The sequence below is a fragment of the Vidua chalybeata genome, chromosome 1, assembly GCF_026979565.1.
Source record: "Vidua chalybeata isolate OUT-0048 chromosome 1, bVidCha1 merged haplotype, whole genome shotgun sequence".
Classification (NCBI taxonomy): Eukaryota; Metazoa; Chordata; class Aves; order Passeriformes; family Viduidae; genus Vidua; species Vidua chalybeata.
In genome coordinates, this window is record NC_071530.1 from 3,311,130 (window position 1) to 3,599,487 (window position 288,358).

The window sequence follows — 288,358 nt, forward strand, 5'->3', positions numbered from 1 at the left end:
TGAGGTTTATAAGATTAACTACAGCAAGATGTTGCAAAAACCCAGTAAAAACAGGCTTGATTTCCTTATTAGGATGGAAAAATATTCTTACAAGAGGAATTTCCAGGTAATTAACTTAAATATCAAGGACAGGAATGTGGACTGCTTTTTTGATCAGCTGGAAATGTGATAGGAAAAGCAGATGGAGGAGAGAAAATGTATAAAAAAGCAAAAATTGAGAGACCAGATCTGCTCCATCAGGCAATGCTTTCTCCTAAACACTGCTTGCAAATATTCATGCCAAAAAAAAAAAAAACCCTGTAAAAAATTACAAAAAAAAAAGTGGTTCACACTTGGGTTTGCTCCAAGCTGGTTGTGATGACCTAAAAATCCTCATTTAAGTGACCTTCAAGGCATTAAATAATAGAATCCAGGTGAGATATTGGAGGCTGGAATGCCACACGTGTTCCTTCAGTGACATTTTTGCATTTACAGTGTGGCTCCTGAGAGCAATTCCCTTTGAAACACAAATTCCTGACCGTGAAATTTTCAGTTGTGAGGGGAGAGGGTTGGGGCCAGAGCTCCGTCCCCTGACCCAAATTAATCTGTTATTCTCTGATCTTGGATATTTGAGTTGGTTGAATAAAGTTCAGCAGGGATTATGAACTGTTCCTGTCCTGGGGCTGTTTGACAGGTCTGCACTTTGCTTTTTTCTTTGCATTAGAAGTAGGAACTGCCTGACAGCATGTGTTGACTGCCTTGTAATAGGATCCTAAAAATTATTCCAGTGTGACAGGAACCACCTTGCTGACTAGTGAAAGTGGCCACAGTTTTAAGTTATCCATTACAGATGGGGAAAAAGTCAAAATCAAATGTAATTTTTTTTTTCCCAAAATTTTAATCTCTTTATTTTCTCACAAATCTGATTTTTGGAGTAACATCTGAGGCCGTAACATCTGCAGGTCAGGGATCAGTTGCCATTTTGCAGTAATGAAAGACAAACATATAGAAAAAAGCAGATTAAATGAGAATTTGGTTGCAAATGTTATATATTGTATATCTGAAATATTTAGGTGGAGCTGGAAAACCAGACACAAGACTTGTTGCAGAGCTGTACACCTAAAGAGAAAGTTGCAGAAATAAATATTTCTTCTAATGACATTGAATGCCTATTTTGGGGTAACTTAAGCAAGCCCTGAATCTCATCTGACTGTACAGAACTTGTGTGCTCAACACCACTGGGACCTAATGAATGATAAACAGGATATGAAACAGCACTTCAGTCTTATCAAGGAAAACTGCTTTTGTCATGTTCATAATTTTGGTTCTCTCAGGTCCTGAAAATATCTTGGTGCAATATTTAATGGGGCAAAAGAGAGGTGGTGCTTGGATCCTATGAACCCTGACACTTTTTTTTTTTTAAATTCTCTTTTTTTTTCCCTCAAAAAAAAAATTCTAATCTGTAGGCAAGAAAAGCTTGAACTTTCTTAGCACAAAGAAATTAACCTGAACCCAAGACATCTTTGTGACACAAGGGCCAAAAAGATCTTGTTCAAGTCGTGGAGCAAATTCTGTCATAGCACAAAATTGTCCTTCTGAGAGGAGGGGGATGCCAAAAGCCAGAAACTCCATCTCTAAGAGTCCCAAAGGGAATCTCACGCTGCCAGACCCACTCAGACCCAAATCCTTGGAAAACCAGGAGGGGTGAACGCAGCGCAGAGGATTTCTGCTTGCAAAACCACCCTGGTGCCCCATCTCCCTGCTTTGCAGTGGGACATGTTCATCATTTTGCCCCAGAGAGGCGCACGGAGGTGAATCCAACATCCCCGGGCGATCCCGGAGAATCCTTTTCCCTCCGCTCCCATCCTGCGGGGGGATGCTCGGGGAGCTTCGAGGCTCTCGGGGCGGGCCTTGGGCAGGTGGGGGCGGGCAGAGCCTCGGCTTTTGGCAGCATCACAACAGGCAGAGGCAGCGGCAGGACCCGGCGGCTGCTGCGGAGGATGAGAACTTTGCGCTGGCTGCTGCTCCCGCTGGTGAGTGAGAACCGCTGGGGAACCGCTGGGGCGGGGGCAGCGCACATCTGGCTCCCGGCCACAGCTGGATGGCTCCGCAGCTGCCCCACTGCAGCCGGGGTGGGGGAAAGTCCGCAGGAGGGGTAACTTTTCTCCTAATGGGGAGTGGGCAGAAAGAAAGAAAAACGAGGAAAGGATTAAGAAGAAAAATAGAAAATGAGACAGCGATATTAGAGGGAAGGAAATAAAAAATATCCCTGAGTTAATGTGTAGACCGAGCTCCTTTCATTAAAATTTTCCAACCTCAAGATGCTGTTAATAAATGTCTTTTCATTTCCATTCTTTAGAGTTGAAGTTTGCAGAGGACAGAAGAGCATCCCCAGATCAGAATGGCTGTAGCAGGGCTTTAGACAGACAGAAGGGGACAGGTCGCTGTCCCAGCTGTCCTGAGAAAGGCAACTTTGCAGGACAAAGAAGATAGCTAGAAAGGAGTAGCTCCTCCTGATGCATGGGGGACATTTACCTCTCTGAGAGGGCAGGGATGCTTTCAGAGCTGAAGTTTTCTGATGTTTTCAGAGCTGAAGGTTTCCAATATCACCAAGCAGGAGCATGAACTGTCTCGTGTCTGTGTGCACTGAGGGCAGCAGGTGAGCCTGTGCCACTGGACATCAGGGAAGATGGATGAGCACAGGGACACAATCCAGGCACAGCCATCCCTCCCTGATCTCCACACTCCACCACTGCCCCTGCCTGGGATGCTTAACAAAAATTAGTGCAAATCCAAGCTCAGAAATTTCTCTTCTTTGCCCTCAATCCTCAGCCTCGGGGAAGTGTTTGGAACCTTTCCTCAGGGTGTGATTACCAGGGACTTGTTAATTCAAACTTTACTCATGTCACAGTGAAATGTTCAGCGTGGGCTGGGATTCAGCAGGAGTCAGGAAGGAGAGAGTCACCTTCCCAGGAAACATTCCATCTTGTCCTGAGGGAGCCAGACGGAGTGGCTGCTTCTCTAGGGCCTGCTTTCCTCTGTGGACAACTGGGAGAGCCTAAATGACAGACTGATCCTGACCTTTCATTTCCAATTAGTGAGGGATGGGATATAAATTTTCACACCTGCATAACCCCTGGATCTTGTAGTTTCTTCTGTATTTACACAGATTTATGTACGAGGGATAGCTTGTGGGTCCTTGCTACGCAAACCTCATTATTATCATGTGTAATACTCTTCTTTCATGCAAAACCAGGCAGCCTAAAGGCTTAGACTGCTGCAGGTGAAGTGATTTTGGCATCTGGGCCAGCCTTTTTTACACCTAATGGAGGCACAGCTCATTCTTGCAGCTGTCAGCAGAGTGGAGCTGATCTGAAGTGATGGATTGTGCACATCTGGGGGCTGCCATACATCATTTTAATATTGCAGCATATTGCAGCGGGCTGTGCCCATAACAAGAGAAATTCTATAAACTACGTGATCTGCACAGCTTTTGTCCTCAGAATATGAACATCAATTCCATGTCTGGTGAGAGGCAGTGCTCTGGATGTCAGTGGGGTATTGTGCCTCAATCTAGGTCTCCTTGCATCTTCAGTGAGAGTCAGGGAAGGCCTGAGCCCCCCAGGATGTACTGAGGAAATAATCCCCCTCCTATTTCAAAGGATCATGTCTGAGCAGAGAAATAATTCCAGTATGGATTCTGCAAATTAGTCATTAATCAGATATGAAAATAAATCAGAGGGCTAATCCTGAAAACTTCCTCTCTGGAGCTGGGTACTGTTACTTCCTGTCAGCTCCACAGGGATGTATTTGTGCCTTGCAGAATGGAGTCCTTGACACTAAAAGAATTACCATTCACTGGTAAGTGACAAGGAACAGGGAGCAGAGGAGGCTGAAATGCCTGAAAATGACTTTTCCTGCCTTAAAGAGTTCAGAGTCTCAGGGAGCAGAGGACAAAGAGCAGAAAAGACTCTGCCTTCACTGCTCTCCCTGCTGTGCTAAACTGCTTTCCTCTCCAAATAGCTACATTTCCCATTTCTGGGAAGGGCGTTAGTCTGATCTAATGAATGGAGGTGAGAATGGAAACACAGGTGGGTCACCACTGAGCTGTACAATCCCTTCAGCAAAGCATTTCTTGTGCTAATGGACATATGGATCCAAACCCATGGCAAGATGCTGAGCTCCCAGTAAAACTAAGCTGGGCGTCTCAATTTCCGTGTTTAATTTGTGCTTCCTCTACCACCCTGGTCCCTGCAGACCTTCAATTCCTCTCCATGGGGAGCTGGATGTGTGGAATAATCTGGGGTTTTTTTTAGCCTGGAGGGAGTTAATGAAGGGAGACAGGCTCCTGTACAGGCAGTCACTGTCCTCAAACAGGTGTCTGAGCAAAGTAGGAGGAATCCTTCCCTGGAACTGCTTGTCTGCTTTCACTGATCATTAAGGGAGGCTTGATGGGGGAATTTAGATTAATCATCTACAATTAACTGTCTAAAATTAGGAATCTGGTCTAAAGCTACTCATTGAGCCTTCTTCAGTATTGCTGGGAAGAGATGGAAACACTCCAAGAATACAGATCAATTAAATGAACTTGCTGCAGGACTTTGACTTCCAGGTTCCAGGACTTTGGGATTAGATGACATGAATCCCACCTGCAGGCAAAAAAATGATAGCAAAAAGGAGAAATTTCTCTTTAATTTACAGGAATACTTGCAATAGCAGAAAATGGGGATCCTCAGTTATTAGTGTTCTGTTATTCTTCAAGCATTAGTAATAATTAAATGCTCTACCCAATTTAGCAGAGCGCTGATAAATTAACTTTTCTCAAGGTAATACTAATTACACAGCATTCATAAACAAAATAAATTAGTATGGCTGTGTTGTCTCATAAAGAATACCTATGAGTGAATAAATATAATGATATACATGGATAAATATGTGTAGCAAGTGCTGTTCTCTGTAAGGTCATGCAGTTAAACACAGTCATATAAATACAGTCCAATCCACAGAGGAGCATTCAAGAATTGCTTCAATGTCTTGAAAACAATATTGAAAATATGTAAATATGTTCCTCTAAATGACTGTGAGGCAATCAGTGTCTCAGCTTCCCTTCTTCCATAGGTAATCGAGTTAGAGAGAGAAAACAAACAGAAAATATCCTCTAGGCAGTCATTTTCAGCCAAAAAGACTCATGAAATAATCTATTTAACTGACTGAAGAGAAAGATTGCAAATGAGGCTTTAGCTTTGGGGTTGGAAGCTTCTGGGATCAGGATGGTGTCAGAGCTGGAGGCTGAGGGCAGGACTTTGTGTGAGAGCTGAATTCACGGCTGGGCACTGGAGTTCTGTCTCTGCTGGGGTCACCTGGTGCTTTTCAGAGCCCACAGTGGCACACATGGCTTGGGGATGATGGAAAAAACCTAGATGGATGCAACTGAGCTCCTAAGAGTTGAGTTGACTGTTTTACTGCCTAAGAAATCTTTATTTTTTATAGTTTCTTGTTTTCTGACAGAGCACAACACTACGCACATGGCATTATAAATATCCCAGAATTACTCATAGGCCAGGGCTTGGACAGGAAGGTTTTTAGGGCAGTGACTGGGAATGTGGCTGTGAAATGGACAGGAGCTCATGGAGCTCGGGGTGGGCCCCAGATCTTCCAAAGCTCATGTGAAAATTGGCTTCAGTGTCTGTGGGAACCCAGGACATCCCTCTGGCTGCCCTGGCTGTCTCGAGACCCTGGCAGAGGGCTCGGAGACCTTGGCAGGAAGTCAAAAACACCTGTGGCTTCAATTTTAGCCTGTGGGAAAAAACTGCCAACTTTGTATGAGGAATTACAAGCCACAAGGGTTTGAGTGGTGTGGTAGTTGAATTTAACACAGGGTGAAAAAGTAGAATTTTAGGGTTTTAAAATAAAGAGTTCAAGGGGACAAGATGGAGGGATTTAGGCATGTCCTGACCTTCTCCTTCTTCTTGTCCTCCATGTCTTGCTGTGATGGTGACACTTCTCTATTGGTTTAAGGTAGAGACACACTGCCCAACATAAAAGATAGATTACGTTATTGTAAACATAGCACATGTAGTTTTTGGTATAAAGTGTAAACACCGCCCTAGACTGCACACAGAATGCCATGGGCAACCTGCTGGACAGAGCTCAGCAGGTCAGAGAAAGAATGTTATAGATAAGGAAAAATAAACAACCTTGAGAAGCTGACCCTACACATTCAGACTCCTTCTTTGGCTGTGTGGGCTGGGAAGCCGGGACTCCAGACCCCCGAGAAGTGTCCTGCACTCCCCAGTTCAGAGATTTTTAATTGGCACTTGGCTTTTTGAGGAGTTAAGCAGAGGGAAGGTTTGGATGAGAAACATTCAACAGACTGGGAAGTTTATGAAAAAGGCTGAGGATTTCTTTGTCTGTTATTCAACCTCTCTTCAACATTTTATTTTTTTTCCATGAGACTTCCTCCATCCTAAAAGCCTTTCCCACCCATCAAAATTTCACTGAAAAAATGTGTGTATTTCAAAGCATATCCTGATTCTCCTGCCTGATGTCTTTGGCAATCCTGGCCAACTTTCAGGACTAACTGAACACTTCATTCCACACTTAAAAGTGGGGATGCAGGAGTTGTCCTTGCTGTGCTTTTCTGTATTCTAAAATATCAGGTGAGTTTTAATCCTCCAAGGCGTGAGTCTGTGTGTGGCATGAATGGCAGACAACACTGTGTGAGGGAAAACTAAAATATTCAGGCATCAGAGTCATATCAGAAGAACAGGGGAAGCACAGACAGCAGGAACTGGGAGTAGAGGATTAATTTCAGAGCATATCTGAGATGGGATCTGAGTGAATGCAAGCTGAGGAGGCAGAGGCAGAAAGAACAGTGATGAATATTCTCAGTCAATGATTAATGCATTTGATGTAAAACCTATTTGTGAGGCTTTAGGATTGCAGGGCATGGGAAGCTGAAACAGATCACTGGAAAGAACCTTCAAGTTCTTGAAGCCTTCTCATCTTGTCAATGAATTCAGCCAATTCTTCGAGCTTTGATTAATTTTAAAAAAAAGACCGAGTGTTACTGCTGGCTCTTTGATCCCATGGAATTGCTTTTTCAAAGGTGAATAATATATTCAGTGCCCAGCTTTGAAGCACTTCCCTAATTTTCAGAGAGCATAGAAAATGTCCCTACTTTTCCCCAAGTGTGCTAATGGACTTCTTAATGAGTGAAGATCTGTCTTTTGTGTGAAATCTAAATTATGGTTTTTCTACCCCCACAGCAGCTTAGGGGCACCATTTTTGAATGGACTCTCCAGAAAGATTGCTTTTAATTAAATTGCACTAAGCGTGGCATGAGGATGTTGCTAGAAATACTCCTCCCAGTGCTTGCTAAATCTCCTGTTGTCCAACATAAGTATATTAAAGCCCAAAGTGCCATTACTTTGATTTTTCCTTGCAGATTTGGGGAAATAAATAAACTATCATGGAACAGAGGAAATAGAAAGCAATGTTATTTGCTTTGTTATTTGTTATACTACTCTCAGTGAATAAACCACTTAAGGTTTCAGTGCAATAACCTTACAAGATGTGAAGAAAATGAAGTCTAAAATTAAATGCAAGCCCAACATCTGTCTCTCTAAACTGTCTCAGGTTTTTAGCATGCTCACAGTTGTCATAGGTAATTTTTTAGTGTTCACTGTGTTCCAGGCAAGACTGTTTTCGTGGTAAAGACTAGGAGTCAAAACACCCCTGTGAATTTTGACTCAAATTGGTCAGTAACATTCAATCCAGTAAAAAAAACCCCTTTGTGTTATGATGCTCAGGAATGCAAAGCTCAATTCCTTGAGGACTGTCCGCAACATTTCCTGAAATCTCAAAGTTTTATGTGTGAATCTTGGAATGAAAGCACCCCACTGTGATTTCAAGTGAGAGTCAGGCCAGGTTATTGCTGAGATACTGGGAAATATTGATCCAAGGAATAACATTTTAAATCTGCCTCTTGCACTTCTTGCTGTGGCAGGGAACACTGTGCCAGACTGGACAGCTCTGCTCTGCTTTGGTTCCTAAATTTTCCTTTTTTATGGTGAGCAGGAGCTACTCTTTTCCTACAAAAGCCACCTTTTCAGCAGATGCCTCCCAAATTGCCATAAAATGTCCCTGCACCAAATGCAGAGCTCCTGCTTTCTAGAAAGCCCCATCACCCAACATTTACAGGCAGATCAGAGCAAAAACTTTTCACTTAAGGCACTGTGAGATTAATAAAAGAAAATAAGCCAGAGACAACAAATCACAGCAATGCTCTGCCCACAAGGCTTTTCTTTAACTATACAATGGTTTTATGTCTTTATTTTTCTTAAAGCCTGAGGAAAATTTTCTTCATTTTTTCAAAAAATTTGAAGCATCATCACTGCTCTTGATTTCTTGTATATGTGTCATTTTTTTCTGTTTTTACTGTCCAACAGTAGGATTACTTTGAGTGAGGCTGCATGATTATAAATTAATAACACCAGCCCTATTTTGGCTTCTGGTGGAATTGTCTGTAGGTTACATCTGAAATAGGGCTTGATGTTGATTTTCAAGCACTGAAGTGTCAGTGATATTTAATATCTGCACTGGGCTGTGATAACATGTCTGGGCTCCTGTGGCTGTAGCCCTGCCTACCCCAAATCCAGAACCCAGAAGGAAACAAACTTTGAGCCAATGGTTAATTGCTCTACCTATGAGTGTCTGTGGGATTTACTCCAGTACCACCCTGGGTATCAGAGAATCCCAGAATGGGTTGGGTTGGAAGGGACCTTAAAGATCAGCCAGTTCAAACCCCAACATCTTCCACTCTCCCAGGCTGCTCCAAGCCCTGTCCAGCCTGGCCTTGGACACTTCCAGGGGCAGCCACAGCTTCTCTGGGCACCCTGTGCCAGCACCTCCCCAGCCTCTGGGTATCACTACCAGTGGATCAGGATTTCCAAAAGAAATCATCAAATCTTTTTTTTTTTTTTTTTTTTTTTTTTTTTTTTTTCTGATGATTTATCACCGTTTTCAGAGGCAGGGCTACCTGGACCTGTTTTAGCAATTCCTCTGTTGTGTGTAAAGCCAAGGCAGTACCACCTGCCCAGGGGTGGGGTATGAGCTTTCCCAGCCATTGCAAATGAAGAACTCATCCATTTTCCAACAGCTCTGATGGATAATGGTGATTGAAGCTCTGGTTCAGCAGGTGTGGATTTACCAAGGAAGAGAAGAGAGGAGATGCAGCCTACTTTGAGCAGCAGGAGTCTGGCACACTCCCTCAGTGTCCCTCATTCCACCTGCCTGTGTCTCTCAGACTGACTTTTGGAGAAAAGATAACTCTTCCATCTGATTTTTTTCAGAACTGATTCTGTGTGTTTCTAGGAATTCCCAACTTTTCTGGCATGAGGTGGGAGTTAATTTAACCCACCACTCCTCAGTGCTTTTTTTCTAAGACATTTCAAATTTTGGATTTCTTCGTGGGTGCGGGATGATGTTGTAGAATTTTTGTTAGATGATAGCTTAAGTGAAATATGTGGTTGAGTGTATGTCTGACAGATGGTTGGCAAAGTTGTCAATGCAGTGTTCATGCTTCAGACAAGAGGGGGAGATGTTGGAATCCTGGATGCTGAGAATTTTAGACTTTCTGTGCTTAAAGGCACAGACCCACAAGAGAACTCTGCATTTGACCTAAGGCTGTGGAGAAGACTTTAAAAATTGGTTGATAGCACTGGGATTACGGGTGTGTAGTTGGTTAGAAGTGTGTAATATCACAGGGTGGAACACTTTGAGTTTGGGGTTTTAGAATATAGAAATAAATATGAAGCAAGATGGAGGTTTTAGGGTGGAGCCAGGTTGTTCTTCACCTTCTTCTTCCTTCTTCTTCAGCTTCTTTTTCCTTCTTCTCCATGGGTTTGGGTGATGTTTTGTGATTGGACAGAAAAGTCCCCATTGTGGGCTTCGAGGGATCAGTTATTGGGTTAAAAGGGAAAATAATCCAGGTGTCCTTTCTTAATTGGACAGTTTAGTTTTAAAAGACCTTGTAACAAGAGGTAGTGAGCCATTTTGTGCCTTGCTAATGAAAGACCACAGAACTCATGGTTGTGAGGCTGTTTCACTGATAAGAAATAATAAACACCCGAGTCCGAACATGGAATGCCGTCTCCAGTGCCTTCAATCCCGACCTCGAGAGACCGACAGTTTGCATTTTGGGTTATGCCTTTTAACATAACCTTTTAGCAGAGGACTCAGAGTAGGTGGTAGAGCATCATCTCAAATTGCCATGACTTTTAAACAGCAAACCTAAGAATATTCCAAATGCAAAATTATCACTGTAACAGAATCCAGGAATTACAGAAAGTAGAGGAATGGCATTTTTCCTGTCCAGCTGAATCCACCTTTAAGAACTGAAATATTGAGAGATTTATGGAGCAATTATGTTGTTACTTCTACTCGGAGAATTCATTTGTTTTGTGGGCAAACTGCAAAGTAAAATGTCCGTTTAAATGTAAAATGATGAGCAGGGATCCTACTAATACCTGACAAATTTCATTTCAGAATTGACTTACTATAGTTGAATAACAAAAAGTACTGTTTTAAGAGTCACTCATGCTGATTTATAAAATGTATTTTGAATTCCCCACTGGAGTAATATAAGGCATGAAAAAGTACCATGTCTTAACTTTCTTTCCAAACAGTGCCCCTAATCCTCTTTCTGTTCTAATATTAGCATGGATGAACCATCTCTGGGGCTTCATAATTAAGACAAGTCTGTCTATGCTACTTTAAAACCCAAATGTAGGCAGAATTTTTAAAGGTTTTTAAAGATAAAGTTGTGCTCTAATTTTTGCCCCTTGGCAGATATTATTGCTGAGATGGAATAGTCTGCATAACTTCCAGTAACGTTTCTGTGGAAGCTAAAAGAAATCCTGGTTGCTCTGCTCACTGAAAACATTTTGAAGGTGAATAAATCAGCTTTCTGAAATTGAAAAGGCAATATGGAAGTGATGTTTACATCTGCACTGACTTTTCCAAGTAATTAGAGGTTAAAAGGGCCTACAGACTTCCTCAAAAACATACTGGAAAGTCTTCAGTCCATAATTTTCCATTAAAATCCCTGCTAACTGAGCCCCTGGCTTTGTCTTAAATAGCATAGGCTAGAAAGAAGCAAGCAACAAAAAAAAAAAAAAAAAAAAAAAAAAAAAAAAAAAAAAAAAAAAAGAAAATTTCTATTCCATATAAGGCTCTCTATGTCTTGAAGATCCCAATATCTCAATATTTGGTCCAACATCTCTGAATACAGTTCAGTGGCTTTCTTCACTCAGTTTAATTCAGTTTCCTAAAGGTGGGTGTGTAGAAGCATTTGAGACATTAAATAACACATTTGAGATTTCAAATAATGCATCTGAGATTTCAAATAATGCATTTGAGATTTCAAATAATGCATTTGATACTTCTGACACAGGGCAGAGTCTACGCAAGAGGGGTGAGAAACCTTCAAACATCCCAAACAGCACCAACAATTTCTGGACTCTGGGTAATGTCTGAGGGATGTTTTACATCCTTGAGATGTAACTGGGGGACTGAAAAATCCTTGAAATTCCCAAGGACTGCAAAAGAAGCTGAGATAAATCAAGTGTAGACACTTGACATGTAGTTTCTTTCTCAGAATTTCTTTGCCTTTGCAGAGGAAGCTGTTTTGGGGTTGTGTAGGTTATTAAGAATATTAATTAAGAATATTAAGAACATCTCACAATTACAGGAGTGATGACACAAGACTACAGGGGACATGAAACCTTCTGGAGGGGGAGATGGAGGTCAAGCAAAATACATTGCAATAAATGGGACTAAATATCTGTAACTAAGAGGATGAATTTAGACCCTATTCAACAACTGCTATCTAGAATTCCATTTAGCAGTTTAAATGCACCCTTATCTGTGAGAGAAAAAAATTCCCTAAGATTCCAAGTAAAGTCATTAATTTTTTCTCATTTCTTCATCTGTTAAAATGGAAGCAGCTCCTCGGTCTAAGGTGTGTGTAACATTCTCAGATAACATCCAGAGAATTTTTCAATCATTCAGATTAAATTATGGCCAAGACTACCATTTTTAAATAAATGTATTTAATTTTACTTGGTTTATGCAGAGGAAATATTTCTGTGGTCAGGCTGTATTTAAGTTTGGAGAACTTGATGTGAATAATCCCACAGCTGGTGGATTCATCCACTTTTGGCCAGTTGGTGAAATATGTGAAAATGCAAGAACTGTGAGCATTATTTAAGTTTTGTGGAAAACAACTGCAAAGGGAAGGGGATAAAAATATCCAGATTGGAGAAGAGGTGCTGTGTATGTTCTATCTGTAAAAAAAAAAAAAAAAAAAAACCCAACTTCAGCTGGAGTTTTCACATTCATAGACCTCAAAATATAAACCCTGAGGTACAAACTGGCTTTTCTCATTCTGATAATCACAGAAGTTCTTTTTTCTTTTTTTTGTCTTTTTTTTTTTCCTTTTGTTTTTGGTTGGGGTTTTTTTGAGGTTTTTTGGGGTGTTTTTTGTTTGTTTTTGTGGTTTTGTTTGTTTTTGGTTGGTTGCTTGGGTTTTTTTTTTGGTTGTTGTTGTTTTTTTTGTCTTTCTCTTGCCAAGGTTACGGGAATCCATCCAGAATGCAAAATATTCCAGCAGGTGGTCAAAGAGGAGGCTCTCTGCTCAGAACACAACGAATCTGCCTCACCTGATCTTAAAGGTAAAGGTCCTGATGGGCATCCCCTGGCTTGGAATGTCTCACATTACTGAAGTGTTCTTTATTTACATCCAAAACCCCAAAGAAACCCCCACAGAAGGTACCGAAGACCCAACAGAAGTTGTATCACGTTAGGGATCATTCCAATCTGGTGGAAATATTCTTTGGGGAGAAAAAAAGTTAAAGAAAATCCCAAGTTCTTCAAAATGTTACATTTTTTCAATTTTAGACATTATTTGTTTGCTTGTAAAGATTTATTGTGGTGGTGTTCAGAAGTCTATCGCATGATGCAAATTTCGAAAACTAAAATGAACACAAAACAAAGCCTGTAAAATATATTTAGAAAATGTCTAAGGTGTTGCCTCCTGGGGATTTGGAAACATGCTTAGAAATAACATGGAATTTCAAAATGTTCAGACTCTTCCAAAAATTCAGTCATACTTTAATCTGGTCAGCTTTGCTTAGAAAAATTTGAATCCACCTCAGTGAGATTTTTCAGTTCCATGAATTTTAAGATGTTTGTTCACTGCAGAGGAACTGTGGGACAAAGAGACCTCGTGAATTTGGTTGGGATAGAATTATTGGAACCACCTGGAAATCTGCCTTTAGCAGCCTGGTGAAAATCAGAGTTTAAGCCCAAAGTATTTCCTTTGTCTTTCATGTTATTCTACAGAATTGCCAATCACTTCCATGTTTCATATTCCTCTTCTAGTTTCCTAATTTATTTTGGTGCTATTTCTCACACACACTTTAATAATTTTTTTTTTGGTATACTTTTGGACTTTAATTTGCACACTTTTGGACTTGAATAGTCCAAAATAAAGTCCAAAATACCTCTTGGACACATTTTGCACTTAGAACACACAGTAGCCCACCGCAAAAAAATTCTGGTATAAATTAGGCATTTTCTAAAAATTATTTATTATCTGCATTACAGGATGTCATTCCAGGCATCTCCCTCTTCAACACAAAGATAATTACGTGGTTTTAGAATCCTGTTTGTAGCAAAAGAAATAAAAATGCCTGAGAGTTCTGGTAAACTTTTAAAAAAATTTCAACCTTGTTCACTCTGAGCTTCTCAAAGCTCCCCTTTCCACCTTTTATTCTCCAGACAAGGAAAGACTTTTAATGAAAAGTCTGTTCTGGTATTTACAGCCTTTCTCAATATAGTTTGGGATTCAATATTAGAGCTGGGAAAGATTTGCAAAAAAATTTTTGGCCTATTGGTAAATATGTGAAAATCCAAAAACTGTGAACAACATGTAAGTTTAATTTAAATTTAATTTATCCCAAATATTTTATCTAAAGGATAAAGCTACACTAAGATAGGTAAAAGTCCATTTCTTATGTTTCAGTTTTCAGGAACTCAGCAAGACAAATAGAGGGATCACAGCTTGTAGAGTTAAACCTCAGCAGTCACAGAGAATGTGTGCTGGAATCACTCTGGCAGAGTTTTTAATCTAAAGTAGATCCACATTATTCTTGTACAGAGAAGTGTCTAATGAATGCCACCAGCAGAACCCAGGATGAAATTCCTCTAATTTTGGAGCAGATGTGTAAAATAAGTCAAATGAATCAAGTCCTAACTCCACTTTTTTTTTTTTTTTCCCTTCACTGTCTCAAAATTCCTGGATTACTGAACAAGACTTAAATATCTATGGTGTCAACTCCTGCTGCAGCTGTCTTTGTGGAGTCTCAGGTGACTTGGACACCACCAGGCTCTTGAAAACTTTGGCATGAAAATTTCCCTTTCAACCCCTGCACTCAGCAGTTTCTTTGATATAAACTGTAGAAGTCACTGGAAATAAATAATTTCTAAGACTTAAGACATACAAGTTCTGTTCCTACACAAGGTCACACAAATAGAATTTTTAGCTCCACATTGCCAAATGAAATAGATTTTTAGACCCAGCCCCTCAAATCTGCCAAGCTTTTCTAAGAAGGACCACTTCAGCTGCTGAGTGAAAGTGTAGGGGCCACTGCACGTCTAAGTGGGACTGATATTACCTGGCTTCATTAATTTGACAATTAGCAGCTGAGTTTAGGCTGTAATTATCAGTGAGAGCTAGGTATTTGCAGGGTGTGATTCATCCTGTCCTCAGGAAGAAGGCACCAATATTTGGGATGAATCAGCTCTGGAAGGCTCTGTCTCTTTCTGTTGATGACAAAGGGAACGTAGCTGAAATTAGCCGACATATTTGAGGCAATTAAAATTACAGCTTATGAATGAGGGTCTTTATTTGGTATACCAGGAATTTCATCCTCCCGAGGGTGATGTGAGGATAATGCTGTGTGAGAGTCTCAGGGCTATCCTTTTGAAAGTCAGTAACTTTGCTCAGCTACAGGCAAGTATTTCTTCCACATTTCAACGTGACAACTTCAGATTTGCCTCGTCATCCATCCCAGAGGCAGCAGAGCAGAATCATGGAAGAAAATAACATCTTCCAACCCAATCCCCTGCTTTATATCTCCCTTATGACTACCTAGAGATTAGTTTTGGTTAGAGCCTGATGCTTTTTTTTTTATTGGTTCAGGCACATTTACATGCTGGCAATTTTTCTGTGCTACCCCCACGCCCAATTGCCAACAGCTTGAAGTCTCAGCGTGATGCAGCTGTGACAAAGCTGTGATTCACTGAAACTTCTGAAAACCCTTTTTTAGGGAGCTCACCCTGTGTCATCAGCCAGCAGTCTCTGCTTTAGGGAACCTCATGAATTCTACAGTCAGACCCACTCCCAGTGAGGGTCATTTATTACAATGCTGAGGCGCTCTAGTTTGGGATGAATTTAATCCCTTTGGAAATCCATCACAAAAATGCCATTGATTGCCTAAGACTGGGACTTCAGCCCTTATTTCCTTTAAGCCAGGTGAAATTGGAAGATTTTCAAACACGAAATAAAGAGGTTAAGGCTGAGTTTTAAGTCTGAGTCTTAGACTCTGTAATGAGGAATCTCAAGTAACGAGAAAGGAGTAATGAGAAATCTCAAGTGCTAATCATTATTCAATAGTTTTATTTTAGTGGCTTTTGTTTTGACAATAGAAAAGAGCTCCAATTGATTTGACTTTCAGATTGTGTCTGCTTGAATTTCTGGTATATTCTCTCATGAGATAAGGAGGGGAAGGTCCAGCTGGAATACCAAGTGTGAGCAAGGATGCATTCAAGGAGAAAAGGAAAACATTCCTCTCCTTCATTTGCAGAGCTGCACGTCCTGCTGTGGCTCTTCTTGCATGTGAATGAGTGGGAAAGCCACTGACAATCTTATTATGGAAGATCAAATGTGTGATGTTCTCTGTGATTTTCTTTATTTAGAGGCACTTTTTTTTTTTTTTTTTTTTTTTTAACAGGATGTGCCAGAGATTGGGATGGTTTAACCTGCTGGCCCAGAGCCACTTTTGGGGAAGTGGTTAAAATTCCCTGCCCACGATTTTTTGAAGAATTCACCAGTACCCTTGGCAAGATTTTTTTCCTATTCTTCTTATCCCTATTTTTTTTTTTTTAATTTTATTTTTAATGAATTCTAGTAGTGGAGGATTCCTTCATATTTTCCTGATTTACAATGCTCTTATGTCAGTCAGCATTCAGTAATTATCCAGATACACATCTCGGCTTGGGGTCAATATTGACACTCTTGTGTTTTGTGTTGTGCTCTACTGAATTGTTTACTCCCTTTGGTGATGTAAGTACAATGGACAAATGCACCATGCTGCTAAATTTATGAAGGAATGTGTCCTAGAATCACTGATTTATAAAACTGTACACTAATTAATATTAGAAGGAACCTCCTGAGGTCAGCCAGTACAATCTTCCAGTCAGAGCAGGACCAAGATTAAAGCTTGTATGGAGCTTCCAGTCTGGAAAAGAAGGTTCAGGGCTTTGCCCAAAATCCCAAAATATGTGTAAATATATAATTTGATTTCCTCTGTGGAAGGAATGGGTTTGCAGACTTGATTTTCCATATGAAATGCACAAGTCCCACTGCATCTTGAAATGACTGGGAACATGTCCCTCATTTTTTTTAAAGGATAGATGTAGAGAATATTGTCATTCTTATAGCTAATCTCACTGAACATGACTCAACCTGTAAGTCCCTAACTTAGGAATCAAAGGGATAATAAGAAATTGTTGCTACTCATCAAAACTTAAAGAGCAGCAGCACCAGCACCCCTAATTAATTTTCTGCTGTGTTTTCCCTTTGAAGGCTTCCTTCAGAGGAACTGTACACAGGAGGAATATTGGTCAGAGCCATTCCCACCATACACCATTGCCTGTGGCTTTGATGAAGGCTCCAGTAAAGGACCTGAGGATCAGGTGGGAGTTTCATTTCCTGCTTCTGAGCATCTCCAGATCATCCTCTCCTGAGTATCTGGATGCTTCACACATCTGAAAATTGCCCATTTTCAGGGCTAAACCCAAAACTTTTCGGTATACTTAGAATTTGTTTAACAAATTAGGCTTAACATAAAGCAAGTGAGCAGCAGTCAGCACTTTCCTCCTCAAACAAAAGTCTCCTCTTGGTTAAACTCATGCTTAGTTCACCTGTCCAAACTAAGATTTGGGTCTCTGACAGAGGTGATGTAAACCCTCATCATGAACACGTCTCCCACCCACCAGTCCTCAGGGATTTTTTTCAGGGAAAAATCCTTTGGATCTCTCCTATTTGTATTCTTTTCCAGATTTTCTTTGAGTCATAGAAAAAATATTTCTTAAGTTTATAGCCTGGTGTTCAACACACATCCTTAGGAGAGAAGGAGGGAAGTGGATCTTGGATGCCACTGAGTATTTCCACACCTTATCTCAGGTACTCAGTGAAGGAGAAAGTGAATATTTTTCCTCTCTGAAAATCATCATTCGTGCTCAATTAAGCTTCAGAATTTCTTTCACATCCACATCTTGATATGATGTAAATTTCCACATTACTCCTCATCATACTGGTGTTCATATCTAGAGCTCAATGACCATCTATAAATAAGAATATTTGTACTTTGCACTTTGGGGAAAGATAAATGTTTTTAAAGCCTAAATAAATGCTTAGAAAGTTTGAATAACCACTTAAAAGCCTTCTAGAAAGATGCTGGAAATAATCTGAACAGTTCAGAGGGATGTAAATTCATAAAAGGATGTGTATTCTGGAGCACAGATCTCCAGCCCCCATGGGTTTCTCCCACAGGACTAAACTCACTCTCCAGGTGGCTTTCTCCAAGCAGTCCCTGGATTATGCTAAGCCAGGCATTATTTCTGGCTGGTCTAGGCTAAAATCAAGCAAGGACCTATATCTCTATTTCACAATGATGGCAAGTTTCTGCACAGAGCTGCAGTCTGTGCTCTGCCTGTGTTTAGTTTGTTATTCCAGTCAATTCCACAATGTTTGACTACAAAAGGAAGATAAAATCAGCAATCTCTGCTGCACTGCACACATAGGGAAGTGAGTAAAAAAATCTCAATTGTGTCCTAACAGAACCACTTGCTTTGTATTTTGTATGTGCAGTGAGAACTTTTGACGTCTTTTATATTTAGTGTTGTTTCTTAATCCATCCTACAAAACCAGATAAAATAATTGAATCACTTCATTATTAAATTCAATAACTTCTTTTCTAATTTTCAGCTGTGTTTTGAAAATACTGTATAAATGATCAGGACTATTTCAGAAACACCAGGATGATTCATATCATGTCAGGGATACAAGATCTCTTTATGGATCTATTTAAAATTGCTAATTTGTTGTCTCAGCCTAGAATTGTAGCCTTTTGTATAAACAGATCAGGGATCAATTAGAGAACAAAGTGTCCACTGGGTTTATAAGGAGAAAATTTGCCTGGGTTCAGAGAATTTACTGTCTTGGGATTTTAAATAATTAGGTGATCTTGTAGTGACTCAGAATAAAATTTGCATAGTTAAAGCCAAGTAAACAAGCTTTATTTTTCTTAGGACAGAGGATTAGGATTTCTTAGAATATAGACCTTAATTGAAAACAAGTGAATTATAAAGAATTTACGGTGCTACAATATACAGCAAGGACTGAACTGTTTGTCCAGAGAATTAACTGACTGTGAGGTGATTTCCTTGGCTTTTAATTACCTTCACAACCTGATGTAACTATCAATTTTTCAGCTTTCTCACCTGCAAATTGAGAGTTTTATTTCTCTTTCAGCTATAGCTGTTTATGAAAATCAATACTTATTGAATTTGGCCCAGGTCTAAAGTAACAGATTCACAAATCTCCCACCAGAATGTTTTAGTGCTCCAGAGTTTTTATGCACTGACATGAGAAAAGGTGCTTATATTTCACAGTTAATATTTTCCTGCAGAACATGCTCAGAGGGGTCAGATGAGCCTGTGGACTGTGAAACTTCTCTCCTGTGTGGGGTTGAGCAGGACTCACAGGAAAGCTTTTGTTAGTGGTGGAGGGAAAATCCTGAAACTGATCTTGAGCATGAAAAACAGAGATTGTGGGACTGAGTGAGGGAAACGTGTCCCAGTGAAATGAGCAGCCCAGGGTGCATCCAGCACAACCCCCTGCATTGGGCTGTGTCTCTTTTTCCCACAGAAATCCTATTATTCTGCATTTTGGCGTGTCTACACCGCTGGCTATGCAGCATCCGTGACTTCGCTCATTACAGCTCTAATTGTCTTTGCTGCCTTCAGGTAAATATAAATGGGCTTTTTCTCAGCATGCCTTAAGACAATTTCTCTCAGATCGTCTGTGCTTTTGTTTTGTGGGATTTTTTTTATGGTTGTTTTCTAATCATTCTGAAACATAACTCCTTTGATGGTGATGGATCCTTCTCTACTCGTGCTGCAGTGTTTCAAATGTTAAAACAATCAAACTGGGCATTCTCTCTTAATCTCCTTAATGACACCATACAGTGGAAATGCCCTCACTTTAGCTAATTTTTAACATTTTTTAATCATTCCTACAGTGCACATCAGGACTGACTCTGCAGAAACATTGTCCCATGTCCTGGGACCAGACAATTCTTATATTGTCCATTCCTTCTGTGAAAGGCTATTGCTTCCATAACTGAGAGCTATAAAAAAGAGATTTAATTAAATTTAATTAAATCATTTGATGATGTTGGTTATTAAGAAGTGGGTTTGGTTGGGGCAGAGCACAGAGCAGCTGCCTGACTGGAGTGGGTTGGCAGTCTCAAAGGTCATGGCCCTTACCAAGGGACCCAGGAGCACGAGGCTGATGTGTCCAAACCTTGAGGGAGATTCCTTCAGCTCAAGGCAAAATGTGCACAGGGCAGTCTAGGGAAAGGGAATCATAGGAATATTGGTCTGGAAAAGACATTTAAGATCATTAAGTCCAACCATTAATTAACCCAGTACTGCTGAGTCCATCACTAACCCAGGACCCCAAGCACCACAGGTAAGTGTGTTTTAACTTCCCACAGAGATGGGAACTCAACTGATGCCTAAAGAGGCTGTCTGGAACAGAGGCTAGACAGAGTTAAAGGAATGAAGTAGGTATTTATTAAAAAGGCCTTCAAAGGATACATACACCTTGGGCAGTGCAAGAGCTCAGCTCTAGCTCCACCCAAGATGGACGCCGGGTCACGAGTTCTCGCACTTTTATAAGTTTTGGTCCATTTCCATATTGGGGTTAATTGTCCAATTACAGCTTCAGGTTATGCAGTCCCATCCTCCCAGATTGCTCTCCTCAATTCACTGTTGTTTGTACTTTTTGGGCCTGGAGCTGCAGCAGTGTGCTTGGTTCTCAGGCTGGAAAAGGATTGTTTTGTGTGACTGAACTGTGAGGAGAACTTGCTAACACTTTATATGAAGTTCAGAGTTACATATCAATGCAGTACAGAATCTGGAAAATATGAAAGCTAAAACTTAAGGCATCACAACCACTTCCCTGGGCAGCCTGTGCCAGTATTGACAAGCCTTCCATAAAGACATTTTCCCTAATATCCAATGTCAACCTCCTCTGCCACAACCTGGGGCCTTCTCCTCTTGTTCTGTCCTTGTTACCTGGGGGAAGAGCCCAGCTCCATCTGACTGTCCCCTCCTGTCAGGAGCTGTGCAGAGCCAGGAGGTCCCCCCTGAGTCTCCTTTTCTCCAGGCTGAGCCCCTTTCCCATCTCCCTCAGCTGCTCCTCATCAGATTAATGCAGTTCAGGGCAACTGCTCTGGAGACATCCCATAACATGTGACTGACACCAATTCAATCCTTTCTTTGGCACAAAAGGGGCTGAAAAGCCTGATGCAAGCTTGTTTAACAAAAAAATATTATTTAAAACAATTAAGAGGTATTATCATAATCCAGCCCAAGAGTCCCACAGTTCCTCTCTGCTTCTGGCATCTCCTTTAAATGTGCAGTGATCCAAGGACAATTATCCTGGAATTTTTATTAGCTGAAAAAGGTAACAGCTTCTCTGCTCTCTCCTGTCTCTCTGCCTCTCAAACAGTGACAGATCATTTATTGCTTTGCAAGGTGTCTGTGTGCTCCTGTTTGACTTTTGATGAGACCGTGAGAGACCTTTCTCAAGAACAATTTTTATTTTCTCTTTCCATGCCAGAAAATTCCACTGCACACGGAATTACATCCACATGCACCTGTTTGTCTCCTTTATCTTGAGAGCAGTTGCTGTTTTCACCAAAGATGCTGTTTTGTTTGCAGATGAAACTATGGACCACTGCCTCATGTCAACGGTACTGAACCTCCCCTCTCTCTCACCCTTGACTGAACATTTAATTCTTTGCCTGAAGGCAACAGGGAGATATTTTCATCCTATTTCTCCTATTGCTGAAACTGAAATCTTTAAACAAACAATATTATGTAACCCAATGACCAAGTGCTAAGGCTGCACTCAGCTTTGATATTGAGGTCTGGTGACTCTAAGGAAGCTCTAACAATTTCCACCAGTAAAGAATTTAATCTGTGAGATAAAACCCCCAATATTTCCCTTTCAAAAATCTAAAATAAAGTCTATTTAAATTACGAAACCCTAAACTTATGGAAATTTTGTTGTTTCTTCATTTTGTGTAGCAACGTTGAATTTTGCCTAGAGTTCTATAGAAACCAACTATAACAAGAGTAGACCTAAAAAGTTTTTCTTCCTCTGCACTTCCAGGTTGCTTGTAAGGCTGCTGTGGCCTTCTTCCAATTCAGTATTTTAGCCAATTTCTTCTGGCTTCTCATCGAAGGGATCTACCTGCAAACCCTGCTGCTGCTGACCTTTGTTTCCAACAAGAAGTTTGTGTGGTGGTTCATATTTACTGGCTGGGGTTAGTACTCCCTTCCTCTCCGTGCCCTTCAGTATTTCTGGTTGCTTGCAGAAGTGGATAAAATCTGTGTTTTGAGGTAAAAGGAGCCTGTCAAAGGTGACGCTTTTCTGAGGGAAGTTGCCCGTTCATCCACTACTGCTGCATCATTGTATTCCCTTTTATATCTTTGTTAATTGCACCGTGGTGGTGAATAGTCCAGGCCTCAAGAGAATGAGTGATATGGCCGGATAATATCCTAAAAATATGTTGAATTCCTCCACTGACTAAAGAAGTTTGGATGACTAAGTTGCCTTTTGTTTGTAGCAAGCAGAATTTGACAGATAAATCTTTTAAATTGTGTCAGTCCACGCCTAGGAATCAAACAACGTTATTTTTCTGCTATTTTCAGAGATCTCCTGACTTCAAGGAATCTTTTGAGGTTATACAGCAATTGAAGTTATGTCTGATATTCAGAATAGGAATGTGAAATAAATTTCTTTCACTGCTCAGAATTGTTTATTGTGACTCTCAGATATTCCCATGTCTCACCTTGGCTGGTCTAAAATGGAGGTGCCCAAACTGAGTAGATACAATGACATTTTTTGACTTAGAAGTGAAATCCAAATTATCCTGAATAAATATTAATTTATCCTTCACCTTCAGGTTTTTAGGCTTTATTTCATGCAATTACATTTTTTTTGGAGCTATTCCAAATAGGGTTGTCTGAAAGTAGACTCTCAGCCCTTGATTAATCATGGCCAAGTTGAGCTAAGAAAGCAAACAACTCAATTAATAATGTGGTAATCCTCATCTCCTTCTGCAATCAATGGAAGGTGAGAGATACCTCAGGGGTAACTCACATCTTAGGTGATGTGGAGGGAAATATTTATTTTCATTAATTAAAAAGCCAGCTTGAATTTAACAAGGTCCCAGCTTAAAGGACTTGAGCAAAGGGCAAAAATTTGGAAGGACAAATTCTGAGCCCTTCCCACGCATCTCAAATGATACTTAGAAAGAAATTCCCTATATTTCTATAGAATAATCAGTGAAAAACTCACCTGTTTCACATTAGAGTCCCTTTTGTGGCAGCTTTGAAAGTCACTTAGTCTTTGGAAATTCAATTCCACAGGAGGAGAGACAATACAATTTCTGCTTTATAGGCCTTAAAAAACTCCAGTCAAAAATGTAGAAGGACAGAAGGATAAGCAGTGATGAAGTGAGGCTAGAAATCACTGGATTCAGTTAAATTTTCATGGAATTCTTATCAGCTGGTTGGTCTGGGGTGATTAGTAGAGTCTTTAGGACAAAATTATGAACTCTTCCAGCTGCTCTGCAAAGGATTTTTGTTGGCCACAGTCCATAAGATGAAAGAGTCCCAGCAAAATAAATGCTTACTCCAGCTTCATAAGTGCTTGTAATTCCTATCCAAACCTTCAAGTAATTCTTTACATTTATTTCTGAAAATGTAGTTTCACAACATCCCCTCTTCTCCTTTGTTATGATTTCCACCTCCTGTCCTTTTATTCCTTTCTTTTTTTCCTTTCCCTGAACTGCAAATTAAATTCTTTCATAAAGTGATTGAAAATTGTCTGACCCATAAATTGAGTTTTAATCCAACCTGCTGCACTGTGAACCTGTTGGAATAAAGGTCCCATGGGACAGGATATTCAAATCAATTCTTCTGTTGATTTGCTCAGGAGCTCCCACTGCTGTGATGTTTGCTTGGGTCCTCACACGAATCCATCAACAGAACACTGGGTAAGTCAGAGCTGGGATAAGGAACACAAAAAAAATCCTGGTTTTTATGGTGTTCTGTTTTTCTGAGGGAGAAAGAAAAGATGTGTACAGAAAAAGGTAAGGGGAAAAAACTCTCATGATTCAAAATTGTACCTCTAATTTTTACAGCTTGTACATAAGTGAGAAAATACTTTTAAGTTTTGTGATTTTTATGTCCATACATGGGGTAAGAAAACCTGGAAATATCATATTAACTACTGAAATTTAATTTAAGTTCCCTAATGCCCAGTCTTTGAAATAATTATATTTCAAGAAAATTGCTGTTTCAGTATAAAGTCAACTATAAATAACTAACCCTAATCTCTTCAAATGAGAACTTCTCAAACAATCAGCGTTGTCTCCAGTAATTTCTTCTTTTGTTTCCATTCAATTATTTTTATTTTGTTTTATTTTTTATCTGTATCTTTGAACGCGAGCCCCACATAGAAAGATTGTTTGCTGTAAGCTATCCTGAAGGCTTTCAGATCATTTTACATCAGCTGGAAAAGATACTATTTTATACCCACCTGCTCAAAACTCAGGAGAGTTGAATAAGAAGTTGACTTGAGAGTGGTAAGAAGAGCAGGAAAGAAGCTTAAAAATACAAATTTGGTTTTTTTTTTTTTTACTTTGCTTTGATTCTTCAATCTGTGATTCCTGCTGATTAAATGTTCTTTAGATTAGACTACAGGGAAACCAGGGACATTTAGACAGTGATTTAAAACTTAGTGTCCACCACTTTCCTTTCCTGTGGTAGGAGTGCTGTTGTGTGTTATGGGAAGCTCCCATGGGACAGATAAAAAACCCAGTTTTGTTTGTTGTTCCAGATGTTGGGATGATGATGAAAATGGAGTGGTGTTATGGATCATCAAAGGCCCCATCCTGCTGACTGTATTAGTAAGGTTTTTTATTTTCCCTCGAGTTTCTGCATATAGATAATTTTATCTAGTGTGCTTTTACAATGAGTTCTTATGATTGTAACTCAAGAAAAAAAAATCTCCCTTCTCTACAGATTTATACCAGCTGAATTTAGGGAGGAAGCAATCTGGTTTTTAGGTCTGTATCTGGTATAATCCCTGTCATAAACAATGATGAGAACATGGGGGACTTTTTTAAGCAATTTAAAATCTAAATTTAAAATCTAAAATTAAGTTCTGACCAGAAGTGCACAGCATTAATATCAGACATAAAATTATATTAAGATGTGTAGGTCTACAATAATTCAATGTAACTTTCACCATATTTTATCTACAACTATATATTGGTGGGAAATATAATTATTATTTCTAAAGCTATTGATCTGAGCTGAGAAGAGATGAGCATTGGTTTATAGCAGTGCAGTTCCTAAAAGTGGGGATTTTTAGTTATTTGTGTCAACTGGAGGCATGTCTTGGATTGTAGTAAATTTACAGATTTTGTCTTGTCTTTACAGATTAACTTTATTATATTCATTAATGTGATCAGGATTCTAGTCCATAAATTGAAATCCCAGGAGGGAGGAGGGAGCCATTCAAGCCACTTTGTGTAAGTATTTCTGAGTCTCTTAGGACTGACCTGTTCTAACTGCTGCAAGAAATTTTTTTATGGGTAGGAGAACAGAATGTTCTACTCCTCTTCTAATAGAAAGAGAAGAAACGAGAATGTGAACTTTATTTTTCAGCCCAAATATCACAGTCATTTTTACTTCAGGGCAAAAAGGGTGGGGTGCATATGTCAGAGACAAAGAGAAAAGTAAAATAATAAAGTATGAAACTTGAAAAGCTTGAAAGTGTAAACACCAAATGTCAGGTGATTGACCCATCTCGCTCCCAGTCCTTTCCACGCAAATGGCCACATAGAGAAAGATGCAGATAATTTCATTTTAATCCTTTGCAGTAACAGGGTAAATCTGTAACCAAGCCTAGTCCTGGCTGTTTACAAACTCCTCACAACCATTGGGGATCCCAGCAGTGCAGTCACAGAACCTTTCCACAACTTCTCTGCATGCAGCTGCCTCCATTTAGAGCTGCTCTCTGAATTTTAAAATGCTCCAACATACAATTGCTGTCGCTCATTCCCTGTTTCTAACAGTGCATTGTTCTTTAATTCTTGCCTTTCCAGGAGACTTGCAAAGTCCACGTTACTTTTGATCCCCCTCTTTGGGGTGCACTACATTGTATTTGCATTTTTCCCAGAGAGCACTGGTCTGGAGGCTCGGCTTTATATCGAGCTGGGCCTGGGCTCATTTCAGGTAAGATGGACAGAAGGTTTAACAGCCCTGAGATGTTTGGTCTGTACCACCACACTTCAGGCTGGCTATTAGAGCAGGATTTGTTACTGCATCCAAATTCAAGGCACACATCCCATCTCACTCCTTCACGAGCTCTTCTGTTGCTTGCTCTCTTATTATTTGAAATTTCCAGGTCAGACTTCATATGAATAATCACCAAATAAATAAAATATCTATGTTTATTGAATAACAATGACAGAGCACCACGAAGACCAGTATGTGGATTAAGGTGAGCTGATTGAAAATGATTTCACATGTAATAACAATAAGAGTGGTGGTAAATAAGAGTACATAACCACCTACTCTGCCCTTACCCTTCAGGAGTAGTGAACCATGTTAATATCTCATTGTTTATTTTGCTGTTTCACTACTCAGAACAACAACATGGATTTGAGAGGGTCAGGGCCTGTGTGTGGTATATTTCGTACTGAACAGCTGATTTCTTTTCCCATCCCCTTTCACCTGTACCCCACCACAACTTGTCCTCATTGACATGTGTAGCAAACGATCCCTGTTCCATGCTTGCCTTATGTGAGGGAGAATTTGTTTGTAGGATACAGTAAACAGCAAGTTAATCCTTGTTGTCTCTGTACAAGGGCAATAATAAATATAAAATGTCACCAGCCCACTGAGAAATTTAATTCTACTATGAAAACTCAATAAATAGTGTCACACTGCCTGAACTCCAATAGAAAACTGGGAAATATGCATTCTTTGTTGTCTTACACACACTGTGAATGAAACTCGGTGTCTGTTATTGATTCTAGATTTTAAATCCATGTTTTTTCTCTCTCTACCCTCCCTGTCCTAGGGTTTTGTTGTTGCTCTCCTATATTGCTTCTCAAATGCAGAGGTGAGTAGCAAGTACATGAGATTATCAAAACCTTTAAAACTCACAGTTCCCTCTCGTTTCTTTTTTAATTTCTTTTCCTATTTTCAGAACAGATCAGTCTTTGATCTGCTCCTGAAACCATGACATTCCCATATCTTTTTTGTCCCTTGGTAGCTTTGTTGACTTTGTTTGTATTCATACAGTTCTGGCAGGAGGACACAAAATAAACTTTGAAGCAATGACCCTTTAAAAATGGTTGCTGAGTTTCCTGTCAGGGGACTTTTCTCCTGATTTATGTTTGATAGCTGTCATGAGGATAGCTCAATGGAAAGCTTGTAGAGCTCCTCACTTTCTCTAGGTTTATTTTCGCCTGGTGACTTTCGTCATTTCCCCCTTCCCTTTTTTCCCCCCCTTTTTTTTCCCTTTTTCTCCCCCTTTCCCCCTTTTTTTCTCATTTTTCCCCTTTTCCCCCTTTCCCCTCCTTTTCCCCTCCTTTTCTCCCCCTTTTCTGCCCTTTTTCCCCATTTTTTCCCCCCTTTCCCTCCCCTTTTTTTCCCCTTTCCCTCCCCTTTTTTCCACCCTTTTTTTTCCCCTTTTCCAGGTCAGCTCATGCAATCAGGATTTTTCAATCAGTTCAAATACTTCCTTTCCTGCTTTCATAACACTGGTAGAATTTGAGTAAACTCCCTGCAGTTGAATGTAGTGGGCCTATAATTTAAAGACCTCACTAAATTTGCTGGCACTTTCCCCCAAAAGAAACAAAAAAATCTGATTAAAAAAACGTAAAACCACATCTCATCCTCAGAATAAATCAGTTGAGAATGACACACTAATGGTGCCTCAGTCTCTGCAGTGGCTCAAACTTGGACAATTCTCATAGAGCATGGAATTATTAATGTTGGAAAAGCCTTCCAAGTCCAGCCTGTTCCCAATGCCCACCTTGTCCCCAGCCCTGAGCACTGAGTGCCACCTCCAGGCCTTCCTTGGACTTCTCCAGGGATGGGGACTCCAAATCTCCCTGAGCAGCCTCTTCCAAGGCCTGAGCACCCTTTCCATGGGGAAATTCCTCCTGGTGTCCAACCTGAGCCTCCCCTGGAACAACTCGAGGCTGTTCCCTCTCCTCCTGTTCCCTGGGAGAAAGAAGAGGCCAACTTCCACCTACAACCTCATCTCAGGGAGTTGTGGAGACCAAGAAGGTCCCTCCTGAGCCTCCTTTTCTCCAGGCTGAGCCCCTCAGCTGCTCCTCACAGGATTTACTCTCCAATCCCTCCATTGCCCTTCACTGGTCACACTCCAGCCCCTCACAGGAATGGCTTAAATGGAGGTGCAAGGTGCAAGTTGTTGGGGTCTGCTTTGCTTGGAATGACCCCAAAGTCGTACAAGTCCTTGTTCCCCAGCCCGCACAGCCAAAGAAAAGGTCTGGAATGCGTCCAATTGCTTTTTCAAGGTTGTTTATTTCTTCTTATCTGTAACGTTCTTTCTCTGACCTGCCGAGGTCTGTCCAGAAAGGAAGCCATGGCAGTCTGCCCTGAGCTTTGGGTGGCCCCCTCCTTATATACTCAAAACTACGTGTTGTATGTTTACAATTTTGTGCCAATTCCCATCATCTATGTCAGACAGTGAATCGCTACCTTAAACCAATAGAAAAGTGTTACCATCACACCAAGACATGGAGGACAAGACAAAGGAGAAAAAGGATAGGACACGCCCAGATTCCTCCATCTTGTACCCCCTTGAACCCCATTCAAAAATCCCAACATTCTACTTTTCCACCCTGTGTTAGTTCAAATATCACACTGCTCAAACCCTTGTGGCTTGTAATTCCTCATATAGACTTGGCAGTCTTCCACGGGCTAAAATCGAAGCCACAGGTGTTTTTGACTTCATGCCAAGGTCTCTGAGCCCCTGCCAGGGTCTGGAGACAGCCAGGGCAGCCAGAGGGATGTCCTGGACTCCGACAGCAAGCAACCCTACCCAAGGATGAGTAATTCCTAAAATATCTTTGTTACTTAGGAAAACAATTTATAATAGCCATTCTGAAAGAGTGCCTTCAAGACTTAGTTGTAAATACAGAAAACTCCACTTCCAACCTGCCTTCCATATCACAGACTCCTTGCCAGCAGCCTTTTAATTGCTTCAACAGCCTTTTAATAGCTTGCATATTGTACCCCACAGCACAGAAATCCAGAAGGTGTTAAAAACAGGACAGGCAGAGCCTGATCTCTGGCCCAAGATGAAGCTGGGTTGGCTTTTTTCCACGTTTCTTAGGGATAACTGCTCCTGGAGCAGCTTGGCCACTCATTACCACTCGGCAGTGCATCTGTTGTGGTTCCTTGCAATCATAAAAACTAATTATTATTTTCTCTCTGTGCGTGTTTCTTCAGTTTTGAGTGTCTGTGACAATGTGAGAGACTGGGCTGCTGCCAGGCAAGGTGTTATGAGTACGGATGAAACTGAGGAGTGCTGGAGGGCCTTGAGTTTGCTGGGATAGAGCTGGAATACTGGTTTGGTGGAGGAAATCTCTCTTATTTATTCAATTCTTGGAAGATCCAGAGACCCATCCATGAAGTTGTACTCAGGGGTTGTCAGTGTAGTTAACAGAGAAAGTTAAGGCAGAATAAGGGCCACCAAAATGATAAATATTGCCAGTGACCTGCCCCGATGGCCAAATGTACTTCTGCATGCCATCATCTGAGTGTCTGAAATTAAAACTGTTTCTTTTCAAAAGGAATAAGGACAGAGTTCAAATTCTTCTAAAATGGGTTAAGGCTTAATCCTGGCTTATCTGGGCTAAGTACTCAAGCAGACCTTTGGGCATATTTTACCTCCAGTGTTCATTAAGCCTTAATTTTCTCTTTGTTTGTAACTTCCTGTAGGTTCAAACTGAGCTGAAGAAACAACTGTGCAAGTGGCAGTACCAGGAGTACCTGACCTTCACCCACAAGCACGGGGCTTTGTCCAGAGAAACCAGCCCTGTCAACTACGTCACTCAGCTCTCCCTGCTGGACAAAATCAGCCCCAAAAGGAGAACCTCTGTGCTCCAGGATGGTGTCACCACTGTCTGAGGGGTCCCAGCAGGACCAGTAGCTGTGACTCTGCAATGTTCCACCCATGAGGTGGCCAACTGGGTCCTTTGTGGCTTTCCATAGTGTCAGGAGCTCTCGCTGCTAACAATGAAGGGATGGGACTATTTTGGGGCTAGGAATTATTTTTTTTGCTCAGATAAACATCAGTCTCAGAGGCTGTGAGATTTCAAAGGAGCGAACAGCTGGCCATAGCTCAAAGTAGTCACAAGTTCTTTGTTACAAGACAATATAGAACTTTCCACCCCAACAAAAAGTCATTACAAGGTTTATTTTGCTTTTCTCACCTATCACCTTTACTTACTTCTCCTGTACTGCAGATACTTTTGTCCAATGGCTTCTGTCACACTTGAACATATGCCTCTGTTATAACTTCTAAACTCTTAGCTTACTCCATACAACCACACCCCTAAATTATACACCCTTCACCACCTTATCAGTAGAGTTTCACACTTACTTAAGGCAGATTCTTACAACCACAGAGACATAACTTTATGATTTTTCTGCTTATGTCTGTGTACTTTATTTTTACATCAATCCAAGCTCCATCCAAGGCTGCAGATCAAACCCTCCTGTCTCTTTGGAAGTTTCTGTCTTTCCATTTCCCACAAGGAGCCTTCTGTAAATTCTCTGTCCTGAACAGGAGCTGCTTTTCTCACCTGGCACAGATCTGCATGACAACCCTGGTTCTCTCCTGAAACATAAAACACCCTTGTTTTGTTGTGAAAATTTTCAGATTTTGAGCTAGAGTGAATCTACAGATTAGCAAACAAAACAAAACAAAAACAAAACAAAAACAACAACAAAAAAAAAACCTCCCAAAAACCCCCAAAAAACCAAAACCCTAAAACATTAACTCCTCTGAGGGCCAGAATGTTTGTCATATCTTTGTTAGCATTTCCCAAAATTTCCAGTTTCCAAGACCATGATTCCTAACCATCATATGAAAGGGTTATTTGCTAGCCAAGCTTTGCCATAACGATTTTTGATGTTTTACTACTTGTTTTGAGATGTCTTGAGACAATCTAATGGAAATTAAGCCCAGAAACCTGACAAGCACTTACTATAGAACAGTAATCTGCTTTAAAAGGAAACTCAAACCTTCTTCAGTGACACAAAACACCTGTTTGATTTTTTTTTTTTCCTTCTAAGCCTATTGAACAGAGATTAAATTAGGCCAGAAGATCTCAAACCCTTTATTGTCCAAAGAAAAATATGGAGCAGCCGAATATTAGGCAGATGATGTCAGAAGGAGTAAATCAGAGCAAACCCAATGCAGGTGCCAGCTGGGCTACCTTGTGCTCAGAATGACTTACACACCTAATCTTAGTGCCCAGATGTTTTTGTTTTTGTTTTTTTTTTTTTTTTGGTGGGATAGACATTCAAAACTTTGAAGATCAGTCAGTGAGACACCCAAATAAAGGGTAATTTTGTGCTTTTTGAGGACCTGCCTTTGAGGACTGAAGTCTCAGTCCTGCCCAGCATTTCTCAGCTCGTTATCACCACACCCAGTGAAGTGACAGAACTGAAGGATGGATGATCTGCTCATTGCATCACCAACACACAAAGAAATGCAGGAGGCTCCTGACAGCATGACTGCAGAAGTTCAAAACGCAGGACTGAAATCTCTACATCAAAAGTCCAAGAATTCTCACCTTGGAAATACTTGGCATGGAGAATCACAGAGCAAACAATTAGGCCACAGAATATACAACTCAGAACCAATGTCAGCAATCTACAGGATTTACAGCAGCTTTTAGGAGAAATCAATTGGATCAGGCCAATTTTGGGGCTCACCAATGATGAACTTGCACCACTTTTCAACTTATTGAGAGGAGACTGCAACATTAAATCTCCCAGAACCCTCACACCTGAAGCCCAAGAAACCCTTGAGAAAGTTGCTGAGGCCCTTCAACAAAAACAAGCACATCGTTGTGCGATGCCACAATAATTTTGTCTTGCAGTGTTAGGAGAAAAAATGCAATTGTGTGGTCTCATATTTCAATGGGACACCTCAAAGTGAGATCCTTTGCTGATAGTCAGATGGATTCTCTTCTCCTACAGATCTCCAAAACCAATTTTTACAGCATTAGAGATGACAGCTCAGATCATAATCAGAGCCAGAGCGGGATTGCTGAGAGTGGCAGGCAAAGATTTCACCTTTGTTCAGGGATCAGGATGCACACCCAGCTGTGAGGGCTGGGGAAGCAGAGTGAGCCAGAGCTGTGCTTGCACCATTCTTTGGGTGACCTTCCTCTTTCATCAGGACTGAGCTGCACTCCACCTCAACCTCTCCAAAAGCAAAGAAAAGGCACAGGAGGTACCTGAGATGGGTCAAGACAGGAGCATTCCCAGGAAAACCTGCAACAGGCTTGGAGGACACAGCCATCCATTCACTGTTCAAGTCCCAGTATCAATTCAGCTTTAAAAAATCTGTATTCCAGTCCCTCAGTTTGCTCTGCTCTTGGTTAATTATTTAGGTCAGCAAACATTTGACTCCTGGAAATCTCTTTGCTGATTTTAGGTGCTTCATCTCTATTTCTGTTAGAGCAGAGGTGAATTGTCCAGGCTTCTATAAATACAATTCAATTAAGTTATTTATTAATTAGGCATTTAACCCATCTGTCACAATGTCATGTTTGTTGTAAGGAGTAATTTTGTCTATTCTGACCTTTACTTTTAAAAGTAAACCTCTGTTCCTGTGTTTTGTTGCTGAGCATAGTAATGAGAACTTGTATACAAAATGTATGATGTACATCTATAAAATGCAAGTGGCAATTACAGCTGTTGTGAGTTTGTACATTTCCTTTATGTCAGTTTGGATATTTCATTTGAGTTTGTACATTTAATTTTGTGTCAGTTTGGATATTTCATTTGAGGCTTTATAAAACAAAAGGTTAATAATCCTGGGGGGTGCTAAAATTTCTTGGAGAAATATTTGATTTGGGCTGTGAAAAGATCCCTGATCCCTTTTTGATGACACATCTGAGTTCATGTGGGTGTGTTTATGAGTCAGGAATGCATAGGGCAAGGATGTTTTGCTTCTCAGAATGTTGGGAAGGCAGCAAAAGCATCCCAAGCAGTGTTTAACTGTGCTGTGTGTTCCGTGTGGAGCCACTGCCACCTCCTGGAGCTGGATGTGTGCAGCCCACAAAGCCAGGCAGGGCTCCCAAACCTCTCCTGAATCAGTTTTAAACCACTCCCAAAGGGCAGCTGCAAGAGATCATTAAATTGCATCAGCTGCTTTCTCCTCCGCTAATGCCCTGGTGTCTTTTGCAGAGTTTAACTCTGCAAGAATTCTTTTTAAATCCCTTTACAAACTCCATGACACCCTGAAAAGACCAAAATCTACTTTTCCAGCTGTTTTTTATGGTGTTGAAACAAAGACAGTTTGTTAAGGTAACTGAAATTTCTAACTGAGAGTAGATTTCTAACTCTGATAATGTCAGCATGTTTTTTTTCTGAAAATTTGATTGGTCGGGCTCCAAATTAAAAGAAATCCTTCCAGCAGGCAGCTTTATCTATTTTGCATGTTGAGAGCTTCCCTGAAGCTGCCTAATGCACCCAGAGCAAGAATTATTTGAGTATATGAGGAGGATTTGTTCAATTGCAGAAAATACAACTGAATTCAAGGTAGTTGCTCCTTGGCTAAATGAAGTTCTCCTCATTGAAATCAGGTGTCTAGGATTTGGAGCAAATGTGCTCTTGTCTTGGATTTTGTCTTTGAAATAGTGAATATTTACACGGGGCTTGTAGAGTGGCTAAAAACTTTTGGAGGTGCCTTTTCTTTCTCTGCCTAAAAAAAAAAAAATCACTTAGGCTACATAAAACATTTAGAAATTTGAGTTTTTCCAGATTCCCTGTTTTACATTTGCTTTTTTATTTGATTTCTGTGATTAGGGAGACACTGACTGGTGCAGCCATTCTGCACATGGTGGGAAGGGGAAACACATCCTCTGCTCCATTATCCAGCCCTCAAAAAAAAAGGGCCTGAGGCTGCTTCAGTTCAAGGTGGAAATACATGTGAAGGGCATTTACAGTATGGAAATGTAGCAAAAATGAAAATATGTGGATCTGCCCTGACCTTCCCAATCCCCCACCTGTCCATGGCTCCCTTTGCTCCCAGGTCCTGCCTCAGTGATGCTGTGGGGTGGTGATCTCCAGCCCTGCTGCTCCCTGACACATCTGTGACCTCAGTTTCACTAAAGGTGTGTCCATTTTCGCATCCAAGCACATGGCTCCAAATACCTGTACTTTTGGCCGAACAAAGAGTTAAAAGATGCAGCCTGTGTGGGGGATTCATGAATTTATGAGAGACAGGCAAAGATTTATGGTAACTGATGGATGAAGATGGGGAAAATATCAGAAATAGTTCATCTTTTGAGGAATCCTCTGTTTCAGGAGTTTGAATGTACTTCACAGAATTCCCAGAATTGCCAGAATCACCAGGTTGGAAGAGACCTTCAAGATCATCAAGTCCAGCCCAGCCCCAACACCTCAACTCAGCCCTGGCACCCAGTGCCACATCCAGGCTTTGTTAAACCACCCAGGGATGGTGACTGCACCACCTCCCCGGGCAGCCATTCCAGAACTTTATCACCTTTCTGTAAAAAACTTTTTCCTGATATCCAACCTCTATTTCCCTTGGTGCAGCTCGAGGCTGTGTCCTCTGGTTCTGCTTTAAAAATTTTTATTTGCTGCTTTAAAAATTACCCTGATGATAAAACTCTTCAGGTTTACTTTGGCTATAAAAGAAAGGAAGCCTTGAAACCCATCTGGTGTTACAGAGACCAATCTATTTCCACTTTTGACCACTGGCAACGTCTTTGTTTGAGGACAACAATATTATTCCTGTAGGAATAATATTTATTCTCCTGTGGATCAAACCCAGAGGCACAGGGGTTTTTAGAGAGTGTGTTACATTTGGTTTGGTGATATTGGCCCACAGTCCTGCCTGATATCGATGCAGGGAGATAAACACCAGTGATTTATGGAGAAGGAACACTGCAAGGCAAAGACCTCACCCCTGGTTGGTCCAGGACTGACTTTGCCAGAAGATTCCAGGCTCTCCTTCCCATGAAGAAGCCAGTGAACCCTCTTAGCCCAAAGAGCTTCTACTTCAGGAAAAGAATACACTACCCTGTAAGTTCACAGACAAAAAGTTCTCTTTGGTGCAATTTTATATCAGAACAGACTGTTACAAAATGATAATACATTTATTGTGTCATCTACAGCAGTATACATGTTAAAAACAATTTCTCAAAACACAAAAAAAGGTTAGAAAGCAGCAGTTGATATCTGTGTTTCCACCTCATAACAAAGCTGAATAACCCCAGATCCCATTACCAATTAAACCAGTTTTGACCAAAAAAGGTCAGTATTAGACCCAACAGGCCAGTAACTTTGTACCTTGACACAGTCAAAAGCCAAAATACAGCTTTCCATCCGACAGCTTGGTTCTTCTCAGAGCTATAGCAGGGTGCATTGCCACTAAATTGACAAGTAGAAGGGAAAGAGAATGAACACACCAAGTATTTGTGGTTTTTTTTACAGATTATACCGATACACAAAGGCCTCTTGAGACTTCTCTGCAAGCACAAAGTCCATTGGGAAAGGCATATGCAGAAGCCTAAGTAATTTCAGACACTGAAGAGTGTCATATCACACAGTGTCATATCACACAGTAATTCTTCACATGGATGAATTCCCCAAAAGAAAGCCAATGGGAAATTGCAATTTGAATCATAAGAAGGTGAAAGACCACGAGGTTCAAGACATTGTTCAAGCTCTGCTGGTGTGTTTTCATACACAAAGTACAATGTGTATTTAGCTGAATTTAGCTCTTTAGTACAGATATACACGGAGCATCATTAACATCAGAGCATCCTCAGCTGCTACTGCATCCTCCATATCCTCCTAACTTGTTCTTAAATGCAATTCTGAACTGGTTGCACGTGCCTGACTGCTAAAATCAGAGGGTAAAAATCCTTTCTGTTTTATTTTTTTTTACTGCATGTGCACTGTTACTATGGTTTGTTCCTGGACACAGAAGTGCTGGTTGTGTGGACACAATCTGACAGGGAGAACAAAGCGTCCTGAAAACTCTCCATGAGAGCTCCTAACTCTTTATCAGGCATCCACATTACCCAAATCTGGTTGGTAACACCCAACAGGAGCCAGCTCAAAGATGTTCAAAACCATAATTTCTCAGCATGCATGAGACAGAACAATAGTGACTGGGAAAATTTGCCAGGGAAAATTCATTTCTATCTAGGCCTCCTCAGGGTCAGCATCTGTCTCTAATCTGGTCAGGGAGATGTCCTGGTGGAGAGAAACAGCCACTTGCAAAGTGGGAATCATCTCACCCCGGAGCAGACATCAAAAATGTTTGATGCTTGTCCTCTGAAATTGCTCATTTCTCTCCTGTGACCAAAAAGGCAAAGTGGAGAAACAAGATTAAAGGAAGAAATCTTCACTTTGGGTGTCTAAGTGATGTGGGTGTGTCCTTAGACTTCTGCTCAAGATCTCTTCCAGGGGTTTAACTCTGAGCCAGAATAACTAATGCCAGTAGTGCCAGATGTTGAAAGGGACACATCTAATATTCAACTTATTATTCAACTTAATATTCAACTCCTAAGGAAGAAAACTACTTAAGAACAGATATTTGGTTGTAATTTTGCACTATGTACGTTTCCACAGCTGCAAAAACGGGAGCCCAAGGATGAAAAGGTCTGACTTTGGACTGAATCCCACTCTGTGAGTTTATCTATTCCCTCGATATCCACAGATATGACTGAGGAGCTACAGCAGACACTAATCCTGTCTGGATGCCAAGCAGGATCCCATGTGGGGTGTCCATCTATCCTGTTCTCACCAAGCCTTTAGACCTTCCATGCTGTGACAGCTCTGCTGAGGTCACAGAAGAACAATTTTAATAATATAAGCACACCTTGATCTGGAAGCCTTGCCCACATGAGAAAGATCTCAGAACAAAAGAGAAAGTCTGGTATTGTGGAATCACATCATCTTATGGGGAAAATCCTAATTTATTGGATTTTCTAGGTTTTTGATCTGTGGGAGCCTTTGCATAAATACAGAAAGGACTAAAGTTCTTCAATAGCCTAAAGAATCCATTGTTATACAAAGAGTGAACTTAGTTTCCTTAATAATCACCCATGGACACTTCAGAAACCATCTCTGGGCTCTGAAGCCTCCACAGGCCACAGACTGAAAACTTCTGACATGGGCAATTGTTTCTGAAACACTCTTAAAACCCAAATTCAAATACCAAGGCAAATAAATTAAATGAATGGGGTTTGCATTTCTTTTGTTGCTACTGTTTGTTAAATTCACTGTGAATTTTTTTTTTTTTTTTTTTTGCTATAACTCTGAAATTTTGATAACTAATTTCTGTCAGGGCTCAAAAAATAGTGTAAAGTTGGATATTTGTATGGTACACAGGCCACATTTAGTAGAGATTTAATAGTAGTGTCAGACAAAAGCACTGAAACCTCCCAAACTGACACCATCAGTGTATTTTAATCTATTTTAATGATGATTTCCTGCAGCATTTTGACTGAATGTGTGTCCCATCTATTTGGTTGGAAAAGCTTCTCTTGCAAGATTGCAACTGCAGACAGAAAAGCAAAATATTGGGGTTATTTTCCTTTCAGGTTTGGCTGAACAAAAATTGCTCAACCCCCAAATCTCATTTATACACTTTCAAGAACTGGAAATCTTTCTCTTAATTTTTATTGTTCCTTTTTTATTTCCTTTCCCCTCCAGGATGATTGGCTGGCTACTTCCAGGTAATTTTCCTGCTATTTTTAATGAATCCATATCTGTGATTCTTTGCACTGGTTTTGCTGCCCAAATTTGGATTAGAGCTGAGAGAAATGCAGCTTAATAGCATGATTATTTTTAGTCTTATCTTGCAGCTGTATGATCAAAGACAAACTTAGACTTCATCTGAAATAAAGCTGTTTATATCTCAGGAAAAGAGAAGGAAACTGGAGGCAAGATCAGTATGACAAGGAATGCAAGTGAGCCAGGAATTATTTCAACTCCAGGTTCAGATAAAGGTTTTTAACTGCCAAAAAAGTTTTACAGTAACTTTCCAGTGGGAAGAGAAGGTGAAAAAATGGTGCTGAATTTTAAAAGGAGGGGTGATCAGGTTAGGAATGGGAGTAAAATAATATTAAAGTAATGAAAATTAAAAAGCTTCCTTCATAATGAGTGAATATGTTTTTTTTCTTCAACATTTTCGCTTTGCCTACTTTTAGTTTCTAGTGCCTTTTTTTCCATGGGATTTTTGAAAAAAAAACCTGAATTTTTTGAGCTGACCAGATGTCCCTTCCTATGCAAGCACTGGATATACCCTGCTATTCAGAAGTGGAATTTCATCCACCTTTGATATGAAAATATTATGAAAAGCCACAATTTTATAATATAATGGGCAAGGCAAATTATGGCAACTAATCCTTCTGAGGAGGATCAGAGTCTCATGGTCAGGTTTTTAGCATGAGTCCAAGAAACTCACTCTTGTGTCCCATTCTGGTCCCCAAAATGCAAGAAAGAAGTGGCCAGACTGGAGAAGGTCACAAGGAGGACCATGAAGATCATCAGAGATATGGACAATGGGAGCAGTGAAGAAAAGTTGAAGGAATTTTTCCCTGGAGAAAAGAAGCATCAGTGGCCACCTCACCAAACAATTCCACTACTAAAAGAGTGGTCAGAAAGAGGATGAAGGTTCTCTTTTCCACAAGGATCCACAAGGAGAATACAAGGGTGACAAGTTGCACCAGGAGAGGGATATAAAACAGAAATTTTTTTAGAGTGAGAACAGCCATTCATGGGAAAAACCTCCCCAGAGGTGTGGTCCCTATCAGGGGAGGTTTTCAAGAGATAACTGGACAGGGTGTGGGATAAACACATCTTGACTCCCTTTCTCATGAAAGGTTGGACCAAATTTGTCATTCAAGGTCACTTCCAGCCTTGGTTGTTGATTCTATGAATTTCAGTCCCTTCTGGAAGGTATCTCACACTTGCCATTGATGATGGAGAGAGTCAAGGGAGAGTCATGTTGGCAAAGGTAAACTCAAATTATGAGTTCACGGCCACTTCTGGTTGTTGTTTACCTTTGTCATTGCAGGACACTGTCCTTAAGGTGCAATGAGAGACAGATGCTGAAAGAGAGCAGCCAAACACCCAATAAAGTGTCTGGATTTAACTTCCAAACTGCATTTTCCTCCGGACCCACCTACCTTCATCCCTTCTCCCACCATTCCATTTTAACACCTGGTTTTCAAATTATGCACTTGAATGATGCAGAGGAACTTGGGTGGTTTTCCTTTGTGATTCAAAACTTCCCAGAATAAGCATTTAAGGTTCTTTCCCTGCACTCTGAGTTCCAGAAATACTAAAAGTGAAAGTAAAAGGAGGTGACATCACCATGCAGCAATGAAACAGCCTCGTCCTTTACAATCTAGGTTGTAGTTTTCATTTTTGGGATGTGAATTGTCCTGAAGTACCAGCACTCCACACTGACAAGTCAATAACCAAAACAGTGGTTAGATACAGTAAATAGTCACGAAACCTGCAGCACAAAAAGTTTTATGTACATTTATAAAAGCAAAATAAGAAAATTAGACAGGAAATACATGATGGACATGGTAAAAAAAAATGGCTCAAGGAGCACTGCACACTTCGTTGTTTTTTTTTGTTTGTTTGTTTCTTTGTTTGTTTTAATTGTGTATTGTTTTTAATAACACAGCCTTTCTAGCTCCAAAATATATTTCACAGTGAAAAATCAAACAAAGCACTGTTACACTCAGTTGATATTTACACACACAGAGAAGCAAACTGCCTGTTGGATTCTTCCCTCCTGAAGCAAATGGAAAAACAGCCACTGCGGGGTGGCCACGCCCGGCCAGCACCTGCAGCTTACATTCAACAGAGAGATTTGTGGAGAGCTCATTTGTGCCATGGCATCAGAGTCTGGATCCCATAACTGTGTCCACCTCAAGTGTGACCTGTCCCTTCCAGGGACACTGGGAAAGTTCCAGCAACTCAGGAAAAGCCAAATCTGCCAGTGCATCAACACTTTTATAGGAGAAATAAAATCATAATAGAAGGTTTTGTTTTTCTTTTTCTTTTTCCTTCTTTTTTTTTTTAATATATTTTATATTTGATATGTTGAAGATCCCATTTCTTCAGGTAAATTCGGTGCTGGTGAACAGATTCAATTTTTCTACTGAAGAAGAAACACAATGTCTGCAACAGTAGAAATTTCCCCTCCACTGCTCTCCAAACTCCTAAGCATTGGCTCAAGGAATTAAGGAGCAAATCCAACTTTTCCCAGCTTTTCCATGCATTGACTCTCTATCTGGGACCAACAGAAATTAATGGTAATAACAATGTGCTGAGGCCAAATCCCAATTCCAGGTGAAGCAGTTAATTCTAACAATAACAGCAATTTTTTGTACTGATTTAATTTAGCTGAGGACCTGGTCTCCAGTGTGCAGGGTCAGAGGGTGGTTTTGGTGATGTGGACATTTGCCCACAAGGCACTGGACTGAGATCCACCAACTCAAACTGGAGAGCACTCTAGGAAGGCCAGGAGAACAACAAAACCCCGAAGTAAGCTCAGAAAAATTTCAACAACAGCAAAAAGATAAATTAAAAAAAAAAAAAAAAAAAAAAAAAAAAAAGAGAAGATCCAAACACCTTCTTGCTCTGGACTGAAACAAGAAAAAGTCTCCACCTAGAGGCAGTTGTTTGACATCTTTTTCTCCACAATTCTAATTTATTAATGATTGAAAACTGCCTAATAGCCATTCATGCAAAAAATAGTTGGGTTTTCGTTTTGTTTTTTTTTTTTTTTTTGTTTTTTTTGTTTGTTTGTTTGTTTGTTTTGTTTTGTTTTGTTTTTTTTTAATAATATATTTACAGTGTTGGCAATAGAAACCTTGTGAAAGCCCATCCTACAGAAAATTGCCAAATATGCATTTACCTGACAGATCTGCCTTTCCCCAAGTCTGTCTGGACAGCAAAGTACCTGATTCCTGCAGAAACATTCTAAAATAGCTTTAAGAAGCATCTGAAGAAAGACGAAGGGCCAATCCATCAGTTAAAAACACTTTGACTTTTGCAGAGAGCTGGGAAGAGGGAAACAAATTCTGCTGTCAGAGCAGCAAATCAGTGCTGTAGACATGGGGAAAAAACGGTGTTTGGATCATATAAATCCCATTTATGAACCTGGAGTACAATGGAAGTGGTTTCAACTGTTTTGCTGGTCCTCTGTGCCACGGCAGATTTCACATGACAGGGCTGTCCCCATCTCTTAAGAGCATGATCCTGTACCAATATGACCTCAAGCAACATTTCTGTTTGTTTTGAAATAAATTTACATTCATTTAGATGGCTCCAGCCAAGAGCAGAATAGTCCCATAAAGGCTTATCTAAGTGTTAAGTATTATTATAATTAATATCTTTTGCACAACTTTCTCAGATCTTTCTTTTTTTCTCCTTTTAAAAATAAGTAAACTAGGATTATCTTTAAAAATCTTTGCTTAAAATGATGTCAAAACTCTTTTTTCTTTTGTACTTAAACTAACAAAAACCAGTGAAATTAAAAGCTCACACTCAGCTGACACTAAAATTCCAAGTATTTCACTTTTTTTTTTTCTGTTTTTAGTTTATAATCATGTCAACTAACACCAAAGAACAAGCCTGAATTTTGAATTTCCTGGTTACTATTAGTTTCAGTTCAAAACTTCACATTTAAAATGCCATTTTCGTCTTTGTTTGTAATATATGCATACACATACACGCACATATATATATATATATATATTTGAGATATATATATATTTCTCAGTTGATAAATTCATAAATCCAAGATGAAGGGAGCGCTAGGACGGCCCTCAAAGCCTTTTTTTTTTTGCGCTGTATAAAGACTCTTAAGAATTGACATCATCGACATTGGGTTGAAGTAGATTTGTAGCAGTCGTGGCTTTAACTACAAGGCAAAGATTGAAAGAACATTCGAGTTCCTCTCCAAGAAAAGCAGTAAGACTGTTGGTGGTGAAACAAACAGAATATTCCGAGAGAGAGAGAACTGCCAGGTGTGGGAAGTCATCCAAAGTCTTTTTCCTTTCCTTCCGTGCCATCCTACTGTTTGGGTTAGTTGGTTTTTTCCCTCACCAAATGCAGGTGATTTTTTTACCTTCCAGGGTGATCCCGCCAGGTCCTTCTCGTGCCTCTTTGCTCTGGCAGGGAAGAGTCAGAAACCAACCAGGTTGCAAAGGCACGGCACTCTGTGTGACAGCACTGCCCCACAGGCCACCCACGCCACGTGTGGCCACTGGAGGAGAGAGTTCAAGGTCATCTGGAGGGAAAGGCCACCCTGGAACTGCCTCTTGCTCTTAAGGTGGGAGGGGAGGGACAGTTATTTGTGTTATTCAAAGAGTCCAAATGATCAATCTATCAATCGATGCCAAAAATAGAGCTATATCTCAACTGCATGGCCCTTTTAGAAAATTCACAGCTTAGCTAGAACAGAAAGCATTCCTGGGAGTGTTCCTGGGTACGGAAAAGCACAGCAGATCCCACTGCTCTCGCCTGAAGTTCCTGCACTGATGTGCAGTTTTGTGTTGGCACAGCTGTTCCTTTAAATCCATCGGGAATGTCTGACTGGATCCAGCCATGAACTCAGTTTTCTGGAGATCCTCCTGAATCAGCTGGATTGATCAACCCAAGCACGTCAGCTCCATCCTAAGACTCCAAAGAGAAACACTGCGGAAATTCACGTGCCGAAAGACAGGGACAGGCTAAGACATGTTGGACTAGGGAAAAACAAAAATAGGCAAATCCAGCCCAAAATGGAAACCAAGTGGAAAAATGACAATGGTCATGTCCATTCACAGAGTAGGATCATTTTGGCAACCAAGGATCACAACTGCACAGCAATCACTTGTTACTTTGGACGGACACGGATTATTCGCAGATGCTCTGAAATGGGAATAGTTGAGTGGGTGGGTTTGGCCTCTTGTTTGTCTTTTAAACATTCTCCATGATTGGCCTTGAGTACAGCTGGGTATTTACAGTGACTGGTAAAAAGAGATATTTACACATTTCCTTTGCTTTTTCATCTCAGGGGAGGAGAGGAGAGGAGAGGAGAGGAGAGGAGAGGAGAGGAGAGGAGAGGAGAGGAGAGGAGAGGAGAGGAGAGGAGAGGAGAGGAGAGGAGAGGAGAGGAGAGGAGAGGAGAGGAGAGGAGAGGAGAGGAGAGGAGAGGAGAGGAGAGGAGAGGAGAGGAGAGGAGAGGAGAGGAGAGGAGAGGAGAGGAGAGGAGAGGAGAGGAGAGGAGAGGAGAGGAGAGGAGAGGAGAGGAGAGGAGAAAGGAAAAAAAAGGAAAAAAAGGAAAAAAAGGAAAAAAAGGAAAAAAAAGAGGAAAGGAAAGGGAAAGGGAAAGGGAAAGGGAAAGGGAAAGGGAAAGGGAAAGGGAAAGGGAAAGGGAAAGGAAAGGGAAGGGAAAGGGAAAGGGAAAGGAAAGGAAAGGAAAGGAAAGGAAAGGAAAGGAAAGGAAAGGAAAGGAAGCGAGACCTGCACCACCACCAAAACTATTATTTCATTTTTTTTCTTTTTCAAGGGATGGTTTTTGGTTTGCTCCTTGTTTGCTTTGCTGTCCTCAGCTGCTCATGTCGCCAGGTTCTCTGCATTTATGCTGGACATCCGAATCTGAGAGCTGCTCTTGCTCAGAATGGAGAGTTGTGTCCCCCCGTTCACTCCGCTGCTCGCTAGAGAAGGATGGCGATGTTTGAAATCCACAGCAAAATACCGGTTGACTTTCCAGCTCCTCCATTTTCTCTTTATTTCTGATTGCACCTTTAGGGAGAAACTTCAAAAGGTCATTTTTTATGTACTTAGCCGCTCGAGGACATGCTGACAAATTATCAAGATTAGAAAAAACCCCACAATTCAACAGAACTGTTTTTAAGGTTATTATTAAACTCCTCAGTTCAGCAAAATCTGAAATTACTTTTCCATGGCTGGAAGAGGTCTGGGCATGTAATGGGGAACTACAGCCCAGCCCAGGTTCTATGTCTGACTTCAGATAATTTAGGATCAGCCCAGAGGGGCATGGAAGACCTGATCAACACCACCTGGAGGAAAAACCAGCCTGTTTTCATCATTGGCCAGTACCAAAGATACAGTAAGGAGCCAAAGAAACCAGCAATCAAAAAGTAGTGGATAATATTGGAGCATCCTGTCCACAGAGGCAGCTTCTCTCACCTGCCTTTAATGGCTGGATGTTTACACAGAATTTTGGCTCTTGTTTTCAGATCCTCTCCAAGCAGCCCAGCTCTGGGATTAATGCACATCTGTGCCACCCTCCTTTTCTTGGGAGGTTATTTTTTTATTGGCACCCACAGTAAATCACCAAGAGTAAAACAATCCAAAGTAAAAGTTCAATTAGGCAATAAGTGAATAATCCCACAGCTTTTCTACTTTTCACTCATTACCAGTTTCCTGGCAACACTGCTGGGGTGTGCACAAGTGTATAAATATATAAAGATTTAATATAAGAGAGATTGTAGTAGCTCGGGCCAACATTTACTTGATTACTCATCCCTGTATCATATTTCTGAATGAAATAGTGTAAGAACAAGGAAATATGTAGAGATGTTTTCCCAATATATTTTTCCAATCTCCAATGAGCTGCTGTGTCAAAGATAACAGTCGTTGTATCACTATTACAGCTGCTGTAACAGTCATTGCTGGATTTTCCAGGATTAATATTTTCAAGAAGGATAAGATAAAAATGCTAAACAAGGGCTTCAACTGTATGGACAAAAACTACAGGGAGGAAAAATCCAACTGGTTACATTCTCTTTCTAGGACCTAAAAATTCCTATTTGGGTTAAAGTTATCTAAAGCATAGATATTTATAAATCAGATAGAGAATGGAGTTATAGTTTTTCTGTGAAAAGGGAATAGTTTTGCATCTGTGATATTCCAAACATTTTCTTGCTGTAGGAAATTTAGTGGAGGCACAAGACATCCTCTAATTACCATTTTCTGATATCTTGAGAGGGAAAATGGCTTTAATTAATCTGTTGGTGTTGGTTTGGCTAAGAACCACCCCCCACTCATTCCAAGGGGCTTCAGGAGATCTTGACTTTGCCCATGGGCAAAGATAACCCATAAGTTTGCATGCTGAGCTTGAAGATTGTTGTGGATTATCTGAGAAAGAGTCACCTGGACTAAGGGGTTTGAGACCTCTTTGTCCAGAGATCAGCAATGTCAGACTATACCTGCAGTCAGCCCCCTTGAAAAGAAGAAAAAAAGGTGATTTTAGGAAAAGACTCCAACTGTTGGGCTGCACAAGACATGTGTTGCAATGGAGGAGAGAATGGATGAACTCTAGATGTTCCATGCTCCTCTTAAGGCAACATCAGTTCAGAAAACATTTACCTCCTGTATTCAGTCAGATAAACAGGCAGGGAAATGCAGATTGGAATGGGAGAACCAGCAGAAACCACAGATGTGGCCAGCAGCAGTTGCCATGTGCTGAGAGGAGTGTGAGGCTTGCAAGGCACCCGGGTGGTGTCTGGGGGATGGCTCTGGGCATCTGACACCCTTGGGCTGTGTGTGTGTAGGGGTGAAGGTGGCAGGGCTCAGGAGAGAAGCTGGCACCAGTTGGGTGGCACCCAAGAAAACTCAACCTTCAGTGAAGGGCTTGGCGCTGTTCCCCTCAGCCTCTTCCTAGGAAAGCTGGCAAGAATTAGGGTGGGTGGATGATCTGCAAGAGGGGAAGGAGACCACACTGAGAGGTGAAAAATGTTTTTTTATATAGCCTGGCACCTTATCACTAATGGTGTCCTCCAGGTATTGATACTGGACCCCACACAGGGCATGGAATGGTTTGGGTTGGAAGAGACCTTAAAGGTCATCCCCTTCCACCCCTGCTATGTGCAGGGACACTTTCCACTACCCAGGTTGCTCCAAGCCCTGTCCAACCTGGCCTTGGGCTCTTCCAGGGATCCAGGGGCAGTCACAGCTTCTCTGGCAACCTGGGCCTCACCATCTTCTGATGAATCTCGGATTTCAAGCAGCATCAGCAGTTTGGCTGATTGCTCCAAACTGGGTGGTGACAGAGACATGCCAGACCTCTTGGAGAGAGCTGAACAGGCTGGGAGAATGTGCTGGCAAGAACGGGGCAAAATTCAATAAAACCAGTGCAAAATTTGTACCTGGGATGACATTTCAAGAGAGACCTCTATATATCCTACCCCTGCCAGGAAGCCTTAATCTGAGCCGTCATCTCTGGTAAGGCCAATGTTTTGTTTTGATAAAGGCATCACAAATCCTTTTCTTTTTTTTTTTTTTTTTTTTTTTTTTTTTTTTCTGAGAATTGTGAGATTCAGACTAAAGTATCAGGGATTATGGTAGATGATGAGTTAGAATGGACAGTTGGAACAGCAGTTACTCCCACAAGAAAATGGGATGTGAATGACAGGTGAAGGACATTTAATATTAAAAATCTTACCTCCCCATTCAAGAAGCAGTAGAGAACAGCAACAACAAAACCCTAGGGAAATGGGAGAGAGGAAAAAAAGTAATTCAAATCCTGAAGGAATGACAGAAAATAGCTGGAGTGAAAAAACAAAACAAACCCAAAAAAAACAACATACACGTAAATGAGCAGAGACACACTACATGCAAAGTAGTTATAAAGAGCAGAGGTTTGGTTCTAAGGAAAGCTGAATTCAGTGTATAATCACCTGGAAGGATCCCAGTCCCAACTCAAACACCAGCCTCTCCCTCTTACTGACATTCTCAGGAGAAAAGGCAAACACCGTGTAGTGAATTCCAAACAAAGGGATCAGCAGCAGGGTGGAGCGAGCCAGTCTCCTGTCACAACAGAGGGAAAGAACTTTAATGCAGCCTTGCAATTAGCAACCTGCATTTTCATTAAAGAAGAAAGCACAGAAAATATTTTGCTGACAGACTTTTGGGAAATACGTACACGGCATAATTATACAAACAAATATGCGACATTCCTATTTGTTCCCAAAGCCTGTTTGCACACACACTGCAGCTTGCTCCCCCTTCTTCACACTGCTACAGTAATGGCACATTAATTATGCTTAATGCTCGCTGCTGCTATTTTAATTTGCATTATTAGAAGCAGGAATTTTCTCCTACCATGCCAAAAAATGAGGGGAATTTTGCTAAGGGATTCAGACTGCTACTATGGTACAATTATAAACCTCTCACCCAATTGCTTAATCCCAGTGGAGTGTTTGAAATCACTTATTTTTGTTGATTTCTGTGTGTGTGTGTGTGAATATGTTTCTGCATGGCAAAAAAAAAAAAAAAATCCAAAACAACCACATAAATAAAGCTAAAAAACCAACAGCCATACAAATAAAAGTTAACCCCCCTGCATATTCTTGTACTCACGACTATACCTGAAGGTTTGATTTTGGTCTCAATTTATACAGTTGGAAACCTAAGTGCAATTCCACTGTTTAACCATTTCACTGCTTCAGAATAAAGAAGTTTCAGAGGGAAATTAAGCTTAGAAGATATAAACAAAAGGGCTGGAAATAAATGGTTTACATGTGAGCACTTTACTGGTGAAATTGCCCCAAAGCAGGGGCCAGCAAAGGCTTGTGCATGTTTTGGTGAGTGCCACTGTCTGATTGAGCAGCAAAAAAAAAAAAAAAAGAGCAAAGAGGAAGCAAATGTTCTGACAATAAGGCAAATGCTTTGTTACAAACAAAGTGACCTAAAAAAACTCCAGGACATTTTCAGAGGGGAAGAATATCATTGATTATGTTCAGGTAAGTGAAGAGGGAAGATGGAGGACAAAGGAAGGTAAAAATCTGTAAAGATTTTCCAACTCAAATGTCCCCTCTGCTTTTATCTATTTGGTACATTGCAGACAGATTGGAATTTGCTAATTCATGCTCAGTGATAACCCAAAATGATGTGTTTGTTTTAGAAGATTTAATTAACACGCTTTCAAGAATTTTGTGAGCACAAACATCTCCAGTAGTGATCTGGGAAGGGGACACGAGTGCAGTGCTGGTGTCCCTCGGTCAGACTTTGAGCCCCAGTGGGGATAAATTCATCCCAACTCTTGCCTGGAGACTGCACTAAGCACACCTGAGCCATAAATCTGATGAACACCAAACATCAGGTCTTGGTGGGAGACCCCACAAAACAGAGAACACTCTTTTTGTGGGTTATATAATTAGATATTGGCCAAAAACTTTTGAAAAGAGAGGAACAACCTTGGAATGGGGTGATGAAAAGCATTCAGAGTGTCCAGCTTTGATGATCTCTAAAAAAAATAATCTATACAGGAGTGAGCCAGTGTAAAAGAGCTTTTGGAGTCCTTTCTAGTCCTTTTTCTCCATGGACATGCAATTAGGTTAATAAAAAGGAACAGAAACTTTGAAGAAGAGATTAAAGAATAATGTTATTTATGTAAAAAAGGGATGTAAAGAATATAAGTGTCTTAAAGTAGTCATGGAATTAAAAAAAAAAAAAAACAAAAAAAAAAAAAAAAAAAAAAAAAAAAAAAAAAAAACAAACAAACAAGTTAAAGGCAATAAACTGGACAAAAAATATCATCTCTCCATATCTTCTATCATTTATATTCAGACTTAATGACAACAACAACAAAAGGATAAATGTTGTTTTGATCTAAAAGTCAGAATAGAATTGTCTATTAATATGTTCTGTCTCACTGCACTCTTGGGAGATTAATTCAGGGGAAGATGCAGAGGAAGTCTTTTTTTATTGTCAGTTTTCTGGCATTAATAATACCTGATTAATCACACAATTAGTTTGTAGGATCTGGAAAGATAATGCCATCATCAACTTATTTGAGGTGTTGTCTTCAATATTGTCATAAAAGTGAGGAAGAAAACACATTAAATTACATATTCAGAAGTTTATAGATTATTAAGATAAATAAAGAGGTAAAGAAGATTTTAATGATAAGAAAAGCCTTGAGAGACATTAATGCCTGTATGGATGATGATAAATTGTTTTTTTTTTAAGAACATTGAGAAGAGAGAAGACTAAAAGCAGGTCCTGTGAGATGTATAAGTTTATGTGCAACAGGGAATGAAAATTTTAAAGGATACAGTGGAATTCTCAGGCGTGTAACAGCCAAAGATATTAATCCTCTTTTCTTCCCCCAGTCTTTCAGACTGGCAAGAAACTTGGGGGGAGTGGATCTAGAAGTTCTGAGGACAATAATTGTTCAGGTGCCTGTTTGGAAGATAATGTTCTGCACAAGGTCTAGCAAATCACATTCCCACAGGGAGAGGAAAGTCTTAAGGTCACTTTAAAAAAAAAAAAAAACAAAAAACAAAGCAATTTGAATATCAATTTTGGTTGAGGCTGGCATTCTGTTTTCCAGCTGTTATTTTCCTTAAATTCACTTCAAACATAAGAATTTCTCCAGTAGCATGGCTATGAATGTGGACTTTCCATAAAGTTTTAGTACAAACAAATAATGGTGTCCTCTGTTCTCCCTCACTCTTCTATGGAATAATGAAATTAAACTTTATGCTAAAAGAAACACTAAGTAGGAACGTTGTCTAATTTCACCAGTATTTGAAAGAACCATGCTTTTATTTTTCCATTGCACATCCACATTTATTAAGGAGATTGCTGAAGTCTCAACTTCTGAACCTTACTGAGAGAAAAAATCAAAAAAAGAAGAAGCAAAAGTCTTGAAACCATAGACTTTGAAGGAATATTATATTGTTGCTTTGCCATTTGGTCCTGCCTCTCTAAAATAAGAGAATTGCCCAGTTTAAAAGCCGTCCTAAGTGAAATATACTTTGATCAAATATAAACTTTTGCAGTGAAGACATCAAGGTGTGTAGTCCTGAAAAGCAATATTCACCTCACTGAGGTTTGGACATACATAGCGTAGATATTGATAATGAAATTATTTTAAAATTGTCTCTCAAGTCAATGCAGAGAAAAATACACTTTTAAAACATAATTCTTGTGTGCTACAGATATCTTTTAACAAGAGGTGACTTCTGTTGTAAACTCTGTGGGTATTGAGTACACCTATTTATGTATATATTGATTAACTTAATGCTGTGACATATCTGCAATGATGGCATCTATTTTTTGTGAAATTAAAGGCAGACCTAAATTCCCTTTATTGTCTGTGAAGAAGAAGAATCACTGACACAAAAGGACAAATCCTCTGCCCCTAAGGAAATTCTTATCACATCTTAAATCTATCCATTGACCTCAAAGGGAACCTGGACCGAGTTTGTCACACAAATTTCTGCCCTATAGATTTGTGAGGTTTAGATTAGAGGAATTTCTCTGGCCAAAGGTTCATTCATCATCTCTGGGATAAATCTGTGCAAAAAAGAATCGTGACATTATTTCAAATTGAAGGATAAAGAGCAAACCACTAAGGCACAGGATGTCATTAGTAATGAAATGCTCGACACAGCTCATGTTTAATAAACTGAAGGATCTATTTTATCACAAAATGCTGAACATATTAAAGTGACTTTCAGGAACCTCAGTAATCTCCCTGACAGATCTTTTCCAAAATTTTATTAGGTCTGCAGCATCACTTCCAAAACACCTGAGGTAACACCTGAATAATTCCAGATTTTTAATTTTTCCATGCACAAACCACATCTCCACACCAAGGACTTGAAAAACAGGCAAGTTTACCAAGACTTTCATACTTCAACAGACACAAAAAACATAGGTTTAAATACCTCCTGTTTAGGCTGAACTCTTCTTGCCCTTGACTAGGTAGAGGATTTCACCTTAGAGAGTTATCAGTCTCCCATCTTTCAGAAAGACTGCTTTTAATGTAAAATTTGGTTCTCTGCAAAGGCCCAGCAGGATGTCTGTGCTGCATCAGGATGTCCATTAGGCAGTGAACTTTATATTTCAAACTATCTCCTCCTAAATCTAACTCCCAGTTTTACCTAACTGTTCTTAAGTCTTCAGCTGCTCTCTGTGTAGAAGATGGAGCTGCTCCTTTTTGTCTTCTCTATTTCTATCTGCTTTTACAAGGTTTCAGTTTGTTGACTGAATATTTTTCAGCATCTTTATTGTTCTATTTCTTAAATACCTCAAAGATATATGAAATCACACAGAAAATTCACTTTCATTTTTTTTCTAACTAAAAAAACATAATCATATATGCAGTTAAGTTACAAACCAATCTTTTTTCCTTAATGGTGTTGAAGATAACTACTAAATATTCTTTAGCAAAATCCTGGAGTTTCTGTCTGTGTGACAGGAAACCTCAGAGAACGCTGATTCACACTTATAAACTGCTGTGAAATTCAGGAGATAGATCATCAGAAAACATATTACAAATGTCTGAAATTGCACCTCATCTAAACAGAATGAGAGGATGATCTTGGAGCTCTTTTCCAACCTTAATGATTCCATAAATCTGTGAAAACCTGTGGGCTTCTTGTGCAAGAAGCAAGGAGTCAGAGGGACTACAGGATAGTGATTAATTCACACAGCTCTTGGCTGAATGACTTTTATTCACTCTTCTGTATGCCTCATTCTATATTTGATGATATTTGACAATATTGGACTGAACTTGATGATCTTGGAGGTCTTTTCCAACTCAGTGATTCCATGATTCTATAACTTCTGATCGACACAATTCATTTTGATATTAGATCAACTTTAGCCTTTCCTCACCCCTGGGTGTTTATTAATTTAACTTCGCTAAGTTCAATGGACAAAAGATGTCTTATACCCACTGAGGGTCTGATTGACTCAACCTCACCCAGTTTTTCTAGGAAACATTCAGGTGAAACATTTTCTCTCAGTATGAAGGTGCTCACCTCTTTGCTGTGCAATAAAGAGCAGCTATTAATTCTGTACAGACATTGCCCAAAACCATCAATAGCATCAGCCATAATAAAAAAAAAAAAAAAAAATCAAAACAACCTTAAAATCCTCGATCGTGGAGCATCGGCAAAAGCACAGAACAAGAACAAAGAAAAAATTCTACATGCAACAAGAACTAAATGAATGCTTTGCTCTCTGGTTACTTCCCCTCTGCTCTCATCCACTCATTTAACTGCAACATGCGTCATACACACACAGTAATGTCACGGGAGTGCGTACACTTACAGGGTAATGGTTGATAGTTCTGACATCTTGCAAGAGTGCTGGTTAGCCCTCTTAGGCTTACAGTAGCATTTCTGAACGCAGCTGCTAAATATGACAAGATTAGCATTTTTTTCAGCATATCGTGAACAGGCCAAGGTAGGTCACTTTCAACACATTTCATGAGACACGTCACAAAGATGGAAAGCGGACACGACAGAATGGAGTCACAGCACGAACCAGCTGCTTGACCGAAGCAGAAATTAAGAGATTAAATAAAAATTAAAGTGCACTGGCTGTTGCTGGCCATTGCGATGTTGCTGATTCACGGACAAACCAAAACTCAAACACCCTGAGGGCAGGCGGGCAGCGCTAACGCATCCAAAATACACAGGACCTGCTCGGTCTGGTTTTGTACAGGGGGTCACAGAACAATAGATTAAATGAAAGTTGACTGCATGCTCATGGAGAACAATCAGAGAGTAACATAAACTCGTAGGATGGGGATCAACCTAAGGGGAATTGGATCGGGTGTTCCTCATTTTCGTTGTAGTGTGGATCCCTTCTTTTTAACAAAGAGTTCTAGTAAGGACACCAAAGCTGTTTTTCCATCTTCCCTGGTGATAGGGAGGGAGCTCAGTATGGAATCTGAATGTCTGGCTGGTAATTTTGGAGGTACCACTTCTTTTTTGTCACACACACTAAGACAGTGTGCTCATCAAAACAGCAGCTCATACACCGTGGAGCAGGACTTTGATCCCTGCATGTTGGATTCTAGGAGCAGAGAACAAAATCGTTCCTTTCCAACCAGCCAGGAGGGGCTCATTTAAATCAGTCAATCAGAAGGGTAGTCTGAAACATGGAGGCATTTGGAGGGATCCTATAGGAGATTTTATATCTGGGCTGAAAAACAGGAAAATTGAAAATAGTGATTTCTTGTCGTCTTTCAAGGGGAGAAGTTTTGTTTTGTTTTCAACACGTGGTTGTTTTGGTGGGATTCACCTCAGGAGAGCCTGGATGTTTACAGTGTGTAAGCAAAATGGACATCCTTAGGACCCTGAGAACCATCAGAATAAACAGTTGAGAGAGAAATACACATTTATTGGCCAGGTACCTCTGACCTATTTTAGCTGTCCACTGTAGGATGGGGTGAACACCAAACACCACTGAGTACCCTGACTAAATCTCCATTAATATAAAGGATAATAGAAGTTGATTTTTAAAGCAATTGTCTCCAAGGCAAACATTTAAGTTTGTTCAAACAAACCCAACTCTGTTTCTGTTATACAGTCTAAGATCTGTGTTCATAACTCATGGAATTTATAATCTGAACAGTAAACAAGGATGAATTGAAAACATAAATTTCCCCCTACTTTTAACTCCTTTAAGTCCATCCCCATTACTGGAGTTATGTTTTGCTTCCTTTTCGATAATTAAAGCCTGATAACTTGTTGTTATTAAATATTACAGTATAAGAGCTGGAAAGAACATAGTCTTGGGCCATGGACACATTCAGCACATGGATATAGTAGCCGTGTCTCAACTCATAAAATAAATTTCATTTTTTGGATGTTGCTGAGGAAGCAAACATGAAAATGACTGCTCCTTTTACACTAGAATTTCTGTGCTAGATTTTTGCACCACCTGCTTTTCACAGAGCTGAGTTGGGATTACTTGTCTGCTTAGACTGATCAAAAATGAGAAAGGAGGTTTTGGGGATAGTTCCATTTTATTGTGACTGAGGCTTTCAGAAGTGACTATGGATTTTGAGTGCCACTCATTTTTTTTTGATCACTTGATCTGAAACACATTTCTCAGACCAATTTTTACCACAAGAGGGCTGCTCAACCTGTGTTGAAAAGAAGCACTTACAAGGCATATTAAGGTATAGAACCTGAAAAGGAAAAATCTAAAAATCAATAATCGCTTTGAAAAGTCTTAGCCATGGGTTGTTGTAGAGGTTTGAGGTCTTCAATGATATACTTAATGTTGCCATGGCAATCTAGAAATAAATTCCCATCCATGTTTCCTTTACTGCTTATGCCCTGTTTCATTTGACAGGGATTGATTTTTTAATAGGTTTCCCTGGTGAATAGAGCTGACATGACAGCACTTGGTATTTACTATAATTATTGAAAAAAACAGACCTGATTTTGAAAATATTATCTACAGATTAACTGCTGCTTCACACCCATTGAGGGGACATTGACACACAGATTTATGATGGAAGACAATGCTTGTACTTCTTAGGAAAACCTTAATATTTTAATGCTGTTAGCACTTATTTTCTGCCATTTCTAATTTTGGTAGAGTCACCTCTCTGATTTTAGATGATGTAAAGTGCCCCAGGTATTTAGAGTACAGAATTTATAGAAGCTTTCTTTCCTTTCTCCCTCCCCTTTTATTTTGCAAACTTTATTTATTATCAAAGTAGAGACATTGGTGGAAGGAAAGGGAGAAAGAGAGAAGGGACAGAGGAGGCAGGAACCAGAAAAAAATATGAAGGAGGTAAAAAATAGACAAATATAAGAAAATGAATTGAAATGATAGCATGGCTATGAAAACACTGCACGAATCAGGGCAGGATCCTCAGACCTCTGTAGGCACACAGAGAACGGAGTCGGTCACATCTAACTCTACGTGCCAAAGACAGGTTCCAAACTGAACTATCACCTTGAACTCACTCAGGGAAAGAACAGGGACCTCCAGGCTGAGCTGGCCTGTGTGACAGAGACACCTAAGCCACAGGGGATGCTCTGTCTGACAGAGGTGCCCTGGTGTCCCCGAGTGACCATAGACGACGACTGGACTGCTCAGATCGAGCACGAGACTTTAGACAGCTAAAGGCAAACAAGCTGAGTCTCACCGCAAGTGTCCTGGGCAGGGACTGCAGCTGCATCTGGGAGGAAGAGGGAGGGTGCTAGGGTGGAAGGGGAAAGAAAAAGTTAAACACTCCCGGGGTGAAATGAGAGATGGATGATGCGGCTGAAGGCCACCGGACACCTGGACGTCTCAATGCAAATGAGAGAGAACACAAATCTGAGGCAAAAGGAGTTGTAATTCAATTCTAGATGTCTCAGAGGTGCTTAAGAGGAGGGAAACGAGCATGCTGATCCAGGGGAAGGAGGTTATGCTGCATTATCCAAGTACATCCATCATGAAAATGGTCAGGGTTCTGAATTTAGGTCGCTACCAACACACGGGGAATGATGAGATTTGTGCCTTGTCTCTGAATGTGCTGAAGGGGAATCCTTTGGGAAATCCAGTAAAGGTAGACCTTGATTAATGCAAATTAAAACTGCTCCCTGTGAAGAATCTTTGTGCACCCTGCTTGAGTAATTCTATGTAACCTCACCATGAGTAGGAGTGGCAGCTGTGTAGCAGCAGGAGAAGGAATGCAGAAACAAACCAATGAAATAAAGCATTGAAAATACAATAGAAAGTTAACCAAAGTGGAAGTAGAGAGATTGTATGGGAGAGAGAGGAGAAAATTGAAGAGAGGATCCCTATAATATATTGTTTATATCACACACCCACTTCCCCTCAGCTGATACTTCTCTAGGCTGGGAGACATCTTCTCCTTGCTGCTCAGGAGCTGAAGATTCCCTGAAGCTGCACTTGCTTCCCTTCGAAACACCACCTACATTTACAAACCCCCACGCCCTTACACAGATCAGATGGAGCAGTTTGGAAAGCAGAACTTGTTCTGTGAGCAACAAACAGATTCCACAATTCCATCCCACTGCAGTGGCTGCAGCTCTGACCCACTCTGTGCAGGCAGAGCCATTCACCCTCCCATCCAGACAGAGTAAGCCCAGGTGCTCCTCAGCAAAGTTGTCTTTTAGTTGTATCTCCTCTAATTCTTTTAGCTGCATGCCTTTTTCCTTGCTGCCCCATGCCAGCTTGGCAGTGAGGCCATAAAGTGAGATTTACCTGACCTATTTTAAACTTGTTTAAAGTTAAATAAGCTGTATAAAAGGATTTTCTTCTCTGGACTGGGTAGGTCTCCACTGACTGTAGAAGTAGCCCTGCAGGATTAGTTTCTTATTAAACCAGGTAGATCCCCTGCTGTCTTGCTAAAAGTACAACAAACAAGTGCTCTTCATGGGGGAAAAAAAAAGAATGAAACTGTGTCTCTAGACTTTAATGGAAAACAAATCCCAAATTCTTAGTCTTGATACCTAGAATTCTACTTTTCCTTGCTATTGCCACCAAAATAAGAAGCTGAAGCTGGATGACTGCTCGCAGATTAATGCTGTGATTAAAAACAAACGTTTAACAAACATGAATTTGGTCCAGAACTTTTTGTCCAGTAAATCTGAGCCTTGAGTAGATCTGAGGCTTGAAGATGAAACTGAATGGTCAAAGAGAGCCAAAAATCCTATGTACAGTGCTCATTCTTGGCTTTTCTAATTTCTACAGAATGGACACAAAAAGGAGAACACCATCGCTATACTTGGAGTTAAATAATGAAGAGATTAAGCCAAATATTTGCCTGTGCTCTAGAGAATAAAGCTGGTAGCAGAGAGCAGAATTCTGCCAACAAAAACAACTGTAGCTTCAAGGTTCTGTGTCCTGATTCTTGCCCTGTCTTAATTCTGGAGCTCCTGTTTTCCCAAGCTGGGTTATTGTCTCTGAGTGCAGAGCACAAATCCAAGTCATGCACTGTGGAATAATTCTGTTGGAGGTGCAGTAACATCACTGAGGTGCAGCAGACGATAGAATTAGAAATTAGAATAATGTTCAATGAGAAAAATGTACCGTGCCAAATGAGATTCTTACATAAATTAACATTCTGAATACTGTTTCAAAAGAAGAATGTGCATATCCAAATCCAAGCATAAATGTCTGAGAATGGGATTTAGCTCATTGTCCTTGAAAGAAAGCAAATGAGCAAAGCCCACTGAGTGTTTATTGTCCCGGGCTGACACAAGAAGTGGATTTTCAAGCATTACAGACAGGTTTTGGCTCCTGTCAGCTGGCAGAGCTCAGCATCACTATAACTACACTGGGTTTATATAATTGGCAGCTCTGAAGCTTCAGTTACACTGTTTTGACTCACCTGCCTTACATGTTCTACAATATCCCTGCAGATTCACGGCACAACCCATCTCTACAACTCTCCTTCATGAAAAAAGAGAGCACTGCCTTTGTTGAAAAAACCTGGGCTTGCAGACACTTAATCGGCTGAATAAATCCAGTGTTTTCTTTGGAAATATAAAGAGGAATTACAGCTTGGAATTCCCTCAGTAATGATACAGATGGGACTAAGACTGTGATATGAACCTTACATGTGGTCCTGTCTTGAGGTAGTTTGCATTTGTTTCAACAACCTTCATTGAGACTTCTTTCTGTATTAAGCCTCTGTAGCCTGGTGGCCTTTGAGGATGTTCTTTTACTCTCCAAGGCAGGCAGAGTTTGTTCTTAGAAACGGGATTACCTGCTTTGCACCACACAGTTCCTTTGACACACAGTGTTAGTCACAAGATCCTCACAAGAAATTTATCTTTCCAGATCAAAAAACCTTCTGCATTGGGACAGCACCATCTTCCTTGTCCCCTCCCTACCTCAGGCTGTGTACTTGCTTGGAGTACATCCTAAAAATTCTCCAGATGTAAAACTAACCCCACTGGATGTGAAACAATGCCAGCTGCTGAAGTGAAACACAAGAAATCAATGACAAGGAGAAACAGAGACACTGGAGGGAAAGTAAATTCCTGTTGCACTCATATGATAGAGGCAAAAGTGTGAATGGTGGGAAAAACTAAGTGGAAGTCCATGGTTGCTGGTGGGCATTGAGCCTTGGTATGAATTGAAAGCACGTTCAGGATCAGAGATGTCAGAATTATTCCCCATTTCCTGCAGTCTCACATTAACTGCTGCATGACCAGTTGCTTCAGCTCCACCTTCACCTTAAGTAACTGATTCAAAGAATCAGAGGTGCAAATTGATGTGGGGACAAAGAAAAATTCAGATCTATCCCTTTCAGTCTAACAGTGCACTCAAACCAGCAAACTTAGACATGAGCAATGCATGAGGAAAAGGACAAACAGCCAGAATGGTCTACTTTGAGTATTACCAAGTTAACACTCAACTTGAAACTCCTAAAAGTTTTTCTGATTCTCCAAACCCATTATTTTTCCCAGGATCTAAGCAAGCTGCTCTGATAAAAGATCCTGCACCCAAATCCATGGCTAATTCAAAAAGCCGAGTTGCCTTGGGCACTGGATATTCCCTATCCTGCTGATCTCCATGACAGCTGAAGCATATCAATACACATCAAAATTAAATTTTTCACTCTGACCAAGTGCAGTGACTTCATAACCACATTTGAGATCCATTCTGCATTTTCTTCCTGAAAGCCACCTGAATTTTGCTAATCAGGAAGCTCCAGCATGTGGCAAAATTTACAAGGGTACAGCAAATTTAGTGACGTGCAGCCACTCTGCCTTTACAATATGAAGCTTTCTATTGTGCACATTGCTAAAGTATTTGTGGCCTTTTAAGCAGCAAGGCTGGAACAATTTTAGATATCTAAAGTGTTTCAGACAGCACATGTGTGGGCAAAATCCTGTATTTACACAGGCACCCTACAGATGCAAGCACTTACATATAAATCCCTCTGGCTTGAGCCTCTGGGTGTTCTGAGTTCTGCTCCACACCAGTTATGGCAATCAAGCCATGATGGCTTTGGTACTGTCTTTGAAAAGTGTTTATATCTGAAATTTCCAGATACATGGCGCTAACATTTCAATGGGACTCACAAAACACTGTTTAGTCTTTTTTTGGTGCCTCAAACTCTGTGGAAACAGGGCTGTTAGGGCTAATCCAACCCTTGATAGAACTGTTGAGAGTGCAGCAAGCTTTGCTGTGTTTTCTTAAAATATATATATATATATATATAAAGAGAATTGCAGTGTTGGATAAAACCTGGCATTATTCTCTCCCTCACTAACCTGCACACATTCTTGATCTTTCAAGAGAAGGAGCATCTTTTAGTGGCTTCTGTTCTAATGCAAAATTGCTCTATTTCAGTTCACGGCTTGCTCTTGTGACAGATGGGGGGACAAAAGTCTATGTTTTGCTCTTGTAGGATGCAACTTGTGGATAAAGATCTTTGTTCTTTAAGGCTGCCACAGATCATGGGGCCAAGGAGAAGTTTTAAGTCATCATTAGAGAATTCTTACAGGTGAAACCCATGCAGATTTCAAAATCTCATGAGTTCATCAACAACAAAAAAATCACCATTGTATCCTTTTGTCTGTCTGTATATCCATTTAAACCATAAAATTTCCCATGAAAATGCCTTACAGCCACAGAAATAGTGTTTAAAGACAAAGTCAGGCTATTTTTCAATTCTACTGCAAGAGGAAAAAGGACAGGAGTCAGCCTCCACCACACAGACACCACCTGTGCAGGCCAAGGCCTTGCACCCTAAAATTTGCCTTCTAAAGATTTCCAAATAATAGAAGCAGAACCCTTTTCCATGTTGCATTCATCTCAGGTGGTGTTGTAACAACAAGAAATAAGATTTGTGATCCATGATTTCAAAATCAGATCCTGCCAAAGCTCTGGTCAGGTGCTTGTATATGATTGGAAATGGAATGGAATTTCCTTTATAAATATTGATTTGCTCTTTTGGAATATTCCTCTGGCTGGTGGCCCATGAGATAACAAAACCCCTTTCCAGGCAGAAATAGTTTTAGGTCTAATCTCATCATTTAAATAAGAATGTAAAGGATGTACTGGATGATAGGACAGTGTTGAGGTTGGGAAAGTAGATTTGAAAACCAAAAGTTCACCTTCCTGTCCTTGCCACAGGCACCTGAGGGATTTAGGTGCATTTTACCCTCAGTTGTTCAGTAGCAACAACAGCTCCCAGGAACATTATAAACACACTAAAGATTCTGTGCTGTTTGATTTTCCAGCAATTGAAACCACAGATAGGTAATCAAAGCAGAATGGGGTTTTTGATTATTTTATCTGAAAATAAATAAATCCCTGTTAATTACACTCGTGCTAATTATGGTATGTAGCCTGCATGATCTTACATTCCTAATGAGTACACTCAGATTTTTTCCAATCCCTACCTGAAAAGTTTGGCACAAATGAACACCCCCATCCTTTCCACCCAAAACTTCCAAAGTAAAAAACAACAACAAAAGAAAACCAAACCAGCACCCAAAGTAATAATTTTCCTTGGGCAATGCAAATGAAAAATATAGTCGTGAATGAGCACATTTTTTCTAGAATTTTAAATAAAGAAATCAAGAATTAGTGTTGATCAAAGCAGCAAGTATCTACTCCCCTGGCATTCCTTAGAAATGAGCACTAGGTCCTTGCTGATCATGCACTGACAAAATGACCATCATCTGTGTTTCCCAGTGTATTTTCCTGTGGTGGGAAAGGATTAACCCAAGGACACGAGTTCCTTTTGTTGCTGGGTCGTTGGGCGTCCCAGCACCCAGCTGGCAGTACCTGGGGGTCAGAAATTGCAGTGCCCTCCTAGAGAACACACTGTCCATCCAACATCTGCCACTTGCTTGCCAAAAAATCAGCCTTTTGGCACCGAGACCCTGTCAATAATTACCAACTCTGGCAGTCTGAGCACTTGCAGCAAGACAAAGCGGTAGCAGAATGAATCACTGCGTGTCCAGTGACTTTGGAGGTGAATTTTAGAGGAGTGTTGTTTACCAAAACATCTGGGTTACAACATTGCTTTTGCTGCCCTAAACCCTCTAGGTTGCACCATAGGTAAAATCATACCTACCTATGATATATGCCATGATTCTCCTTTCTTTCCAGCAAGATGCTGATTGGAGGAATGACGTAGACCTGAATTAGCTAGATATATATGTGGGGTTTATTTTCTTTTCATTGAGCTTTCAACATGTGATACAAAATTTATGAAGAATCTGTCAAAGCAAAAGCAGAAACAAGCTTCCCCCTCCCAAATTATACCAGTCGTGATAAACTGGAAATCATAATAAAATGAAAAGAATTTTTTTTTTTTCAGTTATATGTGCTTGATACTTAAAAATGAATGAAAAAACAAAGATTTGATGGAAATGTGTGGGTCTTTTTAATTTTAAGGGTTATTCCAGCATGCATCTACATCATGCACCTACTAAATATAGTGGTGTTTTATGGTAGTGATGCTGATGGTTTTCTCTCTAGAGTGAATATTTCAGCAATGCAACAATGCTTGTGGAAATAACAGTGTGAATTTAAGCTTTGTGTAGGCATTTCTCTATAAATAAGCTGGGTTTTTTTTTTTGTTTTTTTTTTTTTTTTTTTGGTGGTTTTTTTTTTTTTTTTTTTTGGTTTTTTTTTTTTTTTTTTTTTTTTTTTGGTTTTTTTTTTTTTTTTTTCCTGGGAGAGTGATGTACTCCCTCTACAACGACTTGGTCAAAACCAGGATGTCTGAAAAGAGATTCTGACATACCAGGTTACACAATGTTGGCTGGATTCTTCATGGTAAAAACAGAGAAGTCTTGCCAGATCAGATTATTATCCATTTCCTAAAATTCCAGGGAAGAAACTGATAGATGATAAGTCCAAGTAAATAATGTGGGCCTGATGGGCTGCTCTGTGTGCTGAACCAGCCACTGTAGGGTTATGAATATGCGTTTGCAGTGCCCAGGACAGTGAGATCCCATTTAATTCGTGGACTCCTGATGTGTTGCTCCTCGGCTTTCAGCATATGTGGTAATTTATCCCTAAATAATCTGCTACTTTTGATGCCTCAGGTTTAAGCTTTTATATTTTCAGATTCTGTGCTGCTTTCATGTGTGGGTCTGGGCTTCATATCAGGGGATGCTGAGCTCTCTGCACAGAGCAGGGAGACAAAACAATTCCTGCTCCAGCTGGGCACCAAGGACAAATGATCCAAATCTCAGGCCAAGAGCACAAACAACGTGGGCTGGAGAGAGAAAAACAAGCAGGATGGGAGTGCATGGGCTAAAGCTGGAATGGGACAATGAACTGCAAGGTGCAAATGGAGCAGAGCTGATCCCAGTGAGAGCCCCCGGGAGCGCTCGTGCATTTTGGGACCATTTTGGTGGATCTTGGGTGCAGCCCTGGCTGGGCTCTGGTGCTGCCCAAGGTGCATCCATGGAGGCCTTTTAATAAATCCCTACTTTATTCTTTAACTCCATCTAGTCTCTGTTTTAGGTCAGCCTTCACTGATATTTGCAAACTACAGTTGAAAATTGTTAAAAATCAGGGGCTTCTTTCTGTTTGGAATCACGTTAATTAATTTATAACGGGATGGAAAATACAGGCACCAATTCAAGACATGGTCGTTTGTTCTGTGAGATTAAATAGGACATGCCACAAGGGGGAATGGCTTTAAATGGAAAGACAGTATGTTTAGATTGGATATTAGGAAGAACTTATTTACTCTGAGAGAGGCGGGGGCCTGGGACAGGGTGCCCAGAGAAGCTGTGGCTGCCCCTGGATCTCTGGAAGTGTCCAAGGCCAGGTTGGACAGGGCTTGGAACAACCTGGGATAGTGGAAGGTGTCCCTGCCCATGGCAGGGGATGGCACTGCGTGATTTTAAGGCCCCTTCCAACCCAAACCATTTTATGTCTGTAACCATGGGACATTCCTGCTGTTTATTTCACCAGCTGAGGTGAGAAACCTGCCTGAACTTCGTTAATAGCTGTCTTAATTACTCTAAGAATACGATCAATAGTTCTTTATGCTTCCCCACCTCCTGGGGATCTCAGAACTTGTCCCTCAGATAAAAATCTATTCCATTTGCATTACTGATCTTGCTTTGGTTCAATGCCTAATTTGGCAAAATTATTCAGGAGGACTGACACAAGATTAACTGAAACCAGACATGTTTCTAGAAAAACATCTTAACCTTTGGCACTCCTCAGACTAAAAAGTAACTCATGGTTATGATGACTATTGGGAGTACGTGTGAAAGTGTCTTAGAAAAATAACTCAAAATAGTAATAGAATTAAAATGATCATTAAAGGGGTGTCTTCTATGCCTTTTTTGAATTCCTACCTCAGCTGCTTAGACATTTTGATGAATCTGTATTTTAGAGATCCCCAGTATTTTCAGCAGTAAAGAGGAGTTCCTCTTGAAAACATCAGTGAAAAAAAGATGGAGTGATTGCCCTCCCAGAACCTGGTGGGATTTTGGGGTCTCAGCAGCATGCAGGCAGCTCCAAGGGAAACTAAAAGCATGAGGTAAGGCTGGGGAGGCATGAGACTGGTGGTGAATGACTGAACATACAAGTGGGTAAAATGCAAGTTTATAACCACCGAAGCACTTGGCCACTCCAGGAAAATTGTGAGGAATTAGCAACGTCTTTCCAAGTTTTTGTCAGCTAAAGGCAAAGGCTGTTGCACACAATGATCAGGTTGTTTAGAGAGGAAGTCTAGATTTTTTTTTTTAATGGGAGTAAAGCCCTGGTAATGCATGGCAAATGATACAAATGATTGTTTGATTTATTTTAAGGTAAATCTTAAATTCTCCAGTGGCTACACTGCATTAATTAAGCCTCAGTTCCCCTGCAGTGCTCTCTTCTGCCATGGTCCTGTCATAGCTCCCAGCCAACTTCTCCAGTGGGAGATTTTAATAATGAATGCACAGTGGTAGCAATACATGATTAATCTTTGAATTTAAGCCCATCCCCGGGGCTTTAAAAATCAAATATACCCTTAAGTGCTTTGCAGAACCATCACCACCGCGTCTATGAAGTAGAAGAGGTAGATTTTTCTAACAAAAATAGTCATTACAAGGACTTGAACTTAAACATGTATCAAACATATAAAAATTAAATCCTGCTCAAAGTCAGTAGCCAAGGTTTTGGGGTCTTTCATTTTCCTTTTTTTTTTGATGATGGAAGTACCAGCTGTCTAAAGGGTTATTCCAAAAAATGGAAGACTGATATTAGAATAAACCTCAATCCCTGCTGCAGATCCATGTGGCGTTACTTTCAGAAACAGGCTGAAAATCCTTCCTCAACCTCATCGTTCCTCACCTACTAAAGGAAAAGTGCTTAAAGATGTTCTGGAATAAAGATCTGGATGAGGAATTTGGTCTGATGGAATGATGCTACAATAGGTTGAAACAACAAAATAGAACATGGAAAATGCTTAATATGAGCCACAGTCTAAATGTGAGATATTTCAATATGGTGACAGAACCAGATTATGATCTATTGTCTTCCTTACAAGCTCCCTTTTTACAGGGTTTGTGTGCACAAATATTGCCTCTGTCTGGTATATATCTGCACAGAATTATCAATTTCATTCCTTTTTATCGTCCCTGTGTGAACTTTGCTGCTGTCAAATCTGTTTGGATAAACAACACTCCACTCCATAACACATACATCAATGCGAGATCGATTTATACACACCCGGTTATAAAAGTTGCAAAAGAACATGAGAAAAAAATAATGGCAGCGAATGGAACAGAAAATATGATGTTTTCTCTTGCTTTTGGTGGCTAACTATACACATAGGAAAAACACCAGCAAAACCCAGTCACCATATTGATCCAAGATGACAAGGGATGTTTGATAATCCAGTTAAATCTTTGGAGTCTGTGGCATGCTTTGCTTCATACGTGAGATGTGCAGCAGACACCCAACATGCACTTAAAAATTCAGACTCAGAACGAGCTCTGCACATCTCAGGTGTTAATTAAAATCTAAGAAGTCAGGGATGGCTTCCCAGCAGAACATCCATGGGTAGCCTCATGCAAGCCCTAGGCAGACCATGCACAAGTTAACCTAGTCACTAAGTCTCATCCTCAGTTGTATTTCTGAGCTAAATCTACCCACAGAATCAATTTAAAACATTATTTTTGGCTGTGGAAACATAGTTTAAACCAAGATGAAAGAGGCAGTGCCTTCAGTAAGTGGATGCCTAGCTACAGACATGAAAATTGAGGCAGAAAATATTATTATTTAATACAAATCTAAACTAGATAAGAGGGGGGGAAAAAGAAAAATAGGCAGCTGGAGGACATATTTTTCCCTGAAAAATGTCATTTGGATGGATGACATCATTATACTATAATTGAGGTTACTTAGGGTGAAACTAAGCAGTGGGTAATTGTATTTGCTACCAAATAAACATCTCTTACTTTACCCTAACATCTTTTAGTTTTATTTAAGGTGTTCATAGCTTGCCTATTTTCATCAGGAATTTAGTACTAGATTAAATAGTCCTACCTGTGTCTATGTGTGCAAGAAAACACTCAAGCTCACAAAAAAAAAACCCAAAACCAAATGTGTGTGGTGTTTAGGCCAACACCAGATGTGCTGCCCCTAGTTATTCCTAGTTATTCCAGAGGATTATATAATTTTTATATGAAGAATGACTGCATGCACAAAAAAATGATGACAACCACTTCAACTGCCCAACCTCTGCCATCTTATGTGGTGGAAGCTAATAAAAATGATTCCAGTTTAAAAAAAAACATATAAATCACCAAGCTGCAAACATCTAGAGGAGAATTTTAGGATTCATGTGCATTTTAAAACAATTTTAAGGGGGTGTGTGTGTGAAATGTCTGGCTTAAGTGGAATGCATTTAAGTTTATGAGAAACATGGACATAAGCATGTCTAGGGGATCTGCCTACACTATAATTCAGCCTAAAATCAATTAAACCTTTTCACCAAATCTCATTGATTTCAGTGAACTTTGAACCATGTCCTGGAAGTTATGAAGCACAGCAAAGCATCCCATGAGGATAACAATTTTTATACCAATATGTTAATTTTCAGATAACTGACATGTAAAAACCTTAGATTTGGGATGGGTTTAGTTTTAATCTTGTATTTATGCTTATTTAATGGGCCTTTTAAAGAAATGTGAAAGCTGGCATTAAAATGCACTTACACAGCCGATGGATTGAAAAATTAAAGTAAAAGTCAACCAAAATAATTTAATAGGCCTTGCAACTCTTTTCAAAAATCAGCCTAATTCAGTTGAGGTTTCTTTTTTACTTTGTGGGTTTTTCCTATGTGTATATCAGTAATTTAAATTGATTACTGCTTTATTTGTACTTACAAGTAAATGCTGGATTCATTGCCCCCGATGTCAGGTGACTGGAGTTTCTGCACAAGTATCACAATTATGCCAATAAAAAGCACAAAGTTTATCTGGAGGAAAGAAAAAAAAAAGGAAAAAATTGTTACAATGACATACTTTTGCAAAGTATGAAAATGAGACATGCTGGTTACATTCCCTTTTTCTTCTCCAAACTACAGTCTAAAAGTTTTACAGGATCAGGAGAAATGGGGAAAGTTCACAAGGGTCTTATCCCCTTTGCTGCAGCTAAAATGAGGCAGAATTTCTGCAGTCTTAAGACAAGAGAAGAGAAACATAAATGGAAAAGTTTCAAAATTTTTTATTATCAACCAGTGCAGAGTAAAAAGAAAGCCTGTTCTCTGACCAACACACTTCTCAGTTTAAGAGTTTCTCTCTGTTTTAAAAACCTGGAGAATGATAAAATTAGTTTATTTCAATGCTTTGGCTTGAGATTAGGCTGTCACCAACTCCCCAGCTTCTTAGAGTGTGAACAGTGGAAATTTAAGTTGGTCCATTATAAAGTCTCCTAGAGGGAGACCAGGAACTGAACATGAGCATCAGCATCAGTCTCATTATCTGAAGGTTGTGAGTTTGATCCTTACATGGGGCACCATTATAATGTTGGCCTTTGGGGTTTTTTTTTTTTGGTTGAGATTGGGATTGAAGATACCTGAAGGTATTTGACTCAAATGTTTATTTTTTCTTATTTATGTCACAGTCACACAGGTAGGGAGTTCTGTAGTATTCTACTAACAAGATATAAAATGGCTAACTATTTTTTGTTATAAGGTTTTTTAAGGTTAAACTATCTAATTAAGAAATGAAATTTAAATTATTTTCACTTTTAACTTAATGACTAATCACTCAAAGTCCACAATGCGGACTTTTCTGTTTAATTACAAAATACTACTCAAACTTACAGAGAAGAAGATGAATGACTAGTGTCTGTTTTAAAACTTCTATCTTGTTCTATATATATTATTATATTCCAAAACCCCAAACTCTAAGTATTCCACCTTGTGATATTACACACTTCTAATTAAACCACACACTTGTAATCCTAGTGTCATCAATCAATTTTGGAATCTTTTTCTATGGTTTCATGTCAAATGTAGTGCTTTCTTGGGAGTACAGAAAGTCTAAAATTCTTAGCATCTAGAACTCTAACATCTTCCAGCAGTTTCTGTCTGATCTCAGGACTACAAAGGGCTGGAGAAGCCCAGTTGTCCCTTGCTGGTTGTTTGGTTCTTTAATGCCTTTGACAGAAACCAGGTTTAACTGATTCCCCAAGCAGAACATGATCCTTCATAGACTGTGCCTGCAAAACACAGAAATTCACACACGGAAAAAAAAATCTTGGATCATTAAACCATCTCTGTTTTGGTGCTGAAATTGGCTGAATTTCCTTTGATTTATCTGACAGTTGCTGGACTTTACAGAGCTGTCCAAAGATTTCAAAGGAGAAACACGAAACCTGATAAAACTTCCTGTTTCATTGGTTACCTGTGAGCTGGATGTCTGAATTCCCACAAAACCCACTGCAAACCTGCTTAATTATGTCTGTGGAGTGTGGAGAGCAACTTAGAATACCAGAATGAGACACTTACATGTGGCAAGGATTTTCAGGTGCCACTGACCATATTGTCCAGGGGCTCAATTTATTTTCCTAAATGCAGGAGCCCAACAGCATTTTAAAATTCTTGTATTATTTGGAGCACCAGAATATCTCCTTCTCTTCAGATATTCAAAATCCATCTGTACACAATCCTGAATTATATGTTCTAGGGAATCCTGTTTAAGCAGGGAGGTCAAACTAAATGACTTCCAGTAATTCTTTCCAATTTTAGCTATTCTGTGAAGCCCAAACAGGGCACTTTGGAACCTCTCAGTCCTCCATGTGCATGTATCTGACAAAATTTGAGCCAAATCCAAGAGTTCCATCAATTAAAGAGAGCTCAGACACCTTGCTGGCAATATAGCATCCTGCACTATGACCAAGTGCTATTTTAAATCTAATATTAGATAAATAAATGTAGCTGTGAAGTTAATCCCATTCAGCAGACAGAGTGCATTTTCCTGGTCACTGATATTTACTATTGTTTTAGATACCCTGGATTGTCCCATTTGGCCTTCAGCTGCCACCCCAATTGGCCCAGAATTTCCATATATCCTATGACACCTCTGCCAGCCCCAGACAAATGTTCCACATGCTCTGGGGTCTTAATTATAGCATTTGTGTCTGTGTCTAACTGAATAACTCCTTTGCTTGCAGGCAGTGCTCCATCATTTAATTTATATTAATCCTTCTTAATAATGAGATTCCTTGGCTCTGTGGGTGGCAAATGATGGAAATTCAGAGAATTTGCCCACCAGTCCAGCACAGGGGTGCAGCACAGTTTGTAAAATATTTGAAGATGTTTAAATTTGTCCTCAGGAGAGCTGAGGAAGTGTCTTCTCCAAGTGCTACTCACCATGATTGACCCAACCACGGGACCCTTGATCACCCACCACAAGGCAGTGTTGTCATTCATGTCCCAGCAGCTGCAGTCGTTGAGGAAAGAATGGGATGGGGAAAGAGAAGGAAAGAAAACAAGACATAACAATGAAATTAATGAACTTACAGCTGTTTTTAAGGGGGCAGAATGTGAGAGATTGGTTTCGCAGCTAAATTATTTTATCTAAGTTCAAATGGATAGTTCTTTACTTTGTCTTATTGCAGCTTTCTTTTACAGCCTTTCCACAATCATTTGGAAGTGAAATAAGTATTTTTTGTAGCAGTTTTGATGGTATTCCTGTTAAACAGCTTAGATATTTTGGAAAAACCCTTTAAGTGTGTTTCTGTGTCTATAATACAACTGTTAAGTTGTCCTTTAAAAAAAAAAAAAAAAAAAAGAGATACATCAATGGATGGGGATTTTTTGGATGGTTATTCCAAAGTTTGATGTCTCACTCACACAAGGATTTTTACACATTTCCAGTACAACCAGGATCCTGGTTGTATTCACATATCAGAATGATTTTCCAGTCATTTGGCAAGTCCTATCCAGGATTCATCTGAGAAGGATCAAATACTGGGCAACAGTTGGGGTCAGCTCCTTTGTTAAGCTGTTGCTAGTGAGTAATCATACATAAAATTACATTTCTACCCCAGAGTTTAAAATCTTCCTCTGAAATCACCAATGGATTCTGCAGAAGGCTATTTCACACAGGTGCACTTGGACATTCAAATATATGGTTTATATTCATAGAGAGATTTAATGTTTACATACATTTTTAGAGCTAGAAAACCAATAATAATGAAAATAATCGTATTTTCCAAGTTCTGCTACACTATTATAATGACTACTATTTATTATTGAGAAATGTCTTCATGACTTTTTTAAGTCATCAAGAATTTCTCAACTAAAATTTTTCTTTCATTTGCCTCCACTTTCTTCCCCTGGTTTTCTCCCTAGAAAATATAAAATCCTGGAAATCTGTCTAAATTGTACTTGCAGTTCTGAGAAGGAGTTTTTCCTTCCCGCTGGGAAATGAGCCAAAGTCCCAGCAGAGGCTGTCATGGTGCATTTGTCAAATGCCAAAGAACAATTGGGAAGAACATACAGGAATAAAACACTGCTGGTCTCATGAGAGCTTACTACAACTTCAGTGTCATTTAAATTGTTGTGTGGTAGCATCTGGGGGAAAAGTGAAAATCTTTAAACAAAACTATATGCATATGTAAAAGTGAGGAGGCAGAGCTAAAATCCCACCAACAAAGTGTGTGTGAGAGAAATCCCAAATGGCTGAGTGATGCCTGGTTCAGAAATTTCATTTAAACTTATATTTGCAGTTGAACAATATTCATTCTTTTCATTCTTTCTCTCTTTCATTCTTTTCAGTTGAACAATATTTATTCATTTCAGATGGACAATATTTTACTGGATTCCCATAAACCAACATACAAATAAGGATTTGTGTGGTACAGCTGGTGAGAAGTGGGAAAATTTACACAGAATTATGTAATTTTGCTTCTGTTTGCACAGCATGGAAACCTGAGATCACCCACAATCTAAGGGGCTGATGACTGAGATTTCCAAGTACAAATTAATATATCCTAGTTATCTCACTTTGGATGCCCAACTTAAAGTATTTGAAAGGGGATAAATGCTCAGAGGGATCTCCTCACCCATAGTCAGGAAATCAGGCTTTTTGTCAGTGATCAACAATGGTATGGACCTAAAATCACCAATTATCTTTTAAATTATTTTTATGCATTTATAACTTAGGTGCTGTCTAATGAAAATTACCCATTATTTGCAGAGCTGAACCTCCTTATGATGAACATTAAATCTGCCCTGAAAATCTTTAGTGAATTGAAAAATGTTGGAAATCTGGGCAAATTATTAAATATTGATTTAGCTGTAAAAGTAGATATTGATGTATGGCAATTTGTCTGTGTAGGAAAGAGGAATTACAAGGATAGGAATCCACCTCTAATTCCAGTTATCTGGACTGTAGAGACCAACAGCCCAGTTAATTGTCCCAGAATCTGGTTTGGACAAAGACCTTGGAGGTTGTTTTGGGTTTCTTTTTCTCACACCGAGTTACTTTAAATGTGCACTCTGGGGTGATACATCATCCCCTACAAATTCCTATCCTAGACCTCTCTGTTTTTTTTTTTCTTCTCCTCTTCTTAGACCTTTTCTTCTACTTAAACCACTCCCCTGTTTTTCCAGGAGTTCAGTTCCTAACTTCCACCTTGTAGACGTCAACAATGAATCAGATCAATCTCACACAGATTTTTTTCAAGGACTTTCAAGGATGTCCAGTCCCTGTGACACGTGCAGGATAAACGAGGGGGAAGGAACCACCATCTCCCCCCCAGATAAAAAAAAGCAGGAATGCACAACAGAACATTTGGAATTTTCTGCACCATGTAAACAAGCTCCCTAATTTCTGTCAAATGCTTCCCCACAGTGCAGGATGAAAATAAATTATTCTTGTTCAGGATGGATGAAGGGAAGGGAGCCAGGGGGATGGGGATGGGATGTGATTTCCATTTGCAGAGGCCAGAGGCTGATCTCTGGTGCACGTCTGGAATAACTCCACTTAAATCAGGAGCAGAGCTCTGGATCAACAGACAGCTGCATTTATCTCCTCAGTCCTGTCACTTACAGTGATGGAAATCAGGAGCTGAAGTCCAGGGAGCTCTGCCAGTTTTATAAGGAACAGGCAGGAGGGGACTCAGGCTCTGAGCCTGTATTTCAGTCCATGCCTTTGCCACTGTGGTTTTCCAGTTCAGTAATTTCCACAACATTTTCGGACTCATGCTGGCTTCTCCCCCACTCCCAGAACAATGCTGGCTGATTTTTAAAAAGTAACCAGTGAGACTCTCAGCTAGAACCTCTCTAAATGTTTTGCATGCTAAATAGCTCCTCTAAATAATAGGAATGTTTTTGGTATGTTTTGTTTTTCCTTGTGCAAGACGTTCTCCCTACCTGCAAAATGCAAGAGGTGTTTGGACTTGTAAGATAAATTAGTGCTTTCAGGGCCAGTGCTGCAATCCTAATAATGACACAACAGGGGTTTCTGGCTTGTTTTGCATGGAAATAAATGATTTAATTTGTCTTAATGTCAAAATAGAACATTAGGTCACAGCATTGGCATCCCCAGTGGAGGAAAGGCTTTATTTGCTTTCCAGAGAGAGTCTGAAAGAACAAGGATGAAGAAAACCTGACAGACAAATGAGTTTTGTGGAAATTTTGCATGGAGGTATTTCCAGTATTAGACAAAATTAAAGCATAAGCCTCAATGACTTGAAAATGGGATTTCCAAGGCATGGAGTGCCTTTCCCTCAGTTTTGTGTTTTCGAAAAACCACTGACTGATTTTTGAAATTTTACTCAGTCTACCTCATTATTTCTTACATTTCACCAGATTCAAGCATAGCTCTCAAAAAAAATCATTGCCAAGTTTGTCTTTTCAGGGTGTAAATACACATCCATTCCTACCTGCCACACCTCCTGCTCTATACTATACTATTCTATACCTCTATCTACTAAAGGAGTAGATACTGACTACCAAAAAAGCAGGTCCAGTTCTGGGAGCAGCTTTTCCTTCTGGTCCTTCAGAACAAGATATTTGCAGCTTTTTTCTCTTACCAAAAGAGACAATTTGGGAAGGACCTACCCTTTTGAATTCTTTATGGAATATTTTTTTTTTTTCCACACAGAAGACAGAATGTGGATTTCTGTTTCATCTCTATTCACCTCCCCTGCAAAATTCATGGAAAACCCTCCTCAGTGGGAAGCTAAACTCCTAATTGCCCTGACAAATCAAAGCTCAGCAAAGCCTTTTGCAGATTTCCTTCATTGTACCAGATTTATCTCCAATAATTTCTCCAGCTGAGCTCATCACCTTCATCTTCCTGCACAATCAGTGGGAAAGAAGCAGAGAATTATGTGGGATTCCATTTTAAGATGAGACAAATAATATCCTGCACTCCAGTAATTTAATGGAGCAGGGAATGGGGTCAGCTGCAGGTTTACAGGTTTGATGCCTGAATCTTTTAGGAACTGCAGTGGTGGCACAGACATCAAACTGTAACTCTGTGAATAGAAAAGTGCTTGAACTCTGGACCTAAATTATGTTTGTACACAAATGGATGTGAGAAATGAAAGGATAAAACAGAACAAGAGGAAATGGCCTCAAGTTGTGCCACAGGAGGTTCAGGCTGGACATCAGGAAGAATTTTTCCACTAAAAGGGTTTTGAACTTTGGATGGGGCTGCCCAGGGAGGTTTGGAGTCCCCATCTGTCTTAGCCTGGAAATGAGGTGTGTATTCTGTTCCCATCTGTCAGAGCTGGGGCAGTTCTCTGCTGTTCATTGGGTATTTTCTTTATCTCTCCCACAGCCAATCCTCCCTCCAGGAGAGCTCCTCTGTTCATGGCCACTGAGTGTCCCTGCATGGCTGAGAAAATTCCATCATCCCATGGGGAGATGCTGCGCCCAGGGGAGGAGCCAAGCATTCCTACCTGGATACAATCTGACTCCTGCAACACCACAGCAGCCTTTGCCCACTGCATTCCCAGAGGAGCAGCTTTCTGCCCCACTGCATTCCCAGAGGAGCAGCTTTCTTCCCCACTGCATTCCCAGAGGAAGCCCAGGCCCATCTCCAGCAGCCCTGGAGCTTCAGAGGAAAACTCCAGCCTTGTCCAGGATCCTGCTCCAGCAGAAGCACAGCTGGCACTGCAGGAGGGCTGAGCCACTGTGGAATGGGACTGCTGCCACCACCCTGACCCACAGGCTGCCAGGGCCTGCTCTGACTCTGGCAGTGGTTTTTTTTTGGTTGTTTTTTTTTTTTTTTGTTTGTTTGGTTGTTTTTTTTTTTGTTAATTTGTTTTGTTTTGTTTTGTTTTGTACTATTGCATTTGAATTTTAATTTTCCTATTAAGGAACTGTTATTCCTACTCCCATATCTTTGCCTGAGAGCCCCTTAATTTCAAAATTATAGTAATTTGGAGAGGGGGAGCTTACATTTTCCATTTCAGGGGAGGCTCCTGCCTTCCTTAGCAGACACTCTTTTCAAACCAAGACACCATCCCTGGAGGTGTCCAGGGAAGGCCTGGAGGTGACACTCAGTGCTCTGGGCTGGGGACAAGGTGGGGATCAGTCACAGTTTGGACTTGGTGACCTTGGAGGTCTTTCCCAACCTAAAGGATTCTTTCTCTCTGTGATTCTTCTCCAATCACCACACTCCTGTGGCACCCTTGCCATGGTGCTGGATGCACCTGGAACCATTTCCCACACAGCAACACCTACCCAGTGTCATCGAAGTGGAGCCTCAGCACTGCCCAGACAGTGACACAAATTGTCGGGGTACCTGCAGAGGAGAAGACAGCGACACATGAACAGTCCAGACACACTTGATACTCCGCAATGAGCATTTATGCAACCTCTCCACTGAGGTTTTGTTCCCTGAGAACACTTGTGCATGGGATAAACCAATTTATTGAGTTAATTCAGAGATCCAGAAACATCCCTGTCAGTCAGGGGTGGGATTGTAGGAGCAAAACTGGGAGCAGGAAAGAATGATGCTGTGCCAGGGCATTGTTGCTCAGTGCTTTGCTGCATCTTGCTGCATGAAGAATAAAACAAAGTCTGGACAGAAGAGAATCAACCACATCCATGTCTGGGGCTACTGGGATCATGCAGGAGTTGCAGTGCCAGATGTTGAGCTGGAATGGGAATATTGGATTCTGTGTATTCTTCTGTGGTTTTGTTGTAAATGATTTACATATGTTTTCTCTGTAACTGTGTAAATAACCAATTTTTCTTTACTTATTCAACCAAAACAAACCCATAGATGAGAAGTTTCCTCTGCTCACAGGAATATTTAATTTTTTTTCCATTTAAAAAATACCAGAACAAAACAACAGACTCCAAAAAAAAAAAAGAGTACTGGAGTAAGGATTTAATTCCTATTTCAGACATTTCTTCATTTTCAAAAAATGCATGTAAAATGCAAATTTAATTAAAACAGTAAGAACTCACTGAGAAACCTGGATTTATTTTCCTTTCTGAAAATCATAGACGTGTGATTTTTTTTTTTTTTCTGAGTGGAAATACTTTTATAAAATAATGCATTTGTGCAAGACAACCCTGGGTAAGTTGGATTTCTGTATGGTAAATAAAATCTTTGACTAAGAAACTGCTGACATCTGTTCAAAAAAAAGTGCTGGGAAAAAAATGTGCTAAAAACCAAACAAAACAAGGACCTTGATAACCGCAGCTCCCAGCAGTGAACAAGACTCTGGTGAGTTGACAGGAACAATTATATTTAATACATTTTGCAAGGCTGTGTTGATGTCACATTAATTAGTCAGTCATTTGAACCCACTTAGACGAGCTTCTGTTTAATCATATTCTCACCATCAGAAATAAAAATATCCCTGTTAGACCTGGGTGACTGATGGAGCCCTCCTCCTTCAAACAACCACACAGAGAAAAAATTGAAAAGAAAATGGTATAAAGAAATAAAATGACAGGCTTTGGGGAGAAGAATTAATGCATATTAAATTTCAGTTGAAGTCTGTTTTTCTCACAGGTGAATACCTAGAAAACACTGAGAAAAACCCTTTTTTGCCCTTAAAGGAGTTAAGATTAATTTTTAAATATCAAACTTTAATTTTAATTTTATCAAACTAACCTTTAAATGTCAAGTATCTGCCCAGAGAAGCTGTGGGTGCCCCATCCTTGGAAGTGTCCAAGGCTGGGCTGGATGAGGCTGGGAGCAACCTGGGATGGTGGAAAGTGTCCAGGGAAGAGGGGTGGGAATGAGATGAGTTTTAAGGTCTCTTCCAAACCAAACCATTCTTTGATTCTATAAAACATGGGTCTCATGCTTTATTTAGTTTCCTCTATATAAATTTTGATATTATGAATAGCGTTCCAAATCCGTAAAATGCACAGGGAGGCAGAATTAAAACTAAATGTGTCATAAAAATGCATTTAAAAACCCCAATTTTCAGATCAGCTTGGAGCTTTGAACCATCTGCTGTATGAATATACATATCCTCACATTACTTTACATCAAAAGATTTCTATCTCTCCTTCGCCTCCTCTTCAGCTTCTGAGGAATGTTAGGAAACAGACAAGCCCTGAAGGCTGAGATTTATTCTTGTTGACTTGTGCTGCCCTGAGTTAGAGATGTCTTCTGAAGGCTGACCTAGAACAGAGACTGGACAGAGCTAAAGAATAAAGCAGGGATTTATTCAAAGCATCTCCTCCATGGATCCACCTTGGGCAGCACCAGAGCCCAGCCAGGGCTGCACCCAAGATCCACCAAAATGGTCCCAAAATGCACGAGCGCTCCCGGGGGCTCTCACTGGGATCAGCTCTGCTCCATTTGCACCTTGCAGTTCACTGTCCCATTCCAGCTTTAGCCCAGGCACTCCCATCCTGCTTGTTTTTCTCTCTCCAGCCCACGCTGTTTGTGCTCCTGGGCCTGAGATTTGGATCATTTGTCCTTGGTGCCCAGCTGGAGAAGGAATTGTTTTGTCCCCCTGCTCTGTGAAAAGAACTCACCATCCCCTAATGTGAAGCTCAGAACTACACACTAAAGCAGCACAGAATGTGTAAAATATAAAAGCTTAAACATGAGGCATCATTAGGAGCAGGCATTAGCAGAGAGCTCAGGAAGACAGCAGTCCATCCAGAGAATTCACCAGCATATTGCAGATTTAGGAAGAAAAACTGCCTGGATCAACAGACCCATATGTAGTTTTCATTAATCCCTCAAGATGAGGACACTGAGGTCTCAGCACATTTGGAGAAACAGATCAACATCCAGATGCTGCAAAGTGCTGAGCTCTTGTTTCTCACTGCTTCAGTGCAGCTCCCTCCCCACCACCCCTGAGCTGAGGGGCTGCTTCTGCCCTCCAGGGTTGGAATCCACAGTCTGGAACTGCCTCTTTTGGCTTTGCAAATTGCCAATTGTTCCCACCAGGCCAGGGGATCTGTGAGTCCAGCTGAAACAAGTAGGAGATGAGAAAATAATTGTGTCTTAAAAAAAAAAAAAAAAAAAAAAAAAAAAAAAGAACAAGCCAGAACCATCCAAATCTGGAGAGTTATTAATGGATATTTCTGATGCTGCTTTGAATCTGGAGTGATTGGAGTGTTGTGCCCACCAACACAAGCTGGACCTGGACCAGCTATCCAAGCTGGGCACAGATCTGCCAAAATGAATCCAGAGGAGGCCACAGACGTGCTCCAAGGGCTGGAGCCCCTTTACTGGGAAGAAAAGCTGGGAGATCTGGGAATGTTCACCTGGAGAAGAGAAGCCTCCAGGGAGAGCTCAGAGCCCCTTGCAGGGCCTAAAGGGGATCCAGGAGAGCTGGAGAGGGACTGGGGACAAGGGATAGAGGGACAGGACACAGGGAATGGCTCCCACTGCCAGAGGGCAGGGCTGGATGGGAGATTGGGAATTAGGAATTCCTGGCTGGGAGGGTGAGGAGGGTCTGGGATGGAATTCCCAGAGCAGCTGTGGCTGCCCCTGGATCCCTGGGAGTGTCCAGGGCCAGGTTGGACATTGGGGCTTGAAGCAACCTGGGATAGTGGGAGGTGTTCCTGCCCATGGCAGGGGTGGGACTGGATGATCTTTAAAGTTCCTTTCCAACCCAAAACATTCTGGGATTCTGTGAAATCCAGTGTTTAGTTCCATGCCAGTTATTATCTATGGCACTCAACTAAAAACTAAATATTTTGAAGTTGCATTTCAGAATGAATCCTTCTGGGCAGTTTATTCATTACAAGGACTGATTAAAAAAATACTGAAATCAGTTAATATAAGCTGGTTTTCAATATTCTCACATTCAGACAAATCCACAGATATGAAAATTGTGCAAACTTAATTAAAGGAACTCAGCCTCTGATTTATGCTCAGATTACAAAGGTTTTACAAATTTCAAATTTGCATTGCTTTCTTTTCTAATTGTATGTATTTGATTTGCATGTACATAACCCCCAATTTCTCCTTGGAAGCACACTTTTCTCTCAGCTATAATGTGATTATACAGCTGTGGAGGGTACAAAAGGAACCCTGAACAGCTTTTCCAAAAGTTTCTTTTCCAAAGGCCTTTTCCAGTAACCATCCATTTCCAACAGCCTTTTTATGGCACAGATTATTCATGATATTTTGTTTATTTCTCTCTATACCTACTCTACCTCTATACCTTCTAGAAAGATTTTCTCTCCCTGCTGTAAGGAGTCTTTGCCAGGTGATGAAAAATTTGGTTTCTGTACAGCTGCTTCAGGAGGGAAAAACAAGACCATCTGTTATTTCATGAAGGTTCAGGCTACATAAGGATGTTTCTTCAAAGGAGAGTAGTTTAAGGCATGGGGTTTGCGTGTAGATTTTGCACATGAATATACAGGATTATTTCTATTTCAAAAGTGTCTGTAGGTATAAAAATCAAGTTTAACATTCTCAGGGAACATTTTAAATTAATGTATTCTTCTGCATTCACCATCTGACTTCTGCACAAAAAACATCTGCAAAGAACTGCTTGCATTAACACATCACAGGAATCAATTTATATCCAGAAGGCCAGAATGAAAAAGAATTACCATGGTTATCATCATTTAACTGGCTTTTCTGAAATAAATATTGTTCCTTCCCAGTGCAAGTTTTTATTTCCCATCCAGGTAGGATAAGCAGATGTGAATACCCTTTGGATACATTTTTAATTTAGTTATTATATGGAAGAAAGGCACAAATGAAGCCTTAGAAAATGGACTGGACTTAGCCTTGCAGATTTGATTAAGCTGAAGAAGTTGATGTTAAGATCATATCTTGCAGGAGGCAATTTTCTGTTGCAGATTACACCTCTGCAAGAGATGTGGTGTCCTCCAGATTTCAGTGCAACTCTATTCACACAAAAAAGTCACAACACAGCCTGGGCTGCAGTGGTACTTCTATGCTGTGATAATTCACTTGTGGGGAATTTTGGAAGGAATTTGAGACAGGACCTTTGAATTATATTTGATGATGTGGTTTATTTTTCTTATCCTCTACACAGGTAGGAAGGGTGAGTTTGGCTCACATCGTTAAAGCATGGCTCAGAAGGTCACAAGACCCTTAGTTACAAGACCTTTTAAGGAGTTTTTTACCAATAAAACACTGCCAATAAGGATATTTATGATTTTGACCCAATCCTTAAATATTTCATCTTATTGACCCATGCTACAGTGTAAGCATGGGTCCATATGTTCCTTAAGCATGGGTCCATGTGTTTCTTAGCCAATCCTGTTATGACACACAAGCCCACAGTGCTGCATTCTAAACTCCTTGGTTACCTCTGTAACTACTTTTATTTATTCTATATCTTAAACTCTAAAACTCTAAACTTTACTTAACGTGTCTCTGCTTTAAACTGTAAATCCACATTCTCACTTCTAGCCCCTCAGTTTGGGAGCCTTTTCCAAGGTCTCAGATCAAATCCTGTGTTTAGCCCTAAGCTTTGGCTTACAGGCCCAGAGTTCTGAGAGTTCCTTGCATTTCGAATTCCAACATCATTCCAACATAATTTCAACATCATCAAGACTAAAATCAGAGTTTGAAACCTGACATGAAAATACCACACGCGGTTTGTGGAGCCATCCTGCACACCAAGACACGCTGGAGACAAGAAGGGCCACGTACCCCAGCCAATGATTGTGTACCAGTAGAAATATCTCCTCTCAGGGAAGAAGGTTTCCACCAACAAAGTGAAGAGGTACAACCCCTCGATGAACAGCCAGAAGTAGTTGGACATGACACAGTAGTGAAAAAACACCATCACTGCTTTGCATTCCACCTGCAGGGGATGGAGAAGAACAAAGTTATCTCTGCATTGCTTAGGACTAACAGAAAAAATGCTTTCAACCTCTCCAGATCTCTCAGTGGAAAGAGCTGGGGCTGGTATTACACACTTTTAATGGTAAAGGTTTTAAAGGATGTGAAGAATGGTAGGAATCACTTAGACAGCAAAGCCTGGGTGGGGAGGAAGCCAATTTTACCAGTGGGAAGTGGTCAAGGAGCATTTCAGAGGAGCTTGAGCACGTCCTGTCCTGCTGAGGGCTCACAGCCCCAGGGAACACCAATTACTGGACTTAAGTCCCCTTCCAGGATTAAATGCAGGGAAGAAAAAAAATCCAGTTGTGTACTGAGAAACCCAGAGAAGAGTGTGAAATGGCAGGATGGCTGTAGAAAGCCCTGAGAGTGGGATCTGAAGGGATAAACCCTCCTGTGTGCAGCTGGGAATTGCACATCCTTGCCATCCATCATCAGTGTTGTCACTCAAGGACAGAAAATGGAAGTAAGTGTGAGGAGAAAGGAGGCTGAGTGATCAGCTGTAAAAAAAAAAGATGGAAGCTTTCATTCATGGACAGGAAGGGGAAGGAGCAAACGAAAGAAAAATGAAAACTAGAAATAAAATAAAAATATAATATAATTTTTTTAAAATAAGTAAAATTAAAACAGAAATAAAATAAAATTTAAGTAGAATAAAAATAAAAATAGAACAAAATTAAAATAGAAGAATATTTTTTTTAAAAAAAAAGAACTGAGTTTGTTTAGGCTTGAGAAAAGGGGGCTCAGGCAGGACATTATTGCTCTCTATAACTCCCTGACAGGAGGTGGTAACAAGGGCAGTCTCTTCTCCCAGGTAGCAAATTCTAGGACAAGAGGAAATTGTCCTAAATTGCATCCAGGGAGGTTTAGTTTGGATATTAAGGAAAATTTCTTTCCTGAGAGGGTTGTCAATCACTGGAACAGTGTCCAGGTCAGTGGTGAAGTTGCCATGCATGGAAGTGTTTAAAAGATGTGGAAATGTGGCACCTGGGGGTGTGGTTTGGTGGTGAATTTGGCAGTGCTTGGGAATGGTTGGACTCAATTTCAGAGGGTTTTTTTACCTAATTAATTCTGTGGCAACCAAGCTCTACCCCCTTAGACTAGGACAAACTGGTCTTTCCAGTGCTGCACCCCAGTGAGATGCCATTAGTCCTACAAAAGTAGGATTTTCCAACAAATCCCGTGGAAAACGAATCTGTAGAAAATTTTAAAAGTTTGATAGAAGATTTACATAGTATGTATTTGTATGTAAATTTTGAGATAAGAAATGTTGATTTAGAAATGTTATGGAATAGGATAGATATTGTTGAGAGAGAAATGGAATTAGAAATAAGTTTTAAAGGGTGGTTTTGTAAATAAGATTGGATATTTTGGAGAAATAGAATTTTGAAAGATGTATTGCAGCAGAATTTATGAGGGGTAATTTTAGATGGTTGGTTTTAAGGTATTTATAGTATGGTGTGGTAAAAGTTGATAGGTTAAGAAATGTTTATAATTAGGAAATAGTTGGGTTTTGATTGTGATGATGTGAATTATAATATTTGTATTGTTTTACCTTTTGCATGAAACTGAAAATAGAATAAAAGTTTTTTAAATGCTTTTTAGCTTGTTTTATTTTTGAGTTAGAAAAGGATATAGTTTGATAAATTGGTGTTTTGTGTGAGGAAAAAGGGCATAATCCAACAGATCTGAGCAGGATCTGTGTATAAAATGGAAGCTCCTGCTGAGGGCAGTGATTAGCTCCCACTTTGACTTCATCCTCTGGGCCAAATCTACCATCAAGGTGTTTAAACCATCAGATCTCGAGTTTCTTCATGGAAGCTCTACCCAGGATGAAGTTCTGGTCATAAAATGGCTTATTTTCATGTGTTTTATGCTTTAAGTGGTTCCAAACAAAGAGGCAGATGCCACCATTGGAAGAGTGGCAGGAGCAAACTACAGGCCTAACATGGCTTCAGCTTTCTTGTGGAGAAGAATTGAGAGCAAAAACTAGTTTCAATGACAAAGAAAAGGCTGACTAAGAAACTCCACAGCTGCACTTGCCTTGTGGAAGTGACTCACAAGGAATTTAGCTCATAACTGGATGGATAAAGGAGAGCTCAGTTTGTAATTCTATCATAATTACACCCAGTCAGCTGATTTATCATATCAAATACTAGCCTTAAATGTGAAAGGAATTGGGATTTACACATAATAAATGCTAAATGCACCAGTGAAAGAGTGCTTTGCATGAAACTGCATATTTAAGAGACAAAGATGTGGCTAATGCTGATGATTTTCTGAGAGTGTGGCCATCAGGTGCATTCTCTGAATGGTCACCCTGCTCACACGTGACTCTGCCTGACATCCAGAACAAACGAGGCTCTGGAGAAAAACCAGACCTTCAGATGAAGGAAATTGCTCTCATCCCACCCATCACTGAGATCTGGGAAAGGGAGGAACAATCAAGGCAGAGTCAGAAAATAAAACCTGTGGGTTTGTTGTGAAGGACACTGGTGACATCACGAGATGAAATATCCAGTCTGGCTGAGAACTGGGAGGGAAGTTTAACACCAACTACCTTTCCCCTAATAACTCATGGTACTCCACAGACTGCTGCCTGCCCCATTGCTTTTCATTATCTTGAGCTGAAAAAAAAAGTAAAGGAAAAGGATTTGGTTTCAGTTTGACTCACCGTGGAGATAAAACAGTGGTTTCCATCCTGCTCAGCATAAAGAACCCCGTCCTTAATGAAAACAGATATTGCACGGAGGATGAATGAAACAAAAAGGTTCATGTGGATGAAATTCCGAGTGCAGTGAAGCTTCCTGGAGAGGAAATAGGAAGGGAGGGGGGGAAAAAATAGAAATATAGAATAAAATAGTTTTATTTCATGGAAATGTCATACTGGGCCTGAACACACTTTACCAGAGCACCTTGGTACTAAGAACAGCAACATTTAAGCCAAGACTGTGTTAGTACTGGCCCTAAACCTGAAAAAGAGAAGGATTTGGGGATTTTCTTGTAAAAGGATGAAGAGAAGCATAAAACAAACAACAGAATGAGCCCAATGCAGCTTGTGAAGTTTCATAAACCAGACCCACAGCTTCTCCTGCTGCATTTACGCTCTGCTGAAATGTGACTTCTGGAGTGTGCCCAAGCTGGGGGGCAACTCAGCTAAAGGATTTTCCCCTTCTTATTCTGCCTCTGGTGAGATAAAACCTTTGACTCCGTTTGGGGCAGCTGAGCTCCAGCTTCCTTCTTCCAGGGCCTGAGCAGCTCACTGCTGGTGTCCCCACTTACCTGAAGCGACACAGGATGACCATGGCAGTGGTGAGGGAAACCAGGGACGTGCTGTATCCCACCGTGTACAGAGCCTTCACCGAGAGATAGTAGTAATCCTTGGGAGGCAAAAACCACAGGGTTAAAGGGTTCATCCACAGCCACACACCTGCCAGCGTGCAGGGGCAGCCAAAGGCAGGGTCTGTGTCTTTGCACAGCCTCATTTCCTCTGAGATCTCACTGTGCAGCAAGCTCTGCTCTAAGGCTGGGTCTGCACACCATGAGGTTATTTATCAGTGAGCTAGCAAAGGCTGTCTATTTTTTTTTAATAAGTATCTGTAGGAAAAAAACCCAGTTGGCTAAGAGATTCTTTATCAACAGGGGTAGAATTGAGGGTTAGCCTGCAATTCTAGAAGTTCCAAGCTATATCAACACTAAAAGCTCATCTTCTATAAATATTCACTACAGGCCCAGGAAGGATTCAGATCTCACTTCTCACAGTTTTATACCCATGTGTTGCAGCAAGGTAGAAAAATCATAAAGAAAAGCTTCATAAAATCAGGCCTGCTCTGGCTAACCTGTCATTTCTTCAAAGGCAAGCTAGCACTATGCAAGTTCCCATGTGAAAGCAATCCTGGTGTGAGCAATTTGTTAACATAACAATCTATTCCTGGGTGAAAAGCAACTTGCACCTGTATAAACTGTTTTTACACTGCTAGAAAAATGAAAACTATCTCTCACAAACAACTTTTCCTGCCCATGCACCCTGGGGGTTTGAATGACCAATCAGTACAGAATAACAACTTGTTAATAACCAATAAGTAATTGGCAAGAAAGCTACTGACCAATTGGACTCCCACACGAGGTCTGTAAAACTGAATAAAAAGGATTTAGGTGAATAAAGAATGGGCTTTTTCCACCATGAAGAAAATAGAGTCCGTGTAATTTATTCCCATACCCATGTACATCTGATTGTTTGTTTTAATCATTATCAAATCAGAACATGACCAGAGGCTGGACAGAGAGCAGTCTGCTGCTTGCCCCCTTCCCCCTTCATTTGTTTTTAATTATGAGAATAATTCCCACCTGGTTATCAGACTCTGTTTCGTTCTCATCGAAGCCGCAGGCATCGTAATAATGAGGGAAAGGTTCAGACCAGCCATCTTCAGTGCAATTCCTGCTGATGTCCCCTGTGCCAAGGGCAAGCAGGAATGTCACATCCCAAGAAAAAAAACCCAGGACATCCCTTCCCTCTCCTTGGTGCAAAGAAAACCCCACAGTTCTATTGGAAGCGCTGTTTATCTGCCTATGCATAGATTTAATTCTGGAAATGTAATGAGGTCGTTAATGATCCACTCCTACAACATGCAACTATGCATGGCTACAGTTGGTCACCAGAGAGCAAAAATATTTATCCAACACATTCAGTTTCTCCAGGCCACCAAAAATCTCACTCTCAAGTAGGTTCCTAAACCAGGGGTCAGCTAAATGTCCATTTCTTTCAAAAAGCTGGTGACTCCAGCTTTGATGAAGATATCTCCACTCCACATAGCCAAAGGGGAAGTCCAGTGATTAAAACAGGCCCTCTGTGCTATTTTTAATGGTTTATATCTGAGGCACATGCATGGGACTGGTGAGAAACACCAGACTAACGTGATTTTTTTGGTCCAGGTGCTGGAAGCCAGTCAGGATACTGTGGGATATCTCAGATAATCATGGGTTATATATCCACGGAGAGGCAGCTGGGTGGCTCTCCTGATAAGACACATCCCACTCGTTTATCTCCAAGCCCAGGCTCTGATCTCAGAGTGACTTTGTGGGAAGGGTCTGCAGAAAACAAAGGAACATGGAGACTGGAAATCTCTTCTCCATCCCTGTCTTCATGGCAATGTGTTCTTTTCCACCTCCAGATGCCCAGGGTGACCTCAGCTGGTGAATTCAGAACTTCTTGCTTTCCTCTATTAATTATTCCAATCCTGGTTTATAACCTAATTTTTAAGCAAATATTGGCTTAAATACCATATTTTTTTGGCTAATCTCATTTAAGAGGCAGCTCCTAAATGGTTTCACTGATAAACTAAGGCTTGAAAACCATACTGGGAATAAAGAGTTGGAGGCAAAAGAGGAAGAATCTCCTGACATTCATTTACCTACAAAGCTGCCTGAGGTAGGACAGCCCCTGTGGGGCTCTTTTGAAGCACCATTATTCTTCCCAAAGCTCAATAGCTTTCCCAAAAAAATTAGGGATGGGCTGCTGCACTTCTTCCTCTCCAGCACAAAGGAACAGCCTCTATTTATCAAATTACCACACTTTTTGGAGTTTCATTTGCACCTTCACTAAAACTGATGGAGATTTCCAAGTTTTGCGTTTGCTCTTTGCTATTAAAGTTGTGCTGCTTTGCATTCTTAGAGCAGTTTAGTCTCTCATAACCTTATTTTTAACCTTATTTAAGAGAATCTGTTTGCCGTCCATGCAGCAGAATATATCTCTTTAATCACAGCATTTGTTTAAGAACACTGCATTACTCGGCAAAGTTTGTTAAATTACTCTTGCACATTCATCCCTTGTTTTCTATGGAAAAAAAAAACACTGAATCATGGTGTTGACTTCCTTTAACATCATTTAATAATTACTGTTAACCAGGTAGATATAATTTATAGCAGCACACTTCTTAGATTGCAAGGCTTAATAGTGGAGGAATAAATTTTCATAATATTGCTAGAATGAACAGAGCAGAAAACAAGTCATAACAATTAGAACCTATTAGAAAATAATACCAAAATTGCAGGAAAAAAAAAAAATTGGATCGCTTCCTTTTTAACAGAGAGATAAATAAAAAGAGAGACAAAAATTTCCATGGTTCTGTTTCTTACCTAGGAGAGACTGGGCTGTGCTTTCCAGCAGGTCATAATCACCTGGAAAAGTGGAAATTGGGTATGAAATTGTTTTGATTGTGTTTTCTATTAGAGCCCAAACTGGTCTCAGTGGAAAGCAATGAATGGAGTGCAATTGATTTTTATTTGTTTAGATCAGGCCCAAAGGCAATAAATACTTGGTGCTGTCTTCTCAGGAAGTAAACACAGCTTTACTTGAGAGTTTAAATCAAAGCTGAAGCTCTAAATTTAGAACTAAAAACACATACAATAAACAGGGGCAAACTTTATTGTAAAAATATAGAAGTCAAACATGATTTCTGGAGGAATTTACATTTATAATCCTCAGGTATTTAAATATGACCAGTTTTCAGAGAATTAATGAAAAATTATTTCCATCCATCAATGACAAAGAACAGTAATTAATTGCTTTAAGTAAGATAGTATAATTTTGTGGCTTTAGGTAAATCACATTGATTTATAGAGACTTATGAGATTTTTAATTTCACTTTTTGTGCAAGTATTATAGTTAAGTACCAATATATCATTGTCATAATTGTTGATACACAGACAACTTTTTAATAATCTGAAATTAACATGCACACAATTTTTGGGAACAGAAGTTCCAAGGACATAGGCAGCACAACTGGTTCTTACCTGCATGGGTTTGCCCCAAATTATCCACTTCCCAACCTGCAATTAAAATGAAAAGAATTAATTAATAATGATAATAGGTTGCAATTTAATTTTGATAAAAGTTTGACTCCCATAAAAGGAATGGATGTAGCAGAGCCCAGAGGAGAACTGCAGATTTAAATCCTTATTTTTGTATTAGTCCTGCATATTTATGTGTGGAAAAAGGGTTTTCAGAAGATGGGATATTGTTGAATATCTGGTTTCATGAAGTTTCATCAGACTCTAGGAAGAATAAGAAAAATGGATGTAGGAGCATTTTTCGTGGATTTTTTTAAAACTATTTTTTAAGGGAATGTCCCAAAGTAAGGAAGACCCACACATTTCCAAGACACTGTGTGCAAACCCATGCTGCTTAATATCCTGAAAACACAACTATCACAATAGGAAATGACAAAACTTTTGGTTTACATTAGAAATCTCCCTTTCTTTTGTTCTTCCAAAAAAGAAAAAAAAAATTAAATTATTGGAATGATGCCAAATCAACCTCCCAACCCCCTGTGTTCAATGTTTAATCCGAATTGGGCTGAAGTCAGATTTTCCTGGATCCTGGGTGGATTCTGGCTCAGCTGGGGATGCAGGAGGAGCTGCCTGGAGCCAGGGAGTGGAGCTGCTGCACCGTGCACAGAGGAGCCTCAGGGAGCTGCTGCAAATCACTCTCAAAAAACGTTCCCAGCACTTCACTGGCCACTGCAGCAGGTTAAATATTCACTTCAGTTTAGTTCTGCATCCTCCGGAGTGGCCACAGGGCCTCAGGTTGTTCCACTTTTAACCCTGATAGTCAAATGTTAATTAAGGATTGGAAAAACTTTCACCAAATAGTGTGAGAAGGGTTCTGTTAAAATTGAAATCCAAACAAAGACTGATCCTATGGGAAAGGAGAAAGCATCTAAACAAATAAAATAATAAAAGGAGTCTTTTCAGCACGGCATAAATTGTGGTGGTTTTATTTTATAATTCACATAATAATTCAAAATTCCTTGATTTCTGTGTCTCCTCTAAAGTAAATCTGATGTGCTTTTATAACTTTTAAGACAGAGAAAAGAGGGTTTAATGTGAAAATGATGGTGAGAGTATAGAAAACTCATCTGAAGCATCAGGCAGGCTGTATTGTGATTTTTTGATGAATTATTAAGCATCAGTCCTACACATCCAACCCGCTGGGGACTCTGGAGGGTTGATCCTGGAAGCCACGGTGAGAACACCCACAGTCTCCATCCCTCCCTGCCCTACTCCAGCTGCTCCCAGGATTCCACAGGAAGAGTTTAGCCTGGATTTTAGGGAAAGGTTTTTCCTCCAGAGGGTGGTGGGGCACTGACCCAGGGAACGGGCACATTCCCAAGGCTGCCAGAGCTCCAGGAGACATTGGGCACCGCTCCCAGGGATGCACAGGCTGGGATTTTATGCAGGGACAGGATGATTTTGTGGGTCCCTTCCAGCTCAGGATATTCTGTGACTCTAATTCCTGGGTGTTTGCAGATGCTGGGGAGGTCTCTAAGTTCTGAAGAGGTGTCTCCAGTGCTTTAAGCAAACATTTTCCTGCAGCCAAGGTGGTTCAGCTGCAGAGCTGGCAGATGCTGCAGCACTGCTGAGCCCGTGCTCCACATTCCTGGCAGAATATCAGGGATGGTGTGGTGAGTTCTGTGATGGTCAATATTAGAATATTAAATAATAGAATATTTATGTATTCTGCTCTGCAGAATAGTTTGGAGAGATCTTTTTTCCCCCTAAATCCACCAAACCCCATGTTTATTAGCAGCTGTGTAGCTCAGTTCCAGGAATTTGTTGCTAAAATCAGGACGTGTCGCTAAAATCTGAATTCAGAACATGGATGTCAGGTTGTGGTGTGGAAATTTTTGTCTGTGAGTGTATCAGAAGATCAAAGAGCAAGCCACCACTCCCTTGTCACTTCTTTCATGGTGCTTTTCACAGCATCTGCCACTCCAACCAGCAGCTCTGATGGAACTTGTCCCCTAAGTGAGGTCACCTAGCTCAGCAGCCTGTGCTTCACACTGACCCACACCAGCAGGGTAGAAAAGCTGCAAGAAAAACTCCCCAAAACCTCTTTGCCTCATAAAAATCCAGTGTCAGTTTATCATTTGTAGAGTAATTTGACCTTAAAACTGTGCAGAATTCTTTCTGGAGAAAGATCAGGCCACTATTAAATAGATTGATGCCTGATGTTCCTGACATCCTGCTTATTACAGTGATGGCTCAGAAAAAGACATTCCTCCGAAATTTAAATGTTTTGAATGGAGCTATTTTCCCCCTATAATCTAAAAAGCATGACATAAAATTTATCATTATTTAATTCTAAATATAGGTAGCAGTTAGTCTCATTGATATTGAAATAATAAATTTTAGTTAATTTTTAATTTCATGACATCTGTAATAACATTACAGATTAAAACACATTAATGCAGTTTTTCTGAAAGGAATAGGCTTGTTATATAAATATTTTTGTATATTTACTGAAATTATTATTACATTTCACTCTGTTTGGACATTATGAAGGGATCCACTTTTCTAACAACATTAATTTTCTGATTTGTAGGAGCAAGCAAGCATTTTATTAACATATATTTCTGTATCTGAGTCTTAATTAATGTACTGAAGAACGTTCCAGTACAACATTTGTCTGTACAGGCTTTTAGGCTTGATTCATCAGCTCAACTTTCACTAATAAGTTAAGATAGCAGGAAGTTAATTAGATTTACATTGAACATCATGCCCTGAGTAACAACAAAAAGTCAAACTTCATCTATTGAGTGTTGGGATAAAATGACCACATCTACAATTGTATTTGTGGTTGTGTGGATATATTTTTGTATTTCTATGCAATTATTTAGGTATATTTATATTTTATACATATAAAATATATCTGTATATATTCACATATATAAATATATATTTTTATTTTATATTTTATATTTATATTCACATATATAAAATATAAACACATATAATAGAGATCATATATAATATTAAATTATGATATATAAACATATATAATAGATATAATGTATTTATTTATATTTTATATGCAGATATTTTATATATCTTTTTATATATAGAGAAACAGATAATATAGATATAGATATAGATATAGATATATAGATTAAATATAGATTAAATATAAATACTATAAATATAAACACACACACACACAAGTAGATATAATTAGGTATATATAAAAGGACATGAGGGAACATACAGCCACCCCATGCCTTTGAATTCCTGCACGCTGCAGCTGCTGCCCTGCCCTCACACAGTGCAAGTTTCTCTATCCTGCAGCAAAATATGGATATTTATTTGACAGAAATCCATGGCATTGGTGCTGCTTCCTCACATGTCTGAGAATGAAGTGGGGTTCAAATGGACTCGTTTTGTGCACAACATTTAACATGTTTACATAGACCTGACCTTGCACCTAAAGGGTTGTAAGGAATCCCAGACACACTCTCATCTTTCACAATATTACCTCAAAACATTGTTTTTCTGGGTTATATTTTCACCTTAGTGCTTTTAAGATGCTAGAGAGAACTCAGTAAATTTACTCTGCTCTCAGTGAGGGAGTGGGCAGGACTACAAGACTTCTTGCTTTCCTTCTCTTAGGCCACAAACAGTGAGAAATTGGTGTGTTTGATTTCCCTGATGAAGAAGAGAAAGCCCGTTAATATGATTGTGCAATGGTCCAATAAAATGCATTGCTCTCTCAGAAATGAAGAATAAATAAAATATGATTTTCATCTGCATTTCCACTGGAAACACATTTTTCAGGGGTTTAATTCAAGGGTTACATTTACAAGGCACTTTGGAGGAGAGCATGTTGTGACAGGATGAGGAGGAATGGCTTTAAACTGAAAGTGGGCAGGTTTAGGTTGGTATTAGGAAGAAATTCTTTACTCAAAGGGTGGGGAGGCCCTGGCACAGGTGCCCAGAGAAGCTGTGGCTGCCCCTGGATCCCTGGAAGCATCCAAGGCCAGGTTGGACAGGTTTGGAGCAATGCTGGGATGGTGGAAGGTGTCCCTGCCCATGGCAGGGGGTGGCACTGGATGAGCTTTAAGATCTTTTCCAACCCAAACCATTCTATAATTCTATTAGTCCATGATGATAACATCTTAAATATCACAATTTATGACTTATTTGAATGACACCTCATTCTTCTCACATGTTGTTAAACCCAAACTATGGGAATATGGACACAACAGCAGATACTAAACAGTGCCTTAGGACAGCACTTATTAAATCAATAATTGCTCTTATCAGCCAGTAAACTCCTGAGGAAGCTGCTGTTTTCCTTGACTCAGGATGGTTTATCCAGTGTATTGACAGGTTGTGTTATTTGCTGTTTGACCAGACTTAAGTGTCACTGTTTGGGAAGCAAATCTACAATTAATGCTTTAATTGACATTGTTAATTAGATGTTATTTGCAGCACTGCTCAGAGATCCTAGAGAAAATCTATCAGAATGCTGAGTTACCAATTCTAAAGACCAAGTAATGAAAATACTCCTTATTTCTGTTTTCTGCAGGAAGAGGTAAAAGAGGGAGGAAAAAAAATCCAATGACCTGCCAATGGCTCCCCACAGAATTGGTGGCAGAGACCCAGACCTTTCCTGCCCTTTTCTTGCACATTTATCAGACTTTCCCCTTTGATTTTTATTTATTGAGACCCAGAACTCATAATTCACCCCTCACTATGCAACAACTGATGAGAAACTCGATGACAGCAGTTGCTCCTGATTTAAAGTGGACAGGGATGGGGAAGCTGAAGCCAAGAACCAGCCTGTGCATGATGAGCCTCAGAGCCTTTTAGATCCCCTCCTTGGTGCCAAATCTGTGCTGGCTGCTCTCCACCTGCCTGGCCTCCTGTGGCTTTGTTTATCTGAGCACAACTCGCATTTAACCCTTTTGTTCCAGCGTTTGTCCCTTATTAGTGGCGGGGCGGGAGGGGATGAAAGGCTTCCAAAGCTGTTCAGTCGTGAATTGGCTTGCCCACACTTCTCCCATAGTCCTGTTGTTCTCATCTCTGTACTGTGGGTTGGAGGGCTGTTCCACAAAGGTAATTCTCCAAAAGGTTTTGGATTTTGACAGCATTAACATCAACATGCAAAGCCTGCACTGTTTTTACTGCACATTTTGTCCCTACAGAAGGTGCAGCCACTGGGGCAGGGAGAGGCTGTGGAAAACATTTACACCCCATTGTTATCCTGCTGTCCAGCTTTGTGGATAACAAGCTGGCTGGGCAGGAGTTTAATTTTTTCTTTCCTGCTTTATATAGCACTGATTAGAAGTTTTACATTCAATTCCTAAATACGAAATAAACCAGCGAGCTCTCGCGCCCGACTCCGCGGCATCCATCCACGCTGAGCCTCCTCTCTGCCTTCCCCATGGCTGCCTGCTGCTCTCCTGCTCCAGCAATCTGTTCAGCCGGCTGGCAAAGCCACAGTCAGGAGCAGCAGGCTACTTAGCAGCTTTTCTGCAGCTCTCTGAGCTCCCCACACGGGCTCTGGTTCCATACCCTGCCTGCTGAGTCCCTAGAAGGGACATCAGCCCTCTGCCAGTCCTGTGCCTGCACACACACGATCCCACACACATTATCCAACCATCCCAGCTCCTTTGTTATGGCTCTTTGTGTTTTCCAGAGAAGCTGTGGCTGCCCCTGGATCCTTGGAAGAGTCCAAGGCCAGGTTGGATGGGGCTTGGAGCAACCTGGTGATGCCTCAGGTTTTAACTTTTATATTTTTCAGATTCTGTGCTGCTTTCATGTGTGGGTCTGGGCTTCATATTAGAGGATGGTGAGCTCTCTTAAGAGCAGGGAGACAAAACAATTCCTGCTCCAGCTGGGCACCAAGGACAAATGATCCAAAGCTCAGGCCCAAGAGCACAAACAACGTGGGCTGGAGAGAGAAAAACAAGCAGGATGGGAGTGCATGGGCTAAAGCTGGAATGGGACAATGAACTGCAAGGTGCAAATGGAGCAGAGCTGATCCCAGTGAGAGCCCCCGGGAGCGCTCGTGCATTTTGGGACCATTTTGATTGATCTTGGGTGCAGCCCTGGCTGGGCTTTTGTGCTGCCCAAGGTGGATCCATGGAGGAGATCCTTTGAATAAATCCCTGCTTTATTCTTTAGCTCTGTCCAGTCTCTGTTCTAGGTCAGCCTTGACAATGCATCACTGGGATAGTGGAAGATGTCCCTGCCCATGGCAGGGGGTAGGAACTGGATGATCTTTAACATCATTTGCAACAGAAACCATTTTGTGATTCCACAATTGGTTGATTAATCCAGGGTTAGCTGCTCGGGCTTTACAGTTTCATTAGCAGGATCTGTAGGAAGTAGCAGGCAGGGAAGGTCACAGAGCACATGGCCCTGCACATGCACACACCTTTCCCTGAGTTAAGTGCTTCCCACAACAATTTCCGGGGCTCTGTGCCTCTCCTGCCTTCATGCCCTACAGCCAATCCTTTAAACTGCAGATTAAAAGTCATTTATACAAGAGCCAGAGGTGACAGGGGATTGGTTAATGGCTTCAAACTGACAGAGGGCAGGGTTAAATGGGATATTAAGGAGAAATTCTTTCCTGTGAGGGGGTGAGGCTCTGACACAGGGTGCCCAGAGAAGCTGTGGCTACCCCTGGATCCCTGGAAGTGCACAAGGCCAGGACAGGACTTGGAGCAGCCTGGGATAGTGTAAGGCGTCCCTGCCCATGGCAGGGGGTGAAACTGAGAAGACTTTTAAGGTCCCTTCTAACACAAACCATTCTGGGATTCTATTATTCTATCATTTACCATAGATTTCCATTTGCCTTGCCAAAGGGATTTGTGAACATAATGCTCACACTGAGACAGTACAAAATGAAGTGGTGTTCATTTTATTTAGAAAACAAGAAAACTGGGGCAGAGGACAATCAAGGGTAAGATTAGGAAGCCTTTTTCATATTTGTGTGTGTGAATAAGAACTGGTGCCTAAGGGCATCTGAGTAACTGATCCTGTGGGGCAAACTCATTCCATCCAGTTTATCTACCTGAAGATAAGTTCACCTGGATTTTAAGTGTTCTCCCATAAAGGGCAGAGAGAGACTGGAATTTCCAGAGGCTGGCTGTGTTTAGATATCTGTCCTACCATGAGAGGAAAAAGCTTCTGCAAAGTCTTTGTTACCCAGAGGTTTGTGCAAGACATTGCAGTAAAGGCAGGGACAGACTGATACATAATTAATTTTTTCCTATATCCCAGTTTAGCTTCAGGGCACAGGGACAAGATCCAGAAATCATGGGAGAATTCCAGTGAGGTGCCATATGAGAACAGAAAGGCCAGAACACACAGGGCTGGCTAAGGTAGGACTGATGCACAGATATGATCAATAACATTTAAGGGAAATCATGGCTTTATTCTTTTCTTCCTCTTTCCTGTTAAAGGATGTGAAACTAGAAGTGGACTGGGGTCACCATAGCAACTAAGCATCATCTAAACATTATGTGAGTCCTTCCTTTGAGTCTGGCTGTCACAAGAGCATCCATCAGAGTGCAGGATCAATGCAATTACTATTGAAGGGTCTCCTAGCTCTGAAGAGGGAAGGGATCATATTTGAGAGAAAAACAAAAGTTTTTTTTTCAAACAGGAACAGTGAAAAAGTTTGAAACATTGCCCAACGGAGATTGTCAGTTCTGAAATAACTCCTAGAGAAGAAAGCAAATAAAATGCCTTGCTCAAAGGTTAGCATGAATGTGTGCCCACCACACCTAAAGTCCTGCAATCACCTGGAACTCTTTTCCCCAGTCATTTGGGTCAAGAGGAGAAACATGAGCAGAGCACAGATTGTTAGGAAAGGTTTAAGGATCTGCTCATGTTGCCCCTACAGTGATACTTCAATCTATTACCTTTTGCAGTCCAAGTGCTCTCCAAACCACTCAGCAGCTCTCAGCATCTTCCGCCCTTGCATTCTTCCCAATGATGCAGGATCTTTTTTTTCCCCAAGGCCAAATTAGCTCTCAGATCATTGACAAAGTTCTTGAGCTGTGCTGCAGCTTTCCCCTGGCCTCTGCAGGATGTCCCCCTGCAGAGGTCCAAGGACTTATCTTCAGCTGAAAAGCTCTTGCTCATCCTGCACATTTGAGTGTCAGAGGCACAGAGCTTTATGTCCACATAATTTGGTGGGAAAGACTATAAGATATCTTTTTTTTTCTGCTAGAAAACATCTGAGAGGCCTCAGCTGCTTGATTAGAAATGTAGATCCAGTTATTCTTCTTTGATGACAGCATTTTCCTCCCATTTTCTCTGCATTGCAGATGGACTTCATGACGCTGTGACCATGGAGGCTTAATTATAGCTTGTCCTCCTCTCTTTGGAAAAGCTGGAGCAATCCCATGGCTTTACTGCCTGTGCAAAGCCCAAGGATGAGAACCAGCTGGAAATGTTATCTATCAAGTGCATTATATATATATATATTTATTTCTCTTTTCAATTTTTTAATGGCTTATGCATAAAATAAATCTTTGCACTGAACTTATTTATGACTGCTATGTAGGATCCTATAAAAAATTAAGGATGAAACAAAAGTTTCAGAGTCCTGGTAACTTCAATAAATAAATAAATAAATAAAAATAAGCTCCAATGGCTCATTATCATTCCCATGATAAGAATGCTGGGATGGGTCATACATGTTTTCCAGAGAAAACTTGGTTACAGGGCTTTCCTTCCCTCAGTTTCCAAGCAGGATGTTGGAATACTCATCCAGGCAAAACATCCTTCAAGAGAAATCTGGACCTTTGCATTGATCTTTTGCCTTTTTGACAGGCTAATGCAATTTCCAATTTCCCTCTGCTGCAATGCTGACCTTAATTTCAGCAGTAGCAACAAATCTTTTACCTCAATAGAAAATAAGCACACAATCTTCCAGGGATATTTGTGTTTTTAGGAGGCCCCTGATCTTTATCAGTCACTCTGTTCCTGTCTAAACAACAAAAAAAAAAAAACTATCAATACATAACCCAAACTAATATAAACTGTAACTTGTGAATATTTCCAACAGTTTCAGTTTGGGAAGTCAATGACTTTTATTGTCTTTTCACCCAGTTTGGGGGTTTTGTACCATTTTCCCATGTCAGCTCTTAAAGGCTTTACCAGGACTGTCTCCCCAGAAAGGACACAAAAGATAGAGCATCACTTCCCTTCTCATTAACTCTTCTCTTGTCATCCTTTCTAATTGATTAGGGATAACATCCAAACTCGGGCACAGACTGCTTCCCAAATCCAATTAACCCAGTGTTCATAAATCCCACTGTCCACCCTCAGCATCTCTAATGCAGCACTTATGAGGCTTGGGGTTCTTAAAGAATCAATTAATCAATTAATTAGTACAACACTTGAGTGTTTCCCTGAGTTTTAAATGGGATCAGTGACAGATTATTTCCAATTTCTTGGGATAACAGAGCTCATTGCCTGAGTGCTGACTGTTCAACCAAGAGAAGATACAAGGCAAAGAGTTTGGTTCTGAAATGTGAGCATAGGGTGTAATTCCCTCTTAAACTCTCTAATACCTGATTATATCCTTTATTTTACTGGATTTTAATTAGGAACCCTTAATCCTGGTGTCAACATAAAATATGTTTTATGCCTTTGGTAAAAAATTAGGAGAATTTTCTCTGTTGTACATAGCGAACTGTGTTTTGTGGTAAATGTAGCAGGGAGTGTCCTAAAGTGAGCACCAGATAAACTGCCTGAATTGCTGGAAGATTCAGTAAGAGCTGCTCATATTTATTATTTGGATTTGTGAATGAAGGAGTTTTCCAAATGTGGAGCATATGGCAATGCTCAGAAACTGTCAATTATCATTTGTATTATTTTTTTACTGCAAATCAAAGGACTGAAAATATGTTCATTTGTGATCTGGCTATTGAGTTTCATTCCCTGGTCTATTTGAGTGTGTTTATACATTCCGGAATATTTCAGGTGAACAGTGCAAAGCAGAAAAAAACAGAGATTGTGCTTCTGTAGATTTCCATTGCCAGCCAGTATCACCTCTGTCTGGAAAAAAAAAAAAAAAAAAAAAAGGGGAAAAAAAAAAAAACAAAGAAGAGAAAATTCTCCATCTGGGAGTGCAGATCACTGTGTTAGGGCCATCTCTAGGTCTTGCTGTGTCCTACTGAAAGGTGACATCACAGCTTGGCATGGTTTTCTTCTTTTTACCTCTGCAAAGATTCCTTAGAATGCTTTAAACACATCTTGTTGTGGAGTGGGTGTTTCTGGAGCCAGTGCTGGGAAGGCACTGGAGAAATAGTAACATGCAACAGAGAGGTGATGGAAGTGACAGCTCCTGGTGGAAATAATGATTGATGGATATCAATCAAAGAAATCCATGTGGAAGAATAAAAAAAAATATAATTGTTGGGAACTATCTAGAAGGAAAGGCACTGTAATCTCTAATTTACAAGATGAGAAAAGACTCAGGAACTAACAAGCTTTTTTTCCACTGGGGGAAAAGAATCTCCAGTGGAGAGATTTTGAGAATGATACTTTTGTTCACAGCCTGCATCTGAAAGGAACAAAAAATTCTTTTTGATTCTGGAGGATTGGAGAGGTGAAATGAAATTTTACAAGGCAGGGTTGCCAAGCACACCGAATTTCACTTTGAACTTTCTGCATGATGTTGACAGCAGCTCAAAAATTACTCTTTGGTTTAATTGCAGTGAAGGTTAAAGCAGAGCAGATTAAAACCAGGAACAGCTGGTATTTTTAGCTAAATACACAGCTAATTTTTCCAAAAAGCATCTGTCCAGATGACAGCTTAGTTAGTTAATTTTTCTTTTGTAGTCTCTTATTTTTTTCCCATTTTACTCCCTATGGAAATCAGACATCCAAGCAAAGGCAGATTCCTTTCTGAAATTCACAAAAGAAGTAGTGACTTTGCTCACCTCCAGACAAGCATTTGAGAGGGGTCAGAGAAAGCATCTTCTACAAGTGCCCATTGATTTCTATTTACTGAACCAGAAATCCATCTGCTCACTTCACAAATTCACATATAAATTTAAATATCCAAAGCCAGGTGAGATATTTCCCACCCACTCTTTAAGATTAGCACACCCCGTGATTGCCCTGTGATTAGGGTGTACCTCCAAGTGCTTCCGAACACAAATTTTTAAAAGTATAATTTAAAGTAATTGCTGCATTTGTAAAAAATTATCTGTGGTTGTATAAAAATGTTGCTGTACTAGGAATGATTTTGCTATTAATAAATATTAGTGTGCATGCCCAGCCTAGCTCCATATTCTGGAAACAGAGCAGCAGCCAGAGGACACTATAACAATCCCTAAAATGTGATTATTCATGTCTTAGAAACATTATAGTTCTGTAATAACCCATTATTTAGGGAACCATCATGAAATGTGCCTTTTTTCATTAAACCCTCATTGAAGAAATACACTTGGCTAATTAAAATTAGCAGCAATGATGGCAAAGCTGATGCTGATTCACCCAGGAGAGTGCTTTGGGATGTTGGTAATTCCACCTTGGGGTCAGCAGTGCGATCCCAGCCACATCTGCTGAGATTTCCAGCTACTCCGGGTTAAACGTTGATTTGTTTGTCTAATGAATGATGAATCTTGGGTGTGTTCCTGGTGAACAGATGTCCAAAAACCCCTCAAACCCAGCCCTACACGAGGTAACAGCTGTCACTTTTATTGGGGATCCCGTGAGGAGATAAAGGAAAGGGACATATGTTTCCACTGGATGGAATATTCTTCCTTTAGGGTCGTACTGTCACCCTGCCACAGGCCAAATGGGAAGCAGAGTGTGTGAGGAGATCTGTAAATCCTGGGAAAAATATTTTGAAATGTTATTTCAGCCCTTTATTTTACAGAGGTAAAATAAATAGAGCAATAAAAAATAAATAGAGCTTATATATATAAACTTATATTATATATATATATATAAATATATAAAAAATATATAATATACAATATATTATCTATTATACATTGTACATTATATATTACATATTATAATTATCATATATATTATATTATATACGATATACAATATATGATAGATGATATATCATATATCATGTATCATATATCATATATCATATATCATATATCATATATCATATATCATATATCATATATCATATATCATATATCATATATCATATATTATATATTATATATTATATATTATATATTATATATATTTATTTATTTGCTCTTCCAAAAGCTCTATCATTTTTATTGAAAGAAATTATATTTTAATGCACACAATTTTTATTATTTCTGTTTAAACAGTTTTATGTAAATACAATCTTTATTTAAATAAATAGAAGCCATTAATATAATAAATACAATAAAAATCCTGATTTTATTTAAATAGATAATTTTTTAAGTAAGTATAAAATAATATAATAACAATCTAGTTATTTTTTGTTTAAATAATTAATTCAAATTTAAAATGTATTTGTATTTAAAAATAATTTTTCCAATATCAGCTAACCATTTACTTAAGACCTGGAATAAGTCAAATTGAGTTAATTTTATTTCTAACGTGGGTCATGGGTTAGATGACATTGGGGATGTCTGTGCCTGGACATGCTGGAATGAATGTGTTAAAAATGAGGATTTCAGGATTCCTGGAGCTGTGTGTGAAACACTGTCTCCTAAAAATAGTGCTCTTTGTCTGTGGTGATGCAAAAAAAACCCAGATTTTGGACTCAAGGCTGTAAATGAATAATCAATTGGTAAAATAAACTTTGGGAAAAAGGATCCACAGTGATGAACTTGTCCCTCAAAGGACAGCGCTAATTAAGGGATCTGCAGTGGGTGCTGGGAGCAAACGGAGCAATCTGTGTTAATTACCAGCACTGGGACAGAAGGGTGTTTATGTCTCATTTCCACAGACCACGAAAAAAAGTGTGATGGAACTTCTGCCTCTCTCCAGAAATCTTTAATTCCCCCCTGAACCCCCAGTGTGGAGCTCCTCACTGCTCATCTCAAGCCTAAGTTCTCCTTCAGCACAAGCAGGACCTGCTCTACGTCTCAATTATTTGCTAAAATAGATTCCAGCTGTGTTCCCCAAGACCCAAACATAGATTTGGGTCCCCACTGAATTCAGTGAGACCCAAGGGCAGAATATTCCCTTTAGCAGCTCAAATTTGTGATATTTTCATGTTGTGTCGTCTGTGAAGGCGTTTTTTCACACCTTCCCTCCCACTCCATGTACACTTACGTATCTACACACAAATATCCTGGTTTTCTGCAACTTATTTATAACTGGAGCTCAGCTGGAGAGATTTTGATGTCCCTTTATCCTGAGGATCTAAGTGAGGTTTTACACTCGTGCGTCCCTTTATCCTGAGGATCTAAATGAGGTTTACACTTGTGCTGGCCATGAGACTTTACCAGGCAGAGGTGAAGAAGAAAGAGAAAATACTTTACCATCTTCAGAGATGATAAATCTGAAGAGTGCAGGACACTTGACAAAGACAATTTCTCCCACACTTGCAGGTTTCCAACATGTGATATTGTCCCACATTCCTGGGCAACCTGTGGAAGAGAAGGAGGGATAAAATATGTTAGTGGTGGAAATCCATCCCTTTCCTCACACTGTTACTGAGCTTTGTGGTTTCTTCTTCCTTCTATAAACAAAAATATTCTTGTTTAGAATAATAAACAGTGTGAATTTCCCTGGGAAAAGCAATATTTTTCATTTATAGGAATAGCATAAAATCCTTAGTGGCATCACACAGTAATGGCCAGACTCTACTGTCCTAGAAGATACCATTTCTTATTCCCAATTAAATCACTCCAACATGCCAGAAACAAATTTCGCCTTGAATATGAAACCTACTTCCATTTAGTTATCTTTCAGAAGTGCTGGGGTAATTAAAAAAAAAAAAAGAAACAACCACAAAATAACCCCTTATGGATCATATCATTGATTAATTTCTATGAATTTCTGTTGGCTTTAATCCTTGGGAAGGTTTGGGAACTCACTCATTTTGGAATTTGTCTGAAAACTGAAAAGCAGTTTCTGCTTCATCCTGCTGCAGTTTCGGTGGATATGTGAGACAAACTCACTCTTCTATCCCACTTATTTTCTAAGGAGAAGTCCTTCCTTACCAAAGAACTGTCCTAACGTCATTCATGAATTTTACTGCAGCCTTTGCTCTAGAGAATATAAACTCACGATGTGAAAAGAGGATTTTTTTGGCCTCTAATGATTTCTTGCATAAGCTAAAAATAGATGCAGGTCTTTAATAACAGTTCAAAGATGAGGCTCCAGGTAAAAAACTTTGAAGTGAAAGTCTGAGTGGTAAAAAAATCCCAATTTCCTGCTACATGAATGCAGGAAGAGGAGGTGATGGGACTATGGGTGGGAGCTGTCCTCTCTTGAGATATAAGAAAAATTAATTTAAAATTTATTGTAAATAGAGTAAAGGAACCCAGCTCCGGCTTCTTTCTGGCCTCTGTGCCAGAGGTGTGAAAAATGGGCTTTCAAGAAGAATAAATCTTCCTGTAATTCTGCAAAATCTTCCTGTAATTCACCATTTTACCAGCTTACAAACCTAAAAGGCTTATCCAATGTACACAAAAACTCAGAGCAATCTCTCAAATTTCCTACTAATATTAAAAAAAAAAAAATACTTATTGAGTGAATCTCAAATAAAAATCGGCTTTTGCCTCAGCAGGACAAGAAAGAAGAACCAAACCTAAATATTTCCACTGCTTATTTGCATTTGATGTTGAGATTGAGCAAATAACCCTATCAGCTGAAAAAGAGCCTCCAGCTCCATGATTTTCTATGAGGTTTTCTATCAAAATTCTCTCCCTTTGACTGCGTGCCAAGGGAAATAAAGCCTTCAGGAAAAGCAGATAATACTTCCAAGTGTAATTTTCTGCCTGGCATGAGTCCAGTATAATGAGATGTGGGTGATGGACTTGTGGAAGCTGTGTGAGCTCCACCAGCTCTGGTGATTCAGCAGGTCCCCATCAGTGGAGGAGGGATGTTCTCAGGACTGGATTTGGTGTCTTTTTATTTTTTTTTCCATCAGCTTCAGAGGTAGCAAATCCAGTCCTATGGTTTTTTTTTCCCATTCCTATGTTTTATTTTTCTCATAAAAATATAAGGCTGAGAGTACCACGTGTGGTGAGTAGAGCAGATCTGAGCGAGTTCGTGTTTAAAGAATCAGGTCAGTGTCAAGCAACATCATTGTGATGTTCAACATCATAATAACAAGACCCACCAAAATACAAAATTGAGGCAAAAATGCTCATTAAATCATCACAGGGAAAAGAAAAAAAAAAAAAAAAAAAAAAAAAAAGAATCCTTTATATTTGCTCCTCTACCTCTCTTTTCCCACTCCTATCCCAGATCGTTTCCTTTGACAGATGAGGATCTCATCCCATGAATGCTGTATTTCACTAGAATATTTCTAGAAGTCTGAAAACTTGGGGTTTGAAAGGTTTGCACTCTCTCAGCAGTGGGGACATTGGGGTGTCCTGTGCAGGGCCAGAAGTTGGACTCAATGATCCTAGTGGGTTCCTTCCAGCTCATGATATTCTGGTTTTATAATTTTGTTTATGTACTAAGGATGGTAATCACGACCACGTTGAGTGCTGTTAGATTTTGTTGTCTTTGATAGCTTGTGTCTGTCCACGCAGCAGGAAATGCATTTTCCGTGTAAATCTGAGGATGTGCAGCAGCAGGTTTATAGCTCACTGATGTGTGGCACTATGCACAAAAGTAAATTATGTGTGAACATCCACGTTAATGAGACATTTGCTTACAAGGGATGCTGGAGATAATCAGTGGTTAATGAGATCTTTGGAGAAACACCTGTTGGTCTTGCTTGAGTTAACTGTGTTGAAGAGGAACAGGAAAAACTTTCTTATTTCTTATTATTATTTCAACATAGATGTCTTCCAATATTATCCAGCAATGGATAATAATGCAAACCAGAGAAATGCAAGGATATCCTCAGGCTGCAGAACAGGAACATCCACAGTAATAAATATCACATGGCAGTGTGGATGAAATTCAGTTATAGCAGGTGACTGATTTTGTGGTAATTCCATGCAGAGGTTAAAACCAGCCCCATTTAAAAAGAAATTCCAAGTTCATTGTGTTAGAAAACACTGATGTGCTGACATTGGGAGAGAGGGGAGAGAGAAGCAACAAGTCAAGTAATTTACCTTAAAATATGGGAGAGATGGAGACTGTAAAGGATTCCCCACCAATAAGAATATTGTCTGATCCCGCTTGGAAAAGCGTATTTGAAACAAATGATTTAGAGGAGCAAAGAAAAGGATGACAATGAAAAAAATAATAAAAATTAAATAGAATGAAGGGCAGCATGAACAATCTCCCTACATTTGTAAACCATGCTGCAGCCAGCAATTCCTGCTGGGTGAAATCTGCCCACGGAAATCAAAGTGACTTGAGTGTGAAACTGCCCAGCAGGGTCTCCTCTGGCACTGACGGGGTCTCCCCACTGCCCAGTGACGTAGGGATGCCCAAGAAGGCTTGGAAAGAGGTGGCTCACATACTCCCATTGAAACTGAACAAATTTTCCTAGTTTTTAGCATCTTAGGAAATCAGTAATAACAAGGAATAGTTTTAAAGAATAAGATAAGTGGGAAGGAATGAAAAAAAAAAATACAGATAGTGATGTTGCTAATGGATTGTCTTGGAATCAGAATAATCATTCGCAGATTTACTGATTCATCAAGGTTGGAAAAGCCCTCTCAGAACATCAAACCAGCACTGCCAAATCCACCACTAAACCCTGTCCCCAAGTGCCACATTCCATGTGTTTATTGAACACTTTTAGGGATGGTGATTCTACCACTTCCTTGTTCAGCCTGTTGGATATTGGATATTAGGAAAAAAATTTTCACTGAAAGTACCGGAATTGTCTTCCCAGGGAGGTGGTGGAATCACCATCCCTGGATGTGTTTAAAAAAAGACTGGACATGGCACTTGGTGCTATAGTCTAGTTGAGGTGTTAGGGCATAGGTTGGACTTGATGATCTTAGAGGTCTCTTCCAACCTCATTATTCTGTGATTCTGTGATTCCAATGCTTGACCACCTTTCCAGTGAAGAAATTTAACCCAGTATCCAATCTAAACCTCTCCTGGCACAACCCAAGGCTGTTTGCAGAAAGGACAAATCCTGCCTTGCCTTCCCATGTCTGCACTGCAACCTGCAGCTGGAATTTGGGGAACACTGAGGGATTCACCCCAGATATCAGAAAGAGGTGCAGAACTTGGCAGCTGGTCCTGGGTAAGGGCATCTGTCCTTCTCATAGGATGGGCAGAGAAGTGCTTCCACTTATTCAGTTATTCCACTTATTCACCCCTCTCCTTTGAGGGATGGGTGATCTTTTGGGAGATCCTATTCTGTGCTGCTGACTTTTGAGGAAACACAAAGTCATGCAACTATAGGTTAAATCTGGATTAGCTGAACTTCAGATGCCTATTTTTTTTTTTTTTTTCTCTCTTACCCATTTGCCCCATTTGCTCAGCAAAGCAAAGTTTCCTCTGTAGCTCAGACAGAGAAACTTTCCAGACAGGAATAATCCCATTTTAAGGTGGCACTGGTGGGGAATCACCCTTTGAAAGTGGACTTGCATCTCCTCACTGACTACACTCAGTAGAAGGAGGCTAAGAAAAAGCTTAGCTTAGACAGCCGCCTTTGAAATTTTTTTTTTTTAATGTTTGTATTTCCTACAGGTGCTGTATGGGGTAGAAATGAACCAACTCTGTTCTCTGGTTAGAGGGATCACCAGTGGCTCCACAATCTCCTTTAGACACTTCCTTTAGACACTTCCCAGGCCTGGGAAAAGGAGTCCAGCTGAGGGTTGGGACATGCCCCTGAGGAACCTGAACCACAGGCTGCTCTTAAAAGCCCTCATGGTCAGTCCCTAGATCTCTACCCCAAACTTGTAGAAGGGGATTAAAATTCATGTTAAGACTGTGAGCTCCCTGTGACTGGATCCAATTTGTACTTTTACTTCAAAAAAACAGAGTCCTTTCTGCTGAAGCACAATGTTCATGAAAATTTTATGTGAATTTCTATGTGAATTTCAGATTGTGGATTTTATATAAATTTCATGCAAAGCCCATGACACCCAAGTTTAAATTCCACAGTGTTGAAGCTGAAGGACGTGCCTCACACACCTAAGGATGGATCTGACTTGGCAGCCACTGAAAAAAGAACAGCTCTTTCAGAGAAAGGCCACATTTATTAACAAGGAAACTACAATTATTTATCATTGCAGAGTGTTCTGAATCATTTTTAAAATTATACCCAGCATTAAAACCATTCTAGTCATCCTGCCTCCATAGAGGTCCTCACAAACCTTGCTCCCATTTTTCATTTCACACTCTCCCTAACCTGCTACTCCTGGCAGCTGAAAGGCTCCCACTTGCCTGAAATTTTTGGACAAACACAAAGAGGGGAAAAAAAGAAATCCCCAAAGCAAGCCATGCTGGCAGGAGAGCAGTGAGTGATAAACAGCTCTTCTGAAATTGCTGATGGCCCTCTTGCCTGGAATTGGAAGAAAAAAACTCAAAACAATATTAGGATTGATAACATCAAGAGCAATCTTTTAATGAAAGCTTTCAGGTGCACCAAATATCCCTATGAGCAGCCTTTGCTCTAGAGAATATAAACTCACAATGTGAAAATTTTTATAAGTTTCATTAATTAGGATATCTAGAAATTACATCCCATAATGGACTGGTTGTCCTGGTAACCCACCCTGCCCCACTGGAGTCCCTCCAAGGGGTTCTTAACCCTAAATTTTGTTATATCTCCCAAGTACTGGTGCAAAACAGGACAATTACCTTGTTAGAAATTCTTTTCTTCTAGAAATTCTAAAAGTCTTTTCTTCTAGAAATTCTAAAATTAGGCTTTCTCTCATTGCTTTTTCTAACCAGGGGAAGAAAAAGTGCATCTCCAGCTGATAATTTGTCTTAGAACAGGTTGCCCAGAGAAGAAGTGGATGCCTTGTCCTTGGAGGAATCCAAGGCCAGGTTGGATGGGGCTTGGAGCACCCTGGGATAGTGGAAGGGGTCCTTGAGACTAAACAGAATTTCAGGAAGGTGACACAATGTGTAAGAAAGGGTAACTACTGTTCTAAAGTGTAAGAAAGTGCTAGGAAAATCTACAGCTAGATATTAAAAATCTGCAAAGCTACAAATCTATAAGAAAGCTAAAAATCAATAGGCATCAGTCCCTTATAGTCCTTTTCTCCTCTGTCTAGGGCTGGGAGTCACAGTTTACTAGTGGGAAGATATAAAATCAGATTTTAGGCAGCCCCATAGGTGAAGTTCACTGAGTTGAAGGAATGGACTTAATTTTAAACCACCTGAGAACAGGGCCTGTCATCTTTCATCACCACAGAGTCACTGTGTCACCAGGACTGTGTAAAAACTTCTCTTTTTGGTGGATCTGTGTCCTGTTTTCTAATGTTTTTTGTAGATTTATGTCCTGTTTTCTTATAGTGCCTATATCCCAGTCCCCTCTCTATTTACACTCTCTATATTAAAATCCTCTTTACAGTCTCCACAACATCCTCCCATGTCCTCATCTTGCCCTAGTGCAAAATACTTCCTCTCATCCCTGACAACTTTTTGGCAAGAGAAGGTGCAAAGCAGAGATGTTTTTTTAGATAGCAAATCTTCATGTAGTAACACCCTATTTGCTCATTCCATCCTCTAAATAAAATGGGTAACTCTTACCTGTCTCCTTCTCTACCAAAATTATTATTTTGACATTTTTCTTATATCCATCACCCCTTTTTCAAAAAATGGGTGACTGAACAAAGGAGTAACAGTGTGATGGGCAGTGGAATTTATGGATTCATACATAGACAGGAGGTAATAGACAAGAATTTGCATAAAATTTCTTCCCTTGGTAAATCAAGAAAAAATGTAATTACATAAATGTTAGACTTCTGTATTTTTCATGTAGGGAAATAAAGGCCTGAGATGAAAATCCACCCTTCTGGCTTACAGCATTCGGTTTGATTTTCAGTTCCTCTCCTCATTTATTGGTTTAAAATATCACCTTCAAGGTCGTATTGCCTTCAGGAGAGTAATATCAAAGGAAATGTAATGTAACAAACCAGCATATTAAACTGAATTATGTGGTGCACAATAACTTCTAAAGGGCACACTACATATAAAGCCTTTCAGAGAGAGGGGAATATGAGATAGGAGCTCTCTGTTCCTTCATAAATCTGGGCAAATACCAAAATAAATAAGGACTTGAACGTGGCCTGGGTATGGGGATATGATTTCCAAAAGTAATTGACATTTCAAAGTGCAGGTGTCTTTGAGGAGTTCCTGTCTCAGAAATGTTGTTTCTGGAAATGTTTGAAGTTGGGCACCAACCCTGGAACTCTGTCAGACCCAGCACCGTGCACTCCCAGCCCAGAGAGCCAAAAGCAGGGTGGGCACAGGACAAGGGAGGGGATTCTGCCACTCTGCTCTGCTCTGGTGAGATCCCACCTCCAGCACAGAAAGCTGTGGAGCTGCTGGAATGAACCCAGAGGAGGCCACAGAGCTGCTCCAGGACTGGGGCCCCTCTGCTCTGCAGCCAGGCTGGGAGAGCTGGGAATGTTCACCTGGAGAGGAGAAGGCTCCAGGGAGAGCTCAGAGCTCCTTCCAGGGCCTAAAGGGGATCCAGGAGAGCTGGAGAGGGACTGGAGTCAAGAGATGGAGTGATGGGACACGGGGAATGGTTTCCACTGCCAGAGGGCAGGGATAGATAAGGTGTTAGACATTCTTTACACTGAAGATGTTCCCAGAGCAGCTGTGGCTGCCCCTGGATCCCTGAAAGTGTCCAAGGCCAGGTTGGACAGGGCTCAGAGCAACCTGGGATAGTGGGAGGTGTCCCTGTCCATGGCAGGGGGTGGGATGAGGTGATCTTTAAGTTCTCTTCCAACCCAAACCATTCTGGGGTTCTCGGATTCTTTAGTTTCATTTGAAAGTCCAGGCCATAACAGAGTAGAAATTGGAATTTTAGAGTAAGTTATAAGAGAGAAAAAGTTTTTTTTCCCCTTCCCAGTTCTGCTCCTGATAAATTTTGGAATTATGAGAACCAAATCAGTTCTTTCATCTGGTCATTTGGCCAAGTTATTATACCAGGAAGTATTTTTTCTATGCAAGTAATGCTGTTGCTGCCCAGAGAAGCACCTTGTGCTGTCTGACCTGGTATTCATTCACCTCTTAAAAGCTTTATGTGTACCTCTAAGGGAAGTTCTGCATTTCTTTTACAGTGCACAAAATAAAAAAAATAAAAACAAAAAAAACCAGACAGCTGTGGAGGGCACTGATAGAAAGTTACTAATTCTCACAGAACCACATAATCATGGAATGGTTTGAGTTGGGAGAGACCTTCAAGATCATCTCATTCCACTTCTTGCCATGGGCAGGGACAGCTTCCACTCTCACAGGTTGTCCCTGATGCCTTGTGAAGGCTGACCTAGAACAGAGGCTGGACAGAGCTAAAGAATCAAGCAGGGATTTATTCAAAGGATCTCCTCCATGGCTCCACCTTGGGCAGCACCAGAGCCCAGCCAGGGCTGCACCCAAGATCAACCAAAATGGTCCCAAAATGCACGAGCGCTCCCGGGGGCTCTCACTGGGATCAGCTCTGCTCCATTTGCACCTTGCAGTTCATTGTCCCATTCCAGCTTTAGCCCATGCACTCCCATCCTGCTTGTTTTTCTCTCTCCAGCCCACGTTGTTTGTGCTCCTGGGCCTGAGATTTGGATCATTTGTCCTTGGTGCCCAGCTGGAGAGGGAATTGTTTTGTCTCCCTACTCTTAAGAGAGCTCACCATCCTCTAATATGAAGCTCAGAATTACACACTAAAGCAGCACAGAATCTGAAAATATAAAAGCTGAAACCTGAGGCATCACTCAAGCCCCATCCAGCCTGGCCTTGAACACTTCCAGGGATGGGACATCCACCACTTCTCTGAGCAACCTGTTCTAAGATAAACTATTAGCTGGAGATGCATATTTTCTTACCCTAATTAGAAAAGGCAATGAAAGAAAGTCTAATTTTAATTTTAAACCAGCTGGAATCAGAGGAATTCCACAGGTATAGTCCAAGTTTCTCTGCCAGAGTGATATGTGAAGAACAATAAACTGTGATCCAACTCACCAGCACTTGGCCCACCTCAATATTTTCCAGATGTCCTTAGACAGCTGCTGCCTCAGTATAAAGTTACTCAGAACTATATTATGATTATTTAGGATCCATTCTTTATGTCATGAGACTTATAAACAGTCAGTGCAATTTCTACTGGTGCAGCATTATCAGTAGAGTGACTTGTTTTATGGGATGACATTCTCAGAGGTCCAAGTGCAGCACTGTTTGCAGAGAAGTTTTTAAAATATCACCTTAATTAATAAAAGAGAATGTTAGAAAACAATTATATGAGATATTTCACTTCTAATGCACTGTATTAGTAATAGATTATATTAAAAACTAAAAAGGAAAGCACTCAAAACACTGAGGTTTTGATTGGAATAATGGATTTTATAGCACATTATTTTCATAAAATAAATATTATTTTATTATGAAATATGACTGTGATAAATTCAACATATATTTTAATTATACATATTTATTGTGTATTATTATCTTAATTATATTGTGTTAATATTTTATATTATTATTTACCAAATCATTTATATATTATAAATATTATTAAATATTTTACAAAATATATCATACTTGATATGTGAAATATGCTGTATTTTATAACTTTTGTTATTCCTTGAAGATTTTGTACATGGCAAAGATCAGCTTTTAAATTACAGGAGCTGTTATTTACAACCAGAGAAGTGTAAATTCTTTTTCTGCTTTTAAAGCTGTTTAGTTCTTTGCAGTCACAGGATATTTATTTCTAAGGTCACACTTATCGCTCCTCTTGTATTGATACCTGCCAAGAAAACCTCATCCAAGAAAAGCTCCAGAGTCTTTTAAGTGCTGCCAGCCAATTGGCCTTAGGTGAGCTTTGAAGAGTTTTAAAGGAAAACTTCAATTTGGCAAAACCTCTGGAACATTTCTTTGTCTAATTAGGCAGGAGAGTAAAAAGCCAATAAGCTGGGAAATCGAGCGAAGTTGTTGTTCTTTTTAAACCTGGTTTAAATATAATAAAAAGGATTGGCTACTCCTCTCTGAGAAAGTCCCTGCTTTGCTGTTCGGGAGGCAGGGAGACTCTGTGAAATTACTGAAAAATTGGGACCTTTTTTTCTTTTCCCATCACTGCTGGAGGACAGGATGACACTTCCAAGCTGCCAGAAGCAGCAGTGCCAGGCTCAGCAGCTGTAGATAATCCAGCTCAGGACATTGGATGTGGGAGACCACAGGGAGCTGCTGGACCACCTGGTCCCCTGCTGGTTGTCAGCTTCTTTTCTGCCCCTGCCAAGGTCAGGATTGAAGGCACTTGAGATGATATTTCACGTTCAGCCTTAGATGTTCATTACTTCTTATGTATATTACAAGTTGTGAGTTCACAGAATTCACAGAATCACAGAATGACCAGGTTGGAAGAGACCTTCAAGATCATCGAGTCCAACCCAGCCCCAACACCTCAACTCAGCCCTGGCACCCAGTGCCACATCCAGGCTTTGTTAAACACACCCAGGGATGGGGACTGCACCACCTCCCTGGGCAGCCATTCCAGAACTTTATCACCTTTCTGTAAAAAACTTTTTCCTAATATCCAACCTATATTTCCTTTGACAGAATTTGAGTTCTACAGCATTCTACTAAAAAGCTACAAAATGGCTCACTATCATTCTATACAAGGCCTTTTAAGGCTAAACTATCCCATTAAGAAATTACACCTAAATTATTTTCACTTATAACCCAAAAACTAATCCCTCAAAGTCTGCAGTGTGGAATTTTCTGTCCAATTACACAAACCACCCAAACCCATTAAGAAGAAGGTGAAGAAGGAGCAGCCTCTGCTCTAAAACCTCCATCTTGCTTTCTATCTATTCCTGTATTCTAAACCCTTAAACTCTGAGTTTCCCAGCCTGTGATATCACACACTTCTATCCAAACTCCACACCCACAATCCCAGTTCTGTCATTCCATTTTGGAAGCTTCTCCACAGCCTCAGGTCAATGCAGTGTTCTCTTGGGGGTCAGAGTCTGTCAGCACAGAAAGTCCAAAATTCTCAATAAACAGGGTTCCAACAGTCCCCCTTGCTTCCTTTACTTTTTAGGGCAGCCAGAACATCATCATTCTCCCCCAGCACTGTTTCTGACTCACTTCCCTCCCTTCTGAGGGGAAGGAGACAGCATCTTGCACTTTTTCAACTCTGTCTTTCATTAATTCTGCAGGCTGAGACAGATGGGGAGAGGGAGCTGCTCCATACATCACACTGCCACAAATTTTAATCCTTACATGGCTGGGCTCAGAGTAATTTCTGGGAAAAGCATCATAAAAAAAACCTGCCTGAAGGTTGCTGAGTCAAGGCAGAGTTTGAGAAGATGGGTTAATAACCATAAAAAAAGTGTTGCTCTTCCACAAAACTTCACCTTTCCTTGGACAGATCCTATGGCCACAACTGGCCATGAAAAGGGATTGACCAAAGACAGCAGGGTGGAGCACTGTCAGCTGTGGCCCGTCTTTGTTAATAGTTTAATTAATATTATCTAAGCATGCAACTGGCTGTGGTGTTGAATTACCTGGGTAGAAATAAATGCATATATATATAAAATATTACGCATATTTAATATATTTTTCCCACGACCATTAATGTGCCTCACAGTGAACCTGACTTCCAGCTAGGTCTAAAAAGGTTAAAAATCTTTCCAAGCTGGAGAGCTGAACAGTCCACTGGCAGTTTTGCCACCCTTGGAGTGATATTTGGTCCATTATGAGATTTATGGGCCTGTGAAGAAGACATCTGGAAAGATCTCTGGGATAAACAGTTGCCATGGAGACAGAGAAAGGAGAAATTTTTTCAGACTGTCTTTTTAGTAATTTGGAGTCTGCATTCCTTTAAAAATGGAGACAGGATTTAATGGCATGGAAGGAGATGAGGGGAAAATTTAACAGTAGGTCTCTTGAGCCTTGAGGATTCACAATAATAAATTCACGGCTCCAAATCTTTTCAGTCTCAAAAGAAAAGAATGATAACATCTCTCTTTGTTTTGTTCATTTCTAACTAATCTCACAACAGTACTGAAGTGGGACTAAAATGGGACACAAACCTTGAAACAGTCTCTGTGCATGAGTCTTAAAAAAGTCCCAACAGAAGAGAACAGGATTTTCAATGGGAATTATTCAGGCAAAGGTTGTGGTTAATAATTGCCCAGTCAATAACATTTGTCAGGAATTTTGACTTGTTTCTAAAAGGATAAAAAGACCAAAGAAAGCAGGCAAGCAATAAACAACTGAAAAGAGCAACTGACCTCAACTCTATATGATTAATAATTTCAGAAATTAAATTAAATTGTGGTACACATATATTAAGATCCCTCAAAAGGAATTTACAAATTATTACTATTTTTTGTTTCAGGGTAGCTCTGGTTGTTAAAAAGATTTTCTGCTCTTTTTTACAGCTGGAAAACAAAACCAAACAAACCACAAGAAATTGTGACACTGAAATCTAAATGGCTCTCCAGAGCCAGAATTGTAAAATCAAGCTGCCCCTTCATATTCTGACTCCTGCTCCCCATCTTCTTGCTCTTTATTTATAAATAGCGTTATCTCTGTGGAAAATGTAGGAGAAGGTAACTTATAACCGATCTTGGGCCAGATTCACTCCTGATGTAAGCAGAGTGACGCCAGTGGGGACACTCCTGAGAGCATTTATTCCTTGTTTACTCCTTCAAACCTTCAGAGGATGAGAAATGACTGAATTAAAGAACTTAATTTCTTCCAGTGTGCAAATTCCATAATCTGTCCTCGAAATTGCTCTAGTGGTGAGTCAAACAACTCCTTATTAGAGCTCGTGGGACCTCATGGTCTAGTGGAAGAAACAAAGGAAATGAATCCATTATCAACAGTCAGTCCGGTCCATCCCCCGTGAAGGGGATGTGCACATGCTGCATTTCATGCTCCTGAACAGGAACACAATGTCGGAGTTTCACAAAGCCTCTCTCCTCTTCCATATTGAACTTCTCTGAGTGCCCACAACGTATTCAGAGAGTGGAAAAAAAAAAAAAAAAACAACACTGCAAATTCAATGTGCTCATCCAAATGGTATGAACAGCATGGAAGGTGTCAGAAGTATTTCTGATGTTTAGGTACAGGGAACACGTTAGGGGAAAATGCCCGGAAAACCACAGGAAGACACAAAATTACAGTTGTGTTAATGCAAAACTTGAATAAATAGAGACAAGGTGATTCCTCTTTGCTTGTCTTTGGACCAGAAGAAGTGTGATAGGTCTGGCTTTCTTTGTCTAAAAGCTGGCAGGATACACGAAGAAATAGGAAGTGGCTGCCAAGAGGACTTGACAATTTATGGTCAATTTACAGGAGCAGTAACAGCAACATACAGAGATATGGATCAAACCTTCAGCAGTGCTGGGTTAGTCACTACCTTCATAAAAGCCATTGATGGAATCATTGAAGGAAGAATTATTTTGGAAATAATGTAGATTTTAACAATATTTGTGGAAAAAAAAAAAATCTACACATCCTCAATTGCATATGGCTTGCTGTTGTAAATAGTTAATTCCAAAAGATCTAATAAGTTTCTCCAGGTCTAAAGCTGCTACAAAGCAGAGATTAATTGATTTAGAAAATTTAGAGATGGGTTAAAATAGAAATATGAAAATTAGGTAGGTATATTATTATTCCTTCTCTGCCTCTTCCTATTAGAAAGAGTTAAAGATAAGTAGGAAGGAAATTGTTCTGTAGTATTTCTCACAAATATTTGTGGGCAGGTAATTACTCTCCCATATGAAGTAATAAATAACTATGAAAATTTGTATACATCTAATCAATATTTTTTAGTTGGAATATGGAATCATTATGGAAAAATGGGAAATAATCCCAAAGGGACCTGCTGCATTCACAGAGATCCTTCCTTACACCCAGGCAAAAAGAAACCATAACTGAAGTATCTAAAAGGAATTTGGGGAGTTCTTATTGTCTGTGACATTTTTATTAGCTGGACAAAGCATGAAAAAGAATGTATGACAGGGCACAATTCTGTGTGCTTGGGTTACAAAGATCCAGAAACTTCTTTATGTTTCAGTCACTTGAGGATTTCTGCCTTGCAGGGATGGCAATAACTTCGGTGTCATTTATAAAGACAATAATAAATTTCTTCCTGATATTCTATGAATGAACAGATGTTCTGTTATTTAGCAGATTTACAATTAAATCCTGATGTAAACCTCAGTTAGATGTAAGTTTTTATAGCTGTAGGTATGTATTTATGCGTATAGAGTATAGGTTTATATTTATATTTATCTTCAGATAGATTTATCTGTCCACAGTCTATTTGAGATACAGATAGAAGAAAAATTATGAAGCACACAAAAGCCACTCAGTTTATAACCCAAGTGAGAAATCTCATCCATGTGAGCAGGAATGTTCATCTGCTGTAACCACACCACTGGAAAATCTCTTTATCGGTTCTCAGTCCAGTGGAATAATGGGGAACAAATCAGTGATTCTGGTCTGTCCTGCATGAAGACAATTAGGAAATGGTCTTGCTGACTGGGAGCACTCTGTTTAATTCTGTTCAGGATTAATCAGTTGTGATAACACTGGTTTCTGGTGTGGGCAGTTTGCAGGTTAGCAGAGAAGGGGTGGAATTCCATTAGTCATTATTTTTTTTATGGCCAGAAACCTGGAGCAGACTCAAGTCCCTTCCTGTATTGGGAATACAGATGAGGCACGTTCTTAAAATACACCCAACAATCCTTCAGAGCATTTTATTAATTGTTTGTGCTCATTATTTCAATTTGGCTTTGCTCTTGGCATATGGCTTGGGCATACTCATTACACACACCAATAATTGTTTTTCTCCTCTAAAGCATTTCCTTGTGCATTGACTTTTGTGTCCAGTAATTTTTCCGGCCAGGTCCTGGCTGGTCACTCAGTGATGGATCCTTCCAGCCTCGCTTTTTGTTTGGGTTGTGATTTGCACTTGTGTTGTTTCATTCTGCTCCCTTTGATTTGTTTTGCTGCAAAAGGACACAAACCAATCGATTCCAGCAGCTGTGGGAGCAGGAAATGTATGGCTTGATTATCAAAAGTGCAAGCTGCCATGGAAGTATGAAATGGCTTTTAGGATAATCAGAAAAGCAAGGAAAAGGATCAATAAGAAAAGCATCTGCAGCTGCTTGTCCTCAAGACTCAACTCTCTGCTCTTGAAGAGTGAAAATGACATTGTTCAACCAATGTCCAACTATCTATGTAAGGTTCCCATTTAGTTAACCAAGACAACAACAACAACAACAAAAAAAAAAAAAAAAAAAACCACAAAAAACCAAATTAAACCCGTCAAAACCCAAAAAACCAAAACAACAACCCGCCCAAAAAAAAAAAAAACGAAACGAAAAAACCCCAACCAACCAAACAAAAAACCCCAAACAACCCAGCAACCAAAACACCGACAAGATTAAAAAAATAATGTCTAAGAACACTGAAAATAAGAGGAATTCTAGGACTGGGAAGTGAAATAGTGAGTTCAGCTCTCTGAGACTATGGATAGACCTTCAGTAGGACTCAGTTTGCTTATTAAGGCACCCTAATAAGGTTTTTTAATATGCAAACCACATGTAAATCTCTATATCTATCAACTCTACAAGGAGTCTTGGGAGACCCACCAGCTAATTTAGCCAATAATTTAGATGTCTGACATCCAGTGATGCAATTTTTCCCCAAGGGGGGCATTTTTTCCCTAAATACAGAGCCCAGCACAGTTCTCTCCACTGAAACACATGCCAAAAATGCCTGTTGGATTCAGCTGAGATGGGATTGAAAGCAGCAGAATTCCACCTGTTCTTGGTGCTGACAGCAGAATCCTTCCACTACCAGCTGGGGATTGACTGCTCTCATTTCGGTAAAAAATGTGTTTATTTAAGGAATCATCAAAATTTTAAAGGTGTGACTTGTCAAAGATCTTTTTGAAAAACAAGCTGATCATTGCTATAAATATTTTATTAGGTGGGAAGTGAGGCTTTTTGGGTATTTCCACATGGCTTGAGGCTCAAAAATATTCAAGCTAAAACTAAAAATGCCTCTAAACTCCATGTTTACAATGTTGTGCAAAAGACAGGTAATTGCTTTGATTCATCTGTAAATAATTTATAAGACATGATACATTCACTGAGCTGTCAAAATCATGAGCCTTCATGGCATCTGGGAGCAAAATTCACAAAGGAAAAAAAGGAGGAAAGAACATTTATTTTAACAGATCAATTTGAAGTCTTGTTGGCAAGTTTTTTAAATTCTATTCCTTTCCAACTATTTTGCAGGAATAATGGTTATATTGGGAAGAAAATGGACTCCAATGTTCAACATTCCTGTTGATAGGAAATGAAGAAAAATTAGATGACACATCAATAGGGCACAAAGTCTTCTATCTTACTTCTGAAGTATCTTAATGTATTTTCTTAAAATAATTATAAAACATAGGCTGGTTAAATCAACTTTTTCCTCTTTTTTTTTTTTTTTAATTTTTCTTTTTTCATAGAAGAGCCTACACATTCACTTTAGACAAATATTCTCCTTTCAGCCAGCTAAAGTGAGATTATTTTCACCTTTAAACCCAAGAGTGATATTGCTAAAGAATTCCTGCACCACAGAATAACTTTTTTCTGTGATGGAACTCATATTAGAAAATGAAATCTCAAGCTGGGAAGCAGAACAGCACAGGCCAAGTTAATTTGTTTTCTTGCACAGAATGCAAAATTCTCCTCTCTGGAAGGCAATATTGCCACATATTAAGCTTTATGACCCCCAGAATGAAATATGAGTTCTTTTTTCTTTCATTTCTGTTACAAAGGACAGAAAAAATCACATGACATAGTTTTCCCGTTGTACTTCCCTGTTCCCTCCTTCTCTTGTGAGGAATTTGGGGAAGGAATTGCACATTTTTCATTCCCTGCCTTTTTCCAGGAGCAAATTACCAGGTCCAATCTGAGCCAGCAGTGCAGGATGGCAGTTCACAGGCAAAGCCAAGGATTTCCCTTCCCCACCCTCATCCTCCTTTGCACAGAAACTACAAGAAAATACAATGAAGATTGGACCCACAGTTCCTCCTCCCTTGTTCTTCCACCAGTGGAAAAGGCCAAGAACTTTGTGGAAAAAAGTAAAGCTTAGTAAGGGCTCGGGGAGTTGGTATTTATGGAACGTTTTGGATTGGAAAGAACCTTAAGGACCATTTAATTCCAATTCCCCTGCAATGGCATAGAATATATGAATGTGACTTTCTGCAGCTGCTTTTTGAGGGTAAATAGGGCTGAATTATCTCGTTTTTGCCATGCTGAGATAAGTATATACAGAGATTTTTCTACCACTTAGACAGAGCAGTTAAAAACTTGTTACAGCACTGTAACTTGCTCGTCCATCTGAGGATGATTTAACTTACTGTGCTTCAGTTTTATTTTGCTGAGGAAAAATCAATATGCAAAGCCTGTCAGGAGTCCAAATTATTACACTTATTCGGCTGCATGTATTATTGAGTAGGCAGTTCCCTGTAATGAAGTTCTTGGCTTAAGTTTGTGAGGTATATTAAGAAGTAGTGGATGTAGCACAGAAGAAGCTGCAATGAGAAATGAAATTGTACAGTTGGGCAGTTTTAAGCACTGGCCACGTCTGTGAGAATATCAGTGTGGTGAAATCTCACAGGAAAAAAAAGCATTTAATGGTAAGAACAGGCTAAGATTCTCTTGAGTCTTTGGTCTAGAATTTTCCAAGTGATCCTAGAGTACAGGCAAATAGAAAAAAAAAGTGATTTTAAATAAAATGTCAGAATGTTCCTCCAGAAACACAATGTTGGTGAAGAGGCGATTCTTAAGTGGGCACAGAAAAATCTTCCAATCGAAGTTATCAAAAGAAAGCCTCAAAATTGTCAACAGAATGCCATGGGAATTTCTTCCCACCCATTCTTGCTCCCATCACTTTTATTGTTCTCCCAGCAGTGGCCTAAGTGCAGACAACCATTCCGGTGAACAAAGGAAGCAGCACCTGGCAAATGTGCTTTCCAGAGTGGGATTTAATGGACCTTTGCCAACATCTACATTTGAATGGCTCTCAAAGTTTTTGTGGGGATAGATTGATGCCTTAAATTTTAGCTTTCATATTTTCCAGATTCTGTACTGCCTTAGTGTGTGACTCTGAACTTCATATAAAGTGTTAGCCAAGTTCTCCTCACAGTTCAGTCACACAAAACAATCCTTTTCCAGCCTGAGAACCAAGGACACTGCTGCAGCTCCAGGCCCAAAAAGTACAAACAACAGTGAATTGAGGAGAGCAATCTGGGAGGATGGGACTGCATAACCTGAAGCTGTAATTGGGCAATTAACCCCAATATGAAAATGGACCAAAACTTATAAAAGTGTAAGAACTCGTGACCCAGCATCCATTTTGCATCCATCCTGGGTAGAGCCACGGGCCAGGCTCTTGTACTGCCCCAGGTGTATCCTTTGAAGGCCTTTTAATAAATTTCTACTTTATTCCTTTAACTCTGTCTAGCCTCTGTTCCAGGTCAGCCTCTCTAGGCATCAGATAGGAACAGGCAACTCTGGAGAATATTGTCCTCACTGGGAAGCAGATGTTCAAAATTCATCCCAAGAGTCACTCCCCCAAAAAGCAGCTTTTGTCCTTGGACTGGGAGGGCAGCTTTGGGGCAATAGCCAAGCTGGAAACATCTAAGGCACAGAAACCTCAAATTCTGTGAAGAAAACTCACAGAATCTCAGAATATTCCAAGTTAGAAAGGACACACGAGGATCATGGAGTCCAGCTGTTGGACAAGAAAAATACCTTTTACTAACCAACAGAGTAATCGGCAAGAAAGCTACTAACCAACTGGAGTCTGTATAAAAAAGGAGAACATGCAGCAATAAAAAAAGCCTTTGATACATTGCTCAGTGTGTTGCTTCTGTCCATCTCTGCAACGTTTACAGAAGCACAACACATTTGCAGGACCTTTAGGAAAACACAATCTCCGTGCAAGGAAACTTTTTTTTTTCCAGCACTATGGAAGAGTGCAGCAGCTGCCTCCTGGGATAGAGAAGTGGTTTAAAAGGAGTTGACCATCACAGATCACTTATCAATTATCACTCACTTATAATTCACATATAAATTATCACTCACTTATAATTCAGGTGACTCCTTAACAGTTTTTTGGGGATTTTTTTTTAACCGTGGTACTACAGACATTAAGAATTCAATGAGTGCATGTTATCACAGCTTCCAGCTGCTCATGACTACAGAGCACTCATTAATTGGGTAAATATTATTGCTGCTCATCATTAATTTTTTAACTGCAGTGGCCTGGTAAAACAAGATTGCAATTACATGTGCTGCTCACAATTGCTTGGGACAACGTGAATTAGAAGAGCACCCACGTCTCAGAAGTAAAATCAGTTGCAAAGGCTTCTAAAATCAAGGAATTATGGAATGGTTTGGGTTGGAAGGGGCCTTAAAGATCACCTCATTCCACCCCACCATGGGCTGGGACACTTTACACTAGACCAGGCTGCTTCTACTGCGCTGTGTATTTGAAAATGTTCATTAAAAACCCCAAACCAACCAAGCAAGCAAAAATAAACAAAACACAAATTAAAAACCCCACTGAAAGTAAACAATAGATGGGGAAAAACCCTCATGCTTTAATAATCTCTGCATAAACTGGAAAGAAACTGCTCCCTTTGCTCTAGATCATCATGTACACCATGAACTAGATGGTCAGAGTGGTCTCCTTGATAATATTTAAGTCTGGACCAAAGAAAAGAGAGAATTTAATAAACTGGATGTCACCATAGAAACAAGGATTTCACAGGTGGAACTGTGTAAACAATGCATATTTTATTTTTAAACACACCACACACAAAAATCCCATTCTGTTCAATTAAGTGAGAGTTTTTCCTTCATCTTGTCTGACATGAAAACAAAGAGCCAGACAGGCAGAGAGGAAATTTCATTTTTGCTTTTTATCTTGAATTTTATCATTTCTTTATTTCTTATCCCTAATTCAATTTTAGTCCCAATACCTCTGAAACAATGTTCTGTTGAACAGAACAATATGAAATGGCCATATATTTTCATTTTCCAAATTTCTTAATGGTTGCTATTTTTCAGCCTTAATTATTTTAACATGTAACTTGAACCTGCATTTTTCAATGACTAAACTGCTTGCAGAGAAATACTTTTATTCGATCTGGTTCCCAGAAACTCATCTTATCCGAGTCATTATCTTACCCAGCAGCCTGAACAAATTCTAATTCACCTTTCATTTTCTCTTAACTCATGTTCTTTGCCTATTACAGAAGGACTTCCTGGCAAATCTGGAGATGACAAAAGTGGCTTTGAAAGAACCAGGTGGGAATTATCACAATGAATACACTATGGGATGGGAACAGTAGCTCATACACATGTTTCACAGCTAATGGCGTTTTAGAGATGTAGGTATTAAATTCCAGTACTTTTCTTTCCCTTTTTTTTTTTTTTTTTCTGAATGGAAGTCCAGCAAATGCTGAAAAGATGACTAAACTCAGATTTATCAGCAGGGCATGCAAAGGTGGCATTCCTTGTTTAAACCACCAAAGCGGAGGAGATAATAGAAATTTCTGCCCCATTACAGCAATTTTTGCATCTTTTTTCTCTGAGTCATCTTTCCCTGACCATCCCCAGGCTGATGATCACCTTGCCTAAGCTTTAAGCCAGCTAGAGAATCCATAGGGCTTAACTCTTCCTCTTCTTGAATCAGGAGAGAGAGAAAAAGACCATTACAGGGAACGATTTATCCCCAAATGTCAGGAACCCAGAGCTGGAAAGGAACAGCTCCAAGGAAGGACCCACAGCTCTACAAGGTTCAGGTTTTGTTTAGGTCAGAGATTTGAGGTGTCATTCACTAAAATCCAGAGAGACAAATTCAGGAACCCAGAGCTGGAAAGGAACAGCTCCAAGGAAGCACCCACAGCTCTACAGGGTTCAGACTTCATTTAGGTCAGAGAATTGAGGTGTTATTCACTAAAATCCAGAGAGACAAATTCCGTGCCTGGAGACAAAGCAGTGAAAAAGAACTTGTAAGGTTTGAGGTTAAGATTCTTATGGCAGAGACTGAAGTCACCACATCTATCCTGTGTGCTGTGGAAAACTCACAGCAGAGCTGTGCCCAGATGATGGAGGACACACCTGTGGCTCTGCAAACTCCACCCCTTTGCCACGGCTTAGCACTTTCCCATGGGTAGCACACAGCTCTGAAGACAAGGAGACACAATATTTAGTAATGATTTCCTTGAAATTAAACCCACAAGATGAAGGAGTCTTTGCTTCTTTTTGCCAGGGTCAGGATTAAATTGTGAGACAATTTAATGTTGGGACTCAGATGTTCTACAACACTCTACATCAGGGTTTTACAGCACTTCACTCTAACAAATTAAAAATGGAGCCCCATCTCTCTCTCTACAAGGCCTTTTAAGGATCAAGTGTCCAATTAAGAAATGACACCTGAATTATTTTCACTTTCAACCAAATAACCAACCACCCGTGCCTGCAATGGGGACTTTTTTATTCCATTACACAAAACCACCCAAACCCGTGGAGAAGAAGGTGAAAAAGAAGGACCAGTCTCTGCCCTAAAACCTCCATCTTTCTTTCTATCTATTCCTGTATTCTAAACCCTTAAACTCTGAGTTTCCCAGCCTGTGATATCACACACTTCTATCCAAACTCCACCCCCACAATCCCAGTTCTGTCATTCCATTTTGGAAGCTTCTCCACAGCCTCAGGTCAATGCAGTGTTCTCCTGGGGGTCAGAGTCTGTCAGCACAAAAAGTCTGAAATTCTCAGCAGCCAGGGTTCCAACAACACGATTGCAACCACACTGTGATCCCTGATTGAGAATAGTCCAGAGATTCCCAAGCTAGTGGCAATCCAGCTGGAAGAAAAAGCTGTAGGATCACACAAACTCTATTTCTCCTCCCAGCACCATGAGAGCTACAATGCCAAAGGAATATCCCTGCTCATCTGCTATTAATATTATGTCTAGGATGCAATGTGGATGGTATTTGAATCCCTCTTTCCAGGGAATTCTTCACCAGAAAAATTATTATTGTACTGTTTGCCTCCCCAGGCAGTCTAGGTAAATACAGCTTGGCTGTGTATTAAAGAGGACAAGAAAGAAACATCCTGCAGGCTTTTCCAAGAAATCTGGTGGTTCATCCATTTGAGGTTTGTCCTGTCTGCACCCATGTCTAGCAGGAAACCTTTCCTTAAATTATTCCAGGGCAGTCTGACCGTGACACCATTCTTTCCCCTTGCTAAGCCAATGCTGAACTTTTCCAATGGCAATGCACTTCCAGGCTTTCAGCCTCACTGATGTGACTGAATTCACAATAAGTCAGCATCAACCATGCTCCATTTGAGGAAAAGATTCGTTATGGAGCCAGAAGCTTGGTTTATGCCTGGAAAATGAAGATTTTGGTCACTATCACCAACAGAATTCATTCAATCCATCTTCAGACCTCCACAATGACTGTGTTAACAGGCAAAATACAAAAATGGGCTTTTATCATATAACCTTCTCAGCAGAAGGTAGATGCAAAAATAGGGCAAATGTAAGTTCTGTAAGTATTTTTTGCAGGGAGCTCCAAGTTCTGATTTTGACCTCTTGACTATAAATGCAGTTTCAATATCTAGCACTGATAAAGATCTCTCTACTTTATAAACCCATTTTGAGCTGACAGGAATTCATCCACTCTCTTAGGTGAACAAACTTACTGAATCCTAGAACTGTTTGGGCTGGAAGGGACCTTAAAGTTCATCCAGTTCCCACCCCCAGCCATGGGGACACCTTCCACTGTCCCAAACTGCTCAAATTCCCATCCAAACTGGCCTTGGACACTTCCAGGGATCCAGGGGCAGCCACAGCTTCTCTGGGCACTCTGTGCCACGGCCTCAGCACCCTCACAGGGAAGAATTCCTTCCCTATATTTAATTTAAATCTCCCCTTTTTCACTTAAAACCATTCCCCCTTTCCCAAAAACATCTAAAAATCACGATGATAAAGTCAAGAGAAATTCAACAAAGAGTTAAAGAATTAATCGATGCTTGGAACACAGAGGTAAGTGAAGCACTTCTCCTTGCATTTGCCTGAGAAAAATCAAAGTTTGATCACAGCTTGGGTCCCAGAGGGTGCACAGGAGACTCGTTCAGACAAAGGCTCTACAGAATAGATACCAGAAATAAGCACAGACCCCGTGTCTGTCATCACATGCCCCTGGCTTCTCCCTTGAAATTCTTCCTTGTTCCTACCAGCTCTAATATGAATTTAGTAGAAGACACTTTAGGCAGTGTCACATGGATAAATCCATCAGTGCCCAAAAATGCATCTTTGACCAAGGAGAGATGGATCCATAGAGATCAGAGCTATCTGTGTGTGTATTCTACTTTACAAGGAGCCACAGAGAAAACTTCCAGGTTGTAGAGACATTTTCTTATCTATGCCCTTCCAACTCTAGGAATTCATTAGCTTGGATTCAGTGCTAGTCCTGTTGTTCTTGGGCACAGCTGCTTCAATAAGGGAGACACAGTGAAGTAATGTCTTCCCAGTGGTGCCAGGGGAAATAACAGCAGATAATTCAAAGGCTCTGAGAGAACAAGAAGCTGATGAGACACTCAATAAAAAATGTGAAACTGAAAAAAAAAAAAAAAAACCTGCTCCATCATCTTCGTGTGATGGAAACATAATTCAAAACCTCTCCTTGCATCACCACGCTGCCTCCTAATTACCATCTCCTACCTCCTGGTGCCCTTACCAGTTTCTTTCCTGTTGATTTGCAGGGTAACTTTTAACAAGAATTCAATGTGATTCCTTGCAGGAATCATCACATCCCTTCAAATCCTTATTTCCTTTCAATTCCTTGACATGCCTGGGAATGTTGCTTCCTCTCTACATTTTTCAGAAGGACAGGAGGAGTGGGACTGTAAACAAGGGCTGCAGTTTAAAGATTGATTTGACAGTGAGTCATGAACCACGTAATCACCGAGGCCTCATCATTTCTTCTGTTCAAATTCTTGTGCTGAGCTCACTTTTGGCACACTTTGGCTCGTTCCAGGTTAGTGCATTTTAGGCACTTTCAACACTAAATTGTAGACACAAATCTGCAAATCACTCAAGGAAATCTCTTACTATTTGAGAGGGAGCCACACTCAAGGGACACGTCTGGAATATCTGGTTCTAACAGTGGAATGCAAGAGAGGGAACAGGATGGGAAAAATATTTCATGCCAATCTATGGTTCTCCATTTCATCAGCATGCTTCTTTCCATCACAATTCAGATTTTTGGGGTAATCCAGACCTCCAGCATGACCTGTTCAATATAACAAAGACAGAAGCTAAAGGTGGGGTTTTTCTGATCAAATGTAGATACCTAAATGTGATTATTTAGAACTGACAGTCACCCTTTATTCCATGTGCCCAGAGAGAAAAAACAGACATCATCTAATCTATGTTGAGGATGAAATAAATTATGTCTCAGGCTCTGCTTGGTAGACATCCAGAGCTACAAACTGAGGAAGGTGACTTGTTCATTTGTAGTGCAGATGCAATTGCAGGTGTCAACATTTAATTAGATAAATCTCCTGCTAAATGCAGCTAACCCAGGAAACTGTCATTAATATCTGAGTAACTCCTGTGTCAGTCTTTCCTAGCCCCAGGGCTGGGAACAGGTCAGTAGAGTCTGGATGGGAGAAATAGAAATAAAAAAGGGTGCATGTGGATCAGCAGTGAGATTTATCAGTTCTGATCTGGCAGAAAATAACTGGAGGGCTGGTGAGAGCTAGAAAGAGGGTCCAGCACAAACTGGGGCAGCTCCAGAGTAGGACTGGGATAACAACTCAAACAAAGGAAATTGGAAACACTGATGTAAGAAATAGCCTGGCACCACTGCCTGGGGAAGTTGAGTATGGAGTAATCTCTGCTCTCCTTCCTCTCTTGTCTGCCTTTGGCTTTCATTACTCCCCTTTATCAGTTTAATTCCTCCTCCAGAGCAAGGGAGTCTGATTCTGGGTCCTGCTGAGATTTCATTTCCTTTGAATTCTCTTTTCCATTCAGGCTGTTAGTGATGACTGAACGGGAATGGACACATAGGGTCAGCACATGCCCCCTATTTCTTCTCATATAAAGTTTCCTAAGGAATTTAAAGCATTTAAGAGGAAGAATCCATCATAAAACAAATGGGAAAAAGAAAAAAAAAAAAAAAACAAACAAAAACAAAAAAAAAAAAAAAAGAAAAACAAAACAAAAAAAAAAAAAAAAAAAAAAAAAAAAAAAAAAAAAAAAAAAAAAAAAAAAAAAACAAAAAAAAAAAAAAAACAGAAAATCTCAAGGCAATCATTGCCTCTGAAGCATTAAAGGCATGGCCCAGCAGCAGAAGGAGAGGAAACTGCTGTGAAGAATAAAGAAATAATGAGCAGAACATCTGGGCATGAGAGGTAGAGTGGGAGAGAAAGGAGGAAATATCAGAAACTCCATTTGGTCGATGTTTGTGTTCACTGAACACAGCAAGGGGGTAAAGCAGAGGCAGCAGAGCTGAATTCTGGCAAAATGTAGGAACCAGAAGTTGTTGTTCCTCTCTTGCCACCCAAGGATGGGGCTTCCCATGCAGAGAATTGCCAGTGCAGAAAACAAGGTCTCTGAACAGCAGAGATTTTACCATTGTCACATTTTGCACCACGTGGGCGCCTTGGAGAAGCACCCTAATATTTTATAATATTTTTCTAGAGAATAGAAACACATGCAGAAATACAGAATACAGAGCCTGTTCATGTCCCAGACCCAAGTTCTGTACCTGACCCTCTTTGTGTCACCTGCCATAAGAGAGGGATTTTTCTTTAAAGACACAGTAACTTGACCACGTTCACAAGCCCCTACAGATTTCCTAAAAGCTCATGATCCCATCTCAGACCTTGCAGCCCCACTGAGGAGAAATAAATTCTCAAAAATTTTATATATTGAATTTTTCTATGGGAATTTTAAGGCAGGAATAGTCAAAGAGGTAATTGTGTGCTTCTCCTCTGAATGAACAGAATTTTGTTCACCAGTCAGGAGGGATTTCTTCTTTCTTTCAGCTGTTTCTGACAAGCAAGGGAGTTATTCCCTATCTTTCTCTTTCTTTGAAAGAGACAAGCTGACAACATTTCTCCACTAACTGTTATCATTAGTAAGTCTTAGTGCTGAATATAAAAAAAAAAAATTCATTTTTCCCAAATAAAAAATAGTTTGTGTGCAGAAGGAGAAATTCAAGAGGAATCAACACCCTGCACTTATGACTGCTTAATTTCTGGAGAGTTACTGCATCTTCAGGGAGTTTTGTTGTGAAACATCTCCCACAAATTCAACCAGTAAGAAGGTGGTAGAATTTTGTTGATATCCTTTAACTAAGGAGATCAAGCTTTGTTGAGAATAAGGGTGGCAGGATCTGGCTTGAAAAAAGTATCATGAAATAATGAAAGGCGAGCCTCGAGGTCAGGACTTAGAGTGAAATGCTGTAGTCCCAGAGGTGAAACGAAATAAATTTAAAACATGTCTACAAAAAAAAATTTAAAAAATAATTTAAAATGCAGAGAAAAAGGCCAGCAAGCAGGATCCATGGAATAAAAGGGCTTTCAAACAAGAAATACACCAGAATCCTTCACTGGAAGATTAAACTCTTGGAGGGGATATGTTTTTTTTTTAACTCTAAGCCACATCATCTGTGGAACTCGTTGCCACAGGATGTGGGGAACAACTAAAAGATGCTCGATGAGCCTGGGAAAATCTTCCCAGTGATTCAGCCTGCAAATACTGGGGGAGCAGTACAGGGAGCAGCTGGGTTCTGCTCGGAGTGAGAGCCTGAAAGGATCCAGTCCCTTCCTGCCTGAGTGGGTGATACAATTTCATCACATTGAGATGCAAAAGCCTTTTCCAATGGCTCTGGGCTTCCTCCATCTCTGAGCCGTGTCCTTTCCATTTGGAACAGGCAGGGGGAGGAGCTCAGTGTGAACAGTCCCCAGCTGTCAAGGTTATTCTGGATTTGGGTGATAAAGAAATAAAAGCTGCCTGGTGAAATGGTCTCCTCTCACCTGGGGAGTTCTATGAATTCCTGAATCCATACAATAGCCATTGCATAAAGCAGAAGAAATAGGTCTCATGATCAACTTCTGGCACCATTCTGGGGGTAGGAGGCAAGAAACAGGCTTTTTTTCCGTTTTCCTTGCTCATGTCACTTCTGGACCAGGGAAAAATTGGGAAGCTCTTGTGTAAAGCACAAAGAGGATGTCAAAACCACATCCCTGGGGTGGAATGAAGTGCCCGAGGTACACTGAGCTTTCCTCACTTCCACCACACCCCACGGTTCCTCTGCCCAGAGCTGGGCAGTGTTGGAACCCAGGACATCCCTCTGGCTGTCCTGGCTGTCTTGAGACCCTGGCAGGGGGCTTGGAGACCTTGGCACAAAGTCACAAACACCTGTGGCTTTGATTTTAGCCCATGGAAAAAACTGCCAACTTTGTGTGAAGGTTTACAGGTCACAAGGGTTTGAGTAGTGTGATAGTTGAGTTAACACAGGGTGAAAAAGTAGAATTTTAGGGTTTTAAAATAAGGGGTACAAGGGGACAAGATGGAGGGATTTGGGTGTGTCCTGACCTTCTTCTCCTTCTTCTTGCTCTCCATGTCTTGCTGTGATGGTGACACTTTTCTATTGGTTTAAGATAGAGACACACCGTCCAACATAAGTGATAGATATTGGCACGTTATTGTAAACATAGTACAATATATAGTTTTTAGTATATAATAGTTTAGTACATAGTTTAGTATTTACTAGTTTAGTACAATATAGTTTTCAGTATAAAATGTAAACACCGCCCTAGACTGCGGACAGAATGCTGTCTCCTTCCTAGACAGAGCTCAGCAGGTCAGAGAAAGAATGTTATAGATAAGGAAAAATAAACTTTGAGAAGCCAACCCTACGCATTCAGACTTCTTTGGCTGCACGGGCTGGGAAGCCGGGACTTTTACAATCTTGGGGTCACCTCGATCTCCAGACCCCCGAGAGGGCAGCAGAACAGAAATGAATTTATGCACGAGGTAAATAGCAGGACCCTGATGGAAACCCTCCTTTCGGATGGAAATACTCCTCACAGTTAAAATGCAGGAACAGGTTGCTTTAGAGGACACTGATAACACAGATGCCTGCATTCTGACCTGCTTTACTTCTGCACTAAAACGTGCTGCAAGAAAAAGGGGAGACAAAGCTCCCCTCTTTTGTCGCACACAATGTGTTTTATCAGCTTTTCTCTGTGGTTTTAGCAATTCCAGTCACAGCAGAAGCAGTTTGGACAGCACTCAGTAAATGGACCCTGATTTCCAATTAGTTTCTTTGTCATTCTTTGCCCTTCTCTCCTTGGTGCTGGCCACAGGCAGCTCCTGCTGCAGTCAGGAGGAAATAAGACAGGATATTAAACTATAAATTTCTTTGCCCGCTGCCTCAGTTTCTTATCTCAGCAAAAGCACGAGTACCCTTCATCAAGATTACAGACACCACAACGTTAATCCCTGCAAAGGGCCTCAGATCATGTGAGAGATACCCAAATTACTGCTGAGATGAGGACGGAAAACGAGCTGCTCCAGAGCAGCGCTTTGTGTCACATCCTGTCCCCAAAGCTGCTGTCATAAAGGCAAAAATCATCCAGCCATCCTTTTCTTTTTAATTTACTTTTTAAAAAAAATATTATTCATTTTGCAGGCATATTGTGCCCTTAAGTAGAGAAACAAATTCCTGACCTCTGATAATAACCAGGAATGGTTCTCATGCACCCCCATTGATTGAATTTTTGTTTTTAATTTCCCCAAGCTCATTCGGCAGCAGTGATGCTCCTCTTACCATGAAGTGTTTGCTTTGACAGGGCTGAAAACCCCTCCAGGCATCACAGGAAATGGTGAAAACCATTTTAAATTGTCAGCTCAAGGTGCAGGATCTGAAACTCACCCGGAGAAGAGTCATTGAGAGGGTTCAGGGCCGTCGCCCTCCGGATCTTCTCCAGACAAGTCTCTTGCTCCTTTTTAATGATGCAGTTGGAATGGGTTGCTGCAACCTGAAATATGGGGGGAAATGGGGGAAAAAAAAATAGTTACAAGAATAAAATAGTTTGTGAGGTGATCAGGAAGTGTCAGTAAGTTTTAAGAACCCATTGCAAGGAAAAAAAAAAGAAAATAAGAAAGAAAAATATTTTTAAAGTTGAGAAAAAAACTGTAACAAAGTTCATTTTCTTTCCCTTTTTTCTTCTTTTACTCCTTTTATTCTTCTAGCAGGTCTAAGGCCTAATTAAGTAATTAAAATTCTCATAAATTATTTGGGGGTTTTATACTGTTCTCCATGTCAAAATGTGATTTCTAACATGTTTGTTTTATTTTATTGAATTCCTTCTTCATATAAAGCTGAACAAGGGTATGTCTAAATACAAAAATAATTTAAAGAAGAATTAGGAATAAATTTCAGCTTGGTTTGATCTTCCACCAGTTTCTTATGAGTCTTTGCACAATTCATTAAAATCTCTCTGGAATCTAAACCAAATTAAAAGCTGTTTCTCTTATTCTTTCACCCTGTTCATTCTTCAGTGTTACCTTTATTTATTTCCAGAGAATTCAAGGCAAATTCTTTTGCCAAAAATAATACAATGTCAAATAAACCAGGCTGACTTGATCCAAATATTTTTTTTTCTGTTTTCTATCTTTAATTCTCTAGTTCAGCCCACTACAAGAAAAAAGCAAAGGGGGAAAAAAGAAAGGAATAAAAATTTATTTTAAGAAAAAAACATTGCAGCCAACACAATCCAGGCAATCCCAAAGCAACAGCAAAATAAGGATGTGACCCATTTCTGGAAATCAATACAGGATTTCAATCCTGTAGCAGACAGTGACCAGGGAATATCAATTAAAGGAGAATAAAACCTCAGATTTCATGAGATCACTTCATAGGGGCATGGCTGAGGTTCAAATCCCACCCAGTGAAAAACACCATGGAATTCAGTGCCCTGGCTGAAGGTGATTTGTCAGATTAAGCCCTTTTCTGACCCAGAGCTGGGGCAACTGAGAGGTGTTTCAAAAACTTTTATTCTATTTTTAGTCTCATATGAAGAGTGAGACAATACAGATGTTATAATTCACGCCATTACAATTAGAATTGCAGCTTCCAAATTAATATATTTTTTAAAAGACTTTTAAAATAAATACATTCCCACAAGAATTACTAATACTTCACAACAACAAAAAAAACTTTCTAATTATAAACAAAGACAGTAATAAAATTCTTAGACTTTCAATTTATCCAAATTGAAAGTCATCTCAACAAATTATAATGAAGACTGATAATTTCAGCTCTTACTTACAATACTATATAATAATAATTCAAAGACAACAAATTGTTGTTCAAAGACAACAATAACTATTATTATTGCATCACCAATAAATATAAATAAACAAGTTATATACCAAAAAATACCTTGTAAAGACTTTAACCCAGCAACTAATGTCCTTTAAATAAAATGTATTAGCAATGAACAACCAAAGCTAATTCACATTCTAACACACCTTAGTAAAAGAATTTATATTATAAGCATACTAAACACAAAAGCAAACATCACTATGATTTCTCAAACAATTAAAATTAGTAACACATATAAATACTCTCACAAAAATTAAAAAAACCTACCTTATATCTACAAAATAAATTCATAATTATGTTACAAATCCCCCCCAAAAAACCTAACAACCATCCATCCCTTCATAATACAAAACCCCATCACAATATTAAAAAAAATGTATTATCCCAATAGAAAACAAAAATAAAAAAATGAATTATTAATAAAAACTATAATAACTGTGGTTCACTGAAGCACTTTTGTTATTTTATTTCCCATCCCATTTCCTTCACTCTTGACAATGGAAAACCACAGAGGAAGTGATGTGGGATCTGCTTCCCCTTATCTGTTAATCAGGAACAAGCAAACAAGGACAGAAATCCCCAAATTTATTCTACTCTGGGTTCTTTTGGAGCTCTGCACAGCTCAACTTTCCTTCTCTCACCTCCCAGGGAATGGAGTGAACAGGGTGGATCAGGGATGCACCACCCAGCAAAACCTGAGAGCAAATCCCAAGTCAGGTGAAATCCTTCCAGCAGCAATCCTTCCTTCCTCTGTAAGCCTAAAGTGGCTTATAAAAAAGAGAGAGAGAAACCTCTGCACAGGCAGATAGTGACAGGACAAGGAGGAATGGATTTAAAATAAATGAGGGGGGATTCAGATCAAGATTTAGGAAGGAATTTTTCCCTGTGAGGGTGCTGAGACCCTGGCACAGGTTCCCAGAGCAGCTGTGGCTGCCCCTGGATCCCTGGAAGTGTCCAAGGCCAGGTTGGACAGGGCTTGGAGCAGCCTGGGATAGTGGAAGGTGTCCCTGCCCAGGACAGGGGTTGGAATGAGATTTATCTGCAAGGTCCTTTCTAAGCCACACCATTCAGTGAATCTGTACTAATCCAGTTTGATGGTGCTTGTGTTGTGCTTTTGTTTGTGTGATGATGCTCTGAACCATCTGCACACTTTTTTTTTTTTTTTTGTAAAAGCCACCACTGCTATTTCAAGGATAGAGAGGATTTCCTGATGAACTCTCCTGGAAAGCTTTCCTCACCATTTGTAGGAACTCCTAATGCTGCACAGCTTCATCAACTCCAAGATCCCAGTAATAAATTTCAGCTATTTTCCCCCGGGGGACACACCAGGCACAACCATATTAGATTTGTTTGTCTTCAAAACAAACACAGTTCTGTTTTAAGGGCTCCCAAGTGCCTGGAAAAGATAAATTGTCACAGAACTCCAGGATCTCCCAAGAACATAAGGGCCTTTGCTACATCATCCCCTAAGCATCCTCGAAGACAGAGAAAATTGCATTGGCTGACATTCAATTCTTAGAATATATTTTAAAAAGATAAAGGGAAATAACAAAAAAGCAGAGATCTGCTGTTAGTGCAGGTTCACTCTCCACAGTTACCCAGGTCTGGAGTGTCCAGGGGTTGTCTCAACACACAAATGTGGCAGTTTCTATGCAGTTCACCAGGTACAGATTAGAAAAGCTGTCATTTAGTAATAATATTGTAATAATAATACTAATACTAATAATAATAATAATAATAAGGCATTGTCTATGCAAGCAGGATGTGGCTAAATAAACTGAAATCTTTCTTCACGCACTTCCTGTTAACTTGCAGACCTCTTCAGCTTGAAATTGTGGATGATAAATGCCACAGATAGATGCCTATATTTATCCAAAGTCCATCCAAGGATGGAGGCTAGTGAGACACCACAACAGGTTATTCCAGGTTATTCCAGGCTGCCCCTGGATCCCTGGAAGTGTCCAAGGCCAGGCTGGACAGGGCTTGGAGCAACCTGGGATGGTGGAAGGTGTCCCTGCCATGGCAGGGGGTGGAACTGGATGAGCTTTAAGGTCCCTTCCAACCCAAACCATTCTATGATTCCACTCTAGAATATTAAGAAACCCACCATGCCCCTGTTCTCAGACACATTTGATAAGAAAATTTAGATTCAATCTACAGTGAAACGACAAAAGAGTGTGATTTATCTTTTTTTTTTTTTTTTTTTTTTTTGGTATCTTCTTTGCTAGAGGTGTATAAAAGTCAGGACTTGATTGATTGTAAAGGAAGACAAAGGTTTAAAGCTCAGACTTTACTGCTCTCCTTGCAGACTGGCACATTTAGTCAGAGGTCTCTGACTAAACTGATTAAATTTAGTCAGCTGTATCTCACTAATCCTGGCTTAGGTGTGGATAGAGAGAGCACCAGAGCCACGTGCTTCCCCTGTCCCTGCAGCTTTCCTCCAGCTTTCACTGTTGCCACAATATTCTGATGTGACTTCCCATCACCATCTTCGTGCCATTCCGTAGCAGTTCATCAACAGATTTAAAAAAAAATAATTTTGGGGAACATGGAAACCAAAACAGAAAGCAAAGAAAAGGAGGAAGCATCAACCTCAGGGTCAGAGGAGAGAATAGGAGTTGCCTGTCATCCCTGCTGACAAACAATTCCATATCTGGGAAAATCAAAAAGGCTTGAATTGTTCATAACAAAAGGCATTATTATTCTGCTTTAATTGAAGGGATGGGACCACAAAAAAACAATTTATTGCTCAGCTAAACATCAGTCTCAGAGGCTGTGAGATTTTAGAGGAGCAAGCAGTCGGCCATAGCACAAAGGAGTCACCAGTTCTTTGTTACAAGACAACACAGAACTTTCTAATCCCATGGACAGTTGCCACAAAGTTTATTTTGCTTTTCTAACCTATCACCTTTACTTAATTTTGCTGCACTGTTGATACTTTTATCCAATGGGCTTCTGTCACACTTGCACACATATGCTTTTATTACAACTTCTTTAAACTCTTAGCTTGCTCTATACAACCATATTACTACATTATAAACCCTTCACCATCTTATTAATACAGTTTTTTAACTTGCTTAAGACATATTTTTACTTACAACTACAGAAACATAAGTTTATGATTTCCTACTTAATGTCTATGTATTGTATTTTTACATTAATCCAAGCTTCTTCTAAGGCTGCAAATCAAACCCTCCCGTGTCTCTGGAAGTTTCTGTTTTTCCCACATTGGTAAGTGGAAGTTCCACATGGAAGTTTCCATTTCCCACAAAAAGGTTTGTCTGTTGAATGCAGAGACACTTTAATGTTATCACATTTTCCTGAAAGGATCCAGGGTTGGATGTTTCTCCACTGACCATGGAGTGGCAGAGCCTTTAATCTGCCAAGTCAGGCTTCAACAAGTGAAGGCAGAGCCCGATTCCAAGGGCAGCATAAGCCTGAACTCCAGGCCCTGTGATTCCATTCCTTCTGCCTCGAGGACATTTGCAATTTCCTGTGCTCAGCAGAGACAGCCTGGTCTCAGTTTCCCAGAAGAGATCAGTGATATGTGCAGTTAAAGAGTGTTTTGACACATACTAGAAAAAATCAAGAATCCAAGTCGATAGTGCATGAAATTCACAGGTCTTTGAAAAATTTATTACTCTCAGTGAAGTGAAAGAGTCTGATTCACATCAGTTTAGAAAATGTGTATATTCATTTAGATACAGAGACAGTAAAAGACAGTCAATATCTGTTTGGTTCTGAGAGAACACAAGAAGCTGTCAGAACACTAGAGGCACAACAAATTCAGAGCTTTCATTTCCCTTATGTGGTTTTTATTAAGATGGCCACCACAAATATAAACTGGTATGTGCTTTGTGCAAACTCTTTGCTGTTCCCTTGAAATTGTGGTAAAATTTATATCATGTTATATTGCAACTTATATATTTACAATAAATTTGGAATATATAATTATATTTTCCATATATGTTTATATAAATTTGGTCTGTATAATTATATATACACATGAACCATGCAGAACAGTCCAGCCAAAAAACTTGAACTGTCTTTGACTACATTCAGTTATTCAAAAACCACCATTTTGCTCATTTTGTTCTCAGTAAGAATATTCACAACTGCTATAAAACTTGATTTTTCTACATGAGTTTACTCAAAAGTGAAGATGTCCCCAGCACTCCTGAGAACCTCCAGGATAAGAAAATCTGCTTTGAAGTCCTAGTAATGATGTGATGGTGAGATGGGAATTCACTTGGCATTTCTATAAAGATCAAATATGCCAGATCAAATATGGCAATTCAGTACCACTTCAGTTGGCAATTCAGTTCTTTCCTCTTCTCCTCATTTTTGTGTTAAGTCTGTAAAGTCCTGATTTTTTCCCCTTTTTTTAAGTAAATGGGAACATTTCTACTCCATTCAGGACATGCCATGTCAGGCACTCTGACAGTGAGAGGGGTAATGAAGGGACAGATAGGAATCAAAAACAACAACAGCAAATCTTCATTAAATCTTTCATGTCTATGGTTTTACATCAACACAAAGATGAATTAGAGGGTGATTCAACTTTTGCCTAAGTGCTGTTTCTAAAATAATGCAAGAGAGGAGTTTAATCCACAAGGTAGATGAGATCACTCACTTCAAGCTGAATTGCACACGTTTTACTAATTCTATTATGACTTCCAGTATTGAAAAGTTAGCTTCAAAAATGATAAATTGTTCTGTGAGCATTGCCAAAAGAGGCTCACTTTGTCATGGAAACAACACCGTTGACTCCCTGTTCCCACCAAGCAATGATTCAACTGGTCACACCAGGGCCAAGACTTGCAAAAGGCTGTGTTAAAAATAGAGGGGTTTGGGAAGGAGCTCTGACTATCTGGATTCTTTTCCAGAACTGATTTGCATCATTGCTGGGCCCCACAACAGTGGCTTGGCAGCCCAACAAGTTGTTGTCCCCAGAAATGTCTGAGGTTTGCCACTTGATTGCGTTTTCTGCCTTCCTGAGTAAATGGCATCCAAGCTGCTGTGATTTCAGAACACTTCACACCGAGTGAAAGGGTAAAGCCATTGGGAACTCCTTCAATCCCAGCCACAAATGTACAATCTGCAGCAGAGCTTGGACACCACGCTTTAAACCAATTGTGCGGGGGGAAAAAAAAAAATACCCATCAGCAGAACATGCTGCCAGGAAAAGGCATGGATCCCTTTCCAAGTGGCTGATGGAAATTTCAGATATGGGTGCCTTCTGACACTCCTGGAGAGATGCACATCCCACTGCAGGTTAGAAAATAGCAGCAGCACAATCAACACTTCTCTTCTCTCAGTGGATGCCTTCTGATTTGAATGCTGGACAAAAGAGGTGTTACACAACATGGGTAAAACTATTTTTGAGTTTGCCTGGACTGGATTTTAGTAGTATCAGAGAATTATGGGATGGCTTGGGTTGGGAGGGATGTTAAGAGATATTTTCCCAATCTTCCTGTCATGGGCAGGGACACCTTCCACTATCCTAGGCTGCTCCAAGCCCCATCCAACCTGGCCTTGGACACTTCCAGGGATCCAGGGGCAGCCACAGCTGCTCTGGGCACCCTGTGCCAGGGCCTCCCCACCCTCACAGGGAACAATTCCTTCCCAATATCTAATCTAAACCTACTCCCTTCCAGTCTGAAGCCATTTCCCTTTGTTCTGTCACCACATGCTCTTGTAAATAACCCCTCTATATCTTTTTGCAAGCTGCCTTATCTTGGAAATCTGTTGTAAATCCCCTCTTTGAGCATTGTGGAGCATTCTCAGGATAGCTGAGGACTTCCATGGGAAGTGTCATCTTGGATTAAACCAACATATCCTTTTACCCTATCTCTAATAGCAGGTGATGCTTCTCAAAGCCTTGTACTGGCAGGATGAATCACTCACTGGAAAAGTGATTAAAAATCCTGCTAGTCATAATGTGCTTGAGATGAAACTAAGGGCTTAATAGCCCTTCTGATCGCTGATTTTATATTGCATAAAAATGGCTTTCTCCAGCAATTCCTAGGAATTTCCTCTCCAAAGATAAAATTCTGAAGTACAACTCCCAGTGGCCCAGTTTGGATCTTTCCTTCATTCCTCAGAGGTGAATGTTAGCCTGAAAGCTGATAACCTCCTGCCAGCATTGCAATTCCCACTTATTTTTCAAATTGTTCAAAAGAAATGGAATTTAAGTGTTCAAATCAGAGTCTCTACTCCCTTACTAAACTTCACGGGAAGATTCTCATCATTTTGAGAGCTTCTAGCATGGAGCAAGATTGGGTTGCATGGCCTCACTGCAGGATGGCAGGGCTGCAGGACTTGCAAATATCACTGACAATCTCCTCCAAGGACACTTTCCAGCTCCTGACACAGGCAGAGCTGTTGGCAAGAGAACAGCCCAGCGTGGATCCAGGGTTTGGCCAAGTCTCTTGTCACAGCAAGAGATTTCCTGGATGGGGGGTTACAGGCAAGTCATGCACATGTAAATTGCTGGAATTTGTGATTGACAAAGGAGGAAAAATAATGAGTATTTTTTTCCTCTGTTGTCCTACTACTCCAGCCTCAGGTAACCATTTCAGATTTAGCACAGAATTTCAGATTAATCAATTAATAAAAATGACTGGAGTGGAAGTTGGAGGGTGGGATCTATGTTTTTTTTAACACATCGTGCCAGCCTGGGAAGTGAGGATTTATATCAGCATAAATCTGGGATGAGATGTTCAGATTCAGCTGAACACCTGAAACGAGGGAGCTGAAATAGAAACACTTTAATTTCTGAGCAATCTGGGACACGCTGTTCATATAATCTGTGGAACTGCTGATCTGCAGGGGTAAACCTGTAGGTGACAATGATTTTGATTTTTCAGCTCCCAGATTTTCTATATTAGATCAATCTGCTGTCTTGGCAAAACTACTGGTTACTCTGAACCCTGAAATTTCCACACAAACTCCGAATAGGGGGTTCCAGATGATCTTTAAGAAGGTCCTGGACCATCATTTTTACAGCTGTATTTTCTGTCAGCAACAGCAACAGATGGAAAGACATCTCCTCCTCTCCTATTTTCTCCAGAGGATTTTCAGGAAAAGCACACCTTTTTTCACTCTTTAGGCAGCACTGGCAATAGAATGTCCCCTGTTTAAAGCAGAGTCTGTATCTGTTGCCAGAGCAACCCAAAATCAAGAGGATGTAAAAGATAACCTAGGGCTTTACCCTTCTCTTCCTGGTCTACAGATTTTATGTTTAAAGCTTCAGTCTCTCCTACTCTTTGCCTTCACCCAGGTGTCTCTGGTGGCTTTCCCTGAATGATGTCAACTATCTCATGTGCCTTCCAGGGAAAACCATGGAAGCACAGGATAATTCAGGTTGGAAGGGACCTCCAGAAGAATCCAGCTCAAGCTTCCACTGGAAGCAGAGGCATCAACATAATTAGTTAATTCCAATTAATCGATATAGGGTTAATTTGGCTTTTTCCACCTGCGTTTTGGAAAACTCTGAAGAAGATTTGAAGAATGCACAACCTCAGTGGAACTTACTCCAGTGCTCACTTATTCTCAGAATAAAAAGGATTCTCTCCAATATGAACCTCCTTTGTTTCAGGTTACACCAATATTCTGCTGTTCTCCTGCCACACTGCACGATGAGGACCCTGGCTCTTTCCTCCTGATGCTCTCATAAATACCACAAGGCAGCTACAAGGTTGGCCCCTAATTTTCTCTCCTTCCACCTGGCAAAAAAAGCCAAATTTCCCTCATCCTCTCCTCACAGGCAATCTGAGTGTCCCTCCTTTGAACTTCCTACAGTTGACTGAGGTATTTTATGCATTGAGGAGCCTAAAACTGGATGCAATATCCCAGAAGTAGTAGATTTAGATGAGATATTAGGAAGAAATTCTCTCATGTGAGGGTGGTGAGGCCCTGGCACAGGGTGTCCGGAGAAGCTGTGGCTGCCCCTGGATCCCTGGAAGTGCCCAAGGCCAGGCTGCACAGGTCTTGGAGCAGCCTGGGACAGTGGGAGGCATCCCTGCCATGGCAGGTGTGGAACTGGATAATTTTTAAGGTCCCCTCCAAGCCAAACCATTCTGTGATTCTGTGATGCTACAAGTGATCCATCAAGTGCTGAGTAGATGGGGACAAACATTTCCTTGTATCCACTGCCTTTGTTCCTAATCTAGCCCAGGACACTGCTGGCCTTCTCTTCTTCCCTCAGGACCCGTGCAAAGTGTGCAGACTCAGGGCTCCCAAAAATTCTTGAATGGTTTTCACGCTGCAAAGAGCTCTTGGGGACTTTCACTGAGGGAATCTGTGCTGGCATCAGGGCTCTCTCACTGCGGGGACGTTGGGAAACAGAGAAGCTTTCAGGAGCTCTGCAGTGCCCCTGGATGCCACATTCATTTGCAAAGCAAGCTCTTGTCATTACTTGTTATTATTTGCCCATTTATACTTCACTACTTTTAAACAAAACCCTGAAGAGAAAAGGTCCCCAGCAGGAAATTTGTTTTGTAGAGGCTCCCAGCAAGTTCAGTGGAGCCCCATCTGAGTCACACTTGGAACAGGAACACGTTGATGAACAGCTACGGGAGGCTGCAGAAACACTTTCTACACACACATGCCCTGCCCAGGGGAGGAAGCTTTAATTAATCTGTTAATTAAATTAAAGCTATTTGCCCTCAGCTAGCACACACATTCTTCCCTTTCTTTCCTCCCTGCAGGCAGCTCCAGTGAATGCCTCGTGCTGCAGCTCTTACTCCAATATTCCCCAAAGGGCATCCAGGAATGGGGAGATCAATGGAGAAGGAAGGCAAAAAGCTCGTTCCAGCAGTGGTAACTGGGAGTGCATGAGCTTATTCTCAGCTTCCCTCCTTCTCCTTTCAGTGCTCAGAGACATTGGGTTGGGTACTGTGCTGAAGTGGAGGATGAAAAACAAATCACTTCACAACTGAAAACACCCCAAAGGAATCAAATCTTTGCATAAAAGGTTGTGCTTAGTGTTGTTTTCTCAGCTAGCCTTTCTTTCTCCTTGTTTCTGGAAGGTTTCATCACTATTTTGCTGTAAAAACTCAGGGAGGGGAATAAAGAACATTTTTCTGAAGACTGAGTGGGGTGTCAGGGCACCAGCATGGAGCTCAGCTAAAGGGATCAGAAAGGAAAAGATGGGCCAGGCACAGCTTCTCTGGGCACTCTGTGCCTCAGCACCCTCACAGGGAAGAATTTCTCCCTAATATCCCATCTAACCCTGCCTTCTGTCAGTTTGAAGCTGTTCCCCCTTGTTCTGTCACTACATGCCCTTGCCAAAAGTCTCTCTCCAGCTCTCTTAGGGGCCCCCTGAGGTGGCATTCAAGTAATCCAGTTTAGAGGTAAGGAAAATTCTTACTTTGAGTTTTAAAAGGTGATGCAATCTCCTCCATGGGGAAAAAAAAAGCAAACAAACCAAACTGAACCAAAAAAAAAAAAAAAAAAAAAAAAAAGCCAAACAATCCCACAAACAAAACCCTAAAAGAAAACAAACAAACAAACAAAAACAAATAGAGGAAAAAAAAAGAAAAAATAAAGAAGACAAAAAGTTGAGATATATTAACACACTCCTGCAGGATGACAACAGATATTAAAACAACTGAATTTTCCACAAAACAGAGAATTCCAAATTGTTCCCCTCTAACATTATTATCCACCATGATCCCTCAGACTGGGTTTATACCACAGAGAGTGTTACTAATGCCACTTTTATTAGGTGATCTTGCAAAGCAGAGTTCTTGCTTTTAGGGTTGTCTGCCTGCTGACGGGCACCTTATCTCTGTATTTAGGGCTGTCTCAGGGCTGTGCTGCTGAGGAGCATCAGGAAACACCTTTCACAGCCAGTTAATGCTTTGGACAGTTGGTTTTGAGCAATATTTATGACTTAAGTTATCAGGTTGAAAAAAAAAAAAAAAAGAGAGAGGGAGACTTTCAGTGTCAGTGTTTGTGTCCTGCTGGTAACAAAAATGGGATCCCAAGGTGACTCGAGTGGCTGCAGATCCAGCAGATGGTGGATCCAATCCCCATCCTCCTTCTTGGAAACTCTGATTTGTGCCTCATTCTTTCACCTTCAGCACTCCAGACTGTGTAGGCCTGATGCCTCAGGTTTGAGCTTTTATATTTTCAGATTCTGTGCTGCTTTCATGTGTGGGTCTGGGCTTCATATGAGGGGATGCTGAGCTCTCTGCACAGAGCAGGGAGACAAAACAATTCCTGCTCCAGCTGGGCACCAAGGACAAATGATCCAAATCTCAGGCCCAAGAGCACAAACAGCGTGGGCTGGAGAGAGAAAAACAAGCAGGATGGGAGTGCATGGGCTAAAGCTGGAATGGGACAATGAACTGCAAGGTGCAAATGGAGCAGAGCTGATCCCAGTGAGAGCCCCCGGGAGCGCTCGTGCATTTTGGGACCATTTTGGTTCATCTTGGGTGCAGCCCTGGCTGGGCTCTGGTGCTGCCCAAGGTGGATCCATGGAGGAGATCCTTGGAATAAATCCCTGTTTTATTCTTTAGCTCTGTCCAGCCTCTCTTCTAGGGCAGCCTTCACAAGGCATCAGGCCAGTGGAAGCACTGGGCACATGGTTGAGCACCAGCATTTAAATATCTGGAAACAGCTTTTGAGCAGAAACATTTCAATGCAGTTCTCAGGAAACAGAATCTCTGATGGCTCACAGTGGCATCCTGACAGTGAAGAACTGAGCTCTGGGCAGATAAATCCCTGCCAGAGGAGCGATCAGTTCCACCAACACAATTCCCCCCAGTGATGCAGCAGAAGGGATTTGGTATGTTTGTAATTCATTGTTGTTTAACCACATGCAGTGTTTCTGTCTTGGGCATCTGTAAGCTTAAAAATGACAATTTGATGTCATTTAATGATGCCCTGGACACCACAGAGAGTAGGAAGACACATTACCTGTTTTATAGTATTTAACTCATTAAATGTTTTAATGTCTCCATTAATACATATTAACAAATAATGACTTCCAGTGGGAGATTTGGCCTTTGTCTTTAACCCTATAATCTCTGCCATAGTCATATTATTTATATTTTATATATATTATATTTTCAGAGCCTGAGAACATGCAGCTCTGAATTAGGATCATGCCCAGTGATTTGGATGCAGCACAAATGTCCCCCTCTCAAGGACATGCAGTGAATAGGTGATGAAAAATAACTTTGAGTCTCAATTCCCCATCCCATCAAAGAAAAAATAAAACCACAAAATTCTTTCAGAGAAGCCATAAAAGAGAGGCCCAGACTCACAGTCAGCAGGGACCTCTGTATTAGCCACAATAAAACCAAAACAAGCAGTAATTAATTACTGACATTTCACAGGAGCTTGAGAGACAGGGAAACAAAATCACACCCAGTTCCTTTCTTCAATCACAGGAGCTGAACTCCAGAACATCTCAGACAAGGTGTGACAATTAGAGGGCTTTTCCTTTTACACATTATGAATAATTCAGACACATCCACCTCAATCCCTTTTCTGAGGAGTTGAGAGCAGCAGATACAGGAGGAGAGCAGAGATGGAACAGCAGATGACCACAAAAAAAACCAGATGAAAACTCTCTTCCACATCACAGCCTTGGCAGAATATCCAGAAATGTTTCCTATTAACAGCTGGAGCCTTCCTATATCCTGAAAAATCTTCCCTGGTTGAAGTCAACCCTGAACACTCCTGATTTTTTTTTTTTTTTTAATTTTATTCACATTGCTATGGGATGAGATCCTCAAAAGTTGAAGTTTTAGAGGGACTACCTACAAAATCTGGACTGGCATGGAACAACATATTTGAGAGCAGTTCTTGCTGAAGGTGTGTTACACATCCAGCTCAGTCTTTCTTTCCAATTTTTTCCTATTTTTTTTTTTTTTTACTTTCCCTAACATTTTATGTGTTAAGATAATTATTTACTATTGCTGTATCAAGAATACTCAGCCATTACAAATGGTATCTCAAAATTCTTATGAACCACAATGTAAAAATGCAGCTTATTACTTAATCCTGCAAAAAGTGCATTTCCTATCCATGTGTGATTCCTTATCGGAATGCTTTATTTCACATGGCACTGGGATAGGAGCATAAAAGGTGTGCAAAAATGAATTTATCACACATGCACTGCTCGTGAGGCCTCCTTAGAAAACCCTACCAGTAACCAGACAACATTTCCTCAGCTGAACCTCTAGGAGGTTTCAAAAAGTGACAAAATGCCGATTATTACAAAACCTTAGAGAATATTACAAAATAGCATTGCAGAATTACTAGAAACCAAACTAAAGCAAAGCAAACCCAGTGCCAGATTGCATACCTGCCCTCAAATCCCTATTTTACTCTTATATCACTGCAGGGTAGGGTTTGATTTAAGGAGGGACAACGTGCAGGGATTGAGATGGTCTGGTGTTACCACCAGATCTCCCCCTTAAAGGGTGACTTCATTCCAAACAAACCAGCAGGGCTTGGCTGCCTTTCAGACCCTGACAGATGAGCCACAGGTCTCGCTGTCAGAGCCTTGTCATGACCCAGATTCTGCTCCAGCATCTTCTGCCTTTTGTGCCACACTGAAATCTCCCCAGAAAAGGGCTATGGTACTAAATAACAGGATGGATTTTTTGTTAACCTGGCAGTACAAGTCCTGTTGTTCTCAACTCTTTCAGCAGTTAATCTGCATTTCATAAAAAGAGTTAATGAAAAGTAAAAAAATTAATAATAATTAAAAAAAAAAAGAATAATGAAAAGTAAAATTTTTTTTTCATAAAAAGTTGATGAAAAGACATTTCTGAAGTGTTGGCAGGTACAGGGACATTGTGGATGCAGAGCTGATGGCACAGGGGCTCTTCCCCAGGGAAGCAGAAGCCTCAGCTGTGCTGTTTGCAGCTGACTGCAATGCACAGCCTTTGAAAATCATAACCTTTTGCATATTTAAACGAGAGACAATTTTTCTTTTTCAAGAAAGGGAAAAAAAAATAGGATTTAGAGCCAAAGTATAAATGGCTGCAGCTCTACATGACAGATAAGAAGTGCTGGGTGATATATTCAAGCATCCCTTCCTAAATTTAATGTGCTAAAGATGGAGAAATGTCAATAAGCTGGCACCCTGGAGAAAGAGGTGAGAGTTCTGCTGGGGTTTTTGTGCATGCCATATCAGTGGGGTCCCTGACTCTTGAGTAAGAGAGCCCAATCTTATTTGAGCTTAAAAATGCCAGATCCTACTTCACCTGTGACATGGAATTACAGAATATCCTCAGTTGGAAGGGGATCACAAAGACCACTGAGTCCAGCTCCTGGCCCTGCACAGGACACCCCAAAAATCCCAGCAGGTGAGAGAATTGTCCAAAAGTTCCCTGAGCTCTGTTGGGCTTGGTGCCACCACCACTTCCCTGAGAAACCTGTTCCAATGCCTGACAAAATTTTGGGGGGCAGAAACATTTCCTGGTATCCAACCCCATCATAACCTCACTGGTACTGGTTCTGGAATCCTCAGCCTCCCTTGATTTCCACATCCCTTGATGTGTCTTGTCCTATTCCCCACCTCAGCAGCACAAGCCAAATTTTGCCTCTTTCTCAGTGGTGATTGCTGAGAGCCACGCAAAAAATGCAACCCAACCTCAGAAAAAGTTGTTGCTCAGTTTCTGCTGGATTTCCCCACATAAATTCCTGCCCATGACGTGAAATGCCCAGAATTTCTCAGTTATTGACCTTTAACTGCTTCAGCTTCACCTCCCTGCTCATACCCAGGTGCTAATTTCTCTTCTGCTGATGAATTTCAGAAAGAAGTTGCTGATGAGTTACAGAAAGAAAACTCAGTTCCACCATGTACACGAATTTTACTTCTCAGGGAGTTTAGGCACAGGCTGGGAGAGCTGGGGGTGTTCACCTGGAGAAGAGAAAGCTTCAAGGAGACCTTTGAGCCTTTTCCAGTGCCTAAAAGGGCTCCAGGAGAGCTGGAGAGGGACTTGGGACAAGGGATGGAGGGACAGGACAAAGGGGAATGATTTTAAGCTGTCTGAGGGGAGGGTTAGGTGGTTATTGGGAAGAAATTCTTCCCTGGGAGGGTGGAGAGGCCCCCCAGGGTGTCCAGAGAAGCTGTGGCTGCCCTGGATCCCTGGAAGTGTCCAAGACCAGGTTGGATGGGGCTTGGAGAAACCTGGGACAGTAGAAGGTGTCCCTGCCCATGGCAGGGGGTGGAATTGGATGATCTTTAAGTTCCCTTCTAACCCAAATCATTCCATAATTCTCTGATTTTCTCATAATTTTTCACCCTAGAGCCAGACATGTGCAATGGAATAAAGAAATGCAGAACATTTCTTCTCCACTTATTTCTGAATTTGAACGTGACAACAACAGCAACAAAAAGAACATAGTTCCAAAGTCCTTGAAAATGTAACATTAAATTGTTGTAATGTTCTAATTTGTTCAGATTGAAGTTAAGAGAAGGAAGAAAGTTTCGTTTTCCAGGGAGAATGACAGAATCAGAAACAGGAGCAGCTCTTTTGGCTGCTCTGATTTCCCTGCTCTCAGAAGAAAACATTAACACATGTAAATACTCTCTGTATAATCCATGTTGAAGAGAGAAACAGAGCAGGGATTCCTCTGCCAGGAGAGCAAATTGCTGTCATACTTCAGCTAAACAAAGATTTGAAAGCAAAGCTGCTGGGACCTCTTTTATGTTGTCCCTCGTGGATTATTCTGGGTGATTCCAATATGTTAACTCATTTATTTGATCCTCGAGATTAATGTGTTCAGAATTTCTACATTACACCTTTGATAACAGATAAATATTTCACATTTTCACACGTGCAAAAACAAATTACAAAGCTCTGAATAATACAAGCAATGCCCCAAATGCCATAAAGCAGTACTGAGAACAGAATTTTCTCAAGATTAATGTTATTCCTGTCAAACATCCCTGTACACATCTCTGTCCTTGCAATATATTAAATAGGATTTAATTCTTCCCCATTTTTAACAGCTATTTTACAATGGCTTCTGCCAGCTTTGCAGCTGGTTGCTGTTTGGTTTTTTTCACAGATCCATGAGTAACAACATCCCAAATTTTCCCTTTGTAGGTAGCACCATGTTGTAGGGAGCTGCCCTCAATACAAGACGAGCTGCCCCTAAAATACTGATTTTCATTCCCAAGGCATCATTTTGGATTTTGTTAACAGAAGTGTAGCAAAAAATCCAGGGATAGAAAAGGGAGAAGAAGTTTCATTTCTATCTTTGTATTCCCTAAATGAAATAGCTGCAGAATTCATGTTATAACCTGGAGGTGAAAACCAATGGAAAATAAACTTTATTATTTTTTGTCCCCATCTTCTACTTTAATTCACAGGAAAAAAATCCCTTGAATATTAACATAGAATCAGCAAACAGCTGGATAAATAAAATAAATAAATAAAGTGCTGTGGATAAAGTGTATCAATGCAAAAGTGAAGGCATTGCTTTGCAAAACCCAGGGTGTCCCCAAGCTGCTCTGCCATGTGCTACCCATGGACATGGATTTTGGGGGTGAGAATAATTTAGATACCAGGCCATGTACAAAGAAATGTGTGGGGAAAGGAAGAAAAATAGGGACGTGCAATGAAATAACAACCTGAGGTCATCAGATCCAACTGATGACTTTTTTTTAAGGGTTTGGGCTACAAAAGAGATGGAATACACAACCCAACATTCCCATTTTTAAAAAATTCATTTCAAGATATTGAAGATACAAAGCTCAGAATGTCTGAAAGCCAAGAGTCAGAGCTCCTTACCCCTGGACAAATGGGCCTCACCATCCCCACAGGGAAGAATTTCTTCCTAATATCCCATTTAATCTCCCCTCTTTCAGTTTAAAGAGGGGAGATGAGCTCCAGTCTGGATACTCTTCTGTCTAACAAGTTTATTGAGTTTTTCGTGAAATTGATCTTTTTGTAAGGAAATAACAAAAAAATCTCTGCCTAAACATTCACGTGAAACTGTTAGAAATTTAATTTTTCTGAGAATGTGGTTCTTCTGTTAAATTCAGTTGAACTGACCCACAGCATTCGGGTTTGAAGGGTACAGGGATGACATGGAGGAATAGAAAAATCAATATATTTCCATATATGTGATCATATTAGTTTGCTGTCCTAAGGGTATTAAAAGCCCTTCAGCATCTTTCAACCCATTCCCAAAGATGCTGTACAAAATTCCTGGCTCTCCCAGAGCTGCTCTGCAAATGAAGAGTTCCTGAGAATTCCCAGAGCTAGATCCCCTTGTGGATGAACAGTAAATTCATCATTTTGGGGGGGGGACAAACATTTTAAACTGAAAATACACAGTGATGCTTGTTTTAAATGAGATGCAGTTTGTTCACCTGGTGTTTCTGGATGAGTTCAGACACAATAAACAACATATGATGGCCAAAAATTTAGATCTCACACATTTATGTTGCTTAAATGGACTTAGACTGAAACTACATGAGAATTTAATTGCTGTTGCAGAGCAAATCTGTCATTTGTTTTATGTTTTTTAAATAATGGAGAAAATTATCATAACTGGCTAACAGAGACCTAATAACTAAAACCAGCTGAGCCAGAGGGCAGGGGGAAAAAGAGCATTTTAATATCTCTGAGGAAGTAGAAACAACTTGCTACCCTTGAGCTTTAGCATATCTCTAATCCTACCCAATCTACATTTTGCATTATCAGTTATCTTGCAAGCCTTTAGCAAACAAGAAAGCATAAAGTAAAGTTCTAAAAACCAGTTTTATGTCAAATATTTAAAATGTTCAGATGTGGTTACCAGGAAAGAAAAAAAAAAAAAAAAAATACAAATTAAAATCTCTGGACTGCCACTTCCCAAATATGCAATCATCAGTGGATGAAATTGTTGGCAAACTGTTTCAAAAGTTTTCAAACCAAAGAAAAGCCTGGATTTAGCCTAAATAACCCCTCAATTACACATTTTGGTCACAGATTCTGAGCTGCAGAGAGACTGTGGGGCAAAATCATTTGGAAAGAAGACACAGCAGATAAAGCATTTTCTTCTGTCTAAAGCTCTTAGAGAATTAATATTCCCTTAGAGAATTCTGCACTCCAAAAGGAGCCCAAAGAACAAGAAAAAAAACACTGCAGAAATGTGTTATTGGGAAGGGCAGGAACAGTAAAATCCTTTTTCACTTTGAAATCCTCCAGAGAAATCCAGATTTAGAGGAGGCTGGAGTGATGAGATCAGGCACTGAACACGTACAAAGGTTGGGAAACCATCAAACTCCCCAGCACAAATGAAATCTGCCTCCAAGATGTTCCTTGAGACTATTTTCCCTCAACATGTTGATTGGATTTACAGTCTAAACCATATTGATAGTAAAAAATCCAAAACCAACAGCAACAACAAAAAAACAAACACAAAAAACCCACACAAAAAAAAAAAAAAACCCAAACAAACAAAAAAAAAAAAACCCAAAACCCCCAAAACAAAAACCACAAGCAACTGGCATTTGTTCCTTTTTAAAAGAGCTGAGAAGTGTTAAAAAGTGTTAATTTCTATATTGTTTCTTGTTTGAAGAAAATAAGTATTTAGAAATCTTAGATCCAAAGAAAAAAAGGGGGGAAAGTGGTTTAAATTGAGATTGGATTCTTTGAACTCTATTGGAAGTAACAATTCTATGAAGGTACTACAGAATATTTTTTAAATGTTGTTGTGTGGGGAAAATATTTTTCCTGCTTTGTTTAAAATAGATCTTTGGGTTTGGGATGTTTTTATGATGATTCTGAAGTATTTAATGGATGCATTTAGCATATTTATTTTTTTTTTTACTCCAGACACAAAGATGCATTGGCATCTGCCCTCACTCATACAAGAACATGGATTTAATATTGAATTTTAAAAATGTGTTCCAGGAACCAACAGTAGTAAACAGCATTTGTGATAACCTTACAAACCACCCTACCAAGATGGGTCACGAGATACTGAAAATTCAAGACAATCAATTGGGTAAGGGTGAGTTACTGTCATCTATTCCTGATGCACAGAACATTTATAAATGCCCAATAAAAATGAGATTTTTAAAAACTAAATAGACCAATGTTTAGTTTAAAATATTTTTTTTAGGGCCCTGCAATAAAGAGAGCATTAGGGGGATTTTAGGATGCGTTTTACCAATATCTAGAAGTGTCAATCACTAAGTACAAAAGAACACTAAATATAGAAGAATCAAAATTATGTATTAATATAGATAAATATCTTCATCTGAGGCCCTGGCAGAGGCTGCCCAGAGAAGCTGTGGCTGCCCCTGGATCCCTGGAAGTGTCCAAGGCCAAGTTGGACAGGGCTTGGAGCAGCCTGGGACAGTGGAATGTGTCCCTGCCATGGCAAGGGTGGCACTGGATGGGCTTTAAAGTCCCTTCCAACCCCAACCATTCCAGGATTCTCTGATTCTAATTCAGATAGCCAGAATTTAGGGGGCTAATTATTACTCTAAGTGAATTTCCTGACTTTTTTATGTGCAGAACACACACAGGAAATTATAGAGGCATCTCGGATCCCTTCATGGCATCCTTTTAGGCAAAACAGGCATTATATGTCATGGAAGAAAAAGATCACAGAGATCACCAGATTTTGGTATAGATGGAATCCACAGCTCCAAAATCTGCACTTCCACATGGAGAACATAAATCTAAGAGAAACACAACTTTTTTGCAGGAGCACAAGTTTCTCTGGAGTGAGTGATTCACCCCTTGCCCAGGGAAACACAGAAAGGTTTGGGGTTGGGTTCTGTGGCCCTGGGGACTGCAGTGACAGCCACACGTGGCCTTTAGGGCTGGCAGTGCTTTCTAAGGGGCCTCACAGAGGTCAAACAGATGGCTGGCAGAACAGCCAGGTTGTTATTGCTTTGGAAAAGAAGCCCTGGAAGCCCCCTCAAGCCTGGCAAACTCCGCTTTCCCAACCCCACAGCTGTGCTCAGATGATCTTTGGAGGCTCGGTCTGCAGAGTTTGTGGGGTGGGAGCCACGGAGCCCATTTGCCCCCCCAGGAAGGTTTCCAGCATCATTCCCTGATGGCCAGGCAGGGCCCAGTCCCTGCCACAGGACCCACATTCCCTCTGACAACCAGCAGGGTTTATTTCACAGACTGGGGAAAAGCTCTTTATCGCAAGCCCTGGTGAGAGGGGCAGGAGGGAATACAAGAGACAAATCCCTAATAGAGGAATAATGCTGTAAATGTGATTTTTTTTCATATTTTTGTCCTCTCTTCCTGCTCTTTTGCTTCCATTTCCCCCTCCTCTCCCATGCAGCTTTGGTTGTGCATCACAGCTCTCTCCTCAAGCTGCCTGCACAGGAAATCCTCCTGGGCTGCTGACTCAGGAAACCCAAGGAATTGCAGGCAACACTCTTGAAGTCTAGAGACTTGAAAAATATCCCTCCAGGAGCTGGGTATTAACAGCTGAGCAACACGAAAAATCACTGATTCTGATTTTACTTTTTTTTTTAACAACTCTTTCCTGTGCCAAATTTGTTATTTGACTGCTCACCCAACACTCCTGCAAGCTTGTGAATGCAAAACCAGCAGGGAAAAAAAAAAATCACCTTAATTAATGTCTTTAAATCAGTGTTGTCATCATTTTGTTTACCTCTCACAGAAATTATTGCTACTTCCAGAGGGCAAAAAAAAAAAAGGAATATTTTAATATAATATGAAATAGTTATATTATTTATATTAAATAAATAGATTCTTTTATATCTTAAATAAATAAAATTAATTTAATAATTAAATTCAAATTAATAAAAAATAAAAATAAAAATAAAAATAAATAGAAATAAATTAAAACTAAAGTTAAAAATTAAATTAATATTATATATAATATAATATAGTATAGTATAATATAATATAATATAATATAATATAATATAATATAATATAATATAATAATTTGAATATATTTGAATATATTTGAATATTTTAATATAACATGATATCATATAATATTTTTTGCTTTGTTACCTGCTGTTTTGCATTTCTAAGACTGAGATACCTTGTCCGTCTAAAGGAAAGTTGTGGTAGATACCTGTGTTTGTTCACAGTGTTCTGAACCACATTTTGGTAGAATATTGTATTTTTAGACTTTTTTCTCCCCCTGTCATTCATCTTTTGTGCAAATCAGCTTAAAAACCTTCAAGACCAGTCTGGAGAGGGCTCTGAAATTTTTGGTCTAGTGGGAGGTGTCCCTGCCCAGGACATCTGACATTACCTGACCTTTAAGATCCCTTCCTACAGAAACCATCCTATAATTCTATGGAAAACATTTTCACATTTTAACCAGGTGTCTCTCTTTAGCTTCAGCAATAATCCTGACTGGCACCTGAGGTGCCCAGGTGAGGTTACAAGTGCACCAGGCAGAGCACCAACAGAATTTCCAGGGCTCCACCACCTTCAGGAGTGTAAAAACACTGAGTTTTTTCAGGAAAAAAAACAACCCAGAGACTTAGAGATATGTCAGATGGAAATCCCACTCTCACTCTGGCAATCTCTAAGCTCCTATCCCACCTAACTGACATGGTAACAACCATCTGGGACTTGGAATCCTAATTTTTGTGCCTCTGGAATGTCCTTGAAGTTGGCTGGTACCAAGGCCTCTGTGGTTTTGCCATGCTGATTTTCTCTCAGATGATTTTTTGCGACCCCAGAATTCTGAACCTGCTCTTTGAAACTGATTTACCCAGTATTACACATCCAAAGAATTTGTTTTTTTTTCTATTTTAAACTTTGTTTTTCTATTTTAAAATTTGTTTTCTATTTTAAGGCTTTTAAGAAGTTGCTAGTTTCTCCAGATTGCCCCCAGCACCAGCTCCTCCTATTAAAATGGAAAAGCCACAGCAGCATTAATGCCTTGGTTAGCTGAGTCCTTATCTCCTATGGAGAACATTCCCAGCAGTCCCCTGGCTGTGTTTGTATATAAAATATTTATATTTTCATTACCTAAATAACAAGGAAGTCGCATGTGACTGTGCACTGTGTTTGAGAAACCTGCAGTCCTGCACAGAGCTTGACTTCTCTAACAGGGTTATGAGATGCTACAAATCACCAGGCAGGTGAACTCATTAAAAGCTCTCTCATTAAGACCTGGAATGGAAAAAAAAATGGTTTGCTTAAAGAGCAAGGACCAACCCAAGCTTTTTATGGCTGTGCTTGAGGAGCCTCATGTTTGGGCTGTGCTTAAAAACATTGCAGGCTGGGAGAGAAACGTATAGAATATTGTGTCTGAAGACACTGTGCCTCATCTTTTAAAAATAACAGAGGCTGGAAGGTAGATGATTCTATTTGAAGGTAGCCTGGCACTGGAAGTGACAGCCAGGGATGAATGATGGAGGATACAGAGAGTTCTCTGCTCTGCAGCCTATACACACCCTGGGAAGATTGAGAAATATTCTCCCCTGCAGCAAACGGGCTGAGCAAACACTTCAGTTTCTCTCCTCAGCTCTTCATGAATTACTTAACTATCATCAGATCCAGGTTTCATTCTCAGCTCTCTGAGGTGCTGCCTGCACATCCAAATCTGTGTTTGCCCACCTGACTCTCACTCAGAGATCACACTTCAATGTTGTTACACAAGAGGCGTCGCTTACACCTTCCCTTTTCCATATTTCTCTCTTTTTTAAAGGAGAACATTCTTCCCAGCTGATCAAGCATTACACAGAATATTCTGCCACTGGAAACATTGAAGTGCAGCAATATTAAATATGTACCCACAAGAAATTCCAAGTATTAGGTAAAGAAATGCATCAGAAGGAATTATTCCGGACAGTTAGAACACCTGCATTGCAGTTACATTTAAAATTCAGTCCATACACCAGGCCAACTTTGTGAGTCATGAAACTCATTGTTTCTCAAGTGCATTTGGAGCCAGACAAAGGAACGATGGTTTAGGATTCCTTTCTTCACCATAATTTTGTGATGACTTTTGTTGATATTTTCCAATTAAAAAAAACAACACAACGTTATCGCAGATGAACAGAATGCAAAGTCAATCACAGTGCCAGTGAAAATGAATTCAGAAGGAAAAAAAAAAAGACATAATGGATTCCTGGAATGGTTTGGGTTGGAAAGGACCTCACAGACCATACAGTTCCAGCCCCTTGCCATGGACAGGGACTCCTCCCACTATCCCAGGTTGTTCAGAGTTTCATCCAAAGCAAAGAATGGAAATTACTGGGATGAGCTGGGCCAGAAGAAACGGGTTAAAACCAGCTAAAATAGCAACACAGGTATTTAAATCCAGGAAAGCACTTAAATGGCAGAAAAATTAAAGCTCAAGAATTCCTCTAAAGGCCTTGCAGGCATCATGGTGCCTTCAGTCCTGAGGGGTTCATAGGTTAGGTTAATGCAGAGCAGCCTGTAAAACACATGAAAAACTGAGCCACCCTTGACTCTGAGTTAGAACTGGCTCAAAATGCTCATTTTGAGTTATTTCTTAGCATATGATATTCTTGTTGTCCGGTTGGAGCCTACACTTGAAGCCACCTGGAATTTCCTATTCATACTTGGTTCCCTTTTTGTCTTTTCTTGATTTGTCTTTTCTTTGATTTTTCTTGATGTGGACACCAGTTTGGAGGCTTTTGTGGGTAAAATGGGTCTGACCAGATGTGCTTGGAGGAATGCAGTATATAAACAGTTTTTTCCAGGAACATTGTGGAGTCTTAGATGACTTTCAACTACTCTAATGATTTTAAAAGTCACATCCGCTCCCTTGGAAGAAAATTGGAAAATCTGCATGACAGGGAAGTGCCAATTTGAGGTCACCAGCAGAGCACATTACAGATGGTTCACAGGGAAAGGGTGTGCTCCAGTGGAGAGAAACGTGTTACCACAAGAATTTCAAAAGAGTGACAGCAAGGGAATGAACATACATAACATTATATCATTCCTGAAATTTGGTCTGTGAAAAGAAATGTAGGGATTTAATGTGAAATGAATACTTATACACAAATTATTGTATAATCTCTGTGGTGTGCTCTGTGTGTTCAAACACACAAATTCATGCGTGTTAAATGGTTGATGTCTGGATTCCTGCAAAAGACTGCAGTAAAACCTTCACAAACTTCACAGAAATAGCAAAAAAAAAAAAAAAAAAAAAAAAAAAAAAAAAAAAAAAAAAAAAAAAAAAAGAGAGAGAGAGCAGTTTTTTTCCTATTAGCTCTGCTTTGCTATTTGGTATTTCATTAAGAACTGTTCTTTCCACAAGCTGGAGCTGATCACTAATTATCCAGCTCAGCAGCCACAGTTATGTCCTGAAACATGAGCAATTGGGAATTTGCTTTCCTTCTCCATCTGACAGGAAGGTCACCCATCTGAGAGCCCAAGAGATTTGTTCATTTCCCTTAATTAAAAACTGTTCACCTCTAAATAACAAGACACCTTTCAAGGGTCTCGAGCTGAGCACTAAAAATATTGAAATATTGAAGTTTGTTGGTCATTTAACAGAAATGCCTTTTGTCTTTTGATCATTTAATTATTTTTGGTTGCAGTCTGAAAAATATGCTTGCATGGCCAGGAATTCAGCTCTCCAGTATCTCCCAGGGCAGGATCCATGTCATCAACACTTCCATGTCCAAAACCAGCATCTGAATTTGAGCTAAACTCCTTTTATAGTCAGGAATCTCACAATACCTAAATCAGGTTAAATTTGGGGGGTTTTCCCCCCTCCCCATTAGCTTAGAGGAAGTTTACAGTAGTAATTTTAGAGATGTATTATAAAAATTAAACATACTCAGTTTACAATAAATAATCATTTCTACGTGACCAGGACATCTAAGGAAGAGTCACAGGAGCCACATGCTCTAGATAAAAATTCACAGGAGTCACATGCTCTAGATAAAAATTCACAGGAGTCACATGCTCTAGATAAAAATTCCAAGGCCATGTATTTGTATGTAAAGAACTGTATTATTTGGATGAACACAACTATGGTACCAGTTCCAACCCAATTCTACAGAATTTAGCTGAATTATGCCATATTTCAGATGTGCAGTGAAATGGACTCTAAATAAGAGCCAAAAGGAAAGAAAATGTGTTTTTGTGTGCCAAAGTAAAAACAAGTTCTCTGTGCTGCCTGCTATGCATTGCAGAAGACAGGCCACATAATTGATACACAAGAGCAAAAAAACTCTGCAAAAACTGCTAAAAGATACTCTGGTCACACCACCATCACAATAAACAGCTGTCATTTAAAAATAAAACTAACTAAATATCATGAATTCTTTCAAATACTGAGTATTAAAGTGCACTGATGTGAAAATATCTGTCTATTAAGCAAGTGTAAGGCATTTGCATGGAAGGTGTAGAAGGTTTTTAAGGGGAATGAGCTGGATTGAAATCCTGGTGTTATTTGTCACTGAATCCCTGTGAGCAATGCTCCTGGAGAGGAGCTGAAAAGCACATTTGTGAGCAGTGGTTTAACACAGAATTGTGTTGAATGCAGCAAGAGGTTATTGCAGGGCTTGTGTATGACTCCTCACAGATACAAAGGGGAAAAAAATACCTTTGTTCAGTGGTTTTGTGGCAGTTATGTGAGGAGAGGTGCAGTCACTGTGTGTAGGGACAATGGAGAGCGAGAGTTACAATCCCCAGACGTGTTGACACTGAGTTATTAATGGAAGAGCACGTTGTTTAGTAAGTAAAGACTTGTGGGGAAAATTAATCCCTGTCATCTTCATAAAGAGTCGAATTTTCAGAAAGATGATGGATGACTTTCAGTGCCTTTAGTATCTTTAGAGGCCCATTTGTATTGTTTCTTAAAATTGCTCCTCTGAAAATGGAGGCTGCCAAAAGCACTGCCTGGAATATCTCAAGGTTTAGGTTTCACATGGGGGGGATGAAGGGAATCTCTAATTTTATCCCTCTGTCTGGAAAAAAAAAATAAATATTTTTAAACCAATGGATTTGAAACACAAGACACACTGGTGGTTTTTTTTCTAATTATTACTTTATTTTATTTTCAATCTTGGTTAAAAACAGTGAGCAAGTGCCCTCAAGGGATGGACTTGCCCTTCTCAGGATGAGTAATGATCACAGTCCTAATTCATTAACAAAGGAGGCTGGAAAAGTCTTAACCCAAACTATGAGACCACCCAGAAAAATCCAGAATTAGTGTCAGCAGTAGATCCTTCCCTCTTGGCAAGTGCTGGCCTTGAGAACATGGATTTATATCAGAACAACACAAATAAAATCATTTTTCCTTACCACAGGAAGCAATACGAGGCTGAAGAAGCAGAGCTTCCAGTTGATGGCCATCTTCTCTCCTAATTCTAGACAAGTTTTGCTTGTTGACACTGAGATTAGGGCTGAAGCACAGGCTCTCTGCTGATATTTTGGTTGAGGTCTTCACATCAAGGCTCAGATCTCTGCAAAAAAAAAAACCCAGGAAAATTATTATAAATATGTAAACAATGGAGAGAATGAAAAAGAAATTAACAGAAAACAGAGAACCAACACTTGAGCTGCAAGTGGCACTTACTAGAGATCAACCAGGCTTTTGCAGATTTTAAAGGTGGTCTTGGCTATCTAATTTAAAGGCAAATGACTTTGTGTGATCAGCAACTTGTGCCAAAGAAATGCTGGAGCAGGTTCCATAGCTGCAAACACCTAAATTGTGCCCAGGAGAGAAGGAAGGGTGGATTATTTTGAACAAGAAAAAAAGACCTTTCTGCTTCATCTTTGAAGTTGTGGTTCACACTTCACGATTTTCAGTAGTGTCTTAAAAGCAAAACTGTCTGGGGGCTTTTAAGGAGTCTGGCTCCCAAAATAGGTTGCCCATATAACAAAATCCATTACCAGACCTGTTAATAACCTCTTAAAAGGCTTGTTAATAACCTGTTAACAGGCTTGTTAATAACCTTTCTGAGAACTTGGCAGTAGGGGGGCAAAAGAATGAATTGTAGTCTCAGGCTAAGGATTCATCCAGGGCATAATCAGGAATTATTTATATGAACAACAATGTCATCCATATCTGTGACTTCCATTGCTTGGCCTCTGCCCTGAAGGAATTGAGGACTGGGGGGAAGGTGTTTTAAGATTTGGATTTATTTTTCATTATCCTACTTTGATTTGTAGAGGAATGATTTGTAAAAGAACTTCTAGAACCAAAGGACATTCAGGTTTTATACTGACTGCAACACACTGCCAGGACATCAGCATTTAGAAAGGAGAGAGTCTTTCATTTAAAAAATAAAACAGGAAAATTAATCTCCCTCTAAATTTTGGGAGAACAATGATTCGTGAAGTTCACTCTAAACTCATCTGTTTTCTTCTATCCTCTCTTGATCAGTCACTCACGCTCTGTTCTGGCACTGAATTTAATTACTTAACTGTATTTCTGATGGTTTATCAAATAATGAGCAATTGATAAGATCTCAGCTGAGGAGGACAGCAAACATCTCTGGTGACATTCAGCCATGAGGTCTTGGAATTCCATTAACAGCGACAAGACAAAACCAGACAGATGCATTAGCAGCCACTGGATTTGACATTATTTCCTGATCATTTGCACTCCTGAGTGCAGCCCAGTCCAGAAAAGCCAGAGAGGGGTGTGGAGGTGTCAGAACCCAAGGTGTCCCTCAGACACTCTTGGATGTTCCGGGCCCAGGTCAGAAGCATCTGAGACCCTGGCAGGCAGGCAGAAACCCCTGTGGCTTTGAATCTGACCCATGGAACAATTTACCAACCTTGCAGGAAGAACAAGAAATCACAAAAGTTTAGATATTATAACAGAAGTAGTCACAAAGTGAAAGGTAGGATTTTTGAGTGCTGTACAGGGGGGTTTTAGGCCTTGTACAGAGGGGTCTGAGTTTTGTACATGGGGGTCAGGAGTTCTAAGATGGAGGGATTTGGGCGTGCCCTGTCCTCCTTCTTTCTCCTTCCTAACCTCCATGTTCTTGGTGATGTTGGCACTCACAGATTGGTTTAGAGTAGAAAGTCACCATTCAATATAGGTGATAGGCATTGGGGAAAAAACATAAACATTTAACACGTAATGTGTGATATAAAAGATGGCACCAGCCCTTGGCCGGGAGAGACAGAGAGAGACGCAGAGGGAGAAGGAGTCAGGGAGAATGCCAGGGAGTGTGTGTGCCTTGAGATTACTGCAATGAACTGCCTTGAGACCGGACTATTGAAGACTACTGAGTCTTTCTTTGAAGACTCAGGTTGGAGGAGAGACTTTACCACCTCCAGGGGTCACCCCAATCTGGGGGTGATTCCGACATGGAGGTTGTATTCTGTCCTTTCATTCTGCCACTATAACACATCAGGAAATGATCAAATGCAGGGGAAGGGTGGGAGATGCCTGACTAAGAGAAGGACACGTACAGGTTCCCTGAGGGAAAAGTGGTGACCTTTAGAACATTCTTTTTACTTTAACCTGGTAATCCCTAGGTTTGAAAAGTGGAGGGTGGCTGTTTTCTGTCTTGTCTGAGTTTCAAAGGAGCCTCTAAAGAGACAACAAGAACATCTGCAAACTATTTCATGGCTTTTCTCTCACATATTGCAGGGAAAATAAAAGAATCTGCTTCATTTATTTTGCCTTCAAGGTAGTCATGGAAACCTGCACCAAATAGTGGGCTGAGGCCTTCGTGTCATCCAGGGAGACTGGAGTGTTTATTAGGGAATAACAGCTACCAGAACCTCTGCCCTGGACCTGCAGCAGAACCTTTTATACTGTTGAGCTGTTCCTGGCATGTATGTTAAACATCCATTCAGAGTCCACCTATTACTAATTAAAGGCTACTTATCTCTATTATTAATCAAAGGGTAGTTATCTCTATCACCAATTAAAGCCCAGCTACTTCCCCAATAACTACTATCAGCTATGTTATACTAGAAAAATAAACTTTTCAAAAATATATAGGTAATGCTGATAAAGCACTACCATTCAGGATTGAGAAAAATACATAATTATATTAGTACTGGATTTGGAAGAGGAGCTTGAATGATTACATTTTCTTCTGATGTCACTGGTTGATAAATCCTGTAATTTCATTACTGATGATTCTTGTTTCATCTGCATCTGCCACTGTAATTAAAATTAGTGAAGTCAGGAGATCCAATAACAAAGGGGTTGCACCTTTCAGTTATGGATAAACAGTTCCTCAAAATAATTTTCAGTTATCTCTGGTGAAACAGAAGGGCTGTTGAAGTGTCTGATAATCTGAAAATCAGCTGATTGTTGGTAAAACAGAATGGATTTCAGGAGTTTATTTCAAGCATGGCTGATATACAGGAAGAAGAAAAAAGAAAAAGAACATTGTTTTGGTCACCTAGTGACTTAAGAAAATAATTCATCCCCTCTGAAGGTGAATCCAATTTGTCCACTGGAAACACTTTCAGTGCCACAGCAGATTCTTTATGAAAGCATCTGAATTGCTTCAAGGGCAGGCTGGAAAAGCTCTGGCAAAACTTGTTCTGCTGCAAGTTCCCATTTATTTCTCCATCTAAAAAGGTCTCTGGAGGCTGGTGAGGACAATTCCTCCATGAGAGGCCCACAGGTGCCAAGTGCACCATCTGATGTCACCAATGAACAAAACCTCACAGCGAGACCTTTCCAGGTATGATGGGACTACTCCCAGGGAGGCATAAAAAAGGTAATAAATCACTGTTCAAAAGGATAAAAAGTCCTCATATTAAATATGAGTGAAATTGTTACACAGCATCGCAGAGTGCACCCACTGGATGAATGAAATGCAGGATTTTTTTTGATGAATGAAAGAGGATTTTTAGTGTCTTTGCAAGGCAGCTACGAGCTCTTACTGAGATCACACCCAAAAGAAACCGCCTGATCTGCTGGGTTCCTTGTTGTGGTCCTCTGCGACGTGTGCCAGTGGTTTGAAACACACATTTCACAGCTGACCCACAATGGTTTAGACCAGTGGTGATCAAATGGGGATTCATCACTCAATTCATCTCACTTCAGTGTCCAGGTAGGGCCTCCCACCACGTCCTCTTCCTGCCCAGGTGAGGAAATCTGAACATTTCTGACAATGTGCAGGAGAAATTGAGGCTTTGCAGACTGAATAAATTTCAGAAAAGTCAACCAGCCCATGCACAGTTACTCCAATGCTTCTAAGAGACATGAAGAATGTTTTCCTATGAAGAATAAACAAGGGTGGAGAATTACTGGGTGCAAGATATATGAACAGGTAATTATCATGAATGGCTTGGGGTTGGAAGGAACCTTAAAGATCATCATTCCAACCTCCTGCCATGGACAGGGCCACCTTCCACTAGAGCAGATTTCTGGCCTTGGACACCACAACCTCCCTGGACAACCTGTTCCAGTGCCTCACCAACATCACAGTAAAGAATTTCTTCCTAATATCTAATCTCAATCTACCCTCCTTCAATTTAAGGCCATTCCCCTTTGGATTTTCACAACATGCAAACTTTTAACCCCCCATTAGGCACTGGAAGGTGCCCTAAAGTCTCCCTGAAGCCTTCTCTTCCCCATGATGAACAGGCCCAACTCTCAGCCTGAATTCACAGGAGAGGTGTTCCTGCCCCCTGACCAGCTCTCCTGAGGGCTGGAACACCTTTCGTTATGCACCTGATATTTTTCTATCTTTAGGCTCTCAATAACACACTGCATTTTATGATTTCCCCCCTATAAGTTCCTAAATGTGGTATTCAATCTACATCATTTATTTAAAAGGCACAGTGCCCCTTCCTCACGTTCCTGCTCACCAGATATGAGCAGAGTTAGGAAATCAACTCCTCAGTGACCTAGGACATGTCTCCTAATTTTAGAAACCTGGGAGAGACATCCTCACACATGAGCTCATTGTCAAGTCTCTTTTTATATCAACAGAGAGAAGCAGACATGTGAAGGAAGTGTTTTGTCTGACCTATTTTAACCATCTCCTTTAAACTTCCCAGAGTGTAAAGGAATTCTGAGCAGCCAGCTCTTTGTTGACATCTACACTGTGGATATCTAAGTCTGGACAGAATAATCCCACCTCCAGTCTGAAATATATGGATCAGAAATATGAAACCCAAACCAAAGTTTCACCTACCACAAAGGATTGAGAAGGAATTCGATTGATTTGAGTGTCAATAAATTGATGCTGATATATTTAAGGCAACAGAAAAGCTAAAGGAAGATTTAATACCAGACAGCAAGAGCTCTAAAGCTTTCCATGGAAAATACTCCACAAAGAGCAGCTCTATTAAGGCAAAGAATATCATGATCCTTGCACTATCTTAAATGGAATAGTTATTATTTCTTGAAGTTTAAATATTTTGGGTTGATTTTGTTTAGCTACTTTCTAAATTTGCTGAAATTCAAGCTTCTTCATGGGGTCACAGCAGCCAAGGGTCTGACTCTACTTTATTTTACAAACCAAGAAGAACTTTTATTCTCCCTTTATGTACTTCACTGGGAAAGTCCCTCAAGTCCTTGTTCCCACTCACCAAGTCTGCTGTCAATGACTAAACAGGACTCAAAGGATCATTGCATCAGGAGGTCTAAGGTGGGTTTTCAGAAAGGATTTACTGCTACAAAGGACAAAACCCTTTTCAGCTGCACATGAATGTCCTGAGGGTCTCAGGCATAAATGGCACACCTTTGCTGAAAGAATTGTCAGCAAACAACGTGGAATTTTTTCACAGAGCAGTCCACAAGGATGGATGCAGGCTGCCCATTGTTCTAACATGTGAGCTGGTGTGGGAATCACAAGCTGAAAAATATCCATTCGTGACAGATTCATTCAGGCAGACTCTACTGATATCCAGTTTTTTCAATTTGCAGGAAAATTGCTGCTTAAGAAAACAAAACTTAAAAGGGAGCTGATATAGCACTAAAACAATTTTGCATGGATATATTTGAAAGAAATAGATTCAGCTGCTGCCTGGATTAGGCATATAAAAATATGCCTAGTTAATGAATCTCCAAGTCTGTTAGCAATACTCAGTAAAAATCCTTTTACTTTCCTGAGGAATAGGATTTTGATTTTTTTCTTTTCCTTGCATAAAACTCAGAAAACACCTGTAAATTTACTAGAACTCCTTTTCTAAAAGTGAAGATAAATGTGTGATTACAAAAGTAGGAAATTGTAAACTGCAGATGCTGAGATTCCCATATGCAAATGGGAGCTTAGGTGTCCAAATATTTCTATATGAGGTAGAATTATCAATTTAATTTACTTCCACGAGAACTTGTGTAGGAACTAAATGAATGCAATGTGGTTTTGCAAGGAGAATGACTGCTAAAGAGGATTCACAGAACTGGGGGTAAGGAAGGACCTCTGCAGATTGTCTAGTCCAACAGCAGGTTATTCAAAACCCATTTTCAATCAGTGTCTGAATATCTCAAACGTTGAGACTCAGCAATTTATCTGATCAACCTCTTTTACTATTTGACCATTCTAACAATAAGAAAGTGTTATCTTACAGCTGAATTTCCTGTGTGTCTGTTCGTGCTTGTTGCCTCTTGTCAGCACAGAGAAGAGCTGGGTCCATCTCCTTTGCACCCTCTCATCAGGGATTTCTACATATTGATAAAACCCCCCCAGGTCTTCTCTCCTCCAGGCCAAACAGCCACAGGTCTCTGAGTCTCTTGTTGTAATTCCTTAATAATCTTTGTGGATCCTCACAGAACCCACTGTGTTCATGCTCTCAGCAGCCCAGCCCTGGACCAAGCACTCCAGGGCTGAGAGAGAGGAATTATCACCTCCCTTGACGAGCTGCCAAGGCTCTTCCTCATGCAGCTGATGATGCTTTTGGATTTCATTGCTGCAAGGGCACTTTGCTGGCTCAGGATCCACTCTGTGTCCATCCAGAGCTTTAGTTCCTTCTCTGTAGAACCCAGCAGCTGATTCCCAGCCTGCCCTTGTACATGGAATTATTCCTCTCCCAGTGCAGGACTTTGCATGTCTTGTCCTTCTCCATCTTTCTGCCTATTTCTCAAAACTCTCTGATTCCCTCTGAGCAACAGCACAATCAATCTCTTGGTCTATCAACCACTCCTCTTAAATTTTGTGTAACCTTCAACCCTCTTGTAGGTGCACTCTGTCGCATCATCCTGATCATTGCTGAAGGCATTAACCAGCATTGCCACATCAAAAAGATCTTTATAGTTCAGCCCAGCCTGCCCAGGCTCTCTCTACAGTCAGTGGAGAAGAAGGTAACCTCAGGGAGCAATTTCTGTATCCTAAATGCCTTAAGGCCAGACTGGATGGGGATTGGTGGGACTTGGTCTAGTGGGAAGTGGGTGGACTGGGTGACTTTTGAAAGGTCCCTTCCCTCAAACCGTTCAATAGTTCTATGACACTACGCCTAATTCTGTACAAAGTGAATTGCTGCTTTGCAAGAAGCAATTTTCTTTTCCTCTGTTTGTGCAGGTCTGATGAGGGCAAACACAGAAAATTCCATTCCCAAAGTTTAAGACACCAAAGCATTAATGGTAAGCAAAACAGAGCCCTGACTTTCTTCTATGTTGAAGCCTTTTCTTACTTTCAGTATAATCTTAGTTCCTTTTATTAACACAGCCTAATAACGTCAATGTATGATTTACTTCAGCTGTCCCCCATTACAATTTTGGTAGAGTGTTGGTTTTTGTTTTTTTTTTATTATTTTCCTTTAAGTGGTTTCAATTAAATTGAAATTCCCTGAAGATATGAGCATTATAATTTGTCCTTACAAAGAACACTCTTTATCACTTCTGTATAACCTGACAGCTCCTGCATTTCTTAGTCCTCTAGTTTTATACAATTTTCCTAACATATAAAAAAAACCTATCTAAAGCTATTCCAAAACAAATTTTTGTAAGTGTTGGTCAGCCAATTCAAGAAAGATATCCAAATTTACACTATATGAAGATCTGATTAATTTCTTGAATATCTGCAAATTATCAAAAACTCTTTGAAAGTCCTAATCCTCTATATCCCATCCCTTCATAGGTGTGGTCAAAAAGCCCAGTTTTTCCTGAGCTTTGAAAGTTTATGCTTTTCTGGGACATATGTATAAAACTAAACAAGACTTGACATATTTTTAAAACAAAATCCATTTAAAATGCCTGAATTTTATAAATAAAAGAAATTCTTACAATATAATAATTCTTCTTCGTATTATGCTGCTTTACCAGTACAGATATGATGAAACACTGAAGGTTAATGACACCTCAGTTCTGGATATCTGAGTATTTTGACATCATAATAACTTTGAATGTCTGTTTGATGGAGGTGCTGCTTCAGGCTCTCTGAAAATTCAGGTGGACATGAGTGGATCATACATCCAGAGGTCAAGATTTTCTAGCTTATCTCTGCATTGATAGACTCATGATAGCAGAGGCAATGGAACACAATTCATCCCTCCCTGGGAACAGAATTGCTTTTCTTGGCAGGTCTCCTACATAACATCATCAATAAAATTCTTGCCTTGATTTGCATTATTTTCCCTATTGCATTATCCATCAGATTTATTGTGCCCTTATGTTATTGATGTCCCCAGAGGCCTGGTGAAATGACAAAACTTCTTAACTAAAGACCACAGACACTCCAATGCAGGGAAATAATTGCAAACTATCGCACATTCAGGAAGCATTAGGCAAAGCAAAAAAAAAAAAAACTAATAATGTGAGAAGATTCTCTTTTCACAGCAGATCAATTATCCTTTTTAAGCATCTGTGGTATATGTGACACTTCACTGCTAATATGAAATTAATACTGGGATCATAAAGATAACGACGTGCTGCTCCATTCCAGCAGGGCTTCAAGTGCTGCTTGGCGAGGGCCTTCAGAATCATTACTCCACAACCAGGAAAACACATTCTCTACCCGGCATAACAATGTTTTGCTCCCTGATTAATTTGCTTTCGTTGACTGGTGGTCTGCGTTTCCTTCCCTAGTTGTACGTGTAAATGTTGTTTTTTATGATCACACAGGAGGTTGTAAGCGCTGTAACCTGTCCATCAGGCTCTGCTTTGAACCTGCCCAGCACACGTGGAGCAGACACCTCTCACAGGCATCTCTTACAGAAAGAGTAAGAGCAGAGCAGAAAATGCAGCTCTGGACCAGAGCCTTTTATTCCCATTGTCTCTGAGGATCTTCCCAAGTGCAGTACTAAGTACCTTCAAAACAATTCCTTAATTCAAAATATTCTATTTATCAGAGTATGATGCCACTGTTAAAACCCTCAATTAGCCCTCTTGATGTGCTGAGTTGATTATCTTAAGATCAAACTGCCATGATAAAGCCACCACTGCTCCCCAGACCTGAGCCAGGCTCCATGCAAGGTGCTCTCAGCTGTGAGGAAATGCCAAGGCTATCTTTAAGAAAACATTCCACTCTTTATTTAGCATGGGCAGACTCCATTGGAGTGTTCCTGTAGCTGGTGATGGGCCCAAGGGCAAGACTCCAGTCTTGGAGCTCCTGCAACAGCACAGCAAACTCTTATCACCCCTGGGAAACAAGACTACCCTTCCTGTGAGAGAGCAGGACAAAAGTAATAAAATAGGAAATGGTGAAAGTAATAAAGTAATAAAATAGGAAGGTGGTGAATACAATGAGCAACTGATTGTATTTCCTGATGCCAAAGGAATAAATACAAGATGGTGTGAAGAAACCAGTCTGATATAACCTTGGTATTGAGGAAAGGGTGCTTTGGAGTGTGGAAGAATTGCCAGGTTGTTCAGAGAGGATGATCAAATGATCTTTCTTTGCCTCAGGTGTACAATTCCTCGTCATTTTCCAGTGCAAAGTCAGAGGCATTCTGAGTACAACAGCTTGTACTTCAGTGAGCAGTCTGAGCTGACAATCTGTGGTGAGGGCCCAGATGAACATCCACGCTCCTCCTCTACACTTCTAATCGACATCAAAAGCTTTCATGGGCCAAACTCCAGCCCATCTTGATAAAGGGACAGATAAAATGTGTTTCCCAACTTTTCACTGGGTAGAGAAAAAGATAGCTCTACTATTGTGATTCCTCAAGCAAATATTGTCAAGGAAATGTATCCCAGAACAGGCCTGGGGCTATAATCCTGTTTCTTCCATTCTCAGGAAGGTGAAAATCTTATTTTTTTGTTTTAACAGTTTCACTCTTCTCTACTACACTGAAAGGTAAGGTTAAGACAATGCATGAGCACTTGGAAACTGTAATTTTTTTCCCCTCCACATTTCCTATTGTCCTCCTTTCCTATTGCATTTCTGACAGCCTGGGCTCCCAGCTGTGTCCCATATTGTGCTTAATAAACTCATTACATTTGGACATTATTAGGACCTTCCACAGCACGTGTTCTTGCAACACCAGGGATGGAATCCAAGGCACATAAATCTGGCTGTCTGAAAGGGAACCATCTCTATCCACACTGGCCTCTCTGAGCTGCTTCCACAGTGGGTGGAAGACGAGTAATTGCCCTCAGCAGCACATGGCTTTGCCTTGCTCACGGACAATGTGCTACTCATCTTGGCAAACAGAGGGGTAATAAAGCACAAAATCAGTTTGATTAGCTCAGGAGAGCCTGTGTGGAATAGGCATAGCCCTGAGAATAGCAGAAGCATCAAATTAAAGAGGAAGGAAAGCGATTGAAATAAAGAAAGAAACACTGTTGGGTTAAGAGCTTAAGCTGGGAATTAGAAGAAAGCTTTGGACCATCAGCAGAAGAGAGACCTGAAAGTACCTTCCAAGGAGAGGAGGAAAGTAAAAATAAACTTAGAATTTTGAGAGGACTCCATAAAATGTGAATACTTTGTAAACCAATTTCTCTGACACATGAAGACACCACAGCGTTAATCGATAGAGATTCCCAACCACATGGCTCTGATTCAGAGCTGGATCCCACCTTTCACCTTTAAGCATGGAGTAAACTCATGTCTCTGCAGCGAGGAAAACTTTGATGAGGAAAATTGCATCCCTGGAAGTGTTTCAAGGGTGTATGGATGTGGCACTTGACAGGGTTTAGTGATGAACCTGGTGATGCTGAGTTAATGATTGGACTTGATGATCTTGGAGGTCTTTTCCAGCCTAAAAGATTCTATGATTCTAAAAGTTTTGACACAAAAGGCAGTCATAGCCTGACACAGAAAGAAATGAGTCTAGAGAAAATATTGTCTAGAGGAGAGTCCAGAGAAAAATCCTTCCTTCCTTCCTTCCTTCCTTCCTTCCTTCCTTCCTTCCTTCCTTCCTCCTTCCTTCCTTCCTTCCTTCCTTCCTTCCTTCCTTCCTTCCTTCCTTCCTTCCTTCCTTCCTTCCTTCCTTCCTTCCCTTCCTTCCTTCCTTCCTTCCTTCCTTCCTTCCTTCCTTCCTTCCCTTCCTTCCTTCCTTCCTTCCTTCCTTCCTTCCTTCCTCCTTCCTTCCTTCCTTCCTTCCTTCCTTCCTTCCTTCCTTCCTTCCTTCCTTCCCTTCCTTCCTTCCTTCCTTCCTTCCTTCCTTCCTTCCTTCCTTCCTTCCTTCCTTCCTTCCTTCCTTCCTTCCTTCCTTCCTTCCTTCCTTCCTTCCTTCCTTCCTTCCTTCCTTCCTTCCTTCCTTCCTTCCTTCCTCCTTCCTTCCTTCCTTCCTTCCTTCCTTCCTTCCTTCCTTCCTTCCTTCCTCCTTCCTTCCTTCCTTCCTTCCTTCCTTCCTTCCTTCCTTCCTTCCTTCCTTCCTTCTTCCTTCCTTCCTTCCCTCCTCCCTCCCTCCTCCCTCCCTCCCTCCCTCCCTCCCTCCCTCCCTCCCTCCCTCCCTCCCTCCCTCCCTCCCTTCCATAATGTAAATATTTAGCTTAATTCATATACCACCATTTCAATATTATTATAAACAAAGTAGCTTTACCACTTCTAGAAAAAAAAAAAAAAAAGGCAACTATAAATGAACAGAAGTGATTAATTTCCATGCAATCTTCTTTTCAGCCAGTGATTAAGACTACCTCTATATTCATCTTCATTATCTGCTCATGGATCTCCGTATGAGAGTTCTAGAAGATGAGCTGGCCCCATGGCGCTCTAAAGGGTGGCAGAATATGGCCTAAGGGAACACCTGGGAACGTCAGAACAATCAGGACCAAAACAATTTCATATTCACACACACAGATATACAAGTATGTGCAGAAACTCATTGGCCAATAAACAATGTGTTTTCCTATTTTATCAATTCTAGAGGTGTCAAAAAAAAACCCAAAAGAAACTCATCAAAACACAACTGGAAGATGTCAGTTGTATCCATTACAGCATTCTTTATACTTTTGTCAAATTCCAAGCTACTACAGCAGCAATCTTATCTACAGATCCTGTGTGAACAGGAGACAAGGGAAACTAAAAAAATGGGTAATTTTCCTCTCTTGGATGTGTCTGTTGCAGAAGCTGGAAATCCTGATTACAGATATTAAGCTGTCTCATGAGGAAGTTCATAAATTGACAGGACGGTCATTGCATCAGACTCAACCCAACTTGCTGTGATTCACATTTTCTGTTAGGTGTCATGTGGAACTGGAATATCCCCTGTGGCCCAGAAAACAATCAAAGTGCTATTCCTTTCCACTGGATAGCTTTGTCATTTTATTGTCATGCATCCCAGTCAGACCCAGGATATAAACACGTAAATCCAATCAAGCTGAAATCCCTTCTTCTCCAACGTGCCCACTGCTCAGTTTGAAATAGGTTGACTCATGTCTCAAAGACACAGTGAAAATGCCTCCCTCCCCATGGGGGGTCCTTCAGAGCCCTGCGTGAGAGTTATCTCATTAAAATGTGCACCTCTAAACCCCAGATAATTTCCACAGATTCCTTGAACAGTCCCTGAGATGTAATCAGCACATCCCATAGAGTTCACAGCATATGTTAGATTATCCTAAATTATGTATTTCAAAGCAACAGATTAATTACATCCTATTCCTCTATATTTTCTATCAGAAGGAAGGGAAGGAAAGAGAAGAATTTGAGAAACAACATTAAAAGATTCAGTCTAAACATTAAAAGTTGCCAAAGCTACACTCAGCTGATGAGTAGCATCTTATAGTGGGCAGCAAATTAAGGTTAAATAATGTGTTTAGCAACAGTTTTTTTTTCTTGTCACTCCAACCTCCTCCCCTTTACCTTCCTCACATCAAATCAATTGTAAATTCTGTTCAGATCTTCATTTGCACCCACCTTGAGCTTAATATGTAATTTAAGTTCAGCTGAAATGGCACTGAAAAAACGTGATCATCAACCATGTGCCTTTCAAGCACATCAGGTAATGAAGGTTTGAGCCTTTAGAAACTCTTCAGGACAAAGGATTTTGGCCAAAGATTTCACAATTTCATTATGGTGTATAATTTATCAGTTCTTCGTTATTCCCCTATTTCCTTGGATACTCTGTGGAGAGGGTTTCTTTTAAGCTCTTGGAATAACTACAAGAACAGTGCTGTAGACAGGGACAACTTCCCAGGCTGGTTTCTCATGGAAACATGGGATCTGCCCACCCTGGTCAGCATTTGGTAAAAACTTTTAAAAATTACCAGAACACATCCTAATATCCAATCTAAAGAAAAGCAACCTAAGAAAGAGAGAGCTTGGTTGATCTCCAGCACTGGGAGATCCACTTCAGCAGCCTCCAAAGGAAGCAATTTATTAAGACAAGAAATCCAGCTGTCCCAAAGCTCTCATTTCTTCAGGCTGCATTATTGATGACCCTCATGGCTGCAGATGGCACAGAGCTACATTCAAGTGACCTCCTTGGGCTTCCTCATCCAAATAGAGGATTAAAGAGAGGATTCAAGGTGGACCAGGACCAGAAAATAAAGGAGAAACCATGAATGGTATGTGAGAGTCAGCTGGCAAAACCTGGGGCAAATTTTAATGGCTTATCTGTGCTTTGTCTGACCTCAGAAATATCCAAGGTGTTTAAACATGGATTATACTTCGATGCTTATATATGGAATATGCTTCCATGTTTAAACACAATATTTGGATATTTTGTTTAAACATGGAAGCAATCCTAGGAATTAGGTACTTGTAGCACAGAATAACTTTGAGTTATCCTCACAACATTTTCTGGTTCAGGCATCTCAGTCTTTTCTTGTTGTTCCCTGGGAATGTATTCTGTACGGATGATCAGCTTTCTTTTAAGGCACCACTCCAACAAAACACCCAAAACCAACCAACCAAAAAAAAAACCCAAAAAAAAAACCAAAACAAACAAAAAACCCCACCAAAAAACCCTCACAAACAAACAAAACCCCAAAAATCCCCACCCCAAAACTAACAAACCCCAACCAAATCCTCCACATGCAGTAAAAAAGGTGAATCTGCATTTTATGATATTTCCTCCCTCATATCCTAGAGTTCACTTCTGTTCCTGGAGTTTGGTGCCAGCTGCAGCAAATGAGGCATGGGATGAGTTTGTATGTTTTTCTGAAACATGTAACTCACTGGGGAAAGCAGGGTAGGGACACAGAAAGGAAAGGAAGAGAATGATCTTCTCTCAGCAAATAAAACAAAATGTGTGATAACCTGGAGTCAGCACAGTGGGAGCCTGTTTTGGACAAGCAGAATAAATTTTGTGCTGGAGTCTGGATAGGATGGTGCACAGGGGACTCTCCAGGGCACAGCTTGGCTGCCATTGGGCATGTCTAGAGAATTGAGTATTTTATTGAAGATTGTTTTATTCAGAAACAGCCACGAAATGAAAATTTCTGTGCGAAGCAGAGAATATTTTTTCCAGTAATACTTTGCACATTTTGGGTGTGTATAGGTCTCCCACTTAGATTAAACCAAAATGTTGTGGCATGGATTTAGATGTCTTTTGGATTGTTTAATTCTATCCAGCACTGCTTGACTCTAATTGATCACAAAATCCTCCTTGATGGACAATAATCACAGGTTTTATAAAAATAATTATGGCCCATGTTCTGCAAAGGAGTGTGGTATTCTGTGTTATCTTCAATTCAGCAATGAAAATAATGACAGTTATTAAATAAAAATGTTATTAAATAACATAGTTTTTAAATAAAAATAATGTAGGATAACATGAAAACAACCCTTCCAAAATGCAAAACAATCTAATAAAGAAATTCCAAACCCAAACCAGGACATTAGAGCTTACAGGTCATAAATAAGCAGGTGAACAAAACCTAATAATTATTCAGTGACAATCATCCAGCTCCAGTCCAAAAGGCCATGATTAGCATCTCTCTAAAGTGGAAATTCATGTAGTTTTTCTCTTTCTCCTGCCTTTTTAATGTGTTTCCCAAAGCAAACCCAACACTCCCACATGTAGAGGCCTTCTCAAGGCAATCTTCATCTCTGAAGACAAAAGCAGCAACTTCTGCAGAGTGCCCTGAGTGAGAAAGGAGGACATTGAGTACCTCACATCTAGGTAACCTCAGTATTACAGATCCACACAGGATTAATTTAGCTCCAAGTACCTGCTGTACCTCCTCTGATCACCAGCAAAGGGAATAAAACAAATTCTCTTTTTTACTCTTTCAAGAGTGTTTCTCTTTTCAACTGTTTTTAAGTTAATGGCGTTTGCTTGCATTATCTGAGAAGAAATTGAAATTTCTTCCTTAGAAGATGTGAATTCTTTCCTTCTGCTGACCCTCTGTAGAAATGAGGTGTCCACCATTGGGTACAAATTCCATAGGAATGCTTCAAACACCTCAAGGGGGCTTTAGACACCCCTGTCCCCAGCTCTGGCTGTGATGGAAAGGACATTACCCCCAATCAGCCTAGAGACACCATTCCATGCTGCACTGCTTCCAGATCCTTTTAGGATCACTGCCTGACCCAGCTTACTCCAGGTGAATTGACTTAAATATTGGGTTGATTTAGATTGGATATTAGGAGGAACTTCTTTACTGAGAGGGTGGTGATGTCCTGGCACAGGGTGCCCAGAGAAGCTCTGGCTGCCCCTGGATCCCTGGAAGTGTCCAAGGCCAGGCTGGACAGGGCTTGGAGCAGCCTGGGATAGTGGAAGGTGTCCCTGCCCATGGTAGGGGCTGGAACTGGATGGTCTTTAAGATCCCTTCCAACCCAAAACGTTCTGTGATTCTATGATTTTGTGATTCCATGAAATAATAAATCTTTGCCAGCCAAGGCCAGTGCGGTACAGTCGGGTCAGGGAACTCTCCTCAGTAGCTCAGTGGGGAGATTCAAGAGGTGATGATGAGATGGTGGAGCTGGCTGGAGGTTCTGATGTCTTCAGGGAGCTGCAGGGATCCAAAAGAACTTCATGGACTTCACAATTCAAAACTCACAGACCCAAGGTCTTCCTATGATCCTATGGGATTTTTTTACTCTTTTTTCTTGTATGTGCTATTTCTTACTCTTAATGTTTATGATTTTAACTCTCAAACAGCAGATTCATTTTGTCATTCTCAACAGAGCAGGTGAAGCTGGGTCTTAGCTATGCATATATTCTAATTCTCTGACTGGGAACATTTTCCAGTAATAAAACATGCAACAAATTCTCCTGCTCTTTAATTTGCCATTTAATCGATGTGTTCACATCATGCTCAGTAAATGGTGCACTGTCAGTTTAATTTGTTCATTTCTTGTTGTGCTACTTGTTTTCACCCCTCCTTGCTCCCCCCCTCCCCAGTACATAACCATCGTATCATTTTGCATCCCATGTGGGATTTCTCTGCTTTAACCTAGTAAATCTTTTAATTCCTAATTCGGTATTCTGCTCTAATAGATTCACCCATGAAAAGAGCCCGGGAGGCTGGAGCTAAGAAAAATCACTTTCATTTTCTCTGATACTATCGAGTGGTTTAATGCAAAATACACATGCAGTGCACAGTTTGTGATCTCAGATTTTATCAGCCACGTGTTGCAGAGCTGAGTCAAACCTGATCAGGTTTTTGATGAAGGGATAAAGATTCAAGTCTAAGCTGGAACCACTTAATAATGGCGAGATACTGAAGAAAATGCAGTTGCATAACAGCAAGGAACAGTTCACAAGAGAGACTGAAGTTTGGCTCCAATGCACTGGTGTGAAATGTGGACACCAGCAGAAGCCATGCAAAGCAGAGCTTAGAACTTAATTGACCTTGTGGCTTCATTATTAGGGATCTCCGTTTAAATTAATGATCCAAATGAAAGAGTTAAAATAGCAAAGGGACAATCTATATTTAACCATAAATGCTATTTCTGTTTGTCATTTACATTTCTAGCTTTTATTTTCCCCACCTTGAAAAAAGGCTGATGATAACTGAGTTGGGAGACAGAGTTTGGCAATTTTAATTTTTTTTTTAATATCTGGGGAAAGTATTTCAGGAATATTATAAGTAGATATCCATTTTAATTTCTATTTTTTCATTGATTTTTCCATATTGGACCATGCCATATGGTTCATTCTGATTTAGTTTCTAGCAATTGATAATTTAATTAAGAATTACTGTCTAAGAATCGAACAGAAATTAAAAGCACATTTGGAAATGCACACACACGATCTTCTAAGCCTCCCTGCCCTGACTGAGGAAGGGAAAACAAAATTACTCATGACATTGAAATGTATTGAAAATTATGTGATGCCCTGAACAAAGAAAGAATCATGTGGTGTTAGTGAATTGACTGCACTGCTCCTGGACAAAGTGATCTTCCACGTTAATTATTAGCATTTAAATTATAAGCAGAGATATTTTAGTCTCTTTCTGCTGTTAATAAAAAGAGCCTGACACCTCCGTGGCATGAATCATATTTTGACTTCAGTCACTCTTTTGTCTCTGGTTAAAGATGAAGCCTGTACCGACTGCCCTTCTAATTCAGAAATAATAGAGTTTGTACTTTTTTTTCCCATGTTCTGCCTCAGTTTCACAACACATTGTGACCTCTAAATGTTCTCCCAGCTTCCAGGCTGTGTATTTTCATAAGGGTTTCAGTCAGCCTTGGTTTCTTGGAAATCAAAACTAAATTCCTGTGAGTGTGCTCAGGGTCTTTAATTGCCAGGATGAAGAGTGGTGTTCGCCCTGCATGATTTCTTAAAAAAAGACTGAAAATTTGGTCATATTGCTACAACAGTCCCATTTTTCAGCTGATTTCAGGTCATTCTCTTACAAGGACATCCCATCCCTGGAAGTGCCCAAGGCCAGGTTGGACAGGGCTTGGAGATACTGGGATAGTGGGAGATGTCCCTGCCCGTGGCAGGGGGTTGGCAATAGATGAACTTTACGATCCATTTCAATCCAAGCCATTCTGGGATTCTGTGGTATTTTCTTCCCTCCACCCCCCTAGACCACATTACAAATTTACAAAATTTGTAATTACATTACAAATTTATTCTTTCCCAAAATTTACTGTGGATTTTGACAAATATGGAGGTTGATGACTTTTCTCTTAAGCATGATTTTGTGTTGATTTCTATTTTCCATTTCACTTCCTTAATTTTTCCTTTTACAAGCCTAGTTTTGGGGGTTTGTGAGTCCCTTCCATGGCAATGGGATTGGCTTTAAGGAGTGTCCACCCTCCACATCTCCCAGCACTGATGTCACAGTGATAACCTCCCAACTTGCTACCATTTACTGGACATATTAAAAATCCTGCAAGATCTGTTCCTTCAGCTCCCAAGGCGTCTGTGGATTTAAAAATGCCAACAGTTTTAAGACAGATCCCTATGATAAAGAAAAATTCTGATTTGTCAATGTGAGCTACGAAAAGAGAAAAGAAAGACAACACAGTACAAAAAAACAACCCTTCTGAAGAAAAGTGCCAGTTGTACTCTGACTTCTGAACACCTCCAAAGCACTAAAAACAGACACGAAGAAAATGCTCTAAAATTGCTCTTGTTGTTATTGTCACTAAGGAAACAACTTCCCAGGAGTCTGCAAGTTGAGTATACAGGCTCTTTGATGTGCAGCCAACTCTCTCTTCCAGCACACTTCCCAATCTCTAGTGTTTCAGGTCTGTCCACAAAGGGAGATCTCTCCTGCCCTGTCTCAGCTGAGGCCTCACTTCGTGTAGGGTTTGAACTCTGATGCTCAGAAAAGCCATAATCCAGACTTGCCACAACACGCAATATCAAAGCACAGAGCCATGACTAAACTGAGGGATTTTGCCTTAAGATACTTCTGCAATCCAACAGCACTGCCAGGAGAGCTAGAATAGCACAGGAGCTGGAGAATGTGGGAGGCACGAGGCAGAATTTTTTCTGTCTGTTCGTTTGGGGTGTTTTTTCAGCCACACTTCACACACCCCCACACACACGGTGACTGAGATGTGTGCTGGGTTTGGATTGAGGCAAATAGGTTTGTAGAAATTGTTTAACCTCTTCAGCCCTTCAAGCAGAGTGGCCATCTGCACACTGCCTGTTGGGAGTGATGTACAAGACTGGATCATCTCTGATTTGAGCTCAGGCATTGTAAAGAAGAATCTCAGCTCACCTGCAAGCCCATTCAACATGCAAATTATTTATAATTAATTTAATAATAATTTAATAACAGTTTAGTGACCAAATTCCTGGAGTTTAGGATGTTCCCTAGTGATGTTCAGTTTCCCAGCATCAGCACAGCCGATGTTTTCCTGAGTTGTAGAGTCCCTCATAACCCAAAAATCTTGATAACAAATTCTGCTGAAATACATTCCAACAGGAGACACAGAGCAGATATTCCCTGTCACCAGTTCTGCTGCAGACTAAGGAGAAAATAGTGGCTAAATTAATTGAAAAGAAATAGCACAGAACAGACAGCAACTGTGGAACAGCAACAAAAAGGAACAGAATATTTTTTTAAATTACTGGAGACTAAGCCAAGTTGCAAAGAAAACTGATTAAATAGAATCCGTATAAAGGTTTCACTAATATAAAATCATTTCAGAGCATTTGAAATTTGAAAATATTTTCTCATTACCATGGACAGGTGTCCTTGTCAGATCTGCCTTCAAAGGCTCCTTGGAGGACTAAAGCACTTTTATCCAAGAACCAGAACATGTCTTTGTAGACAAGTTTATTTCTAGTGTGTCCTCATCTTCTTGCAGTCTCTCCCCTTCTCCTTGTGTAAAAGGGTAATCTGGCTCTCTTTAACTCTCATTTCTGAGCTATGTAGACCAAAAGTGCTTAAAAGGTCTTAAAGCAAAGCTGTTCTGTCCTAGCCAACAGCTGGACCTCAGTGAATCCATCTGTCAATGGCAACAAATCAATAACCACAGAGTAATCCCTACCAGGGTAAAAATCTCTCTGTGCAGCCAGCAAGGAGCCTTTGCTTTTATGTTAAACTCATCACCCACCTTTCGATCAGGAATTATTTCTCAGCTACCTTTTTGTGAACAGGAGGGAGCTCAAGGAGTAGCCAACAACCACCAGTGGTGGTTTCATAGCAGAGGCAAGAAAATGGCTTTAATATTGTAACTACAACGTGAAATACACCAGATTTGGAACCTTCCTTGGGCTTGAGGTCAAGTAATGGCTTTGCCATCACTCTTGCTCATTCTGCCAAACTGCTTCACCACCAACCAGAACAGCCTCATCCCAAGTGCCTGTGAAAACACTCTCTGGGCCACGATGTTTGCAACTCCTATTTGCCTTCATTTGTTAAATACCTAATTTAAATATTTCATAAAGAGTTTGGAGATCAGATTCTCCCAGGTTACTGCAGATTCTTGCTGTTTTCCTCCCACCAGAGCCCTGTAAATGATTATCTGCCTTCCTCACCATTTCCAGTCTCATTGCTATTCATGCCAGTGCTGTCTAGCAAACGCACCTCTGCTGAAGAGATCTTAATGGAAACAGTTTCCCCTCATCTAGGGAGATTCATTTCATCTCGAGAAGACAACAGAAATCTCTGTCACTGTGCAGCGTGGAGATAAAAAAAGCACAAATGCAAAACCCAAGCAATTGAAAAATGTTTGACGACGAGTCTGTGCCTGTCTGAGCACACAAGAACTGTGACGTGAGTTTTCCTCAGATAATTCCTTAACTACCAATTTAGGATAATGACAGCGACACTTTTAAGAAATCTTTTGGGAGAAGAGTAAGTATTCGCTTTTCAAGTCTATAAACTTCTGAAGGAAATATTTTGATCTTTTTTTTTTTACTTCAAATCTATTAACCCTATGTCCCATCCTTGACATGGAAAGCCTTTGTTTTGTAAATCCATAAGGAGAGTTAAGAAAGTGTTTTACAAATCAAAGTGGATTTTCCTCCAGTACCTTCACACATGTACTTTGTGGATGTTTATAGATAACCAAGTCATCCCAGACTCCTGTAATGGACAGTGCTGAGGGGAAGAGGAGGGGAAGCTAATATGCAGCTTAAGACATCTGATTTATTTAAAATTTTTGCTGCAGAAAAAAAGAAATTAATTGAACTTTATATTCTTATGCTCTGTAGATATAGTGCAGAAATTTATATCTATGTAGATATGATGGAGAGAGTCTATTTACTAGGGCACATCGTGCTAGGACAAGGGGGAATGATTTTAAATAGAATGAAAGCAGGTTTACAGTGGATATCAGAAAGACATTGTTCCCTTGAGGGTGGTGAGGTGCTGGAACCGGTTTCCCAAAGAACTTGTGGATGTCTCATTCCTGGAAGTGCCCAAGGCCAGGTTGGATGGGGCTTGGAGCAACCTGGGATAGTGGGAAGTGACCCTGCCTCTGCCAGGGGGTGGAAGGGGATGATCTTCAAGGTTTCTTCCAACCCAAAGCATTCTGTGATTCCATGACAATGATATATTGTAGAAATTTACTCAAAGTGTACCTCTCCAGGTGTCTCATGCAGGGCATTGTGATTTTGCAATGGAATTCCATTGCTACTGTAGCAGCACATTGAATAAATCCCCAAATGAACAAACAGGTTTCAATACCTAGACTGATTCCTCTAAATGATTTATTTTAAAAGAATTCAAAGAACGTCAGTAGAATATTTGCTGAGAGACATATTAAGAACTTGGGGTCATGCCTCGTTTATCCCATGGCATTGTTGAAAGGCCAAGTTGCAACAAGCAGGACGAATATACCTGACAAACATTTCAGCACTACTGACTTTAATAACATGGGTTCCTTCCCTGAGCTCATTGCACAACATTGAGTAGGAGATCTTCCAGAGCTGCTCACAGGAAACTCAGAGGGGAAAAGTCAAAACAGCAGGTGGAGAAAAGTGTAGGTCACACTGTGCTCCTCCTGCTTTGTGTTGTAGTTCATGGGTCACAGTCTGCTGAGACAGGCAATAAAGTGTGGGATCCTGTAGAAGATTTCATAAAACCAGGCTTGAAAATGCAGAACTTCCAGCCATGGAGATCATGGTGATGCTGGCAGAAGTCATGGTAAGAACAGCCTGAATCCCAAGCGGACAAAGCAAAAAAGGGTAAAGGATGATAACAGCAGAGAGGAGAGCGGAAAGTGCTGGGAGGAATGTGCATTGTCTTATTCATGTGCACATTTCATTATTAAATGGACTGGCAAATCCAAACTGTGGTTCCTTTCACTGAGAGTGGAGGATTTTACATCTTTTTAAGAGGTGAGAACTTTTTTGAAGGCTAAGTGCAGCTTCAGATGGTGTCAATACTACCTGTCCAATTTAGAGCACATTAGTATTTTTTTTTCTTTCTTCATGTTCCCTTACATCAGTGATTTTCTTACTCTTCTTCAACTTAGAAGAGAATAAAATTACCTCAAAGATTAATACAATGTTTAGAAGGGCTGAAAAGAATGGCAGGAGGATGTTGGGACAGCACCCTGGTCTGTGTTCCTCCAGCAGCAAAGGAAGCAAAGACCTGAGATGTATTTCGAGGAAAGATGGAAATTATTACTTTCTTTAAGTAAAGAAATCCTTAGAGATTAATTGCCTTCTTTACTCAGAGGATGGTGGGGCACTGGAACAGACTGCCCAGGGAAATTGTGGATCTCCTTTCTCTGGAAATGTCCAAGGCCAGGTTGGATGGGTCTTGGAGCAACCTGGGACAGTGGCAGGTGTCCCTGCCCATGGCAGAGGTGGGATTGAATGGGCTTTGAGCTCCCTTCCAGCCCAAACCATTCCATGAATCTCTGATTCTCTGGTTCCATGTTGAATGAAATTGCAGAGATGTGAAAGAACAAGGTGGGTTCAGCCATCCTCAAGTCTGTCTTCTTTATCTTTGCCATGCCTGATAAAAATGCACTAAAATAATTAATACAGGTCTTGCTTTGTGGCCTGATCTAAATGCAAACACAAAGGCACTAGAGGTGGTGATTTTTCAGTCACCCAGAAGCAGTAGCACATTACAGGGATGCATTTTGGAAATGGAAAGAACATGGCCAAGTACAGAAAAATTTGGCATGTTGAAACCAGCCCGTGAATCAGAAGCCGTGATATTTTGGGTTAAAGCTCTCAGAGCTGATTTATAAAATGCCAGTTTGAACATGCTGCTGAAGAGAGTGATATGGATTATCCTGGCCATGCATGCACTCAGACATGCCTGCATATCATTCCAGTCTGGCCAGTCTATATGGAATGGGGAGATCTGTTAACTTTTCTTTTTTCACATCATCGTATCTGGCTTATCTGGCTCTTCCACAGCACTCTCTGCCCAATATTCCCCCATAGCTAATGGAGGTAAAAAGTATGTCCAATCCAATGAATTATTTTAGAACCTTGATTTAGGATCAGAAGAATTGAAATCTGGATTCCATAGGTTTCATTGTTATAAAGACAACATTTAATAAACACCACTTAGTTCCACCCAGACATCTGCACACATAAAAAAGGTTGTATTTTACAGCAAGTAGTTATAAAAGAAGCAAAAAGGAAATTACATAAAATTATATATGATTGCCAGAAAATTCAGACAACCCCTGGTTTAAACGAAAGCATTTTTAAACTTCGACATTTCAGTGAATGACATTCATTATGGAACAGTCTGTCAGTTCATTAAGCAGAATATCAGGTTAGAGTTTCTGCAGTCAGTGAAGAAATTAACTGCATGTTAATGTTCAGGTGAACTTCCTTCTCACCCTTTTAGAAAATAACTGTGAGTTCCAAATTACCTGATCTAAGTGTAATCATGTTGCTGGTTTCATACCCATATTTTTCATGATATTTTACACACTAAACTTCTGGTTGTGAATGGATTTGGCAAAGGGTCACACCCATGGTACTGGATAATGTAGAGTACATGAAAATGTGCATAATCTATTTATTGAGGTCTGCCTCAGAAGCTCTTTGGAAATAACAGAGTAACTAAATTATGTCCTTGTTCTAATTTAGTAGGGACAATGGGAAGGAAAGTAAGAGGTCGATGCAATGATCCATCAGGAGAAAAAATATTAATAATTTGACATAATATTATGTCAAAAGGGAGACTTAGTTTGGAGAAACTATTTTTATTTCTGCTATGAAGATGTGAGACTTACTTTTTTAGATGGATCCTGGAAAAATAAAAAAACATTTTTCTTTCAGGGAGAGTATCATGAGAAGTTTTCCAAACTGATGCACATAAAGCTCCCCAGAGGACCTGGAAGATGCTGAGTCTATCAGAAGAATATTAAAGCCTGGTGCTTTGAAGAGTTTTCCTCTAAATAGGTCATGTTTTGCTTTAATCACCTTGGACCCACCTCTGTGTTGTCTGGAGACAGAGAATATGCCAGAAAAAATGAAAGCAGACAAAAGTCACACAAACCTTCCCCAAAGAAAGTGTGTAGTTGACATTGCGCATTCCAAACAGGAGAGTTGGGAGAAACTGAAACAACCTGGTAGTAAAGCCAGCAGCACTTTGGAACTTGGACAGAAAGGTCTTTTCACATTAAAAATGCAAAACTACATGCAGATGGAATCTGCATCTCATGGAAACTGGGAAAAGGAGTAACAAGGAAAAACTCCTAACTGGAGCTGGTGAATCAAAAACATTCAAAGAATCCAGAGGTTCTTTCTCACCTTAGAAGGAGAGAGCAACCTGGGCAACAAAAGCCAGGAGCTGTCAGTGGTATGCAGACTCGAGGTTGTCTCATGAAAAAAAAGATTCCAGGAATGTTTTGGAGCTAATAGATACACCTAAAGCATATATATATATATATATACACTTTTTCTTTTCTTTTTATTTTTTTTTCTTTTTATTTTCTTTTCTTTTTTTTTTGTGGCTCAGTATCTTAACTGTGATCCAAGACAGAAATTCAAACAGGTATTTTCAAGCCCTGCATGAATATACGAAAATCAACCAATTTCTTTGTGTGTTTGGTGAGAGCACTGAGGCCAAGAATTGATCTGTCTCATTCTACACCTCCAGGAGGAGGGATCAGAAAGCCAGGACAGGACTCAGACAGCAGATGAAAACATCTCAGTGGCATTTATGGAAGACTTTTTGGACTAAAGAGCTACAGAGCTCAGTCTGTAGTAGATAACTGTATTTATCCACATTGACTGGGCACTGGCCAGAGGCCAGAATCAGTAGCTGAAATGCTGGTGTTTGGTGCAGCAACACCTCAGGGTATTTAACCTGCGCTCAGGAAGAGGGGAAATGATGTGCTGTAGATAAACACCACACTGACAAATTCCTGATGGGTGTTAGATACCCCAGGGGATCTCAAATGGCACTTAACACTTCTGTTTAAGTGGCTGAATCATGTCCTAAATTTCCTTTTATTTTAACAGGAGTTTCTGCACTCAGATATACAGCAGACACTTCAAAACCCACACCTGTCTTGATCTGAGAGCTGGATCCCATTTCAGGTCAGTATTATAAAATTATCTTAGCAAAAGGGACCTGCAAGTTCCATACAGAGAAAAGGGAATGAGTTGAATACTAGAGGTGAAAATCTGCCAGGGATACACTTGCTGGAGGCACCAGAAAGGCTGTGATCTGCTTTTCTTCTCCTGAATGAAATTCAGATTTTGGTAGCCTGTGAAGGCTCTTTTCCATGACAATCATTGCTACATCCAGCTGTGGAATGAGCAACAAGCCAGAGAACAAAGAGCTGGAGAACACAGAGCAGCATCCAGGGGCTTGGATGATGCAGAGGAACAATTTCCACATGGCTAATATTGGCTTTCCACTCTGCTCCCTCCCTGCAGCCACCAAGAACTATTCTCTAATGAAGCTCGTTCCAGCTGTTCACCCACTGTACGTAATCATCTCGGCTCACAAACCCATTCAGCAGCACAAAAACCCCATCCAGGCTGTCAAAAGCCACGAAACCCCAATGAATGAGCGTGGCTTGTGCCATCCAAGGCTGCAGTGACAGCTGTGACACATTCCCAGCCTTAGTCATGAAGAGCTCAAGCATCTGCGGTATTTCGGATGCTCTCATCTCCTCTGCATTTTAAGCTAGAGCACAAAACTCCTGGAAGGAATCCAAAGATCCAGCTCTCTAAAACACAGGAAATGAGTAACTTCACTAACTTTAACTTGGGTCTTTAAATAATGCACTTGTTCTGGCTTCTTTATAGAATTTGTTTCTAGGCCAAGAGAAAGTTCTGTTTTGTGTCCAAAATCTTAGATGCAAATTAAGCCCAAGCTCAAATTTGGCTTTTGGTACTAATTGCATCAACTTAAGAATGCAATTCCATGTAAAATGTAATTATTACAAATATTTTGTTTTAAAAGGAAATGTTTTTTACTTTTGACCATGACCGTGTCATTTTATGTTTTTGCTAGAAATAAGAAGCACCTTCTCTAAACCTACTTCAAAAATGTGACAGTAAGAGCAAAAACAGAAATGTTGTGATTTAATAAAGTCTTTCCATTCCAGGAAAAGGAATTCAGAGTTAAAGATATCTAAGCTATTTTAAACTCCCTTTCCAAACATATATAATTTATTTCTGCTGTGGAGAAATGTACCCCTTACTGCTCCAACTTTAACTCCAGTCTATAAATCAATGTGTTCTGAGAGGCTCATGTTTTTATTTTTTTTTGCGTTATTTGGTTTTCAGTAAATAATTTTAGAGGCAATAGTGAAGGAGGAAGATGTTAGTTAAGTCTATTTATCAGTGGACTTTGTTAGCTTAGAACAGAGGGTGAAAGCATTAGAATAAAAAAGCACTGAGCTATTGATACATGGCAAAAAGATGCCTTTTAGGTCACCTAGTTCTGAGCACAAGGGCTCCAAGCTGGTCAAAATGTATTTCACAAGGTGCCAGCCCTGAGCTAATGAGGTCTGGTCAGCATTCATCTCCTGCTCTGTGCAACTTCCAGTGCAGCCATTCCCATCCAGGGTAGAGCAGATGGATTTGGAGCTTTGAACAGCTCCTGCCTGGCTCGGAGAACAGGCAGAGGCAGCTTGTGTGTGCCTGCAGAAAATCATGTCACTGTCCTAGATGTGTCCCTGTGCTGGTGTATGCACAAAATCACATCCCAGCTTCAGCTGGCAAATCCCTCTGAGTAACTGGATGAAGGAAGAAAGTGTTGATACACCAAGGAAGCCTACCAGAGCTCAAAAATCAATGAATAATTTTAAAAAATCGAACTAGGTAGGATATTGTCTGGGACATGTGGCATGAATTCTCCAGCAGCTGCATATGCCCTTCATGGAATAAAGGGAAAATGTGAGTGAGGAAGATGTGAGGTCCACCACAGCAGTCTTGGGCTTCCCATTGAACTTGAGCTTTGCATAAAACTTGCCAGCTATCAAAATTTGTGAGCTAACAAAACACCACCGGCCTGGTCCCCCAAGGAAAGATGGGAAAACAGGCATTTCACTTCTGGGGATGCCTCTGAGATACCATGGAAGGCTCCATCTGGCTGATTGTGGATGCGTGTCTGAGTCAGCCACTGCCAGAACCTCCAAGGGGTGATTCATCTGACCCACCCCAGGATGGGGTGAACCACTCTGCTCGTTCCTTACACAGTGAATTAGGGTGATTGGCTTGGATGTGAGAGTTTAGTTTTCAGATGCTTTCAGAGAGTAGATGAGCATCCTCCAGGCAGGCAAACACTTCAGAGTGAGAAAGTCTTCCCTCCACATGAAATGAGCAATAGTTTTGCCAGGGGATCATTTGGGGACAAGTTTCTTCTTAAGAATGAGTGAATTTATTCATCCTCCACCCCTCAGAGATGGACCTAATGATGAATCCGCTCCCCAGAAACCAAGAACTTAATTCAGTCACATTTCCCTTCGACACAATTTTTTTTTACCTTAAGAATCCTCACAGAATCAGACTAGACAATGCACTGTCCCTCGCAGGGATAGAAAGTAGCAAAATTTGCCTGATTCTGAGCAACAAATGAATAAAAATAAAAAATCCAGGCTATTAACCCACCACACAGATTAAAACATCTTTTCCTGCCCTAACCCTCAACTCCATTTAGCAAACCAACAAATCATAGATAACAGACCATAATTATCCTTCCATCTGCAGCTCCCAAGCAATCGTGACCCAAGCATCTCTAATGGGGTGCAAAAGCCACTTTGACTGAGGCACATTTCTTGTGAAATGCCTCAAACTGGATGGACAAACCTGAAAACAGACCTGGCAGATGTTGAATGTATGTTCAGCAAGGAGCTCTTAGACATCAATACTCCCAATGTGTTACAAAATAAATTATTATTGTTGCTATTGCCATAATGATTATTAAGAAGAATTTGAACTGATACATATTTATTCCCTTTTCTCTAAGTTTTAGAGTGAATTATGAATTACATTAACAAAAACTAGATTTATTGAGTTATTTGTTCAGTATTTTGATGCTTGTTTTGGTTTGGGTTTTATTAACAATGACATTAAGCAGAGGTTTTTCCACCTTTAAAAACTTTTTTTTTTAAGAAAACTATGGCAGTCAAACAGATCAAAATAGTTTCAGGTCATAGCTCTCTATCAAGGAGTAAGATATGACACCTGAGTGAGCAGGGATGAGACTGTCAGGGTGTCTCCAGGGCAGAGAAATTGAAGGATTTGTATTTAACAGAGCAGCAAACAAGAGTCCCTGCAGCTGCGTGTTTCTGCAGGACCCCTTCTGAGGAAATATTCCTCAGCACAACAGCCACTCTGGCTTTAAATCCTCTGTGTGGCAATGATTCCACCTTTTCTTTAGGAGATGGAATGGTTTGGCTTGTCCTAAATTCAGCCCTGAAATTATTAATCTGTCTACTCTGGAGATGAACTTGCAGGGGGACACAATCACTGAGCTGCAGTGAGTTACATAAACAAGGCTTGAACGACCCAGCAAGTTTTATACTCATTCCTAGTTTGCCTTGTGCAGGTAAAAGTGCAAGCCTAAGGAGACAGATAACAAATTGAGAGAGCAAAAGGTGGTCAGAGGATAAAACACCAGCAAAGCAATGGGGTGAGGGGTGGACATTCTGCCATCAAGCTTCTGGGAAAAAAAAAAAAAAAAAAAGAACAAAACCAAAAAACCTGCCTTTTTTCCCCATATATTTGTGCCCACACAATTACAACCCAAACTGCATTTCAGCAGCCACGACACACACAGGAATTCCAGAACTTGTTAGTGCTGTGGAAAACTACCAAACACCTTTCTGTATGCAAAACATTCCCTAAGAACAGAACAAGTTCAGCACCAAGGGAACTGGGAAAGTCTCCCCAGGGATACTCTGAACAGCCTCTTTCAGTGGTGCCACAGCTCACCCTGACGAGACACTGTCAGCAAAGATGACTTTCAAGTTGTGGATAACAAAAAAAAAGAGAGAGTTCCTCACTGCTGCATTTACATCCCTTTCAGCAGAGCTGTTCCACTTCTGTCCTGATGAGGAAAATTCACTCCAGAATCCTGTTGACTGCAGTGTGTGCTGAAGCACAGATGGTATGGGATTGGCTGGACGTGACAGGAGCAGAGGAAATGGAAACAAGGAAACACAAGCCAACAAAAAAATTCCCCTCCTTGACTTAAAGATTGCGGCTGCACTCTCTGGGCCAAGGAAAGGGGCGAAATAAAATTGAGCATCTCCACTGACTTCCACATCCTCAGATCAGTTTTCCTCTCCTGGGAACAGTGGCAAATAAGCAATTTCTCTGTTAAATCAGGACTAACTGCAAGACCTGGTATTTTTGTGGGTTTCTCCACCAGACAGGAGTTGCAGCATGATCCTGCCCTGAGTTCACTTTTTCTCAGCACTTCTTAACTCAGATACTCTGGTTTCATTAAAAGATAATCTGAGCTAATTTAGGAATTAGACTGTTTGTACTAAGTGTGCTCAGAAGGAAGGAAAGGCAAACAAAATCTGCTACATTGGAATGAATCAGCTCGGGGACACGGGGCTCAACTTAGCAAAGGCACAGGCACATATGGAACTCAACCCCAGGAAGAAAATATCTCCAGGATGCTGTCTCAGTCAGCCAAACAAGGAGAGATGTGATGAACAAAGGTCTAAATGTGCTCAGCAGCGCAGCCCACAAGCTCAGAAATCTCAGTTTTTCTCTCCCTGGTTAGCATCCCACAACAGAGCTCCTGCCTCCGTGTTTGTGAGCCTCACAACCAGCAGCAGCAGGTCTGGGCAGCTCCGTGGGGCTGTGGCACCACCGTGCCAACAGCAGAATTCCTAAACCCACAGCAAGGAAGGAGCCCTCCAGTCTCCTGCAGGGACCCCCATGGATGACTGAAAGCTAAAGCCAAGGAGCGAGCACAGAGCCTGTTTAAAAAGAAATAAGTGTATATGTCTGACAAAAAGCCCCCTCCTCGTGACCTTGAAGGCTGTGGTTATCCTCCCAGCCATTCACACATCTTTGGTTGGAGAGAACAAAACAGCGGAAATCCTGAGATAAATGCCCAGGACTAAATAAGATCAATTGGAGCTGTCCTGAATGACAGCAAAGCAGCAACCCTGGCCCACAGCACATGGAAACAGGTGGGAATGCAAGTGGAAGACCACAAGCCACACACAAGCAGACACATCAACTCTAATCCAACTCCCCTTACTGCCCTGACCAGCATTCCTTAATTATTCACCAAATTCCAGTGCTGCCTTACCCATCCTACAGGACAACTCCTTCCAAGCCAGCTCCAGGCTGATTGGCATTAGCCAAGGGGAGATGCTTGTATAACACGTTCTGTCTCTGCAGCTACACCAGGAGCACTTTCAGGAGTTTGCCTCCGTGCTGTCATTAACCTCCAGTAATCAAACATTCCCTAGGATTAGCCACGGAAGCATTTCCCTGCTGTACCTGACCGGTGCTGCATAGGCTGGGCAGAGGAGTGAGGGAGCTGTGTACCCAAATAACAGCAAGTGCAAATCCATTTGTTGTTTTTTTGACTCCAACAGATGAAATTAAAAAATCCAACAAGCTGCTTCAGTTACATATTGCTGTACCAGTCCACCACTTGCACTGTAATTAACATGCACCAGACGGATGGTAATTGATAATTCCCTGAGAAAGAATCACATCACTTTGCTGCCTTATTCACTTTAGTTAAGATTTTCTCATTATTATAGCTACCTCCAGTGCTACTCCAATACATCCTTCAAGCTAAAGGCCAGATTCTGTTTACCTGCAGATCAGATGCAGAATAAATCCACTGACTTCCAGGGAGTTCTTCCAGATCTGCTGCTGTGTAAGTGGGATGATCATGCAACCATAAACACCAATGTGTCACTAATCAAATCTCCTTTTTTTTCCATGCATTTTCCAGTTCTGCACGGCAAGCTGCATTATTGGATTCTCGTTCTCTCCCTGGCTGTAAACTCCTCAGATTCCAACACATACCTGAACGCTTCGCATCCTAAATTCAGAGCACAGCGGGAAAGAGCCTGTCCTGCGTGCCATCCCCCTGACTGGAGATGTGCTCGGCATGCAGATGGTATAATTAGAGCCAGCTGTTCGAGCACTGATAAGGAGAAGTGCCCAGGGGCACACCAGCAGAGGTCAAAGGCACACGAACCGCAGTTTCTCCCTAGTACCCCACGGTAAAAACAAGCAAGTCCTGCTGCACTGCTTGGAGGGTGAATCAGAGTTTCTGCGGCAGGTGAGGATGCGGAGCTGCATCGGGAGCCTTGAGCTCGGAAACGCCGACAGCAGCGGCGGGGCTGTTAGCAATCAGGTTTTATTTACCAGCCATATTGTGTTAAAACCAGACGTGATTCCCATACCGAGCGCCTCAACCTGTCACCGCCAGCAAAGGGAGATTGATTTGTTTGCAGAGAACCGAATCTATCTGGAGGACGCATCCTCCGGGAAGCCCGCATGCAATTCCCCCCTGAAGAAGTGCTCCCAGGACCTGGGGACGCGGAGGGACGAGCCGCTAAATCAGTGATCAATGTCACTCGCAGACAAGCCGGCGGTTCCTCTTCCCCCGCCGGCTGCGGCAGCGCCGCCGTGGCATCCCCGGGCTCGGGGGATGGGGCTGCCCCGGGAGGAGCTGGGGGAGGCCGGGGAAGGACTCACCATTGCAGCAGGGCTCCGTCCCGGCGCTGGCGATGCCGCATCCCCGCGGGCGGGCGCGGGGGGACAGTGGCCGCGGGGAGCGGTCCAGCCCCGCTGCCCGCGCTGGCTCCGAGCGGCCGCGGCCGCGCTCCCCCCCGGCCGCAGGAGGGGTCGGCGCCTCCCAAGGGAATCCAAATTCCTCCTCTCTCGCCTGCCGGTCATGTCCAGGCTGCCTTTGCTCAGGGGATGGGCCAGCTCCTGGCCGTGAAGGAATCTGCCATCGCTAAATCAGAAGAAATAAAAAAAAAACCAAAAAAAATCTCCCTAACAAACCAAAAAACAAGACCCAAACAACAACAACAACAAAATAAAAGCAAGGAGGGAGGCGGGATATTTTAAAACTTTTTTTTTTTCCCTCTCTATTTTTTGTTTTCTTTTTTTTAAGGGAGCTGTCGGTGCTCGGGGCGGGGCGGGGGACGAGAGGGGTGCTCAGGCTGGCTGAGATGCTGCGCCGGGGTGAGATGCTCCGGTGCGCTCGCCCCTGCCCCTGTGCCTGTGTGTGATTCTCATACCCAGACAATGCTCTGCAAAGCGAGCTGGTCCTGCGGAGAAATGCAAACACCTCCTCCCCCGAGTGCCTGAGCAAAGGAAAAGCGATATGGAACCAATAGCTTCTCCTTGGCTGCTCTCATTAATATGGAGCAGAAAAAGAAACCAATGAGGAGGAGCGGGAGGAGGGATTTATTCAAATCAAATTTCCCCAATCGAACACCCTTTCTCCTTTTTTCTCTTTCCTTTTCCCACGTACCCCAAATCTGCCTTCTCCCTGTCGCCTTAGTCCCGTTTCTGCTGTCCCAGAAATTTTTATTTCTTGTTTCATTACTGTGACAGGGTCAGCAGCGCCCGGCGATGGGAGGGAGGATGGCATCGCTGCTGGGAGGGAGAGGGGGCTGTGCGAGGGAGGAGGATGAAAGGAGCCAATTTCTCCCGGACCTGCAGAGTTGATCGGAAAGAGAAGCGATAAAGTAGCTTGGAGTTGTCAGAGAGGGGAACTGCGGGGGAGCAGAGCAGGAATTTCAGCTGGAAACACCATTTTGCTGATGGTGTGTGCAGATGGGCTGGTGGCCTGTGTCCAGGCTGAGCTCTCTGAGCTTGGAGAGAGGATTCTTTTCTCTCGTACAGGAGTTGCACACCTAGAGAGGGAAATGACTGCACAGAACAGCAGCATCTGTCCCGTGCCACAGAGCCATGGAACCCCTGGAACAGCTGTGCAGGAGTGGCACCTGTTGCTGGAAAATGACTGAAGAGGAGCTGCAGGGAGGGCTGGAGAGAGGGGAAGGGGTGTCCAGCTGTTTCCATGTCCAGTACCTGCAGAAGAGCAGGGTGGTACCTGTCCCCTGCACGAGAGCACCCAGGCACTGCTCCCTGCTGCACAGTGCTCGAGGGGAGGCTCTCCAGACCTGGGAAATGACCACTAAAGGAGCCTGAGCATCGACAGCAGGCCCAGAGGAGTCCTCTGCCAGGATATCCCATGGACACACTTGGCCCCACGCTGATTTTGCTGCTCTCAGGCCCCCCAGATCTGTGTCAGGAATTTGAGGTGCTGAATGCCCACATCCTTACCCCAGTTCTGTGAGACGTGCTGGAAGAGCAGCTGCCTGCTAATGAGGTTCTTCTAATTACCCTGAAATTCCATGACACCTGTATGCCTAGGATCTTCCTGCTGTGGAAGCCCTTTCCTCTGCTTATCTTTTCAAAGGATCACAGAACCATTAAAGCTGGAGAAGACCTCAAGATCATTGATGCCAACCTCTGACCAAACACCCCCTTGGCAACTGAACAGCACTGAGTGCCACATCCAGTCATTCCTTGGACACCTCCAGGGAAGGAGAGTCCACCACTTCTCTGGACAGCCCATTCCAGTCTTTGACCACCCTTCAGTGTATCAGAAATCAGAATTTCTTTCTGATGTCCAACCCGAACCTCCCCTGGCACAACTTGAGGCATTTTCCTCCTGTCCAGGGGCTTGTTGCCAGGAAGAAGAGACCAATCTCCACTTGGCTACAACCTTCTTTCAGGGAGTTGTTGAGAGTGATAAGGTCTCCCCCAAACCTCCATTTCTCCAGTTTTTTACCCCTTCCCCTTCATTTTCTGCATCTCCCATCCTCTGTTCCCCATGGCATGTAAATGAATTTCAAATCCTCCTTTCCTTCACCCTTGTGAGAAATGGATTTGTAAAGAATTTTTAAAGTTTGACAGAAAGTTCACACAGTCTTGTACATCTGTATGTAAACACTGAGATAAGGTGTGTTGACTTAAGAAAAGAGATGACATTTTTGAGAGAGAGATTGAACTAGAAATAAGTTTCAACAAGTTACAAAATATGACTTTGTAAAAAGACCAGATATTTTAGAGAATTAGAACTGTAAAAGATGCCTTGTAGCAGGACTAGGTGGAGAAAAAATATAAGTAATTGATGTTAGAAGTAATAGCAGCATTGTGTAGCAAAACCTAATAGGCTGAAAAACATTTATAAGGTATTGTAACCAAGAAATAAGTCAGCTTCTGATAGAATAGATAAGTTTTACATCTCTTGTCTCACTATTCATCAAGACTGATAATAGAATAAAATTATTTAAAACACCTCTCAGTTACCCCATCTCTGTAAAAGCTAAGAAAACCAACACACTCTACTTCCTTTAAACAAAGGAGGGGAAAAAAGGCAATTTTGTCATAAAATCGACTAAATCCATGACTTGTCCAGCATGAAAAGCCCTGTCCCAGTTGCTGGACTGTCCCTGTGGCTCTGAGCCCACGTGCAGCAGCCTGGGGGGCACAGCCCCACAGCAGATCAGCAGCCCAGCCAGCCCTGCTGCAGTGCCTTGGCACAGTCACAGCCCCATGGCTGCACAGATGCCTCCTCTGGGGAGAACCTTGTACAGACACGCTGTGAAAGCACTCAGCTCTGGTTTTGTTCCAGCACCGTGGAGCAGACTAAAGAATCAACTAGAACTTCCAGAGCTTTGCTTTGTGGATTTTCCTGCAGGTCTGCCATCTTTCGTCACATCTCACAAAGAAAATAATTATAGAATAATAGAATTATTTATGTTGGAAGGGACTTCAGAAATCACCCAGTTCCTACCATGGGCAGGGACACCTTCCACTATCTCAGACTGCTCCAATCTCCATCCAGCCTGGCCTTGGACACTTCCAGGGATTCAGGGGTAGCCACAGCTCCTCTGGGCACCTGTGCCAGGGCCTCACCATCCCCATAAAAAATTTCTTCCCAATATCCCCTCTAACCCCACCCTCTTTCAGTTTAAAGCCATTCCCTTTGTCCTGTCACTCCACGTTGTTTTCCAAAGTTCCTCTCCAGCTCTCCTGGAGCCCCTTTAGGCCCTGGAAGGGGCTCTGAGCTCTCCCTAGATCCATCTCTTCTCCTGGTGAGCACCCTCAGCTCTTGCAGCTTTGCTCCAGAGCAGAGGGGCTCCAGCCCTTTGATCAAATTTGTGTGCTCCCCTGGACTCTCTCCAACAGGTCCATCTCCTCCTTATGTTGGAGATCCCAGAGCTGGAGCCAGCACTCGAGGTGGGGATTCTCCAGAGCAGAGCAGAGGGACAGAATCACCTCCCTCGACTTGCTGCTCATCCCTCTTTTGATGCAGCCAGGGCACAACTGACTTTCTGGGCTGGGAGTGCTCAGTGCTGGCCCTGTCCAGCCTCTTACCACGTCTCAGGTCTTCTCAGGGCTGCTTGCAGTCCATTCCCTGCCCAACCTTTTGTTTTTATGCTTGGGAGTGCCCCACCCCAGGTGCAGCACCCTGCACTTGGCCTTGTTGCCCTCCACAAGGTTTGCACAGCCCCACCTCTCCAGCCTGTCCTTTGGAGCCATCCCTGCCCTCCTACGTGTCCACCACACCACCAGCTCACTGTCACTGGCCAAATTCCTGAGGATGCGCTCGATAATGACGAGGGCATCAGATGATATAGGACAGAAAAAACTTCACAGCAAAATGTTTGTTCTTCCCACAAAAAGGCATCTGCGTTCACTCTGCAGGCTTAAAGAACCTCTTCCCTCACTCCAAAAAACCCACAAGAAAACAAAACCAAAACCCTATCTGTGTTCTCTCAAAATTTCCAGAATTTATGGCAGTCCTACCTCAAAAGCCCCGCAGTGAGATGCTGCCTTAGCTTGCTAAGCAGGGAAGAAGACTCCCAGGTGTTCAATTATTATGTGCTGATCCAACATCTGCTCCCTATCTTTCCCAGGAGAAGGGCAGTGGGCCAAGAGAATCATCTAGTGGCCCATATCCAGCAGCAGTTGGACTGCCTTAGATGATCTCAGCTGATTTTAGTATCAGGTTTCCTACTGAAATAGTGAGGAAAGGCTGTCCAAGAACTTTGTTCCCCAAAGAAGTCCATTTTTATGAGTAGAAAAACAATTAAGCCACTCACAAGCAAGTGGTGTTTTATTGTTATCCTCCTGAGCAGTCTGCTAAAGAGGTCTTTATTACTTAAGTATGTGTAAAGCACAATAACCATTTTTGGCTGGTGTGAGGCACTGAGGGGGACAAGAGGAGGCTTCCTGAGGGCAAAGTGTGAGTTCCTACAGCCATCCATCCATCTATCATCCATCCATCATCCATCCATCCATCATCCATCCATCCATCCATCCATCCATCCATCCATCTCCATCCATCCATCCATCATCCATCCATCCATCATCCATCCATCCATCCATCCATCCATCCATCCATCCATCCATCCATCCATCATCCATCCATCCATCCATCCATCCATCCATCCATCCATCCATCATCCATCATCCATCCATCCATCCATCCATCCATCAGCCATCCATCCATCATCCATCCATCCATCCATCCATCCATCCATCCATCCATCCATCCATCATCCATCCATCCATCCATCCATCATCCATCCATCATCCATCCATCCATCCATCCATCATCCATCCATCCATCCATCATCCATCCATCCATCCATCCATCATCCATCCATCCATCCCATCCATCCATCCATCCATCCCATCCATCCATCCATCCATCCATCCATCCATCCATCCATCCATCCATCCATCCATCCATCCATCCTCCTACTCGGGTAAGCTGAGACTGGGTTAAATGTGTTTTATTAGAAGGTCCTTGCTCTTTGATTTTGACAGCTGAGGTGTGATTTAATTAACTGGACACCCGGGTCTGAGCTGGCCAAGCACCTCTGCCTTCGTGTTAAGGTCAGGTGTTATCAGTGCAGGCACTGGAATATGAGGCACAATCCATCCCAGCCCAAGGAGATACTGAAAGCAGCTCCAAGGAACTGCGTCCTCAATGTGCCTGTTTCTCTCCACTCTAGACCTCTAAGGGTTAATGAGATTAATCCCTCTTTCACTATCAGGTTTGACAAGCCTGGAATGTTGAGGCTCACCCTCGTAGCTTGTTCTGCTCTGCTGGACAAGGACTGCCCCCAGACAGTGCCACAGCCTCCCACCCACGCTGAGATCCTCCTGCCAGGCCTGACTGGCCTGCAGATCCTCTGCTGTGATGGCCAAGCTGTGCTGGGCATCCAAAGGAGACCCAGAGGAAAGTAAAATTCTCTTGTGCAGTGTGAGCTTGAAAAATACCTCGTGACAGGTGGGACCCTCCAGCCTGCATATTCTTCAGTCGCTTCCCACTGAGAAGATTCCCAGCAGTCAGAAAGGGACATTTCCTGGTTCCTGAGGACAAGATCTGGTGGGACTATTATGCAAACAGTGCAGTCACTTGTTCCCTGTGTAGCCATGTAAACGAGCTGCACTGTTTGAAGACATTTCTGCTTCTAGAACGGTGTCCACAGCCAGGGGGATGCAGTATCCTAAATCCCTCACCTGGGATGTTCCTGGTGGGTAGACAAAGGTCTTCATCACGGTGTTAAAAGGCAATGACTCAAACCCTGAACCTGAAGAGCAGCAGGTATCCTGTTGTGTGATCACTTTTACCTTTTAGCAAATATAAAGTTGCTCATCCCACAGAGCTGTGCACCTCAGGATGCTGGAAGGTGTCAGAGCAGCCACCAGTGAGAGCTGAGTGCTGGAAATTCCATCCCAGCTGGATGGAGGGGAGGCTCTTGAACTCAATACCCTCAAAAGGAATTTATTTGAAACAAACCCCTTGATTCCTGTATCTAATCATGCATCTCCTGCAGCTCCTCTAGGAACATTTTAGATCCACAAAATCTACTGAAAGAGTGAATAGTTCAGGTGCGAGGCTCCAGTATCCCACTGCTCTTGAAGTCAAGAGTACAGTCACCAATAAATTCAGAATTCTTTTCCCTACCTGACCTCCCTCTTCTTTCTGGAGCTCCAGCTTGGCATGAAGACAGAATTTGTTCTTTCCTCTTCTCAGGTAAATAAGCTACAGATGCCCTTTGACAACCCCTTGTGATTCATGATCAGCCATTTAAAGAAATTACATTGTGTGAATCATCTTTCCAGTGGAAGTTACATCCCCACTGAAGAGAGTCAGCAGAAGAGAATGTGTGTGTGCTCCTCTGAGAGAGTAAAACCAGGCAAAGTAGTGATGAACAAGACACAACAGAAGGTAATCATGGAAATTATACCTGTGGAATTGTTCTGGATTAGGAGCCTTCAACTTTCAATAGAGACTACTGAGACAGAAAATGGTGTGAAGATATAAAAATGGTGTTGAGAAGGTAAATAAGGAAAAAAGCATCCGCTGTCCTTAATTTCCTTTGGAAAAATGCCAAAAAAGAAAAAAAAAATCAGGGAGGCCTGGTTCAAAACAACAAAAAAAGTCTTAAACTAAAAATGTGACATGACCTGACAGATGCTAGAAGCTTGCAAGGATTTAAAGCCACTTCATGGAGGAAAAGTCCACAAAGGCAATTAAATACCATGAGACCACTTCTGGCTCAGAAAGTTTCTGAAACACTTTTCAGTAAATGCTGGGAGACAATTTAGGGCAGTTCTATGCTAATTCTTTCCCCTTGCTCTCTATAGGACCTTGCTAGACTTTCTGATTTTGGTTTAACTCAGAGGAGATAATCTTACATTTTGTGTTGTCACACTTTGTCACCCACCAGCACCCCCAAATCCTTCCCCACAGGGCTGCTCCCAATCCACACTCCTGCCAGCCTCTATTGATACCCGGGGTTGCCTCAAACACCTGCAGGACTTTACACTTGGTCCACATGGGTCACTTCTGGAGCTTGTCCAGGTCCCCCTGCATGGCCCCATCCTTCAGGAAGCTCACTGCAGCCTCAGCTTGGTGCCAGCTGCAAATTGGCTGGGACAGTGCTCAGTGTCACTGTCTGTGTCATTGATGAAGATTTTCATCAGTGCTGACCCCAGTACAAACCCCTGGGGGACACCACTGGTGTCCATTAGAACATTGAACCACTGACCACAACCCTCTGGATGTGGTCAATTCCTTATCCACTCATCAATTCCACCTCTTTCTGTTTTCTCATAAGGGTGTTTGGGAGAAGATGTGCCAAAGGCTTTACAGAATTACAGATAAATGATGTCTGCAGCCCTCCCCTCGTCCGCTGATGGAGTCACCCCATCAGGGAAGGACACTGGGCTGGTCAGGCAGGATGTGTCTTTGGCAAAGCTGTCCTGAATCACTTCCCTGTTCTCCAGGAGCCTCAGCACAGCTTCCAGGAGGATCTGTTCTGTGATCTTCCCAGGCACAGAGGTGAGGCTGACAGGTCAGGAGTTCCCAGGGTCCTCCTTTCTACCTTTTTTAAAAAATGTTTGCAATTTTCCCATTTTCCCATTCCAAGGGACTTCCCATTCACCAAGGACTCCACTTGACTGTCAGATAAATATGTAATTTACAGGAATATATTTCATGAATATACCCTTAAATATGTGTTATGTAATTTATTATATAAATTTCTATTTCAATCTGAGCCAAAAGCTGCAGGATTCTTGCAGTTCTACTTATAACTCCTGTATTGCTACATGGCCAAGATTCATCTTACCACACTTTAGATGTTTAGATGGATGAATTTTTGAGGGATTTCTGTCTTCTATGTCCTCTGTTTCTGGGGATTGAGCCCTCCTGTGACCACCAGGGGATTTCAGAAACATCTGGGAATTTCTCTCCTTCCAAAACTGAAATTGGAAGGGAGACCAACAATGTTTACACTGTGTTTACATACTTAGCATTCACTGAAGGAATTGTATGTTGTTATCTGACAGCACCTCTTTATCAGGAGGAAAAGACATGCAGAGTCTCAGAGAGCACAAAAAGGTTCTTTATGTCTGACAGAAAATAAAGCTGACGATGACAACTTCCAGTTCCATGGAAGTGTGGAAGGAGTCTGTTGTTCAAACTGCACTTTAAGCCCAGGCTGGGTCTCTGGATTTTGTCATGGTGAGCCTGTGAACCTCCTGTTGTCATATCTGAAGTGATATTCAACTTCCAAATGGAAGACACCAGCTACTCCCACAGCTGAGCTGAGAGCCAGCCCACTGATTTCTCTTCAGCTGCTTTGTTCCTGGAAGTCCAATTCTCCAAGCATTCCCGCCCAAGAACAAACAATTGCCTCTGAGTGAAGTTTTCTGCCTTCTAGAAGTCATGGAATCATTAAGGTTGGAAAAGACCTTCAAAATCACCAATCACAGTTACCAACTCAACACCGTGTTCTCCACTGAGCCGTGTTCTCAGTTGCCAATACACATGATTTTTGGACAACGCCAGGAATGGTGGCTCTGCCACTTTTCTGGGCAGTCTGTAGGAACACAGAGGAGAAGATGGACGGGGTGTTGGCAGCACTAGCCAGGAATGGGAAGCACAACAAAGTGCTGAGAAGCTCTAAGGGACAAGCTCTGAGCTGTCACTTATGTCCCGCTAAGGCTCAGCAGGAGGTTTGAAATAGAAAATTGAAATTTCCAGTGAAAAACTGTTATCTTTTTTCTTGTCTGGGGGCTGGTAGTTGCAGGAGGAGTGGTGAAATAGCACAATGAGAGGCTTGTCCTTAAGTAGCACCAGAAGTCAGTGATTTGATGAGGGATATTTCCAAATTCCCAAACAGATGTTTTAATTTATAAAGCCCCACATTTACCAACATTTTTTTTATTTCTCAGAACAGAATTTCTAAACCTTTTTTTCTTTAGAAGTTTTACTACATAAATTTATTTCTCAACCAAAGTTTTTGACACTCTGTAGAAAGAATTGGAAAAAGTAGCATTAAAATAACAAGGAATATAAATCTGTGCCTTCTCTGATAATCCAAATATCAATAATGAGTGATCTTCAAAAGGATTGATTGATTACTCTGAATTCCCACCTACAACTATAATGCAGCTCAATATACACAAAGCTTTCATGTTTAATAAGAATTTGTGATTGTTTCTGAAGAAAAGAAGCCATAAATAAATACAGGCCTAAGCAGCTCTCCTTATCAGTTCTTAGAATGATGGATATTGATTGCAGTGAGATATGGGTATTGATTGTAGTGAGGTAAGGAGCTTAAACTAGAAATTTTTGAAGAAATAAATGTTCCCTGAAGGCTGAAAGTTGTCTGTGGTTCCCGCTTGCCAACCAGCATGGAAAAAACCTTCCATCAAGCATTCAGACATTCCTGCATATTTATCTGAGTGTGACTGATAAGAAGAAGTCTCAGGTGCATTAATCTATCCAAAGAGTGTGGATGCCTATCAGAATCTATTAAATCTTCCTTTAAAAGCCACCCAATAAAATACTTTCAAAGCTTGAGATGATTGAAGGGGAGTCCACCTGAGGATTTTTGTGCTGCAGATTGATCTCTGAGGGTTTGTGGCCCAAGTCCTGGCTGAGACAATTTCTCCTTAATGAAAGCACGATAAAGACAGTAATGAAGCAGATTTGAGGAAGAGGTCACTGATCTCTCCAGCTCCCACCTCCAGCTCACTCACACACCTTCCCTCATCTTCCATCCACCCTTTTCAGCAGCTGGAAGATGCAATACATCCTCCTTAGACAGCTCCTACTAAAATTACTAATGAGCAACTTGTGGCTAAATTCAAAGGTCGCGCTCCCCATCTGAACTCTCTTCGTTTATGAACTGGTTTTGCCATTTGGGACAGTTCTGCCTTCCTTTACTTGCAGGCACAGACAGATTGCTCCCTTAACCCTGCAGTCAAGTGTTTTTTCTTTTAATTTCTCTGACAGGATGTCTTGAGTTCATTCCTTGCTGCACTCCTGGTGAGGTGAGGATTATCCAACAGCTCAAGGTCTTTGATTTTCAAAACACTTTCAGTTTTGCATCTGGTTTTCTCTTCTTGCACGAAATACTTTGGAGGGAGATTCTCCACTGCTGAAGGAGGAGAAGTGGAAAAAAATTCAGCTGTAGAAGACTAAAAAACATCTCTTTTCCTCCAAATGGAAGCAAATGACTCTCCAGTGAGGACTGCAAAGGTCTATGATTGGCCTGAGCACCAAGTCTGGGTTAGCCAAGCCATCATGAAGAGGTTTTAATGGAAGGAACTCATGGCTACATTTGCAAATGCAACTCGTGGAGTTTTCTGTTGAGGAACTGATGCCTCTGCTCTTTTGTCTGCTGCAATTCTTTATGTGGAATGAGGGAATTCTCTTTTATCTAGAGAGAAAAATTTCTTTGTTTCATATTTCTCTCAGAACTTCATTGTCTCAATTTCTTACTCCTTTTATTATTTTTTTTTTCTTAATACCCTGTCTTAGGTCCTGGGTGCTGCATGTATATAGAATCTACATGTGGAATAGCAACTTCCAAGTAAGTCAGGGCTTGAAAATGCAGCTTTAGCCATTACAAAATATCTCCTACTTGTGCTTACACAGAGGGAGTAGCTGTGTCTGCTGCTGCTGGTAGTTTATCATCATTTAGTAAGCCAGACTGCAAAATAAGGAATATGCTTTGTCACTGGAGTGTAACTGCTAATTGCATTCAGATATGTTCTTTTTTTTTTTTTTTTACTTTGCTTTTTCCCTGTATTTTTTATTTTCTGTGCAAATTTTCTTCCCCTGCACTTGGCTGAAAGCCAGTTTTCTTAAATGGAATATGACAAAGCTAAAAATCATTTTCCTTCTCTGATAGAAATCTCTTCTGCTGTTCCCATGCTGCAAAAAACCCTTTGCATTTTAGTGTACATTGATATAAAATCTGATCTACAGGAGGCTGTGGCCTCCCTTCCCTTCCCTTCCCTTCCCTTCCCTTCCCTTCCCTTCCCTTCCCTTCCCTTCCCTTCCCTTCCCTTCCCTTCCCTTCCCTTCCCTTCCCTTCCCTTCCCTTCCCTTCCCTTCCCTTCCCTTCCCTTCCCTTCCCTTCCCTTCCCTTCCCTTCCCTTCCCTTCCCTTCCCTTCCCTTCCCTTCCCTTCCCTTCCCTTCCCTTCCCTTCCCTTCCCTTCCCTTCCCTTCCCTTCCCTTCCCTTCCCTTCCCTTCCCCTCCACTAAAAATCACAGAATCACTGAATGTTTGGGGTTTGAAAGGACATTAAAGATCATCCATTTCCACCCCCTGCCACGGGCAGGACACCTTCCACCATCCCAGGCTGCTCCAAGCCCTGTCCAACCTGGCCTTGGACACTTCCAGGGATCCAGGGGCAGCCACAAAATTCTGTGCAAACAACCAAAGGTGGGTTCATCCAAAATTTCTGTCCTCATCTCCTCTAACATGAACATAATGAAAACAATAAATTAGATAAAATATTTGCAACAGGAGACCACTTTCTCCTCTAGCTCTGTCAAACATAGAAGAGAAAAGTAAAAGCCAAGGTTAGGAAGTAAAGGCCAAGAAAATTCATTTCAGAAATAAAAAATCGTAAGAAGAAGAATAATCTTAAAGAAGTAGGAAAAGTAACCACTGCAATAAAGTGCCAGAGAAAGAGGAAGGTTTGCAGTATCTAAGGGATTCACCTAATCAAAGGTTGGATATATCTGCAGTGGAGGTGCCTGCATCTGAGCTAATCCTTGTTTCCCTTCCTAGTCACAGAAATCTCCTTTATAGAAACCAGAAACCAGAACAGGAATCACATCAACCGAAGGCAGACATGCAAAATAAACAAGAAAAATCATATCCTAAAAGTGCTGTTTCTCTCCTCTAGCTTTAAAGGAACCTGTGTTGTCAACATCTAAAGGTGGGTGAGGTGAATCCCACTCTGGATGTCTCCAAGACAAGTCTGCCACTTAAAGGAGATGCTTTATTCAAAAATAAATCACTGACTTCCATAAATGCATAAATTGTAATATGAATAATAATTCCAGATTAATATGAAGGTCTGATAAAGGGAAATATATTTCCCTGATAAAGGGAAATACTTCATGAAACAATTTTCAGTGATGGAATGCATTTCCATAAAAAAATGACAGAGACCAAGAGTACAGTTTAAAACCAAAAGAATTGGAAAATTAAAAAAAAAAAAAAAAGGTCAACATTATCCAGAGGAAACATTAATAATATTGAAATAAATTCAGCAGGGTATGTTACAACTTGACAGCTTTAATCACTCTTCAATTGCTGAAGGTCAAGGCAAAAATAACAAAATATATTACCCCAGACATGAGATTCTTACATTTTCATCTAATTTACCTTTTCTGGGCAAAGAGAAGATGGGTTTAGACAAGAAAAGGATCTGATGAATATAGGACATTCCTATATTCTCAAAATATTCTCAATAATAGCCTATATTCTCAAAATACATTCATCCTATTTTTTGAGGTAATTAATAATATTGAAACAGGCAAATAAACAAAACCACCACCCTCTCTTCTTATTTGGATCTGGATTTCCACTCTATTCTGAAATTTATCACTTCACCTTTTGAGTTTCTTATGTTTTTTTTTTTTTTGAGCAGGTGGTAGATAACCTGATTTTGACAGTTCCTCAACAGGAGCAAGGATCATTATTAGAGTTACACTGAGAAATACCTATTGCGGAAAGCAAAACAGAGAATGAGTTAATTACAAAAATCAAAGTCATGCAGAACAAAAGGCCTCATATTTCACATGGCAGAAAGACATGGTGCAGTGTCACTTCAGGGAAAAGCTCCCCAAAAATGATTCTTTAGCACTTTATTTTATCTTGGAACTGTCTTACTTCCATTTCTATTAATCATTTATACTTGCTTTACATAGCCTTGCAATAAACAGTGAATAAATTCAACGGGTTTGATATAACTTCTTTTGTATTTTTGTCACAGCAAGACTGTCTCAGAATTCACTGTAACTCTGCACATATTTTACATTTGAAATTAATAGTTCCTCACACATTGCTTATTTTAAATACCAGCTTTGTTTCTGCTCTCTGTTCAGTCAAAGCATTGTCTGATTCTAAGATGCTGACACAACAGAAGGTGGATGTAACACATCCTCATCCTAAAAATTGGTGGTTTATGAGTTGTTTTTTTTTCCCCCCCTGCACTAGCAAGATTAACAAGAGTCAGATCTGCCTATGCCCAAGACAAATACTTTTCTGTCTTTTTTATTTTATGCCATCAGCATACCTTGAATTCACTTAATGCTTACCTTAAAACCTAATTCCTCTCCTAGTCAATTTAGTCTAAACCCTTGTACAAAGGTTGTAACATCCTTTCTCAAATCAGTTCTGATCTTTGCAGCCAATTGCAGCCGTTTGCATTTCTCTTTCTCATTCCTCTGGCTTCTCTCCACCTGTGCTGCTGCTTTGAAGATGCTGCTTTTGTCATTTAATCAGATTTTTTTCACGGGCAGATAGTGCTAGGAATGGAATGACTTTAAACTGAAATAGGGTAGATTTAGATGGGATATTAGGAATAAATTGTTCCCTGGGAGGGTGGGGAGGTGCTGGCACAGGGTGCCCAGAGCAGCTGTGGCTGCTCCATCCCTGGCAGTGTCCAAGGCCAGGTTGGAAGGGGCTTGGAGCAGCCTGGGACCGTGGAAGGTGTCCCTGCCCATGGCAGGAGGTGGCACTGGATGTTTTTTCAGGTCTCTTCCAACCCAAACCATTCTGTGTTTCTATGATTCTGTGGTAACTGAGTGTCTCACAACCCTCCGGAGCAAACTTACTCCATCCTTACAAGTGGTGAATGAAAGGTTTAGAAACGTTGGCAAAGATACAAGTCTGGGATTCAACCCATTTTCTCTTAGTGAAGAGATTCTTAAAATAGCTCATCTCTGCTGAAAGTAAAATTTTGAGTTTATTCCACCAAGTGAAGATGTCTGCAGTATAAATGTTTACATTTTTAAATGTGGAAGGACTATCACTACAGCCTCCTCTTCCATATGTACACCTACCCAGTGCAAATAAGGTCAATAATTCCTGTAATAATACACATTGCTCATGCTGATTTTAAAGTGCTTTTACAGCCAAAGATAAAGTACATCCCTCAGATGTCTCCCATGACATCCTTGGCTTTTCACCAAGTACGTGCAGACTTAATACCATTAGATCTACAGGCAGCAGGAATTTACATATTGCAAAATTGCTATAGTACCATTTCATCTTTCAAAACATCTTCTCCATGTGATTTTTTTTTTAAAGCAATAAATATGCATCCTGCAAATACATTAAGAATTAAGCTGAGGTTATTCCTTTTTATAAGTAATGGCTGTGTTGGTGAATAGAAAACCTGAGCTGAAGTTGTGACAGTGACGGTGTGATCTCATTCCTCCTTCCCTTCTGATTTATTAAAGAAATATGGATATTGATCTAGTACCGATATCCAACTGTGACAGACAAAAACTCTCTAACAGTTTAAAGTTAGAAAGTGTATGTTCATTGCGGCGCCGGGCAGCGTGCGGGATAGCTCCCAAATACACACTGCACCTTTCAAATTATTACAGAGTCCTTTTATCCACACAAGTATTGAATACCCAAAATACAAATACATATTCATCATTTAGTACATCCAATTCCTCGCTTCGTATGCTATTCATTCCAAAAGCTATTAAGCATGTGTAGTTTGTTCCTTGAAATGGGTCGGTGGTCCCTTTCATGGGGAGGGGTCCCAAAATGAGGAAGTAAATGAAGTCTTCCTCTTTCTGACCTTTCTACCTTTTCAATGCAAATGTGACAAATGAACCTTGGTAGAACTCCCATTCCCTGTCTTCAATTGGTTTCAGAACAGAGGAGGCCCACAATTGTCTTATGTTCCTAAAAGCTATTTGTCACTTTCTATATTCTTCATTATAAACCCAGCTAACTAAACATTGTGTTGACAAGCAATCAATTATTAGTTAACTACTAACTCTTAACTTCATCAAGGCCTACTTACTTATTTTAATTAACTCTAGTAAGGCTTATCTCTAACTAAAATCTTAGCTCCTCTAAAATCTCTAAATCCCTTAAAGTTTATGTTACACTTCCTCAGTTTCCCCATTTAGAAATGGCAATGGTGGTGCTGGTCTGCCCTGGAGAGCACCAACAACACAACTCTGAACTCCAGAGTGTTTTTCCTCCATCTCTTGGAAGCAGATGCTGACACACACATGACTTTTAACTGCACAGTACCTGGATACAGGTGTTTTCCCAGGACACTTCAGCCCAGGGTCATCCACATTTAATTAAGGCTTTGCCATCAGCATGGAGAGGCCAAAGTTGAAGTCGGTTTTCTATATATTTGTGACTATCCCAGATAATTCTGAAGGATCTGCTCTGCTGAAAGATATTTCAATGAACCATGGAGCCAGTTTTTTTGCAACGAGCTATACAAATACAACCCAGCTACAGAGCCTCTGAATGTTCCTTTTATTCATTTCTAGTTCTTTTTTTAAGAGCAATAAAACCCATCATTCTATCAATTCTGCTGTTTTACACTTTAGGGCCATAATGAACTGCTCTGAATGAACATGAATTGGAAATCTAGGAAAAAAAACCAATCAGAAAAGTCAGCACTGGTAATAACGAGTATAAGCCTTAGAGCTGCAATTTTTGTGGGCATCTCTTTCAGGTCTTTTTTTTTTTTTTTTTTAACAGCTTTCCAAATCATGACAGGCAAGCAGGCTGACTTAACACAATCATTTAGATTGCATGGAATTGTCTCCCAGTAAAATTGCCAGCCATCATTCTCATTTGAAGCACTTCAGAGCATCTCCTCAGAAATCCTAGGCAGAAATTTGCAATATGAGTGGGAATTGGCTCTGTAGGGGAAGAAAAACAGCCTGGGGATTCCTGAATAACAAACAGAGTGTTGGTGAAATAATAATTATTACCCTCAGTGCTTGGGAGATGGCTCAGCACAGAGCCCTGCAGTGCCCTCAGGCAGCCAGAGCAGGGTTCTGCTCCTCTGCAAAGCTCTGTCTGGGAAGAGAAGCACAGAACCTGCAAGCAGCACGTCAGCACATGGATAATTTAGTGTTAGAGAAGGGACAGAGGGTCAAGGTGAAGCTCTGACAGCCCCACGCCCTCTTTCCTTTGTGCTTTGATTCATTCCAAATAGAAAAGTACTTTTCCTGCACAGATGAGTATAAGTGTCAATGTAGTAGAGAATGAAAACAGCAGGAGAGGGGAGTGTTTTATGGATTTGAGATTGCTGATGACCAGAAAAGGATTTTAAGGATTCGTAGAATTTTTAAGGCTGGAAAAGACCTCCAAGATCAAGTCCAGTCTTTGACCAAACACCCCCTTGTCAGCCAAACCATAGCACAGAATGCCATGTCCACTCGTTTCTTGAACGCTTCCAGAGATGGGGATTCCACCCCTTCCCTGGCAGCCCCTTCCAGTGCCTCACCACCTTTTGAAGGCAGAAATTCTCCCTGAAATCCCACCTGAACCTCCTGTGGAAAAAGAGGCCATTTCCTTTTGGAAAAGGCATTTAGAGGCCTAGAATTTCCTAAGTAGCCTGGCCTTGGAAACCAGAAGTAATGCTGCCCATGTTTAATTTTCATCAGGAATGAGCCTAGAAAACCCAAGAAAGCATTTTGCCAGTTTCCTTGTTTCCTTCAGTGTGTTTCTTCAGCAGTGATTTTCAATATCTGATCATCTGTGAACCCCTGGGTATTTTTTCCCTCTCCAGTGCTATGTGGCAAATTTAAGCCTAAAAAACATCTCAGCTGTGTAATTACCACAATCAGGGAAAATGGGTGAGAAGTAATTTTAGAGTAATTCAAAATTATTTTTTCCAAGCCACTGGAAACCTGCAGAGGCAGGAAAGGAAGAGTGCAATGATACCAACCCCACCTTCAGGACAGGGAGGCCTTGGGTGCCAAAAAACCAAAGATGGATTTAACTCTGTTCAAAGTCACGTTTTGTGTGGAAATTGGGAACTGTATACTCATGGCTGCACGGAGAGTGGAAGGAGCAGTCATTTAAGAAGTGGAAAATTTGGAAGGGATGAAGACTAGACCAGAAAATGATGGTGTCAGCTCCAGTGCCAGTCCTTCAAAGGTCTCTCAGGTCCATGTGCATGGAAAACAACCCTTCAAAATAGTTGAGTATCATTTTCTTCCAAGGGAAAAAATATGAGGAAGACCAGGAAAGGAGGGAGGAAGGTTGCCTGGTTTGTTTTTGGGATTTTTTTGTTTTTTTTTTTTTTTTTTTTTTTTTTTTTTTTTTTTTTTTTTTTTTTTGTTTGTTTTTTTTGGGTTTTTTGTTTTGTTTTTTTTTTGTTTTGTTTTGTTTTGTTTTGTTTTGTTTTGTTTTGTTTTTTCTTTCTTTCTTTTTTTCTTTTTTTTTTTTTTTTCCTCCTCCAAATAACAGAAGGGATTTACCAAGAGACTTTGGTCCTCCAGATGTATTGGAGCCTGGGCTCCAATAATCTCCTGGATCAGAGGTGACCCTGAAGGCATCAGGAATATCACTCCCTTCATTCTGGCTCAATGCTAACAAATCCTCTGGGCTCAAACACACTCTGTTCAGTGTAATGGCTGTGGCTGGTGTGTCCAAGGGACAATTAAACTGCATTTTCAAATTAATCACATTCAGACTGGGAGGAAGGAGCAGCATAATCTGAACATTAGCTAATTAAAAGGTGGTGGGGGGGAGAGAAAACTCCAGAACCTAAGTCATTGAGAGGATACATAACATTTGAGACAGCTTTTGAGAATAGCAAATTTTCTCTGGGAAAAACATGTCTCATCAAGTAACATTTGTTCATTAGTGTAACTTAGGGACCCAACTTCATCTCTTCATCACTTCTTCACTGGAAAAACAGCTCCTTCCAAACATATTTTCCTACAGCCTCTGTTTTCTGAGCATTCTGAACATACTGATCTCAAAGAAATGTCAATGAAATAGGTTTAATTTCCTTGCATGTAATAAAGTACCTGAAAGGGGGTTGTAGTAAGGTGGGAGTCAGTCTCTTCTCCAAGGTAAGAATTGGCAGGATGAGAGGAAATGGCCTCAAGTTGCATCACAGGAGGTTTAAGTTTGATATTCAGAAAAAATTCTTTTCTGAAAGGATGGTCAGGCATTAGAACAGGCTGCCCAGGGCTATGGTGGAACCATCATCTCTGGAAGTGTTCAAAAGACATGCGGATGTGGCACTTGGGGACAGGGTTTAGTGCTGGATATGGTGTTGGATTAACCATTGGACTCAATGATCTCACAGGTCACTTCCAACCTCAATGATTCTATGATTCTAAACCTCCCGCTCTGGCAAATTTCTTTTTCAAGGAGTTTTTCAGTCTTCCAGTCAGGCCTGAGAATCTTCACCTCTTCCCAGCATATTTTACAGAATAATTTGTGACGTCCAGACGTACCATGCTGAGCAGTAGCTCCTCACCCACATCTAAACCCTTCCTGAGGTGAGTAGATGAGACTGTAAGCAAAGGGCATGTGCACCTGAATCTGCATCAGGAGAATATGAAAAATATCCACTGGTCCTCCAAGGGCCTGGTAAACGTGTCCAGTATCACAAGAGCCTCTTTTATCTCAGGCAGCTGATGGATGGAGAAAGAATAATGGAATCATGGAAGAGTTTGGGCCGGAAAGGAGCTTTGAGGATCATCTCATCCAAAACTTTGCCATGGGCAGGGACCATCTCCACTAGACCAGGGTGCTCCAACCTGACCTTGGACACTTCCAGGGATCCAGGGGCAGCCACAGCTTCTCTGAGCACCCTGTGCCAGGGCCTCAGGGTTGTAAAAACATCATCCCTAAAATCAGGGAATTATCCCTGTGGCCACTCTGGAACAGCCAACAGCTCTGACACAAATGGAAGCTGGGCTGTCCCTGAGTGCCTTTACAGAGGATTTGTTACAGAGGGTTTTGCTTGTCTGGTTCCTGGCAGTTTCAAGCTGGGCTTGTTATCTTTACTTTGCCACATCCCTGAGCTGCACATCACGAGCCTGTGCAGATCAGCGTGAGGAAGGGCAGAGCAATGATGGCACAAAAATGCTGCCTGGGGTCCCCAAGCCCCAGACAGTTTTGGTTTGTGGTTCTGGTGGGGTTTTTTGGGGGTTTTTTTTGTTGTTTTTTTTTTGTTTGTTTGGTTGGTTTTTTTTTTTTTTTTTTTTTTTTTTTGTTTTTTTTTTTTTTTCCTTTTTCACATCACTCATGAGCAGTAGCAGCATTTATTTGCTGTGTTTAGAGGTCCAGTGATGTACGGGTGACGTCTGGAAGGAATCAAAGACGTCATTCCCATTAAAGCAAAATGAGGAGGTTTTTCTAAATATAATAAATATTAAAATACTGCAACTGTCTATCTTAACTGGCAGCAGGCAGCCTTAAAAATCTATTAAAGGAGATTAAGGATGTGGAAAGAATTTTGGTTCATAAGCCAACAAATAAAAGAGCTTGAAGAGGGAGGGTTGGAAAGCTCCTCTCCTCTCACTGATGATAAATGTGGACATGATTTCAAACAGTGCAGAGGTATCCCCAGCCTCACACAAAGGGATTGATTAGGGAGGGAGCTCAGGACTGCAATACAAAATGCAGACTCTTGACTTGTAAACAAAGATGTTTTCACATGGCCAAATCTTCTTTCAATTGCCACTGCAGGTACCTCATGAGCCAGCAGTTCTGGGTCTATCTTCCCCTGGCTGATAATGAGGTTAATTGACAGCTGCAGCATCCTGATAAGAGCGGATGGAAGATGAAATGCAGGCCCAGAGGCAGATGGAACAAGATAACTCTAATGGCCAGCATTAACAATGATGCTGACCATTATTAAATCTGTGCTTTCATGGGAAGAGGGAGGAAGAGTTACTTCTAAATGTGGTTTCTCTCCCAGCAAATAATCAAATAACAGCAAATGAGGCACTTGAACCCATGAGGACCAGTGCAATGGTTCCTTGTAGAGTTTGGAGAGCTCCACACCTGAGAATGAGGAATGGAAGAAGAGTGAATGTGTATGTGTGTGTTTTGACAAGCAGTTATTTCGAAAAGGTTGCAGAGGGAGAGAAGATTCAATGTGATGCTCTTTGTCTGTCTGTGCAAAAAAAAAAAAAAAATAGTGGGAGTGGTTATTGGCTGTGTGAAGAGGAGAATAATGTATTATTTTTGCTCTCTATACTGTTCCTGTGGAATTCATCCAGGAAAACTGCACGTCCTTGTGCACTGCTGCTGAAAAAAAAACCCCAAATTACTAAAGATACAGAACATGTTTGACACTATATCTGCAAAACTGGCATTTGCTGGTGAACAGCTCAGACCCAGCTCATGTTGTAGACAGTGGGAAGGAATAGGCCCTTTTCAGGTGTGAAGATATTTCAGATATTTATTTTAGGGTGATATAAATCGTGTCCTGGTTTCCACTGACTCTTTTGACTGGCTCTTCAGTAGCTGCCAAGAGTCAAGGTGGAATAACTCCAGTAGAGATATTTCTATTGAAAAAAAATGATATTCAATTGTATAAATCATGGTCGGAAACACAAACAACAAAAAGAAAGAAGTCCATTTTGATTATCACAATATGACTTAGATCAGATTGATAATGGTCAGATAATATATGAATATAACATCTTGGAAGGAAGTAAACTCTCCTGACAAGCTCTTTAACAGAATTGTAAAAGACAGGGGAGGAGTGGCTGGAAGTTGAAGCCAGATTAATTCACATTAGAAATAAAGCATGTTTTAGTACTCAGTAAACCACTCCAAGTTGAATCATATATTCTTCCTTTCTGATGCCTTCAATTCAACATAGAATGTCTTTCTGAAGGAGATGCTTCAGCCAGGACAAATCAGTGAGCGCAGGCTCAGAGTGGGTTGAACACCAGGGAATTACAGAATTATTTAGTTTTGAGAAGACCCCTAAGGCCGTTGAGGCTGGACATGAACTTAACAGTGCCAAGCCCATCACTGAGCCATGTCCCCAAGTCCCACATCCACACCTTCCTCAAATCTCTCCAGGGATCTCACTGAACTGATGCCTTGAGAAGGCTGACCTAGAACAGAGGCTGGACAGAGCTAAAGAATAAAGCAGGGATTTATCCAAAAGATCTCCTCCATGGATCCACCTTGGGCAGCACCAGAGCCCAGCCAGGGCTGCACCCAAGATCCACCAAAATGGTCCCAAAATGCACGAGCGCTCCCGGGGGCTCTCACTGGGATCAGCTCTGCTCCATTTGCACCTTGCAGTTCATTGTCCCATTCCAGCTTTAGCCCATGCACTCCCATCCTGCTTGTTTTTCTCTCTCCAGCCCACCTTGTTTGTGCTCTTGGGCCTGAGATTTGGATCATTTGTCCTTGGTCCTCAGCTGGAGAGGGAATTGTTTTGTCTCCCTGCTCTGTGCAGAGAGCTTACTATCCTCTATCATGAAGCCCAGAACTACACATAAAATAGCACAGAATCTGACAATATTAAAGCTAAAACTTAAGGCATGACCACCATTGCCCTGTGCAGCCTCTTCCAATACAGGACAACTCTTTCCAGGGAGAAATCTTTCCTAATACCCAAACTAAACCTCTCCTGGTGCAACTTGGGGCCATTTGCTGTAAGCTCCTGTTTTGACTCTGGCAGTGGTTTGTTTTATTATTTTTACTATTGCATTTGTATTTTTAATTTTCCTGTTAAAGAACTGTTATTCCTACTCTCATATCTTTGCCTGAGAACCCCTTAATTTCAAACTGATAATAATTCAGAGGGAGGGGTTTTACATTTTCCATTTCAAGGGAGGCTCCTGCCTTCCTCAGCAGACACCTGTCTTTTCAAACCAAGACAGGATTGTTGTTCTGATTAGGACTAGTGTTTTCATTGAGTCTTCATTCCTTCCCTGACCTTTAGGGAAGGAACTTTGGTACTGCTCACAACTCAACATTGCTTGTTTATCCTCAGAGGCTGCAGAGATCCACAAAGTATCTTTGACTAATTAATTCACCCAGTTTGGGTAATGCCCATTCCACTTGCACACATCTCAAAGTCTCAGCTAAACATCTACTTCTTCACCCTTCTGTCACTGGCTAGTGTTATTAAATCTCCTATAAGCTGCTATTAATTATTAATTAGGAAAACAGCCTCGTGTCTGACAAGCCTGGTTCTGCCATTTTGTCAAACCCATTAACCTTGTTAGAGGAACGTGTGTGTTCTGTGCCATTATCCAGAAAACCCTGACATCACAATAAACAAGGTTATCTGTCCCTTGCCTGCAGGAATATTTTACAGCTTTTTGCGCTGTTGAGAGCTGAATGTTTCCTAAAACTCCTGTGAAAACAAGAAGTGCAGATTTTGGCTGCCTCTACCTGGTCCCCTCAATTCCCATGACACTGCTGTTTTAGGACCATATGATGGAAACAGTAAAACACAGAGAAAACCTTATTTGAAGATTATTTAATTTCTAAAGACGTTATTAGTCAATATTAAATATCAGCAGCATGGGTAATGATCCCCAGCTGACTGGATTAACAAAATATTTGCAGGTGTCTGTGAAAAGAACCTTTATAGCAAGATAATGAGATACTCTGGATCCTTACAAGGACTTCTTTCCAAGCACAAGGGAGAGCCCAAGCAACAGATCAAAGGGGAAGTTCACTCTAAGTCTTTGTGAATCTTCATCACTTCTGGGTGATGGCCTCCACGTGTGAGTTCTGGAGATCAAGTTCACTCTTTTTCTTCAAAAAAAACTATTTTTGACTCCCTTTGCAGAATAAGTTGGTGGATCTTAAGACCTTACTGTCCCAAGGTTTGGATTTATAGTTATGACCATATAACAAGAGCTCCTGCTCATATTATTTCTCCTCTCCCTTTCTTCCTCTGTTTTACCCTGGTCTAAAAAAAAAAAAAAAAATGTGGTCATACCTTTAGGGACTGTTTTCAATTTATCAGACATCTTTCTGTCATGAAAAGTTCAAATTATTGCTGTCAACACCATTTCCCTCTGAAAGGAAAATTTACCTGAAAATATTTTCTGGTGTTTAGAATTCTATGCTTAAAAAAAAGTGACTTTTCAAGCAGAGAAGGTTGGAAACCTTATCCAGAAATGAGTGCTTTTATTCAGTCCATGCTGGGCACAACATTTTTATTGGGAACAAACAGCTGCAGAATAGATATCAAATCAAATGAGCTGGAAGTTTGTTGGAAGGAAATGGCTTTTGTGGTTTCATACTTTGTTCATTAAAATGCCAATAACTTGACAGCACAATGCTTAGTTATGGTCACCACTCCAGACACCCCTGTGCTCTATAAATAACATTTATATTGCCAACTTCTTCACATGCATAAGAAGTTTTTATTGTCATCATCTTAGTTCCTGTCTTTACCTTTTGGCTCCTTTCCCTTGAAGAACTTCCTCTTACTTCTGTCTTCTTTTCAAACTCAAGTCCTGTTCTGGAGGAAAATAAGATTTTCAAAATATTTGTCTAATACATAGAGCCCTTGAGTACACCCTCTTTAAATACAGTTTTCCAGTCTGCCCTAATTTTGAATTTTTAACTTTTATATAATTTTCATTTTTATTTTTTTTAATCCCTTCTGATCAGGCCCTTTATTAGACTAACAAACAATTTTTTTCTAAACGTTTAATACCTTTAACACACATTAAATTCCCAGAGCTTTGCTTCTAATACAAGATCCCAATGGTTTTTCAGCACGCTGGGTTATTTGGGATGTACATCCCCATGGAACTGGGCATCATCGTCATCACCATCATCATTACAATTTAAAAATAAAAAAAACCAATATCATGACCCTTCTTGAAATAATTGAAGGATAAAGAATGACAATCCAACTGTTGTTTGGTAGAATTTATGGGGTCCTTAAGTAGAAGTGAATTTCACTGTTGTCTGTGGGGTTTCTGTGCTTATCAGGGAACCTTGCTGAAATTACTAGGGAGGTTTGATTTAATCTTCCTGTGAGGTTTTCCTAAGTGTTCGCTAAAGCAAATAATGTCAGTATTGTAAGATGTTGCTTGCAAGTATTTTTTTGTAATGCATTTAATATCTCATTCCCACGACAAGCAAATGACTCAGTGTGATAAGGGTGTTATAAAAGTATGAAATTATGACCTAGAAAGACAAAGAAACAAATAATTCCCCTCTCCTCCCATTTTATGGAAAAAAATGTTTCTAGGAAGGAAAAGGAGGCTGGTCAGAACTATACCACTGATTAATTTTTCACCAAAAATGTATTTCAAAATTAATTCCATTATTTGGATGAAAAAGTTTTTTCAATAGACAATAAAACTACCAGCTCTTCCAACATATTAATCACATTTGTCATTGTTAATTTTTCAGCTTGTTTTCATTTAGGGAATTGAATAAAGTCATGTCTTAAACAAGGAGCAGGTTTTTTGTCTCTTCTGACAAAACAGGAATTTTATTCCAATGCTGTGGGGACTGATTAAAAACACAGCCAGGAATGGGAGTGAATGAGGGTAAGATGTGGGTAAGATTTACCCTGCCAGACTTGAGGGGAGAGATCCATTTATTTACCTTTTTGGAAGTGGCTACTGGGGATGCTCACCTGTTGTGGGTACCAGGCATCCACAGAGGCCTGGCAAACCTGGCAGGATGTGGGGGAATTTTATGCCCTTCTGGAGCACAGCTGGGAAGCTGACAGGGCAAGAAATTTGGTTTAGGAATGTGAATCCTGTCCTAGATCTGGTGCCCATCCCAGAGTGAAATGTCTGTAAGTGTTAATTTTTACTGAGCTGGATCCTGCTCATCCCCAACTTCCAATTGTGCAAAACATCAGCTGAAGGTGATGGAGCAGATTCCTCTTTAGCTTTGGCCCTTTCAGTCTGCAGCTTTGGCACAGAGCATGAGGCCACTTCATCTGAGAATTCTTTACCTCAGGGAAGGAATTTTCTGGTGTGAAATAATGTGCTGTGCTCCAGTGCTTCTCTTTCCCTTCATATCAGGAAATAATTGTTGTTTTCTCTGTGGTGTCCCAAGCCAGAAAAGGTGAGATTTTATAGAATCAAAGAATTATTTAGGTTGGAAGGAACCTATAAAATTGATGAGTTAAAATGTTAACCCAGCACTGCCAGGTCCACCACTAAACCCTGTCCCCAAGTGCCACATATCTGACCATTCTTTCTGTGAATAAATATTTCCTAAAATCCAATTTAACCTCCCCTGGTGCAACTTGAGATCATTTCCTCTTGTTCTGTCTCTTGTTACCTGGGGGAAAAGATCAATCCCACATCATTCCAACCTCTTTTCAGGAAGATGAGGAGCTCCCTTTCCTGCACTTCATGACTTTTTTTGGGTCTGCAACAGCCTTTGAGGGCTACATGCCAGCTGGGACTAGAAAATTCTTCTGAATCTTCCAATCTTCATCAACAACAGCATCCACAACCCATGCTGGTTCTGAATAAATATTTGGACCATTCAAGGTGAGCTAAACATCAGGCCACACTGAGAGACAAAGCCACTTGTCACTATGAGCTGTTTTCTGTCAGGCACAGATTTGGCTGCTCAGCAGGGACTAAAAAGATGAGCAAAATTAGCTTTTGTTGTGCTGTGTGCAATGTCAATCCATTTTCCATGCCCCAAGGTGGTGACCTGGAGGTTTGCTGCACACAATTTTTTGTTCCATCTGGCTTGTTTGAAGGCTGGGAGGGGAAAAATGCGACTGGATGGGAGGGCTGGAGTGGATACACGCAGTCCTAAGTGTTTTCAATAGAGCATTAATTGAAATGTTGTAGATGCTGTTTGCCTCAGCTGTAGCTGTTCATAATAATTAGGTTGATGGATTCAGAGAGGAACAAAAAAAAAAAAAAAAACCAAAAAAAACCCTGTCTCTCTTCTCAGAGAGAAGCACATTTAAGCACTGGGTTGGGGATCTGGGAGTCTAGTAAACCCCTGCTCCTGGTAAATTGGACATGTACAAGTGCTGGAGCTGGATGGGATGTATCCAGCAGGGAGCTGGCTGACAAAATACTGCCAATTCCCATCTTCAGTGAATGTTTGCTGTGCTAAAGAGGTGTCCTGAGTGTAAATAAAATCAAAAAAAAGAACCAAAAAGGGTTCAGAGAGCTGTGTGGCACTTGCCTTACCACAGTCCCAGGGAATGAAGCAAGCCCTCCCATGATCACTGCACAAGAAGAATCTCTCCCTCGTGTCCAGGGGGAACTTCCTGGGATCAGTCAGTGTCCATGCCTCAGGTGCAATGCTGGACCCCACAGAGCAGGGTTTGGTTCCTGCAGACAGGGACACACAGGGATGGGCCCCTCTCAGTCATCTCTTCCTGAGGCTGAACAGCTCCAGCTGTCTCAGCCTTTGCTCACCACAGAGATGCTCCAGCCCCTTCATCACCTTCATAGTCCTCCTCTGGACCTGCTCCAGGAGTTCCACAGTTCTACTTTACCCCTTTCCTCCTGGGAAATGTATGTTTCTCCAAGTTCTTCTGTCTTAAAATATGCACAGACTCCAAAACCAAGCTGTGATGAGAAGAAACACGGTCTGGCCACCTGGTTTATGCTCTCTTACTCTGGACAATGCAGCACTGAGGGAACCTGTTTCTGTTTCTCATTGTTCTTGATTTCTTTCTCCTTGACCTAACTCTATTGAAGCTTTTGAGTGTTTTGTAATTAACCACCCCTTGCCTCCACTCTGCCAGACTTCCCTCAGCAACTCAGGATGATGCCTTGTGAAGGCTGACCTAGAACAGAGACTGGACAGAGCTAAAGAATCAAGCAGGGATTTATTCAAAGGATCTCCTCCATGGATCCACCTTGGGCAGCACCAGAGCCCAGCCAGGGCTGCAGCCAAGATGAACCAAAATGGTCCCAAAATGCACGAGCGCTCCCGGGGGCTCTCACTGGGATCAGCTCTGCTCCATTTGCACCTTGCAGTTCATTGTCCCATTCCAGCTTTAGCCCAGGCACTCCCATCCTGCTTGTTTTTCTCTCTCCAGCCCACGGTGTTTGTGCTCTTGGGCCTGAGATTTGGATCATTTGTCCTTGGTGCCCAGCTGGAGCAGGAATTGTTTTGTCTCCCTGCTCTGTGCAGAGAGCTCAGCATCCCCTCATATGAAGCCCAGACCCACACAGTACAGAATCTGAAAAATATAAAAGCAGTACAGAATCTGAAAAATAGACAAGTTAAAACCTGAGCCATCAAGAAGAGGTGTGGGATTCTCAAGGGTCTTTTGCTTGATCTATCAAGCTCATGAATTTGTCTTGGTGATAACATGTATGGAAAATGTGGGATCTGAGAAATGAGCACATCCCATTCTCTGAGAAGTGCCCGTGGTCTCTGGTCACAGTCCCACAAAAAAATCTGTGCTGATGAAACCCCTTAACAGTTGAGAAGTGACTGGGAGATGTGTCCAGCCCTAATTCCTGAAAATTCAAAGTAAAACGGGACCTCTTTGGTCCTGAAGTGGCCGATTTGGGCTGCACATCACTGGATTGACAGCAAGCACAGCCACCTGTGCCACAGAAGGTGGAAACCTCTCCAGCCACAAACACTTGGGATGCCCTGGCTGTGCCTCAAAGCATCCATCCACCATCCCTGTACGTGCAATTTCACCCTGGGCAAAGCTCCAGCAAAGCTGCATCTCAGCAGCTGTTTTATTTAATTTGCCACTGCCATGACCACAACCATACAAGGACAGTCAACTGCTGTTCCTGGTAAAATGGGTGCCCCCTCCAACCTTTACCTGAACTGTGACTCATGTCCCCAGTCACGTCCCCAGCCAGGTCACCACGCTGCCAGCTGGACAGGAAATCCCAGGAGCAAACTTTTTGGGAGAAATCTGGTAAATTGAAGTTGAAAGAGTGTCTGGGTCAAAAGCGTTCACTCCAGTGATGTGGGGGTCAGCACTGAGCCCTGTCCCCAAGTGCCACATTTAAATACCCTCAAGGATGGCAACTCCTTGGGCACCTGTTTCAACACTTGACAACCCTTTCCATGAAGACTTTTTTCCTAATACCCAATCTAAACCTCCCCTGGCCCAAACTGAAGCCATTTCTTTTTGTCCTATCACTTTTTCCTTGGGATCTGATTACCTGGTATGAAATCCCTCACAGGTATAAATAAATAATAAAACCTGCAAAGCAGTTAAAACCTTGTATTTTGCTTCTTAATTTCTACATAGACATCACATTTTAAAGCTGTTCTGTGACAATCAGGAAAGGGGAAAACTTGTATTTTCTTTTTTCAGTTACTGTTAGTTTTTTTCTTTTGACACAGGAATTGGGGCTTTAAGGAGAAAAAAGAAATATAATTTGGGAATTTATTTAAATTTAGTTCTTCATATTACAGGATAAATTTATATTATATATAAGGTGTCTAGGTAAAATCACAGCCTGGAGATGCTTTTTTTCTTTCAGTCATTACGGAGGGAGCTGAGGAAGGTGGCTTGAATGCTTTTGTGGAGCTCAGTGAAATGAATTTCACTCTCCTTTCTAAGACGTACAATAAATAACACGACAACTGGGAACATTCTGGTTTCCTCACCCATGGCAAGCAGTATTTTTTCCTTCATTGTCATTCTGGTGAAATGTTAGAATGATATTTTAATTTTTTTTATTAGACCTTTCATGTCTAATAAATGTTTGGCACCAGCATCATAACTTACCCCTTCCAGACTGTATCAGAAAATAAATTGGATTAAAACCATTCCATAATGATGGAATTATCCTTAGTTTTCTTGCTTACTTGAATAAGAAGTCTACATTTAAATTTCAAGTTAATATTTTAGGATTCAAGAGCTATTTTTTTTTCCAGAGTCTACTGAATTATAGATTTTTAGTAGCAAGGATAAGTAAGAAAACATTTATTCGCTCAGGCTGACATTGGAGTCATACCTTTTGAATAAAACAGGATGAGGGATGCTCAAAAACTCTGAAAATGAGAGTAGACTGTACCTCTGCTGCTGCAGTCATGGATCTGCTTCTGCTACTGATTTTTCAGCTGAAATAACAACTCTTTGTTTGAGAATTCCCATTAGTTGTTGTGGAAATAATGATGAGTCCTGGGAAAAAAAAAAAAAAAAAAGGCAATTCTAGGTGGGGATATGGAAAAGAAAGAGAGAAATTCCCAGAGCGACAAAGAGAAATTCCCAGAGTAACACCCAGAGTAACACAGGTCTTGTGTATAGATTTTTTAATAATTAAAAAAAAAAAAAAAAGATAAAAAATGGGGAGAAAAGAGAAGCAAATAGAAGGTTCTGGGTTAAAAAGCTTATTTTGGGTATCTGTGTGATAAAAAAGGGAGACAAGATCTATCACAAAGGATTTACTTTTAGTATTCACAAGCACCTGAAAAAAATAGACATTTCTGCCTGAGCTGCTCCCATGGGGCTGCTTGAGAAAGTCTGATCAATTCAGTCAATGGACAGTGAGATCCAATCCTCTCATCCTCAATTAGACAGCCAGTGTAGGTGACAAAAGCCATGCTGAAGAACTGCCTGGGTTTGTCCACTGCTGGTCAGGGAAGCCCTGGGGGATGAAATTCCCACCCACATCTGCACTTCAGGCATCCGAGGAGAGGGGAGGAAAATCCCACCAGGGGAAAGAGAGCAGGGCCAGCCAATTAACACTTTATGAAACAGGGTCATCAGTGCCCTGGTTGGAGCCCTGGTTACTGAGAATTTTGAGCTTTCTGTGCTGCCAGGCACTGACCCCCAAGAGAACACTGCATTGACCTGAGGCCGTGGAGAAGCTTCCAAAATGGAATGACAGAACTGGGATTGTGGGTGTGGAGTTTGGATTGAAGTGTGTGATATCACAGGGGGGAAAACTCAGAGTTTAAGGGTTTAGAATACAGGAATAGATATAGAGCATGATGGAGGTTTTAGTATGGAGGCTGGTTCTTCTTCTTCTTCTTCTTCTTCTTCTTCTTCTTCTTCTTCTTCTTCTTCTTCTTCTTCTTCTTCTTCTTCTTCTCTTTCTCCTTCTCCTTCTCCTTCTCCTTCTCCTTCTCCTTCTCCTTCTCCTTCTCCTTCTCCTTCTCCATGGGTTTGGGTGGTTTTGTGTAATTGGATAAAAAAGTCCCCGTTGCAGGCACGGGTGGTTGGTTATTGGGTTAAAAGTAAAGATAATTGAGGTGTCATTTCTTAATTAGACAGTTGATCCTTAAATGGCCTTGTAGAAATAGATACGGGGCCATTTTGTAGCTTGTTAGTGAAATGCTGTAGAACTCACTCTTTGTAAGACTATGATATAGATAAGAATTAATTAACATCTGACTCTGAACACAAAATATCGTCTCAAGCACTTTAATCCCAACCCTGACCAGGCAGAAAAAGCAGATAAAAAATGTGATACCACCTCCCCTCATGCTTCGTGTTTCATGGGGTCCCAGAATGGTTTGGTTGGAAGGGACCTCTGAGATCATCCAGTTCCACCCTCTGCCACAGGCAGAGACATCTTCCACTGGACCAGGCTACTCCAAGCCCTGTCAAAGGTTGTTGGAAAAATGACCAGAATATGACACTGTCATAAAATTGCCTAATTTTGAATGCTGCAAGTCATTGGCCCAAGGATGTAATTACTTCATTCCAAGACATTTGGGCTTTTGAGTGCTAAACTCCAGATCAAACTTCAGCTGCTCAGGAAAGGTAAAGGACGACTCTTCTCTCCCCTGACAAGATTGTCTCCTTCTCTCCTTCTTCTCTCCCTCAAAAAAGATATTTTGACCTTTTCTTCTTGAATCAGGCTTTCTGGTTTATTTTTCTTGGATTTATATTCACATTTTACAAGCTTCTCCTCTGGAAAATTTGTTTTTCTTGTAAAAGGAAAATTTGGGTGTAATATACATCAATTAGCAAATGCTTCTGCACTTTCCCAACTCTTTATCAACCCAGCTGCCCTTTGCAGGATAGGAGCTGAGAATTTTGAGGAAAACTTATGGATAACAGAGTTCCAGGAAAAGAGGTCAGGACCTCTTTGAACAATTGAAACTCCGCTACATTTGTCAACTTCAGCTTTTCTTGCACTTTTGTCTGAAATATTTGATTCTGAGCATTCCAGCACACACAAAGCTGATCAGACTGTGTAAAATTATGAACTGTTTTCATCTTCCAGCAGAGAGTGTGTTCTGGTTTTTTTATCAACCATTTGTTTTACCATGGGGATTTATTTGATATGTATTAGCTGAATTCTTCTAAAGTTACTAGGTTTTTTCCACAGAAACAATGAGCAATTTGTAAAAGTCATTCCCTGGTGGCCTTGGTCAAGCCTAAAGTCTTATATCAGGAAGAAAAACCTGACACATTAACCTTTGTTGCCTTAAATGTTTGCAAAAAAAAAAAAAAAAAAAAAAAAGGGTTTAATAAGCTGTGAAAGAACATATTTAATTAAGGAAAAAAAAAAAAAAAAAAAAAAGAGCCAATGCAACAAGAGACCACAAACTGCTACAGGAAGAAGAAGAAATCAGGGCAGGCTGAATTCTGAGTAAATTGGTGAGATTCCAGTAAAGTCAGTGGTGCTGGGTCAAATTAATCTGAGCTGAATCAAAGGTAGATGAAGCCACTGCTGAACTGAACTAAGTATTCCCATTGCCCTCCAGAACAGAGAAGAAAAAGAAAACCAGGTCATGTTTCTGCTGTCTTTCCACAGCTTCCAAAATAATCATGGTTTACTCCTAATACTGCTGTAATTTAGCACTATGCACTGCTTTATTTACACACACAGCACTGTTTTAATCCACATTTTCCTCTTCTTTCCATTCTCCCAAATTAAATTATAGCCTTGATGGCTCTGGGTAATGCACAATGAAAATAGTCTCCTTGAGCTATGATTCTAAATCCCCAAATGGATTTGTATAAATAAACTGCTGAGGTATCATTCCTCTGTCATTTGATATATTAAAAATTAGGATGTATTTTTCCCTCCATGCTGCTCTGAAGCAGGAAATAATTTTCATTTTCCTTTGCTGTACCACAATCAAAGTTTGTAGGCAGCAGTTTAGCTTAATCATACTTATGCAATTACTGTCAGAGCCTGACATTTTCCTTTCACCTTTACTACTCCCAGGAGATTAAGCTATCAACCCTTCAAGATCATTACAGTTGTTTACATGCAGGTGGCAAAAGGAGTCTCAAACAGCAGGAAATCTTTATCTCTGGCTATGGCATGAACCAAACTCTGTGTATTTTGGGGATTTTTTTATTTAGTGGAGTGGAATGGAAGCAATATCCACGCCCAAGAAACGGACTAAACAGGGAAACACAAACATTTTTTGAGACAGCAGTATAGGAATTCTAATGGAATGGTTGTTCCACAGACACCCCAGGATGTGTGTTTCCATGCTGAAATGATGGGAACCACCTGGATATCAGATAAACCTTTCCATTTTTTTTCTCCTCTTAAGCCAACCTACCAAGGTCAACATGGTTACTGCACTGAGAGAAAACTTTGTAGAAGTGTCGAGTAGCTGAGGAGGAAGAGCAGCAGATGTGTCTGACAGGTTTTGATTCTCCACTCCATTTTGTTTCATTTTTTCTTTTTTATGCCAATTAAACAGAACCTTCTGCAGGTGTCCCTGCCCCTGGGGAGGCTGCTCAGAGCAGCTGCTCCTGGGCTGCCCAGCACCGGGGCTGTGTGAGCTCTGAAATGTCAGGCTTTGAAAGCAGCAGCTGTTTCTGCAGGGCTCCCGTGGCTGAAAGGACTCGGCAGAGACTTAAAAAACCTGTCTGGCTTCTCAGTCACCCTCTCACTTGGCCTTTAGGAAGCAGTTCTTGCTCAGGTGAGATGTTCTTGCAGGTGCACACGCTCAAGACAGTCCCTGGACTTCCTCATGTTTATTGGCCTGTAAGCAGAGCCATAGCATCAAAACACAGACTGGTTTGGCTTGGAAGGGACCTCAAAGACCACCCAGGTCCCACTCCCTGCCCTGGGCAAGGACACCTTTCCCTAGACCAGCTTGCTGGCCTGCAACTCTTCCAAACAACTCTGGACACCTTTTCTCTCTCAGATGCCGTAGCAAACTTTGCTTCCTGTTCCATTTTCACCTGCCCAGCACCACCAGCACATAAAATGCAAGGCACAAACAAAGTCTTCATCATATTTTAATTGATTTCCTAAGGGAAAGGAAGTTTCTGCAACCCTGCTGCCAGTCCCCACTATTCATCAAATACCTTGGCCAGGTTCAATCATCATTAGACAGGAGGTAAATGCTTCAAGGATATTAAAGTCTGCTAAGGATGGTTAGGAAGAAAGAGGAGATGGGCAACAGCTGGTGTTGCAATTATAAGAATTGGATATTCAGGATTTTAATCATAATATTTGACACCAGAGAATCTTCAGAATGGAAATGAAACCAGATTTTGCAAGGCCTTCTGCTAATGAAGATCTTTATTCTTTTCTTTTTAAATCCCCTGGGCAACCAGCACAATCTGGTGAACATTTCTATGGTTAGACTTGTTGTTTTTCATTTTGTATAAATAAAGTTATTTATTCAATTACTCTGTTCCCTCAAGTTGTTAAAACCACATCAAGATACTTTTGTCAGTATATTATATTCCTCATTTCATTAAACTGAAGCAGTTACTTAAAGCTTACAATGTTCACTCCTCCAGCATAGACACAGAAATCAGAATTACCTCAAAGATTCTCCTTATTTCTCCAGCTATATAATCTCCCCTTTCTTTACAGTGTAGGGCTAAGTCTTCAATTATTGCTATGGAATATTTAAAACCCATTCAAAATGCTATCAAGGTTGTTTCCAAAGACATTTGGAATGAAATCATTAAGAAAGCCATATTCAGTAATTTCATGAACTCTATTTCTTCCCTGAATTTTTATTTTAGTGTGAAAGGTAATAGTATGGTCATATAAGTAAAAATTACCATAAATTTTATTAACTGCATAGCTTAACATAATACAAACTCCTATCTGTTAAGCAGAGGATTTATTCATTAAAAAAAAAAAAAAAAAATTACTGTATTTTTTTTAACTGATATTTCCAGTGACAAGAATGCAGCAAACATTTCACTTGGCTGAATGAGGAAATTAAATTATGAAGGGATTGCTTTCCACATGTGATTCCTCGGGCCACCACAACCTGTGTGCAGCCTCAAACAAATGCACAACCAGACTTTAAGCATTTGCTTAGTAGATTATCCTTCCTTTTGAACCAGAGTCACAAATTCTGCTCTGTGCTGCAGTTTTCAACCTCCCCCTGCAGCTGAACTTCAAGCACAAGTCAGAAATCCAACTGGATAATTAGTGTCTTACTAAAGCTTTAATTAAGCAACCTTTTCATGTATCGAGGGTGGATAGGATTTCAAGATCTGATATTTCTCACATGGAGATAAAGGGGGCTAATGGACAGAAATAATCCTTTCCAAGCAGAAATGAATAGCTGGGCTGACTGGGATGCAGAATAAAGCAGTGGAGCAGCAAAAGGTTCACCATGTCGCAGGAGAGGGCGGCAGAACAGATAATTTTGCTCTAGCAGTATTTGCCATATTAAATAAATGTGATTCTTCAGCTTTGCACAAATGTTACTGATTCTCTGTGACTGCAAGGACTATAAATTTCAGGTTGCATTTTGCCCCTCGCTGTGCAACACCTTGCAAAAAAATGAAGCTATCCACTGTCAGCGTTGAACCAGCATGAATCTCAAGGACATTCCCAGCAGAAGGCAGTTCATTTAAGGATCTTTAATTAATTAAAGACAGGAATCAGGACATGTCTGTCTTAGAAGCTTCCAGGAGTCTGAAAGTCATGATGGCAAGAGCTCTTGCAATGCTCAAGATATGAACCTTGGGGCTTAATTTTTCAGGCTCTTAATTCTTAAAAATCTTATGCAAAGAAATTCTAAATAATGTGGTCATTTTCTGTTTAATTACTGCTTTTTTTTGGCTTCTGGCTCTGTACAATAATAAGGTAAAGAATTTGTCCTGAGGACCAAGAACTGTTTCATAAAGAGATTAAAAAGCACAGACAAAATTATCATGAGCAATGTGTTGAGTGGACTCAGTCCAGCTCCCAAAGGGCTCTAACACTGCATTAGGCAAAATATTTGTACAACTTATAAAGCTGTGAGCATGAATAAAATAATATAAACTCCCTTTGATTTTTCCTAAGGGCAAAGATAAAAGGATACTTACAAAAGGATGTAAAATTTCACCTTTCTGTTGCTAATACCTCATAAGTCACAGGTTGTGTCTCCATTTCTCATTCCAGTCCCTGAGCTCTACATTTCATGACCACTCATTTGCAACAGATTTTTCTCAATATAATATTTTAATTTTTTTTTCTTCTTAAAGTAAAGGTCATAGGAAACAGTAATTCCTCCTCCAAAGTAAAAGAAACAAATACCAACCACAGTAATGACTCCATGATTTGCCCGTTCAAGTTCTTTAAGGCTGCTACTTTTTTTTTCATTTTCACGACTGTAAGAGATTGATCTGAAATTTAATTACATTGAAGAGCCAGTGAAAGCAGAAATATGAGGTGCAGTATTGTGTTAGCAAGTGGATATGGCCACATTTTTAGACGTGGCTCTTAGATACAAGGGTTAGTGGTAGGGCATGGCAGGGTGAGGTTAATGCCTGGACTCAGTGATCCTGGAGGGTTTTTCCACCCTTCATGACTCCAGGATTCAATGATTCTATACCCAGGTAGAGATGTAAAAACAGCTGAAAATGTATTTTACATTTGCACTTTCAGGTTGTGTTAATGGTTTTATTTTCATAGCATATCAGAGAGACTGGCAGGAAAAATAGCTAATATTGTGCTGGAGGTTGTTATGATAGTTATATATCACTATATAACTATATGATAGTTATCTCCTAATCATCATCATCTCAAAATCCTCAATTACAATTATCCCCACAAGAAGTCCAGGAGGTACAGCCTGACTTTTCCTTTGTGTGCAAAATAATGCTGCCAGAATTGAGTAGCTTTATTCAAGCTACACAACGAGCAAAGTTCCTTTCCTGAGACCCTGTCTTGATTTGAAAAGACAGGCGTCTGCTGAGGAAGGAAGGAGCCACCCTTGAAATGGAAAATGTAAACCCCCTCCCTCCAAATTATCATAATTTTGAAATTAAGGAGCTCTCAGGCAAAGATATGGGAGTAGGAATAACAGTTCTTTAAAAGGAAAATTAAAAAAAACCAGATGCAATAGTACAAAAAAAGAAAACAAACCACTGCCAGAGTCAGAGCAGGCCCTGGCAGCCTGTGGGTCAGGGTGGTGGCAGCAGTCCCATTCCATGGTGGCTCAGCCCTCCTGCAGTGCCAGCTGTGCTTCTGCTGGAGCAGGATCCTGGACAAGGTTGGAATTCTCCTCTGAAGCTCCAGGGCTGCTGGAGATGGGCCTGGGCTTCCTCTGGGAATGCAGTGGGGCAGAAAGCTGCTCCTCTGGGAATGCAGTGGGGCAGAAAGCTGCTCCTCTGGGAATGCAGTGGGCAAAGGCTGCTGTGGTGTTGCAGGAGTCAGATTGTATCCAGGTAGGAATGCTTGGCTCCTCCCCTGGGCAGAGCATCTCCCCATGAGATGATGGAATTTTCTCAGCCATGCAGGGACACTCAGTGGCCATGAACAGAAGAGATCTCCTGGAGGGAGGATTGGCTGTGGGAGAGATAAAGAAAATACCCAATGAACAGAAGAGAACTGCCCCAGCTCTGACAGATGGCAATAGAATACACACCTCCAAACCCATATCTTACAACCCAGGACAGACCCCATAAAGTAGAATCAATAGCTGGATTCATTTGATCAGGCACAATCTAATTTTATGCAGCAGCACCACTCTCACCTCCCAAGCAGCTCAGCTGGAGTGGGCTCTCCACCGTGCACATTTTTAAGTGCCCTGTGTTCAGTCAGGTTATAAATTATCCCTTCACATCCTGAAGTAAAACTGGAGAGGTCTTTGCTATGAAAATACAAGAGCAGGCACAATGAAATGGGCATTTTGAGCAGAGATAACCTGTGCCTAGTTCCTGAAAATGAACAGCCAGGCTGCTGCCAATTATCTCTAATTACAAGTGGTACAAAAGGGTTTTCATAATGCACTTTTGTGCAATGTGCAACCTTGAGATGAGACCCGAGGCTGAAACATTTGTTCCCCTTTTTCCATTAAGTGTGTTTTAAAAAAATAATAATTAGAAGATTATTCAGAAGGAAAGATAACACTCTGACATGGTCACTTAGTAAAGACATATTATTTGCCTCTCAAGAGGCCTGATCCTGTCCCAGTGATTTAATAGGAACCACCACGTAAGCATTTAAACACCAGAACTGAAAGAAACTAGAGAGAAAAAGTATCATTAAATCCATTTTCCAGATAAAGAATCTGCCACAAAAGCTTATTTACATATATTCTGCTTCAAAGCTCAGAAACTCCCAGCCTAAAAGTAATTTTTAGGACTCAAATAACTTGGAATTTGTCAGAAAAGTTCTCTCAAAAAGATCACAAAAAAAAAAGATATATCAGCCTCAGCTATAGTTTTTCTGATCATTTTTTAGGTTTGGATTTTGCTTTGCCTCTGTTGCAGTGATTAAGTGTGAAGCAAAGAGATCAATACACCTTGATAAGGTAGCAAAGGGTAATCTTCCTTTGGTGCTAGGAACATAAATATTGGGCGCCTCTTGTCAAGCAGATCCTACTGCAAGACCTGTCCAGATGTTTGCAGTTTTGTCCATGCATCCATCATTCCTTGCTTGGTCTGCTTTTTCCACCTGAGCTCTGTTGGTAAACAACTGTTTTTGAGCAAATCTTGGGACTGAAATTCTGCCTTTCCTTACACACTGCTGATAAAGGGCACCAGGGGAGCTGAGCTGAACATGAAAAATAAGCCCTTATTTATGGACTGGGTAAAACAAATTTTTTGGTGCCTCTGTCCTTTCATGGTCCTTATGCTGCCACATGAAACCCTCAGTATTTACTGAATTATTTACCTGACTCACTGCATTCACTGTGTTTAGGACCAGGATCAGCTAGAAGTTATTACCAGGAACAGCAAATATCAAGATTTTAATTGAACTCCATTTATCTCTTGGCTCTTAGAAATTATTTCAAATGTCTATTTCGTTAACCGAAAGAGAAATAGAAAAATTAAAATGTTATTTGTCTTTAAGTCTCCCATCTCAGGAATCTGTTTAAGTACTTTCTGAATAATAAAAGTCACAAAAATCCCCTCTGGGGCAAATGAGCTTCAGCATATTGGTCTTGGATTTGAAAGGTCTGATTTTATGGAGGGCTGGTTGTACTTTCGTCCTTCAGAATTATAAGAAATTGGTGTCCATTCTCACCTTAAATTATCAAAAGATTCTCTTGAGCCATTATGCTAATTAGTTTCATAGACAGCACTGAATTAAAATAGAATATTTTATACTTGTTAATTGCCTGAGATCCACAGATGAAGGTACTTGGATGTGTTGTCCAGAGAAGCTGTGGCTGCCCCTGGATCCCTGGAAGTGTCCAAGGCCAGGTTGGACAGGGCTTGGAGCACCCTGGGATGGTGGAAGGTGTCCCTGCCCATGGCAGGGGGTGGAATCAGATGAGCTTTAAGGCTCCTTCCAACCCAAACCATTCTTGGCTTATATAAAAGAAATTTAAAATTAATTTCATTATTCCTAATGAGTACAAGGCTATACCAGTCAAGACAGAGCTGAAGGAGAACAGCTGAAACAATGCTACAGAAATTGGCCCAATAAATATGATCATTATTCAAATAGCCCCAGAGAATTGTGGTAGCACAGATGACAGAGCACTGGGCTTGCTTTGCTATCCATTGTCACATTTTCAAACTAATGAGCACTAGGACATGTTTGGTCTGATCTGCAGCTCTGACACTGTGGGTAGGTTCAATCTAGAGAATTTCCTAGGTTTTATAGAGAATTAAAAAGAAAAAGAAACAATTAAAAGAACCTTTTTTTAACATATCACTTTTTTTTGGGTAACTCTGAGATTGCCCTCAGGGTCCAAACCAGAATATCTTTATAAAAGGAAAGTCCTGTGGAACGGGAGGAGCTGTGTGCTTCATGCCTTGCCTCAGCAGCAGAGATGTTGCCCTAGAAACACAGCAAAGTGTAAGTTTGACAAGGCAGTTTCTGCTGTACAAAAAAAATTAACTGTTTCCATGTGGTGCACTGACCATGGCTGTAGATTTCAGGAATCTTCCACTCATCCCTGTTTGGGAAATATTAAAATATTGCAATGTGTGCTTTTTAAACACATCAGGGCTCAGTTCTGCAGAGGACTTTCACTGGTCTTTCACTGGGACCATGGTTTAGCAGGAGGAACACCTGGTGTCCCCAAATTTTGAGCCAGTGGCTGTGGTGCCAGGAGATCAGGTGCTGGTGGCTGGCATGGTGATACCTCTGTGTTTATTCTGCAGAAAACCAGCTCTAAGCAGAAGTCTTGGAAGTTGTTCCTCATGGCAGCATCTCCTTGGAGCATCTGCTCATTTTCAGCCCTACAAATGGAGCTGGAGGAGATGCTGGCCGTGCTATGATCATGAATTTGAAATGAGACTTGGAGGCTCCAAAGGTGTGGAATGTGCATGTCTCCCTCCAAAGGGATTATTAAAAAATAAACTCTTCTCACTGAGAGAGAGACAGTTTTGCAAACTCTGTTTTTATCAAAATAACAAAGTTAATTTTTTCCCATTCACTGCCATCAGGCAGAGTTAACTGTGGGCTCACAGGGAGATAATACAGCTGAAGATGCCCAAAAGGAGAACACAACCAGAACAGAGCTTTCCTAATTCAGTCATGGTCCTGGTTTCTGAAGATGGGGATTTTTTTTTGTCCCCTCCCACATTCCTTGGGCCTGACCAGGCTGTAGAACAGTAATGATGAACCTTTTGTGCTTCTCCACAGAACAAAGGCTCCCCTCTGAGAGCCTGTGAAGTTTCACCATGTCCCTGAGATCCATCGCCAAAACTTCAGTGGGAGACACGTTTAAGGTTGTTCATTCAGGGCACTTCACACTTCATTCCAAGCCTAATTACTTCCATTCAAGTAGTATAAAAGATAAATTAATTTATTCCAGGAGCAAACATTTTCCTGCCTTATATTCCTCATCAGTATGGGCAGTTCTTCAAGCATTTCTAAGCCCTTCTCCTCTGATCCAGCCTTTCTTTTATTCTCTCCCTCCCTTTTTTCCCTGTTTCAAGTCAATTTTATTTGATTTTTCTTTGCTGTGCTTGCCTTGAAAAAAATCTCTTTAAGGCTCTTTTCTGCTTAATGCTCTCTGCACAGTGACTGACAAGAAACTTTTCCTTTTATTATCTCCACTCCTATGCTCAGGTGGCTCCCTCATTTGCCACATTAGGTGGTCAAAGTGCCCTTTTAATTCCATGTTGTGATGCTGCCAAAGATGAGATGCAGCCATTGCAAGGTGGGCTTCTAAAAGGTACATCTCTGTTTTGGGGCTGATCATTCCTGACTCCCTTTTAATTAATAAAAGGAGATAGGTAGGGTACCTAAAAGTCTGTTGGTGTCATTGGTGCTCGGGTTAGCATGACCTGAAATATTTTCTGTTGGTGGTTATTTAACTGTAAGATGATTCTAGCATACTAACTCAAATATTGAACAGTTGTGCAAGGGTATATCAGTCCTACTCCAGAATTATGACTGAGAATTGGTGGAATGTATCTCCAGGAGATGAGCCCATGTTCTGTTAATGTCCTTCGGTGAAACAATTTTGATTTTAGTTTCTTGCCGCAGTACTGGGAAAAAAATAAGTTTTAAAAGGTTACTAAAGATTCATCCATGCTACACTTTAAATAGAAATTCTGAAAGCACAAAATGTCTGTGGAATCACAGTGATAGTGTTGATACAAGTACAATGAAAATAACTATGTTTCTATGATAACCAGTTATTGACAGGCATAGTTATCTTATTTTGCAAGAAAAAAAAAAAAAAAAAACCACTAAACTTTTGCCATTAGAATTTTCTTGGATTCTTTGGTGACCTGGTAGTTTCAAGATATAACCAAAGGGGAATTCTGTTTTCTTCTCTGAAAATGCATTTTCAGGCTACAGACAGAGGAAGGTTATTTAGCCTCTGAGTTGCAGAATTCAAACAATCCTTTCAAATAATCACTTTTCTTGTATTAAAGCACATGGCATCTTCCCTAAATGGCTGAAGAACACCACAAAGACAAGGTCATGTTTGCCCTGTTTCTTTTGAACTTTGTCGGACACAATGCTGAGTTAGACAGAACTTCAATCTGAGCAGAGCAAATATTCCTACACTGCCTCAAATAATCATTTAAACACCAGTGTCAGTGACAAAAAGCCATGGAAACCCTTCACTCATTTTACAGCAATCATGATGTCAGGATGAAACACGAGTTAGGATGAGATGTGGTGCTCAAAAACCCTGACAAAGCCTTTACTTGGATAGTCTCTACTGATACAGATTTTTCACTCCCCTCTTCTAAGGCCTTTACAGAAGAACAGTATTGCTAAGGGTTAACTCTTACAGAATTCTCAGAATTCACAGAATCACTAGATTGGAAGAGACCTTCAAGATCATGAAGTCCAACCCATGCCCCAACACCTCAACTAAACCCTGGCACTGAGTGCCATATTACATACAACTGCTGCATGGAACTGCTAAATATCACCTACAATATAAGATAATTTAGGATATTTCACAGGGTTTTATGTTTGATGAGCCAAAAATTCATCCCTGGTTAGTAAAAAAGTAGCAATCATACTTCCCTTGTCACAATTTTTCATGAGCCAACAGACAAAATCAACAAAGGTCTGAAGTAAGACCATGTTTGCCAGAGCTTTGAAATTTTACCAAAGAATTTTTTTTAACCAAAGAGATTATTTTTAATTTGGCAAGGGTGGCATTTGGGCAGCTGAACTACCCTGATCAGGGTTTAGGTTTATTTACTTATACCAGCTTTTGTGGCTGGGATATCTTGGACAGCCCCACAGAAGTGGCAGATCCACCACAGATAGGGAAGATCCACATCTTCTTGAAATTCAAGTGAAGTTTAGGCAGGATGTGACAAACAGACACAAAAATGGAAATAAATAAAACAGATTGCAATGTCTACTGAGCACAGAGAGAATTGATACATGCACCTAATATGTGAATCTTTAATTAAATTTAGTTGTTTTCATCTTTGGCTGAATCCCACCACACTTGCTGTGCCTGTAGGGTCACGCAGGCAGATCCAAGCTTAACACCCTCAGCAGCTCCCAGGGCTGGATTTCCTCTGCACAGAGAAACTCCCTCAACTCAGTGCCATGCATGGAAAATTAGGAGAGCAGCACTTGTACCTCCCAAAGAGCTCTGTGTGAATATCACCATTTTTCCCAGCAGTGCTAAGAGACGTTCATCTGTTGTAGAGGTGGCTGTGTACGGTCACTGGGGTAAACAAAACAACCCAAATAAACACAAAAACAGCCCCTGCCTTGCAGGAGAGAGGCAACATGGACAGAATTGCAATCAGAGCAGCTGCAGTAGAGATCTCAACACAGAAAATCCAGCAATGCCACAGGGAGGGTGACGGAGCAAAGTTAATCCTTTTATAAATTAGCTTGTGCTTCCTGCTCTGAATGCTCGGGTTACCCTCTTTGTTTCTAGAAAACATGATTTGGGAGGCTTAGCCTGCACAAACAACTGAGTCAACAAGTCCTGTGCCTGCAGGAAAGAAACAGGACAGGCCTGGTTTGTGCTGATTCATGGCTATTTATTCAAGGTTTAGAGGTATGGCCATAGATCACCAGGATTTAAATTCTTCTCTGAAAGGATAAAAATTTAATTAATTGGTTAATTAAGTCCTTTAGCCACTGTCAGTGAATCATGGCTTAGTAGATTACTTATATGTAAAACACAAATCAGGGACTGCAGGCTCCAGTCTAATCAGAAGAAAGGTCCTGCTGCTCATAGATCTTTCCTCACAGCTGTCATCTGCTTAAAGGATTCATGCAACAATCTAAATTGCAGAAAAAGCAAATAAAACTTAAAAATAAGTCAGGACAGTTTATCACATCTGGGATTGGATACAGCCAAAACACAACTAAGGTGCAAAGTCTGCATCCTATTTGTGCTAATAATGAACTTGATTTTTTTTTAAGTGTATGTCCTTGAGCTCTTTGATACAAGTGGCTGGCTTTAAAAAAAGAACCCAAGTGCCTGTTTTACAGAAATCTTTGGATGCTTGACATCACTGAAATTCTGAAACACTCAGACTAGAATTTGCCCGTGTACTTATATAAAATCTGGGCTATGTGCACTCTATTGATCACAGTGTGCTTTTGTTCACCTGTTCAGCCACCTGGCATAAAGCCCCCAAAGCAGAAGATGTGAAATTCTGCTTATTTCTTGAGCATTCAATGCCTCAAAAATACTCCAGGGTTCCAGTTTGATTTTCTTTTCATAGTAGGCACTAATCCTCCAAAGATAAACACCTAGAAATTTATGCCATTCACCTGCTTCACTGCATCCCCCTCCAGTCCTGGGGAGATTTGGAGGCACCTTTCAGACACAGCACGCAGGATAACATGAAGGAAGATTAGATATTGATCTGTGGAGCAGCAGTGGGAAAATGGTGGTGCCCTGATCACCTGCATCACATCCTCTGTTTGGAATTTGCCTCACCTAAAAGGGTATTTATTCATTTTGAGACGGTGTCCTGGGTTGCCAGATGTGGCTGGGGTGTGTATTCTATTTCCCATCTGTCAGAGCTGGGGCAGTCATCTCCTGTTCATGGGGCAGTTTTCTTTATCTCTCCCACAGCCAATCCTCCCTCCAGGAGATCTCTTCTGTTCATGGCCACTGAGTGTCCCTGCATGGCTGAGAAAATTCCATCATCCCATGGGGAGATGCTGCGCCCAGGGGAGGAGCCAAGAATTCCTACCTGGATACAATCTGACTCCTGTAACACCACAGCAGCCTTTGCCCACTGCTTTCCCAGAGGAGCAGCTTTCTGCCCCACTGCATTCCCAGAGGAGCAGCTTTCTGCCCCACTGCATTCCCAGAGGAGCAGCTTTCTTCCCCACTGCATTCCCAGAGGAGCAGCTTTCTTCCCCACTGCATTCCCAGAGGAGCAGCTTTCTGCCCCACTGCATTCCCAGAGGAAGCCCAGGCCCATCTCCAGCAGCCCTGGAGCTTCAGAGGAAAACTCCAGCCTTGTCCAGGATCCTGCTCCAGCAGAAGCACAGCTGGCACTGCAGGAGGGCTGAGCCCCCATGGAATGGGACTGCTGCCACCACCCTGACCCACAGGCTGCCAGGGCCTGCTCTGACTCTGGCAGTGGTGTTTTGTATTACTGCATTCTTATTTTGTTTTTTCCCTAATAAAGAACAGTTATTCCTACTCCCATATCTTTGCCTGAGAGCTCCTTAATTTCAAAATTATGATAATTTGGAGGGAGAGGGTTTACATTTTCCATTTCAAGGGAAGCTCCTGCCTTCCTTAGCAGACACCTGTCTTTTCAAACCAAGACAGATGGTTTCTCCTCCTCAGGTGATCACTAGGGAAGCTGTTGCTTGGTCTCTGTGCTCCTTATATGAGTGGAAAAGCCCTTTAGAGTGGAGTTTTTTTGATGGTTCAAAGGTCAGAGTTCGTCATTCGATGTCACTGGGCAGTGTCAGAGGTGTTTCTGTGCTATGGCTGGAAGCTCACACACCACACACTCCATAAAAATGGGAAGGGATTGGTTCTGAGATCCCTTTAGTCAGCCTCAGTACCAATAAATACACATCACATGTTTTTTTTTCTTTTCAAGTAAACCAAGCTAATTTGTAATAGATAAAAACCATGTGCTTCATGCATCTGACAATTCTATTCTTTCATAAAGTTATGAATGTTTTCTTTTAATGAAAGATCTTTGCTGCTCAGCACCAAACTAATAAGGCAGTTCTACATGAGGTGAATATTAAATAATTGTTAAATGACAACTTCAGGCATGATAAGCAAATAAGAGCCTAATCTACTCATTATATAATTATCTTAAAATTATATATGCAGTAATATGGAATTAAAACTGTTCTTACAATTTAAAAATAGGAATTCAAACATGAGAGCCACAGCTATCCCTAGCAAAAAAATTATGCACCATTAACCTGTTCCATATAATCATTTCTACAGGTGCTTTAATGAATTTAAGTGAATGCTTAAACCCTAAAGGAGAAAAGAAAGCATTTCTGAGGCTTGAAATAAAATGTTTTGAAGAAAACTCCCTCAGGTCAGAGTTTAAAGGCTTAAATGAATCACTAAATGAAGTAAACTCTAGATATTACACCTCTAATGTCTTGGGGTGCATTCTAGACCCAACAGAAAGAGAAGAAGAGAATCATAGAATGGTTTAGGATATAAGAGAATTTATATATTAATATATATAAGAGAACACTAAAAGTGTTGTCTGCAAATATATGACAAGCTGAGATAAACAATTTGGGAGAGGATTGGTTAAAAAAAATAATATCCTAGTAGCATGAATTAATTCAGAGAGGAATTTCTGGATCACAAACTTCAGATCTGAAAGGAAAAACATTTCAAATATGTACAAGGACCTGTCAGAACAAGTTCTGGTTTTAACTGCCAAAATATCTGTGATGTCATTTGCATCATGTTCTAGATGTGATTCATTAGTTTAATTGTCATCTGCATCAGGTTTTTATGCCCCAGTGCTGTACCAGCTTTGAACAATTAGAGAAGATCAGGCAGGGACCCAAAGGAAGCAGTGGATGTGAGCATATTTTTTATCCACTCTCTATAAAACTGGCATCAAAATAATTGACTTTTTACAAAGTGTGAAGTATGTCAGATCCAGCTGGTTCTTCTTTCATGGAAGTGCTCGAGGCCAGGTTGGATGAGGCTTGGAGGAGAATGTGTCCCTTCCCTTGGCAAGGGTTGGAACTGGATGATCTTTAAGGTCCCTTCCAAACGAAACCATTTTGGGATTCTGATTAATGCAGCAAGGAGATTTAACAGACAGAGAATGACATGATGGTTGAATTGTCAGGGACTTCTGGAGAACATCCAGATCACCCCATCTCTTCAGAGAAAGTTTGTCCAGGTTTTTTTCCAGTTGGATTATGAATATCTCCAGGGATGGTGTCGTAGTTGAGACGGAGACAATGCAAAGCAATACACTCTATTTTCAGAAAGTTTCAAAACTGGTTTTATTCTAGCATGCACATTTTTTATACATGCTTAAAAAACTCATAAATTTACATTTTACTCATTGGTCACAAAAGAGAAAGTGATTATTGGAATGGGCAGTTGCAGGTTTCTCTTATTTATCCTTCTTTCTTTCTTGCTCTCTGTGCCAATGACCTTGGTAGAAAATTCTTTCAGGGGTAAACATGGATCCTCTTATCAAACTTCTCTCTGGCTCACAGAAGTTGCTGTGAAACCTCCTCTACAGGATGGAGGCTACACAACCTCTCTGGACAAACCGTGACTGAACTCTCTGACAGTAAATGTGCTTTGGAAAAACGATTTCCTCTTCTTGCAGCTTGCAGGTTGTTCTTTCTCTTGGTGTTACTGAGAGTACCCTGGCTATGTCTTCTTTCTTCCCCCCACAAGATATTTATCCCCATTAATAAGATGGGGATAAATTCCCTTCTGTTCTTTGTGCTGGCCCAGCTCTCTGGGACTGAGGTTTTAAACACCTTTGTGGAGCTGCAGCAGACTCAGTCGAGGCTGTCCATGCCTGCCCATGCCTGTTTTGCACCTCTAGGCCAGCACAGGGCACAGACCCCAGGAACATCCCAGTGGGGATGAGCAAGGGGAAGGATCTCCTTCCTCCAGCTGCTGCTGGTGCCATTCATAATGCAGCCCAAGGGGCTTGTAATTTGCTCTGAGGACACGCTGCTGTTTCATGGTCACCTGGGACCCCTCGGGGCTTTTCTGCAAAGCTGTTTGACAGCCCACTGCACTGGTTTATTCCTCCCAAAGTGAAGGATCGACATTTCCCTTCAGTGACCTTCATGACAATCCTCTCTGCCCGTTTTCCCAGACCAACAGGGTTCTCTGAAGGGCAAAACAACCACTCCCCCTGGATTTTTATTCTCTCCAAACTTGCAGATGTCCCAGTCATTACATGGTATCCATCCCAAAATCAACACCTGTGGTACTGCATTACTGACTTGCCTCCTGCCCAACTTCCTGCTGCTGATCACATCCCTTTGATCTCACTATTTCAGCCCATTTTTAGTCCACCTCACTGTATATTTATATTCCATGTTCATGTGGTCATAGTCCATGCATCTTTGCTCCCTGATTTGCTCCTTGATCTGATCAGCTTTCCCAAAAAGTTGCATATCACAGAATAATGGCATCATAGAATGGTGTGGGTTAGAAAAGATCTTAAAGACCATCTAGTTCCAAGCCTCCTGCCACAGGCAGGGACACCTTCCACTATCCCAGGTTGCTCCCAGCCCCATCCAACCTGACCTTGAACACTTCCAGGGATCAGGCAATCAGAGCTTCTCTGGGCAAACTGTGCCAGTGTATGTAAAGAATATATGTTAAATGCAGCCTGTGCAGAGCTGAGGATGTACACAGTGAGGCAGAGGCAGGAATACACAGGCTCCTGTTGAGCATTTCCAGTGCTGTAGTGAGCTGTGACTTGCTCTGAGTCAGTCTGCCAGTCACAGGGGTGCAGCTGATGCTCGGACTCATCCCAGTTAATTTTAGCTGCCAACAAGTTTGCTGTCTGTTCTGAGCCAGCCTTTTAGGCTGACTCTGTTGTCAACACACAGAGACAAGTAACCCCAGAGGGCAATTCATCCGGCCTCTCTGCATCAGCTCCAGAGAGACATAATGAAGGGTTGGGATTAGATGCCTAATTATTGGATGGTGAAGGTTAGGGAAGATGAATCCCATCAGAAGAAAAAAAAAAAAAAAAAAAAAAAACAAAAAAAAAAAAAAAAACAAAACAAACCAGGTAATAGGAAATGTTTTGCAGGCTCCCTGCCAGCTAAGGACTCCTCTCTGCAGTGACACCTGGCCCTGTTCAACTCCTTTCCTCTTCCAAGCAATGTGCAAAAAAGGAAGCAGAAGAAGGGTGTTGCCCTGATTTTTAAAAGTGTTAAGACTTCTTTTATAGTTCTTTTGAAAGTTTTAAAGTTCTAATTAGCCTTCTGATAATGTTTACATATTTGAGAGTCAGAGTTCCCACACAATTTCATGTATAAATAGAATAGTTTAGAATAGTTAAAATAAATAAATAAATAAATAAATAAATAGTTTCTTTGTGGGTGGAGAGAAATGATTGATTGATCTTTATACCAGTGTGGTTGGAGAGGTGGTAATTCCATCCTCCAATCCACAGTCACCTTTGGAATTCTGTAAATACCAGATGTTTGAATAAAACTTGCTCTTTTTCTCTTTTGAACTTACCGAGCTTCTGTGTACTCATTTCGTGTCCAATAGTAACAGAAGGGAACAACTTGACTTCAATATTTCTGGAGCAGTGTTTTCATTCTGCCCGTCCCTGGGCTGAATTGAGAAGGAAGAGCCCTTTGGAGTGGCAGGGAGTGAATAAAGTGGGGTCAGTGTGCCCAGGTTTGTTTGCTCTTCCCTGTGCTGCTGTTTTCTGCTGTGAGCCCGTTCTGCTTGTTTCTTGCATGGGCACAGATTGCATTCCCCTGCTCAATACCAACAAGGCATTTGTGGTGCTGGAATTGTGCAGGGAGAATGTTCAGAGAGCAAAGGGAATGTAGGTCCAGACAGGGACAAACAGGCTGACTTAGGGCTCCCTGCTGAACAAAGCCTCGACCTCTGTGCTGTGTTAGCACACATCTAACCCAAGCACTGAGCCATTGAGATTGATACCTGGGTTATGGACCATATCACAGTCATTATCTCAGCAGATTCTGCCCTTCAACTTTTTGCCTCACTTCCCAAAATAAAGGCTTCTACTTTTCATTTCCAGAGCCACAACCATTCCTTATGATGTCCAAAGTGAACAAGGGATCCAATTTCATTTGCAGCATAGTAACTTAGCCTCGGTATGATGCATTTATCTAATTTTTTTGCTTCATTTTGACAATAATAATGCAAAGATCACCTCCTACTGCAGCTGCAATTTGTGAGGCATTATGGGGAAATTTAGCTAGGGTATGAAAAATTGGAATAGACTGGGGAAGAAACACTTGATGTGCTAATCATGCCCTGAAGATATGTCAGATATGTCACTAGATGTCAATCAATCCTGTGTTGTGTTGCCCACAGTAGGACCAGCCTTCACACATACAGTGAAAAAGTCATGAAACAAAAACACCAAAAAAAGACCCCAAAACCAAACCAAACAAACAAAAAAAAATCAAAAAAAAAAAAAAAAAAACCAAAAAAAAAAAAAAAAAAGCCACCAAAAACCACCAAAAATACCCAAAACAGACAAACAAAAAAAAAAAAAAACAAACCAAAAAAAACAGAGGTTAAGGCAGGGAAGAAGCCACAAAGAGATCAAAAAAAACCATCCCTGGAGCTTCTCTAAAAGGGAGATCTCCAAGATCTGGTTCTCCCTCCCTGGTGGAGTTCCCCTTACTGGCTTCCCTGAACACACTGCAGCAAATGGGTGACTTTTGGAGCAATTTTGGTATTTTTCTTGCTGGATGTGATGCTTTTCTTTGAACACTGGATTGTAGGAGTCATTCCCAAATCGTGTGCAGCACTTCTCAGCCATAACTTGGGTGGTTTTTTTCAAGCCCACATCCCACAGAGCCTGCAGCCAGATTGATAATCCTGACATAATGCTGGTTCAGATTACAATCCTTCTTTAGCTGTATCACATATCAAACATTTATAAGCATGTTTACAATGCTAATTTCTTTACAAGGCAAACTTATCTTTCCCAACAATCAAAAAAGATTTCCCCAAAGGAATTTTTGTTTAGCTGACAATGAGAAAAGCACTCATAGATGAGAAAAGCAAACCCACTAAGCTCTTTTCATTGGAATTTTATAAACACATTCCCAAAGAAGATGTACAAGGAGAGAGAAGCCTCTTCACTTACAGTGTGTGAACCTGTGGCTTGAAGCTTTCTACATCTCCACACAGCTGAGAAAAATCCCTCCCTGGAAATCACTGGTGATGCTGATCAGTCCTTTCCTGTGAATGAACCCACTGCAGATACCTGAGATAGGGACATCTACCTTCAGTCAGGAAAAATCCCACTCTTGAGTGGCACCATAAAGCAGTGAACAAACTGGATCTTCAGCAGCAAGCACTGCCACAGGCACCTGGAGAAGGCTTTTGGCAGACACATGGGAGGAAGCTCATGGCTCAGAATATCATGGATGGTGGAAATGTGAAGAGTGGATGTGTTCTCACAGCACTGAAAAATAAAATCAACCTCCTACAGGCTCAAAAACCTGCTGAGGGTAGCTGTATCCCGAAGTTTGATGCCATACCTTTCCCTGGATTTGCACATTCTTTGGGCATGGTTACCAGCTTTAAGGGCAGAGAAGTATTTAGTTGGATGCCAGGTGGACAATCCTTCCAGCCAGAGCCTTCATTTTCTGGAGATATCTCAGGTTTAGCTGGGTGTGTATTCAATTAGTGTCTGTCAGAGGTGGGGCAGTTATCCTCTGCTCACTGGGCAGTTTTCTTTATCTCTCCCACAGCCAATCCTCCCTCCAGGAGATCTCTTCTGTTCATGGGCCATTAATTATTAATTATCTCCTGTCCATGGCCACTGAGTGTCCCTGCATGGCTGAGAAAATTCCATCATCCCATGGGGAGATGCTGCACCCAGGGGAGGAGCCAAGCATTCCTACCTGGATACAATCTGACTCCTGCAACACCACAGCAGCCTTTGCCCACTGCTTTCCCAGAGGAGCAGCTTTCTTCTCCTCTGCATTCCCAGAGGAGCAGCTTTCTTCCCCACTGCATTCCCAGAGGAAGCCCAGGCCCATCTCCAGCCTTGTCCAGGATCCTGCTCCAGCAGAAGCACAGCTGGCACTGCAGGAGGGCTGAGCCACCATGGAATGGGACTGCTGCCACCACCCTGACCCACAGGCTGCCAGGGCCTGCTCTGACTCTGCCAGTGGGTTTTTTTTTTTTTTTTGTTTGTTTGTTTTGTACTATTGCATTCTTATTTTATTTTTTCCCTAATAAAGAGCTGTTATTCCTATTCCCATATCTTTGCCTGAGAGCCTTTTCATTTCAAAATGATAATAATTCAGAGGGAGGGGGTTTACATTCTCTATTTCAAGGAATGCTACTGCCTTCCTTAGCAGACACCTGTCTTTTCAAACCAAGACAGGAGAGCATCTTCACCTTCCATTTGTGTCCCAAACAAGCCTCTACTGACTGAGAAGCACAGGGAGTGTGTGTCCCGCTCATTCCCCTGTCTGATTGTACAACCAGCCCCCACTTGCCTGTGTTAGCACTCAACTCATCTCTCTGATGAGTACAGCTATTAATAAGAGCTCAGGAATAATATTTAAAGCAGACAAATCAGCATCTTCAGCAGCCTGATATGTTGGCACAGCAACAGGATTATGTGAAGGCTACTGATCCATGGTACCTTTAAAAATAAATACACGTTTTGCAACTGTTTAGTTTTTTATGATTTTTTCATTTATTTTTCCTGTCTTGTTTAAAATTTTTAATTATTAAATTTATAAATATGTTATGTATTTTTTATTTGGCGTATTGAACACATGCTCCTTGCTATGAATAAACAATGAAGAAACAAAATACTGAGCACCACTACAGGAAGAGAAATGTTGGGTTTCATTAGGGCTTGTGGGTCTTATTCCATGTTCATACACACAAAGAAATTGGTCAGACCTACTATTTTCCCCTCCTGTGGTATTCCCAATATAAATTGTGAGACAAAGTTGTGATCTGCAGAAGGAATAGATAAAATTATGATCAAAAGTAGATAAAATTATGATCACCATCCCTTTTGCTGGAAAAGGGAATGAACAAAAGGCACGTGTCTGTCCACTGCTTAACAAGTAGTTTTAAGCAAAAACTGAAGGATTCATACATGGCAAGCTAGAAAAATAACAGCACAGCTATTTTATTTTAATTGTTATTGAATTGTCACTGCAGACTTCATTTATATTCACTGGAATAATTACTACTAGAGCTGATTTGTCCAAAATCACCTGTTTTACAGTGAGAGAAACTGCCTCCACTCAAAAAAAAAAAAAAAAAAAAAAAAAAAAATCTGTCTCTAAAGTGAACGTAAAAGCTGACATATAACTTTCAAGACCTCAAATTTGGGATAAACTGATTCCACCCTACATGTCACATGGACAGACACTGAGCCCAAGAGTTGTGGGAACTTCTAGACAGCTCCTGAGAGAAGGAAGGACACAGTAGGTGTGGTGACACAGCATTGAGTTCTCAGTTAACAAAATAATTGACTTTCTGCCCCCACAGCCAGGCAGGAGGTCATTAGTCAGTGCCTAGAAAGCCATTGATTGATTCAGCCCAACATCCACAGGCACCTTGTAGAGGCAGAAATGAAAAGAACAGCAGGGAGTAGCGCCGGGTTATAAGGCCAAGTTCAAGATTTTGGCTCACACGGATTGGTTTGGATTTTGGATTAATTTGGTTCCCCTCTCTGTTGGTTTGACTCATCAGCCTGGTGGTAGTGTCTCGAGGTAAAAATAGAAATGGTGGTGATGCCACCAGAGATCTGAAACTGCCCACATTGACTGGGAATAAATAAATCCTGACTACTGCCATGACAAGTTCTTTGGGAGAAGCAGACAACTGGGAAACTTTAACTCTGCTTTAAGCAGGACATCAGCCAAAAAAACCCCAAAACCCAGACAAAACCCAAAAAAACCCCACCAGTTGATTTCTTACAGATATATCTCCCCTCTTGGACTGCCTTTCCAAAAATTGTTCATATTTTTCATCCCAGTCCCAGAATCAGGCTCAGTCTTATTCCTCTTATCTGGCAGGGTTTGTAACTAGGGACCTTTAAGATCCCTTCCAACCCAAGTCATTTTATGATTTTGGTGTGCTTTGAAGAAAAACAGCAATTTTCACACCTTGGTCCTGAAAATAATTTCCCACAACAAAAAAACCCAAAAGCATTCTCTTCCACTTTCTTTGGAAGGACATAGCACAAAAGCATTTTGATGTAGCACTTCTGCATGAATCCCATTAACTTCCTGGCAAACCAATGTGTAGTCATGAAACAAAATTAAAAAAAAAAAAAAAACTTTATGTTTGAATTTCCCATCAACTGCAATGATAGAGGGAAATTCTTTAATTACTACTCCTCTGTGTGATCCTTTTCAGATCACACATTGTCCTTAAATGAAAAAGAGTGAGGAAATATATACTACTACAGCAAGAATAACTTCAAAATTGTATTTTGGAGTGGGGATTATTGTGGTGTCACTACAAGCTCTTTTTTTGGCAAGGAAACTGTGCTTCAAGGAAGCAGCTACCTCTGCCTCAAGATCAGTTAAAGCATTCAGCTGCATCCCACAGGCACTTAAGAAAATATGGTTTTTTCTTTCCCATTCCCATCTTTGCTGGTTTTCCAGTTGGCAGCTGAAATCTCTAAATAGCTGGGGAGATGATTAGTCTGAACGATGGGACTGAAAGATTCACAAATGAAATAATTGCCCCACATCTGTGCAGAGCACTGCAACAGAACTTCTACCACCAGCACTGGGCACAGAAGGGGACGTATCCAAGATAAGATCACGACCTGTTTTACATCATTGTTTCCATCCTAATGAAGCTGCTCATACTGCATGGCTGCTGTTTTTAAGGGTCTCATCTGTGGGGAACGGATTTATAGAAAAATTTTAAAGTTTGACAGAAGGTTTACATACTGTGTATTTGTAGGTAAATTTTGAGGTAAGAAATGTTGACAGAAATGCTATGGAATGGGATAGACATTGTTGAGAGAGAAATTGAATTAGAAACAAGTTTTAGAGGATAGCTTTGTTAATAAGATTAGATATTGTAGAGAAATAGAACAAGAGAAAATAGAGAAAATGAAAAATATATTGTAGTAGAACTCACAAGGAGTAATTTTAGATGATTGGCTTTACGGCATTTTCAGCATGGTGTGGCTAAAGCTGATAGGCCAAGAAACACTGACAGTGTATTGTCATTAGGAAATAGTTGGCTTCTGGTTGTGATGGAGTGAATTATAACATCTGCATTGTCTCACCTTTCTCATGAGACTGAAAATGGAATAAAAGTTTTTAAAACGCCTCTCAGTTGCCCCAGCTGTGGGTCAGAAAAGGGCTTAATCTGACAAATTTTGTAAAAAATGTTAACAAGCATAATTAGCTGTTGACGCCGTTGAGCAGGACGGGAACAAAGAACTCCAGATCAGAAGGCAAAGAAAATGAACTCTCTTTATTTCAAATGTACTGCTCTATATATAGAGAACATCGTGTGGACTAATTTCATTGGTCTTGGAGTAAAAACATCCCACACCATTGGTGTGCAGTGAATGATGCACAGTGGCAGAACATATCTATAAACAATGTGAACAACAAGATAGATGAGAGAATTATTTACATTCTTTCCCAACTGCCTCCCAGGCTTTCACCTGGTTAGAAAACCTTTCTCTTTCTCTCTTGACTGAGCTGAGAATACCCACAAGCTGTTTCACTTCTGTGAGTGCAGAAGTAAAAACTGCACCTGAAAAAGTATTTACAGGCACATGAATACTTTGAAATTTTCTAAAAGATGGGTATTTGATAATATCTATTTGTTATAGTTGTATAGGGTCTCATCCAAAAAACACAGCCCAGGACCTGGCTCTGTCTTCTCCTACCAGCCTGATTTTTTTTTTTATGTGTGTTTGTAGAAATTCAGCTGCAGGCAGCAGTTTGGTTCCACAACTTGGAAAATCCCATCTCTCTGTGAACTGTTCATGCACCATCCTGCCTTTCCAACAGTGTTGTTGTTGGCCTTGCTCAGACAACTGAGTCAGAAAAAAATTTGCTGTTGGTTTTCACGCTGCCTCTCGTTGTATTGATTTCTCTCCTGTGGTTTGTAAATCGTTCTCCTTTTCCCTGGTTCCCAGGATTGCCTCGCTGCAGGAAGCAAGGCTCTGTTGCAAAGGCCTCTCTGTGCTGCTGTGGAATGCCTCCACTTGGCATTGGCTTTTCAAAAGCTTTTCTCTCTGCTTTCTGAAGACCCACAACAGGTTTTAGTTTCAATTGCCCACTCACAGAGTTTTCTTACAGAAGAAAAAAGGAAAAAAGAAAAAAAAGAAAAAAAAAAAAAAAGTGATTTCCGAGCATTGAAATCACCTTGCTTGAAAAGCTGCTAAAACCCAAGTGTGCACTGAAGTGTATTTATTGTCTGTTTTATAAATGAAGACAGAGAAGTTCTGGTGTTGTGAGATGAGGTGATTTTTATCAAACTCAGAATCATTCAGAATCGCCTTCAGGTGTTATTAAATTCCTCTATGAATTATTAAATTCCACCACCTCTCCGTGTGGTCTTCCCTCAGTGAGATTTGAGAGGTTTCTAGCATCTAAATCCAAGACAAAAATCACAACTCAACCAAAACAGAAATATCAAGTTGCAACCTGTGAAAATCTGTATCACTGCACTGCTTTTCTTCTCTTGAATCAAAATTCTTCTCTTGAATCAAAATTTTTGGGTATCCCATTGCTATAATGGATCTTTGTGTGCACCTAAAGCTGGGCTCACTCCCCATTATTTTAAACTTTTAAATACATTTTCTGTATTTGTTTTGTAACAAAAAACCTGTTGAGCATGTGGCGGATATTTAAACAAAACTGGGAATTTATGAATAGCAAGCAAATACCTCAGCAAATATTGTTTGATTCTCCCTCCCTCCCTCCAGTCAAATTGGTTTCTATTTCCATTTACATTACACAGGAAGAGTTAGGACTTCCAGCAGCAAGGGTCATTTGGAGATCCTCAAGTCAAAGATATCATTTAACTCTTCATTTTAAATTGAATAAATTCAAGTCAGAGGAACAAAGAATCTGGAAGATAGCACAGAGTTACAAAAAAAAAAAAAAAAAAAAAATGAAAATGAATAAAAAGAAGATGATGAATTTTTTAGGTTCCTGAAGTCTTCTGCTTGCTGCATGTCAGAGTAGACAGTCCAAGGGACAAAGGAAATAATGAACTCTTGCAACTAAATGCAACCTGTCATAGTCAAGGCAAAATTGTGGTTCTGTGAAAAATTCCCAAGTCTTCCAATGCCATTAGACATATTAATAGATTAAGAGAAGCTTAAGGAAAAATGTTAATTAGTTAATGAGATCCCCATCGTTGTGATCTCATTTGTTCATGCTCTGAGTCACCATCAAAATCATGGCTGCTCACACAGCTTTTGGATCATCCATCACCAGTTAAACCCTAATTCACAATTTCCCCGAGTAGATGTATCCTAAATCACCCTTGAAGTCCCTCCTGACGGATGCTGCCACCCAAAACCAACACACAGCCTTAATCTTCAATCTGCTGTCTGGGAAGACAACGAATATTTACAGAAAACTCTCGCATCCTGCCACGTGTGGAGGCTGCAGCAGCATCAGTCTCAGCTCAAGACTCAGCAGTGACACAAAAACAGGGCAGGCAGAGCCCATCCAAGCACAGCGTTGGGCAGGGAGGAACAAACCTCCCGAGAAACTTCTGGAGCTCTGCTGGAAGTAAACAGATGTAAATAATTCACTGTGCATTCACGAGCTGCTTTCAAGAAGTGCCTGGGAAAGGGGGAACAAACACCAGCACAATGCAGCAGCCTACATTTTACCTGATTGAAAAGAAACACGCTCAGCCCTGAGTGTCAGTGTGAAGCCTTGCCTTTCACAGTGCCTGTGACAAGCTCATACAAACATTCAATCTAATGGTCCCTGATTAGCAAGCAAAGCTCTTAAGTCTGACAAGCAATTCTGCAGCCTGGGTTTTCAAAGCAAAAAAAATGGGATTTTTTTTCTGAAGCATGGAAGGAATAGCAACCCCCAGGAACACTCCTCTGATGAAAGAAATGAGGCGTTATTTCAGAATCTTGAAAGCAGAACAAACAATTTCATATAATTATGGGGTCATAGAATGGTTTGGGTTGGAAGGGACCCTAAAGCCCATCCAGTTCCATCCACCCTGCCATGGGCACAGACACATTCCACTATCCCAGGTTGCCCTGTCCAACCTGGCCTTGGACATTTTCAGGGATCCAGGGGCAGTCACAGCTTCTCTGGGGACCCTGTGCCAGGGCCTCACCACCCTCACAGGAAACAATTTCTTCCCAATTTCCAATCTAAACCTGCTCTCTTTCAGTTTAAAGCCTGAGCATGGCCCTCCTCCATTAGAAGAAGGAGTTCAATGTATGTCCTGTGCCTGCAGGCTCCTCCTGTGGGACTTCAGATTCATTATTTATTTAAAATGAGACACACATCAAACAAAATAGACAAGAAGACAAACAGAAGACACAGATTGCACTCCATATTCAGAAAATATTTGAGCTTGGCAGAGTTTCCTGCTCCAACTTACTCCAACCACTGTGCTCAGGCAGGATTAGGTACAGCAGCTGTTCCAGTACAGTGTCCAGGAAGGTTTTAATGTCTCCAAGGATGGGGACTCCAGAACCACTCTGGGAAACCTGTTACAGTCTTAGACCACCCACATAGTTAGGAATCTTTTCTTACATTTAAAAGCAATTTCCTGTATTTCTGTTCGTGCCCATTATGTTTTGTCCTGTCACTGAACACCACTGGGAAGAGCTCCACTTCTTCCCTTCCTCCCAACAGGAGAAGTAAGTACACATCCAATCTGAAAGATAATTTCAGAACAAATATTAGAACATATTGCATCCACATTTCTACTTCAAGGGGTTGATTGAGTACACAGGGCTGCAAACAGACACTGCCAGCATGGGAATTCACATTCACAGAGTAATACAGTAACATGATGTTTAAACATAATATTTTATTTATATCCACACAACCAACAAAAATGGTAACACAACCAATATAAATGGTAACAAGCCCTGAATTTGTTGCAAGCCCTTGCTCACCATGTTGGTTGTTTTTAGCTTTGGGTTTTTCACTAATAAACAGAACAAATGGCAAAGCTCACCAGAAAAACACACAGAAGCTTTAGAGCTTAATTGGCTTCTACATTTGGGTCAGCAAATGTTCCTGCTACAAAGCCAGTGAGGGATTCTTGCAACCTATTCATGTTTCTCACCAGCACAACAGCAGCTAAAAAGATAGGCAACCATGGCTACCGTCATGGGATCAGCAAACTTCTTTTCACAGCTGTAAATATTTGTAGTGGAGCCAATTAGAGGCGGTGTGGTTTTGTCAGCATTGCCTAGGAAACATCAATAGCTGCTCCAAAGAATCCCCCACCTCTCCTGATCCTGCTGGAGTTTATTGAACAGTGCAGTGTCTGATGGTGCCTCCTCCACACACTGGGCTAGAACTAGGTGAGAAACCAGCTCTGGCAAGGAATAAAGCTGCTCCTGGAGGCACTGAGCTCCTCAGCTCTCTGGTGGGACTATGAAAGCAGCAGGGAGGCAGCTGGGGAAGATCCCAGGCAGTGAGATTCATTTTAAACTAAGTGGAAGATTTCAGGTTCCTTTAGTACATCTTGTTTGTGTCAAAATTCCTGTTCTGAGCAAATGACTTTCAAGGGCATTTGGGCACTGATGCATCTGCTCTCAGGGGAGTTCTACAAGCAGAAGCCACGTGCTTAGAAGTCATGGATAAAAGTGGTTGCCTTTTCTTCTGAGTGTAAAAGCAAACCTAGCCTCATAAAACTGGGAAAATTTTAAAGAACTAGTACCTTACATCTTTTCTATGCAAGGTCCCCCAAAGCACAAGGCACCTACAAGCAACATCCCTCAGCTACAGATTTTTCAAGACAAAGGAGTCTGCGTGTCCTGTCAGTTTTAAGGAGTATTTACCACATCTAAACATCCTTGACTCACACTGGTCAGGCACTTCACTGATGTTCAGGACAAAATCTAGTTCATGCTATGAAAAGGTGAAGGGTGTAGCACTTGAAGGGGATCAGATGGTAATCCCAAAACTGATTACAGAGTCATAGAATCCAAAAAGCCTTCCAAGATCATTGATTTTCCAAGAGTTAACCCAGTGTTGCCATGTTCACCACTAAACCCTGTCCTCAGGTGCCACATCCAAACACCTTTTGAAGCCTTCCAGGGAAGTTTTATGCCACGTGGATGAGAGGAGATTTGAACAATTTCCTATTAGCTACACACTAATATCTCCTCTTTGATTTTTAGCAGCTCTCCAGCTGATTCCCCAGATCCATAACATTTTCTCCTGGCAAACCACTTTAATGTGGAGTATGGCTGCGAGCACACTGATGATGTTGAGTGGCTCTCTTTGTGCTCCATCTCAGTTCTCAGCACTTCCTCTGAAGGTTTTCCTCTTTAAAGAGAACATCACTCATACAAGCTGCCAGGAGAGCAGAGAAACTGGACTGAGGCTCCCCAGAGGAGCCACGTTGTTTGTACATTATGGGAATGTGGGTGCATCATGGGCATCTCTGCACTATAAAGGGCAGCTGAACCCAGGGTAAGTACAGTGCAAAGGCAGAGTGACAACTCTGCCCTGCTACAGCAAATTTTAATGCCAGGCATTCCTCCCTGCCCCACCCAGCCCTGCAGTCAGCAATACTGCAGCTCAGCAGGTACCACAGGTATGGCACAAAAGAAAGAGAGCATGAAAAAATGAGTTAAACCCCCCCCCAACTTGTAAAAACATCCCTAAAGCCTTTCCTAATTTTCACTGAAGAGGGACAAGTTGTCAAACAGATCTTCCACAAGCATTTTGGAAGCTGGTTAATATCTCTCCGTGCCTTTTTTCCCGATGCACTGACTGAAAGTTCCCATTTTTTTCCAGTGGGAAGCAGCCAGCAACCAGCAGAACAGCAGCAGAAGTGCTGAGCTCTCAATGTGAGAGGGTGAAGGAGCAGGAGCCACAGGCACCCTGCTGACACGTAGGAACACGTCTGCTTTTCCAGAGAAGTGGTGCAGTTGTTTACTGTCAGCTGGGATAACAGGATCATTGCTCAGGCACCCCGGGATGCAAACATCATCCACTTCTATGAACAGAAAGGTGACAGCTCACACTGTGATAACCACCCTGCTACCTCATTTCTCATGCTGTTACATAAATCCTAAGGAGGATAATGGGCAACAGACTTGCTCAAAAGACTAAAAAAATTTCTGGGATGTCAGTGCCTCAGGATTAGGTTAACATAAATCTGTAGTCAGGCACATTTGGAGAAACTGAAAAAAATATGCCTTCAGATTTACCAGCCTAAATAAAGGCTTGGTGCTATTGGAAATCTCCTGCACACACCCTATCAATCTGGGAATTCCCATTCACTCAGTTCATTGTCATGGAAGAGCAAATACCTTGGAACAAAATGGAACATGACCTGCTTCGTCTGCTAAACCAGTACTGAGCAGTGCTGCCTCAAATCTTGACAAACCAGTGGTTTTTTGGATCACAAAGAGAAAACAGTCAAGAGCCTCATGTACAGTAGCTTTTTGTCCACAGCAGAATATTCAATGACATGGTGGTAAAGCCATTATCAAATGGGAGGTGACAGAATTGCTGGCCCATTTATTCTGCCAATAATTGAGCTCATTACAGATCATGGTGCTGTGCTATCAAATGACTCGATTTTAATAACACTATAAAGAAAACAGAGACCTTATTCCAGTAATTTCAGCCATCTGAAAAGCTTGTGCAAGGAGCATTTTGTACCAAAGGTAACATCTAAAACCATGAGCAAAATTTCATGCTGTCAGAGCCCTGCAGAACAAAGTGAAAGGTAGAAGAACTTGACTTTTAGGGTTATGATCTCACTCTGTCCAGACAGCAGAACCTTAAAATCAGAAGAATGGGGAAGGAATTGCATAATTTACCATCTAAATCCAGGTTTTCACTAACTTCTAATACATTTGATAGATTTGCAGGAGGATTTTGCGCCAGAAAGATAATTTCTCTAATTTTCACTGGGATCTGCATATTCTGACGGATTCCTCTTCCCTTTTGAAAGAAACATCCCAATTAGCAAGGGCTAATGCTCCTCCTCTAATCTGAGCCATGATCTCAACACTAACAATGCAAGGAGCTCTTGGGAAGGTGAGTCATGGAATAATTTAGGTTGGAAAAGACCCTTAAGATCAATCCAAGATTTAACCTAACTCTGCCATGTCCACCACTAAAACAGGTCCCTAAGCACCACATCTACATGTCTTTTAAAGACTTCCAGGGATAGTGAATGGCTTTATCTGTCTGTAGGAGATGATCCTCTTTGGTTTCCTCACACACACACAGGATCATCTAAACTGGGAGACCAACCTCAGTATCACTGCTGAGCAGTGCGTACAGGATTATTTTATTTGCTGCTTTCAAAGGCATTTATTTTTCAGTCAGGGATTCCACAATTCCTATCACCCCATCTTCAGCAGCTCTAACTTGCAACAGAAAAAAAAAAACCAGCAAACTTTCCCTGGAGGTTGCACAGGTGATACTGGGGTCTCCCAGCTTCCATGCCATCCAATTTTGCCATATTGCTGAAAAACACCTGCCTTGCACTAACCCAGACTTTTTAGACAGGAGTCAGCCTGTGGATCACAGCAGGATTCAGATGAACCTGGGAAAAAATTCTGGAGAATCAAAACTCAACCAAAGCATGAGCAAACCACTGAGGTGCTATCACTGCAGAACCGAAGCCACTGGGGCTGGGAAGATCAGACAAGCAGTGCAAGAAGGACAAAAGGTGAGAGAGAATAGATAAATTAAGAGAGAGCTCTAAGTTTGCATAGAATGGGTTTGAAAGCTTGCTGTCATGTGATGTTCAAAGGTGCTCCTGCCTGTGCAGGGTCACAGGTCACACTGAGCCACTGCAGAGCACCACTGGCTCTCTAGGCCAGGCTCTGTGTGCCCAAGCTCCCCTAAAGACCCTTCAGCCAGTTTTATTCCTAATAAAATGCTTCTGAAAGGGTTTCTTTCATGTTTGAATGTCATGCTTTTGAAATTAAGCAAGATCTAACGCCTCCCATGTGCTCTGTTCTCTTTGTGTTTTACAGAGGAGCAGAGCTGGAAGCAGCAAGGGAAAAGAGGGGGCAAACACAGAATGAGATAATCATTTAGGTTGGAAAAGACCTCTAAGACCATCAAGTTCAGTCATTAATCCATCACTGCCTGCACATCACATCAACAACTACATTTCAAGAGGAGAGCCCAGGCCCTCTCAGTTAATGCCACCAATGATTCTGGATTATTTTACGCAAAATGCACCTCTTACTTCACTCATTTCCTGCACATTAGTGAGAAGGAAAAGAAGAAAAGAGATAGAAAAGTAGGGTGCACACTGTAACAGCACTGCCCTTTGTAAAAATACCTCCCACCTCCCTCTGTGACTGTCATTAGAGAGCAGTTTGTGACACAAAAAATTCCCCCCAAGTCTGCTTGCTTGCCTTTCAAAGATAAGGGCTCCATTTCCAAACCTGCCAGTTCCCTCATCCTCAAGAATCTCTCTGCTATAATCTCTCTATTCTCCAGACTTGAATTTTCTTAAAATAATAGGCAGAAATATCACAGATGCTCTTACAATCTTTTTTTTTTTTTTTCCCTTGTAATTTTGATATTCTCTATTTCATTTTTCAAAGTCTTATAAAAATTATAATGCTGGGTAAAATGATGTGACCCCACTGTACACAGGAGGACAGACTAGAGGCTGTTAATTCTCGCCCTCAGGCTCTAAAAACATTGAAGACTAAGAGCAAGCTCAGAAGCTGGCTAATGATTTAATTTTAGGCTTCTTGAGGGCTGGTTCATGTATTGAAACTTGAATTTATATCAGGTCTATTCTTAAGAGAATTGAGAGGTAGAAGAACAGGGGCATCTCCACTGTCTTGAAGCAAAATGAACAAATTACAGAAAAAGTTTTCTTACAGTCTACTTTAGTTTGAACTATATTCAGGTTTTGGTGGGTAAGAACTATAAAATAAAGGCCACTCTGAACACACCACCTTGCTGAGTCCTGCTGCAGTTTGATTTCCTCATGTGCATCTCTACCAGGGGCTCTTCCATGCTACTGATTCACACAACTTGTGTGAATACAAGGAGCTTGATCTCATCTTCATTCAGCACCAACTGCAAGCAATAACACTCTTTTAAAGTAATTTTCTCCATCAGTGATCTCCCACAAGCAGTTTCTTAAAGATAATTTTCAAATAGTGGGATAATAAATGCTCCTTCCACAGCACATGGACATCAAATTCCTGCTATCAAAGGCTTTATATTTCCATATTTCCATGTTGATACAATATCATGGGTCCTGCGAAAAGGCAGTAAATACTGGTACAAAATTTATCTTCCAAATTCTCTCTCATTCAACAGCTTTGTCCTCCAAGATGCACTTTAACTCTCCTGTAAGCCTTTTTCAGAGCAGGAATATACGGATAAATGAACAATTGGATTTAAATTATGTACAACTCAGTTGTAAGTGCAACCTGTTCTCCTCCACGAATGAAGTGGTGTTTTTCTGGACTCAGTAAAATCAGTGTTTCAAGGGCACTGATGATCCTGGTTCCTACTCCTTCAGAGGCAGTGAAACCAAGCTGCTGCTCCTCTCTCAGCTTTGGGAGGAAATCAGTTTGGTTTGCGTGCTGCTTCACATCTCTATCCACATCTCTCTGGATAGGAAATATGGGGTTCCAGAGGGTAATAGAGAAGGTCCAGGATCTACTACACCTGCCTGGATCTATTCTTCAAGCAAAAGAACAGCAAAAGAAAAAAAAATATTTATTTCCAAGGTACTGCACATATATAAAAATATATAAATCTATGCATGGTGTGATTCTTGGAGCTGACCTGTACAGGGCCAGCAGTTGGCCTGTGATGATCCTGGTGGGTTTCTTCCAGCTCAGGATATTCCCTGATAGGTAGGAGACAGCAAGCCAAAGAGAGGGGGATCCTACAAGCATGAGGATGCTCCTCCCATGGACCTGCATTTCACATTCTCTGCTCACCACACACTGCTTGGACGTGGTGCTAAGACTAGAAAAGACTTCTCTCCCTCATGGAATTCTCTACTTGTTAGAAAGCCTTGAGAACAACCTTGCAGACAGCCAGGAATCATCTCCTGGAAAATTACACTGCAGATATTCCTCCAGTACTTTTATTTTTCATCAGCTCCATTTGAAACTTTGTGCTGTGCTGTAATGGCTTTCATGGTTCATTATTCCATCCAGTTGTACAGCGCACTGAATCCCATAATAACAACTCCCAACACTTCAAAATTTACTTGTTCTCCTTGTCATGTCTAATGGCTTTTTTAGATTGCTAGTTAATAATAATCCTAGGCAACAGCATAAATATTCTCACAAAAAAAAAAAAATAAAGAAAGTAAAAGACCATGTTTTCACTCCATGCTCAGTGTTCAGACTGTGCATCTTTCTTTCCCCTTGTGATTTCAAGGCATTTGAAGTTTACTGACCCCGTTAGCACAGCTCTGCTGGGAGCCACACTTTAAAAGTGAAAATATCTAACTGCACATATCAATTCCACAGCACACGGGTGTTCTGAAAAGCTGAATTAGCTTTGGGGAAAAGTTAACCTTGTCACTGCAGAGTGACAAAGCAAAAACTCTCTGGTTAAGCTCAGCACAGGCTCTGTCACCCTCCTCTAGCAGGGGAAGGCAGAGGCTGTCAGTTGGGAAATTGGAAGAAAAACAAAGTGATTGCAGAAGGAGAAGCTGAATGAAAATCAATCAAGAGCTGAGCAAGGGGAGTCAGGATGGGAACAGCAAAAAATTGCCATGAGGAGAAAATGGGAAAAATATACACTGGGATGCAAAGCAGGGGTGAACTGGAATGAAGAATGCAAAGAGATTCATTTATACCTTGGCCAAAAAAAAAAAAAAAAAAAAAAAAAGTGAGCTCTTACTCTGAGCACAGCGTGGCAGAGAGACTGATCCATACCCAACACACAAACCTCTGAAAAGAGCAAGTGTTGCAGGAGCTGCCAACAGATTTTCCTCTGCATATGCTGTTTTTTTTGTGGCTGAGGATGCCAGCTCAAGAGGAGGGTTGGGAGATGAAGATTTCGCTTCTGTGCTCGCTTGGAGATGAGGGAAGAAGCTGTGGAAAATTCCTCAGCTCACAGGAATGGCTATTGTCATAGTTAGAATTAGGATTAATGCTCACCTGGCCCTCACCCTTCAGCTCTGTCTCATTCTTTGCTGTCCCACGTAGCCCCAGGTTTGCCAAAAGCACCCAGTCACTGCTGCCACAGGAATAATCTCCAGTCCATCAAGGCTGATCTGGAAGAATATAATTTATAATGTACTGACTGTGGCATTGATCTGCTGCTTCAGTGAGCCACAGGAAGAAAATGGGAGAAGAAAAAGGTGATTTGTGGAAGCTGGTTTCTGAAAGACAAAAAAATAAAGAAAAATAAAAATAATCAAATAAAATCAAGTCACTCTGGGACCCCAGAATATTCATGTCAAATGGCAAGTGCATGTTCCAAGACAGCTTTGTCTCCTAGGGCTGGATTTCTGCCCCTTAAGTGAAGAAATGTTTAAAATACAGAGTTTCTCAAAGAAATGAAAGAGCTTTTTACTCCAGTCAGGCAAGCAGAGCCAGTGGCAGGCTGGATATAAGCCAGAATTAAAATCTACCATGTTTTCTTTGTGAGAAGCTCCTCAGTGACACTTCAAACACAAGAGGTGACCTGATTTTCTCCCAAAATCATTCACATCTCTCGAGCAATGTCACCTCTAGAGAAGGCACATCAGTGCCTACATCCTGGAAAAATATTGGAGCATTGGGTATGGTTTATTTCTTTCATATGGGGCTAAGTTTTGGGTTTGTGCTGGAAATGGTGTGGATAATTCTGGGATGTTTTTGTTACGGCAGAGCAGAGCTTGGACAGAGCCTTTTGTGCCTCTCACCCACCCCACCAGAGATGGGGCTGGGGGTGCACAGGGAATTGGGAGGGGAAAGAGCTGGCACAGCTGACCCCAACTGATCCAAGGGATTTCCAGGCCATGTGGCATCATGCTCAGCACTAAAACTCAGGGAAAGGTTGTCCAGGGATAACTGCCTGGGGACTGGCTGGGTTGGTTGGTTTTTATGCAACAGCTGGTTTTCATGCAACATGATTTTGGTACTTCTGGCACAGACTGTGAGGTCTCAGTGGCCATGTTCAATGGTTCATAAGCAAGAAAGAAACTTTCACACTTTCTGTCTGAAAGTTTCCTTCTTTCCATGAGCTCCTCTTTGCTTCACCTCAAGGAATGTGATCCTGCCAAGAGAGTGGCACATGGGAAAAACCTGATGCTGCTTAAAAGCTTTAAAAAAAGAAGTGACAGGGATAAACAACAAGAACCAGACTTGACAAAGACATAAAATGTGCTTTACTGTGGGGCTGGATGGAAAAGATTTTGTATATGTGCAGCAGTTTCATTCCCCATAAGACAGAGAGTGAAAACATCACTGTAAACTCTAATTGAAGTGACGGCTGTAGTTGAACCACTGTTGTGCATTTACAGGTGTGAAAAATACAGGAATTAATACTCACACCAGGCTTGTGACAAATGCCAGTGTGGAAATATGTGGCAGCACATTTATCTCTCTCTCAAGATTTTTCATAGAGGAGCACAGAGAGAAAGAAAGAGAAAACAATTTCTATTTCTGCTCCTTGTTTTTCCCATGTGGAACGTGTTTGGAGAATTGTTTACCTGGGGTGATTGCTTGGTTGGATTCTGGTGAGGATTGTTTGAGCCTGATGGCCAATCCAACCCACCTGTGGCTGGACTCTCAGAGAGGGTCATGAGTTGTGAGTGAGTTAGATTTGGTAGTTAGAAAAAGTAAGTTTGTAGTTTTAGTATCTCCTTTAAATAGTATATTAATGTATTATAGTATAGTTATAATAAAGAAATCATTCAGCCTTCTGAACTGATGTTGGACATCATCATTCTTCCCATTGGGTTCACCTGCATTTTACAATAGAAATATGCAAGATATGTAGCACGGGGTGTCCCTACAGGAATTCTCTGCGGAGGTATTGGATGTTACACAAATCTGCACAACAACAAAGGTACCTTTTCAAGAAGTCCAAGAACTGAAGAGAGATTTCCTCTCTTAAAGAGGAAGGGTGAATCTGTACCAAATCACAGAATGGCCGGGTTTGAGGAGACCTTTAAAGATCATTCAGTTCCATTCCCCTGCCATGGTCAGCATAAAATCAGGCTGCTCAAGGCTCCAAAAAGCCTAGCCTTGAAAACTTCCAGAGATGGGGCATCCACAGGGTTAACAGGCAGTGCCTCACCACCCTCATATTGAATTTATTTGTTATAACTAATCTAAGGCATGAGCAAGGGGCAGAGGAGTCACTGAGCTCAGTTGGAACCTAGGACTTTAAAAAGCCAAGATTGCTGTTCCATTCCTGCACAGGCCATTGTAAGAGTTGCACTCGATGGTTCTTGTGTCCCTTCCAGCTCAGAATATTCTGTGATTCTGTCAAAATTTTGTAATGCACATATAGACTTAGAGGACAAATAATAAATAGATAAATTCTTTCTTTTCCAGGGTTGTTTTGCTGTCCAGTGAGAACACAGGAAAAAGACTGTCTTTTGTGACTCCTGGATTTAGTTGTTTGAAACTAAATGAGGAGAGACTTAGATTAGAGTCAGTTTTATGGATGTTTTTCAGACACAAGACATTGCAGCCCACATTGCTACTACAGTGAAGGAAAACAGCTCTGACACCTTGCAGATTGTGCCATCTGATTTTCATGGCACAATTCCCTTTACAAGGAGAAGGAAATAGACTGGCAATGTCTGCAGAACTTTATGTTTTGTAAGGCCTTTATGAGGTTTTTTGGGGGAAAGCAATTGAGGCAATGATGTGAATTTTACATGCAAACTTCTGCATCAGGCTGTAGCCTAGCAACATCAGCAACCCAGCATCCAAAAATTTTATCCAGCACACTGGTGAATTCAGCAAGTCAGACACTGGGGGAGAGTGTGTGGCTGGTGTCAGCTACGTTTTCCTGTAAATTAACTTTGATAGCATCTTTTAAATCCCTTATCTACAAAGAAGAGTCTGTCACAAAGCTGGAAGAAGGTTTACTATTTATCACTGCACTGCTGCACTCCTGGAGTGGAGGAAGACTTTTTTGCTGACAATTCTTTGTTTTTGGAGCAGTATCACTATTGCTGGAAGCTCCAGATTGGAGAGAGAAACTCCCCAAAATTTTTGGCAGGGAATTTTTAGTGGCTAAACTTTGGCTCCTAAAGTTAAACTGCGTGAGCCCGAAAAAAAGAAACATATACTTTTTTGCCAATGAACTTCCAGGTGGCTGGAAAATAGACCAAGTCAGCAGACTGGAGAGGCAGCCATGAATGGATCAAACTGGTAACTGGTTATGAGCAAGGTTCTTCAGAGGTGACACACATCCCACCGGATTAAAATTGCAGCTGGACAGCCCCCAGCATGGGTGGAGCTGTGGAAATTACCTGGTATTAATAAACCATGACTCCAAGGAGGCTTTAGCTCTCGGGATTGAAAACAGCAGGATAAGAGCTATACAGAGAACTACCCAAGAAATGGACAACAGCTCCATGCATTAAAACAGCAACTTCAGAAAAAAAAAAAACAGGACCCAGTTGCAAACATCTGTTAACAATAAAAGCTGACAAGATGCATTTATGCATTGCACAAAATATAATCAAGATTCAATCTGCCAGTTTTATTCTCAGCGCTGTTAAGAATTCAAAGTGCATTTTGCTTCAAAAAGCATCTGTTTTTCAGCCTTTTGTGCTCCAACAGGTGCATTTCACACCAAATAGAGTCTGTTAACTGTTGTCACCTTTAAGGCTGTAAAAAGATCAGGTGGATAATCTGGCATTCTGAAATATTGCCAACTCTTCATTAGACCACGGGCTATTCCACTTCCTCTTCATTGACCTCACAACACTAGAAACTGGAAGACCAATGTAAATCCCTTTTCTGCTAATTCAAGAAGAAGGTGCAAATAAAAACCATTAACTTTCAGGGATTTTTTTCTGACAGATCTAGTTATGCTAAAGACAGCTTGAGAATCCTTTTGTAACTCCAGATGATCAGAATGCATATTAAAAGGAAGAAAAAAAATGGAATTGTATTTTCTAAGCCATAACAGCAAACAACATGTAGCTGAAATTAAAAGATAAATGACGACCATACTAATTTAATACACCTTGAAAATAAACAATAACCTTAATAAACATTAGAAATAAGGAAATAATGATTTAAAAAAATTGAAAATGAAGCAAAATTGATAAATGGGATTGTTGCTGTAAATAAATTGCCTATTATAGGTGCAGTACCTGGGGAGAAATAACTCCAGGCATGAGAACAGTTTGGGGCGTGACCTGATGGAGAGCAGGAGAAGGACCTGGGCTCATGGTGGCCAGCAAGTCAATCATGAGCCAACAGTGTGCCCATGTGGAGAAGGTCACTGGGATCCTGGGGTTCATCAGGAAGAGTGATCAGCAGCTGGAGGGAGGTGACCCTGCCCCTCTGCTCTGTCCTGGACCTGTGGCCAATTCTGGGCTCTCCAGGTCAAGACAGGCAAAGAACTCCTGGGAAGGGTCCAGCAGGGGAGAGGATGATGACTGGGGGAGTTGGAGCATCTCTGTATTCCCACTATGAAACAAACTCCCTCCATGAAGGTGATGCCTCAGGTTTCAGCTTTTATATTTTCAGATTCTGTGCTGCTTTAGTGTGTGGGTCTGAGCTTCATATCAGGGGATGGTGAGCTCTGTGCACAGAGCAGGGAGACAAAACAATTCCTGCTCCAGCTGGGCACCAAGGACAAATGATCCAAATCTCAGGCCCAGGAGCACAAACAAGGTGGGCTGGAGAGAGAAAAACAAGCAGGGTGGGAGTGCCTGGGCTAAAGCTGGAATGGGACAATGAACTGCAAGGTGCAAATGGAGCAGAGCTGATCCCAGTGAGAGCCCCCGGGAGCGCTCGTGCATTTTGGGACCATTTTGGTTGATCTTGGCTGCAGCCCTGGCTGGGCTCTGGTGCTGCCCAAGGTGGATCCATGGAGGAGATCCTTTGAATAAATCCCTGCTTTATTCTTTAGCTCTGTCCAGTCTCTGTTCTAGGTCAGCCTGCACAAGGCATCAAAGGGAATAAAGGCAAAGCCTCCCTGTTTTCCATGTTCTGCATTTTCCCTTTCTGAGAATGTTGCTGTGAGCAACAGAAAAGGAAGGACCTTAATAAAGAGCATTTATTGCAAATGAAAGGAAGCAGCCTCTGGACTTCAAAGGTCATTTTTGGAACAGCTCTGCTTGGGGAGGAGCAGAGTGGAAAGCCTCTTCTTCCTGAGCCCTCCAAATACCCAGGCAGGGAAAGGGGAAGGAATAGAAAAGAATGTGATCATATGGCAAGAAATGCAGGAAAAGGCTTAATTGGTGAGCAAAAAGAAAAGCAAATGTTTTCATCAGAAGCAAGCTTGTTTATTGTTGGAAAAAAGGGAGATTTCACACTTTTTACTGTGCCAAAGAACAAAGTCAACTCCATGTCTCCAAAAAGACAATATCCTGTGGGTAAGCTCAGAATCTGCTTGGCTGAAATAATCAAAGTGAAGATCAAATTCCAAGATGGCACTTTGAGTCAGGAAGTCTGTAATATCTGGTGATTCCAGAGATTGCAGATGTCCTCCAGGGGACACTGTGAGCATCAAGAAAGACACTTAGGAGCTCAGTGTGAAGACTGAAATGACAATAACAAGCTGGTGGTTTAAGTTTTGCTATGTTGAAGAAAATTAGAGGCACTAAAGACAATAAATTAGTATTTTCCTCTTGGCCAGGATGTATAGAGGCTGAAACTCAAGAGCACAATAATGTTTGTAATTTCCTTTTTACAATTCCTTTTTCCCAGCTTGACTCCTTGGCTTCTTCAATATTTCTCTGTGTTTGAACTCCTGGCTGGTTTCTAAGGAGCCTTGATTTGGAATTATTTTTAATATTCAAAGCTTTCACATGTCAAACAGGTTTCCTTTTCTTTACTTCTCATTAAAAATCATTATATGAAGAAAGATCATTTTGATCTGTTATGTAGGCATTTTATGAAAAAAAGGGATTAAAGCAGAAAGTGGTTAGAACCACAATAAAATGTTTTACTGAAAGGTACAGATAAGTACTAATTAAATAACTAGGGAATCCACGTGAGTAACTTGAAAGGGAAAATCTTATTCCAAATACCAGCACAAAAACAGGCAAGAAATTTCCTTCATCCTTAGGAAGATTATCAGGATGTCTGTCATTAACTATGGGGTTGGGAGTGATTTTTAAATGTGAATTTTGATTCAGTTTCTCTCTAGCCCAAAATATTTCAACCAGGAGCTGAGAAATTAAAAAAAAGAAAAATCTGCACATTAGCACACAGTCCTTAAAACAGTTACTGAAGGAAGCAACCTCAATAAATATTACAGATGATAAAAAATATTAATAACCCTGTACTACCAGAGAAATGTGATGTGTCAACCTCCCATCAGATCTCTCCTGGTTTTGGGTAGGAAAGATATTTATCTGCTATAGAATTATCTAAGGAAATTTTGAGAAGTGTAAATCTGGACTAAAATTTGCTATTAGGAGTAGGGCAAAAAAAAAAAAAAATAAACACAAAAGGAGAGGATGGGAAAAGAACTGCGGGAAAGAAAATCAATAGTGGGAAATGACTGAAGAGGAAAATGGAGAAGAAAAGGTAAAAAATAAGAGCAGCAGAGAAGCACAGAAGAAAATGGAGACTTTTGATGGAAACTTATTGTTCTAATTCAGGAACTGAAAGGTTGCAGCCTAAAATGCCAACATTTCCCTTGCTATCAATATCCAGAATATGATCTATTACTGTAATTTTGCAGTGCTCACTACTCAGTGAATATGGAAATATTTAACTGTCAGCAGTAAATGTCCATATTTGCAGAAAATGCAGGGCAACAGAATAATTATTAGGATGAGTAGAAAATTGGGAAATGACATGGAAGTCAGTGGAGGACACAATTAAATTATATGTTAAAAATATATTAAAATGGATGGGCAAGATCTTCCAAAATAATTGTGAAAAAAAGGTTAAAATAGCAGTGATAATATTATAAGCAAAAAGTAGATGTTATCTCAGAAAAGAAATAAGATGGTTTGGGGCAAATGACAGACTTTTCTACTTTTAATTAAAGCAAAAGGTAGAAGAAATTAATCAGATGCTAAAAACTACTCTTGCCTCAACCAGAAAATTGCTGTACCGTGTCCATTTTCCCTTTGCAGAAAGGACTATGTTTAAAAATCTTATGACAAAGTCCAGAAACGTTTATGATCTAATTTTACAAAGCTGTTAAAAACAATATGAACTTTTGCACTCTCAGAGTTATTAACTCCATCGTGGAAGGTAAACACATTCCTTCCTCTGGAAAGAAAACAATGATGACAAAAATAAAGCTCATGGAAGAGGGGCATCAAACAATTTACAGCATATGAATCTGGTTTTTAATGTTAAAGGTTTTAGCAAAAGCAATTGCAGGTTTGGGGGATACACAGAAGTCTTATTACCATAGATCAGAGAGGTTATCTTTTTCCTGAAAACTCAAAAAATTGTGGTCAGAAGGTAGGGACTGATTTCATACTATTTTATTAATGTGTGTACACACACAGAATACAATGTTTTCACATCCACAAAAGCTCCAGGTTTATTTTATTACATCCTTTTGGGCACAAAAAAAAAATTGTCTGAAAAGAAAGGAGATTTCTGTGGATGCCATGTTGGGAGAAAGATTGGCTTCTGTTAAATACAAGATATAAATGTTTTGGGTTTTTTTTCCATGAAGATCCTTGAGTTTCCATGCTCACTGAGGGAAATTCCTGAGATTAACACAAAATGAGCAGGAGTGATCCCTGTGGCTGCCTGGGACTGTCTCAGCCATGAACCTCTGGCCATTCCCATCAGTCCCAAACACAAAGGAAAAGGGATTAGTCAGGAAACCAACACAAGGCAGTGTCCATTCCAATGGTGATGCCTTGTGGAGGCTGACCTAGAACAGAGACTAGTCAGAGTTAAAGAATAAAGCAGGGATTTATTCAAAGGATCTCCTCCATGGATCCACCTTGGGCAGCACCAGAGCCCAGCCAGGGCTGCACCCAAGATCAACCAAAATGGTCCCAAAATGCACGAGCGCTCCCGGGGGCTCTCACTGGGATCAGCTCTGCTCCATTTGCACCTTGCAGTTCATTGTCCCATTCCAGCTTTAGCCCAGGCACTCCCATCCTGCTTGTTTTTCTCTCTCCAGCCCACGGTGTTTGTGCTCTTGGGCTGAGATTTGGATCATTTGTCCTTGGTGCCCAGCTGGAGCAGGAATTGTTTTGTCTCCCTGCTCTGTGCAGAGAGCTCAGCATCCCCTGATATGAAGCCCAGACCCACACACTAAAGCAGCACAGAATTTGAAAATATAAAAGGAAAGGAATAGTAGTGAGAACACAAGGCCATCATTTATATATTGGTTTTTAATGTAAACCAAATTTATATCCATGCCAGCATGGGCTGGAGAGTGCTGGGGGGATCAAATGCAGAGATATTTTAGTGTAAACTTGAAACAAATTTTGAAGCTATTGCTGCAGGCAGATGAGAATAATCCTGCAAGAACATGGAAGGGAAACTACAAAAATACAAACTCAGAAGTGTGAGTTTGCCACTGTAGGTAGTAGACTACTGAAACCTCAACAAGCAGCATCATTCATGGTCTCTGATACTCTGGAGAGAAACTGGTCACTTATTTCAAGATACATTGACTGATTTGCACCATCATGACAAGAATGACTAGGAATTTTTACAGCTCTGTTCCTAAAATTCCCAGCATTCCAAGTCAGCTGCTACTGCCTTCTTCCACTATGAGAAAAGCAGGTCAAGGAAGTGATGTGAGCTCTGATGAGGTCACAGGCAATGGAAAGGAGAACTGCATTGTGCAGTTTTTGTCACATCAGCTGAAGATTTCCTCAGTCTTGCTCTAAAGGAACCCCAAAAACGAATTCAGGATCTCTCGTTTCCCTCGCATCCACTCGAAGCCTCAAATATTCCTAAGGGATGAATCTCAGTCATATTCAGGGAAAAGAGCAAACACAAAGCTCCCATGTCTAGGACTGATGATGTTCCTAGTACATGTTCATTATAATTTTCAAGTCAAGTTTATCCAATTATCTTTTAGGGAAAAAAGAGAGACATTAGGAAGACAGACACTGTAAAATACTCAAACTGCACTGGGTGACATTTTCTTTAGCACTCAGGAGAAATTTTTCTCAGATTGACTATGATTTAATAATATTATCTTGTCTCTGTTCATTCACAAGGTGAGCAGGGTGGGCAGGTAAAACAAAGAATTCTCCCCATAAGGAAAAATGATTTGTCCAGACACCAGCAATCTGTCATATCTCACATCCACTGTTCATTTCCCAGCCACTTTGAGCCTGATCTGGGCCACTTCTTCCACCCACACCATGACTGAAAGTTCACACTAATGTCCAGAAGTCAGTTTTTAATACTGGAATATCCCCTCACCCAAACAAGAGAATTTGAATGTTCATTTCAGAACTGATCCGTGACTTGTTTTTATCCCTGCTCAGAAATGTAAAGGGTCTCTTCTCCAGTGGCTTCCAAAATCCTCCTCCATTTAAGCAGAAGGGAATCTTTCTTCCCAATGCTCTGTGTCCAAATTATACTTGGAATTAAGATTTCCTGCATGGCAGTAAAAACACCCAAGATCCTGACACCACCAGCCCACTCTCAACCCTGAATTTTGCTAACTCCATCATGCCACACAGAGGCAGCCTTTCTCCCAGTTTCAGGGTACAAAAGGTGAGTCTTGAAAAACAAGGGATGTTTATTCTCCCATGAAATACAGCCTGCACAAACCTTCCTTTAGAAACTCAGCTCTAGGGGCTGCAACTTGTTTGCATCCATGTTCTGGAAGATTGGAAAGACACAGAGCAGTGCAGTGTTGGATATTTGGTTAGACTTGCCTCTTGTCTCCAAGCCATTGCAGGAAACAAAGCGCAGAAGGGATCACAGGACAAGAGAAATACAATTTTTAGAAAAATATGTTTGCTCCATCTGAACTAAGTTTATAGTTCACGTTGAGCACAAGCTGATTCTTCGTGTTTCTGTGCCTATACACACAGTCCTTATACTACCTGGAAAGAGAATATTCACTGCACAGCTTTCCAAAGTTGATATGGGAGTAAATCACACAAGACTCCATTTTCTTCATGGTGGAAAAAGGCCCTTCTTTATTCACATAATTCCCTTTTATTCAGTTTTACAGACCCCATGTGTGACTCCCATTGGTCAGTGGTTTTCTTGCCAGTTACTTTATTGGTTGGTAACAAGTTGTTATTCTTGTATTGATTGGTCACTCAAACTCTTGGTGTCTATGTGCAGGGACAGTTTGTAAAAGATAGTTTTTATTTCTCTATCTAACGGTGTAAAAACAATTTATACAGGTGCCAGTTGTTTTTCACCTAGGAATTGTTAATGATTATGTTAAAGATTGTTATGCTAATGAACTGCTCACACCAGGATTGCTTTCACATGGGGACTTGTAAAGTGTTAGCTTGACAAGGCCAGCCACTGATTCCAGGAGAGCAGGCCTGATTTTATGAAACCTTTCTTTATGATTTTTCTACCTTACTGCAACAAATTAATAGTAATAGCAAATACAGGCACTCTTACCTGAGTCTCTTTCACCTCCTCCACTTCAACTACAAAGAAGCAAAAAAACCCACAAACTCAGTCACCAAACTCTGTCCATTTCCTGACAATTAATTTATTTGAAAATAGAAATTTTCAATATATATTTGAAAATTTTTGATTGCTCTGATGCTATTCACCTTGGCTGCTGGTTTACCCCAGATATCATCCAGCCTGTCAGCATCCTTTTCATGCTGTCAGAGCACATCAGAGGAGCTCACATCAGCCACATTTGCTACTACACCTCAAATGCTGCATCTGCTCCTACAGCCACTTAAGGAATCAGAAAGATAATTCTGCTCATGCACAAACCCCCAGCAGACACAACGCTCAGCAGAGCCCTTCAGGGCTTGGGGAATGGCTGCAAAATCAGCCCCGTGCGGCCTCAAAACAGCAGCAGGAGAACCCTTGGGCCTGAAATGTGCATTAGAGGTTACACTGAACTCTGGCACCCGTGCAAGAGCAGCTTTTCCCTTGGGATAAAGGGATGTTTTCATGGCAGCCTGAGCAGCACTGGATCTCCACATGCTCAGGCAGCTCCAGAGTGCTCGAGACAATGCGCAAAGCACAGAGAAATGGCTTTTCACCAACACATTCACGCAGCAAGGATGAAAACCCAAGAGCAAAATGCTTTACTGGTGGAGAGGAGCGATGCTTCAGCCTGACCCACGTCCACCAAACACAAACTGCTACAGGTTCTCACTTAGAACAGGTTGAAAATTGCTAATAAGAAAATTAAAATTACTGGAGCTCGGGGGAAGCATTTTTAATGTATTTAAGACTTGTCTCACAGCATCTGTCATGAAATATTTTAGACTCAAGGCCCCAATTTCACCATCTTTATAATGTCTGGATAAAAAAAAAAACAAAAACTCAGATAACTGGGGACTGTGTTTCAAAAATGGTGTGTTTGGGGCTTTTTAGTTCCCAAATCTGCTCTAATGAGTAGTATAGGAAAGACAAAGACTGCTTCTGATTTGGAAACAGAAACCTTCAGGCTACTGAAAGTCTACTGAAAAGACACTGGTAAATAAAACAACTTTGTTTATATTTAAACAAACAAATATAGAAAATATATAAAGCTATAAAATACATTATTTATATATAAACAAAACAATGTGCTTGTTTTCATGTATAAATATAATATATATTATAATATATATTTAATTTTATGCATATATTTAATTTCACGCACATTTCAAATTTCATGTGCCTACAGACACACACACACCAGGAAATCATTGAAATATGCAAACTGAAAGTGGAAAGATGTGAAGTCTTTCTAGCTGGAATGAAAGCTCATTCTGAACCAGCTGTTAATGTGAATAAAACCAGGGGCTCATGCAAGTCCTGCCTGAAGCTCAGGTCCCACCTCTCTCCAATATCCTCTTTGTCAAGATCTTCCCCACATTCTGCAGCTCAATGTGATTTATTTGAGGTGTTAGCAGAGCCCTCGAAGCATCTCTTAGGAACTTTTTCAAAGAAGCCAGAAGTCAAGGTAGTGAAAAACAAAAGATCATGTCAAAACCTTCACGTTAAACCCAAAACTATCCAGGCTGGATATTATTTGTTATGAGTTTGACCAGGATTTGTGTGGAGGAAGAACACACAAGCACCAGATTCCCTTGGGATTGTTGCTCCAGTGGTTCTGGAGGAGAGCTCCTGTCCTCCATGCCCTTCCAGAGAGCTCAGGGAGAGCATCTGAAGGATTTTGTTCCTCTTGGGCAGCTGAACTCATCAGGGAGGATTTGGGAAAGGCTGGAAAGGAGAGGCTTTGATCCCACCCTGTCTTTGAAGATCCTAACTGCCCTTAGCAGGAGCTCATCTCAGCACAGTAAATCTCAGGCAAGGAATGGTGATTTACAAGATCCTGGCCTGGGGTGAAAAAGAATCCTAGAGGCAAGAAAAAGATGGATCTAAACAGGTAAATTAGCTCCAGCAGCCAGATAGTCAAAACTAATCCAAAGGAAAAAGGAAGTAACCAATCAAGAACAAATTAGGAGTTTATGGATAACTAAACAAGTCCACCTCAACTCAGGACATGGTTCTTACTTAACCAAACTGAAAATGGAGAAAACTGACAGTAAAGCCTCACTTTTACTGTGTATTTACTCAGTAAGATTTTAATTATGGAATAATTGTGGAACTTGTGGAATCCACTGCAACATTTTGGGGATAAAAGGATGAGATGACTGATAGATAATGGGTGCTCAAATTGAAAATCCAGCTACATTTGCAATCTGAATCTCTAAACTGGAGAGGAAAAGCTTTGAAAATGCTGACAAAAGTATTCACAGTGAGATGTGCATCAAGAAACCCAATATACCCTAAGACTGATGTCTTGAAATCTAGAACTGTGATAATATCTCCTCACCAGAAAAAAGGGCCAAATTCTCATTTATTTGCAGAAAAATGAAGGGATTTTTTGTTTTGTTTTCTTGGGAATACGTTTAGATGCAAATATTATTCTATTCCTTCCACATTCTTCTCCTTCCTCCTATAATAAAGTAGTGTTTGCAAAATCAAATTCAGTCATTTTTTTAAACTGACAATTTAAATGAAATAAAGGCACAATTTGAGTAATTAGGGCAGTGTAAAGCACTCACTAGATAACATCCCAGTTATCTACTCAGCACTGACTGATTTATCAGGGGTCCCACAGCACAGAGGCCATGGCAGTGCAGCCAAGAAGTATCAGGACTTTGGAGCTGCACATTCCCAGTCAAATTCTAAACACAATTCTAAGTTCTGCCAGATCTCAATATTTCATGGCATTTTTTCTCTCATTTTAATAATCAAACTGGTAAAATCAAAACATTTGCATTTTTTTTAACAGGCTTCTCTCTTACTTTGTTCTTAGCTGGAAATTGAAGGGATAAATTCAGCTGTTCAAAAGTACATTTTGACTTGCAGACATCAGTAATGCCATAAAAAGATTAACAGCACCATGGATAGGGCTGGAGGGAAATAAGCTGCAAACACAAAGTTACTGAAGACTCACGACTTAATTGAAAGTGACTTTCTTACAAAATGAATTAGTGACACTGTGTCCTGAGTGATTTACCCAATTTTCATGGAAATAAAAGAAATTTGAGCAAAAATCATATTAAAAATACAGCCTCATGATTTTTATCAATTATACAAGTGATTTTAAAGATGAAAAAGATCATTTAAGCCATCTAAGAGACTCTGTTAAGAAACAAATTAATTAGTAAGCCTGTGTCTAATCAATACTTGTTTTCTCAGTGAGATGAGCCACAGCACAGGGTTACTTTTCCAGCCTGTTAAGAGCTGTGGAATTTCCTGGGAAGAAGCTCTTCCACTTGGGTGTGCCAAGGCTTTCTACCTTTGTCCTCAGTGGTGTTTCCAGGCTGTGAAAGGCACCCCCACATATTCACAAGCCACTTGGCACCCGAGAACTTCTGAAAGGTGCTGGAGCAGCTGAGCAAAGATTCTCCAGCTTCTCAACACAAAGGGCAAATGTTGGGCTGGTTAAAGCATCATCACTCACAAGTGGTACTCAGCCCTTGTGTTTCCCAAAGGCCACATGCTCAAAGAACTGGAATTTCTGGGGTTTTTTTGGTTTTTTTGTTTTTTTCCCTTGGAGGTTAGCAGTGGGCTTGTGCTCTCAGATGCCACAATAAGCACGAGGGTGACTTGAACAGTGTAAAGTGTAAAAAGTGGCAGCTGTGTAATTTGTTTAATTTAGTCAGAAGTAAGTCATGACCTCCAAGCCAGGCACTCCCTATTCCGTGTTGAGATGTGCTCACTTCCCTGTGAAACTGAGAGCCAGAAATCAGCCCAGCTCTTCTGAAATGCTCCCTTTGAAAGCAGAATAACTGAGATACTTCTAAGTCCTTTCATCTTCAGTGAAAGCCCTAAGTAATTGTCTTTTTTTTTTTTTTTCTCCCCCTCTGGACTGCTGACAGAGATTCAGTTCAGTAGAAGAATAATCTTGCCCAAGTCTTCAAAGACAACATGAGAAGTCCAGTGAAAAATTCTTAATCGGATCTGCTGATTACGGCAGAGGTCAATCACACAGCCACTTTTTGTAGAGCTGGAAAGTTTTTAAGTCAGGTATTCTTTTATAAGCACAGCACTTCAATTTACTGCTCTGTTTCCACTTTAATTGGCAGCATTCTCTTGACATGTTTTCCCTCCAGCCCATGTCTACTTTAACAAGTCCTGCAGCTCTGGAGAGAGAAACTCTGTTGAGCAAAATAATTAGTGTTGAAGAGTCAGTGTTCACACTATGTGCTTTTCAGGAGGTTTTATTTTGAATTATCCTATCCTACTGTCTATTGGCATTTTACATGTTTGTCAGAAGTGCATCTTCCAGTTAATTTGCACCCAAAAGAAATTCAGCTGATTTACTCTGACATGGCTCCATGATGTGAAAAGACAGCATGGGAACCATGGAGAATTGGGAGAGTCTTCTGATCTGTAAATGATGTCTGCTTAAATTTTAGGCAGCTAAAATCTGCTGCTTTTCAAAGTGTACCTGTTTTCCACAAAACATTTCAGATCCCCAGGATACAAGATCATAATGACCAACTTGGCAGCAAAAAAGCAACTCACAGCAGCAACTTTCTGCTACCAGAGAGAAGGTAAAAAGTCTGAAAACACAGGGAGGGTGTTGGTCTTCCTCACTTACAGTTATCCTATCAAGCAAAAAAAGAAAGCAAACAGCAAGAGTATGGTCACTATTTTATTCTCTGATGAGAAACTTGGTATAAGATGAAAATTCCTATTTTATTATTGTTGTGCACCTCAGTCCAAGGAAGTCAGAACACCTTCCAAGTGAAGGCTGGAATTTTCTCAAGCAATTTTGCAAAGCTGCTGCTTTTCAGTTACTGAACTGTGGGGTCCTTTTTTGTCCCTGCAGCTCGGTGCTGCAAGGATTTTAATTTCCAAAGTATGTTCCACTGTCAGAAGCACAAAGTCTGACTGCTTGTATTCATCAAATGACACATTTCATTAATAAAGCTGCATTTATGAAATATGCTTTATCCATTAAAAAGGATAAAGGATTATCAACTGCTTTCCAAGAACTAAGATGGTCCCTGCAAGTTTTCCTTGAGGAATTACCTTGAGAGTGGTAGCATAGCCTTATCAACAGTTTTATATATATATATATATATATATATATATATATATATATATATATATATACATATATATATATATATCCCTGTTTTTTTTTCTTGGGATGGATGGATTTGTCATCAGGTCCTTGAGGTATTCAAGAGCCAAGAGAACTGATCAGGTTATGAGTTTCCCAGTAGCATGGAATACTGGAATGTCCAGTAGTGACCTCACAGAGCACAGCATCTCTATCAAAGAAGGCCAACATCCCATGCTGCAGGGGCTCAGATGGTCGACATCTAATATCCAGTCTGAAGGAGGGGAGGTTTAGATTCAATATGAAGAAATTCCTCCCTGTGAGGGTGGGGAGACACTGGCACAGGGTGCCCAGAGAAGCTGTGGCTGCCCCTGGATCCCTGGAAGTGTCCAAGGCCAGGTTGGGCAGGGCTTGGAGCAACCTGGGATAGTGGAAGGTGTCCCTGCCCATGGCAGGGGTGGGGCTGGATGATCTCTAAGGTACCTTTCAACCCAAATAATTCTCTGATTTTACAATCCAGACACTCTAGGAAGACAGATTTTCTTCCCAGCTGCCTTACAAGTATGTCTGCAAAAAGAAAAATTTACATGTGCCTTTTGAAACATCTGAGAGCGCGCAGAGAGCCTCATTGCAATGATGGGAGCACAAGTTAAGTTTTGTACTGGCTAAACTCACCTGTGTCTATCAGAAGAAAGTCACGTTACCTAAATGTTGGAGCCTCCAAATTTTTAGCAAAAAGGGTTCTGGGAAAGTTTTCTGGAAGGGCCTTTCTCTCTCAGTAGCACCAAAAACCTCCTCCTTGGCTGAGCCAAGCCTTTCCTCACAGCGATCAGAGGCATCACTTTCATTTTTTGGTTGGCCAACTACAATATCCAAACTGACACCATCTTCTCATCTTTTTGCATGATCCTTCTCATTCCATCAAACATCAATCACTTGTCTCCTCCAGTAGCAAGAAAGAAGCCAAATTTAGTTTAAGTGGGAAATTTTGTATAGAGATAGGCAGGAAGAAGATATCTGAAAAAGAATTTTAAAATCTGAACTCGTACCTCAGAGTTGTCTAAACAAAAGCAAAGGGCTTCAGCTGTAGAACCTTGATGTGATTGTTCTCTCCACTCTAGGCACAATCTCCTGGTTTTGCCTTGTACCTGACTTCTCTGTAGCAAGGTGGTCCTAATCAAGCATTGTTCCCTGATTACTCTTAATGAATGTGTTGAATGATTGAGTATCAGCTGACACCTATAACGAGCAAACAGGGGTTTCAAAGTTCTCTTCCAATGGAGCCCTGAGTGCACAATGCCTGGGGTGGTTCCAAACAAGTGCACTGACAATTCTGTCTCTTCTAAAATTGCTCACAAACCTGTAGACGTTGTTCTTTTCTTTCCAATTCTCACCAAAATCCCCAACAATGGTCACCCCATGTGGCTACTGCCAGCCATATCCCACCTGCAATGACAACCAGTTATTTTCCTCATTTTCTCTGTGCTCACCCACTCCCCAGTGTCCCTTCTCCATCTGCTTGTTATCATCACACACACTTCCCAAGGACAGAGCCTGCTTTTAGTTCTGGGCACACGCAGCAGGATCACAATCCATGCTGAAGTTTCCCAGGTATTACAGTAATCAACAGCAACAACACCAAACATGGATCACTGGTGAATGAGTCAAGCAGTGCATGTCCTCACAGTGATATTTTGAATATAAATGAAAAGCTTAATGGAGTAGAGAACACATCCAGATTAACAGTGTCAAAAGCAAGTTAATGCTCGTGTGGGATCCAAACCCATACCCATGTTTGACTTTGAAAAGATTAAATTCATCCTCTAACTATCAAGGCTCGCAGCAGACCCCACACTGTCCCTGGGAACACATTGTCAATTTACTGTTCTGACAGATGATCGTGAAGATGAGGAAATGATCCAGAAAAATGGCATTGATTTTGAAGAGCAGCAAAATTTGCCAGTCATTGCTTGTTGCTAAGCTGCAACAACAACAACAAAAAAAGTCTCCATCAGCTCTCAGCGTGCCAGTCACAAATATCAGTGAGATGTGATATTTACAGTGTTTGTGCAAGGCCCAGGGAATGGCTGAGACTGCATGCTGCACTTAGAGCAATTTGCATGGGACCTTAAATACCAGGAACCTCCTCTCTTGGATTCACCAAATGAGCTGTGTGATGTTTTTCTTTGAGCAATCGGTGCTTTTCATCTACAGGCTGTGATCCATTTATAAAAATGCAGGGCAGATATTTTAGAGAAAGGGAAATCTACATGGCCTTAACAAGTCTGCAACTTAGACTGCAAGCAGGTGTTTGTCAGACCCTCCTCTTAGGAATCACATGCCCTTTAGAGCATTCAATCTCGACTCCCAGCCTGGAATTTGTTAACTAGAGCTGGACAGTAGAGCTGCAGCCAAAATAAACAATTTTTTATGGCAAGCTTGTGCAAAGAACCAGCCTCAGTGGTCTGTTCTTTCTTCCTTGCTCTAAATATTATTCATCTATAACAAAACCCAGCTGATGACTTTTCCCCACACTCTACATGCCCTCTGAAAATCTGATGTGAGACACACAAATTTCCACACAGAAAATTTCCACTTGCTTTGTGTCCAGGGGAAGGAGAGAGCTGGCACAAAACTTTTAACCCTTTCACAGAAAAATCCCTGGGTAGTAGCAGGGAAGTTATGAGATTAAATATTGCACAGCTCCTTTATACCTTTTTATAATTTACACCTTTTTACCCAGCTCTGCAGAGAGTGCCAAGGTCAACAAGTGATTTACCAGTATAATAACATTAATCACATGAATAATATGAATAAACATATAAATCCACGGGTACAAGCTGTTTTGTTTTTTTTGTTTTTTTTTTTTTTTTGACAGACTACATACAAACCCCTTACTATATGTAATAAATACTCTTTGCAATAACTAATGGCTTGCAGAAGCAATTTGAAGCATAAAGCTCAGAACAATGGCAGAAAGGCTTCCCTGCACCCCTTCTTTTTTCTTCTTCACACCTCTCACCCCTCATTTTACATGCAGTATTTTTTACAGAGGTCAATGATATTGGTAAACAAAGTGTTGAAAATGAAAGGACCTTTCAGGTGATGAAGGAAAATGAAGTACAAACCTGTCAGGTGATTAATTAATTCCTTAAGCACATCAGAGGCTGCACAGGTTATGAGATGACAAAGCATTGTTTTCAGATGTCCTAACATTCAATCAAGAACTCTTTCCTTCCTAATTTCATTTTAAAGTCTCATTTTCCCACTCCTCTTCCAACACTGCCAGATTAAAGGCCACAATTAAAAACCTCCAACTCCCAGAACCACTTTTTTTATAGTAACAAACACAGCTTTTATTATATGCCAAAGGCCTCATTTAAAAATTGCAGAATCAATTAATTGTTTGGTTTGGAAAAGACCGCTAAGACAATCAAATCCAACCATTAACCCAGAATTGACAAGGTCACCACTAAACCTTGTCCCCAATTGGCACATCTTTTACATCCCTCCAGGGATGGTGACTCCATCACTTCCCTGGGCAGTGCCAGTGCTTGACTCCTCTTTTGGTGAGAAATTTTTCATTTTCTCTGCTTTTATCACTGGGAGAAGAGACCAACCCCCACCTGGCTACAACCTCCTTTAAGGGAGTTGTAGGGAATGAGAAATGGAGGAAGAGGACCCAGATTCACACAAAAATTACACACATAGTTTGATCTCCACCCACTGTAGCAATGAATACACCTTGAAATGGAAACAATAGCAAAAAGGAAACAAAAAACAAACCCAAATCCAAAATGAAGCACATCAGCTTGACAAAATTAAGAAAGTTCAAGTCCTGAAGGCAGAATTCTAACAGCATGGAAAAGATTTTTTTTTTCCTCATAAGAGGATAAAACCAAGCTACCTAAAGAAACAAGCCCAGAGCAAATATCATGTATTACCAACAGATTTTAAATCCTCTCTTCCTTTCCTCCCAGGCACTCTGTGTATCTGCATGAGGCATTTTGCCATCCATCTGCATTGTAAGGAAGAACAAGGAGTTGGGAAGGGATTGTTCCCCTGAAATCAGCACTTTTGAGGTTGCACCTTGAATCCTGTTGGTAGGGAAGACTTGTATTGTTTGTTTATTTGAGACTGATGTCTTTACAAACAATTCCATGGGTGAGGGGATGGTTGTGAACGGCTTTGAAATGGGGCTCAATATCTCAATATTATAAACTTCAAGTAGCAAATTTGTTACAGAGCCCGGGCAGTTTGACTCCTGAAACAGCCAAATGGGGCCGCACGAGCCTGAGTTCCTAAACTTTGGGGGTAAATAACGTGTTCAAGGGGGGATGTGAGGCAGGCGGGTCGGGAAGGCTGCACCTTCCCGGTACCTGGGCCAGCAGGGGAAGGAAGAGGGCAACGAGCGGCCGGGAGTTTGGGATAAAGGGAGGCGGCGCCCTCCGAAACCTCGAGAGAGAAAACCCCGCGGGGATGTGCCCCAGTGGCCTCGCTCCCTTCACCCGAATAAAGCTGCAGGACTCCTCTGTCTCCTTTATGGACACTGGCTTTTCCCAGCGGGATTTTCCATACACTGGGATCAGTTTGGACCCCTCATGACAAGAAGGACATTGAGGGGCTGGAGCATGTCCAAGGAAGGAATTGGAGCTGGGGAAGGGTCTGGAGCACCAGGAGAGACTGAGGGAGCCTGGAGAAAAGGAGGCTCAGAGGGGACCTTGTGGCTCTGCACAACTCCCTGACAGGAGGGGGCACCTGTGGGGTCAGGCTCTGCTCCCAGAGAACAGGGACAGGAGCAGAGGAAATGGCTTCAAGTTGTACCAGGGGAGGTTTAGTTTGGATATTAGGGAAAATTTCTTCTTGGAAAGAGTTGTCAAGCATGGCACAGGATGTCCAGGGAAGTGGTGCAATCAGCATCCCTGGAAGTGCTCAAGGAATTGTGTGGATGTGGCACTGGGGAGGAGAGCTTAGCGGTGAACGTGGTGGTGCTGGTTAATGGTTGAACTCAATGATCTTTGTGGTCTTTTCCCACCTCAGAGATTCTGTGGTTCTGTGATTCTTGGTTTCTATGAACTGAGGGCAGTTTTTCAGCACTGAATGGGGCCCTCTAAGAGCTGCCCCACTCCCATCACCTGTTTTTCTCCTCCTGCCAGAGCCTTGCCCTTATCTGCATTTCCCCATTCCCCACTGTCTCTCCACAAGAACTGCACAACTCCAGCACAGGGACAGAGCAGGAGGGAGAGGTGATGAAGCAAGTCAAAGCTCTCAGTTGAGCTCAGCAATAAAACTTGCATGAACTTGGAGCCAAAGCTTTTGTTTTGCTTGAAACCAGGAGCGGAAGAGGGACTGAACTCTCCTGCCTTGTTTTTATTGCTGCTCGGAGAGCCAGCAATGTCCACACATCAATAGAATTAAAAAGCAAGATTGTAAGAACCAGATGTTGGGATATTTTTGGATGCAATCATGGATCAGGCCACAGTGCTTAACAGCTCCTGTCCAAAGCTAATTTCTGAGGGAACAGAGCGCACATCACGCACATGTTTGATGGCTCTGTGCTGAGCCCTGCACAGTGCACAGAATGAGAGCTTTTCTCAAAATGGCTTGGCTGGTTGAGTTTTCTTGGTTTAAATCCTCCTATTAAAGCTCACAGAGAATTGCATTTTTACTGTAGAATTATACCAAGAAGCCTGCAAAGGAAATCATTTAGCTATCCAGGAAGTCGATTTCTTGGTTTTGTTCAGTGATTGGTTTTATTTCTCATATAGATTACTGCCAGCTTATTTTCTCTTGCTCACTCTGAAGTTTTTAAGATGTTTTCACATAAGGATAGCATTCCTGGTATAATTTTTGCTTTCCTTTTTTGAGATGAAAGCAGCATAAAGGACATAAATGTCTCCCTCGTTTCACTCATGAGAAATCACAGTGAATTCACCTGTGGGACCCAGCTATCTTGGCAACCCAAAAGTCATGTTGCCACATGGGGACAGATGCACTAGGAGCAGTTTTGCACTTGAGTTATATTTCCTGAACTCTTTATAGCAAAAAAATTCTTCTGGGGCACTAAGGGTGTGGAAGATGGGGAGCTCACCTTGACTTAGGTAAGGAGAACCAGACGCTCACATCTCTGCTTAGAAGATGTAGGTTTGGAAAAGAGAGGAAAGAAGGAGAATCAAGGCCAGGTTGGAGGAGGCTTGCAGCAACCTGGGGTAGTGGAAGGTGCCTCTGCCCAGGGCAGGGGGTTGGAACTGGATGGTCTTTAAAGTCTCTCCCAGCCCAAACCACTTTAGGATTCTATGACAGAACAATTTGCCCCCAAATGGAACCAGTTCTTAGGGTCCAAGATATCTTGAGCATCACTGTGTGAAATCACTCTTCTGCAAAAGTCATGGCCCCTTTATCACATCTTGAACCACTCAGAAAAAAAATTCCTAAATAACCTGCCCTATTTATCTGCCTGTTATTCAGCCCTGCAGCTCCCACAGAAAATAACCCTGAAATGTTCAACAGTTGGGATTTCCAGACCTCAGCTACTATTGATTCTTGTCCTCCATGGTCCCATATCTTTAGAAGATAAACTTTTTTGTTGGAAGCTTCACTGTGTCCTTTCATCCTTTTTTTTACATTTTATTTTTTCTCCACATGCTGCTTTAGTAAAATTCCTTTTAAACATCCGTCCTGTGAATGAAGGCTTGATTTTCCCATGTCACATTGGAGAGCACACTCTGACCCAGAAGAGCTGTCACAAACACTGAGGAGATGACTACAGGCTCCTGCCTGAGGCTGATCAAACTGAATGGAAGATAATAGCTTCAACATGTCAATCATTGAGCCATTAGGACACCAACTGTTGGGCAGAAATTAATGAGCCAGGGTCTAATTTGACATGGATAGAACTGACAAATGTTGTGACCATGGTATCTTAGGGCTAAGAAAAAGAAATACAGCTTGCTACAGGATTCTTTCTTTCCAATCCTTTTTTATGCTTTTATTCATAAAGTGACTTGCAAACTGATTTAAGAGCAAAAAAATTAATTTTTGCAGAGAAATTTAAGATCAGGCTGGGCCATCATAAACCCTACAATGAGAGATAGGTGATAAAAGACTTAATAAACTATTTAATTTCAGGCAGTTGGGTGTTTGCATTAAAGGCCTGAACATATTTCACAATCCAGGGAATGAGGCAGCTGTCCCCAAAGACAAATGCAAATGATTTACATAAAGTGAGAGCAACCCTGACCTAACCTCACCTGCCAATTGCCATCAAAAGGTTCTCCACATCCCCACCATTTGTCTTCCTCCCAAGTGTGTGAATCATGGATCATGAGGATCCATGAGGAGGAGGGAATCATGAGGGATGGTCCCCCACTGGTACCAGCTCCATCCCCACGCCACGCTCTTGCTACACTGAAATTAAAAACAAACTCCCACTAAAGTTTTCCCTGAAAATACAATAAATCAATACATCAATAAATCAATAAATCAATAAATACTTCTATCCTCTCACCACAGAAGTAGTTTTCTCATGATCCAGAGTTTAATGGATGAGTTGGACTAGAGGCAGCAGCAGACCAGTCTGGGATTAGGGGTAGTTGGAAAGATTTTCCTTCCCCCTGGTCCTGAGGTGTTCTGGGAGCTCCACTGGGCTCTCTGAATGCAGAACAGAAATCCTGATTGTTGAAAGGACATAAAGGGTTCCAACACCCTCTGGGACCTCCCCTGTATCCTATATCAAACTGACAGTGATGCTGTGCAGAGCTCTGAGCAATTTAGGGCAAAGCTGTTTCTAATCATATCTCTCTCTATAACTGGAAAGCACCAGGCAAGAGATATGAATGAGTGAAACCCCATAAAAATCCCAAAGCTGCCCTAGGGGACGCTAAAGATCAGATTCTAAGCACCTCAGTCAGCAGAAAGAGGGCAAACAAAACATTTGCTCCTGAAACAGAGATTATAAACACAGCTTTTATACCAATGGGCTCCTGTTCAAAAACATGAATGGATACCAGAACCTGCCCAAACCAGGGAAAACAGCATTAAAGGATGTGAAATCTGTGTCTACATGACAAATTAGTGACACAAAGGATTCCCCAGCCTTGAGTCTGCTGTGCTTTGAGGTTTCACACTGGATTTTGCTAATAGCTTATGTATCTTCCCTGTGCACCAGTGCTCCAAGGCAGCCTTCACAGATGTGTCATATGGGCTCCCAAACATGTTGTGACTGCAAGGATCTTTATTTTGGCAGGACAGGCCTGGGGAGGGGAGAAGATGCTGCTGGAAGGCAAAATCCAACCCGTTCTCCTGTCAATACACTAATTAACAATTGGCAAGATTATGCTAAATACGACAGATCTTTAATTTTAACAAGATGTTCTTCATTAAGCAGGCTAATCAAACATGAGCAGCACCCTGAGAGAAAGCACAGACGACCAAAGCAACACAACCATCCTCCCCTGCTCCCTTTTCCTTGCCAAGGCAATGCCAATCTTCAGCCCTGGGGATGATGAATTTTCCTCTTCTTTCTCCAGATAATGGGAATGGAAAGGTACAGGAAAACTAAAGAAGGGAAGAGACTTACCTAGATTTAGTGTATAATTTACTGATTACAAAGAGACTTGTGTGAATTAAAAAAAAAAAAAAAATAGAGGCAGGAATAGAAAGGTATTTTTTAGTGTGCACAGCGTTTTGCAAAATCTTAAGCACAAAAATAACTTTTTATTCAATTTTTGCCCCTTCCAAATAGGAAAGGAAATGAAAAAAACTCATCCTGAAACAGAAAACTTTCCCTTCTAAGTTGAGTGAAACGTAACATTTAGATTTGAAGTCCTCTCCATTTTTTTAATGTCTTAGAACAAAGCGAGAAAAGTAGCAAAGGATTTGTCCAATCCAAATATTTTGATTAAAATATTTTTATTGTCTTTGTAGTTTGAGTAATGAGATTTCCAGATTCAAGGCAAAACAGTTCTGTGAAATAGATAAATTACATTTTTTTTTTTGCTGCACAGCCTCTCTGGGAAGCATTTTTAACTCCTTGACTGTCCTCATGGGTGAAATATTTCTCTTTATACCCAATCAGACCCTTTATTGCTTTAATTCATGTCAGTTTTCTCTCATCATTCAATCAGCACCATTGTTTTCACTATTAATATTCATTTCTGCATCCTCCTGTATTTCACTTATAATTTCTGGTGTCAAAGGACACAAATGATCAAGCCAGAACTGCACTGAAGTTAAATCCATGTGTGCATCAAGGGAAAAAAAAAACCACCAAAAAACAAGCCAGGACTTTTCAAAACTCTGCCTAAACTTTATACTGAATCTCAGTTTCTAATCTCAAGAGAGGGAAGAAAACCTGCAGCTGAGATTCTGTCAGTGAGGTTATCAAGAAGTGTGACTGAGATGTGTGAAGGTCACAGCTGTGAAGGGGAGCAATAGCAGGGATAATGCAGCTAATAAGTCAGAAATCCAAATTATTATCAAGCTCCCCATTGAGCTCAATTCACTCCTGCATTGCCAGGCTTGTTGGTGGAGGCAGGCAAACGAAAGCTGGAAGACACATGGCTTTGCATCTTTCATTTATAAAATATGAACTCAGGGGGATCCCTGAGGGGATTAACTCTGCTTCTGCCATGGAATTGTGGGTGTTTATTGGAAACTCTTAAAACATCTCAGAGCTCTGCTCCCTCACCCGTACCACCCTATGGCTGATTTTCCTATCTCAGCACAAGTTTGGCAAGACCATGGAGGAGAAAGCAAACACCATTAATGTAGTGCCTGTGAGCATGAGACCAGCCTTTTTTTCATGCTTAAAGCTATAATCCGACAAAATGCTCACAGAGATGCAAGCATGGATTCCCACCTGGTGTCTTTGTGAAGGGGAGTGTCATATCCAGAGAGGTACAGAGTGGACAGGTGATGACAACTCAGACTGGAACTCTACAGTGCTTTGGTGCCTTGTCAAGGCTGACCTAGAACAGAGACTGGACAGAGCTAAAGAATCAAGCAGGGATTTATTTAAAGGCCTCCATGGATCCACCTTGGGCAGCACAAGAGCCCAGCCAGGGCTGCACCCAAGATCAACCAAAATGGTCCCAAAATGCACGAGCGCTCCCGGGGGCTCTCACTGGGATCAGCTCTGCTCCATTTGCACCTTGCAGTTCATTGTCCCATTCCAGCTTTAGCCCAGGCACTCCCATCCTGCTTGTTTTTCTCTCTCCAGCCCACGTTGTTTGTGCTCCAGGGGCTGAGATTTGGATCCTTTGTCCTTGGTGCCCAGCTGGAGAAGGAATTGTTTTGTCTCCCTGCTCTGTGCAGAGAGCTCAGCATCCCCTGATATGAAGCCCAGACCCACACAGTACAGAATCTGAAAAATATAAAATCTAAAACCTGAGACATCAGCTTCAGCAAATGCTTCAGGTCATCCAACCCATCTTACACCTTCCTGGTTTCCAAGGAGCCTTGAGATACTTGATCTTGGAGTGACTTCAGTGGGATTTCATGGCCATGGATGTCTCTAGTGCTTCTGAGCATCTGACACCAAGTTCCTTATCTTTATGCAGCACTTTGAAGTCTTTTTCTACAAAGCATCAAACCAGGGTGAACTATCTTCCACTGAAGGTTATATTAGGAAGGTTTTACAGAGCTCATCTGGAGGAGAAGGAGCAAAAAAATAATCCTTAATTCATGAATTTTCACTCCGAGCACAGCAACTCCCTGTTCAAGCTGAAATTTTCATATTCTGTTGTTAAATTCATGGCTTCAGAACCTGGTAGCAATTTGGGTTGCTGTTCTACACAAGTAGCCCTTAAATAATCTATCAAGACATTTACACATCTAGAATGAATGACAGGCTTTCAAAAGAGGAACAGGGAGCTTTAAAAAATCCTGATTACCTTGTGCTCAGTATCAGCTTTATTCCCTTTGCTTTGTCTCTGTCCCATTCCATCACAAGTGAACAACATCCATTATTAATCCATATCTTTGGAGCCAGTCCCTGTGTGTCTCTGCCCCCACTTTGATCAGCCATCTGGAAAATGACAGTTTCTTGACAGCTTTAAAACATTTTCCTTTAAGCTGCAGTATTGTTCACATGCAGAGAGTGCATTTGACATGATGAGGGCTTTAGTAGAAGGCTTTGGTAGCAAGTAGGGGGGAAAAACATGTGCACACTGATTAACAAATGCAACAAACCAAAACACAAAACCTCACAAAAAAAACTAAAACAACCAAAACTAAAAGAAACCCCAAAAACAAAACAACAAAAACCCCAAACCAAACAACCTCCCTGCCCCAAAACAGAACCACAAGGAAACAAAAAAAAAAAAAAAACTCCAAATCATCAAACAACAAGCCCACAAAAGAGATGATGTCCAGTTCCATGACAGTTGTCAACCCAAGAAGTTCTACCTTGATTTCATCTGTTTGCCAACTCCAAACAACCCATACCTTAGGACAACTGGAGCACTGGAATGCGGGATAAAACGTGGGATAAAAGCACTGGAATTGGCCATATAGAAATTTATATAAGTAGCCATTTTTGGGGCAGAGGGAACTGAGGTAGAAGTAGTTTGCTTCTGTCATCTACCAGTCAATACTTGAATAGATTCTAGTTAATGCTGTGATTTATCCAAAGTCTTAACTGCAGATATTTGACTAAGTGATAACAGTAGCCAGAGGAGAAAAGACTCTTTTAACTGAGAAGGCAATGAAATTTTATATGACAGCTCCATGTAGGAAAAAGAGACATCTCAGTATTGTTATTTTCTTATAACATGACATTTTGGATGACTTGAGAGAATGAAATTTAGAGTGGGTTTGTCTTTGAACAACAATAATTTTGTGGTGTTGTACAAAAATAAAAGATAAGCTGAAAATTGACCAATGGAAAAAAAACATCCTGGAATATTTGAGGATATCAATCTCTGACATAAGTAGAGTTATTGGATTATTTTTTATTTAATATGCATTTTATCCCACATACAAGTTGCACAAAACTTTATTTAAAGCACATGACATCTCTCTGAAATCAAAGCTCTGACAGCAATAATCATAATTTAAAAAAAAATACTACAGATTTCAGTATTATTTGCACACTAATAGAAAACTTTCCTGTTTACTGTTAAGTATAAATGCAAGCACACCAGGAAAAACAAATTGAAAAGTAAAGCAGTTGAGCTTGTGTTCAACTCATCTTTCCTAAAGAACCAGCTGGAAGCAAGGCCAGCACTGCAGATCCTCTCTGAAGCCAGGGTAAGGAAGGTAGAGGGAAAGAAAAAGAAAGTTAGGAATGGTTTTTACCCTTTGTCTGTAGCAGGAGGGCAATTTGATGATGAGGATTCAAACTTAGGCTTCAGCTGAATGCCTGGAGTTTGCTAGGATTTATCTAAAATTAGGTGCTTATGTCCCAGTGGGGAAGAAGAGGCAGCAGATGGGAAGCGAAACGGGGAGGGAGTTTTGGCAAGACGCACGTCCTTCATGGGAGACACGTATTTTGGGAAGGGACAAAAACGTCCACGCAGAGAATTCCAGGCATGTGGAAGAGCCTACGTGTGAGACTGCACAGAGCCTCAGAGGAGAGGCAGACCCAGCAAGGATCATGTCGTGGAGAGTGGCCTGCTATGGAAAATGCTTTGGAAATGCAAGGCAGGAGAGCAGCGAGTACGAGCTCTCAGAAGTAAAAACAAGGCCTGTTAACGTGACTGCTTTTGTATTTTCTCATTATCTACAAAGGCATGCAAGGATGAGATTTCAGTATCTGACTGTGTTTGCGTTGCTGGTAAAAACATAAAAGGTTTGGGATGCTATATGAGGAGAAGATTTTGGGAAGAGGGGTCTGGGGATCAGTGTTTAGAAGTGCTCTAAAATGTTAAAAGTTGCTATTTCTTAGAAAGCACAGAACACCAACGTAATAAGCACACAGAGAACTGCATAATCATAAAATCACGGAGTGCTTTGGATTGAATGGGACCTTAAATCTCATCCAGTGCCACCCCCTGCCATGTCAGGGACACCTCCCACTATCCCAGGATATTCCAAACCCCATCCAACCTGGTCTTGGACACTTACAGGGATCCAGGGGCAGCCACAGCTTCTCTTGGCATGCTGTGCCAGGGCCTCCCCACCCTCTGAGTAAAAAATTCCTCCCTAACAGCTGATCTAAACTTGCCCTCTGTCAGTTTAAAACAAGAGGAAGTCCATTTCCCTCCTTTTTATGACCCCTTTAAAGTAGTGGAAACATCTCTGGAAACATTCAGGATCAGGTTGGATTGGGCTCTGAGCAGCCTGGTCTGCTTGAAGATGTCCGTGCTCATTCCAGGGGGTTGGACCAGGTGGTGTTTGGAGGTCCTGAACTGCTTCAGGATTTTTTGAAGGCTCATTTTGAGCGTGCCTTTGGGCCAGCACAGGTGAGACAGCCCCGTTTTGGATGCCCTGTGTTAATAATAATGGGTTTAGATCAGCACAACGCAAGAACCAGCAGGGAACAGGGATGCTGGAGGGAAACCTCCCTGGGAGTGCTGCAGCCACAAAGAGAAATGCTTGGATGTACCAGCTGTTAGTGATAAGGAAAAGAAAGAATTGTTTCACAGTTTTAAGGCACATTTTCATCTTAGGGAAGCTAAGCTTAAGCTTTGCAATGTATTACATTCTTGTGGGTTTATCCCTCAGCTCAGTTGCATATTTTTTAATTAAAACATTGCCCAAAATGCCAATAAATCCCTTTTATTTGAGTTCAGCTTATCCATTAAAGTGTTGACTTTGGCCCTTAGATATTCTCTTGAATCTTCTCTCCTAAATCAAGGTGAAAAGCTGGGAAGCTTTTTTTTTCACTTCCCAGTACAAGTCCAGTATGTTTTTGGGGGAATATGAAGTCTCAGAGTGCACACCTAGCTCACAGCCTCCCCTCTGAACCTGAAAGCCTGGCTCAAACTCTAAATAAAAAAAACCCTTCTCATTTCCTCATCATTTCAGAGAGTCAAAGCAGCCCCATTTCTCAAAGTTTTATTGTCTAAAAATATCCCCACACACTCAGTTTGGATTTTTAAGCAAAAACAATATAGTTACAGCTTAGTTCACAGTATTTTAGCCCAGCATTTTTATTTAAGCCGAGACTGAGATAAACAGAAAAGCACAGTGCGGCATCAGGAAAACCAGTGAGCAGATGATGGGTAGGAAAGAGAGGCATTTGGTTGCTTGAAAAATAAGTTTATTTGAGATACATTGCAAAGGGAAAGAGAAGGGAAATTAAACCTAAAGAGGAATAAGGAAAAGACTTTTTTATTTAGCAGCCTAAATCTACATAGCAGTTTAAAGTTTAAAATTGAGCAGGCAGCTCAATTATTACTCTATAAAAAGCTAAAAAGAGAGGTATCTTTAGCTGCTATTTTGAGTCAGAGCTTTTATGTGATGCTAAGAGGCCCCATATTCTATTTATTTCAGTTGGATTCACTTGTAATTTTTTTTTTAACATGGCAGAAAACTCTGTCAGGCACTCAATCTAAAGAACTACATTTCCTTTCAAGGCAAATCACCACTACCTGAGCAGATGTAACAGCCCATTTCCTTGTGCTCATCAGTAATATCAGCTGCTCCTTTTCTCCCAGAAAAAGAGGATGGGGAAGAACAGCAGCGCTGAGAAATCAGGAAATATATAAATTCCAGCAGAAATAGCAATGTATGTTTCTATCCCCCTTAAACAGGGGGTACTGAAGGCATTAAAGGCTGCTCCTAATTGCCAAATATTTGTTGTTCCACTCCTATCTAACCCTGAATCAGCTGTGAAGTGTAATAGCAGTATTTTCTCTGCTGTAATATATATTTTGAGGGAAAAAAAAAAAAAAAAAAAAAAAGAAGAAGAAGATGTTGAGTGTTTGGACATTTCAGACTACATGGCCCCAAGCCATGGTTAAAAAAACCAACAGACTTTTACAGGAATGTATTTCTGGAGAAGAAGACAGTTTAGCACCTTCTTCTCTTAAGTTATCATTATATGGAGAAGCTCAGAAATGAAATAAAATGTGAATGAGGTTGTGAAATTTTCCCTCTGCTGTCAGAACACAGCCTTGGGCTAGAACTGGCCAAGAGTTCCTTTCCTAGCCAGGCACCTCATTGTTTGCATGGCTTTAGAAAGGGAATTTTTACAGCTGGATGGTGAAGAATGTGCCATTTCTGATGTAGCTCTTGCAGCTGAAACTTGCATCATCCCTGTCGAGTTTTATCTTCTTTTTTTGCCAGGGTCAGGATTAAATGCATGAGATGGAATTTCTTGTTGGGACTCAGATGTTTTTTAGTTCTTATCTATGTCACAGTCTCACAGCCCTTCACTCTAACAAACTGAAAATGGAGCCCCATCTCTCTCTCTGCAAGGCCTTTTAAGGATCAACTGCCCAATTAAGAAATGACACCTCAATTATTTTTACTTTTAACCCAATAACCAACCACCCGTGCCTGCAATGGGGACTTTTTTATCCAATTACACAAAACCACCCAAACCCATGGAAAAGGAGGTGAAGAAGAAGGAACAGCCTCTGCCCTAAAACCTCCATCTTGCTTTATATCTATTACTGTTTTTTAAACCCTTAAACTCTGAGTTTCCCACCCTGTGATATCACACACTTCTATCCAAACTCCACCCCCACAATCCCAGTTCTGTCATTCCATTTTGGAAGCTTCTCCACAGCCTCAGGTCAGTGCAGTGTTCTCTTGGGGGTCAGTGCCTGTCAGCACAGAAAGTCTGAAATTCTCAGCAGCCAGGCTTCAAACACATCCCCACTTCCCAGATCTATCACACACACCCAAAATTGCCACATTCCAGCTCCCAGCTGAGGGCCAAGGAGGTCAGAACATCTGAGACATCCAGCGCAACAGAGTGGATCCAAATCTTCACACCAGATAATCCAAAGCATCCCTGAGTGAACAGGGAGGTAGGATCTGGTTGCTTTGGGTTGTAGGGATTCAAATTTTCCATCACTGATTATGATTATTAATTAGGTAGTAGCTTCTATTTCACTTTTAAATAACCCTGTATGGGGGTTTACCCGGTAACTGAGTAGACACAATCCACAGAGAGAAAGAACAATCTGCAGAAGGTTTTCACCTAATCTGAAGGTCTTAAACCTACACCAGGATTTAATCTGAGCCATAACTTTGCTCAGCCATGGGTTTCAGCTGCAGACTTTTTACTCCATGTTGATCAATGTAATGAGAAACCTCATTTCATTTGAATTCTCCTGGGTAAATGCTGTCTCAGAAGGAAGCTTTCACTTCCAGCAACAATCTTTTCAAGCCCTCCAGGTAGATATGGGATAAGTTGGAGTTTAGACAATTTTTAATAGAAAGTCAAATCACTGGCAAGGTATCAAAGCAACACCTGCCCTTGTTAAAACCAACCTTGATGAATGCTTTAAAGTTGTTCTTTCATTCCCATGCAGTGACAAGCTGACAACAGCCCCAGCCATAAAGAGCAGAAATCTCCCAGCAGATCTTCAGGTTCACACTCAGCTCAAGGGTTCATATTTTCTATTCTCCATGGTGCTGGGGTTCTATTCTGACACACACTATTGATGTTTTCAGCCAAGCCAAGTAATTGCTCCTGGATCCACAGGGTTCCTCCCTTCTCAGGCTGTCTCAGTTCTCTCAGTTTAGCTCAGTTTAGCAGCTGGGGTCACGCTGTTTCTACAGACAAAGGACAGGTGAGGTGAGGGCATGAGCACTTTCTCTTTGTTAGAGGGGTTGCTGCTTTTTTCTTCCAAGCATTTTTTATACTCTGTGCCCTTTCTGAATCCTCACGTAGTTTGGCCGAGGATTGAATTTCAATCTTCCTCTCAAATGAAATAAGTATTGCTATAAATAAGGATCTAACTGCCATCCCTGTTTGGCTGTTTATGACCTTCTACTCTAGGGGAGTTTCTCAAAATGCTTTCCCTCTTTCTTGTTGAAACCAGTCCTCTGTGACTCCATGACTCCTTTCCCAGCCCATTTTATTCATTAATCAGAAAGACTGAAAAACTTTTATTTCTCTTCCTTATATTTTCTTCTTGCCTTGAAGTTTCTTATCAGGAGGAAGATGGAATGTGGCAGCAGGACTTGTTTTGGTGTCTTTACCCTCCCTGTTAACTTAAATGTTCATGTGGGGTGTCCATATTGCCCAGAGGACTCAGCCCATTCAGGATCTCATTTTTATAAGCATGGGATTCACCTAGAGAGGAAAAAGAGTGAGATAAACACTCCCAACCCTCTCCTTACACTTTTCTAAGTTGGTAAATGTTGCCTAACTCACTCAACATTTTGTTTGTACTTTAATTTAAGGTTTCTAGTCAGGTCATTTTACAAAAGGGGCATAAAGGGCAGACACGGGGGACTGGGGAGATGACAAGAATTCAGAAAGTTGCAAGAGATTCACTCTTTTGGTAAAATTTCTTTAATAGAATCACAGAACCATGGAATTGTTTGGGGTGGAAGGGACCCTAAAGATCGTACAGTTCCACCCCCAGCCATGGGCAGGGACACATTCCACTATCCCAGGCTGCTCCAAGCTCCATCCACCTTGGACACTTCCAGGGATCCAGGGTCAGCCACAGCTGCTCTGGGCCAGAACCCCACCACTCTCACAGGGAAGAATTTCTTCTAATATCCAATCTTAAACCATCTCTCTTTAACGTTGTCTTGTTTTTTCTATGTTATCTCTCAATGCTCATGCTGGTTTTGGCCAACTTTTAAATGATCAGCTTTAGTTACTTCACTGATGGAGTTTTTCCACAAAAAAGCTGCAAAATTACAAGGTTGTCCTTTCCTAAGTGCTCGACCAAAGGTTTGATTCACCCAGTTCAGCTCGTTCTCACTCCCTTCACAAATGTTTTAATGAGGCAGTGGCAGGGAAAACTGCTTACATAACAAATTGCATAACAAATCTTATCTCTGCCTCAGAAAAGTTGGGTCGCAGCAGCCATCTGGGAAATAAAAGCCTGGATCATCTGCCATGCACACACACACACACATATATATTTATATATATATATAAATATATGTGTGTGCACATTTGACTCTTACATGAATCACACTCAAAGCTGGACTAAAATGCCACGCCAGCTGAAATCTTCCTCCAAAGCTGTTATTTCTGAATGAAAGCTGTCCCCCTTCAGTGAATGATGCATTTGAGCCACTATAGATATGCAAAGACATCTTGTTTGCACTGTGCAGAATCTTCAAAGCTTTAACTACTCTCATCTCCTGTGCTGCTTCAGCACATGACTCAGAGTAGGTGTCACCAGGACCAGTGGAAGGGAAAATGGGGGGGAAAGTGGAATTTTGATGAAGAGACAGATTCCTGCCTGTTGTCCACTGGATTTGGGAAAGATCTGTGGTGTCATTAAGTTTAGGAGGGCAGGACACAATGCACCAAAATGTGATAATTATAAATTCTGTCACTACCACCATACATAATTTCTCAGGACTTTGAGACAAATACTCACCTCCCAGATAAAAATGAGGTGTAAATGAGTCTTCAAACAGAGAAGTCTTGGCTAAATCATGAGCCAACTGTAGCCCAGGAGGTTCCTTTTGGAGTAAAGTGATGTCTAAGTAAGACTGCTTTCATGGGTGCAAGATGTGTGCACCACCAGATTGCCCATCAAAACATATTTAACATGACCCAGGTGTGGGTACACACTTGTATTCCTTTCAAAATAATCAAAAAACCCTCCCATGATTTAGTATTTACAGCAAATACTGCCTTAAAAACTGAATGGTGTCTGCTGAAGGGTACAGATGGTATTTGAGTTGACCTCAAGACTGTCAGGATATACTGCCCTGTAATTTTCATTATTCTGTTTTTGGAATAAATTTGAAGTGAAGCACTGTTTGAGTTGATATTCTTGCTCTGTGAGGTTATGGGTGTTTTGATCTGGCGTTGAGATACCTCTCCTCAGGTTTCCTGTTAAATGGAGCTGTGGTCTAAGGGTGTAAATGATAAAGCATCATTTGCATTACAAACCTTACATGTGGTGTACAATATTTAATATACTTAATATAATATTAACTACCTTATATGAGTAGAAAAAGAGAATATCAGTAATACAGGGATGTGAAATGCCATGAATAATGAGAACTACTTGGAATTGCCAGTAAAAGCAGGAGCAGTTGTAAATCAGAATCTTCACTGACAGGAAATGACGACCTTCTCTACAATGAATGCAGAAATGTTCATAAAAGATTTCTCAATGAAATGTGAGTATCTGTAAAATTGTGAACTATCAGCTTAGAGCTTTCTTCATCTACAATTTGTATCAATATAAACATTTCCTCTGAGAGCAACATGAGAGGGATCAAAGCATTCGTTTGCAAAACTCTTTCTTGGGAAAAGTGTCATATTTTCCTTCTGTGATCCATTTTCACTTTATGGAAACTCTTACCCTTTGTGCTCCGCTCACTGTGGATTTTTACATACCAAAACTTGGGCCAAACAACTGTTCAAAAGGCTGTCAGAGGAAATAATTATTGCTGAATTAGAGAGTAGGACGTTATTTGGTTAAAAAAGTTATATAAAAAGTAGGAAAGTGATGATAGGAATAAATAACTATTTCTCCCAATGGATGGCATCCTTCTGAATGCTCTGCTATAACCTGGGATGGTCAAAATATTTGTAACTGATTTAGAGCAGAAAGGGTGAATGGTGCTGTGACATTTTACTGATGACAGTGTTTGATTGAGTAAAGATCAACTACTGCTGGGGGGATTAGAGAAAGGTATTTTGATACCAGTTGGCTTTTGATTGAGTAGGAGATGACAAAAATACAGCACAAATAATAACCTCTGAGATCAAAATTTGAGAGTTATAAGGAAAATCATGGAGAACAAAATGAAAGTATCAGCATGGTGCTGATTCATGGACCTTGGGATGTTATGTTCTCATTTTTCACCTCCATGATTCATGGTTTATGAAAAGAAAGAATACAGGATAACACTGTAATTAGAAAAACTTGGTTAACTTTGAGAAGAATGAAAACTATTTACAATTATTTCCTTGGCCATATAAAATGTGCAAAATTATTTATTTCTATTTCAATGCATAATGCTGTGAAAAAGTGAATGGTTTTAATCAATATGGTTTTATTAAATAACTTCCTGTTTCCTTCAGAATTAATAATGTAAAATGTGCAGGTGATTTTATCACTACAGATTCATAAAAAATATTACATATGTCATCGTGTACTTAACTGTAACCTCCTTACAAGGGAAAGAGCCTGACACACA

The 288,358-nt window shown here is 40.9% G+C and overlaps 2 protein-coding genes across 6 annotated transcripts; one reads left to right on the forward strand and one right to left on the reverse strand.

Annotated features, from left to right (window-relative positions):
- The first annotated feature begins 1,957 nt into the window (after nucleotides 1-1,957).
- LOC128797109 (vasoactive intestinal polypeptide receptor-like) lies at nucleotides 1,958-29,865 on the forward strand. Its single transcript, XM_053959383.1, has 13 exons — nucleotides 1,958-2,012; nucleotides 12,614-12,713; nucleotides 16,056-16,163; nucleotides 16,910-17,019; nucleotides 19,256-19,353; nucleotides 21,236-21,368; nucleotides 21,791-21,944; nucleotides 23,621-23,681; nucleotides 24,527-24,596; nucleotides 25,132-25,223; nucleotides 25,800-25,929; nucleotides 26,780-26,821; nucleotides 29,677-29,865. Exons 1-13 carry the CDS (start codon nucleotides 1,980-1,982, stop codon nucleotides 29,863-29,865), a joined length of 1,320 nt encoding a protein of 439 aa, XP_053815358.1. The 5' UTR covers nucleotides 1,958-1,979.
- Nucleotides 29,866-43,534: 13,669 nt separating this feature from the next.
- ADCYAP1R1 (ADCYAP receptor type I) lies at nucleotides 43,535-187,693 on the reverse strand. Of its 5 annotated transcripts, none has more exons than XM_053958514.1 (18): nucleotides 187,640-187,693; nucleotides 187,089-187,350; nucleotides 155,157-155,317; nucleotides 128,488-128,593; nucleotides 99,725-99,832; nucleotides 86,262-86,297; nucleotides 85,605-85,646; nucleotides 83,817-83,920; nucleotides 82,752-82,849; nucleotides 82,144-82,276; nucleotides 79,281-79,434; nucleotides 73,901-73,961; nucleotides 68,570-68,639; nucleotides 66,078-66,169; nucleotides 52,060-52,143; nucleotides 46,671-46,800; nucleotides 46,436-46,477; nucleotides 43,535-43,770 (listed from the first exon to the last, which is right to left on the reverse strand). In XM_053958514.1, exons 3-18 carry the CDS (start codon nucleotides 155,205-155,207, stop codon nucleotides 43,582-43,584), a joined length of 1,500 nt encoding a protein of 499 aa, XP_053814489.1. In that variant the 5' UTR covers nucleotides 155,208-155,317; nucleotides 187,089-187,350; nucleotides 187,640-187,693; the 3' UTR covers nucleotides 43,535-43,581. The 5 variants fall into 5 exon arrangements, with proteins under 5 accessions (XP_053814489.1, XP_053814473.1, XP_053814508.1 ...); XM_053958498.1 differs by having other exon boundaries at nucleotides 43,535-43,783; XM_053958533.1 differs by lacking the exon at nucleotides 52,060-52,143.
- Nucleotides 187,694-288,358: the final 100,665 nt, after the last annotated feature.

What these genes read in the sequence shown, in the direction of transcription:
- LOC128797109 (XM_053959383.1), top strand. Translation starts at nt 1,980, where the DNA reads ATGAGAACTTTGCGCTGGCTGCTGCTCCCGCTG. An exon ending in TGCCTCACCTGATCTTAAAG is followed by an intron (nt 12,714 to 16,055) that starts GTAAAGGTCCTG and finishes TTTTTTTAACAG; the next exon opens with GATGTGCCAGAGATTGGGAT. An exon ending in CCATCCTGCTGACTGTATTA is followed by an intron (nt 24,597 to 25,131) that starts GTAAGGTTTTTT and finishes TTGTCTTTACAG; the next exon opens with ATTAACTTTATTATATTCAT.
- ADCYAP1R1 (XM_053958498.1), bottom strand. Translation starts at nt 155,207, where the DNA reads ATGGCCATCAACTGGAAGCTCTGCTTCTTCAGCCTCGTATTGCTTCCT. An exon ending in GTCATCCTGTGTCGCTTCAG is followed by an intron (nt 82,277 to 82,751) that starts GTAAGTGGGGAC and finishes TTTCCTCTCCAG; the next exon opens with GAAGCTTCACTGCACTCGGA. An exon ending in TGGGACTGGGATCCTTCCAG is followed by an intron (nt 46,478 to 46,670) that starts GTGATTATACAC and finishes CCATTTCCCTAG; the next exon opens with GGTTTTGTTGTTGCTGTTCT.